Source organism: Urocampus carinirostris, chromosome 12 (genome assembly GCF_059441175.1).
Source record: "Urocampus carinirostris isolate Australia breed hairy pipefish chromosome 12, RoL_Ucar_1.0, whole genome shotgun sequence".
Taxonomy (NCBI): domain Eukaryota; kingdom Metazoa; phylum Chordata; class Actinopteri; order Syngnathiformes; family Syngnathidae; genus Urocampus; species Urocampus carinirostris.
Window position 1 is genome coordinate 9934151 of NC_142360.1, and position 288358 is coordinate 10222508.

Genomic DNA, 288358 nt, shown 5'->3' on the forward strand with positions numbered 1-288358 from the left:
TAGCATGGTATATACAAAACAAAATATCCATGAGGAGGTTGAGGAGTTAATATTGATCTCCAGTGTATGTTTGTATTTTTCAGTGAGTTTAACGATGAATGGACACTATTCCTGATTAGTTTCACATACCTCTTAACCTGTACGGTTTTGCCGTCCAAAGTACGTTTTTTATGTATTTTAAAACGAGTACGACGTTCAAGGAAATCGGTACGGAAAAACGCAAATTTGTCAATGATGGGTACCATCTGGTATACACCGACTATCACGAAAAGGCAAATCAATCAGGTCAAAGGAGTTCGCCGCGGAAGCCTCTATCTCGGTATGTTTTTTTTTCGCCGCAAACGAAGCGAGCGGTTTGATGCTACTGTGCGTATGCCGGCTGGGGATTTCCCTTCATGCATCATTCTTAAAAAATATATATAAATGGTGTACCATTATTTTGTATTTTGCACGGGAAAATACTACAATTTGTACGGGCATGGAGCCGTGGAGGTTGAGAGGTATAGTTTCATGATATTCTCAATGAATTTCCTTAAAAAAATCAACGATATTTCTAAGCCGACCCAAAATTTGAACCCTAACGTGCCTATATACCTTTTGGTCAGTATTGCAAACTCCAATTGTCCTTTCCTCCTACTTGAAGTTTCAAAACAACAACGAGGGGGTCTTGTTTTAGGGCGTTGATGCAAAACAGAGCAGAGGCGCTGGCTTGTTTAACCGTAAAGAGACAACCTGCCGATTCGCAGAAAGCACAAAGAGCGATTCCCTCCGGGCTACACCGCTGCTCATTTCTATACCTTGTGTGTTTTCATAATATTTGTCCTGCTTTGTCTTGTGCAGGTCTGACGAGTTGCGTCCGACCCGCGAACTCAAAGCACTGATTAACTCGACCGATTCAAAGAGCTGAACAAAGTTTGGGATGCGAATTCCCCGCCCCCTTTCACATCTTGCCTTCAACATGGAGGCTTATTCATTATTCACCTGATGTGACAAACAGTGCAAAGCAGCTGTCAGCGCTGCAACAAGGCGCGCACACAAATTATTCATGACGCCTCCAACAGAAAAGAAGCCGGAGCATGAAAATAATAACAAGAGACACGTCCACCGCCATCTCACCATTTAACACGGCTACTTTATACCCTCGGAATGGACGAAGACACTCAAACACTCACAAACGTGTGCACAACGATATTTTTTGTTCAATTTTGTATAAGTGGTGCTTAACAGCATAACTTTATTAGATAGCACGTATGATATTCTTTTTAGATGAAGACAGTGTGTTTAGCCCAAGTAGGTGATCTATTCTATCAATCTATCTACCTTGGTCATATCCCTCAAGAAGGGTGACCGACAGCAAGACTAACACATACAATAACAAAGAAAACAAAATAAAAAGAAAATAAAAAGGGAAAAAGTAGCAAAAAAACACACACAAAAATATTTGTACCATGGCCAACCCAAATGCCCAAACACCCAAACAAGTTAGGCACCTCGGCATCTAAGTGGGTCATGCTTTCGTCCCTCCAGATGAAACGAGACACAAGAAAGCGTCCATGTCACTCGGGTCAGGGTCACACAACACACTCTTATCTTCAACAACAGGGCCCGACAGCTTTCACTGGTTTACCCCTGCCGCGTCATACAGGTGCCCTGCCCATCCCTTGGAACGCGTCCAAAAATCCCACTATCCTTTTACAACACCTCTACGCTCATTCCGATCACCAACAAGGTGTAGGTGATGATTAGGCTATATTTACATACAGTGAATAGTTTGATTGAATTGGACTATTGTTGTTACCTAGGGGTCATAATAGACAATAAATTAAGTTGGAAAACACACATCAAACACATACAAACTAAGGTACCTAAAAGCATTTCAATACTTAATAAAGCAAAATTCCTTTTAAATTATAATGCATTGTATTTATTAGATTGTTCTCTAATTCTGCCATATTTAACATATTGTGTAGAAGTGTGGGGCAATAATTACAACATTTCACTACAAACCCTTTTTATCCTTCAAAAACATGCAATAAGAACCATACACAGGGTAGGATATCGGGATCATACTAATATTTTATTCATGCAGTCCAAATTATTAAAATTGGATGATTTAATATAGTTTTTCACTTCACAACTGTTATTTAAGGTCAACAAAAACATAGTACAGTACCAGAAAACATCCCAAAATTATTCATACGGAAAGAGGGAAATTATAACTTGAGGGGCTATAGTAAATTTATAATCCGAAAGGTGAGAACAACCAGGAAAAGTATGTGTGTGTCTGTTTGTGGAGTCAAACTTTGGAATAATTTACAAGATGAGATCAAACAATGTCCAACTATTCATGTGTTCAAATTTAAATACAAAAAAAATACGAACTACAGGGATGAAAAAATGGGATATGAGTGAGATTGGAAATACTGCATTTAAAACTATGGTTAACTTGTTGTTATTGTTGCTATTATTATATCAGAACTGTTCTCATAAATATTATGTTTATTTTTATGGTTGTTATTATCATTAGTGCTGCAGTGACATTTTGTAACTAGTGGTATTATGACGTTGAGGGATGGGTATTACGAAGATTAATGTATAAAATGTGATGATTGTAATTATAATAATGATTGATATCTGACCTATGTAATAAGTATATTCATGAGGTTTTTTGTATATTAGACACAAGAGGAGAAGAGGATTTGTAAAATGTATTTAATGGGGAAGATAAAGGTGTAGGGAAAATAAGCATCTGCTTCTGACTACCCCTTTTCGAACATGTTATGCAACATTATTTTGTTGTTGACTCATTGTTTTTGTCCTGTTTTTATTTTTATGTCCAAAATAAAGTTTTCATTCATTCATTCCAGTAGATTTAAACCATGTAAACATGCACAGAAATCTAATAAAGGTCTCGGTCTGACAGCAAAAAGGGTTAGTCCTTTCAAATTTTCAATTACTCATGCATACCCTTTCGAATATTCTTTTTACTGTGTGCATTACTACTTAGACGCAGTTTCACTCATCTACTTTACATGAACTTAAACTCTGGGTTAGTTGCTAAAAAGATTAGTCTGTATTACGTCCAGATACTGCCCGACAGACGATCGTTCGTAAGTTGCATTTGTTTGTGAGTTTATATTTTGTATGTCTAAAGTTTATATGTTTAAGGCTTGTATAAGTAACCTGTATTGTTTTTTACGAAAGAAATAAACATTTCATAAAATAATATCCTCTATAAAGATAAATAGAAGGATGTTAAACTAACTTTTGGAAGATGCGCTTCAAAAAGTCCTTCTGTGGTAAAAAGTGGCTGAAAAAAAAAAAGTTCCGACCATTTTCTCAACCGCATCAAGCTTTCTTATTACACTTTCATTTCAAAAGAAATGGCTCACCTGTTCTTTACAATTTACACCAACCATATTAAAGGGAAGCACAAGATATTAAACAGTAAAAATGTCAAAGTTCTTAGCGCACTGGAGATAGTGTAGGTGTAGAATGTGAGGTGCGCTTGAATGATATCAGTAGGTCGACAAATCTCGCGAGAGTTGGTGCGAGAGTGTCGGCGAGCTCGAGAGTTTAGTTTTGGAGAGAGTTCGGTGTATTTACAATAAACAGGTGCTGACGGTTGTCGCTCTCCAAAGAGCCCGTAAGTGTTTCTGAGCATTATTTCATGAACGAGGAGCAATCTATTACCCACACAAACTGACATGCTACATTGGTGGCAGGGGTGGCATTACGAGCAGGTGAAAGAGAGGTGTTTACACACAAACTAGGAAGAGGAAGCGGATTTTTTTCATTTCCGGGTGGATGCTGGGTGACCTTAAACAACGCCACACATCAGTAGCGGCGGAAAGAAGCACTAAAGTAATCTCCTGTACTTGGAAAAAGTTGTACACAATACAAAAGCTAACTTACAGCAATGTCCGTAATTTTACAACATCCCCCCAAAAATGTTTTTATCTAACGTTTTACATAATTCAAATGTTCGTAAGTCAAGTAGCGTCTGTAGTTTATTTCTCTGGGATATTTCCATTTTGTTTTCTAACCCCGTGGCGAAAATACCACAGTTGTATCTATCCATAAATGGTGTAAGTATATGCTTGTGGGAATCAGCAAAAATTGTAAACACACGCACGAGTTCGAGGTGTCCCTGCCCACTGCCCGAAGATATCTGGGATAGGCTCCAGCACCCCGCGACCCTACTGAGGATAAGCGGTGCAGATGATGGATGGATGGATGTAAACACATGCAGAAATGGAAGTCACTCTTGGAGCGAGGAGTACACAACTATGCTACTTCCAGGATTTTGGTGAATGACATGGGTGAAATCATCCTCTATTTAATGTCAAAATTTAAATGGGAAAGTCTAGTTGCGTAACGATGTCGGTCGTGCGAGCCACCCAATCGGAGTTCTCGCAAATCACCTGTGTAAAGGGCGTCCATTGGTTGCTAGGCATGAAAGCAGATTTCCGGGATGGTTCAGAAAAATCAGAATTTAGATCCCAGTCGGACTGTTCCCTGCATGTATACATGTTTTTCCTTCAGAATTTGCATGTCCCATGTTTGTGGGAGTGATTCAAAATCCAAGAGATGCATACACACGCACAAAATTGTCAGGGTCAAAATGAGGCCGTCTTGAAAGCTTTCCATTAGTTGGGTCTTTGGTCCTAAACAGCGTGAGTTTGAAGGGGAGCCGAAGGGGTTCATGTGTGTGTGTGTGTGTTTACCCGCTTCACTTAGCATCACATATCAGCGGACAATTGCACGTGAAACAAACACCATCCCAGATGGTAAACAGCCGAACCAAACGCACCCTTGTGTTGTTCCTTTATCCAAATTGCACATTGAGTAGATGTTTCAGGACATTTTAGTTTCAGGTGTTCGTTTTACATTACATTACTTCATCTTGGGAGATTTTCCAGTGAACCCTGTTTCATATAACCGTGTTTCATAAAATTTGTTCGGGGATTTATCGCTACCTGGGAAAATAGGGTGACATGACTCAGCAGAAATGACATCAAGCTAATCACGTTCATAATATTATAGATTTTTTTTTTGCTTTCTGCAAAGTGTTTAGCTGCAATAGCCATATTTAGTTCAGTCTTATTTTTGTTTTTTTTTGCATAACTTGTCACGACAGGAACAAACAGGGGACCCAAATGCGTAACGTTCACACAACAATCGAGGCGATCTGGGAGAGCGGAGTAAACAGCTATTTGGTGCTCCGTGGGCAGGTAAAACAGGGAGCCCTTGCGGCCGGTGTATTGTTCAGTACAACCAAAACCCAGTGCTACAAAGCACAAGGAAGAATAAAAACTACAGAGACTCAAAATCACTAGAAGGCACCATTTTTCTTCTAAATTTTACTATCCTTCCTCTTAGAGTTTTTGGGGTGCCCATAGCAGCAAGATGGCAGAAAATCATATCAGTTCCTTCTAGGTGAGCCCTGTGTTATGTCAAATGAATACACATTTCTTGACCTATGTGTATTTGAAAACAATGCACATTTATACCATACTTTATATATTTTTGCCCATAAATCAAATGACTGTTTTTTTCTTTCAAGAATGACGTTTATTTTAACACTAGGAATGAAATATTATACAATGTCTCTTTGACAACGTAGGAAGATTTTTTTATTTTTAAAAATTGTCATTGGCTCCATTTGTTTTGAATTCTAAAATGACCAATGGGCCGCCAACCAACCCCGACCGACTTCATTTCCACTTCCCCCGTTTCTCTGAGGGTCGGTGTGTGTTGGTGTGATCAGACAAAGAGTGAACACTACGGGTGACGTTAAAAGGCGCTTAAAAGGGCGACAAAGGTTTTGCAGTCTTCGGGGGAAACATGCACGAGTTGGAGCACGAGTGACAAGCTGGCGTGTTACGGCCTTTTAGCGCCATCGAGTTCTTGCTCAGAGAACGAGCATTGCGTCTTCTCTGGGATGGCGGGGGCTTCAATGCTGTCATAATCACAGACAAAACACTTTTCCCCACTAACTTTGTCAGAATAAGATGATGGTATTGTCAGTTATTGTATAACATGTAGTTGGTTTAATGCAAAGAGCACCATGGTTTCGTGAAACATACGTCAAATTGAATCTCAACAAGGCTGAGGTTCTACATTTTTAAACGTTTCTCTTAAAACACACACACACACACAACTGATTCTTTAGTAAGCGCTGCATAAACCTGAATGAACAATCTTGTTGTGTTAAACAGGGGAAAGCTTTAAAACGTGCAGAGCTCCGGTCCTCGAGGACCAGAGTCTGACACTGTGCCATAAAAACATGGGAAGGGTTGAACTACTTTCTTTTTTTTTCTGTTCATGAAAATGTCAGAGCCTTTTACCATTATTGTTATTGAAAATATCTCTCTTAAATGTATGATACACAGTGAATTGTGTACTGATGCTGTCATCAAACAGCCTGGTCATCCCGAAAGGGGGATTACCTCATGGGCGGTCTCTTCTCGAGGTTTCTTCATTTTCCACATGTTGAGTTTGTTCTTGCCCTCATGTAGGTTTTAGATCAGGGGATGGTGGAATAATAGTCTGTGGTCTGTAATAGTAATAGTCGTCTGTGACTTGACTTTTTGTGATTAAGGGTGTAGCAAATATGGGTGGGAAATAAATTATTTTAATAACCAATTTTTTGACCAATTGAATTTTAGTTTATTCTTTTCAAAACTCATCTGGCCTTTTTGGAGCACCACATGTGTTTTTAGATTATTATGTCAGGAAAACAGATTAAAAAGCTTGTTTAGTTATTATGAAGGGTGGATACACACAATTCTTTTTACTGTTTTGATATATATTCTTAATCAAGACACACACACGCACTCTTGGATTTATGGACTTTTCCTTTACGAATCATTTACTGAAGAAGCTTGAATTGAACCCAAAACAATAATAAACAAAATAAAACAAAACAAAACTTGAAGTTGAGAACTTAAACTGGCACTATTTGCATAGACAACAAACTTGGCTTGGTTATTGCGTTATTGTAATTTGATAGAATTTCCCTTATTACGTCACACCAATACCTAACAACAACGAGATGTTCTGCGAAGTTCTGCGCCGATGAAGATGAAGGCCCAGTCTTTATGTCCTCGGCGTTAGAGCGATGAGGAATCTCGGTAGGCCTGAGAGCCAGTTGGGACGAGGACCACCGTATGCAGAGTGTTGAAGGAGAGGTTGACTGCTGGTGGCTTGAGGCTTCTCTAAGGTTGCTGGCTTTGTCGAACTGGTTTGGCCGCTAGCTTGATCAAGCTTGGCTGCCGACCTGGCAAGGCTCGCCAGCTGCATGTTGAGCTGAGAACTGGCCAGGACAGGCAAAGACCTTGCCCCAGCTTTTTCTCCTGTTAGGACATCCCTCCTGTCTTGTGTGCTGGCCAAAATCCGACTGCCGTTGCGAGGTGGGAAGTGTACCAGCTCTGGGTTCTGGTCTCCTGGGAGGGGCGGACCCCCTGTGGTGGAGTTGTGACGTCAAGCTTTGATCCGCAAATGAAGCCATAACCTGGCCTTCCCAACCCCACATTCCAGCAGTACAAGTCAGATAACATATCTATGTGATTGACTTAAAACACAGTACAGGTATTTATTTCACATGTTTTGACATTGTTTGATATTTTCTGACATTGCAAAACGGAATTCTGACCAAACGTTGAATACTCTACAAGGGTTATACAAATAAACCTGACTTGACTTTAAATCTTTAGTCTTCAGTAAAAAGCAGCTGAAATGGGACAGTGTATGTTATTTGACCTCTAGATGTTGCTGTGTTGTGTAGGGCAGGGGTGTCCAAACCTTTCAGAAGGTGGGCCAATTTGGCAAATTGAAAATGTGTGAGGGCCGACTATTCAGCCTTGCATTCTTTGAACAGTCTTCAATAAATTAACTCACCGTGTAATGTTTGAAGCGCTTGGTGAATAACGTCAAGACCTCGTAGCATTTCCATTTGACTCGCAGGGTCTCATGAAAAAGCAGTGCTGCGCTATTAAAACAGCTTCCAGTTGCTTCACCTTTTCATTGCGTTCGTTTCCAGTTAGCTTTTTGTGGTCAGTGTGTTTGGTCTGGCAGCGTCTCTCGATATTATATTCTTTGAAAACAGCCAGTCTCTCTGGTTGTACATGTACCAGCCCTCGAGGTGAGGCTCATCATATGTAAAATAAATGCAATTTTCTCAACCTACAAGTATTTAAAGAAATGCACATTTATATGATAGCTTATATATTTTTGCTTATCATATAAATTGATATTTATTAATATTTAAGGTTTCTTTTAACCACTGGAAGGCGCTAACTAATACACACTGTCCTTTTAAAGGATTGAAGTATGAGAAAGGATACTTATACCTAAATATTATGATAGTAAATGGTGGTAATTTTTCTGCACTATGCCTAGGGAAAAACTTATGAAAACATCAAAATCAAACTTTAACCTTAGCCTCGATTTCATAGTTCAAGCATCAAATGTGTTTTCAATTTAAAGTTAAAGCTTTCTTTGACCAACTAATATAAACAAAAGACAAATTGCTCCCCCAAATAAACTAAAAAAAAAACAGGAACTCTTCTGAATTTAAAGTGAATAAAATCCGGAAATTAGTATTAATTTCAGGCTAAACCTTTGGACATACCGAAAAAGGCACGTGGTGGCTTTTGTGACATTGCTGATCTTCCCCCACGTGACACTTAAAGCCTGACTTTTGTAACGAAATCTAAGCTAAACAAGACTGTGTCAACAATTAATTTTTTTTGTATTTCTCTGTCTGCAGGGGTTACATCAACTGAACATATTCCATCATTGGCGAAATTGTTTAAGAGCTGACAAGAAATTTTAAAGGCTGTCCGTCATTTTAAAGGGCTTAAAAATCAGACCATAAACCATCGCTGGCCCCGAGGCTGGGAGGTCCCTGGTACGGGCTTCGATTGAGTCATTACTGAGACGTACAACATTGGTACCTGTTGCTTTCCTGCTTGGCGCTCAGCATTAGAGGTTGGAATTGGGAGGTTTGGTCACCTAATGACTCCCAAGGACAGGTTCATGGGTTGGTTGAACTTATCTCCCACTAAAAGGGAGGGAGTTAGGAGGTTGGGAATCCCCTCCTCTGTATCAATCTCCCAGAAAAAGTCAAGATTGCTTGGGAGTGTGTGTTTTTGACTCCAGCCACCTACCACTAGGGGGATATGGCTCCGGTATACAGTAAGATAGAAAAGCCATCCTTAAATAGCGTGGCACTTCAAGGCAGAGACAAAGCAGACTAATGACAGGCGGAACATAAAAAAGAATGATAATAATAAATTAAAAGTCTGCGATATAAAAGCCCGGCCCAAACGTAAAGATTTACATTTTAGGCCCGACCTGATTGGGTTAGGCTCGGGCTTAAGCTCTTACCTTTCCCCTAATTTTAGTATCGTAATTGTAGTTCTAAATTCAGGTTATATGCAAGTACATACGGTAAGTGCACTAATAGGGGGCAATGCCACCAATTGTCACAGGTCCTATTAAGCCTTACTTGAAACTCAAGTCAAAACCTATTAGGTCAAACTTGTTGCATGTAAGTCATGTGGACACACCATCTTTGTGAATGCCTGGGACATGTTACAACAACCGTTGTTTGCATGTAAAATTCGTGTGACTTTCGATTGTTTATAGCCCTGTTCACACACACTAGCGCAAGTGTACACTAGCATGCTCAAATGAATACCTCAAAACGTACGTATGTAAATGAGAAGCGGGGAAACAGCACGATAATGTCGCAGATGAATCTCTCTAAAATATTCACGCGGCTCTTTGGCGGCATGCCCGAAGACGTCGGGAAGCAGTGCAAAAACGACAAAGATTCATCCTCGGCCGCCATGAAATATTGATGGGCAGGCATTCAAGTAAAGTTACTTTTTGTGTTCTGATTTAATGAATGATTTGAGCAGCGGCGGTGGATGTCGTGTGTGCTGAAGCCTGCGCTAATGCCCATCCGGGGGTCTGCTGTGGTTTTGTGTCACACTGCGCCAGGATAACAGCCATGCAACACTAAGCCCAGAGGTCCAAAGAACTAGGGAAGGACTCTAGCTAATCACAGATTTGAATCTTCTACATCCAAAAGGGGGATTTTTAGCAGAAACCAAAGCAGGTACTGGCATTTTTAGAGAAACTGCGATTGAGAAAGTAGTAAAACGGCAGCGGAAAGAAATGGATCGTGGCAGTGCACCGGCTCTCCCATTCTCCCTCTGGCATCCTCTGAAACATTGATGAGCTTAACCGGAATCTGATCCCGCCCTGCAAGGCTTTCATAATCGGCACATGGTGGGAGAGGGAACCCGCCTGGCTTATGAAACTCACCTTCCATGTCTGTAAAATCGCACCAAAAAGCAATGGTGGAAACCTTTTCAAATTTGGCATTGAAAATGACATTGAAAAACAATTAACACAAAATGCTAGACTTACACTTTTCCCTCCACAACCTTTAAGTAGGTATAGCTTGACAGTGACTACAAAGGCAGAGAAATTACGATGTTTACCCAATGACAAGTCCAGAAGAAGATTTAGTTATTGCTATATCCCTAAATGTATATTTCCAATGCTAAATCTAATGCACCCTAGTCATCCTGAAAGGGGGATTACCACTTGTGAGGCCCCTTCTAAAGGTTTCTTATTTTCCTCATGCTGAGGTTTTTGAGTTTTTCCTTGCATGCGTGTTGGTTTAAGATCAGGAGATGGTGTAATTGTAACCTGTGCAGTCCTTTGAGACATTTTGTGCTACACAAATAAAGGCAATTTGACTTGACCTGTCACAAACTGGGAAAAAGTAACAGCAGAGGCCATCGTGATACCGGACCCGTGCCAGGTATCACAATACCTGGTAATGATATATGTGAATACATGTTTTGAGCTCTTGTATTGTAAAGTTTCAGTGGCTAAAATCAAATGCCATTACTGTGCTCTTCCCACACCAAAAGAGATTTAGGGTTGCCATCATTAACAATGCTTTCAAAGGTATATAATATATATATATATATATATATATATATATATATATATAAGTAATAAACAATGACAGGTATCAATATCCTTCACGAGTACCAAAACTTCAGAAAATGGCATAATATCCCCACTATACCAATACCTGACATAATCTTTCAGAATTACTCAAGACAAGTTTATCAGTTCTTTTAATTCTTGGACACCTGCAAAGGAGATTGCATAAGGTGCCAAAGTTGTCCTTCATTTTGACTATTATTCCTCACTTGAGTTTGGTACTCTGACTTATATGCACTGTTTACATCATTGTCGCTCCCACCCAATCATGTTGCTGTTCTTTAATTCCACACCCTTTAGGGGAGATCTGCTTTTTGTAACCTAGGGGATTTACTAAAAGGAAAGGTTTGAGGGAAGGATTTTAGAACAGATTCTGGCATTGTGAGGGGTTTGTTTTTTTACACTCATCTACCCTTCTCCTTGCTAGTTCAAAATACATTGATTTCTTCCATTATTTTGAGGGTCCATAAACTATAAACTTGTGAACTTATTTGGATGTCAAACAGGCATTTAGGTTGATGCGGAACTGTCAAATTTGTTTCTTCATTCCTTGATTATAATTTTTTAACTTAAACTGCAACTGTTTTCATCTCTAGTTTTTCAAAGCCTATTTTATCAGTATATATTTGATGTTTATTACAATTTTTTTGGGATGGGATGGATACCAGATATTGGTATCATAAGCAGCGTTTTTTGTCATGATTACTCATTGCACTCACCTGTGCCTGCTCGTTTGGCGCCAGCTGCTCCTAGTTCCCCGCCCTATTTAAGCTCAGTCCTTTCACTTGCCATCAGCAAACCTCTGTTTTCAAGCATTTTTGACTGACTCCCGTTGGCTCTGTTTTGTCACCCGTTTTCCACTCGTCCGTTCCTGGTTTCCCCGTTTTTCTCCTGCTACGACCCACTTTTTGGACCCAGACCACCTTCTGATCTCCCGTCCTGGCTTACGGACTGTTTTTCCGTATAACTACGCTACGATCCCCCGCTCTGGAAGATTCGGAACACGCGCCGATCCCAGCGAGCACCGGATCGCTGCGCTGCCTTTCATCTATATTTCAATAAACTTGTGAGTAACGTTACGCAGCTGGGTCCTCCTTCTGTTCTGGTCGTGACATTTTTTCCTTAATATGTTTATTGAATATTTCGCTAAACTTTAATACAGCTCTTTTATATAATTTGTTGTACTAAAAATCACTCTTTTTCTGTGTCCAGAATGCTACTTAATTAGCATTCTGGGACTGCACTTTTACTGCGCGTTAGAGCAAAATTGCGTATTTGTCAATTGATACGTTTTCACCGTATTTTATCGTTGGGGCATTTCAAACTGTGTACACTATATAACTGACTGACCAGAACGGAAAACAGGACCCAATTGTGTTACGTTACTCAAAGTTTTATTTAAGAAAAGAGGAAGGGCTGCGCCCACAATCCGACGTCCGCTAGGCGCGGAAAGCAAGTCGCTCTCGTACTCGGATTGTGATCTGAACACGGAAGTGGATCTTCCGTAGCGAGCGATGGCGGTGTCAAGAAAGGAAAAACAGGTCGATGACTGGGACAGGTGAGCTAAAACAGGGTCAGAAACGGCTCGTAAGCCGGAACGGGAGAGCAGACGTGGTCGACATCAAAAACGGGTCGTAACCGGAGACAGACAGGAGCAAAAACAGGACAGGTGGGAGTCAAGGGTCAAAAAAGCCTTGCCTAGTATACACTGAGTTTCGCAGACGGACTGACAACAGGTGACAGTTATGAATGGGTTTAAATAGGGACAGGGAGCCTATCAGAGTCCGAGGCAGTTGGCGCCAAAGGAGCGGGCACAGGTGATTCATATCGGTAGTCATGACAATAACAATTTTGGAGGGAAAAAAAAAAAGATCTTGTCTTGGCTATTTCGTCCCTCATCGTCTCGTGTAGCAAAACGACAACGTCGTTGTATATTACTAATGAAGATGTAGTCTGCAAAATCCTGCTACGTATAATAAGCAACACTAAATCTAATGTAAGTGGGGAAAGAACTAGGAAGGATGCTGTAATAACTGCTTGTGTTGTTTATTTGCTAATTACATTTGTTTACACAAACAACCTTTGTTTTTATTCCCCATAGTCCGTCTTGTTGTAGGTAAATAGGTTCCATGTTGTGTTTGGAAGGTTTATTATTGCTTAACATGGGGAATTGCAATCATGAATAAGGCAAGCAATTGGCTGAAGTCAACATGTATATAACTAGCATTTTGATTTCAAATTGTTTGTCCTTGAAAGGCTTTTATTCAAATCATGTTTTTTTAAAAAAATGCAGTAGTTAAAAAAAGAAACTATCTGGACTAGGCAGGAAGTATCAGGAGACGCGTGTGGCAGGTGAATCGGGAATCGTCGCACTCGAGTGAACACTTAAACGGATAAAGGCAGTTTAGGTGTCAGGGCGGGGGCCAAAGAGAGAAACGGGACTAAAAGCCTGCCATCACTTGCAACAAGACGTCGGCACCCCAAACACGGTGTGTCAGCATCTTTAAACAGTGGCTGACGGAATCGTCTTGACAGCCAGTTCACATGTAACATCTTCGATCGGGCCCCCTCGGGGACACGAGGGGCCTTTTCAGCCTCCGTGAGCCTTCCGCGGTCAAAATGTGGCTCTTTGGTGCCAGGAGTCATACTTTTAGTACGGTCAGATTTTTTTTCTGAAATATGTATCACATCCGCAGGAGATTAAAGACACAGAAGTTACAATCTTGTGAATATAAACCTGGCTTGGAATTTAAGGGACATACGTATATGATATATAATGAGTTTGTATATTTGATCAGAAAATGTACCGGGAAACTTGGGGCAGGTTGAGATGAAACACAGGCAGATTCATGTATCATTAGAAAAAGGTGCACATCAAATAAATTAAAGGGATATTGTGTGTTATTTAGCGCCTCCTCGTGGTTAAAACGTCATCAAAAACAATATTGCCTCGGATAATAAGTTAAAATGCATAAATTGTTATATAAACTTGCATCGTTTAAAAATACTCCTCGGTCAAGAAATATGTACTAAATTTTACATAAATTGAGGCTCAACTACAGGTAGGTGACATGATTGTCCACCATCTTGGTACTCCAAGAATCCAAAAAGCCTGTGAAAGGCTGGGCAAAAAAATTGGAAAAAAATGATGCGGTTTTGTCTTTTTGAGTCTTTGTAGCTTGTTATCCTCATTTTGCTTTGCACAGGGTTTATTTACCCTTTTAATGGCCAAATTGAAGCACTTTCAAAGGCAATTTCCATATTTTTTTCAGTAGCATATGAAAGTAATTTGTGTATTTTGCAGAGCCACAACTATATGCACGGTTTTTATATGTGATTTTTAATTTGGCCAGCGCATTTTTCAATTAATGTGATTTTCACGACCACTGTTGATCTGAAGCTTAAAGGATGGGGATGCACTTTGCACCTAACTTTTGGCGGGTTTACTATTATGTTTGCAATGTAACCACAACATATTTTACTTATATTACGTTTCCGCAGAGTTAATAATAATAATTAATAATAATAATTTCCTTTGTATTGTCATTCTTTGCAACAATGTACACAGAACGAAATGTCGATACATCTGACCCGTTGTAGCGAGTCGATGCAGCCGCAGCCAGAGGGCGCCGCCATTATACCAATTAGGTATGTCTCGGTCGCGAACCAACGACCTCCCAGTCTCAAAGCGGGCACACTACCATCTAGGCTACTGAGCTGGTAATAGCAAATATATTTGTTTTTGAGACAAATCTCTCCCCATACAGTTACATGTAGTTTACATTTTCTGTTGCAGAACGTTATTCTGATGAAAATATACCAGCGATAAATGCTACCTTAATTTTTTTGCATGGCCCATGTCCATAATTGATACGTAATCCTTACACGAATACACATTTCAGGCTGCCCTGTTTAGGTGTCGAACGCCCCTGTCCTCTTGGGTGCAATGCTTCGTAGGACAATGCCGTACTCATGCCAGAAGCCATTACGCACAAGGAAGAAAATGGAATGGCAAAGCGAAGCCACCAGGGTGCAACGTCAGCATCACTTTTGAGCAGACTTGAGAAAAATGGCAACGATTTCCAGCATTTAAGGTGGAGATAAGCACTTCACCCAAAATTCAAGCAGTTTTCATTCCTTGAAAACACAACATTAAAATTCAATAATTTTCAAGGATTTCAAGCACCTGTACAAATCCTGTTAGCAGCACTAATTTTTGGTTGCACCACGCAATACAACTACACCTAGTGGTGTCCCTAATTTTTTAACAGAACTTATTTCACATGTGAATTCTTATGTCAATTACTGGGAGGTGAAATTTTGGCAGTCCTTTTTGGTTTTGAGAGCAAAAATATTGTTGATTTTTGGTGTAAATCCGGTAAAGTTCTGTCTACAAAAAAGTCTAGATTGCAGGGAAAAAAAATCTAATGACGACAGAGGTATTTTCTGTGACCGTGTTTTTTGCACTTGTTTAATACTTAGACTATTGTAACAGTGTCTTCGAACACACTCAATGTTTTACCATTCTTAATAATAAAAAATAATTAGAGTACAGATTTACTATCAGCTGACAAAATTCTGTAAAATTAATAGAAAATGAGTTCTTAAATTAAATGTAATTTAGCAAACTAAGCTATATTAAGCAACTTTGTGCGATCAAACACGTGAAAATACTTTACCTTGTAAATTGTTTTGCCTATTTATACAATCATACTTTCAAAACTATTCTTCTCTTTAAAGTCTTTATTACGTTTATATCCTGGAGTGCTACATCTAATCTTGTTGTAAACAATGTTTGGTTCAAGGATCCCTTAACCGCCTGGCTCGTCAGGGCACAACAGAGGACGCAACTCTAGACAGCTTTGTCAGCTGCTGACGGTTCCTGGCCTGATTTGGCATGTGGCAAATTTGGCACTAGTCTATCTCTTGATGTCGTCGGCCTGATTCTTTTTTGGTCTTCCTCTCCTCCTGCCCCCTTGGACTGTGCCATGGAGAATAATCTTGGCCATTCCTGATGATCTTGAAACGTGACCATACAACTGCAGTATCTGTCTGCGGACAGTTGACAACAGTTCTTCGTAAGGTCCAATGTACCCTCTGATGGTGTTGCACACCATTTCGTTAGTCATATGGGATAAATAGCTGATGTTTAGAAGTTTCCTGTAGCATCACATCTCTATGTCCTGGATTTCCCTTTCCAGCTTTGCTGTGAGCGTCCATGTTGCGCAAGAAGAGAAGAAGATGGAAGTAGCCAGCAAATGCACAAGTCTGATCTTTGATGTTACTGTTAATGTTCTTGTCCCCTCCAGAAGGGTTAATATGTCTGGCAAGTGGGACTGTGGTCTGAGCTATCCTGGCCATGATTTCTGGTTCTGACCTCTCTTCTGATATGACTGCTCCAAGACATTTAAATTTGGTGACAAGTTTAAGCTCTTGGTTGTTGATGGTGGTATTGTGGTGAAACCTTGGGGGTTGTTGGTCATTACTTTTTTAAATTCTGTGCTGATTTCCATTCCATACTCGGCTGATGCTTTGTCCAGGCGATTGAACAGATCTGAGTTCCTCTTATTCTCAATGCTCTCAAAACAATGTTCGCTACGTTGTTTTTAATAACAATTTTAACCCTAATTCTCAACAACACTATTTTTACTGACTTTGTTAGAGCCAACATTTATTTTGATGTAAGAACATAGCGGGATGCATTTGATTTTTAGATAACCTTCGTCTGTCACATTTTCTTGCAGTTTGGGAAACATTCTTTCCTTTCGTAGGCGATGACTTGATACCATGATGAAACAATACAATTTTGGCAGATATTGATTGGCGCCTGTCAAGGATCCCATGGCAGCTAGCTTGTCGCATCAAAGCGAGAGTCTATGTGTATTGATTGCGACAAGATAACAAGACGAGTAGCAGCTGAGATGCGAGATCCACGTCTGAAGGCAGACTGACGCTCCCACCTGGGAGATTTTGCTTAGCCGCGCCGTTTTAAGCCGTGGCAGACATGTTGAGGGAGATTCTCTCGGCCCCTCCCTGCAATTGTTTGCTGCAGGGGCAAAGCTTTTACAAAAAGGGGGCACGGGTCACTCGCATCCCCGGTGAGACCGGCAACTCCATTAGCTCTTGGCCCACTGGGGGGAGTCTCTGCCCAATCCAGCCCCGCCCCCTGAAGAAGATATTGCACTGGCAAAAGACTGATGTCAAATGATCTCCGTTACACTCGGCTGACCATCTTTTTGTCACGCATTGTGACAACAAACAAACAGTGCAGGCGAGCGCACTAAAAGCAAGGGTATGTTGACACATTAGACGCGCAGCAACTCGCCGAGAGATCAACAACTAATTAATTATTTTAATAAAAGCTAAACATTTTTACACATTTATTTACTTTTAGGGCTGCAACTAATGACTATTTAAATAGTCGACTTGTAACAGACAATTGAAACGATTAGTCGAATAATATTTTTAGGCGTCACGGTGGATGGGTGTTAACGTGCAACCCCACGGTGTCCTACGGTTCAATTCAAACTACCATATGAGGGTTTCCAACGGGCCCTCCGGTTTCCTCTCACATTCCAAAAACATGCATGTCAGGTTAATTGGCCAGTCAAATTGGTCCCAGGGTGTGAATGAGCAAGTGAGTTTCAGGGAGTTTGCATGTTCTCCCCGTTCCTGTGTGGGTTTCCACCGGGCACTCCAGTTTCCTCCCGCATTCCAAAAACATGCATGTAACGTTAATTGGCGGTCCAAATTGTCACAATGTGTGATTGAGGAAGTGAGTCGTCTCTGTGTGCCCTGTGACTGCCATGTGCATTTTGTGAAGTACATTCAAGTATGTAACAAAAGAACCTAACCTTTCTCAATAACACTAAATCAAACGGACTTGGGACTGCTTGAACTTAATTTAAAATACGTTTGTCAGGCAGTTTGGCATATTATAGCGAACTATATGCATATAAAATGTACGATGCAAGTTATCATAACCATATCGGAATGAATGTTACTTGAATCTTACCGAGGCGAGTCAGACTCGGTTTCATTTAACTGTACGACAAGCTTTTTTTTTTTTAAACTCAGTGCATCGCCGAGGTACAGCCATGAGACGCATGGTCTGCTTTGGAATATTTGCAAAAACTTGTTTGATTTGCTGTATGCAGGCTAAAATGCTTCCAAACTTCAGACGTTTTGGTACACGTACCTCTGTATGTTATTGCTCGAGACAGAGACACTATTGCGAATGAGAAACTCTTGGCAGAGATTGTAATCGTGTAAGATGTCTCACTACCTTGGCAAAACGTGTCTGGCGACAATAGTTGACAATGGAATCCATTTTTAACTATTTATATTATTGGTTTTTGTTGTCAACTTTGACTAATGTTTGCTGCCCGAATCACCTTTTGGATTAGACCAGGGATGTTCAACTCAGTTTTGATCAGGGGCCAGATCCTGACTTTTGGTTCAAAGGCGGGCCGGATCAGTAAAATAATGTTAACTTGAGATTTTTGCTTTGTTTTTTCTGGTAATATGGTTTATCATTCAGCCTACATTAGCAATCTACCCTACGTATTACAATCACTTATGACAAGGAATCTTTTGTGACACATTTTCACACCTGCCAACTCTACCGCTTTAAGTGTTAGACTACTGCTTTTCACCCCTAAAGATGCCTATCGCTCTTTTAAATTTAAACAACCATAAATAAAGAAAACATTCGGATTGGCGTTTAAGTCTACAAATGCCTTCTTCTGAAGCAAGACTAAGTGTTTTTGCATGAATAAGCCACTCCAACAATTGCATTAAATTTCTGTTTAGGTAAAAGTCTACCACTTTTGGTTTTAAAAAAGCACATAGTTGTGTTTTTTTACTTTTTATTCTGGAGACACATTGACGCATTACACTAGAAAAATAGAGTATGCGATAAAAATCCTCAAATTTTTAATGTCGAAAGGTCAGCATGTAAGCATTTAATCACAAACAATGAAAATATGTTCATGTTTGGCATCAAACAGCTGAGAGACGGGCACTGAAAAAGCTGCGGTCAATCATGGACAATTCATCACACCCACTACACAGCATTATATCCAAACAGAAGAGCAGCTTCAGCGACAGACTGCTGTCACTGTCTTGTACCACGGACAAACTGAAGAGATCTTTTCTTCCTCATGCCATGAGGCTCTTTAACTGCACCCGGCGGAGTAAAGGCCCACATTAAACCACACCCCCTACATTGCATATTACCGCACTTTATTGCAGTGTGTATTTTATGTAGCACTATTTAAATACTCTAAACAACACGCTACAGTGGATATTAGCACGTCACATTGGGTATTTGTGTATTGTATTCCTTTTGCTTTACTATTGTATCGTTCTCAGCGAAGGGATGCTGCTGGAAATGTAAATTTCCCTGCTGGGATGAATAAAGTATCTATCTATCTAGAAAATGTGTTAAGTGGTTTATTTTAACAGTTGAGTGAATTCAGTTTTACAACTGAACCAACTCACTAAATATACAATATGGTTAAAATTGATTTAAAAAAATCTTAACTTTTGATATGAATTACTAAGAGACTCGCTTCTTTTTTTGACATGCTCGGAAAATTATGGCGGGCCAGATTAAATCATCCAACGTTCTGGGTCCATTCCCTGGATTAACATTTTCCAAATATTCCAAATTCTGGGTTCTCGACTGTAAATGTTTGATCAGAAATTTAAAATGTTACGATGACAATTTGGATTATCCAAAATGTTCTTCTATAACACAGGTGTCAAACAGATGGCCCGCGGGCCAGATCAGGCCTGCTAAGGGATTGAATCCGTCCCGCTAAACAACACTCAGAGAAGCAGAAGAGAAAAACAAGCTGTAGGTTGAAATATGTCAACTTGATGTTGCCAAATCCAGGTTCCTCTCAAAAAGACACTGTACTTGTATTTGTTTATTTCTCTCTCTATTTCTCTCTTTTCCACCCCTTTTCTTCCACCCTCTGTCTCTTTCACTATCTGTGTCTCTGTTTTTCTCTTCCTTTTTTGCTCTTCTTCTCTTTCTCTGGGTCCTTTTAACTTCATTTGTGCTAACTTTTTTCCTTTTCTCTCTTTTCTCTTTCTCTCTTCCTACCCTTTGCGCTTTCTTTTCTCTTTTCTCTCCTTCAGTCTTTCTCTTTCTCTTTGGATTTCTTTCTTCCGCTCTCTTTCTTTCCCCTTCTCTCACGACTTCTCTTTTTATCTCTTGTTTCTCACGCTCTCTCCCTCTCTCCTTTTTCCCGCCCTCTCTCCTTTTCCCTCCCTCTTTCTCATATTTCTTTATCTCTCTTTTTCTTTCTACTAATCCGGCCCCCGACAGAATGTTTGTTCTATCGTGTGGCCCCTGAGCTAAAAGGAGTTTGACACCCCTGTTTTTCTTTTTTGAATAAGGAGATTGAACTGCTTTCGATTTTATCTGCTTAATTGATTAAACAACAAAATATCGGCCTTTTTTTGTTACAGGCTCAATTAAAACTTGTTTAAAAGCTACTTCGTGTGCAATAATTGACAAAGTTATAATATTTCACTTGAATACAATTAGACACAAATGAAAGCATTCTTCAATTCAATTTGCAGTCGATAACCTCAAAATTCTGATGAAATGTGATGCAATTCAATATTGATATGATTTAGGAGCGGCTTGAGATTTTGCAGACTCGGCAGAGCTTCGACGAGATTTTTAAGAGCGCGGCAGTGTATCTTAAGCAGAATCCCGGGAGGGAGGCAAAATGTTTTCGTTGCTTTCTTTTAGTCAACTAGCAGGGATGTCTGTGGAGGCCTGCGAGGGAAGTGGACTGGATGAAGCGTTCACTTAAAACCTGCTTCTTGTTAAAAGGTCACCAAGGAAATGTGCTTCCTCAGTCTCCCTTGGCACTCCGATTAAAGCAAACTAAATCTTAAAAATAGGAAGTGCCTCAGAAAGTGTTGGGAGGAAATAGGTGAAAATATTTATTTTGTTTTAAACGAATGCTGAATTTTCCAAAAAGTACAACAGGATTTTGGTCCCGCATTTATTCATCCTTAGTCACCGCCATCAGTAAAGTAATTGAGTCAAGCCAATTAAAAATAAATGAAGATGTGATATCCATGACCCGAGACAGGTCTGTGCTGTCAACATGGTGGCATCAATTAGAGGAATTGGTCATGCATCAAGTATGTAAAAAAAACAACCCCCCCCCAAAAAAAACGGTGTAGAACAGGGGTGTGAAAGTCAAGCAAATGGAAGGGCCGAATAATTAAGCTACAAGCCAAGGGAAATAAATATACATTTCTTGACCTACCCTTAAAAAATGCATATTTATTTGATAGTTTGTGTATCTTCGCTTATTATTCAAATCAATATTGTTTTTAAAAAAAATAATTTTAATATTACAGTGGCTATGGAGCTGCATGCGATTCTTTGGCGCTCCCTAGTGGCTTCCTGACACTTTAAAAAAAGGTTTGACTATGGAAAATTATATGTTTTTTGTAACGCTTTCCAATGAACATAGATACATCCAGGATACAGTATAATAATGCCTTCCTTATAAGGCTTATACATATTTTTTGGCAGCTTGAAACATATTTGTTTTTGTCCGATATGGCTCAACATTTTGGGTTGTAAAACCCTGCACTAGATCATCAGTGTTAGAGGCGAAGTACAAAACGGCATTAGATATAATCTAATTATCACAGTATTTTCATTCACGGTACCAGACACAAATGTTAGACAATGGAGAAAACAGAAAGTCGTCCTGAAAGATATAAATAAACTACAAAAAAAAGGACAAGGTGTATCTGATGAGGAATCGGACTTTGAAGGACATAAAATAAATATGTTGTAATTTTTATGTCGGTATTGCGTTTCATAAATGATTTTGATCGTAGCCCCATATAATCAACAACGTTTGTCACATACAATGCTTAGTTTCAGCTGAAATTATACCGATTTTTTATGAAAGATTTGGGGCGGTGTTATGCATGAGTACTTGTTATAAACATATAAATATGGTATTCAGACACCATCAGTGGCTTGTATTTTATATTTTAGCATAGGTGGGAGAAAAAAAGAATACAAATTTTCTATCATTTAGTAAACTACAATAAAATGAAAGAAGTAACATACAGCTAAAACAAATACAAAGATACCTGGTGTATGATACAACAATGAATCAAGATCATCTCAGAGGCCGAAGAAACCTTCTCAGGTCCCAGTAGTGGCCCGCGGGCCTTAACTTTTATATAGGTGCTGTAGACCTCAAACAGATGACAAAGGCATACATGTATTTGTAAACATACAAACGCATAATAAGGCGAGGACAGAGTGTTCCTGTGTATGCTTGTGTTTAAATTCTTCACCCTGACAGCCCCGTGAAAACAAGACCTCGACAGCTCTTAATTATGAAGGGCAGGCTTTTTCTTTTATTTGCGCCCGTGCGGCTTTTGTGCCGTGCTTTCATCGGCATACAGAGACGTGCGGCAGATGCTTCCCAAATCCCATCGTTCAAACATGCTTCACAGCGGCCCATTCAGGGAAAATCAGGATGACGGTGATTGTTCTACTATTGTTCAAAACACAAACACACCAACACACTATGAAAGGGATGAGCAGAGTCTTAGATTTTTTTTGTGTGTTCTCTGTAATAAACTGGAAGTCATTTTTAATCTCCAACATGAGTCTTTGTACTGCAAGTTCATTGCATTAGGCTGAAATCAATTGCCATTGCTCATGACCATTTCCATTAAGTAAACATGCAGAGGCTATCGAAACACAAATATTCCAGATATATTCAATATATGTAAAGGAATTACCCCACAATTTAACACTATTCTATTATTTTCAGAGAAAAGCAGGCGTCTTAAACTGGAAGCCTCGGGGGAAGACAATTGCAGCCCGTGGGATGATAGTTTGTGGCCCTGGCTTTAATACAAAAGTCTAGAGGTGCTACAGGTAATACACACTGTATTATGTAGTGCCCCCTAGTTGTATAACAAAACAATATTTAAAAAAGACACTATTGGTTAAAAAACCACTATGATATACATCTCATCTCATCTCATTAGCTACACCGCTTATCCTCAGTAGGGTCGCGGGGGTGCTGGAGCCCACCCCAGCAATCATCGGGCAGTGGGCAGGGGACACCCTGAACTGGTTGCCAGCCAATCGCAGGACACACGGGGACAGACAACTCACTCGCTCATTTACACCTAGGGACAATTTGGACCGACCAATTCACCTGAAATGCATGTTTTTGGAATGTGGGAGGAAACCGGAGTCCGCTATACATACATACATATATTTATTATATATCATAGCGCTTTTTTAAAAATATAAGTAGTTCGATAAATTGCATTTATTTTAAATAAAATGAGCCTCAACCTAAAAGGTGAGGACATAATTGTCAGATATCTTGCTGCTACAGGTACCGGAAAACCGAAAACCTCGAGAAAGGCTGGGTAAAAACATTTGAAAACAGTTTGGTGCTTTTTAGCACTCGTTTTCTGTTGAACCACACCAGGGGTCTCCAAGGTACTGCCCGCGGGCACCAGGGTGCCCTCTATGGAGAGCTGAAGTGCTGAGGTTTTTTGTGGTTTACTGAGTCTATTTAGCCATACTTCCAACAATTAATCTGAGAATAACATAGTAATAACATGGTAAGTTGTTATTTTAGAAACACATCAAACTGGGTGCAAATTATGCTAATTAGGAACTAAAAGTAGCCATCGGCTTCAAAAAGGTTGGAGACCCCTGCACTACCCAATAAAACTTCATTCAGTGGTCAAAAAATGCACACTGTCCTTTTCAAGTAAGTGCAGCCAACACAAATAATGGATTTATGGATTACTGTTTTGTTTATTTTTATATTAATCTTTAATACTATTGTTCTTAGAAATTATTTTGTTTTGAAAATTGTATAAAACATACTTAAGAAAAAGGGGGACGTTTTTAACAGAGCTTATCTTTTGGAAAGCCTGATTTGGCTTAACCTCCCTAGCTTGGGCAGTCCCCAAGTAAATTGAGTTTGAGACCCCTGATTAAAAGTAGCGAAACAAACGCTATAATTTCCAATGCATTGAAATAATTTGATGAAACAATCTGACAATAAACGTTTTCCTGTCGAGTCATGTTAATTTGTAGAACCCTTAATCACAAAAAGTCTCAGAGGACTGTGCAAACCACCACTGCACCGTCGCCTGTTCTGAAACCCACATGAGGGCAAGGAAAAATTAAAAAAACCTTAGGGCAGTGTTCATTTTACCTCTGAAAAGTGATGGGTCCTGGGGACTCGCTTGCTCAAAAATCTATGGGTCCCAACAGAGATCTATGGGTCCCCAAAATTTTGTGTTATCGAGGTTGAAATTGTAAATCGGCAACAAATATAATATAAATCCATATATTCATTCGGTTTTAATCATAACAGTTTATTGGTAATACAAATCAGTTATCACTTCAAGATTTTTCAGTTCACAACAATATTTTACATTATACAAAACACAATTGCTGAAATAATTATATCTATATTCTTTTGTTTATTTTCTTTAATCGAATCGTTGGCTTCAACACACTAGTTTTCCTTGCCTCCGCGATCTTCCAAATAATTTATCTGCCGTTTTTTCCTGCCGGAATTATTGCCGTTGTTATCACTTTCTGCATTATGTTTCGTCTTATTACTGACACTGAAGAATTTACCAATTTTGTGTTGATTTTCACCTATTACAAACTGTTTTTTCGGAGGCATTCTCATACCTGTCAACCTCCACGGCTCCATGCCCATAGAAACTCTCATATTTTCCCTTACAAAATACAAAAAATTCTTACACCATATTTTTTTTCAAACGTGTTTATGTAGTTTAACATATTATACTGTACATGTGTTTCCTTAAATCATATATTGTTAATGAACATTTTGTTGTGAGACACTGAGTTGTTCGACATGAATGAGGTTTATTATAAAAAAAGTTCAAAATGAAGTAGCTTGGACGTTCACTGTAAAAGGAAAAAATACATGCAAATATAAAGTAGAATAATACATTTTCCTATTCAAATTATGAATTAATTTTCTGCATTAAATTATTGTTGGTAATATACTGATTAAAGGGATAACCACAAACCTGTCTTTTTTCATTTTCTCCTTTTATACTTGCTTTTTTTCTTAACTTATTTATACAACATCAAAATTCGTGATATAATGCATCAAAGCAAGTGAGCCGTTTGAGAGCCGGCTCTCTTTAATGAGTTGAGCCGAAAAAGCCGGTTCTCTAAAAAGAGACGGACTTCCACCACAACAATGACGTAATAGTTGTTTTCGGAGATCGGCGTGCAGACAAAAACTAGAACCGCGAGACCAAAACAACAATGGCGTATCTGCCTGACGAAAAGTTGAGTGCGGTAAATCTTTGTTAAAAAAAAGTATCGGGTAATAATGACAATTTTGTGTCAAAAAAGTTGCGTCCCGGGGACACACGTTGATTTGACACAATGCGTCCCCAGCAAAAATGATGCGTCTAGGACGCAGGGACGCGGGCAAACGAGAACACTGTTAGGGTGAGGAAAATTAAAAAACCTTGAAATGGGGCCGCAAATGAGGTAATCCCCCTTCTAAATTGACCAGTTCCATCGCATAAGATGAAAATCCGTCCTTCCAAAAACAAAACTTTCCTTATTTCTAAAATATAAATAACCGTAGTCCTTAAATCTTTTTGTATTTGATCTAATCCTGTTATATTTGTGGAATGAGAACAATGTTTTCCAAATGCAAACATGCACAAGACATCTGGCAAAAAAACCCAGTTTTCTTTTCCATCTATTAAGAATTGATTAGTACAGCAAGTGTTAAAATGTATCTGAGGACCCACCAAAGAAGAAGGGAAGGAGGGAAGTGTTGGATTAAATAAGGCATATTTATTGTTCATTTCCTTCAGTGAATTCATAATGCCCCAAAGTTATGACCAAAAATAGTTAGAAAATGAAAGCTTGCATTTTCTCAACGTGCATTCTGGCCTAGATAAATTTCAGTTCTATGCTAGCAAGTCACCCAAAGATTGGGTAAAAAAAAGATAGATAGATGGTTAGATAGTTTATAAATTCCCGTAGGGAAATTCACACTTCCAGCAGTATACTTGTGTTGAAAATAAAACTATAATAAAGTAAAAGCAATATAATACATAAATACCCAATGTAACATGTTGATAGAGTATTTAAATAGTGCTACATAAAATACAAACTGTAATAAAAATAGGGTAATATGCAATGTGGGGGTGTGGTTTAATGTGGGCTTTTACTCCCCCGGGTGGAGTTAAAGAGCCTCAAGGCATGAGGAGTAAATTATCTCCTCAGTCTGTCCGTGGAACAAGACTGTGACAGCAGTCTGTCGCTGAAGCTGCTCTTCCGTTTGGGGATGATGCTGTGTAGTGGATGTGATGAATTGTCAATGATTGACCGCAGCTTTTTCAGTGCCCGTCTCTCAGCTACTGTTGTCAGGCTGTCCAGCTCTGTGCCCACAACAGAGCTCTCTTTTCTCACCATTTTATTAAGACAAGAGGCATCCTTGTTCTTGGCGCTGCCTCGCCAACACGCTGCCGCATAGAAGAGGGCGCTTGCCACAACAGTCTCATAGAACATTTGTAAGAGCTTTTTGTAGATGTTGAAGGACACCAGCCCTCTGAGGAAGTACAGTCGGCTTTGACCTTTCCTGCATAGAGCTTCTGTGTTGGCAGTCCAGTCCAGTTTATTGTCCAGCTGCACACCCAGGTATTTGTAGGTCTGGACAAATTCTACACATTCTCCTTTGATAGTTACAGGAACCAGGTGAGTTCTAGTTCTCCTGAAGTCCACCACTATCTCCCTGGTCTTGGTGGTGTTCAGGTGCAGATGGTTAGCGTCGCTTCATTGGACAAAGTCCTAAATCAATTTCCTGTAGTCCTGCTCCTGCCCACTTCCGATACATCCCACGATAGCAGTGTCATCAGCAAACTTCTGCACGTGGCAGGACTTGAGTTGTACTGAATGTCCGACATATACAGGGTAAATAGGAACGGAGAGGGCACGGTTTCCTGCGGCGATCTTGTGCTGCTGACCACAGTGTCCGATGTACAGCCCCCCTGTTTCACATACTGGGGTCTGCCTGTCAGGTAGTCCGTAATCCATGCTACAAGGTGTGAGCTTACTCCCATCTCTGTCAGTTTGCCACTAAGTAGCAGAGGCTGTATGGTGTTGAAGGCACTGGAGAAGTCCAAAAATGTAATCCTCACAGCACCCTTGCCCTGTACAGGTGAGAGAGGGACCGGTGTAGCATGTAGACTATAGCATCCTCCACCCCCACCTTCACCTGGTAGGCAAATTGCAGAGGGTCGATGGCTTGGTGGACCTGTGGCCTCAGGTGGTGCAGCAGCAACTGTTCCATGGTTTTCATCAAATGTGATGTCAGGGCGAGCGGCCTGAAGTCGTTGAGTTCCTCAGGTCTTGATTTCTTTGGGACTGGGATGATGCAGAATGTTTTCCACAGCTGGGGGACCCTCCCCTGTTCCAGGCTCAGGTTGAAGATGCGCTGTAGAGGGTCTCCCAGCTCCAATGCACAGGCCTTCAGTAGTCGGGGGGATACTTCATCTGGACCAGCTGCCTTGCTGGTTCGCAGCCTCCTCAGCTCTCCACACACCTGGGCTGCAGTTATCTTGAGTGCGGGGATGTCCTCCTCCATGATGGTGTCCAGAAGGGGAGGGTCAGCTGCAGTACTCTGGGGTGAGGACGAGTTGGGTAGGTCAAACCTGTTAAAAAAGTTGTTCAACAGGTTAACCCTCCCCACATCTACGTCCGCGGCCACACCCCGATTGGTGCTGTAGCCGGTGATAGTCTTCATCCCTTCCCACACCTCCTTTATGCTGTTGTTCTGCAGCTTTTTCCCCAACTTCCTAATGTACTCCTCCTTCGCCTCCCGGAGCTGGACTCTGAGCTCCCTCTGTACTTGTTTTAGCTGCTGCTGATCACCATCTTTAAAGGCCCTCTTCTTTTGGTTCAGAAGGCACTTGATGTCGCTCGTCATCCAGGGTTGTTGTTGGCATAGCAGCGTATAGTTCTTACAGGAACAACATTGTCTATACAGAAGTTAATTTAGTCAGTAGTGCAGTTTGCCACCTCCTCAATGTCCCCACTGCTGAACCCTAGCAGGACATCCCAGTCCGTACATCCAAAACAGTCTCTCAGAGCCTGCTCTGTCTCAGTAGACCATTCCCTAAATGAGCGTGTGGTTGTTGGTAGCCTCCTCACTTTTGGTTTGTAATGAAGTTTAATCAGAATTAGGTTGTGGTCTCCTTTCCCGAGGGCAGGCAGTGGTGTAGCACTGTATGCGTCCTTAATGTTTGTATACAGTAGCTCAATAGTCCTATTAACCCTGGTTTTGCAGTCCACATACTGGAAGAAAGAGGGCAGTGTTGTATCTAGAGTCACGTGATTGAAGTCCCCAGAGATTAACATGACGGCCTCGGGGTGCTGTGTTTGTAGTTTGACAACAGTGGAGTTGATGACGTCACAAGCTACTTGCGCATTAGCGCGCGGTGGGATGTAAACGATAACAGCAATGGCAAGTCCAAACTCTCTGGGCAAGTAATAGGGACGCAAACTTACGACCAAAAGTTCGACATCACGGCAGCAGATAGAAATCTTTGTGTTTACTTGCCCGGGGTTACACCACCTCGTGTTCACGTAGATAGCGAGTCCGCCTCCTCTCCGCTTCCCGCAGGCTTTTGTGTCTCAGTCTGCCCCAACAGTGCAGAAACCGGGTAGCTCAACGTTAGCGTCCGGGATGATAAGCGAGAGCCACGTTTCCGTAAAGCAAAGCAAACTGCACTCCCTGTATGCTTTGATGTATTTCACGAGCACAGCCAGTTCGTACTTCCCTCCTTCTTTGGTGCGTCCTCAGATCCATTCTTACAATTGCAAGCATGTTGTGTGCGCGCACGAAGTAAATCCTCTTACGGTACAAAGACAGATAAGAAGTTTACGTCAGGGTTCCTGTCAGACTGAATTGAGGCATTGGGGGATGTTTGTGTCCTACCAGCTGCAGCTGGTTCAGGACAAAGGCATGGTGCTGAAAGGATTTCCTGAGAGGACAGAGGTGACCGAGACGATGAACGAGGAGATGGTGAACGACCTCGTCCGCCGCTGGGTGCGTATGCGACCTCCTCTGAGCAATATATCCTGAGTCTTTGTGGGCACAGCTTAATACTTCAAGGTGGTTCTTTAAAGGTACAAAACTATTCGTTGGTTATTTTGTAGAGAGATACACCAGTGGATCAGCTCACACCAGAGGACCAACAGCACTTCCAGGACTTGGGATGCTGGTGTCTTGCTCAAGGAGACAGTGAGCGCTTACTGGCATTCCTTCGAGATAATAAAAACCAGGTAACCAGCACCAACACTGTGAAAAGTTCGAATATGCAAGGGAAGCTCCACAAAATTTACTTTTGTACTACTACTTTAATAGATTTCTAGAGATCATTGATTTGTTGCGTTGTTTCCAGAGGATGGTGAAGTCAATGGCTTCCGCCCTCTTGGGCCCCCTCATAAAGGAAGCAACGAAGAACGAAAAAACCTTGGAATATATCCAGGCTGCTATCACACACGTGACTACGGTGCGTTACAACGTACAAAAAGCTAGACAAGGATCGTCCTGTTTATTCTCTCATCTAGACCTGCGAGCCAGACCAAGTCCTGGAGAAACTTTTGAACATCATGGGACATGTTGATTCGTATGTAATTTCCAAGACAATGGTGATAGTGGTTCCACATCTTCTGACAGGTAGTATATATTTGATGCACCTCATTGGCGCTCATTGCTGGCACCACAGTGAACTGCCGTGTGATAATACAGGGCTGCTGAGGCTAGAAGAGGATCAAGCATCCGCGCTGGGCACAAGTTTGAGGGTTCTTCACAAGCAGCTGACTCGCCTACCGGTGCCATACACTGAACAGCTTGAAAATGAAGACCAGTTAGGTCTAGGTCGCTGCTGCCACGCCTTGACCTCCTTCACAGAGACCTTCACAAAAAAAGTGGCAAAAAACCAGGATGGAGGAGAACAGGAGATGAAGACAGAGCTGCTCAACTTGTTGGTTTGACATTGGAGCTTTAAGTTTTTTTTAGCTATTCAGTTGATTGTTTTGTTCGGAGGAAATTCAAATGATCCCTGTTTACCTCATGTAGTTGTATGCAAACCCTCAAAGAACCTTTGCTGGAAGCTCTACTGACTCCAGGAGGGACAATTACACCCATGTGGCTCTTTGCATCACACATAATGGTAAGAAACTATGACAGAGGTATAGATATTCTGTTGTTCGATACATGTGCTTTCATCCCGCAGGACACCTTAGCTGCCATCCAAGTGTCCGTAGTAGACCTCTTGTTCTTTAACACAGCCAAGAAAGACATTAGGATGGACAAAGGTCAACTGGCCGAATCCAAAGGCTGCTTGGCGTATCTCGTGTTTGTCACATCACTGCATGCGGAAAATTTTCCCATGGTTTTCAGGTGAGGCTTTGGATCCCCAAATACAGTATTACCCACGTTTAGCTAGTCCCTTCAGTTTCAAAACGTTGCATTTCGCCTCTCGATTGCATATTTCAAGTGGGAGCTCATTTGTCCAAAACGTCCCGCCCTTTAAAGTGAATTTCAAGATTCGGCTTTCGGTTTTAGTTTGCTAAAACCCGAAAAAAGTCTTCATGCAACCGGGTGCCTTGGGTCAGATGACCTAGCAGCTCATTTTGCTTTTATTTTCAGCCCAGAATATATAATTTGGAACAATGCGGAATTCATACATCAACTGCTCAGTAGGTACGCCATCAACTCTGAACAAATTATTCTATATTATTTTGTAGGGCCAAAAATAAGCTACTGTATTTGTCTTTTTTAGCAAAAAAGAGTCTCATGTACTCAAAGGACTGGTAAGTAAAAATATTTCCAATAAGGTATCAATATAGCTTGATAGCTTTAGAAACGTTACGTTTAACCAGGCGCTGTTTGAAAAAAACCTGGAGAGAGTGCCGGACAACAGCTTGCCCACAACGCTACTGGAGGTACAGAGTTTCTACCATGTAAAGCAGGTGACATATCCATTATCAAATTACATTTTCATTATGCCAATATTTTCAAAAGTTTGTTCCCTGGATTATATTCGAAAAATATACCAAAATAGTAACAATTTTAAATGTTGCAGAGTCTATTGCAAGTTCTGACCGACTGTCCTATACAACATCTGGTATGGATCTTTGACATAATGCCAAAATCCCATATCAAAAATGAAATAATGAATTAGTACGGATCTTATCAATATAATTGTGTCTACAGAGAGAAAATGGGCTGAAGATTCTACAGCTGTTCATCAACAAACAAGACATGGAAGCAAAGTATACATTCTTCAGGCAGGTTGTCATAATGTTTTTGAGTAATTTTAGGGATACTATATCCTAGTCTCTTAATGGTAACGCCATCTACTTTTATTAACAACAGATACCTGCTAAATACTAGCAAGCATCCAGGAGTGGAAGGCTACATTGTGAAGAACATCAAAATTCAATTGGAGTTTTCAATGAAGGTGAGATAAAGAACACAACTCATACAAATCCAAAACAACAGCAACAAAATAAATACATGATAACATTATTATCTTTTAGCCAGGCAACTTCACTAAATGGTTCCTGGGGATAGAGTTTGTGTCATTGTTGGGGTTGGTTTTGAGTTTGCCTCAGAGAGCAGAAACAAATGTCCTCCACAACATGGACAAGTAAGTCTAAGAGTTTTGATTAAACTGCACCCAATTACTATTAGGCCAGCTGAGCTATTGCATGGATTTTACTTATAATTTGAAACTTCGGTTATTAAATAAAACCAATTTATCCTCGTGTGTGTCCAATAAGGATCATGGAGACGCTGAACCTCTTGCGCTACCTCCTCATTCGGGACCTTCCGCTGAGGAGAAATGTGGGTCACTGGTACTCCCCTTCCTCACTTGTCTACCCACTTAATAGTGTATGACAATTTATCTGCAGGTGGACGTGTGGGAAAGCGTCATCAGGCTAAAGGACGAGTACACCAAAATGCTACGAGAATGCATCAGGATGTCAAGATCTTACTACAGCAGCGAGCTCAACAATCTGAGAGATGAGCAAAAGCTAAAAGCAAGAGGTAAATGCACGATTAAAGACATTGGAGAATAATTGATCATAATAAAAAAATCAATATTGATCAAGCACTTCAATTTTAAAATCGGCCAACATTTTAAGAATGTGTTTTTGAAATTAGAACTTTAAAAAATTAACACCTCCCAAAAAGTATATATTTTCTATGCTTTACCTAAGTATTGTAAGTATATTATATTGTTTATTTATGAAATACAAATCATTTTGGGGATATGGTAGTGGGTGTTTTTTGTTGAATAAGACAAAAGCTACATTTAAAAAAAAAACTATAATTACTATTCTTTTTTCTTGTATTAGTTAATATATTCCCTCAGCATTGTTTAACTGACTCCCTATTAGTGTGTGAGTATGTGTGTGAATGGGTAAGTGTGAAGCACATTGTAAAGCGCTTAGGGAGGTCTTTATTGGCTTGAAAACGCGCTGTATAAATGCAGACCATTTACCATTTAACTGCATAAGATGTGAACAAATTTATGCTATAAAAAACTATGATGTCAGAATTTCATCAAAACCTTTGTTTTTATGCTTTTATTGCAATATTTGAGATTGGCGGCATATTTATTCTTCCATGTAACGATCTTGTCTTAACATTTGTCAAAAAAAAACGTCAACACAATTGAATTGCTTTTTGTTTCATATTTAGTAAGTAGAATTGTCGATAGACAATAACTAGCTTGCCGTTTATGCCCTCTAGCGGCCAGAATGGCGACAAGCACCAAAACATTCTATCAAAATGAACCAGACAAACATGAGAAGATATCAAAAATGCCACCAGAAGTGCAGCATCAGGTAAAACACAAAGACATTAAGTATTATAAATAATCTAACATTATTTTTATCTAAGGTACTGCAGAGCGCTTTGGTGACCTTGGACCTGATGGAGAGCCTCATCGCTCGCGCAGAGGAGATTGCGGCTGAAAAGAACACTGAACGGCTCAACGCTAATGATTAACTTGTTTAAAGAACACATTTCTCAATCAAGTTTTTTTGCTGAGCTTTTTAGCATTTCCCAAACGGGGCTCTTTTCAATTATGTGAGTTTTGGCCAGAGTCATCCGGTGCTGGATGCGGTCCACTTGAGGTTTGCTCGTGGCCTGATGAAAAACAATAACAAATTTGGTTGGATGCGTTATGGAAGCTGCACCCAGTGGGGCAAACAGGAATAGAAACCAAGGAATAAAAAGAGTGCAAAACTGCCTTGAAAAGCGCAAAAAGTCACTCTAATTGTAACTCATCATTTGCTGATTGCTGGTGAGCTTTGAAGTATTTGAAGGATTTTATTATTTTGTGCAGACATGTAGTGCTATGCTAACTGTTTTTCAATTCAATGCTGTATTGCAAATCAGTAGAATAGTGCCGTTTTAAAGTTGTTTTAGAGGCTTAATCGCTAGAGAGATATTACAGGAACCGAAGGGGAGGGGGGCCCAAGGTCAAGTGAAGAATCCCCGTTCCGGGGAATCTAATGGTGTGGTGTTTCCCGGAACTGCACCCCAGACAGTCAGGTACGCAAGAAAGGGCGTCAACTGAGAACGCGACAGAAGAGAGCCAATAAGCATGTTAAGAAACAGATTGCAGATGTCATGGAAACCATAACATAGGAGTGGGTAGTATTTTTCGCTGTCTTGATTAGAATATTGTATCGATAACTCCTCAGGGATCCTCGGGAAAAAGTGTCTCTCCTTGATGGCCACAGGGAAGCACAGATTGTATTGAGAGGGACCCGAGCCCCTGATACTGTATTAGTTTTTGCTGTTAGGAATAAAATCTTGGGATATTCGGCTGATTGGTTTCCTGGTCTTCTTACTTACAGAACGAGCATGCACAATTGTTTGGAAAGGTGAACCTACGGGTAATATCGTGTTGAATGGTAAATTTATGTTCAATAATTTGGAGTCAGATTATCAATTTGAGTATCATGATATAGACCTTCAACCTAACATATTGTATGTTGAAACTTTAAATTCAGGATACATAAAATCTACGTATGCGTTTCATCTAAATTACATGTCAGCACCGTTAAAAGCGATCCAAACCCCCTAACCTAAGAATTTGTACAGGCTTGACTGGGCGTCAGACAGACAGCTTGTGTGTGTAGTGTAAGGCAAACATCACAATTCGAAACACGAAAAAAAAACATTTTAAGATTGGGATTAAAACCCTAGCGTAGACTTACCTTTGCAATAGTCAGCATTCCTTTGAGAATGTCGCTGTGGTTTCGGACAGGCAAAATGCGAAGATTACTGCTAAAGAATCTACAAAAGAAAAATAATGATGAGATTTTACAATAAAGGTAATCAATTATTTATGTTTGAAGTAACATTATAGAAATAACCACCCGTTATCAAGCAAATTTCAATGATGTATAAATACTAATCTGTTTGCCTGTGTGCATTACTGCACATGAGCAGTTTCCCTCATATAGGATATTTTTATGCTGCAAAGCACTCTGACGTAGATAATTGATACACACAAAACTCCAGCTAACCGGCAAAAAGAGCCTCATGTCTATTGGTTGATTTCCTTGTTTTCAGTTTTATTTTCTGTCACCACTTGTGAGATAGCTACAGTTGTATCCATCCACAGTTAGTGTAAGTGTATACTTCTATAAAGCCAGTTATTACCAGCTCAGTAGCCTAGATGGTAAGGCGCCCGCTTTGAGACTGGGAGGTCGGTGGTTCGCGCCCCGGCCGAGTCATTCCTAAGACTTAAAAAGTGGTCGGCGGCGCCCTCTGTTGGCTGCGGCTGCATCGGCTCGCTACAACGGGTCAGGTGCAATCGACATTTCGTTCTGTGTACATTGTTACACAGAATGACAATACAAGGAAATTATTATTATTATAGCAAAACTTGCAAAAAGACGGGATGCACCAATTCAGCAAGATTTTGGAGCAAAGGCAAACAAGCACAGTACTTGGTTGATTTTGGTGGGTAATATGAAATCATCCATGTCCAAAGCTAAATGTGGAAAAAAAATTACATTTTCTTATTGACACTGCTCGTGCTTGTTTTACTAATGTCCTGTTTTTTGTGCAAAATTTCTTTTTTAATTTCTTTTAATGTGATAAAAAAATTCTATTATGTACGCAAGAAAAAACTAAAGGAAAAAAAATCTGCTACGCATCTGTTAACCCCAGTAAAGAGAGGAAACACTGTACTGCGTAAAAAAGTACTTCACATCTTGTAATTGAAAAGTCAATTTATATAGCAGTTGTACAATTAAAAAGCCCTGCCTTAAAACACAAAACCCAGTTCCAGACAATCTTTTAATTTTTTTTGCCTATTTATCCTGAGTCTTCTCTTCAAAGTCTTTATTACAACCCCGGGCAGAAAGTATGGAATCATTAGTATTGGACAAGTACTCACTCTGACATTTGATTCTGTAGAACAAACTCAGATCACAAACATGAAACATTTGTTAGGTCATTCTAAAGTGAAACATATTGGTGTTCAGGAACATTAAAAGAAATGCAGTCCTGTTCTTTTGTGTTAAGAGTCAACGATGGCTTCCTTTTAGCTTTCCTATATGAAAATCCCATTTCCTTTAGGTGATTTTGCACAGTTCTGTCACATACAGAGACTCCAACCTCCTACCATCCATTTGTGTCCTTGTGCATTTTGGTCCAAAATCTGGTCCAAATCTTCAATAAAGCTGACTGTGAACATCCCACATCTTTGGCAACAATACAAGTAAGTTACCTTCTTCAAGAAGTTTGACGACCGTGTCTTTGGTCTCAAGAGACGTCTCTCTTTTTAGAGCCATGATTCTTGCCAATCCACTTAGTCCAGAAGCCCTCCAAGGTGATAACGGCAGACTTAATCTAAGCCAGGTGCCCAATTAAAAAAAGGAAATTGACTGCGTGTGTCCTTATTTTCTACTCAAAATGCACAAGTAACATTTACAAACCATTGCAATGTTTTTTCTTCATTTCTTTTAGTGTTTCTGAATGCCAATATTTTGCACTTGGGAATGACCTAACGATTGTTTCACGTTTGTGTTCTGAGTTTTTTCTATGGAATAAAATGTCAGAGTGAGGGCTTGCCTAAGACTGGTGATTCCATACTTTTTCTAGGGGTTGTACACGTTTTACACTGGAGTGCCATGTCTAATCTCGTTACATACAACGTTTCACAACGTTGATATAAATAACAACAAAGACAAATCTATTCTTACGTACTTCTGCTGAATACATGAGAGCATATCCAGTTGTTTTTTCCCGTTGAAAGGAGCATACAGCAGCACAAAACTATTGCGGTGGACCTGCACGAACTTTTGGATTTGCTCTATCAGGGCCTTCTCGTCTTGGACATTTTCAGGCTCCACCAGCTTAAATGCGGTACCTACAAATGGGGAATTAATATATTTAATGCAAAAAAAAACATTTGCACTGGATTTGAACGTTTATAACAAGAGAGATGAGACATTGTTCAACCAGAAAGAGGAAAAATGAAGGATCCACACTCCACACTGTCTGATAATCGGATTCTGTGTTGTTGAGCTCGCAGCATTCCAATAGTTTCATGACTCTTGAAAGAAAGCAAAAAATATACGAAGAGAATCATAAAGCTCAGTTTCACATTAAGAAATATAAAAATAACTAAATGGGTAAATTTGAACTAAATGAAGTACAGCTAATTTAAAATGTTACTTTTTGGGCTCTGCCATTGCATTAAACTTTGTTGAGTTGTAAAGATATTTCTGTGGCTGCAATTTAACCCTCGTGGCATGCAGGTACATGGTTTGTACATTTTAATATTTTTTTGTATTTTCAATTAAAGGGAAAAGTAAACACTCGGGAGCACAGATTTCAAGGGCTGTGAAAACATTGTATATATTCAAAACGGCATTGAGCTATGAATAATATGTTATTGCATTTGGGAGCCAACAATATACACAAAACATGCTATGCACATTATTTGGACGTATAGACATCCATTATAATTCATAGTCTTTGATATATAATGAACATGGTGTATTTAAATGCATTTTCCAGGTTTTTGGTATTCATCTTTTCAGTGCCGTGTTTTTTTGGTTTGGTGTGGTTATCCCTTAAACACCAAGGTCGTGGGAGCACAATTTCCTTGGGCAAGTACAGCCTGGTGGCGCCCATCCCTCTCCGGGCCAACAAATGTTTCCACCCGGTCTTCGAACTGCAAAAAAATATGTGTTCACAACACTGCGCCAGCTGATGGCGCTAAAGCTCAAATAGTGGTTTGCAGGCAAAATTGTCAATAAAATTGGAAAGTACAGTATTGGAAAATAAGTCACGACCTAATTTAACGCTCTAACCAGGCCATATCAAATGTTTAACTAGAAATAGTATGTATACTGTATACAGTTGAGTTAGTTTTTTTCTATAGGCACTTTAAGGAGGTGGGGGCAAATGAATGAATGAATGAATGAATGAATGAATGAATGACTTTATGTGTATGGATAGGTCTAATGCCATTGGACATTTGAGTGGTTGGAAGGCAACACTTAATCATAAAAAGCTGAGTTTTTTTTGTTTTGGTTTGAACAAATTTATTGACACTAATAACAGCAAACAAACAATGTGAAGTTTTAACAACCCTTCTCGACAATTTTAACAGCAATCAAGCATATTCACAATTTCGTTATGTAACATCTTTGATAGTGTCAATAGATCCGTCCAGTTTGAACAAATTAATTGACACCAATAACATCAAACAAACAATGTGAGTTTTTTTTTGGGTTTGAACAAATTTATTGACACTAAAAACAGAAAACAATCGTTATCACACTTGAAGCTCACGTCCGAAAAAATAATGTACACTGAAATGAATTGTGTCTCAAGAGAAAACGCATTCCACGAGGTTTAGACACGAAACAAAGGGTTTTCGTCATCTCCGTTAATCGCAGCTAAAACTGCGTTATTTCCGCCATGGCGGCCTTATCGACGTCACAAATTAACGCCAATATAGCTTTGGCTATGGTAAAATACTAGAGATATAATAGTCTTCTGAATAAAGCATACATTTATATTTAGCTTTCGTCGTGTAAAAACAACATTGGTTGAAATAAATTCCTACAGATACCAGAAATTTTAGAAATGTTCATTGTCGGACAAAGTACTTCCTCTCACGGCTTACTTGCAGTGACGTGTTAATGATGATGGTTGTTGTCCACCTCATTTCCCCGTCGTCAGCCATTAAAATTCGATTTATAAAAATAAATGTTATACTTAATTATTAAAAGCTTATTGATGTGGCAGTGTTATCCTGCAGCTGCAGCTAGGTTAGATAATTATCTTACCAGAGGCGTGTTCAGGAGAGTGAGCGATTGCTATCGCTAGCTATCGCTAGCTTCTGAACGGCCAATGATTATTGAGCGCTCGCGTGCCCGAGTAATCACGGGAGAAAGACCGCTTACTTTGATTTCCAACATGGCGTCGACAGTGCAGAAGATGGAGGATCTCACCCTGACGAGTGCTGTTGGCGATGTAATATATCGTCTTACATTGCCTGGTAATGTTTGTGAACAATGCAAGACAGGTATGACCCTTCCACTGCGTTTAGGATAACCTTAACTGTGTCAATATGCGAACTGTCGCTCATATAAGCCAACTCGCTCAAAGCAAGCTGTAGAACGAAATCCATTGTACTGTCGTCGGCCATTTTGGATCAGTAAGGCAATCACAGTGAGCGATTACAAAACGTTCAGCAGTGCGCGGCAAGCGATTAACAAGCGACTACATGTCTGATTACTCCCCTGAACACGCCTCTGACGCTCTTTAGCAACAGACCGCAGGTGTTTTTCGACTTTGGGGGTTTTACTAAAGTAAAAGTGCAGTGAATGTATTAAATAGTGTTTTTAATTCTACTATACAAATTTTGACCACTGTCAAATCACTTCTGCGCGGTGGAGGGTATGTTGTTTTTTCCTGGCTAATTTAGGCTTGTATACTTTTTTAAGAACGGAAATTGACGTTTATTTTGAAATGTTTCTTTAGATGACGTTTAAAAAACTTGCGATTTAAATCAAAATATAAATTCGATTTGAAAACGTTTTCTTTAGCTGTTTAAATTCAAGTCTTTTCCCTTCGAAAATATATTTTTTTTAATGCAAATGTAATAATTTATCTGTTAAAACAACTGCAAGTAGGTTTTGCAATTCGTGGCATTTTCATCTATAGCAGGGGTCGGGAACCTATGGCTCGCGAGCCATATATGGCTCTTTCTATGAGTATCTGTGGCTCAGAGACCAATTTGATTGCATGCAAAATTTCTCCATCTTGTTCAAAACCCGAGTTGTCAATCCTATTCAGGTACACGCAAGGCCAAACCAAAGCTAAACATAAAGGTAACACTTCGCAGTATATATATAGGGCATGTTTTTCACTACAATTTACAGTCAAGGTGTCACACAAAAAAAAGGGAAAAAAAAAAAGTACAAGCATTCCCTCCCATCTCTCGCCAAAGGTAAGCACATAAGGCTCCCTATTCTCAGAATGTTGTGACGTTTTTACAAAATAAATGCTTGCATCTGGTTTTGAAACCAATATGTATGAAAAAAAGGGTCAAAAGAAGTTTAACCGATCTTGAGTAATTGCAAGAAAGAGACAAGTTTAAAGTGGTATGTTTGTTGAATTTGGGACAGGGGCTCTGGCATTATTCTCTTTTCATAATTTTTATCAAATCATCAAAAATAAATGTGCTGAAGACTAAGCTTTTGTCTGGGGCGCCGGTTTAGCAATTTAGTAAATTTGTCTCATAATATCTGGTGTGGCTCTTTCCCAAAATAAAATTAATATTTTTTGCTTTTATGGCTCTTTGAGTCAAAAAGGTTCCCGACCCCTGATCTATAGGAACTCGTTAAACACACTTTGCATGTTTATGCTCTATTTGAGATCTAGAAACGGATTGTCTGGATTCTTTCAAAATACAGTGAATAATTAGTATGCTTAAACTACTTAGTCCAACTTTTATGCATGTCTTTTTCTGCTATCCGGTTTAGAGCTCAACAGTTAGTGCATGCGTTTGACTTTACCAGTTAATCAAGTTTAGCAAATTAGCAATGCTTTATCCAGTGTTCATTTTACCTCTGAAAAGTGATGGGTCCCGGGGACTCGCATGCTCAAAAATCTATGGGTCCTAACAGAGATCTATGGGTCCCCAAAATTTAGTGTTATTGAGGTTGAAATTGTAAATCGGCGACAAATATATAACATAAATCTATATTCATTCCGTTTTAATCATCACAGTTTATTGGTAATACTAATCAGCTATCACTTCAAGATTTTCCAATTCACAACAATATTTTACATTATACAAAATAATATTGCTTAAATAATTATATTAATCTATATTTTCATTCAGTTTTATTAATCACAGTTAATTGGTAATACAAAGCAGTTATCACTTTAGATTTTTCAGTTCATATGTTCTTTGTGGTTTGCTGTCCTGCCACAGTTGTAATGCCTTCTCAAGGTTCAATCCATTATCATCCTCCTCATAGCGTAACCAGGAATAAAATTAAGTCCATTTTGGCAGAAAAGTCCTCTCTTCTTGCTTGGAGTATTCTTTTGTTTATTTTGTTTATTTTCTTTCATTGAATGGTCCGCTTTAACACATGTGTTTTCCTTGCCTCCGCCATCTTCCCAAGAATTTCTCTGCCGTTTTTTCGTGCCGGAATTATTGCCGTTGTTATCACTTTCTGCATTATGTTTCGACTTATTACTGACACTAAAGAAATTACCAATTTTGTGTTGATTTTCACCTAATACAACGACTGCGTCCCATTCTTCTCACTTTCACTCGCTATTTGCCCTAGTCACTCGGTTTTGCTCGTTCATGTGAAAACGGGATGTGTCCCAATACTCTCAAGACCGAGGGAGAAGTGCCCTCAACCCATGACATAACCACTTCAGATCGAGGGAGGTAGGTACCTCACTTGGAGCAAAGTGACTACCCAGAAGGCTTTGCGAATTCTCAATACCAACAAACATGGCTGGAAAAGAACCGCACAAATGTAAGTCGTTTTCCACAACCACGCATGTATTTGCAACGAAATATATTGAGATAGCTTAGTTAGACGTAAATGCAATAGAAAATCGTATTTTCACGTTAAAACATGAACATTGCAAAATCGCTACTTTAAACTGCACCGAGGGAGCCGCAAAAAACTCTTCAAACTCCAAACCGTAGAGTTGGATAACTGCAGATTATCACGGTTCAGCCTATCCCTGTTTTTATCTTAAACGAGTCGTGCTTTTACATCTATATTGTTTAGGTCCTACCTGTCAGACAGGATGCAATGTGTTAACTATGGCAATCTGACCTCTAAACAATCTAATGTCCCTTGTGGTGTTCCTCAAGGCTCTGTACTTGGCCCCCTTCTTTTTAGTATTTATATGATCCCGCTTGGTGACAATATCCGCAAGTATAATATTAGTTTCCATTGCTTTGCAGATGACACTCAACTGTATGTGCCACTGGAAAAAACTGGACATTTAAGTTTTAGAAATCTGGAGGCTTGCCTTACTGAGATTCAAAGATGGATGTCAAATAATTTTTTACGCCTTAACCCAGACAAAACTGAAATGTTGATTATTGGTCCAGCTCACTGTCGTCAGTTGTTTTCAAACACTACCCTGAACCTAGACAAATGTAATATCACCCATAGTGACTTGGTAAAAAATCTAGGTGTTATATTTGATCCTAATCTGTCGTTTCAGTTACACGTGAAAAATATTACTAGAATAGCTTTCTACCACCTCTGTAATATTGCGAAGATTCGTTCGATGCTGTCCCAATCAGATGCAGAGATTTTAATTCATGCGTTTATTACCTCTCGGCTTGATTACTGTAATGTATTGCTTTCTGGTCTCCCGATGTCTAGCATTAAAAGTTTGCAGCTGGTTCAGAATGCGGCAGCTAGACTTTTGACTAAGACCAAAAAGTTTGAGCATATTACTCCTGTATTGGCCATCTTGCACTGGCTCCCAGTCCACTTAAGATGTGACTTTAAGGTTCTCTTATTAACATATAAATGTTTGCATGGGCTTGCACCCTCTTATCCCTCCGATTTGATTTCCCCCTATGTTCCTGCACGGAGTCTGCGCTCGGAAAATGCCGGTCTACTTGTGACTCCGAGAGCCAAGAAGTCTGCGGGCTCGAGAGCGTTCTCCATCCGGGTGTTATGGAACGCCCTGCCTCTGGAGATAAGATCTGCAACCTCAACGGAAGTTTTTAAATCTAGGCTTAAGACACACTTCTATTCCAAAGCGTATGATTGATGCCCACCTCATATTCTGTTTTGTCCTGTCTTTTTCCGACGCCTGCCTGGCTGATACGAAGGAGAAGGATGATTTGGGATGGGTCAGCGGACCGGCGTCTGACCTGCAGCATGTCAACCCCTGCATTTACCAGCTGGCAGAGACGGGAGGCAGCGTCGTGGCCGTCATAGACTTTCTGGACTGGTTTGCAGGCTGGGGGCGTCGTTGATGTCATGCACTTTCCGGACATTTTCAACATCTTACCTTATGTTTACTATTATGTGTACAGTAATGCTAATTGTAATTCACCCTGGTCAATCCTGGAAGGGGGATTACCACATGTGGGGTCCTTTCTCAGGGTTTCTCTTTTCTCCTCACGCTGAGGTTTTTGAGTTTTTCCTTGCCCGCATGCTCGTTTGGGATCGGGTAATTGTGTAATTTTGTAACTGTAATCCTGTGCAGTCCTTTGAGACATTTTTGTGATTAAGGGCTATATAAATAAATTTGACTTGACTTGACATGGCCAGTCGCTAAAGAAGCATAGTCACAATAACGTTGTATGCGCTTGTTTACTGCACACAATTTCGGGTGTCGTGTTTTATTTACAATATGATTCTTTCATGTGAGATCAGAATGCATTGGTTTTCATCATGCATCATGAGTAATGTATCCGAATATCACGTGGAAATACAGATGAAACTAATAACTATCACATAGTCCACTGCCTTTTCTGTAAACAAATATTAAATAAACTAATCACCTTTTCAAAATGTTGTCCAAATGTGGAGACAATTCTAAAGCATATGTGATGCTGGCCAATAGAAGGCTCTTCCAGCCATAAGAATAACATGTCAGGTTTGTGTATCTACTCTCTATCAAATAATTATCCAGAACACATCCTACAATTTCCTGTCTCACATCAACTTGTTCAGCATCCTAATCACAGTTGTTTTTGTACAATACACCAGCATTAAGTAATTCTTGTTTTTTCCACCCAACCTAAAGGCCAATGTAGAACGTCCCGTGAAATAGCTGGCCACCATCACAGCTACCACACCATCCACACCACCAGGCACGTCGTTGGCATCTTCCAATCCGGCGACAAACCCCAAATCACCCAGAAAAAAAAGGAAGCACCATACACTCCTTGACTTTTTGAACGAGGAGTCTGCCAGAGTGAAGATAAGGCACGAGGAAACTGAGGCCAAAACTGAGCGGTTCCTCATACTTTTTGGGAAGCTCGTGGACAAATTTCCAGAACAGTGACATCTCTGCAATGTTTCCCTTTTTTTATAATAGGAAAATATTTTATTTTATTAAGAATTCAATGAAGTTCCAGTTTGTGTTTTCCAGTTTTATGGAAGTATTGGTATATTTTTGTTACATTTTGTGACACATTATTTATTTACTATTATGTATTTCGGCCCAATGTGAGTTTGTTTTTCTGAAAGTAAACTATTGTTTAACCCAGAGGGATTTGTAGTTGTCTTCTGTCCAACAGTCACATAGTTCACACATAGTATCTCACATCATTATGAAATAAACCAACAAGGTGTTACTCAAAATAAAGACGTTTATTGAATAGTAATGCAGAAAAGCACAGGGTGCAAATGTGGGTCTGACTTCCAGAGCCTGAAACATGGCTTTGGGGCAATTTATTCCATATTAACTGTGGACAATTCTGTGTACGGTGGGCCTGGGAACCCTGAAGACCCGTGACACCACACGGTAGGACAGACCGTGGGCCAGCCAGTACACATAGATCAGGACTTCCAGCCATGGTCCTTTTCCCTCTTCAGCAGCTCCTGCAGGGCCCACATGACCTTCTTGCTCAAACTTTAGTCCTGAATGAGTTCTGACTCTACATCAAACCATAAGCACAGGATGGGAACAATCCTGTCCAACCTGTCCATGCTTATGGGATGGCCACTCTGGAACACAAAGTTCAAAGTTTGGAGTGCGGTAAATCTATGTTAAAAAAAAGTAATCGGGTAATAATGACAATTTTGTGTGAAAAATGTTGCGTTCAGGGGACGCACGTTGATATGACACAATGCGTCCCCAGCAAAAATGATGTGTCTAGGACGCAGGTACGCGGGCAAACGAGAACACCGCTATATTTGATACAAAACATAGGTAGTATCATAAGCCATGGGCGTACAGTATCTGACAGAAAATACATAGAGTAATAATCAACACAGCCCAGAAGATCAATGGCTGCTTTCTGCCCAGCCTCGAAGACATTGCCGGCATGCCATACCGCAGCAGAGCCATCAGCATTATAATGCCCTTCTCACCCCAGCCACCACCTTTGACCTGTTGCCCTCTGGTGGGCACTACAGGTCCCTTAAAACAAGGACTAACAGGCTCAGAGACAGTTTCTTTCCTTGGCTGAGGGATGCAACAAAAGGGTTTGAGAGACTTGTCTGAGGAAGGATTTTTTTTCCCGCCATGCGGCCAACCGCTCCCACCTCCCCCCCACGTGCTGCTTTGTCCGACCCAAAGGTAGGCAAGACAGGATTTCACAACAAACCGTTTTGTGCTGGGCAAAATAATATATTGATTAATTCTTCAAATAATTTAATTCAAATGATTCAAATGATTTGATTATCCTAACCGGGTTTATGGATCAATAAGTTATTGCCCTGCGATTGGCTGGCAACCAGTTCAGGGTGTCCCCTGCCCACTGCCCGGAGATGGCTGGGATGGGCTCCAGCCCCCCCGCGACCCTAATGAGGATAAGCGGTACGGCTAATGAGATGAGGAAGTTCATTATTGCTACAGAAGTTCTTTCCCTGTTCCAGTTTTATAGGACTACGAGGGCGTGTCAACAATGTCATAAATATTCTTTCGCTTGATTCCATTTTCCTTGACATGCAAATAAATTTAGTTTGATAGTATCAAACACAAGCATTATTTACTTGTGTGTCTGTACTATTTTTCGTCTGGACCGATCAATTAGTATTCATATAAATGAAATGAAAAATCGATAATTTCAAGCTTGAGTTAAAATACGTCTAGAGTAATGCTTCCTTTATGATACATGCTAGACACAATATGAGGCTATCTCAAATTAATTTGGGTAGGAAACCGTAAAGACCACCTGCTGGCCGAATCGGTAACCATCGAATACAATTCTGGATTAAAGATAATATACATAATTTTTGTTGCAGCTAAATTACATTAAAGTACTGTTATAATGCACTATTCCTTTATTGCACTATTAACCCACACCAGTCTCTAAGCACTACTTTGGACATATTTTTGCCTCTTCATCCAGATTGTCTGAATTTTTTCTTTATATCTTTATGACATCTTTATCTTGTTTACCAGGGAGTGCCTTGTCTAATCTTGTAGCGTACAATGTTTCACAACATTGATAACAAGGACAATTCATTAAGACACATTTTTATTTTGGTACAACACACAATTTAATGCTGTAGTCAACAGTTAATCCTTAAAATAATAGATTACAGAATAAGATGTTCAGAGGAAAATGTGAACCTCTGATGATCAATAATAATTTTTTTGGAGAGAGGGTCCAAGCCATAGACATGAAACAGCTGTTTTCCAATGATAAACCCCCAAAAAAGCAACCTAAACCCAAGGTACATAATGGTTTGGCATGTGAGGCAGGTCAATGGTGCGTTTCCAGTTCCACGATGGTCCACTCTCCTTGTGGTGACGCAGCATCTTCTGGGGAGAAGCTGGTCACTGTGATACTGGTGGACGAATCCTCCATGGGTGAGATGAGCTCCGCCCAGCGCTTGAAGCTCTCCCTCTCTGGAGACAGAAAGGCCCCGATGTCCAGACAGTCACGTGACAAGGACAGGGTCTGCTTGATGAGGTACTGCGCCAGGTTGAGCTCCTCAGGCACCGGGTTGATTACGCCCAGGTTAGATTCCTGGTCCGACAGGAGCTGCCTGAGCAGGCTCCAATCTCGCTCAGCAAACTCGCCGAGTTTGTCCTCACAGTTCACAGATTGGCGCGCAAACGCGTCTGCCGCATCCGCCTCGTATATGGGGGAGAGGGCTTTGTTGGATGGAGTCCGCTCGTGTTTACTGCCACCTAGATCCAATCTGTCACAACCAATGTCGCCTAAAAACAATTGACAATATCGCAAAATGACAAACTGTATCACCGGTCTTGGTTTTTTTTGTACATTCCTAAGAAAAATCACTGCCAGGGTCACATAAAAATAATATAATAATGAATTGTTGCCTTGGGGCAGCGGAAGTCAGGTAGGAAGCAGTAGCTTCAAAGCCGGGCTGTCCAAACCTTTTCCGAAATAAATTAACTAATTGAATAAAAAAACAGCAAACGAGTGAATGACTGAAAGCTTAGCCATGTGCTGCTTCTCATCGTCATTAGCGGATCCGAATTGTCCTGAAAACTTTCAATTTAATAGCATGGTTGTCATGGCTTTCAACTTGTTTCACTCACATAAAATGTGGCTGAATTTTGGACACCCTGTCTTTAAGAGCTGCCATTAAATAAAAACAATCTTCTTTTCCTCTCCACATGCTTAAACAAAGCAAGAAGCCATGCATTTCACACAACTCACATGTGCCACAGAATATCAAAATACTCATTTGCTTGTGTATTCTTTTCAATGACAAACTGTTTTGAGGGAGGTTTGAACATTGAAGGACGACAAAATTAACCAGAAATGTAGGAAAACTGAGCCGTCTCTAGCAAACTACAGCATTCTTTTTCGTCTTTATTGGACAAAAATCAACAGGGATAACTGAATATAAATAATAGTTAACGTAACAAAACGGATGTCAGGGAAAGCAGCAGCATGCAGTGTCAAAAATAATACATAACATAAAAACCAAAACAAAAAAGCAAGAGGTTCAACATTTTTGGTCTGACTTGGTTATCAATTCATCTGCTTTGCAATTTAAAATACAAATTTTTCCCAAATTAAAAAAATATATATGAAAAAAGGTTCTCACGTATAGCATTTTAACAGGGATCAAAGTTAAATTTTGATGTATTTATTCCAAGATTAGCTTCTCTTAAATGCAAATCATCTTGGATCAATTTTTGTTGAATTGTGTAGACCTTTACATTTACAGTACTTATGCCTTGAAGCCTCAATTGATGACCCTTATAACAAAGTTTACAAAGAATTACAGTACGTAGACTCAACTCATGAGTCTTAAAATGCTATTAAAGAAAATGTGTTGTAAGTAATCACACCCAAAATTGAGACCAGCACTTTTGGTGCATGAGATTATTTGAAAGAGAAACATTATACAAAATACAGCAGAGGTCAGGAACCTATGGCCCGTGAGCCAAAAATTGCTCTTTTCATGAGTACAAATGGCTTGGAGAAAATAATCATAAGTATGCAAATTTAATCTTTAGCAATCCAGTTCTGATAGGCCCATAATCGAGTCTACTGTGTTTGTAGCCGACGTGGAGATAATATAGTAGATGGTTTGGTCCAGTAAATAAAGAGCAGACGCCCGCCTAGTTTACAGTCAAGGTGTCACACCAACAGACCCTGTTTTGGAATCCTTTATCTGGGAACTTATTCAACAACTGTTAAGACACTTTATGATTTAAACCCACAGAAGAAAAAGTAAACAACCAAGCACACACTGTGTGAACGGAAATATGCACACAGCGCACTTCTCCCTGACCAGTACCGTCTGCACTGAAGGTAAATACGTCAGTCTCCTCGTTTGCAGTATTTTGTGACATTTTTTACCAACGAACTCTGCTTACATCTTGTTTTGAAAGCATTATTTTTGAGAAAAATCAAGACAAAAATGAGACTTAACTATCTTAAATAATTGCAAAAGGGAGACCAATTTAAATTGGCATCTCTGGCATTATCCTTATTTTATGAATTTGATCAATCATGTCACACAGTGTGATAAATTGCGCCAAAAAATTAGATTTCGTCAAGAGAGCGTGTTTGGCATTTTGCTGAAATTTGTCTGAATACATATGTATGGCTCTATCTCAAAATAAAATAAAATGAAATAATATTATATCATCTATACAGTATATAGCTATTATGGCTCTCTGGGTCAAAAAGGTTCCCGACCCCTGCAATACAGCAATTTTTTCTTTTGCTTTAAAGTTGAATGGCCGCAAAAGGGCAGGCAGTTCTCATGCCAGTTAAAACAAGGCCATGGAAGAATTTTTTTTTCATTTAATTAAGTTACCTTTTAACTCTAATAATGCAATATGCGTTGGTAAAGGATATCACACTACCAACACAGACAGTTTAGCAATTTGACCTTGACGGTTTGCATGTGATGAAACTTTGTTCTGTCGTATTTTGCCTCCAAAATAGCGATACGCTAAAATGCTGCACATTGCAACCATAGAGATGGATATTATATATGTTTGTAATAAATCACAAAAATAAAGTGCCGTTTGAAAAGTGTTTTTTTTAAAGAAAGACCCTAACCCTCAGGGTCTTCATCAGCATCTGACTAAGGATATTGATGTTGCAAATTCAAATGCATCGTGATGAGAGCAGATGTTTGTCATGAGGTGATTTGAATTTGAACTGGAATTTCTTCAGTAATATCCTTTGGTCTACACAAGGGATGGTAAGTGCAAGTAAGGGCCGGAGCAAGGAGTCGGGTGCAGAGAATGGTTTTGGGAGGAGGATCAAGGAAGAGGTCCATAGATCATACGTTACCTGATTGAGAATTATTTGCATGTACGGGAGAGTCCCCCGTCTCATGTGGCTCCTTTAAGTCCAGGTGTAAGTCAACCTTCTTGGTTCCGTTTGTGTGCAGTTGCCGCAGGTTAAGGTGACAAGGTCGTTCCTGGGGCGGGGTTTCACTGGTGTTTTCGACGCTCGACATAAGAATGCCTGTTTCTTGTGCGCGCTTACTCTCAATTTCCAAGACCTTTTCTTGCAATTCCTCGTTTTGCTCTTGACACGCAGCACTTGATGGTCCGCACGTGTTGGGCGAGTGGGATCGGGGTGTGACGGAGTCAGACTCGAAAACATCGCATGGTGTTTCAGCGTCTCCAGGGTCTTGGGGTGTGTGGGTGCCGCCTTCTTCTGAGCCCAACTCCTCGCACTCATCCACAGAGAGCAATATTGATCGGCGAAAATTGGATGCGGACTGGAAGTCCAATTGCTTGTTTTCCTGGTCCGCAGCGTCATCGTCAAATGCCGGGTTGACGATCCCTTCGAACACCGGCGAGGGTTCAGTCAGACACTGCCTAGGGACTACCTCAACTTCGGACTTCTCTTCCTCTGTCTCCTCTTCCTCATCCTCAGAAGTTTGGCTTTGGGGAACGCCAGATTGCATTTCACCAGGCATAAAATGTTCCTCCCTTTGCATCCAAGATTGTGGCCGTCGTCTCACTAGCTCCTCCTCACTGGTAGTATCCACCTCCCGGCCACGCAGCCGCACTTCCACCCTCAGCCCCGCTCCGGTCTCGTACATTTTCAGTTCCTCGGGCGTGCTTGTGTCGCTGCTGCTCCGTCCCAGGAAGTCACTGCATCGCATGGTGCCACATTTGGACACCCCTTGATCATTGTAGCCGTCATCGTCTTGCGAGCCCCCAGCGTCGTAGTCCTCCGACCGAGGTTTAATGTCGTCCGAAGAGGTTGAGTGTGTGCTGCCTGTCTCAGAGGCAGGACTGATTTGCTGCTGCATGCCACTCCAGGAGTCTGCCAAGGAAATACCTGTGCTGCATGGTGTTTTAACTGGAGTACTGGGTGACCGAACCCTCGTGAGGTTTTCAGACTTCTTAACCATTGTGATGGATTGGACTTCTTGCTCCGTCACGCAAGGCCCATCTCTGTTTGTGGACTGCTTCTCTGTCTTCTGAGCCTCAGAAGTATAAGTTGAGACCTGCTGGGGGCTAATGGTTTCTTGGTCTTGGCTTGGAGTCAAGGCTGCTGGCTGATCAGAATAAACTAGCTCTAATGCTTTGTTCTCTTTCTGTTCAATTTTCCGGTCTGATTTTTTACCATTTCCATCAACTCGACGTTCTTTAAGGTTTTTCAGGGTAGCTCCAGGTTTTAGTGATTTTTTTTCAAATTCGGAAGTCGTTTTAAGCTTTGGTGCCAGTTTGTTTGAGGGTGTCTTCGGAGGTGTAGGCACTTTGGTTGTTGTAGAAGGTTTAGCCAAGGCTCCCAGTTGAACCTTTTTGCTAGTTTCCCTATGTGGTTTGGTCAGTGCGGATGATTTTGAGTCATTTAAATCTTTCCTGGGCAAAGTGTGCTTTTTCCCTACACCCCCATTTTTGGTGAGTAAACCTAAAAAAACACAGGAACGGGTTAAAGGGATACTAACATTCAGACGTTTTTAAAAGAGCAGAAGTCTGACCCTGGTTGTCTTGGACTCTTACCTTTGCCGTCTGGTCTTGCTCTTACTGCTTCTCTTACAGGACCTTCTGATCCAACGGGCTTTGCCTTGACACCTTCTTTCACTCTGGACTTGCTAGCAGGACTGCTGATGGACAAAACATTACAACTCCACAATACCTTCTGACAATTAGGCAAACTCACCTGCTGGTCGGCTTTGATGAGTCCGATTTAGTTAGCGACTTTGCCTGAAATTTAGGCTTTGCCCCTAAAACACGGTCATAAGAAAACATGTTGAAGGACAAAAACTTGACAATAGATCAAAAGTTTTGCCATAATTACAATGAAGTACATGCAAGATGTATAGTCAGTAGCCAACCTTTACCTATTTCAAATTTAGAAGCGTATTTGTTGAGGATTTAAAATGTAGATCCGGTGTTTTGTTTAAACCAAATAAGTCAAAGTTTAACCACTTTCCTAGGATTCTGTTCAGCCTTTGAAAGTCCATTTTGTGTGTATCTAGTGCTTAAGTACAGGGGGCTTTGAATAATGCTATCAGGGATGACATAGAGATTAGCAGACATGGGACCAAGTCACACATGTGCAAGTCTCAAGTAAGTCTCAAGTCTTCACCTTCAAGTCCCAAGTAAGTCCCAAGTATTTTTTTCTTGGGCAAGTCAAGTCACAAGTCAAGTCCCGAGTCTTAGATTGCCAAGTCCAAGTCAAGTCACAAGTCATAAAAACAGCGACTCGAGTCGACTCGAGTCCAAGTCACTAAGTCTCAAGTCCCCATGTCTGGAGATTAACTGCCCATTCTAAACCCAAGTGCTCAGTCAACCAACCCCACAACCACATTTGAGTCCCCCCAGTGTAGTAGCAGCTGTGCAAGGCTTACATGTCTGCAATTTTGCAGCTGCTTTCACACTACTGATAGCAGACTGAGTGCTTAGTTTCTCCCTGTCTGCATGTCGTTGTGACATGATTTACTTCTGACCGTCATTTGGCAAAGGTTGGAGACTCAAGTCTGACTTAAATGTACAATATGAGAGGACATGGGTAACTTAAACCTTAGGAACACTTGACATATGTCTTACTGTCAACACAGAAGACAATATAGCAAATAAGCACCTGGAATAAAGGGTGTGCCGTTTCGTTGACTTCCACTACCGCTGCTGCTTTCTGGTGATGCACCGCTTGATCTTGACGAAGTGGCTTGTTGTACAGAGCCCCTTGGAACTTTTGACGTGGAACTAGGAGGGGAGGTCTTCAGTTTGGTCCCAGGGTTGGCCCTCTTCTCAGTCTCATTTGCTCCACGCAAATGAGTTGGACAGGCGACATCGCGCCTGGACCCTGTGGCTCCATTAACAACTGGCGTACTGGTCAACGTCGTCCTGGATTTTGCCGCAGCACTCTGCTCTCCAGGTTTCTTGGTTGTCTTGACTTTAAGGGTCTGTCCATCCCCTGATTTGTAAGTGGTCGTCAGAGCATCAGACTTCATGACCGGAAACAGGCTCTGCGCACTCCAACACTCTTGAACTTAGATGAAAAGCATCTTGGAAGCGCTTTATGCAGCCCAAGACAAACAACAGACCTGTTTAAGGGGAGTCAATGTTAACGATACAGATGCAGGAGAAAAGAAAAATATTTCAAACATTAGCCTAAATGACAATTTTTGTGTCACATTCATGCTAGTAGATGGCTTTTTCATGCATACTTTTTTGTCCGAAGAGACATACTGAAAAAACAAAAAACAAACACGACTTAAGGATTTAGGGCTGATAGTTACTGTTTTTGAGGTGGAAGTTGCATACCACCATGCAATAGAATGCTTAGGTTGTAGTGATAAAGTGGTATGTGGAGTTTCAACAAGGACCAATAATGATCTCTCAAATCTGCCTGATGTGAATGGAAGAGTCTTAACAAGACATCTGCTGCACTTTTCATGGTGATGCACTCAAGCTGGCTTTGCAGTTGGTCTCACGTGACAAACCGCTGCAATCAAAGGGTGAAATTACAGTCCATGGTCTTTAAGTAATACATCATTGTCTGCTTGGCAATACACAAAGACTGACCAGTATGTCAATGTACTCAACGTTAGCATAGGTGCTAATGCAGTACTAGAAATCTTTGAGTATTTTCATATTGTTCATTTTTATTTGTGCTTTAATTCCGCAAAGGGATCATAATTCATCTTTTTATGGACTTCTGAGCTGGCCAAAACAACACTTGTTTTCCTTTCTGCCAGATGACCAAATGTAATAAGAGAACAATGATGTCATGGCAGGGCTACATTCGAGATGGCGTGGAAATTGGAAACTGAGCGCTAAGCCCGCCCCTAAATGTATCAGTCAAGCAGAGAAAAAATGTCTTGTGAGAGTAAATGTATTGGAAATGTAATTATAAAGCAATGGAGAAATAAACAGGTGTGAAGAAAACGAGAAAGCCACAAAATTGTGGGGTAAATACATGTCAGAATTCATACAATTAGAATAGACTAAAATGTGTAGGAAAAATGTTCTGAAACAGAATAAAAACATAAAATAGAACAGTATTTCTCAACCTTTTTTGAGCACACTTTTTCATTAAAAATTTTCAAGGCACATAAAAAAGTTTAAAAATTAATTCACAGCACCATTTTTCCTTCAAAGCTTAGATTATCATGCTAAAATTATTGTGTACCAAGTAGACATGAAATAAATCACAGAAAAAGAAGCTGGTGCAAAACAAACACAGTAGACTATAAATCTGTGCCAAACAAACATTCATACGCACAACACTGAAGAATGAACTCCATTCATCCATACATTATCTGCACCGCTTATCCTCAGTAGGGTCTCGAGGGTGCATTAGCCTATCCCAGCTATCTTCGGGCAGCAGTGGGCAGGCGACACCCTGAACTGGTTGCCAGCCAGTCGCAGGGCACACAGGGACAGACAATTTGCCCGCTCATTCACACCTAGGGACAATTTGGACCGGCCAATTCACCTAACATGCATGTCTTTGGAATATGGGAGGAAACGAGAGTGCCCAGATGAAACACACGCAAGCACAGGGAGATCATGCAAACTCCACACAGGAGGTTCGATCTCATGACCTCAGAACTGTGGCGCACACACGCTAACCACTGCGCTGCCGTGCTGCCCAAGAATAAAGTCATTACAACCAATTTTGTAGCATGAAACAAAATAGGTGGAGCCAGTAAATACCTAGAATGGAACATAAACATTGATGCACACCAGATTGAGAGTCTTCAAGGATGAAATGAAGGAAAATAATTAGTGCGGGGAACACTATGATAAAACCTAAAAAAAATGACAGTGGCTCTCATGAATAAGTATGAAAATTCCTCGGGTCAATAACATGGATGCTCACAAGTTTATTAAGTCACCGCATGTCTCACTCAACTTAACAAAAATGACTGTTATGGGGAAAGTGCATTAAAACAGTGACTGAGGCAGTTAATAATGCACCCATCATTGTGGAGGGTTATCATCCACTGAGAAGTGACTACTTTGCAGGAAGATACAAAAAAAAACAAAAAATGAGGCAGATTTTAAGTCATTAATGAGATGGATAGGCCGGGATAGAAACATAGATGCACAAAACAATGTGGAGCAATCACACTTTACTACTACACTTGAATTAATGAAATAACAAGTACCAGTGAGTTGCTGTCTTCTGGTCCAAAGGATCTGGAGGTAAACAACATGAATATCTTAGTAAAGAAGCTAATTTTAGCTCACACACTCCAATGAGCAAAGGGAAAACAAATGAATCGATGTGCACGCTGCGTTCTTGCACCAGTTATATAAATTCATTAAACGTAAAAAAACGGCTAAAGATGACCACAAGGCTTGTGATATAGTTTGCGTTTTTGCTAACATCCATTATGAATTATTCAGGTGGCTACTTGTGTGTCGCTCTAGCATCCAGAGACTAGCATGTGGATCATGTGCACCATCACGTCTTCCACCACCACCACCACACACACTTCTTATGCAGCAAAAAACACATTATAAATCCAAGTCAGATTATATGACATCATCCATCGTTTAAGATTCTCACCTGCTCCGATTCCTCCTCGAAACCCCCAGAAAATGTGCAGTACAGCAGCGTGGAATGTGTCTGGTGATTGGACCTCCTGGGTAGAAGGAAAAGAAAGGGGGTGTAAGAATGGAAAAATGGTGCTGTACTGTGTCAGCCAATCAGCAGCTGCTTGGAAGGACCTTTCATCGCCATGGCAACACACAACCCCGCCCTCCTCAGACTCGCTCTGTAGCGCGGAAGATGCATCGTCGAGTCCGTGTGTGCTGTATCAGATTAGTTGAGGCCGCCACGGGTTTAATCTGCCAGTGAAGCGTCTACTCACCTCACAAGATTAGCGGCCCATTACCTTTGCCAAGGACGTATTAATTCCATCGATTTGTTTGTTTCTGTAAACCAAAGTTTGTCTACTAATAAATAAGACTAAAAATGTGTAGAAAAATATTCTGAGATAGAACAAATACATCGTAAAGAACAGTATTTCTCAACCTTTTTTCGAGCACACTTTTTCATTAAAAAATCTTAACGCACATCAAAAAGTTTAAAAAATAATTCCGGCACCATTTTTTCTTTAAAGCTGAAATTATCATTTTGCCTAAATTAGTTTTTCATATAAGTATTGAGACTCTTTGTGATTAAGGTTTATACAAGTAAACTTGACTTGACTTAATTTGTGGTCACCATGGCTCATTTGTTGTGTTTATTAAATTTTCTGTAAATTTTTATTTGACCGTATTTCTTACAACACCTGGTATTCAGCCAGCAGAGATGGGAAGCTGTGTCGTTGCTGTCTTGCACTTTCCGGACTAATTTCAACATGTTACCTAGTGTTCTCTTTTATTGACGTTTACTATGTTTGTGTACTGTGACCCAATGCTAAATCTATTCCACCCTGGTCATACTGGAAGGGGGATTACCACTTTACCGCTTTTTTCCTCACACTGAGGTTTTTAGTTTTTCCTTGCCCGCATGTTGGTTTATGATCAGGCGATGGTGTCACTGTAATCCTGTGCAGTCCTTTGAGACATTTTTGTGATTAAGGGCTATTCAAATAAATGTGACTTGACCACCTTTATTATCTGTTTTTCCAAGTTGGAGTATTTATGTCTTTGATTTTGTAAAAATAATAATAATACTACCTAAAATAAGCAAAATGTATTTGCCGGTAGGACTGAAAAATATTTCACAAGCTGGATATATTTCTTTTAATATTTTCCATTTTTGTTTTAGTAAAATAAGATAGTAATAATGATAATCAGCAGAATGAAGTGCAAAATTTTAACTTTATGATTTATTTTTGCAGCACAATCTTAAACGGCTTAATCAATTAAGGTACTGAATATATACCCATGTACTGTTGAGAGAAAAAAATTATGTTTGTAAAAGAGATTCGTAATCTACTGCCACCTACTGTTATGTATGAATGTTAGTATTGGAAAAAGGCAAAGATATGTAACAATGGAACCTTTTTGCAAAAATTAAATTGGACCATGTCTCACAGTGCACTGGTGGGCCCCACCAGTGCACTGTGAGACATGCTGATTAAAAACACTGCAATACCAATTTGCATAAACATAAGAGTAATTTTTAAATTTCAAACCTATTCTAATTGCAGGCTGTTGAGGTAAAGTATGGACTGACCTCAGTGCTCGTCGCACTGAGCTTCTCTTTGATAAGAACAAATTGAATTAAGGTGGTCTTTGATTGAATCATCTTCATATTTCCTTCCTGTGAGGAAAAAGACAAGATAATGAGTTGGGTGGTAATTAGTTAATGTTTTTTAGCTCCATTACATCAAAGCAGGCGGGTTTGTTTCACGATACGAGTTATTTGACTCTCATATAGTCACATAGTATCAGTTTTGATCGCTCAGCACTATACTTTGTCTCAGAGTGTCAGATCACACTACATGTCAATGCAGTAAGCCAACTCGTGGAGTGTCCTTAGTGAGTGCAGCCTGGGGCTACTTCAGGATTTCCCTAGCTGGACGTTGACCCGTGCTTAAGCAAATGCGATCCAAGCAGAGATCAGAAGTTCGTTTCACAGCCTGAAGAGAAAAGCACAGACTCTGTTGGAATATTTGGGAGTCAGCCCTAGTATTGGGTACGGTTTGCGGAAGCTCAGCGGGTGACTGAGCTCTTGCATTTCATGACGTTGGTTTTCGCTTCTTCAAGATTCCATGCATGCAGAATTGTCCTGAAAAGTCAATCAAGCATAAAGTGAGATGCTGATGCCTCTTGAAGGTTTTAGAAAACTCATTGCATGGCATGACTTCGAGGAACACACAAATTACGCTTGCGTCTTTTACGGAATGACAAATTAATTGTTATGGACAAGTTCATATTAATTTACACTTATAAAGGACTATGTTGTGTACTTTACATTTCTTTTTGTATTCAAATCTTTATAATTGGCTTCAGCACCCAGAATAATTACTTACAGTGAAGGAAATAAATATTTGAACACGATGCTATTTTGCTATTTGTCCCACTTAGAAATCATGGAGGGGTCTGAAATTTTCATCGTAGGTGCATGAGATAAACTAAAAAGAAAAATCCAGAAATCACAATGCATTATTTTTTTAACGATTTATTTATGTGATACAGCTGCAAATAGATATTTGAACACCTGTGTATCGTCTAGAATTCTGACCCTGAAAGACCTGTTAGTCCGCCCATTTAAAGTCCACCTGCACCCCATGTATCATCCTGAATCAGATGCACCAGTTTGAGTTCGTAAGCTGCATAAAGACACCTGTCAACACCTTACAATTAGTAAGACTTTGACTTGTAACATGGTGAAGACCAGAGAGCTGTCCAAAGACACCAGAGACAAAATTGTACCCTTCCACAAGTCTGGAAAGGGCTACGGAGCAATTGCCAAGCAGCTTGGTGAAAAAAGGTTCACTGTTGGAGTAATCATTAGAAAATGGAATGAAATGGATAACCGTCAATCTCAATTGGAGCGGAACCTCATGCAAGATATCACCTCCTGGGGTCTCAATGATTCTAAGAAAGGTGAGGAATCAGCCCGGAACTGCACGTCAGGAGTCAGTCAATGACCTGAAAAGAGCTGGGACCACCGTTTCCAAGGTTACTGTAGGCAATACACCAAGAAGTCATGATTTGAAATCATGCATGGCACGAAAGCTTCCCCTGTTAAACCAGCACATGTCAAGGCCTATCCTAATTTTGCATATGTCCATTTGGATTATACAGATGAGTCATAGGAGAAAGTTTTGTGGTCAGATGAGACCAAAATAAAACTTTTGGTCATAATTCCCCTAAGGGTGTTTGGAGGAATAACAATGAAGCTTACAATCCGAAGAACATCATCCCTACTCTGAGGATCTGAGGAATGGTGGTCGTAGCATCATGCTTTTAGGGTGTTTTTTTTTTTGCACATGGGACAAGAGGAGTGCATTTCATTAAAGAGAGGATGACTGGGGCTGTGTATTGTGAAATTATGGGGAACAACCTCCTTCCCTCAGTCAGAGCATTGAAGATGGGTCTTGGCTGGGTCTTCCAACACGACAACGACCCGAAGCACACAGCCAGGAAAACCAAGGAGTGGCTCCGCAAGAAGCATATTAAGGTTCCAGCATGGCCCAGCCATTCTCCAGATTCAGATTCAGATTCAGATTCAGATCTACTTTATTGTCATTCTAGTACACGTGTATACAGAACGAAATGTCGATATATTTCCTCGAATGTACAGATATAAGTAAAAGTTGTATTGTATTATGGCTACGTATAGTATTTTACCATACCATAGTGCCGATAGTGCAAGAGGAGTAGCTAACCAGATGTGCAAAATGGGCATTCAGGTTAACAAGTCAGGTAAACAGTAACCCAGACCTGAACCCAATCGAAAATCTTTGGTGGGAGCTCAAACTCCGCGTTTCTCAGCGACAGCCCAGAAACCTGACTGATCTAAAGAAGATCTGTGTGGAGGAATGGGCCAAGATCCCTCCTGCAGTGTGTGCAAAGCTGTTGAAAGACCACAGGAAACGTTTGACCTCTGTAATAGCAAACAAAGGCTACTGTACCAAATATTAACATTAATTATTTCAGGTGTTCAAATACTTATTTGCAGCTGTTTCACACAAACGGATTGTTAAAAAAAAAATCATGCATTGTGATTTCTGGGTTTTTCTTTTTAGTTTATCTCTCTCACAGTGGACATGCGGCTACAATGAAAATTTGAGATCCCTCCATGATTTCTTAGTGGGAGGAATAGCAAAATAGCAGGGTGTTGAAATACTTATTTTCTTCACTGTATGTTAGCATAGGTAAAGCCAAGATAACATGGACAATGTGTTTGTGTATGTGCTAATATGATTAAGCTCTTAACAAGGCCTAAGTGGATCACGAGAAAAATAAGAAGATACCATTACGACTTCCCTTGATTAGAAAAACATCGTAATCAAAGAAAACAACATGGTGGAAGGTGCATTACAAAAACAACAACAGAAATGAATCCTTTGGGTAAAAGCAGCAACATGTCAAGAATTGAAACACATTACATACTGCATTTCCCTGGAACATGAACTTTAAGGGTTGACATGAATGTGTTATAGATCGGTTTTACATTTTCAAATGATACTCACCTCATTAATAAAAAAAAAAACCCATCATGCAGTATTCCCCTAGATAAGAATATCCTCCAAGACGTTTGTAGCGATACAGTGGAATTGCAACAGACGGGTCAGGTAGTCTCAAATACCGAGAATATTTGATGGAAGCACACTACAATCTGGGGTGAGCACATGCCCATTTCAGGGTCATCTCTAGAGCAACGTGATCCCCGTGGGCACCTCAGCTCTCCTCAGGGGGCACCCTGGTGTTCTGTAAATAGCACACCAGAGGTGGGTCATTGTGAATGTTTAGGAAAATTATTTTAGTGGTTGAACTTGACAGTCTATTTAATCATACTTCCAATAACAACCTGCCAACATGGTAACAACATAGCAATGACATGATGGGTTTTTATTTTAGTAACGCATATCAAGCTGCGTTTGCACAAACTAGTAACAAAAAGTAGCTCTCAGCTTGATAAGGTTTAAGATCTTTGATCGAGAGAAAGGGATTTCTTTTCAGGTGAAAAACTACAACTATCTAGAAAGACTCGTTAGAACCTGTGGCCTTTAATACAAAAAAAAGTGAACAACCCTTGTAAAATGCATGATTTTCTCCCTGGTTACAATTTCAGATACATTTGTTGGAATGTGCCTAAAGTCAATGCAGACTTTATGTAAGAAGTAGTTGCTGGTGACCCTTCAGAACAGAAACAGATGCATTCGCATTATTGGAAAGTAGGTACATTTAAAAGGAACGAGCAATCTCTACACAACATTGTGGAGTGATTACTTGATAAACTTTAGATTACACAATTTATAAGTTCAGTGACATCTGTTGGTGTTGTTTTTCTTGTCATCCTCTATTTTTACCCAGACGCCTATTCCTGGGTTTTGTTTTGAGCAAAATGCTTCTATTTTAAACAGCTTCCATTTTTAGAAAAACCCCACAGGTAGTGACAGGAAATCATTTTATTTATAAAACAAAATTGGTGGCTACGTGAACATCAGAATGTGTGCGGTGGTACAAAGCAGGTGACCCTGCCCCCCCCCCCCAAAAAAAAGAATGTGCCGGAAAGGGTAACAAACAACCTGTGAAATGTGTTTCTGACCTAAGACTGTGATATGTGCTCTGCTTTGTCCTCATTCTGTTGGCTATTAATTACAAAACGGATTGAAATTATTCTCTCCACCGCCCAAGATATGAAACAATTTATTACAACAAAATGTGCATTAAGGTAGAACTTATAAAGTTTTGACCCTGTGTTCTTGGCTGGGTCCATCCTTTAAAATGTGCTTTGAAACTGACCATTGAGTCATCACTCTGTCGCTAGGCAACACCGCCGCCTGTCCGTCAGTTCCTGTGTCCTTTACGGCAATCACTCTCCTTCAGGAAGGTCCACATGAGCGTATTGACGATATCGGGCTGGTCTTGCTGAAGCCAGTGGCTGGCCCCCGAAATGACGTTGAGGCGGAAGTGGTTGCGGATGTGCACCCGGCACGCTTCTGCCATCTCCTGATCCACGAAAGCGTCACGCTCGCCCCACAAAAGAAGCACTGGGGAACGCACCTGGTTGTGGTTCAGTGGCAGAGAGCTGGAATAAAATGAAAGTGTAAGTAGTTTAAAAACACCCGAGAGTGTGAAATGAAAAGGAAAACCCAAGTCAGAGTTGTACTTTTCCCACTCTGTTTGATGCTATAAACAACGTGTGATTGGGGAGCAGATGGTAGGTTCGTTCATGTGTGATGAGTTCATTCATTCAAACATGATGCTCTAAAGACATTTGTGCTCGTTTTTCTCAGCTTTTATTTGCTTAAGTGGTTGTTTGCTTTTTGTCTGATCTTACAGTAGAGGGCGCCACATGAGCACCACAACAATAGGGCTTGCAACGGTGGGGAGTTGGGGGCTTGTCACGGCTGACTTGGGGCGAGAACGAGAGTACATCCTGGACTTGCAGGCTATAAATGTCGGCACACGTGAAAAACTGTCGGCAGCTAATCTCGGGTGATACGTCCACGATGAGAACCCGGAAGTTCTCAGCGTGGCAAATCTGCCCATCACTAACCTATGGTCCTCATTTATCTTCACTTTCCTTTTATCTCATTTATCTTTTTTTAAGTCTTTATTACATGTTTATCCAAGAGTGCCTTGTCAAATATTTTTCTAAAGATTTTCCACAACGTTGCTATCGATGATAATAAGGACAATTCTAATTTTAATCTCTCCTTTTACTCTTTTAAAGTATAAACACAACATTAAGGAGGCTGATTTTCTAATGAAACGTTGCCATGGCAACAGCTGTTAGGAGGTGTTCAAGGTGACACATAAAGACAATGGGCCGTGTCAAAGCATACCGAGCAACATCTGACCCCCTCAAACGAGGATTATCAAAGTATGAAAATCAATTCACACAATGCTTGAGATGTTACCAAAAAATGCAAATCGCTCTACTGAACCAAATTTGCAGCATTCATTGATCCTCCAATTTTAAAACCAAATTGCAGGAGCAGTAATACGATTTAAAACCTACAATTATGGTATGCAATAAATGTTTGTTTTTCATCATATGATTGAATAAAGTGTGTTTTAGGAAATAGAAAAATTTGACCCCCCCTCACCTGAAAACATTCCTGAAGTAGTTGAGCGCGGCTGTCAATGCTCCAGGCTGAGACAGCGCGTACAGGTACGCTTCCAGCTCCTCTGCCGTCAACCACCGTCCTTTGCGAGCCATTCCGGTGCTCCGACTTGTGAACAAGGCCTTGAGAGCCTTGGGAGAAAAAGACGATGTGATACCGAGCAAAGCATTTGGATGGAAAAACAGTTTACAAGCTGGGTCGCTGTCACTTCCTGCTGACCACACAACACTCACTGCATCACTTCCATATGGACGCGTTATATAACCTCACCTTAGTTTCATCAACCGGGAAAAAGAACTTCTACTCATACAACCCTTACATACAATATAAAGATAAAATATCAATTGTCAAGTGTAGTGAGATATATCTAATAATCAAATTCAAGTGTGACATTTCAAACAATTAACAGAATTCCCATAGTCTAATGGGGAATATGGCAAACTTAAGGGACCACTTAACTGTGCAAATGGATTGTTTAAAGGGCATTGCACTGTAAAAGCTTCAAGGAGATAAAAATAATCACAGAGCTTAAGAATTTTCCACAGAAGATTGCCGTTCCTTTTTTTTCACCCTCCATGCTTCTATTTTTAGCCTCCACTCTGATGCGCTCTTGAAATAGCACACAGACGTGGGAAACACGTAGGAACAGACAGTGGGATGCCCTTGAAGAGAGTCAAGGTCTGGGGTGTGTGGAAGGCACCTTGAAGTCGTCGATGGAGAGCATAAGCTCAGGCAGACGAGGCAGCTGAAAGAAGAAGTAGTGGCTGCACTTCAACATCTGGCTGGGGTGACGCAAGGCGTAATCTGAACCACCAGAAGACAAGAAGAAGTCAGAGATGAAGTAAGGGATGGGGATAATGGAAGACAAGACACAAAGGAAGAGGGACGATAAAGGCAAAGAAGCTGTGGAAGAAGAGGGGGAGAGGGAAGTTGAAAAATGAATGGAAGAGGACGATGCAAAAGGAGTTGAGATGGGAAAAGTAATGAACGATGGAATAAAAGCATAAAGGGAAACAGATAAAGGAGAAGAGAATCAGAGAAAAGGAATTTGGCAACGGGAGTGAAAGAAAGCAAGAGCATGGAGAATGAGCAAAAATGGTAAAAGGTCTGCATTTATATAGCACTTTTCAAGTCAATGAAGACCTCCCAAAGCGCTTTACAATGTGCTTCACACTTACCCATTCACACACAAACTCACACACCAATAGTGGCCATGCAGCTATGCAAGGCGCCGACCTGCTTATTGGGGACATAAGGCATTCAGTGTCTTGCCCAAGGACACTTCGACGTATAATACGGAGGAGCCGGGAGTGGGACCTGCGATCTCTTGATCCCAAGATGAGCGCTCTACCTCCTTAGCTAATGCAATGATTGAGAAAAAGACAAGCAAGGGGAAAAGGGAAACCAAGAAAGGGAAGCACAAAGTGACAGGGGAGAGAAATGGGACAGGAAGGGTCAATGGAAAAGCAGATAAATGAAAAAAAGAGGAAGGAAATGAAGGAATTAAGAGGAAAGTGGAGAACAAATATGATGAAAAGAAGGTGGTGAAAAACGAGAATATAAGTGGACAACAGAAGAACTGGAGAAGCATGAAAAAAGTGAAGCAGAAAAAAACACAGAGAAATAAACTGAGGAGGAGGGGGATGAGAAACAAAATGTGGAAAATGATAGAAAAGATGTGAGAGGAGAAAAGGTGAAATTGAACCAATAGGGTAGAAGAGGAGATGAGGTATCAAAACAAATGTGTGATGAGGAGAAAACTAAGTGAAAACAAAGAAAAGATGACCTGGGGATGGCAGCAAATGGATGTGGGCTGGAAAAAAGGAGTACAAGAGAGAAGCATAACAGGCCCGGAGAAGGAAGTGTGCTCGTTAGATTGAGATCACGTTTGTTTTCTTTTTTTTTTATCCTTCCTGTGTTGTGTTAACAGATGGATATTGTGTTAGCAGAAGGCGCTAGTTCAAGCTAATTAACGTCCGTAATTAAAGCAATGGCCTCAAGCTGCAATGTGGCCGGCCTCCTCCTTTACACTTTCACGGCCAGCCTACTTAGAGAATATTGTGGTATAAAGGTAAGATTCGGTATAAAATAAAATCCAGCCCCACCCAAGTCGGCAAGTATTAAGGCCCGTGTAGAGTAGTCAACGTTTGGTCAGAATTCGATTTTGCAATGTCAGAAAACAATTAAACAATGTCAAAACATGTGAAGTAAATACCTGTACTGTGTTTTGAGTCAATCACATAGATGTTATCTGACTGATACTGCTGGAATTTGAGGTTGGAAAGGGTGGGCTATGGCTGCATTTGCGCATCAAGGGTTGGCGGAACAACTCCACCACAGGGGGTCCGCCCCTCCCGGGAGATCGATGATTACACAACACAAGATTGAACACAATAAAAAAAACAGTAGGCAGCAACTGATATAGCAGCGATCCATGATAAATATTGGTGATTTAAAGATAATTGGTTATTTACAGTGCAAATACAGATGACATAATTTGACATATAGGTGCAGTTTAGTTGATTTTAGTATTGTGACAGCGTTGGGGAAGAAGCTGTCTCAGAGTTTATCTGTTTTGGCTATAATGGATCAGCATTGCCTACTAAAGGGTAGCAGTCTTAACAAATGGAAACCGAGTGTTGTCCTTTATGATGCCTTCGGCATTGTTCAGGCATCTGGTATTTTAAATGTCATGTGAGGAAGGCAGTGTGCTGCCAATGATTTTTGTGCAGTATCTAAACGTAAATGTAAATAGTCCGCATTTATATAGAGCTTTTCAAGTCAAAAAAGGCCTCCCAAAGCGCTTTACAATGTGCTTCACACTTTTTTCTTTTATACACTAACTATCTGTCACCCTCTACAGCCTCTTCCCGTCTGCTACTGTGCACTTTGAGTGCCACACTGACACAGCGTAGGTCAGCAGTCTCTCTATGGTGGAGTGGTAAAAGGTCATCAGCAGGCTTGTGCTTGGCTTTTTTTTTTTTTTTAGTACTCTCAGGAAGTGTAGGCGCTGCTGGACCGTCTTGATCAAGGCTGTTGTGTTTGTCGTCCAGGATAAGTCCACAGAGATATGGTCCCCAGGAATTTGAATTTCATTAAAGTAAACCTTTCCCGTGGTTCAAAGTAAAAGTATCTGTCCGAAGTTGCTATGTGTATTGTGGGTAGACGTAAGACATGCGTCTCTTCTTAAAAAGCCCAAGTGAAACCACATCACCGTGTTGAAAGCTCCGTTACTGTGGCCACGCGATGTTGCTATGAAATTACGGCGGTGAATCATTGAAAAAGACAATTGATAAATGTTACTAAATCTTTTACTTCAATCTTATGTGTTCACATTTTTAAGACCTTTGTAAATTGGATTAAAGACATTTTAATGCCATTTAAGGCCTTATTTTTAGAATAACAAACTCAACTTTTAAGACTTTTCAAGGATCCGCGTTGACCCCGTTTTTGCCCCAAGATGTTTTAATGGGATGGATGACACAACGATGGACGGCGTCACGGAAATTTACCTGCGTGGATGGACGGATGAGGACAGTTGAGGACAATGAGCTTGGCCACCATCTCTGGGTAGTTGATGGCAAACAACCACGCAATGGTGCCACCCCAGTCGTGACCTACAAGGAAGCAACGGTTGTACCCTACAACAAAAGACAGACACAAAAAGTCATTTAAAATAATCGTATGTTGTCCTAGTCAAACTTTACTGTCACTTGGACTTTGTAACCATGGCGACCATCGTTTAGTGCATCTGTCACTCAGTTCAAGGCCTCAAAGCGCCATCGTCAAAGCGGTTACCGTGGATACCATCACGGCGAGCTCACCAAGATGCTCCACGATGTCCTTGACGTCGGCGAGCAGCAGGTCCGGTCTATAGCTGTCCACAGTGAGCGGCAGGTCTGAATCTCCATAGCCTCGCATGTCCACCGCCACCACACGAAACTCACTCTTGAACTCGCGCAACTGGTAGCGCCAAGAGAACCTGCGATACAAAAACACACCCAGTAAAAAAAGACCTATATCTTTGTTCCCAAATAGAAATACATTTGCTTTATCGATCACAATTTGGCCAATTTTAGTCTTTCCAAAAATGCAGAAAGTTTGTTAGTAGAATTTGGATTTTGTTTTTACGAAACCATTGATAGTTTTTAGGATCATGCAGATGATATTGGGGGTAGATTTGCCTAGACGCCGTTTTATAAACTAAATAATAAGAAATTTGTTTTGAGCAATTGTAATAAATGTGTTTTAACAAACAGAGAATCGAAGTGAAAAGATTTTAATTGATCAGATTCCTCCAATAATTGACAAGATCCATCCATCCATCCATCCATTGTCTTCCGCTTATCCGGGGTCGGGTCGCAGGGGCAGCATCCTTAAAAGGGAAGCCGAGACATCCCTATCCCAGCCACCTCCTCCAGCTCATCCGACGGGATCCTGAGGCATTCCCAGACCAGCCCAGAGACATAGTCTTTCCAGCGTGTCTTGGGTCGCCCCCGGGGCCCCTGCCCGTGGGACATGGCCTGAGCACCTCCCGAGGGAGGCGTCCAGGAGGCATCCTTATCAGATGCCCAAGCCACCTCAACTGGCTCCTCTCAATGCGAAAGGAGCAGTGGCTCTACACAGAGTCCCTCCCGGATGAGTGAGCTTCTCACCCAATGTTCCCTCTAAGCTGCGCGCGTGCGCAACCGCGCACTGCCCGCATATTCTCAGCGCACAAAAAAATCTATCCGGCGCAATGTTCCCTCTAAGCTGCGTGTGTGCGCAATTGCGCACTGCCCAGAGCTTTTCCGCGCACAAAAAAATCTAGCCAGCTCCCAAAAATCAGAGCTCGAAATGGCTAATTGAGAAGCGAATTAAGTCAAAGTTCAGTGCATGAAGGTAAAAATACACGGGTTCCCCTGACGTTGTGTTCTAAATGCTGTATTTTGAAGTCATGGTCGAAGTCGGACGAAGTTGAGTAAAGTCAGTAGAGTTTTTCGAGAACCGTCTTCTTCGGCTCGGCTCTTCGGGTTGTTTTTGCCTCTTTCATCCCTATATGACCAAATATTATGTAAAATTATGCACAAAATGACTTAAAGGAAGGGGGAAAAGAACAAAAAGAAAAAAATACCAAAATGAAAAAGTAGTGAAAAGCTGAGAAAAAAGATACAAAAGGAAGAGAAAAAAGAAGGAAAAATTTTAGAAGAAAGCCAGAAAAAAAAGAAAAGAAAGAAACAAAGGAAATCAAGTAAATACAGAACAAAAAAAAAGTAACAGCTAGGAAAAATAAACACAATGAGATTTTTTAAAGGAATTAAAATTTTTTTGTGGAAAAAAACAGGGAAAAATAAGGAAAAGTTTGTGTTGCATTCAAATAATTTCCAATTATACCATGTCAATCTTGTTGCCAACATTGTACTTCCACTAAAAAATGTGATTAAATACAGTTGTGTATCGTGCGACCGACTAAATAAGCCCCCCAAAATGTTAGTATTATGCAACAACAGATACCAGGAAAAAAAAGCAATGGAAATCTTGTGAAAGAATTGTTGTAAAAACAATTGACTTTTGTAGGCCGTACATCCTTTGCAATAACAAATTAGTCAATTCATTCAAAAGTGAAACATTTTTTTGCATTGTCGGGAACTCAGCAAAATGTAACGTGATGTCATGTTTTGGACATGTTTGATAATGACTTAGTTGCCACACTTGAGATTGCTGTTGCTCACTGTTATTTCAAGCGTTGCTCACCGACTTTGTGTGAACGCTCAGACCCGTGGAAAATCTTTAAGGGAGAACCCAGACACCCTGCGGAGGAAACTCATTTCAGCCACTTGTATCCGGCATCGTGTTCTTTCGGTCATAACCCACAGTTCATGACCATAGGTGAGGGTAGGAACGTAGATCGAGAGCTTTGCCTTTCGGCTCAGCTCCCTCTTCACCACGACGGACCGGTACAAGGTCAGAATGACGACAGACGCTGCAGCTACCCGTCTGTCGATCTCCCTTTCCATCCTACCCTCTCTCGTGAACAAGACCCCAAGATAATTGGGGCAAGATCTCAACCTCGAACCCGGAGGGAGCATGCCACCCTTTTCCGGCTGAGCACCATGGTCCCGGACTTCGGGGTGCTGATCCTCATCGCCGCTGCCTTCACACTCGGCTGCGAATCGCTACAGTGAGAGCTGAAGATCACGACCTGAGAAAGCCAACAGCACCAGGTAATCTGCAAAAAGCAGTGACGTTATGCTAAGGCCCCCAAACCGGACTCGCTCCCTACCAAGGCTGCGCCTAGAAATTCTGCCCATAAAAGTTATGAACAGAATCGGTGACAAAGGGAAGCCCTGACGGAGTCCAAACCTCACCGGGAACAAATCCGACTTACTGCTGGCAATGCGGACCAGGCTCTGGCACCGGGCATACAGGGTGGAACATTGGTAATTGACTAGATAATTGACTGAATAAACAAATATTAAAAACTTACAGCCCAAGCTGTTTTAGCATCCACATGTTTAAGTATCAGGTAAATAAAGCATTTAATAGGAGCACAACTCACATGAATACATTCTATGTTGGAAGTGTAGCAAAGAGAGATGTACGCTGATACATGCTTTGTGGGAATGTTACAAAATAGCTCCTTTATGGAAAAATGTTGACTGCATTGGAAAATGGTTGAAATAGTCTCTCCCAGAATCACTGGGACTGTGTCTTCTGGGACACAGAAGTGTGGTGCCCTACTTGGACATATATTTTTATGAAAATACTATAGAGTGGACTCATGACATGCGCTGAGACAATTTTGAAGCTCCCGGATAGCCCAGCCATAAATTATTGTAAGAGACTGATGATGGAGGCTACAGCTGGTGAAAAAATGTTGGGGAGATACTTGTTGAGTGTGACTAAAGAGCGATGGGATGACTTTTGTAAATTTCTATCGCAACCAGAATCTGTAACGCCTCCATATTTGTAGTGCATTGCGCCACACTCCTAGTAAAGTATATTGATGGATTTTTATCTTTTGTTGCTGCGCACTTTGACAGTATAATCAGATCATTTCAGTAAAATTTAGGACAAATTACTCAGTTCTTTAAGGTTCCATCTGACGTACCCGCATCCATCGAAGAGCAAAACCAAATAGTCTTGACATGGCTTGCCTATGCACCAGAGAGATGTGAACGCAACCTGACAGTGTCTTTGACCCCAATCCACGAGGGTTTTATATCATATCATAATCCAAGCGATGGCTTGGGGCTCAAAACAACATCTTAAAGGCTTTGGCCAAGTGAACTATTTTGATCACCCAGGGTGATCTGAGAATTTAGTTTAAAAAAAAGAAGAACAATTTAGGGCAGAAGAAATAAAGGTGCGTATTGACCAACCAGAACTCGGGGAAGCCGTGAAGGAAGAGCATGAGTGGCTTGCCACGCTCACCCGCTGCCACGTAGTGAAACCTCAAGCCAGACTCCTGCAAGCAAAAAGACCATAAATGACAAAAATACACACTTGTTGCAATTCAGTAATAACCGGAAAAGCATGCCAGGGTTGTTGCACCCTATTCAAAATGACAGTAAAAATACAATATCATGGTAAAAAAAATGTCACTTCAGATTCCTTTATAGTGGGGTCGGGAACCTATGGCGCACTGGCCATATAAGGCTCTTTTCATGAGTACGTACGGCTCTGAGACAAATTCGATTTAATTAAATTTTCTGCACGAGTTTACAAAATTTAGTGAGCAAAGCCCATTTTAATGCATGCGAAGTCCAACCAACACTGAAGTTTCTGTTGGTCCAGTATCTATAGGGCACATTTTAAACTATAGTTTACGATTAAAGTGTAACATAAAAAAAAAATTGGTCTGAACATCGCAATAAAATCCTTTAAATGGAAGCTTATCAATGAATTTGTGTTCACTGCTGAGACACATTTTGATGAAAATCCACATAATCGGTGCAAGTTCAACCTGCAACATGATTGGGTAGCTACTTTCTGGTTTGACTCATTGCAGTGCGTACACATCACAAACAATACATTTTAACAGATTAGCTTATTTAATCAACCATCATTTGCAAAACTGATCCCAGATAATCTTATCGATTTGAAATGTGTTAAAGGAGCTCCTGGGGTATGAAAAAGTGAGTCGATGCTGTTGAACTGAAGCTTTAATGACATTGGATGCATCTTACATGCAAATTTGGGTGAGTTCCATCCTTTGAAAACTCGATGCGGCCCAACTTCACTCAGACCCTATTTCCTGAGGCCCCCAGGTAAAATGAATTTGAGACCCCTAGTCTGATGTGTTAATGTGAAATCTTAAATTACGTTCACTTTAGTTTTTTAGGCTAAAAGCAAGTGCCTAACTTGGGCATGGATGGAAACTCATCCCCACCATTGGTGAACAATCATTGTTTTTCCCCACCATAATTATGTGATCACTTGGAAAAAAATTTGCTGTGTCCCCACAAATGCCAAAGACAGGAGAGTCGACTCAGAACCGGCAAACAAGACAGGCAGAATCAGAACCGGCAAGACAGGAGAGTCGACTCAGACCCGGCAAACAGGACAGGCAGAATCAGAACCGGCAAAACAGGAGAGTCGAATCAGAACCGGCAAAACAGGACAGGCAGAATCAGAACCGGCAAGACAGGAGAGTCGACTCAGAACCGGTAAACAGGACAGGAGAATCAGGAGAGTCGGAATCAGGACTGGCAGGCAGCGGAGTCGGTCTGGCAGGCAGCGGAGTCGGAGTGGCAGACCGGAGAGTCGAAGTCGGACTGGCAGGCAGCGGAGTCGGAGTCGGAGTGGCAGGCTGCGGAGAGTCGAACAGGCAGGCCGCGGAGAGTCGAACAGGCAGGCCGCGGAGAGTCGAACAGGATGGCCGGAGAGTCGAACAGGCAGGCATGGGAGTCATTGCGCAGTCATAAGGCCGAAGGTGCCTTAGCCAATTTCGCCACGTTGGAAATGACTTGCCGAACTGCACATTCTAAAGGGGAATTGGGCTGCTGGTTCTGGCTTTCATAGTCGTCAGGGGGCAGATGTACGAACGCGGGGTCCATTCTGGTCGGAGGATTCTGTCAAAGGGACCAGAACAGAGCAGGAGACCCCAGAGCGTTCGTTACAAGTCTTTTATTTGGGGAAGCGTACAGGGTTAGCGGGAGACGCGATGACCGTCGAACGTCAGCAGCAACGCCGTGAAGACAACTTCGGAACACGTAGCCAATCGTAGCGTGGGACAGAAGCAGGTCGAGTTTACCGGGACTGGAGAGAAGATCGTAGCGTGGGGCGGAAGCAGGTCGAGTTTACCGGGACTGGAGAGAAGATCGTAGCGTGGGACGGAAGCAGGTCGGATCGTAGGCCGGCAGGCAGAATCAGGTAAACAAGAATGCACAGGTAATCGGGAGAGTCATACGGGGTACAGAAGTAATCCTCCGACGAAGAGGTCTCTGCGTAGCGTGCTTAAAAAGGGAACATAACCCAATCAGGAAGCGCATTCCAGCGCGCCAGATGATTACCCCAGGTGGCTCCACTTGGGTAATCATGACAAAAGCAGGGGTGGAGAACATGTGGCTCTAGAGCCGCATACGGCTCTTGGCCAAAAAGAATGCGTCTCTTTGCCTCATCATATTTTCTATATACTGTGGCTCTTTGCCTTGTTTCATGTTTAGTTTTCTTTTCCTTGAAATCAACACAAGAACAATACTTTTTGTATTGTAAGGAGAGGAGTGTGTTATGGGAAATAATGTTTTTATCTGTGTGTGTCTGTCTGTCATGGCAGGTCAGTGCGTGGTGTGGCTCTTTGACTCTCACAGTTAAAAATTTCGGCTCTTTGTGTCAAACTTGTTCACCACCCCTGGTCTAAAGGATCTAATTTGAACCTTTAACAGTAGTTTCTAAAATTGAGGATTGTTTCACATGCCAAATTGGGTTAATAATTGGCTTCTGGGCTTGACAAAAACAACACCTTTGGGAGTTACAGGTTGCATGTGACACAAAAGATTGACTAAAGCTTTAGGTGTTTCTGTTCTTGAGGGAAGCAATTATATTTCCAACAAGAGATAAGGAACCTGGATTATGATGAAAAAAAATCTAAATTGGAGAAAGGAATCCCTCTTTTTCATTTTTTTTTAATCTGATCCCGAGTACCCAATAAAGTAAACGCATGTTCCAAATGCTGCTATAGTGACGACGACAACAACACTTCTCAGAGTGAAGTTTCCCACACGCATAGATGTGCGCGCCCGCGCCAGACAAAAACAAAACTCGCACGCGCACGGCCTCCTCGATCACGACTCAAGGTGCACTCGTCCGTCCAGCCGCGAGCATTCGCACACATGCTCCCGTAGCTCCCTCACCTTGATCCGCACGTAGCAATGCGTTCCCAAGGACGTGTCGTGCAGACACGCTGGCGGAGTCTCCCGCAACGTCCAGCGAAAGGTGGCTGTCGGCCGCGCGATGGCGCTCCAGCAGAGCCTCAGCAGTGCGGCGGCGCCGCAAAGCGCGCAGAAGGTGCCGATCAGAGACCAGTAGGCGCAAAGTCGGAGGCGCAGTGCCAGGCGGATGAGCAGCGGAGGCGGCAGCGTGCACGGTCGCTGCGGCATATTTGCATGGCGTCGCCAGCCGCGTCTCGAAGGGAGGATGAAGATGGGGAGGAAGGAGAGGAAAAGGAGAGACGAGAGGGAGGATCCTGAATCGCGAGCTGCTCAATGGGACGAAAGAATGGGAGGGAAAAGGGAAAGGGAGGGCGGGAGCGGGTAGTGTTGTTGTTTGCGGCCAATCAAGAGTTAATGTTCCACCAAGCGGCTAGTCTTGTGTTTGGGGCATGTACAGGAGGAACAATGCACGAGGAGCTCTCCTAACACAAACACATAAACTGGTCAAGTACAATTAAAGGGAAATCGTGTTTTGAATGGTAATACCCTATACAACGTTTGTTACTGCACACCCTTTAAGCACGTTAAACATAACCAACAGCACATTCAGCAACAGCTTCCAACAGGCTTCATTATTAGAAACAATAAACAGCTCTCTAGACGCTTTTTGTGAATGGTCAATTTGTATTTTTTTTCGTTGGATTTCCTGTTGTTGACTTTACATTTGTTCAATGTTTTAAAGTTTTTTTTTTCCATTTTAACTTTTGATGATCGATTTGTAAATATTTTGTTTCCATTGCTTTTCAGGGATTCGTTTCATATTTAACTTTTTAAAACAAAACAAATAAAGTAACCTTGTATTTCATAATTTGTTGTTGCAATGAAAAGTCCATCCATCCATTATCTTTCGCTTATCGGAGGTCGGGTCGCGGGGGCAGCAGCCTTAAAAGGGAAGCCCAGACGTCCCTATCCCCAGCCACCTCCTCCAGCTCATCTGACGGGATCCCGAGGCGTTCCCAAGCCAGCCGAGAGACATAGTCTCTCCAGCGTGTCCCGGGTCGCCCTCGGGGCCTCCTGCCGGTGGGACATGCCCGGAACACCTCCCGAGGGAGGCGTCCAGGAGGCATCCTTATCAGATGCCCGAGCCTCCTCAACTGACTCCTCTCAATGCGGAGGAGCAGTGGCTCTACACAGAGTCCCTCCTGGATGACTGAGCTTCTCACCTTATCTCTAAGGGAAAACCCAGACACCCTGTGGAGAAAACTCATTTCGTTCACTTGTATCCGGGATCGTGTTATTTCGGTTATAACCCAAAGTTCATGACCATAGGTGAGGGTAGGAACGAGAGGTTTGCCTTTCGGCTCAGCTCCCTCTTCACCACCGGTACAGGGTCCAGATGACGGCAGACGCTGCACCGACCCGTCTGTCGATCTACCGTTCCATCCTACCCTCACTCGCGAACAAGACCCCAAGATACTTGAACTCCTCCACTTGTGGCAAGATCTCATCCCCAACCCGGAGGGGGCATGCCACCCTTTTTCGACTGAGTACCATGGTCTCGGACTAAGATGTGCTGATCCTCATCCCGGCCGCTTCACACCCAGCTGCGAATCGCCCCAGCGAGAGCTGAAGATCACGGCTTGAGGAAGCTAACAGCACCACGTCATCTGCAAACAAATCTGACTTACTGCCGGCAATCCAGACCAGACTCTGGCACCGGGCATACAGGGACCGCACAGCCCGGATAAGACTGTGCGGTACCCCATACTCCCGAAGCACCCCCCACAGGGCCTCACGAGGAACACGGTCGAATGCCTTCTCCAAGTCCACAAAACACATGTAGACCGGACAGGCAAACTCCCATGCACCCTCAAGGACCCTGCAGTGTGTAGAGCTCGTCCACTGTTCCACAGCCAGGACGAAAACCACACTGTTCCTCCTGAGTACGAGCTTTTTGACCACCTCAGTGACTTCAACCCCAGAGATGTGAGAGTCCAATCCAGAGTCCTCCAACTCTGCTTCCCCAGAGGAAGACGTGTCGGTGGGATTGAGGAGGTCTTCGAAGTATTCCGCCCACCGATTCACAACGTCCCGGGTCGAGGTCAGCAGCGCCCCACCGGCACTATACACAGTGTCGACCCCCCCCCGGTAACCCGCGTCCGGGAGAGGGAAATTGAGGACCAATGTTCTTTCTCATCATAAGGGGTCTTGCAATGAAAAGTCAATATGTTTTATTGACATTTTGTTGCGTCACGCAGGCATTCCAGTTGGTTAATATAAAACGGTTTGAAGTTTAAATTAATTTCAAGTCTACGGGAGAGTAGAAAAAAATGCTATTTAGTAGAACAGATCAAATAATTCATTTTGTGCATTACATTATTAGTAGTTAATATATTGTTCTATTTTTATTCCTCCCTAGTTTTTCAATTCTGTTAACTTTTGTTCTTTATTCCCCCCTTTTATGTTTTATTTTTCCAATTTTTTTATACCTTTATTCCTGATTTATTTTGTTTTCCCTGGCTTTTTTTTACCCGTTTAAATTTAGTTTTCTTCTTTTGATCCCTTTAAATTGTTACTTTTCCGCTTAATCCCCCTTTTTAATTCATTTGGTGCATATAGTCCATAATTGGTACAGACGCGGCTATACTTACGAACGAGATTCCATAGGTTTCGGACGATTGTAAGTTGAATTTGTTCGTAAGTTGCTTCAATGCTTTAATTTGTGTGGAATGTATGTTTAAGGCTTGTATAAGTAACCTGTGTTTTTTTGGTACTAAAAAAATAAACATTTCATAAAATAATACGATCTATAAAAGATAATAAAGTTAAGTGTAACTTCCTTTTGAAAGATGAGCTTCAAGAGGTCCTCTTCAGTGGTAAAAAGTGCCCGAATAAAAACCCGATCCACCACATCAAGCTTTCTTATTCCACTTTTATTTAAAATTAAATGCCTCGCCTCTTCTTTACACTTAACACCAACCATATTGAACGGATCAACGAGATATTAAACAATAAACATGTCAAAGTTCTTAGCACGCTGGAGATAGAATAGACAGTATAGAATGTTTACACACAAACTAAGAAGAAGAAGCTGGATTTCTTCGGGGTGGATGCTGGTTGACTTCTCAGAGCGCCACATGCCGGTAGCGGCAGAAAGAAGCACTACAGTAATGTCCTGTACTCAAAAGGTGCACACAATACAAAATCTAACTTACAGCAATGTCTAGATATTTTTCAACATCTCGAAAAAAATGATGGATCGACCGTTTTTCGTGGATCAAATGTTTGTAAGTACTGGAGCGTCTGTAATAAGTGTATTAAAGCAACAAAGACAAAATGAAGAGCCATTTAGTGAGCTGAGCTGAAAGAGCTGGTTCTCGAAAGTGAGACGTAATTCCAATCACTACAACAAAGTGATGCGTGTCCATTACGCACGGCACACACAGACACATTGCAATGCGACGTGTTTGGGCACATGCGCAATTCTGTAGCAAACTGGACAATGGGGGTGAGTCAGGTCAAGTCACATTTATTTATATAGCCCTTAATCACAAAAATGTCCCAAAGGACTGCACAGGATTACAATTACACGAATACCTGATCTTAAACCAACATGTGGGCAAGGAAAAATTCAAAACCTCAGCGTGAGGAAAAAAGAAACCTTGAAAAGGGGCCTCACAAGTGGTAATCCCCCTTCCAGGATGACCAGGGTGGAAAAGATTTAGCATTGGGTAACAGTACACAAACAATAGTAAACATCAATAAAAGAGAACACTAGGTAACATGTTGAAATTTGTCCGGAAAGTGCATGACAGCAAGGACACCCCCAGCCGGTAAACTAGTCCGGAAAGTTCATGACGGCAATGAAGCAGCTTCCCATCTCTCCCAGCTGGTCAATGCAGGCGTTGCATGCTTCAGGTCAGACGCTGGTCCGCTGACTCATCTCAAACAGTCCTTCTTCCCCGTATAACCACCAGCCATTGAGTCAGATAAAGACAGGACAATACAAAATATGAGGTGGGCATCAATCATTTGCTTTTGAATAGAAGTGTGTCTTGTCAAGTAATTTCAAGTCATTTTTTTGTATAGCCCTTAATCACAAAGAGTCTCAAAGGGCTGCACAGATTATTGCAAACCACCTTAAGTCTTAATTCTAGATTAAAAACTTCCATTGAGGTTGCAGATCTCATCTCCGGAGGCAGAGTATTCCATAGCACCGGGGCCCGGATGGAGAACGCTCTCGAACCTGCAGACTTCTAGGCTCTCGGAGTAACAAGTAGACCGGCATTTCCCGAGCGGAGGCTCCGTGCAGGAACATAGGGGAAATCAAATCAGAGAGATAAGAGGGTGCAAGTCCATGCAAACATTTGTATGTTAATAAGAGAACCTTAAGTGGACTGGGAGCCAGTGCACGTTGGCCAATACAGGAGTAATATGCTCAAACTTTTTGGTCTTAGTCAAGAGTCTCGCTGCCGCATTCTGAACCAGCTGCAAACTTTTGATGCCAGACATCGGGAGACCAGAAAGCAATACATTACAGTAATCAAGCCAAGAAGTAATAAACGCATTAATTAAAACCTCTGAATCTGATTCGGACCAGCATCGAACGAATCTTTGCAATATTATGGAGGTGGTAGAAAGCTATTCTAGTAATATTTTTCACGTGTGACTGAAACGACAGATTAGGATCAAATACAACACCTAGATTTCTGACCGAGTCACTATGGGTGATATTACATTTGTCTTTGAGCACCCCTGGTAATGCACCTGGGGGCTGCCAAATACTATCATTGTAGTTTATCACGCCAGTCAAGCAAATTACGAAATACGCAATTTCTATTGGGGGAAAAAAAAAAGTCATAAAAATGTTGATTGTGACTATTTATGATGCACTAGTGCCATTCGTAGACCCTTTTGGTGGCAGCCAAATATTTTTTGTGAGTGATAATAACATTGTCCAAGAACCACTTTTGGCTTAAAAATGGCATTTTAAAATCTGAAAATTGTCAATATCCATCTGCAATAAGAGTTAAGATTTGGAAGCTGTGACTATGCGAAATGGATGATGTGGAACTTTTTTCTGATTATGTCCATGTTTTAGAACAGTTCCGTTTCAAATAAGAGCAGTGCAATGTGACTAACCAGAATATATCTATATTTTTATTGTTACAAGCCCAAAAAATATTAGTAGGTGTAGTATATTCTCAGAAAACAAACAAGACCCAGAATTCATAACAGGCACATGTTGAAGGCTGTGCAATTGAGAAAATAGTTCATAAATACAGTATAGCAGTGTCTGTTGTCGACTGTACAAACTCAAAGAACTATAGTTTTTTTTAAAAAAAAGGTAGGATTTAGCAGTTCTAACATTGAATTGGATGACCACTGCATGACCAACTGCTTCACACTTTTACTCCGTGATTGCCTAACAACATTGCAGAATTTATTAAAATTTCTAGTTTTGGCTTCACAAACTGCAATTTTGATATCACCCCACAAGTTGTCAATTGACTTGAGATCTGGGAATTGGGCTGGCAAATACATAACATAATTTATAAGACTTGGCTTGTCTACTGGTGTGTTTGGGGTCATTTTCTTATTTAAACTATTGTTATTGCTATTTCAAGGGCATGTCCTCTTTACCATAAGGCAACATAACCTCTTCAAGTGTCTCGACATACACACACTGATCCATGATCCCTGGCATGCCATAAATGGGCCCAACCAGCACCAGAGTAGGAAAAACATGCCCAAACCATGATACTTGCACCACCATGCTTCAGTCTTCAATGTGTACCGAGCTTTGAATTCAGAGTTTAGGGGTCGTCTCACACACACTCTGTGGCACCTGGACCCAAAAAAGACAATATACTTTCATCAGTCCACAAAATGTTCCTTCATTCTTCTTTATGCCAGCTGGTGTCTTCTTTGGCAAATTGTAACCTCTTCTGCATGCTTTTTTTTTTTTTTTTTTTTTAAATAAACAGAGGGACTTAGCAAATTTATTTTCAAGAATACGACGCAATCAAAGCACTGACAGGTAACTGCGGAATGTGTTTGATTCGTCTTAGAGTCAATCATTGGCTGAGCCTTTGCCATTCTGGTTATTCTCTGGTCCATTTTAATAGTTGTCTTCCACGTGTCTCTGGTTTGTCTACACATTTAAGCCTTTGGAGATCATTTTAGCTTCACAGCAAACACGTTTTTGCACCTCTTTATAGGTACTCCCCCCCCAATCAACTTTTTAATCAAAAGAACAGCATCCTCAAATACATGTTCAAACTGTGCAGGCATAATCATCCTTAAATAGGTGTGATTCAAGAGGTGCCTGTTTTTGCTTTTCTTCTCCTCCAAAACTAAAGAACTTTGAGGTTTCCGCACGGCTATCTTTTTAGAATACACTACTTTAAAATATTTGCCAAATCACAAAGCCTTTGGAGCGTGCCTATTATGAATGCTGAGTCTTGTCTGTTTGACCATGTTTGTTGAACCATCCTCAGGCCAAAGGGATTGCTTTGTGAAAATACTTTAATTATTCTAATTAGTAAAAAAAACACAACAAAAAACAAAGCAACTAACAACACAAATAAGAATGTACTAGTTGTAACATTCAAGCTGTAACATACAGATGAGGCAAACGCCTGCATGACTAATAAAGTGCAGTGCATTGAAAAACAAGAGGAGAACACAGTGAATTAGAAAACAATGCCATTAATAGTCCCTGTAAACAAAATTGACAAAAGGGGATTTACATAAAGACGTATAGTTAACCACATCATTTTAATTCTCACCAGAATTTCTTTTTTTCCAACAACAAATTTATCACATTTTTTCAACAGATTTTTAAAGTCTTAACATTGAAACTCAAATGGCACAAAAATACACTTCCATAAATGTGTTTTTAAATATTAACAAAAATACCGAAAAACGTCCAGACATGGAAAGGGAAGCCCAAATACCAAAGGTGTAACAGTGCAGACTTCAGTTGTTTTCAAACGAGTCTCGTTATGCTTTTTAGTCCAGGTTGAGTTCAAAAGTGGTCATAATATCCTGCTGCATTGTCATGTCGATGCATGACATCTACCAAGGAACAAACAGAAATTCTATACTTAGGTTGTGTGTCATTTTATTGTTTATAAGACTTGAGGAGCCAAAATTAATCAGGATAACCAACTCACCGCCTCTCGCCTGCGACGCTCTTGCTCTTTCTTTCTGGCTAGCTCCCTATCTTGACACACGGGAGACTGGACACTTCCAAGGCCTGTCTCAGCAGATGTTCGCTGCTCAGTGCACCCACTGAATTGTGGTGCTGTCTCTGCCAGAAGAATGGAGCTCACCGCAGATGCATGGTGGCTTTAATGCGTTAAATCAACAAACATATAAAAATAGCTCACTGCATCTTATTTACAAGTCCTTCACAAAAACAATTCAATTTTGTGATTAGTTATTTTCTTTAACGTACTGATAATCATAAGGCTTTCATAGATTTTAGATACTCACAAATGGAGCTGTTCAAGCCTTTTATTGTTTTAAATAACGATTATTTTGGCCAAAACAGTAAGGAAAAAACAAAAACACCTATCTCAAATTAGCTTTTTTCATCCGACCAATTAAAAAAACACTTAAAAAAAAAGGAAAAAAAAGTAAACCATCAAATAATTATGTTCAGTTATGCACTCAATACTTGGTCAGAAATACTTTTGCAGGAATGACCGACTCAATGCGGTGTTATATAGGCCCAGGATGCTTCGATAACGGCCTTAAGCTCATCCGCAGTGTTGGGTCTGGTGACCCTCAACTTCCTCTTTACATCATCAACAGATTCTCAATGAGGTTCAGGTCAGGAGAGTTGGAAGGCCAATTGAGCACAGTAACACTGCGGTCAGTAAACGCTTTACTAGTTGTTTTGGAACTGTGAGCAAGCTGCATTGACCCTGCCCATGATAAAACCCTCGGGCAACTGATGTGAAGAAAATATATGGACTGAAAAGAAAGTTAGAGCTGTCGCAAATATTTTTTTCTTTCCATCTCCTTTTGTGACCATCATTGACTGAAATGTCGAGTAAATGTCAACGTGCACACAACGAAGCAGCCAACACCCGTGTTGTGCCTAATCAGTCTCCTCTTCACGTGAACGCAAAATGGAATTTTCCTATGCTTCTCATTACTGCACTTCCGAACGAGTGTCGCGATTGTAGTCTGTATGGTTTTAAGAAATATTGATTGGCGTGATTAAAACAAAAAAAAGTAATCGTCTTTATGATGAGTTTTTTTAAACACACGTCACTAACACTGGAGGCGATCTGATGTAGCTAAACGCTAAAATGTTCACGGCCATATGCGATTTTGGGTTTAGAGCTTAGGGGGTGCTAAGCAACCGGAGTGTCATATCACTCTCCCTTTCCACCGAAAACCACATAGAGACATCTTTTATTCTACCATTTTAATTCAATCATTTAAACAAGTGATAAAATGATTCATTATCGACCTCAGTGTTCTCAATTACAAGCAGTTTTATTACCAAGAAATATTCAGTATCATAGAAATCAGTATCAAATTATATATATATTTTATAAGTAATGGTTTATAGATAATCCATCAAAATGTGATGTGAATGTGGTCAATTGAAGAGAAAATACCTAATCATCAGAATACATTTTAACGCGCTGCTAGGAATCAAATAGACTGAATCATTCAAAGGGCCTGGATTGTTACAAATTTTTGTTCCCCCCTTTTGACTGTCCTATATTAATGAAGAGTTTTAAAAATGCTCTCACGTTTAGAGGGGTTTGGGTTGAATTTGGGGGTGCTTGAACCCCCCAAAAACGGGCTGCTTACGCCAATGTTCACGACCATAACTTGTCGTACACAAGTTGGCTTTTTATAAAGTACTATAATCGGCATGTGCTATTAAAGCCTCATTGTAATGCATGTTTATTGTACGTAGTTGTTCAGAACTGTGGGACCCTGGTTTTATTTGATTTCCTCAGTAACCCACCACACTTATAAGTCATGTGAAAGTGAAAGATTAGTCATGTTGGTCGTGTTAAAATTTTAACTTAATACCCGTAAACGTTTTTATTGTACTGATGTTTTTTTAAAATTTATAACAAATATTCTTTTTGCATTATTAATAGTTTCATATGTCCATTTTTAAGCTTTTATAGGAAATGGATATCTTGTAGGGCAGCACGGCGGCGCAGTGGTTAGCGCGTGTGCGGCACAGTTCTGAGGGGATGAGAATCTCCTGTGGGGAGTTTGCATGTTCTCCCCGTGCTTGCGTGGGTTTCCTCTGGGCACTCCAGTTTCCTCCCAAATTCCAAAATCATGCATGTTCGGTTAATTGGCCGGTCCAAATCGTCCCTAGGTGCAAATGAGCGAACGAATTGTCCGTCTCTGTGTGCCCTGGGTCTGGCTGGCAACCAGTTCAGGATGTCCCCTGCCCACTGCCCGAAGATAGCTGGGATGGGCTCCAGCACCCTCACGACACTACTGAGGACAAGAGGTGCAAATACTGGATGGATATCTGCTCCAAATATGGGTTATCGCCCTCCTCTTAATACAAATAAACTGTATCGGCCCTGAAAAACCCATATCGGTCGATCTTCACTGTGCTCTGTGGCTTTCTTCTACTCCAGACTCAGTCCACTGCTTCCTCAGGTCCCCCAAAGTCTGGAATCAGCCGTTCTCAATCATTTTCCTCAGGATCCGGTCACCACTTCTGGTTGTGCAGCGCTTTATACCACACATTCTTTCTTCCAGCAAACTTCCCACTGAGGGGCATGAGGGTGTCAATGGGGGGCCTTCTGAACAGCAGTCTTACCCATGATTGTGGTTTTGAGTAATGGAGCAGGCTGGGAGTTTTTAACAGCCTCAGGAATCATTTGAAGATGAGTAGAATTAACCCGTTCATTCAGATGATATGGTCAGTAGCTCATTCATAATATGCTAATAGTTTGAGATAGTAATTTTGGGTTTTAATGGGCTGTATGCCAAAATCATTTATATTAAAACAATAAAAGACCTGAAATTTTTCAGTTGGTGTGCAACGAATCTCAAATATATGAAAGTTTCAATTTTATCATTATACAGTGGAAAATAATGTACTTTTTCACTTTTTTTGAGAGGGACCTGCAGGTTTGTAATGCCTGAATAAGATGTATTTTCGGGTACAATTTTTGATATTATACTGCCCTCTCCTGTCAACTTTGCATATGACCATACCAAGAAAACGGGTAAGAGCTATGACATGTCGAACTGTTTGAAGAATCTGGACGGTTTTGGTCTGTTTTGAAGGTAACACTTTGTAGTTTTGTCCCAAAGTGAAAAACATCATTGCAGGTGCAAATAACATGTAGTAATCAAGTTAGAACAAACAGAAATAGGTTTTTTATCGCCTGCATTTTTTGGGTAAGCTGGAAAACAGGTGAGACAATAGCTTGAAGCCTTACCGGGTAACCTTGACAAATTTGATCACAATCTGAAAAACTAAGCGTTTCCAAAAGTGGCCATTTAGAGACTACCAGGTACACCACTAAATATTGTGAAACTGTATTTTACCGTGGCCAATTATTTATACATTTTGATGATTAACTTCTCTTTCCAGAAGTCAATCTAGGCTTATGTATACTTGTGTGTTATAATGAAGCGTAAAAATGAATCACTACTGGCGTTACGCACACTTACTTCAGGGTGTAAATTGAATACATCTTTATATCGAGCTATTCAGAATTTCATTCATAATCAATGTGTTAATCATCCTTTAAATCAGTCACCATTGGCTCAAGTTAAGCCACAGGTGTCAAACAGGCGGCCCGCGGGCCAGATCAGGCTCGCTAAGGGATTTAATCCGGCCCGCGAGACAACACTCAGAGAAGCGCAAGAGAAAAACAAGCTGCCGGTTGAAATGCAGTGGGACTTCGTGGTTCGACGTTTGCGGCTTCAGAGCTTCGCGGTCTGCAATGGTTAAATTTTTCTTTTATTTTTTTATTTTTTGGAAGGGGCGTCGCTACTTTGCAGATTTTCACTTTTTGCGGGAATCCCCCTTGGCAGACGACCCTAGCACGGCGCCCCGTTCTCGTTTTCCGGCGTGCGGTTTCGGTGCGGCTTCCGCTTCACCGCCCCCCCTAACCCCACAGGTCCCCCCAGATACCCCTTTCACCCGCAGCCGCCCGTCCGTCGGAGCCATCGAGGGCCGTGTAGCGCCATGTAGAGCCATCGGCTTGTCGCTGTGTCGTGCGTATCGCCGCCAAAAGTACCCGCGCTGCGGGTTAGGGGCTCGCTCGCGGAAGCGACCGAACGGCACCCGCGGTGTGGCGCAAGTATAAACCCTGAATTTGTCTCCGATCGTCCCGGGCGGACGTAAAATCGCCCAGCTTTACAACTCTTAGCGGTGGATCACTCGGCTCGTGCGTCGAAGAACGCAGCTAGCTGCGAGAACTTATGTGATTTGCAGCTGCGATTGGCTGGCAACCAGGTCAGGGTGTCCCCTACCCACTGCCCGGAGATGGCTGGGATGGGCTCCAGCCCCCCCGCGACCCTAATAAGGATAAGCGGTGCAGATAATGGGATGAGATGAGATTTTTTTTTTTTTTTTTTTTTTTTGAAGGTGCACCACTACTTCGCGGTTTTTCACTTATCGCGGGTGGTTTTGGTCCCCATTAACCGCGATAACAGAGGTCCCACTGTATGTCAACTTGATGTTGCCAAAGCCAGGTGCCTCTCACAAAGACACTGTACTTATTTCTCTCGCTCTCTCTTTTCCACCCCTTTTCTCCCACTCTGTCTCTTTCACTCTGTGCCTCTCTTTTTCTCTTCCTTTGTTGCTCTTTGTCTCTCTGTGTCTTTTAACCTCTTTTGCTCTAACTTCCTTTTTTTCCTTGTCTCTCTTTTCTCTTTCTTCATACCCTCAGCACTTTCTTTTCTCTCCTTCTATCTTTCTATTTCTCTTTGGATTTCTTTCTTCCTCTCTTTCTTTTCCCCCTCTCACGACTTTTTATCTTTTGTTTCTCACGCTCTTTCCCTCTCTTTTTCTTTCTTCGTCCCGCCCTCTCGTCTTTTCCCTCCCTCTTTCTCTCATTTCTTTATCTCTCCTTTTCTTTCTCTTTAATCTACTATTCCAGCCCACGACAGAATGCTTGTTCTATCGTGTGGCCCCCCGAGTTAAAATGAGTTTGACACCCCTGAGTTAAACGGAGGTAAAGGAGGCGTTCTTTTTTTAGGTACACAGGCCCATATAGGCTAATGTGGGCTGTGAACCGTAAAACAAAGCCTACAATTAGCCAAAAAGGATGGCAATCAAAATATCAGAGACAGATCATTTTACGAGTCTGTTCTGCAACCCTGTCCACCTACAAATCCGGACTCAAAACTCATCTCTTCAGACTTGCCTATTCTTGACCATATGCCTAACACACCGCCCCTTTTAACTATAATGTGTTTTATTGGCTATTTATTGATTGTTTTCCTCTTTGTTTATCGTTGTGTCTTACTCATATGTACAGCGACCTTGAGTGTACTGAAAGGCGCTTCGGAATACATTGTATTATTTGTAAATGGGAATTATGGGGCTAAACAGACAGCTAGCAACGAGGATAGTTATCTCAGAGTGTAAGCTTTCCAATGATGTGTGACATGACGTATTTCAAAGACTGGTATCATCGTACAGACAAGTATTTGCTTCTAAATACTACGAAGGCGGAACATTAGGGGTGAATTATAAGAGTGTTTACTACGGGCACAATTTTGCCATAAAAAAGAAAAAAAAAAGGCTACCCTTTTTCTGGAACATCCAACTGCTTTTTCTTCAGCGCTTTCTCACGCTCGTCTTTCTCCATGGCAGCCTTGCGGAACTGCTGGAAGCTCTCTCTGGAGGACTTGATGGTGGGTGCGATTGCGGCAGACTGCCTCGCCAGTCGGGCCCACGAGTCAGCGTTTTTCAGAACTATGTCCTATGATTAAAAAAAAGAATAATAATTAAGTAAAGATTTGACCCAGTTAATGTATGGGGCAGGAATTGTACATTTTTCAGAAGTTTTTCTTCCAGAGTTGATTTGGGAGAATTGGAGGACGATGAAACATCAGCTACCTGACCATTAGGAATTTCTTCATGAAATTTCAAACCTGGAAGAAAACATGGCACGTTTTGGTTTTGTTTATGCAAATTTCGATTAAGTTTTTTTTTTTTTTTTAAATTTCAAAATAGTGAATGGATGCACCCTTGACCAATTTGGGTAATCGTTCACCCCACAGTATCCAGAGTTTAAGCAGGAAGTTATTGTTATTTGTTTTAGTAAGCAATAAAACACATTGAATACCAAGATATAGCTAAGCCAATAATCGCTGGCTGATAAAACTGAGAACCACAAATATGCGTTCTCTGCATTGTCACTTTTGTTACTATGCACTACGATAATTCTGTTTGGTAGGGGCACCATTTCCTGTGGTGTGTCTTGGACAAGTACATGCTGGTGGCACCCATCCTTCTCCAGGCAAACAAATGTTAACACAAGCAAAAATTTTCATATCAATGGTTTAAGGAGTCGCCAGATTTCATGTCAATACCAGCAGGCAGCGGAGTTTTCCTCAGTGGTGACAGGAGGGGGGCCTGAAACAAGAACAATATTAAAAGCATCAGTGGCGATTGCAAAGTGCAAAAATAACAATGTTTTTAATGCATGTAAATGAAGTCTGTTAAAAAAATCCCATTCATTAAAATTCAAATGGAAAATCTGTCAAATTTTGCCTCTCTTTTGAGGGGATCTACTGACAATGAATGAAGCATTTATAGATACCAATTGGAATTAATTTCTAATGAAACACCTCTAAATTCTGAGTCAGTGTTGTGATCCATCTTAATGGGGAAAAAATAAAAAATGTATAGGTGCCATATTTGTTGTCCTTGCTTCGTCATTGACTTTTACCTTAAATCCAGATGTGATCCAGACCAGTATAGCTTCTGGGGGCATCGCGGTGGAAAAGTCTGTCAAATACATGTAAATTAATTTTGTATTTTACTTGGTGCAAAACCCCCTTGTTATCAAGCAAAAAACTAACAAAATGAAACACATTTCAAGGCACTGTAAAATAATGCTAAATGTACCCATTAAATCAAAGGTTTTATTAGTTTAATCCTTAAGTGTATGATTTTGGAACTCAACACTTCGAGAAGCCTGTTAAAATATCTTGATAATCACTACTAGTAACTAAAAACCTGCAAGTGAATGTAGAGGAATGGGCAGGTGCGCACATCACCTGGAAGGGGCGTCTTCATCCTGGCTTTGGGTACCCAATGACTTTTGGTCTTGGTTTGCTTAGGAGTATTAGAAGTGTGTGCATTACCGTGGGTCCGCTTGCTACGAGTAGCCTGCAGCACGACATGCAGGCAGTTGGCCGGTAGGTCAAAGCGTCAATATCCACAGAGAGACGTTTACCTTTATGGTGACATTTTTACATGGGCCTTTCATACTCTTCTGGAGTTTGGTCGCTGTGGAACAAAGGGAGTGCAATTTAGAATGAATACTGGCAAAGGGCTTCAGTTGTTGATATTAGAGGGTAATGTCATTGCAAAATTTTCTGATTTCCTACCATTTAGGCCAGTCTTTAACCAATACGCTTGTGAATATGACCTTTCTGAGATTCAGATTCAGATATACTTTATTGTCATTTTAGTACACGTGTATACAGAACGAAATGTCGATACATCTGACCCGCACAGTTTCCTTGAATGTACAGATATAAATAAAATGTTGTATTGAGTTGGAGTATTGAAGTACTAATAATATACTAAATAATTATGGCTATGTATAGTATTATACAATAGTGCAAAGAGTGCAAGAGTAGCAGCTAACCAGATGTGCAAAATGGCCAGGTAAACAAGTCACTGTACAGTAACAATAAAAAATATCCTTTTTTAAAATATTAACGTTTATTGTTTTTCTAGGAGTGCAACGTATAATCTTGTTGTAAGCAAAATACAATATTTTGTAACCAATGACAATAAAGAATATTCTACATTCCAGGTTAGTTGTTTTAAATACGGTTCGTACAACTTAAAAGTTTAAGACCAAGTCGACAAAAAAAAAAAAAAAAAAACATTGAAAGACACAAAACAAAAACGCAAACATTTCTTGGTGAAAAAACATTTGTCGGACAGCCACTTCTCTTGTCGTGTTGGTCGTCCAGGATAAGTCTGCAAAGATATGGACCCCCAGGAATTTGGATGACTGCACTCGCTACACACATTCTCATTAAAACTGACCTTTTCCCATTGTTCAAATTGAAAGTTTCTGTCCAAAGTTGCCATGTCTATTGTGGGTAGACGTAAGACATGCGACTGCTCTGAAAAGAGCCCAAGTGAAACCACATCACTGTCTTGAAAGCTCCGTTATTGTGGCCACACATGGTGCTACAAGATTACGTTGCTGAATTATTAAAAAAGACCATTGATAAATGATCCTAAATCTTTTGATTTCAAACTAATATAAATCTTATAAGTGTGTTCACATTTTTAACACCTTTGTAAATTGGAATTAAGGCCTTATTTTTAGAATAATGAATTCAATGCCCTTTAAGAATTTAAAGATCCGCGGGAAGACACCCTTTCTCTTTTGTCGTTAATGCTTATAGAAATCACCCACCCTTTAAGGCACAGGTGTCAAACAGGTGGCCCGTGGGACAGCTCAGGCCAGCTAAGGGATTGAATCCGGCCCGCGAGACAACACTCAGAGAAGCACAAGAGAAAAACAAGCTGCAGGTTGAAATAGGTCAACTTGATGTTGCCAAAGCCAGGTGCCTCGAACAAAGACACTGTACTATACAATGTAATTATTTCTTTCTCTCTCTCTCTCTTCCTTTCTTTTCCACCCCTTTTCTCCCACTCTCTGTCTATGTCTGTTTCACTCTCTGTGTCTCTTTTTCTCTTCCTTTGTTGCTCTTTGTCTTTTTCTGTGGCTTTTTAACTTCTTTTGCGCTAACTTCCTTTTTTCCTTTTCTCTTTCTCTCTTCCTACCCTTCGCGCTTTCTTTTCTCTTTTCTCTCCTTCTGTCTTTCTATTTCTCTTTGGATTGCTTTCTTCCTCTCACTTTCTTTTCACCCTCTCTAACGGCTTTTTATCTCTTGTTTCTCACGCTCTCTCCCTCTTTTTCTTTCTTTGTCCCGCCCTCTCTCCTTTTCCCTCCCTCTTTCTCTTATTTCTTCATCTCTTTTTCTTTCTCTTTAATCTACTAGTCCGGCCCCCGCGAAATGTTTGTTCTAACGTGTGGCTCACCGAGTAAAAATGAGTTTGACACCCCTGCTTTAAGGAAAGTAGATACCTGTGGGTCATCAGGGTGACAATAGAAAAAACTCACAACAAGACTTGTGACTGCTATCGGAAGATGGCGAGCTCCCGCTTCTACAGGAGGTGAATGACGAGCTGCTGCTCCCGCTCAGCGTTGATGGACAGATGAGGTCAGACGCAGCTCGGCTCACTGGAAAAGGTGTGTTCGGACCTTGCTCGGTGAACAGGACAAAGAAAAAGTTCCAGTAAGACATAAATCCAAATCTGTGTGATTCTTTTGTTTCATCAAATGTGCACAAATATGAAACAAAATCGCAAAATTCTGCCAAAAATTTTTTGTGATGATGAACATGAATTTACGCAACATTACTCTTGAAAAACGTATCTAAACTTTTTGGCACGTTTTATTTCAACTACTGCTCTGAACAATTAATTAATTGCCAATTAAACCAATTAATCTCAAGTATGTTATAGTTTAATGTGGAAAGATAGGAACTGATCTTACCTTCAGTCTTAATTTTCTTTACATTCAGCTGTTGTTTATCCATGCATCTTTTGGACGCCTTCCACTGGCTAGATTGTGATGCATCCACATGTTTCTCCACGTTCCCTCCATCAGAGTGCGCCTTCTTGCCACACTTCTGCCACCGATAAGCCCCCAGAAACCTCTGCAGGCGTCTCTGGGTTGGAGTATTTAATTTCTCCAAGTTGACCAGCGGCTCCTTGGAAGCTGACCTCTGCAATGAGATGTTGCAAGCCTTCATCATGCTCGCCACCTTGTGTGCAGGCAGAGCATCAAAGTCTAGCTTCAGCTGCTTTCTCTCTTGTTTGGTCAATGGAGACGTCTCGTCTAGGAAAACTGCAGTCCTATTTCCGTAAAGCCACAAAATAAAGAAATGAAAACAAAAAAAACACAAAAAGTGTACACAAAATGCAGACCTCTTAAGTCGTTTCTCCACAGTGCGTTTGTATTTAATAGACTTGTGCTTTAGTCTAGCGATGTCTTTTTCTCTGGTTCGTTTGTCTTCCTTCAACTTGTCCCTTTTCCTGACCTTCATCTGGGGGTCTTGCGTTAGTCTCTTGAGCTGGGCACTCACTGCTTTCAGCTGCATACGCCAAAATGTAGAAAAAGGAGTGACCGTATCAATAAGGGGCATATGTCTTGTTTAATATTTTTTAAGAGGTTGGTGTATAGAAGAACTGTTGAATACAAAACAAGAGGTCATAAAAACAGACCTGTTCCTCCAGGTTGGCCAGTTGCATGGCAACCCTCCTCTGACACTCGCTGTCAGCTGAACTCGAGCTTTCGCTGTCAGAGGAAGAGGAGCTCGAGGAAGGGCTGCTGCTTCCCACACAGTAGAGTTCAGACTCTTTGGGCTGATCGAGAAGACGAGGTTCAACCCCGCAAACTCGAACAGGCTTCTCTATAACCTTAGCATAACGTGCCTCAAAAACCTCCTGTATGAAGAATATATTGAATGGAGACGATACGTTTTTGTGAATCTTCTTACAAAGTATAACAAATACAACTAATGAGATGTTTACTTATTTTATGTTCACTGTGGCTACCAAAATTTTAATCATGCACCACTTAAGGGAGTGTTTTTCAACCTTTTTTGAACCAGGGCACGTTTTTTTTTACATTAGAAAAATTTTGCGGCACACCACTAACCAAAAATGTTATAAAATGACACTGAACAGCATGTTTAATTACAATATAATTTATAATACCCCCAGTTTTCACAGCACAGACACTTGACAACGACATAATATTTGCAAAAAATGATTCATAAATGTTTTATAAAATGTTAAATTTTAAAGTGACATTGGATAATTTCTCACGGCATACTAGTGTGCCGCGGCACAGTGGTTGAAAATCACTGACTTAAGGAACTGCATGCGTGTGATCCCTAGGATTAAACTTGCCTGGACCAAAGAAACAGCTCATGTTAAAAGATCAGAAGACACTTAAAATGCCTTTGATTAACCGTACAAAATAGAGATGATCTTGTGGGATTGTACGCTTTCCTCCTTTCAAATCAGTAGCACATTTTTTATTCATTTCTAAAATAAATAAATAAATAAATAAACAAACCGTCTACCTACCTGCAGCTTCCGTGCCATTTCAACAACCTCATGTGCAGGAGGATTATACTTGTAGCAGTTGGAGAACATCAGCCTGACGTCGGCTGCAAACTCATTGGCGGATGTGTACTCTCGCTGTTCCATCTTTTTCTGAAAAATAGTTTACACAGAAGCCCACTCATTTTTTAATCTTATTTTTTTTTTCTTATCTTAGTTTGAATTGTTGATGAATCCTAAGCAATAGTAACATTTCGGATACCCCTTTTGAAATATCAACAATTCATTGAGTGGAAACTGCAGCATATAGACCTTTTAATTTAATTTTGCTTAGAACCCAAACAAAGCGAGAAGCACTTGTTGAAACCATAATTTGAATCCTGAACTGTGTATTGAAATATAGGCACTTACTTGAAACATATCATTTATGTAAATCAAGTACGATACCCCTTTTTAAAATCCTTAAATGGTTATTAGTTCTCATGTTGTCTTAGAAAATATACAATTTTAAGAGTTGAAATGATTTCTCAAAACTAAATTTAGGAATTGATAAGCAAACACATTATGTAAACTATACACTGTTGATTCCAGACTATGCGAATCATTGCTAAAACCCTAACCCTTGATTCGATCTCACATCTCGACTGTAAATCGTTGCAGTTTAAAACCAAAATTTTTGTTAAAATGTGTTTCGAAGCCAAGTTTGAAACCGTAACATTTGTTTCAAAATTGAACTCTGTTTTGAACCTGACCAAATCTAGATGTGCTTGCTGAACCAGTTTTAAAAAAAAATAAAAAATCAGTATAAAATGTTTTGTTTTTCCAGCTCAAACTAAGCATTGCAAGTGACAAACATAGATGAATATATAATGCCATGATTGATAATTTATTGTCAACTATGAACACAATACCAACATAAAATTCACAATGTATTAATTTTATCCTCTTCAAAGTCAGATTCATCATCAGATGCAACAAAGAGTTGTTTCCCTTGTGCTTTTTTGAATCTCTCAGAACGATATTCCATTTCTTCCATTCTCTAACATTTGTCTCTGGTACCGTGAATAATAAGTGTGACAACGATAAAATCCACTGCGCATTACACACGTAAAAATACAGTACTGCCCGCTCAAACTATACTGATTTTATTTCAAAACGCACCACTTCAAATGCCCTATTCACTCTGGAAAACTATACAATATCCCCCTCAAAACATTTTCTCCTTGGATCTGTACAATTCAGGTAGGTCACCCTTTGTCACTTCAAAACGGTACATTTCTCCTATAGGTGAGAGATTTTCATGCCTGATAGTAGTTTAAAACACAATTTAGAAACATACAGTGCATCCGGAAAGTATTCACAGCGCTTCACTTTTTCCACCTTGTGTTATGTTACAGCCTCATTCCAAATTGTATTAATTTAATCTCTTATCTCAAAATTCTACACAAAATACTCCATTATGACAATGTGAAATTTTTTATTTTTTTACTTTTTTTGAATTTATTAAAAATAGAAAACTAAGAAATCACATTTACATAAGTATTCACAGCCTTTGCCATGAAGCTCAAAATTGAGCTCAGGTGCATCTTTTTCCACTGATCATCCTTGAGATCTTTCTACAGCTTAATTGGAGTCCACCTGCAATAAATTCAGTTGATTGGACATGATTTAGAAAGACACACACCTGTCTATATAAGGTCCCACAGTTGAGTGTGCGTGTCAGAGCACAAACACCAAGCATGAAGTCAAAAGAACTGTCTGTAGACCTGCGAGACAGGATTGTCTTGAGGCACAAATCTGGGGAAGGATACAGAAAAATGTCTGCTGCTTTGAAGGTCCCAATGAACACAGTGGCCTTTGTTATTCGTAAATGGAAGACATTTGGAACCACCAGGACTTTTCCTAGAGCTGGCTGGCCTTGTAAACTGAGCGATCGGGGAAGAAGGGCCTTAGTCAGGGAGGTGACCAAAAACCCGATGGTCACTCTGCCAGAGCTCCAGCGTTCCTCTGTGAAGAGAGGAGAGCATTCCAGAAGGACAACCATCTCTGCAGCAATCCACCAATCAGGCCTGTATGGTAGAGTGGCCAGACGAAAGCCACTCCTTAGTAAAAGGAACATGGATACCCGTCTGGAATTTGCCAAAAAGCACCTGAATGACTCAGACATGAGAAACAAAATTCTCTGGTCTGATGAGCCAAAGATTGAACTCTTTTGTGTGAATGCCAGGCGCCATGTTTGGAGGAAACCAAGCACCGCTCATCACCGGGCCAATACCATCCCTACAGTGAAGCATGGTGGTGGCAGCATCATGCTATGGGGATGTTTTTCAGCAGCAGGAACTGGCAGACTAGTCAGGATAGAAGGAAAAATGAATGCAGCAATATATAGAGATATCCTAGATGAAAACCTGCTCCAGAGCGCTCTTGACCTCAGGCTGGGGCGAAGGTTCATTTTTTCAGCAGGACAACGACCCAAAGCACACAGCCAAGATCTCAAAAGATTGGCTTCAGAACCACTCCGTGAATGTCCTGGAGTGGCCCAGCCAGAGTCCAAACTTGAATCCGATCTAACATCTCTGGAGATATCTGAAAATGGCTGTGCACAAACGTCTCCCATCCAACCTGATTGAGCTTGAGACTTATTGCAAAGAAGAATGGGCAAAACTGCCTAAAGATAGGTGTGCTAAACTTGTGGGATCATATTCAAAAAGACTTGAGGCTGTATTTGCTGCCAAAGGTGGATCAACAAAGTATTAAGCAAAGGCTGTGAATACTTATGTAAATGTGATTTCTTAGTTCTGTTTTTAATAAATTCAAAAAAAGTAAAAGAAAATCTTTTTCACATTGTCATAATGGAGTATTTTGTGTAGAATTTTGAGATAAGAGATTAATACAATTTGGAATGAGGCTGTAACATAAAAAAATGTGGAAAAAGTGAAGCGCTGTGAATACTTTCAAGACCTGAAAGCAGTCTTGAAACCTTTATTCAAAACCCTGACTTGCCTTGATGGTACCAAGATCCATGGGATGCTTGATTATTTCGTTGTAGTCGTGCAGCGCCAGGGCCACGGTGTCCACAGGCGTATAAAATGGCCAGGCGTAGGCGCAGTGCCTCTTTGAGAACATCTCCTTTAAGATGGCATCACAATGTCGCAGATGCTCAGGCAGTTTGGGCCGCGTGTCCAAGTGGGCCAGGTCTTTCTTTGGCTCCTTAATGGGCCGCCCGCTGCCTGTTCTAATAAATGGTAGGCACGATGCCGTAATCTTGCTGATGCTGCTTGTTATTGAAGTGGGGAAGGGTTCAGATTTTCTTTTTATATCTTTTGGGACCTGAATGGATATGAAGATATAACCTAAAATGATCAAAATGGCAATACAGTTAAGTGCATTCTTATCATAATATTTAAGAATTGAGCAGTAGACTGGTATTAATAGTGGAATGCAACAAAAGCCCCCCCCAAAAAGGTTGTATTCATGTGAACCAACACTTACGCTTTCATCCTTTGGAGTTCTCACAGGTGACTCCTGGTGAGGAGCATCTGAAGGGACCACAGTTACAGTCTGCTGAAGTAACAGTTGAGCCATAACTGGCCTAGATTTCATGGGACCTGATGCACGAAGTCAACATTTCTCCATTAACAATTATTACCAACACACACCAAAAGGTACTAAAGACATTTCATGTTTAAAATGTTGAATTATTCTCTACTTTCACATGGGTTTGCAATCTATCACCTGCAATTAGGCAGTGGTTACTGTCGTAAAAAGCCAGAAATCAAGGTGTGATTTTAACACATTAAATCCTTAATCCGGCAGAGATGGGAAGCTGTATCGTTGCTGTTATGGACTATGTTTCAACATTTACCTATTGTTCTCTTTTATTGATGTTCACTATGGTTGAGTAATGTTACCAAATGCAAACTCTTTTCTTCCCTGGTCATCCGGGAAGGGGGATTACCACTTGTGAGACCCTTTCAAGGTTTCTCTTTTCCTCACGCTGAGGTTTTGAGTTTTTCCTTGCCCGCATGATGGCTTAAGATCAGGCGATGATGGAATTGTAATCCTGTGCAAACCTCGACATATCATCCTGCCTAGTAACTAACCATCTTGTTGTATTAATTGGTTTATTTAAGAGTCAAAGTTCAACCCTGCTGTTGACTTAACATCTGTATGAAAAAGGAACAAAATACATTTTAGTTTACATGGAGTACCATTCTTTTCTTTATCTGGTTCTTTTGCAGAAAGTTGCAGCACTTCACATTCTTCTTTGGGAAGTTTAGTAATTTCAAGCAAAAAAAGCTTCTCCAGCGTCTGGGCCATGTAAACAATGTCATCTCCCGGCTGAGGACATGGATAAGAAGTAAATTATTAAGACCACAATTATTACATTCACGTCAGTATTCCAAACACATTTAAAAATAAAAGCTAATCTTCAACACATAAGGGTTCTGCAATATAACTTAATAAACGGAGGGTTCCAGCTTTAGGTATCACTAATTTGTAAACATATATATATACAAACGGTAACATTTTGAACCAGTGACTGTTTTTTTTCCCCCTGCAAGTAGGACTGCACTCTACTAGCAAGATTTTCTCACCTTGTTATACACATAACAGTTAGTAAACATCGTGTTAAAATCCTGTACGCATTCCATTGATTTCCAGTAATACTTATTTTGGAGTCGCTTCTTAATGGTGCCCATGTCCATGGGATTCTTGATAATTGTGTAATAATCCTGCAAATTGAACAGTGAGAGGAGGGAGAGTGAGGGGATGACAGGAGGTTGGTTAAAGTATTTTTCACTTACAGGTAGATGCAGCGCTACGGCATCTACCGGCTGACGGAAGGGCCATGAGAACTGGTGGTGCCACAGAGCTTGGAGCACCACCTTCTCGATGTACTGCAGCTGGTTGGTGGTGCGTCCCGGGCGTTTGGTGTTGTATACTTCGGGCGGAAGCGGGTTTACGCTTGGGTTGGGACGGACCTCCACGCAAGACATGGTGCCACCCAAAGGCCATCAAGGGGAGGGCTCGCACACGCCCTGCTGAGAAGAGGAGCTCAACACCATACCTGAGAAGTGTTTTTTTTTTCTACTCTGAATTAAAACACCTTATATATGATGTGTATACATTTGCCAATGAGAACTGATTGATCTATTCTATTATTTAAAATAGGCATCGGGTTACAAACTTCATTTTTTATTTAAAGATACACCTTGACTCAATAAAAACAAAAAATATGTAGATAACAAAGAACGAATATTGTGATGAATTGCCAAAGGACTGAATCAAACTTGTGGTGTCACTCATTCAGCTTCAACCATTAAAAAGACATTTTTTTTGCATATTGGGACGTTTATTTTACTGACACACCATTAAACCATGTTCCAAAGATATTCAATATTTCACAACAAATAAAGCTCGTTTAATAAAAATGTTTAGAAAATTTTAGGTGAAATGTACTGTTTTTATACATTCCCCTAGCTGCCATCTAGTCTTAAGTATCGTTTTTTGCCGCTTTTCTCAAAATGGTTCATGGATTACATTAACGCGGATTTATTGTGATAGATGAATATTCTTAAACATTCAATAATATATTTGGTTGTTTGTTAATAAGAAAATATACCAAAACCCTTTGTTGTATACCAATCCGTTGACATAGTTTACTTTTGATGTATGCCGTTGAGTGTCTTTGACACCTTGCATGATTTGAAAGATACATTTAAAGGAAAAAAAAGCTTTTAGAGATGCCATTCACATTATTGACCAGTTTAACTAGATCAATTAATAAAACACTTATAATTGCACGTTCACCCCGAAGTGCGCCGTGACGATAGCGGTAGCAACATTAGCACTTTTGCAAAGATTCCAAAACCTTAAGCGAGACTAATAACACGACAAACGCCAAGCTGTAGTCAATTTCGCATCTTTCTTATCGTTAAATACTTTAAATCAAATTAATTTGATATTTTTTTGGGGTGGCTAATTGTCATTGACGCAATGAACTACTCACCCGAAAATGACTAAACGAGATTTGGTGACTAGGGGTTTCGTTGATGTAGCCGTGATGCTGCATTCACGAACTTTGTTTTTGTATTTAATGGACATACACGGGTTAAATTTGGCGAGAGTTAAGCCTACCAAAACCAGTGTTTCTCTCACGCGTAACGGGACTCCATGCTTTCTCCTCTCAGTTGACCGCTAAGCTATGGACAGGTGCCCAAATTATAGCCTGCGGCTTCTCGCCCTACGACTAATTGATTGGTCCACGCGAGCTCCTCTTACGGGAACCGCCAAAAATTGGCATCGCGAACAATGGGGTAAAGTGTTCAAATTGAGCGGTTTTGGTACACTTGTAAAGTAGTTTTCGGGGGAAGATGCTCGCTACGCGTGAAGACACAAAGCGGGATGAATGTCTGACTTCCACGGCGGAACTCCACCAGGGAGCGAGTGGATAGTCTAACCGCCGCTGATCAGACTGAGATGGGGCGTATAGGTCACACCTTACCAGCCTGGGCGGGGCGATGTGTTTACGGTCCTCTCCAAGTGGGAAGAGTCACTACTCTGACACACCCCATGGACAATTAAACTACTTCTTCAAAATCACAAACGATTGCCGTTTATCAAAAAAGAAGGAAAATAATTATAACCATTTTAAAAATGCTGCCCTGGTCATTACAAATTAATGTCATCTAAACCAGTGTTTTTCAACCAGTGTGCCCTGATACTGTGTTGCGTGTGCCACAGGAAATCTTTGCATAGCTGTCAACCTCTGTCATTTGCTCTCTTAAATAATGATTGCAATTTCCCCTATTAAAGGGACAGTGTGTAATGTCTTACGTGTGGATTTATCAAGACATATGATCTATAGATTTTAAGTAAATTGCGTATAGAGACGCTCCCCAACATACGACCATTCAACTTACGTAAAATGGTAGATACAAACATTTTTTGGGGGATGTCGAAATATATCCAGACAATGCTGCAAGTAAGATTTTGTATCATGTGCACCTTTTTCCAAGTACAGGACATATTACTATAGTGCTTTTTTTTCGTTGCTACCGGCGTGTGGTGGCGCTGTGAGAGGTCACCCAGCATCCACCCAAAGAAGAAGTCTGCTTCCTCTTCCTAGTTCGTGTGTAAACATTCTATAATGTATCTCCAGCGTGCTAAGAACCTTGACATTTTTATTGTGTAATATCTCGTGCATCCATTTAATATGGTTGGTGTAAAGTGTAAAGAGGCGAACATTTTCTTTTGAAACGAATGTGGAATAAGAAAGTTTGATGCGGTTGAGAAAATGGTTGGATCGCTTTTTTTTGGCCACTCTCTAACACGGAGGAGGACCTCAGGAAGCTCATCTTCCAAAAGTAAGTTACACTTAACTTTATTTATCTTTTAAAGAGCATATTGTTTTATGAAATGTTTATCTTTTAGTACAAAACAATACAGGTTACTTATAAGTTATACAAGCCTTAAACATACTTATATCATACCTGTCAAACTCTACGGCTCCATGCCCTTACAAACTGTCGTATTTTCCCTTACAGAATACAAAATAATTCTAGACCATATTTTTTTAAACGTGTTTATTCATGTAGTTTAACGTTTTGTATTGTACATGTGTTTCGTGATATCATATATATTGTTAATTATTAATTGTGAGATACTGAGTTGCTCGACATGAATACGATTTATTATAAAAAAAGTCCAAAAATAAGTAGCTTGGACGTTCGCTGTAGAAGGAAAAAATACATGCAAATATAATTAAGTAGAATTTTCTTATTCAAATGATTAATTCATTTTCTGCATTAGATTATTGTTGGTAATATACTGATTAAAGGGGTAACCACAAACCTGTCTTTTTTCATTTATCCTTTTATACTTTTACTTTTTTCTTAACTTCTTTATACAACATATACATTCGTAATATAATGCATCAAAGCAAGTGAGCCGTTTGAGAGCCGGCTCTCTTTAATGAGTTGAGCCGAAAAATCCGGTTCTCTAAAAAGAGACGGACTTCCTATCACTACACAACTCCCACAGAATGATGCATGATGGGAAATCCCCAGGTGGCAGATGCATGCTCACAGTAGCATCAAACTGCTCACTTCGTTTGCAACAAAAAAAAAACACGATACAGAAATAGAGGCTACCGCGGCGAACTCGTTTGACTTGATTGATTTGCTGTTTCGTGATAGTCGGTGTATACCGGATGGTACCCATTATTGACAAATTTGCGTTTTTCCATGCAGATTTTCATGTACGTCGTACACGTCTCGTACAGGTTGACAGGTATGCTAGTGTGCCACAGGAAATCTTTGCATAGCTATACAAACCTTAAACATACTTACATAAACCTTAGACATACAAAATATAGCACTGAAGCAACTTACGAACAATTTCAACTTACAAACGATCGTCCGGATCTTGTCCGTAAGACGGGCAGCGTCTGTACAACCAACTTTCATTCAGTAAAAAAACATTGATTTGAATACTAGGTAAAATTGCCTGAATTATCAAAGCAGTGTTAATTTCTATTCCCCCCAAAATATATAAATAGGTAGATACATTTTCTTTCACATAGTGGAATCCCTACCTTAGGTTGCCGCAATGCTTGTCTGGCAACATTCTGGCACGCTATGCTCTGTGGCACTGTTTTTTATTCGCATTAGACGATAGAGTGTCATCTAGTGGTCAAATAATACACACTGGGGCTTCAATCGACAATAAGCCTTACAAACACAACACCTATTTACTCACAGTAGAACTTACCATGTAGGATTAAAAACAAATATCAATTGTGTAAAAAATATTATATTCACCAATTAAACAACAACAACAATTATTTCAACATCTTTCTTAGTTTTTTCCCCACTTGAAGTAAATTTATTGTTGCTCATTACACACAGCAGAAAATAGATTAGAGAAAAAATAGGCAAGACAATGTTAGTTTAACAAATAACAAGTATTACAAAGGGCAGCACGGCGGCGCCGTGGTTAGCGTGTGTGCAGCACAGTTCTGAGGTCATGAGGTCGAACCTTCCTGTGTGGAGTTTGCATGTTCTACCCGTGCTTGCATGGGTTTCCTCCAAGCACTCTGATTTTCTCCCACATTCCAAAAACATGCATGTCAGGTTGATTGGCCGGTCCAATTTGTCTGTCTCCGTGTGCCCTGCCAGACTGGCTGGCAACCAGTACAGGGTGTCCCCTGCCCATTGCCCGAAGATGGCTGGGATGGGCTCCTGCACCCCCACGACCCTACTGAGGATAAGCGGTGCAGATAATGGATGGATGGAAGTATTAAAAAAGTTTTTTCCCTCATACAAAAACTGTCGTTGGTGTACACAATTTGTTTTGATTAAAAAAAACCCGTCTAAAATAGGGGGAAACATACGTTGACAGGTATGTATTTGCAAAAAAAGTATGCCAACTAACAGTCTAATATTCATCCATATGAGAAAGTGGCAGCACATTACTATTTTTTTTCTTTTTATATATGATTTATCTACTCATGAGGTAGTACAGGGAAATATATTTTGCACCTTATTTTGTCCTGAGTCGTTCTTTAAAATTACAGTGCAAAAATAGTGAGATAAATTAAACAAACCCTGATCAACAGTGACCTCAAACTATTCAAAAACAGATAAATCAACTTTTAATTTAGGCAAGATAATCATTTACTTAAAAAAACAAATAAGATAAAAAGATGGCGCCTCCTTGAAACACAAACAAACTTTGTATCAGCCAACATTTACAAATACAGGATTTAAAGTTGATAAATACTGAATGCATTGGTATAACCTTTTGGGGTACTTTAACAAGTGCAATAAATAAAAATTAGCATAATGATAATTCAATGTAAAATGCATTTAAAGCGCTTTGGGAGGTCTTCATTGACTTGAAAAGCGCTATATAAATGCAGACCATTTACCATTTACCATTTACGAAAAAACAAAGCAGATAAAATATGTTACATTAAACGTTAAACTACTAATGGTTTGTTTTTCTGTGTTTTACCAATTCCAATTTAATCATTAAAACTAATAAGGATAACTTTCATTTCTGATTGAAAATCATCTCAGAATCAAATTCGCTTTCTGAGTTTCTCATGATAAATTGTCTTGTTTTATTATATTTGTCCGCTAGATAGCGCCACAGTAGTTCTGAAGTTTTGACACGTAGCTCTCATGAAATACTCTTTCGGGGGACAATTTAGTCAGCAATGGGTGCCATCATTTTTAAGATAGTCTGTGGTTGTTTTCATCCTAATAAATTATATAATTTGAATCACCCACCAGTGTTTTGAATGTGGCCCGATAAATCAAAAACTAAATACCTTTCCATTTAAAGTGTAAAAAGAGGTAACAAATTAGTTCCATCCATCCATCCATTATGTGCACCGTTTATCCTCAGTAGGGTCGCGGGGGTGGGAGCCCATCTCAGCTATCTTCAGGCAGTGGGCAGGGGACACCCTGTACTGGTTGCCAGCCAGTCGCAGGGCACACAGGGACAGACAACTTACTCGCTCATTTACACCTAGGGAGAATTTGGACATCTTAATTACCCTGACATGGATGTTTATGGAATGTGGGGGGAAACCGGGGTGCCCGGAGGAAACCCACGCTAGCATGGGGCGAACATACAAACTCCACACAGCAAAACTGGTTGCTAGATTTGATCCCATGACCTCAGAACTGTAACCACTCAGCCGGCGTGCAATTAGGTCTAATGTCTCCTTTTTCAAAGTGCACATATTTGTAACGCTATGCAGGCCGGTCAAGAACACCCTTACCTAAAAAAGAAGGAAAGCCTCTAATAGTCGTGTTAATTTATTATAATTTTCTAAACATTCTAATATGTTTTTTGACATAGCCCATTACATTTGAAAACATTGGGATCGGGTGAAAAAAACTTACCTTGGGGCTTTTTGAGTTAAAACAATGAGCTGGGTCTGGGAGTTTCAGGGTTCTGTGCAGTATTTTAGCTATCCTAGGACTGCGCTCTTCTGGACTGAGATTTCAGATGTTGTTCCTGGGATCTGTTGGAGCCGCGCTTCGAGTTTGGGGGTTACTGCCCCGAGTGCACCCAAAACAGTGGGAACCACGCTGGCCTTGACCTTCCATGTCTGTTCCAGCTGCTCTTTCAACCCTTGGTACTTCTCTAGTTTCTCGTGTTCTTTCTTCCTGATGCAGGCACCAACTGGAATCGACACATCTATTATCACAACCCTCTTCTGCTCTTTGTCCATCTCTACTATGTCCAGTTTGTTAGTCAGGAGCTGCTTGTCAGTCTGGAACCTGAAATCCCACAGAATCCTGGCCCTGTTGAACTCAGTGACATTCTTTGGTATGGCTCACTGGGATTTGGGTACTTATATGCAATACTGGTTGCAGATGTTCCTGTATACTATCCCTGCTACTTGGTTGTACCTCTCCATGTACGCTGATCCATTTAGCATATAACACTCTGGGAAGATGTGTTAGACTGTTTCAGGGGTGTTTTGCACAGTCTGCATCTTGGGTCTTGGCTCTTGTGCTCATAGCCTCCTCTGTGCTACTATGATAGGGGCTTCTGTGCCGCCTGCCAGTCCTGCATTTTCCAACGACCGGTAGAATTTATTGATGAAGGCCACATCCTCTTTTTGACGATAGTACAATCTGAGTAGGGGCTGTCTCATTTATCAGCTGGTACAGTGGTTAAGTCTACTTGCTTGCCTGGGGGAGACTGGAGATCAAACATCAGTCAGTAAAAGTTCATAGGATAAACGCCTCATGAAATACCTGCCTACCCGACGTACAAGGGAACACAGTAATGACACCAGCTCACACATCACCCACCAGTGTCAGTTGCTAGGGAACCAGGGCATACTGATGACAAAAGGGCTACTGGAACAAAACACAGGTAAACAAGAACAGAAAATACAGAGTTGTTGGAATCTTACTATTATCACAATCCCCAGAAAGAGGGGCTACATGAAGGGGTTTTGGAACTATTGGATACTATATACAATCAAGACTAACAAAGAAACAACTGCTTGCTCAGTGTTCCGTGATGGAAATTGACCCTCACAACTAAAGGTTAATGAAATTCAACAACAGGAAGGGGATGCCAGTAGGACTGGTTATCAAGGAGATGTTTTCATCATCCCCAGAGATTGGTCACCAACTACCAACAGCCTCAACACAAGAGCCGCTGACCTGAGAATGAAGTTCCCGACCCTACTAGAAACCTGGAGCACCCAACAATTACTGAAACTGAGTATCAAAGTACCTTCAGAAGATCTACTAGTGGCTGTGAATGCTCCTCTGAAGACAATCCCCACAGTAACCAGCATCTGGTAACAACATAATCGTAACATATTAACAAGAGTAATAAGACCTTGTTATTTTAGTAATGTATCTCAAACTAATAGCCTTTTGCGCTAATTAGTAACAAAAAAGTAGCTCTCAGCTTCAAATAGGTTCATGACCGTTGAAATGCAGTGAACTCAAGATAATGACGCCACCCAAAATTTCTGGTGTGGGAATATTTTAGCGTTAGAATGTTAGCATGAGGGCGCTAGTCATGTACATAAGAATCATCGCGCAACAGAAGCCACATGCGGTCACTTAATGAGACTCTTCGACGGGGCTTCCATCCAATAAGTGCGCTGGAGGGAAGCATAGTGAGGTGGTGGCGGGGGTTGTGGGGTCTTTGCGGCTGGGGGGAACGCAGCTGGATCATACATTAGCAGGCGGACCCAAACAAAATGGAGTCAAACACGTCTGTCTTCTGTCAGATGGTCTGGAAAGTATCGTGGTCGCGGCTGTTCGAGGGGTCACAGTGCCTTCTGCCGTCTTTTGTCCGACGCTTATTTTTAGAGAGGCTAATCGTTTTTCTAACACGATTTCATACTCACCAACATTACCGCTTTGAAGACGACTGCTTTTCCCCCCTTAAAAGGATTATATGTTTGAATTCATCGCTTTTTCAAGTTGAAGCAATGAAAAATTTTGACTCACGACTCGTATTTTAAATTACTGTTGCTTTTGTTTTTATGCGGGTGATTGCAATAGATTTCTCTTCTGGTGAAAGATTGCCACTTCAAGTTTTAAACAAGCAAATGTTTTTTGTTTTTCTGTTTTTTAATATTCTGGAAATGGAATGTCATTTTTAATGTCAAATATGATGGCATGTATGCAGTTAGAATATCCTTTATTATGTGTATTCTTTATTATATAAACGTTTAAATAATTACTTTGTTTAGGTACACATTTTAGTCTTATTTTGTGTATTTATGGTTGTTTTGGTACACATTTTAGTCATTTTGGTTATTTTGGGATGCGTATGAACATGTAAAATCCATTATCTGTCACGGCTGCCATGGCGCCAAATTGGCCCCACCCGTGTGGCGCCAGCTGCGGCTCATTAACAGATTGGCTTTCCGTCTTTTTAAGCTCGGTGCGCTCTCTCTTACTTTGTCAGTCCGTCACACACCTCTGCTTCGTAAGACGTGGGTTCTGACTCGGTCCTGTTTTCCTGTTGGATTTTCCTGTCCGGTATTGTTCCCGTTTATTTTTTCCTGTTTTATATCGGTTTCCAGTTTCGTTTCTGTTCATTATTCTCTCCAGTTTTCATTCCCATCTAGTTTGTCCTGTTTATATTCGTTATCCTTTTTTATTATCTATCCTGTCTGTCCCGTCCTGTCCGGTATTGACCCCATCTGTCCGATATCAACTCGGGCACTCGGTATCGATCTCGTCGGCCTCTGGCTTCCTATGGCTGCCTCACGTGCATGATTCCCCATTTCCTGTAAAATAAAAGGCTTGTGTGAAAACGTCATGCGTTTGGGTCCTGATCCTGTTCTGGTTCATGACATTATCATTTTTTCATATGGTAAAATATATATATATATATACCTATATCGCAGGGCACACGGGGACCAGTGTTCCCTCCAAGCAATTGCGCACAGCTCGCACATTCTCCGCGCACAAGAAAATCTAGCCAGCGCACAAAAATGAGGGCTCAAAATTACTAATTAAGAAGCAACTTAAGTCAAAGTTACAGTGCATGAAAGTAAAAATACACCTGACGTTGTATCCTAAATGTGGTATTTTGAAGTCGAGTCGAAGTAGAACGAAGTTGAGTAAGGTTAGTACAGTTTGCGAGAACCGGCTTCTTCGGCTCAGCTCACTAAAAGGAACCGGCTCTTTCGGGTCCTAAACAGCTCTTCAAATTGTTTTTGCCTCTTTAATCCCAACATGACCAAATATTATGCAAAATTATGCACAAAATGACTTAAAAGAAGGGGGGAATAGAACAAAAAAGAAAAAAATACCAAAATGAAAAAGTAGTGAAAAGCTGAGAAAAAGGAAACGAAAGAAAGAGAAAAAAAGAAGGAAACATTTAGGAATAAAGCCAGAAAAAAAGAAAAGAAAGAAATGTAGGAAAAAAGTAAATAGAGAACAAAAGCAAAAAAGTAACAGCTCGGAAAAAATAAACACAATAAGATTTTTTTTTAAAGGAATTTAAAAAAGTTGAAAAAAAACACAGAAAAAAGAAGAAAAAGTTTGTGTTGCATTCAAATAATTTCCAATTATATCAAGTGAATCTTGTTGCCAACATTGTACTTCCACAAAAAATGTGATTAAGTACAGTTCTGAATCTTACAACCGACTAAATAAGCCCCCCAAAATGTTAATATTATGCGACAAAATAGATCAGGAAATAAAAAGAAATGGATATCTTGTGAAAGAATTGTAAGAACAAACGACGTTTGTAGGCCGTGCAACCTTTGCAATAGTACGTCAATTCATTCAAAAGAGAAAAATAATTTTGCATTGCCGGAAACTCAGCAAAATGAAACTTGATGTCAAGTTTTGGACATGTTTGATAATTAATTATCTTGCCACACTTGTGATTATGGTTGCTCACTGTTGTTTCAAGCGTTGCTCAACGACTTTGTGTGAACGCTCAGACCCGTGTAATATTAGAGGGAACATTGACGGGGACAGACAACTCACTCGCTCAGTCACACCTAGGGACAATTTGGACCGGCCAATTCACCTGAAATGCATGTCTTTGGAATGTGGGAGGAAAACGGAGTGCCCGGAGGAAACCCACGCAAGCACGGTGAGAACATACAAACTCCGCATAGTAAGGCCGGTAGCTGGATTTGAACCCACGCAGGAGGTTCCCACGACCTCAGAACTGTGCCGCACACGTGCTAACCATATATAGCTCATCTCATCTCATTAGCTGCACTGCTTATCCTCAGTAGGGTCGCGGGGGTGCTGGAGCCCATCCCAGCAATCATCGGGCAGTGGGCAGGGGACACCCTGAACTGATTGCCAGCCAATCGCAGGGCACACAGGGACAGACAACACGCTCGCTCATTCACACATAGGGACAATTTGGACCGGCCAATCCACCTGAAATGCATGTCTTTGGAATGTGGGAGGAAACTGGAGTGCCCGGAGGAAACGCACGCAAGCACATGAAATACCTAAGAAAAAATAAATAAATAAATATATATATATATATATATATATATATATATATAACAACAACAGTGACCAGATGACAAAGGTGCTGGATCTGAGTCAGATTTGGAGGTTTCCCCTGCTTACTGGTAACCATAAAAAAACGTATTATGTGGAGGAGCAAACCCCTACCCCTAAAAACAGCATGTCAAGGGATCCGTAAACGGTGAACCAAGGTAATAGTGTATCATATTTTGCTGTTATCAATGAAGAATAAAAGCAAAATTGTTTCACTCATCTCATTTTGTATTTGCCTAGGGGCCTTTGAGGGACAAAATTCACCTTGATTATACCCTAAATCAGGCATTTCCAAAGTCCCAGTTACGGCCTGTGATGAAGTTTTTACTGGCCTGTGGCTTGAGTCTTAAAATAATGATATGTGACCCGCCAGTAATGTTGGCCGCAGTATAAAATACATTCGAACAAAAAAAATAAAAAAAATCACCATTTCACCAGATAATTGCAGTAGTCTTTTGGCCACCTTTTCCTTGGCTGTCTGTGAGAAGTTTAGCTCACCCCATTTCGGACTTAGTGACTATAAATTAAAAAAGGAAAGTTGACTCTGCGGGCTACCACTTCCAGAACAATGGAAATTGGAGATTTTTTTTTCCACAGAAATCCGAAACAACCTTGTCCCCCAAATTTGCCAAAAGACTGTGGCTGTTTTCAAACAATATAAAGAGAAACTGCCAGACGAAACACGCTTATTTGAAAAAGCTTGCTGGAAAGGAACGCTCTGAAAAGGTGAAGCAACTGGAAGCTGTTTTAACGGCACAGCAACGCTTTTTCACAAGACCCAGCGTGTCAAATGAAAATGCTACAAAGGCGAGCTATCAGGACGCTGATCGCTAAGCACTGCAAGCTTTCACGGTCGGTGAAGACTGTTTAAAGAAAGCCTGGCTGAATAGTCGCCCCCCAGAAATTTTCAACTAACCAAATCCGGCCCGCTTTCTGAAAAGTTTGAACAACCCTGCTCTAAAACATTTGCGAATGTTGGGAGTTCAGATATCCAAGAAGGGGTAGAAGTGTGGCTGTTTCTGAGACGGAAAGACGAGAGTTTAAGTGGGCCGCGGTTGTCGTGGCAACGGTCTTGAGAGGCTCAGCCATGCCCCTCTTGGGACGAGGGGTGAGGACGAGGTGAGGAGTTGGACATCTTGGATTTTTCAAAAACAAAAAAATTGGAGCCTGATGTTTCTCTTTTGCAGGCACAAAATCGGCATGTGGAAAAACCGTTCTTGTTGTCCTTGACGACGGGAAACCAGTGAGACCGTTTTCTCAAGTTTTGTCGGCCATTGCGCTGCCAGATGTGAGCGAGTGGCGTCCTTGTCGGCGTGATGAGCAAAGCAGAGTTTTCCAGGAGCGTATCTTCGCATAGATAACGTCCAGAACAGACTCGACCGCTTACAAATGTTTATATACGCGTATACGTTTACGACAAGCATCTTGTAAAAACCGCAAAGTTGTTTTTATAATGAAAAGGGGGGACGTGCCTAAAAAAACTTCAGGGTACTTTTCCGGGAAAACGCATAGCAAATCCAATAAAAAGATCAAACATGTTCAAAATATTAAAAGAAAAATGGAGTGCACCTACCGTGCACTTTATCTACAGCATATATTTAGGTAAAAATCATCTCTTGGGTGAGGGTTTCTGAATAGATCTCGAAAATACATTAAAGGACACCACAATTTGGTCCAAAAGACGTCTTAAAGATGTTAAAAGGACAACCTTGGGCCATGTAAATACAAAAACCATTACTTTTTACTAAATGTTGTCAACATTGATGGGTTGAACAAACCTGACCTGATTCTCGATTTATAATTAACTACTAAATCTTGTAGTCTATAATGGATCAGACCAAATTAAGCCCAAATCTAACATCCAAAAGATGTCTAGTACTTAGTGGGGAGTCCCAGCGTTACATTTACAGACTCTGCCCTACACCGGAATAAAAAAAAGGTAGAAGAAAAGAAAGCAAAAAAGGAAAATCGAGAAAAAGAAAAGAAAGAAAGAAAAGGAAATAAAGCTAAAAACGACAAAAACGAAAAAAATATATGCAATTTTATCCATTTTTCTTTTAATTTTACTTTTCATTTTTTCTTGAGTTTTACTTTTTATCATTCATTTTTTCTTTTCTTTCTTATTTTTGTATTTCTCTTTTCAGAAGCAATAAAGTACGGTTTGGCCACTTTGGGTCTCTTTATTTTGTCTTCCGCTGTGCTCGTTTTAAGTGGCATGACAGAATACAGTGACATCTAGTGGGAAAATAATACACACTGTCCCTTTAACTTTCATATTAAGGCAGGGGGCCTCAAATTATCATCTTGGGGGCCACAATTGGCCCAGCAAGTTTAAGACTCCCGTACTTGGATGTACGAGCGCAGGTAGAAGAAAGGAAGAAAGCTGTTTGCGCTTCTCTTTTTAAAGTGATGATGACACAGTCCCTGGAGGGGGTCCTGTGATAAGTAAGGTTCTTTTGATGCTTTTCAAAAGAAAGTTCTCCAATTGTGTGATTATAATCTCACAATAACAATAATTCTTGATAATCGGCAAAATTTAATGCGGACAAACAATGAAATGAATCTTCTATTATGAAACATGACCTATATGCAAATCATCAATCTTTTGATTACATACGAACACTTTGTGTTTCAAACCTTTACTATACAGCTGGAAAGTCTGATCACTTCCTGTGAATGATTGTCAGTCTTTTGAGACGTTGGCAGAGTCACTGGTTGGAAAAAGGTTAGGAGAAATGGTTTTGTGGCAGTGGAGTTCCTCTACAGAGTACTGTAACACGTTATACATAAATCTTTGAGACTCAACTGTCACTCCAATACAGTGCGTTATACTGCTAATTTTTTATCTTTATAATGTAGCATAGCTTTACTCATATATTACTGTTTTTTATTCTGTTTTGTAAGTATGTTGAAGTTTTCTTTAGTTTAAACTTCTATTCTTGCCCTGTGGTTTTGTTTTTGTCTACATAATGTAGAGAGATAGATAGATAGATACTTTATTCATCTCCGTAGGGAAATTCACACTTCCAGTAGTCTACCCCGTTGTTTATTAACAGATTAGCATGATGCCCTAGGGGTGCTTGTAGCGGAGTGGATGACGTCACGCCAGTCCAAAAGTTCGACATCCCTGCGGCAGATGGAAATCTTTTCTTTGTGAAAATCCAGGGATACACCACCTCGTGTTAGCAAGTCCGCCTCCTCTCCGATTCCCCCCGGCTTTCTTGTCTCTGTATAGCGGCGTTGAAGCCGGATAGCTCCGGGTAGCTCCGGATGGCTACACGTTAGCGTCCGGAATGCGAAACGTGAGCCACGTTTCCGCAAAACACAGCAACTGCGCTCCCTGTGCGCTTCGATGTTTTCCACCAGCACTCGATGATCTTATTTGGTCGTGAGTTCGCATTTACCATGATTACGGATGGTACCGAAGACTTATAACGTCGCTAGCCGCTTCGCTAGCTCCGGCTCTTCTTCCACGATAGGCCCCTTCATGTAGCATTAGCAGTAGTTATATACAGTGTTGGGAATAGCACAGTTATAAATAAAGCCGTTTTCGTAACGGCATTATTTAACCAAAAAAGCTGGTTCTCTAAAAAGAGTCAGAATTCCCATCACTACAACGGGCCATACGAGTTAGATTTAATTGATCAAATTCACTTTATATATTTTACTGTTTATTGTTATTTTATTATATTGCTTACTTTTTATTTTTGTTGCTGGTAAGGCGCAATAAATATAATAAGGTTCTATAACACTACCTGTCTGATGTTCTTTATTCAATTGACTAAAATAGTGTTCGGAAAATTTCAAATTCTTCGACATACAACTTATTTTAAAAATAAAGGGAATAGTAACTTTCCCTGGTAACTAGTTACTATTACTATAGAAGCAAGTCAGCTACTAACTCAGTTACTTTTTGGAAGAAGTAGTGAGTAACTAGAACTAGTAACTCTTTTAAAGTAACGTGCCTGACATTGGTTATATATGATATAACAGGTTTTTTTCCTCTTTCTATTGACGTTTTATTGCTTTCACCTCTATTCTTGTCCTGGTGTTTTGTTTTTCTCTCTATAATGTAGCACTACTTGCCGTTCCGTTTGTGTTGATGTCTTCTGCAGCTTCGCTTTCAAGCAACACGCTGTGACTTTGGTGTTTTTTGCGCTGCCATTCCAGTTGAGAAACACTCACCTCTCAGAGGTTCCTCAGGGCAGGTTATAAATCCCACATGTGTTTTTGTGGATGACGAAGCTGCCCGATCAGCTGCTGCCCGCAGGCGACCAATCGGAGAATGTTTTTTTGCTGGAACTGCAAGGCCACATCTGGATGCGTTTAGGAGGAGTGAGCTTGGCCTCTCGTTTTTGGTTTGCTGCACTCGACTGCTGGCGTGGAAAAACATAACCTAATGAAGTCTTGGCCCGCTCCCGTGACTCGTGCTTGCTGCCTGGCTATGTTTTTTTTTTTTAATACGTACTCCTGTGGAAAAGTTAAATGCGAACAGCCAGGCATTTTGTAGGTTTGTTGACACATTTTTTTGCAAACCCTGTGTCATAATTGGAATTTGATTATATAATAGTTCCTTTAAATAACGGTAACTAAGCTACTGGTCACCTGTTCACCAAAACAAACTTAAGTCCAAAAGGAAAAGTGTGATTTTTAAGATGGATTGGCTAAGTAACAAAACCTATATACAAAAAAACATTATTAAACATAAAACTAATCAGTGTATCAATACTGCATCATGAGCGGAACTATAAATATACATTATCAACTCTTTATTGATAAAGTTCCATTTGAGCCAGTAACAAGACATTGAAGTTGTCTTTCTTTTATAAAGTGTATTGATTTCGAATTATTATCCTACACACTACCATTGACCAAGGACGAAATTGGCATGAACCTATTGACTGTCAGTAACGTCTATCGCCGTCTATAGTCACGAATATGGATGTGTTGGGAACACACTCGGAGTAGTGCAGAAGCACAATGCAGAAACAAAGATTAGAAGTATCAACTGTGGTCCTTTATTCGAGAAAAAATAGGCAGTGAGGCAACACATCCAGAATGCCAGAGGCAACAATCACTCCCAAAAGGAGGGCACAATTTGGTTATCCATTAGACCAAAACAGCAAAGGCCATAGTGATCTGGAAGGTCATGCAAGGGTTTGTTATGCTGAAATAACAAAGAACTTGGACGAGAATGATTGGGATATGACGAGAATTACATCAAACTATCACAGAACCAAAGAAAGAACTGTGGCGTGGACATTGTAACCCAGAAGTGAGTAACAAAATAAGGTACAGGCCAGCACGAGTGAGAGAGAGAGAGAGCAAGTGAGTGGGAGAGAGAGAGAAAGAGCGAGCTAGAGAAAGGGGAAGAGAGAGAGACAGGGAGCGAGAGGGAGTGAGATATAAAAAGAGAAATAGAGCAAGAGAGGGAGAGACAGGGAGAGAGTGAGCGAGCGAGTAAGTAAGAGATAGAGAATGAGCGAGGGAGGGAGAGAGAGTGAGAGCGGGCAAGAGAAAGAGAGAAAGAGAGAGAGAGAGGAAAAAAGCAACTGATAGAGAGAGAGAGAGAGAGAGAGAAAATCAAGGGAAAGAGCCAGAAAAAGTGAGAGGGCAAGAGAGAGAGCAAAAGAAAGTGAGAGAACGAGAGAGAGGGAGAGAGCAAGAGAGCGAGACAGAGAGGGAAAGGGAGAGAGAGGTAGAGAGACTGATTAAACAAATACTCTCAAATGTGTCAGCAGGATTCAGGATAAAAAAAAACAAACGAAAAACTCCATCAGCTCCATGCGGTCTCCAGCTTATTAAGAGCTTGGAACAGGCCAAGCTGCGAAGACGTCATTTTAACAGATCAATGTTCTTAAGCATACGTTACCTAATGCCAACCCAACTCCTACCCTCTAAATCTTCATCTTTGCGAATGCCCCACCCTAAAATAACACCAGAGCATACTTTGGCAATCACATCATTTTCGTTTGTTGTACATTTTACTTACTGCATCCAAATTTCCAGTTGCGTTTACCTCTATTTAATTTATTGGATGCATACATTTCATTCACAAATGTCCTCATAGAGTAAATACAAATCCAAAAGTCCTGATTTGTCAATCAGATCTATTGGTTGGGCTAGTGACGTGAAGGTAAGTTCTGGTCTGGTGAGGCACAGCCATATTTGCATATAAACGAACCTATTTCTTATTGATCATTTCATTGACTAAACAAATATGTGTGGGTGCTTAGCGTGCATCCACAGGTCCAGGGTTCAAGTCCAGCTACTGCAACCTCCCGGGTGGAGTTTGCATGTTCTCCGCATGCTTGCGTGGATACCCTTCGCGCACTGCGGTTTCCTCCCATATTCCAAAAAACACGCAGTTCAGGTTAACTGACCGGTTCAAATTGTCCCTAGGGGTGAATGAGCGAGTACGTTGTCTCTGTGTGCCCTGCGACTGGCTGGCAACCAGTTCAGAGTGTCCCCTGCCCACTGCTCAAAGATGGCTGGGAACGGGCTCCACCCTAGTTAGGATAAGCGGTTTAGAAAATGGACAGATGGATGACTGTCCCAATTTATGAACTCTACGTGCTGCTCATTTTGAATCAAAGCGTCAATATACTGTATAGGCAATCTTCCATTATGCAAATAAGTCCATGCAAAGAGAAATAAATACTAGATGGCATGACTTATTTTTAACTTACTAATACTATCAGTAATTCTATTGTTTGAAGCTAAGGTTTGCGCCAAATCAGAATCCTTGGTAATGGTCATGCGATTGTCCTGTGCCATGAGGCGAACAAAGTGAGTGCATCATTCAGCATAGTAATACAGAACGTACAATTTATATGAATAATATCCCTAGTATACTGAGAAAATTCAATCATTTTAAAAATCTATCTATCTATCTATCTATCTATCTATCTATCTATCTATCTATCTATCTATCTATCTATCTAGCTAGCTAGCTAGCTAGCTAGCTAGCTAGCTAGCTAGCTAGCTAACCTCGAGAGGGGTGACTGACAGCAAGACAAACACATGCAAAAACAGAGAAAAGGGAAAAAGTACCAAAAACACACACACAAATCTTTTGGACCATGGCCAGCCCAAACAAGTTAAGCACCTCGACATCCAAGTTGGTCATGCTTTCGTCCTTCCAGAAGAAACAGGACACAAGAAACCTGCCATGTCACTCGGGTCAGGGTGACACAACACACTCTTCTGTTCAACAGCAGGGCCCGACAGCTTTCACTGGTTTACCCCTGCTGCATCATACAAGTGCCCTCCCCATCCCTTAGAACGTGTCCAAACATCCTGCTATCCTTTCATAACACCTCACCGCTCATTCCTATCACCAACAAGAGCTCTACATTCCACTATATTTAGACCTCTTTCCTGCAGTGCACTCATAACACCATCCATCCACATCAACCGCGGCCTTCCTCTTGGTCTCCTTCCATTCACTTCTGCTCTGCAGATCCTTTTCAACATTCGCTCCTGATCCATCCTCTCCATGTGTCCAAACCAACCGAGTACGCTCTTATCCACACGCTTGCTCAGTTCCACTACTACTCCAGTTCTGTCTCTCACAATTTTCATTTCTTAATCTATCCAGTCTTATCACTCAAATCTGCGTTCAGGCTCTAGGTCTGCACCATACAACACAGAAGGCACAATCACACTCTCATACAGTCCCCTCTTAACATCCATAATTATACTCTTGTTGCTCATCACTCTCCTCAGAGCACCCAAAACCTTGCTTCCTTGATTCACTCTGTGCAATACCTCACACTCCATTCCACCAACTGCAGCCACATCACAACCCATTTTTAAAATCACTATCGGAAATCGCAAAGTTAAATGAGAAAAAACTTTTCACACTTAATCAATGTAAGTATTTGATATATTTAAAATTTTATATTTCATGACGAAGGCATTACCTCTTACCCGACAGTACATCACTGGTTTAGGCGTAATTGCTACAAATGAGAGGTAATAATGGCAGAAAATCGTTAACAATATGATCCCTTTTTTCTCTTTCCTCTTTGGATATATAACTACGTCCATGCTGTGCAATATTTGTTTATGCATTTATCAATAAACACACATCATCCCCTATCATTTTGCTGTTTGCAAATTACAATTACACTCTGCGAAGGTTACGTGTCAAACTATGAAATCAGAGACCGATTGAATGGTAATAGTTGGAACCGCAAATCGTAGTGGAATGCTCTTCCCCCTGAGATCCGAATGTTCTTCCCCCTGAGATCCGATCTGCAACCTCAGTGGAAATGTTTAAATCTAAGCTTAAAACTCACTTCTTCTCTATAGCATACGGATAACCTAAACTTCTTATATGTAATAACTTGTGAAGCCCTTTGAGACTATTTGTGATTAAGGGCTATACAAATAAAAATGACTTGGCTTGACTTGACTCTAGAACATTATTAAGGTTCTGACTATGTAAGCTTAAGTGTACAAAAGCTGTTTTTGTGCCCCACCCCTTCTGTCGCGCTTATAATGATTATAATAATAGCAATAATACATTGTATTTCGAAGTGCCTTTCAGGACATCCAAGCTCGCTGTAGATATGAGTAGGACACAACAATAAACGAAGAGGAAAACAAGCAAGTAATAAAAAGCAAATCAAACACATTAGTTAAAAGGGGCAGTGCGTGAGGCATATGGTCAAGAATAGGTAAGTCTGAAGAGGTGAATTCTCCACACATTTCAATCAGATAGATTTGTTTCCGGAGATTTATTTTCAGGCTTGTAACAGTTTCTTACATGAAAATATAGAAATTCCAAAAAGATTCAAATGTTTTATACAATTTTCATCCGGTTACATTGAATAAAGACGTAATAACAAAACAAAAATCAATCCCTCATAAAATGCAACCATCAGAAATTCACAGTACTTTTGACATAGCATCATATAATTCCTCTGGCTAGGTATATTCCAAGATATCATTTTATACACAAATATTTATGTATCTGAACTCCTCTTTATACACGTTTACATACAAAAATTGTTTAAAGAATCGGAAAACATTCGGATAACTGATAACTTTTTTCCTTCCCGAAGCAATAATCTGACCAAACATTTTTGTACAAATAATACCCTGTAACAAATTTGCTACAGACGCTCCCCTACTTACGACCATTCGAGTTACGAAAAACGGTACATACGAAAAACATTTTATGTTAACAAATATGTTGAAAGATTTTCGGACATTGCTGTAAGTTAGATTTTGTATTGTGTGCACCTTTTTCCGAGTACAGGACATTACTGTAGTGCTTCTTTCCGCCGCTACTGGCGTGTGGTGCTGTGAGAGGTTACCCAGCATCCACCCCGAAGGAGAAATCCGGCTTCTACTTCCTAGTTCGTTTGTAAACACGCTGCACTTTGTCTCTAGTGTGCTAAGAATTTTGACATTTCTATTGTTAAATATCTCGTGCATCCATTCAATACAGTTGGTGTAAAGTGTAAAGAAAAGGCGAGCCGTTTCTTTTGAAATGAAAGTGGAATAGGAAAGCTTGATGCGGGTGAGAAAATGGTTGGATCGCTTTTTTTCGGCCAATTTTTACCACGGAGGAGGACCTCTTCCAAAAGTAAGTTAAACTGAAATGTATTTGTATCTTTATCGAGCATATTGTTTTATGAAATGTTTATTTTTTAGTACAAAACTATATAGGTTATGTATACAAACCTTAAACATACAAAATATAGCATTGAAGCAACTTACAGACAAATTCAACTTCTGAATGACCGTCCGAGACCTATCTCGTTCGTAAGTAGGGCAGCGTCTGTAATTCTACTGGTACAAATTAAATGAACCAAACCTTACTTAAAAAAAAACACACGCTTAAAATTGTTACTTTTTGTTACTTATCTTTCGTCTATTTGAGCTTATGGTCGATTAGACAAGGCAACCTCTGGCTGAATTAAGAAGAAAAAGTGGACTGGTGCATTTAGACGATTGTTCAATTTTTTTTTATGCCATTTACAAAAACTCTGTTCACAAAAATGGGATGTAACAGAAGTGAAATGCTACATCGCCAACAGAAGAGTTTCACGCTAAAACAATAAACGACTATTTACAACATTTACACACATTTACAGTACAGAACGTGTTTCATAAACTGCCGTTTTAGTCTTTTCCCCCCAGAACGAGGATTGGAACCACTGTTAAAAAAGTCTAGTTACCTTGGTTTGATTCCGCATTAAGGAAACAGATTGTCTGACAGGCTAGAGCTAATTAAACTAGCAACAATGCTAATAATCTAGGTGAGCTTTAGCAACCATTTTGGCTTTTTTTTAAGAAAGTGCAACAAAGAATAAGAATTTACCACGCCTAGCTGAAGCTGTTTGGTGTGAGCTAACGGGCTAACGTTGCTAATTAGTGAACTATGTGTACGTTTTATGTCATTCTTGGGGGGAAAAACTCCAAACAACATCAGATTATACGATTAAAACAGACAATAAAACGTAGCAAGATTATTTTCGTTTTAAAGCACTGTATCAAAGGCACTTGATTATAATGTAACAAATGAGGAATACAAAAAGGGTATATTCAACTGTTGTTTTCTCATCAGTATGTTTTCACATTTTTCATTCACATTGTTTGGCATATTCAAACATAAATTTACATTCAAAAGCGCTAACTTTCTTTACATACCAGTTAAAAAAAAACATTTTAAGACCAGTAGTGGTTCTTCCTTTCCGATTGCATCCTGCTGTACTGGATCATTTTGCAAGAAACTGGTGGAAATCTTTCCATGCGCGTTAAATGTGGGCTAGCTTTACAAAGGAGCTGCCCTCCTTTTTCTCATGTACTGCGTTCCGATTGGGGAATAATCAATGCAGAAATTTGTAGGGTAGTACAAATCTGTTACTCTATGTAACATACATTTTCAACAAATTTGATGCAGTTGCAAGAGAGAGAAACTCTTATTAGAAGCCTGTATTACAAATTAGCTTCTGCCAAATATCCCATTTGGTGAAATCCTAGATGGGAGATTGTCAAAGTCTGATTGCACCTTGAATTGCTCCACTTCCTGTTAGATTCTATCCTTGGTGTCAAATCCTATTTTAAAAATCATATTTTTGGACATGTAGCATAAACTTGGATAAGGCACTAGCGCCACACTGTTCACCATGGGGTCGGACCTTCCTGGGTTTCGATGCAACTTATCTTTGAGTCTTTTGGGCCCAGGCAGGGGTCGGACCTGGGGTCCTACCTGGCCCGGGTTGAATTCTTTCGGTTACGCCGTGCTGCTAGTTGAGCAGGGCGTACTTTGCGTGCTGCCCATGCTGTGGCCGGCGCTGCTATCCTCTGAGGCAGGCGGAAAATTTGGGACTTCCTTGGTCGTTTCTTCAGTTGCGGCCACCGTAGTCGTCCCGCCTGGAGGATGCAGAGGGAACACAACATTAATGGAAAGTTTTTACTTGTTAAACAAATACTTGAGAAGGTCAAGTGGGTATGGCCTTTGGTTTCAATGTATAAGGGTATTTAATAAATAAATCAATTAATTATGTTTTCTACTTAGCGGGTTTCGACTATTACGGAATCGTTTTGGAACACAACCCCTGCGACAAACGAGGTATTACTGTACCATGACTGTGCTAATTTACTTGAATATTTAGAGCAGGGGTCTCAGACTAATTCACTTTAGGACTGCCAGAGCTAGTTTCTGGGAGAACTTAGGCCAAATCGCGTTTTCCACAAGAAAAGCTCTGAAGAAAACATTCCACTGTTGTTATATAAAGGATACATATATTATATATATTTTATATATATATATATGCCCTGCGATTGGCCTGCAACCAGTACAGGGTGTCCCCTGCCCACTGCCCGATGATTGCTGGGATGGGCTCCAGCACCCCCGCGACCCTACTGAGGATCAGCGGTGAAGCTGATGAGATGAGAGATAAGATATATATATATATATATATATATATATATATATATATATATATATATATATATATATATATATATATATATATATATATATATATATATATATATATATAAGCTAACAAACCGGACAATACTGTTTACAAAAGTAGTTATTTTATTTAGGCATATACTATAACTTTAGTAAAGGCTCGTCTTAGCCTTAGCAGGTTAGCAATCAATTTAGACGCAAGAATAAAATAAACAAACCCTGTCCTAAAAATTAGGCAGATATAAATTCATTCACTACATTACACTTTGATGTAAGCCCACTTTAAAAAAAAAAGTTCTTAAGGGAAACTGTGTAATATTTGACCACTAGATGTCGCTGTATTGTGTGTAATGCAACCTAAAACGAGTGGTACAAAGCACAAGGAAGAGAACAAACAATGGACACTCAGTGACTAAAGCGTATAATTTTTCTTCTCATTTTTTTGTGCGCAAGGTTTTGACTAAGACGCTCCCTAACATACAACCATTCGACTCCGGTAAAATGGTAGATACGAACATTTTTTCCGGGATGTCGAAAAATATCCGGACATTGCTTTAAATTTGATTTTGTATTGTGTACAGGCCATTACTGTATTGCTTCTTTCTGCCACTACTGGCATGTCGTGGTGCTGTGAGAGGTCACCCAGCATCCACCCCGAAGAAGAAATACGGCTTCTACTTCCTAGTTCGTATGTAAACACACTGCACTTTGTCTCTAGTGCGCTAAGAACTTTGACGTTTTTATTGTTCAATATCTCGTGCAGCACGGCGGCGCAGTGGTTAGCGCGTGTGCGGCACAGTTCTAAGATCTTGGGAACCTCCTGTGTGGGTTCAAATCCAGCTACCGGACTTCCTGTGCGGAGTTTGTATGTTCTCCTCGTGCTTGCGTGGGTTTCCTCCGGGCACTCCGGTTTCCTCCCACATTCCAAAGACATGCATTTCAGGTGGATTGGCCGGTCCAAATTGTCCCTAGGTGTGAATGAGCGAGCGAGTTGTCTGTCCCTGTGTGCCCTGCGATTGGCTGGCAACCAGTTCAGGATGTCCCCTGCCCATTGCCCGATGATTGCTGGGATGGGCTCCAGCACCCCCGCGACCCTACTGAGGATAAGCGGTGCAGCTAATGAGATGAGATGAAATCTCGTGCATCCATTCAATATAGTTGAAACGAGTGTGGAATAAGAAAGCTTGATGCGGTTGAGAAAATGGTTGGATAGCTTTTTTCCCGGCCACTTTTAACCACGGAGGAAGAAGTCGCCTAACTCTTGAAGCTCATCTTCAAAAAGTAAGTTAAACTTAACTTTATTCATCTTTATAGAGCATATTATTTTATAAAATGTTTATTTTATGGTACAAAACAATACAGTTTACTTATACAAGCCTTAAACATATTTTTATAAACTTTAAACATACAAAATATAGCACTGATGCAACTTACGAACAAATTCAACTTATGAACGATTATCGTTCGTAAGTAGGGGAGCGTCTGTATTGGAGGTACTTGTAGAGCAAGATGGCGATAAATCATGTCAGTTCTCTCAGGTGAGCCTCATTTTATGTAAAATAAATAGAAAATTAGGAAACATGATCAATTAAGCTTAACAAAAAGTGGCAGGGGATTACATTTGAAAAACTTGTGCCTTGACATTTTTAACGATAACAAGTGTGCCTCAGCTCAAAGTTTGAAAAACTCTAAACTAAAAGTTTTTGTGTACCACAGTTAGAATTAGCAATCAAGGTAGAAAAACTTAATTGTTCCTGTTCCACATTTAAGAAGTGAGCGTTGTCAACAATTCTAATTGCCGCAGTGATCAAAGCGGCGCTGCCACGAGCGGCTGCCTTTTCCAGCAGCTGCCCTATTGTTTTATTGTCTGTGCTCCTATCTTCGGTGTTTTTCTTCCCGTTTTGACAACTACACTATGGATTACTTCTATCCTATGGACATGGGTTTTAACGCACAAGAAATGCGTGTATTCAAGGAATTTCAACTCCTTGCCCTGAAGAATTCTCATGCCGGCGTGATGAAGGGGCCTATCGTGGAGGAAGAGCCGGAGCTAGCGAAGCGGCTAGCGGCGTTATAAGTCTTCGGTACCATCCGTAATCATGGTAAATGCGAACTCACGACCAAATAAGAACATCGAGTGCTGGTGGAAAACATCAAAGCGCACAGGGAGCGCAGTTGCTGTGTTTTGGGGAAACGTGGCTCACGTTTAGCATTCCGGACGCTAACGTGTAGCCACCCGGAGCAATCCGGCTTCAACGCCGCTAAACAGAGACACGAAAGCCGGGGGGAATCGGAGAGGAGGCGGACTTGCTAACATGAGGTGGTGTATCCCTGGATTTTCACAAAAAAAAGATTTCCATCTGCCGCAGGGATGTCGAATTTTTGGACTGGCGTGACGTCATCCACTTCGCTACAAGCACCCCTAGGGCATCATGTTCATCTGTTAATAAACAACGGGGTAGACTGCTGGAAGGTTGAATTTCCCTACGGGGATGAATAAAGTATCTATCTATCTATCTATCTATCTATCTATCTATCTATCTATCTATCTATCTATCTATCTATCTATCTATCTATCTATCTATCTATCTATCTATCTATCTATCTATCTATCTATCTATCTATCTATCTATCTATCTATCTATCTAAAGATTTCAAAGTGTTTTTCCTCAAACAGCGACCGACGTCATGTGTTGCAAGTCAGACGGCTAACATCAAATAGCGCCCATGCTAGGCCGCTAGCAAAGGTGAATGTTTGTGTGACATCACTGAACGTGTTTGGAAAGCAGGCCAGACAAAAAGTGTTAAGAATAAAAAATGGCGTAGAGCAAAGTGTCAAACATTGAGCGTATATTGAAGGCCTTTTATGGTGTCCAGCTGTGATGAGTAAAAAAAACAAAACAAAAAAAAGATGTCTAGCTCACTCGCTCAGTTTTGCTGCTTGAACGTTGAAAAAGCCGGCAGGACATTTTTAGACAAAATCAATATGGCCTTGTAAGGGCCTTCCATGCAGATGCATAAAAATCTTTGTCATCTTTTCAGCACCTGCACCATGTCCATGCTCACTATTATAAATTGCTGTATTTCCTGCACTAGGCGCACATGATTATAAGGCGCAGCCCCTAAAAATAGTCTTTTGTCATATATTTTCCATTCATAAGGCGCTACAGTAGGAACGTATAAAAATATATACTTTATTAACCCCTTAACGTTAACTGTTGAGAAGCAAATACATGTCTCAGACACGTACAGACACGGTGTCTGTACGGTGTCAGCAGTGACTAAAATTCGTCATTCCACATATCATTGGAAAGATGACCATTTAAAAATATACTCAGAAATATCACGATCAGTCTAAAACAAGATACCTGAAAAATGTAAAGCCGGGGTAGCATACCAAATACGTCGTCTTCTAGCCATTACAGCCGATGATAATACGCAACCATGGTCCCCTTACATCCGTGAGTGTAGCGAACCCAACTGCATAAAATATTTACATACTCCAAAACACGCGGTAAAGCCGACAATCTTAAAAACAAATCTGCCAAAAAGCATCTCTGCATTGATAGACGTTGCTTGCTGCTAGCTGTCTGTTTAGCCCATAATTCCCGTTTAGAAATAAACGGACAAAAAAACAACAAAAACCTAACTTGAGATTGTGATATTTTTCGGCCAATCGCAGCCTTTGTTTTATTCTGCTTGAGCCTATACGAGCCTGTAAATGCTAAAAAGGACCCGCCTCCTTTACCTCCAAAAACTTTAGCAATTAGTGACCGATTCAAATCATGATTGACATATATGTTAGGAGATGAAACGGCGGTATAAATATCCCAGCATGCACCCCGCATTTGTTCCGCTACAGGAGGGAATCGAGTCGGCGGCTGTTTGCCATAGTTGCCAGACCTGTTGCGACTCAATATTGATGCATATACAAGGCGCATGGTCAGCTTTTGAAAAATTGAAGGCGTGGAAAATACGTTAATCGTTCCTACCTAGGTGATAGCTTTTATTTTAAAAAAAGGCCCGTTGAGAAGACTGACACAATAATGGTGAAAGAACACAAGACAACAAACTTTTTATAAAACTTAATGTGAATCATGTGGCACGAAAAAGGCAGTGGACAAAAAAAGTAGTTGGATGTGGAGAACCAATCCTGAAATATGTAGAAATAGATGTATAAATGAATAAAAACCTCATACAAGTATTTGCCATAAGAATAAATGAACACATCAATAGAATAACAGGTAAATACAGACGCTCCCCTACTTACGACCATTCGACTTACGAAAATGGTAGATACGAACATTTTTTTCGAGATGTCGAAAAATATCCGGACATTGCTGTAAGTTGGATTTTGTATTGTGTGGACCACAAAGCATCCACCCCGAAGAAGAAATCTGTTTTCTCTTCCTAGTTCGTGTGTAAACATTCTATATTTTATCTCCAGCGTGCTAAGAACTTTGACATTTTTGTTGTTTAATTACTCGTGCGTCCATTCAATATGGTTGGTCTAAAGTGTAGAAAAGAGGCGAGCCGTTTCTTTTGAAATAAAAGTGGAATAAGAATTCTTGATGCGGTTGAGAAAATGGTCGGAATGCTTTTTTTCAGCCACTTTTTATTACGGAGGAGGACGTTGCCTAACTGTTGAAGCTCATCTTACAAAATTAAGTTGAACTTGACTTTATTTATCTTTATAGAGCATACCATTTTCTGAAATTTATATTTTTCAGTTTAAAAAAACATACTTGTATAACCCTTAAACAAACAAAATAAAGCACTGAAGCAACTTAAGAACTAATTCAACTTACGAACGATCGTCCGTAAGTAGAGCAGCGCCTGTAGCTGATTTATTTCTTAGTTCATTTATTTATATAGCATACATTTGTAGGTTTTCATTAACACATTTTTTCTACATATGGCAGGATTAGTCCTCCATAGTTGGCTATAAGGCAAGGCTACAGAATTTACTTAAGGAACGCCATATTTTATTGCATTTTTCCAACTGCACTTTTTCGCAGGGTAGTGGGACAGGACATAAACATTTAAGAGGGGGCACTCGAGGTTTACTCAGACAAGTAGTAGAAAACCACGTGACTCAGGCAAGTAGTGGAGCCGAAGCAAGTTGTTTGCTCGGCAGGAAAACACCATGTGAGCAACCAGAAGCATAAAAGTGCAAGATGGAACTGGACAGAAGTTGTGAGTTAAGGACTAGTAGGGAATTCTATCTTATCGTTTTGTTTTTAGTTAGTATATTTTTAAATGCCCAAAAGCCACAAGTGGTCCACAAATTGAAACAAATAACTAACTAGCCCTTATTGAGTTATTAAAGGGACACTGTGTAATATTTGACAATCAGATATGGCTGTATTGTGTAGTGCATGGGTCTCCAACCTTTTTCAAGCTGAGAGAAACTTTTGATTACTAATTAGGGCACCCATTTTGATATGACCTTCTAAAATAGCGACTTTGCTAGGTGACTTACTCAAAAGCTAAAAAGGTAGCTTGAAAGTTAGCCGGAAAGGTAAACAGGGAAAAAACTAACTTAAAAGTTAGATAGGAAGCTAAAAACTAAGCTAGATAGCTAGCTAGAAAGGAGGCCCAAATTTAGCTTGATAACTAACAAAAAAAAAGATAAAATGTTAGCTAGCTAGCTAGCATGCAAAAAAAAAATGTAAAAAGCTAGCTAGATAGCTTGTTAAAAAGTTAAAAAGGCAGGAATATCACGAACAAGAAAGCTATAAAGGTAGACAGATAGCAAGCTAAAAAGATAAAAAAAAAAACTTTTTCGCATAAAAATTGTGATTTAGTTCTTTGTATTTCCTGTAAAATAAATCAATAAAAAGATGAATAATACATTTCTTTAGTACACGAATAAATTATCATTCTACTCTCTTAATTATTTGCTTAAAAACAATTATCAATACTTGAATACATTGTTTGTCAATGGAGCCCATGAACTGGAATGTATTTATTTGAATTTCTAAAATAACAACTTGTTATTACTATGTTGTAACTATGTTATTACCAGGTTCATTATTAAAATTATGGTTAAATAGACTCAGTTCACCAATGAAAAAAAATAATTTTACTAGAGAATCACAATGACCCAGCACTGGTAAGCTATTTTGAGAACAGGTCTACAGGCACCTCAAACCGCCCTTAGGCACCACATTGGATACCCGTGGTCCAGTGAAACTGAAACCTATGAGTATTTGAAATATGTTATATGATAGTTCATTAATCTTTTCTTATTGTTCAAATCAATATTGTTTTCTTTAAATAAATCAAATTTTGTTTTTACCCCTAGGGGCGCAAAGAAATACACAATGTTTCTTTTAGAATATTTGTTATTTTTTCTGCATCAAAGCCTTAATTTCATAAAAAAAGCGGTGTCAAATGTTGAAAAAAGTATGAAAAAAATAAAATAAAAAATAAAGAACTACAAAATACAATACTAAAATCAGAGGGGCCAGCTTCTTTGTGCATCAAACAAAATTAATATTAGGGAGCGTAACAAATAGCCCACAGCCGTGTCGTGCCTTCATGCTCCTCCCACAACAATCTCTTTCAGTCTTTCTGACTCGATTTTGTTTGACAGGGGGACCACATCTCCTTTTTTTGTGATTTAATACGTTTTATTGCCTTTTTTGCTCATTAAAAACGTGTCCCAAGAATGATAGTGATAGAAGGAAAGGTATAAAATAGTCAAAAATGGGAAGGATAAGAAAAATGAAAAAGGTGTTCGAGTGTCTTCCATCGGAGTGCTGCTTAAAAGAACAGTGAATGGTTTAACCCCTTAACAATCCTGCAAAATTTGCCTAAAATCCCGATCCAAGACGTAGTCAAAGTACATTGAATGCTGTTCTTGAACCATTTGGAGAATACGGACGGTTTTGGCCTCTTTTGAAAGGTAACACACTGAAGTTTTGTCCAAAACTGAAATATTCACTGCAAGTGCTCCTAAAATTGAGTAATCTAAGTAAGAACACAAGGGCTTAATTGACATTGTGAAGACAGTTGAATGTTATAGGGTTAAAATTGTTTTATTTTGATCTTTTTTATTGGCATATTAATCTTTATTATGTATCCATTTAAATCATTTCCGTTGTTTAGTTACACTTTTCATTGATATTTTGGATACACATTTCTCTTGATATGTGGCTATTTTAAATCAGATTTAGGGGGTATGCTATATCTGCGAGTTTATACGGTACATAGTCCATAGAAGGAGTACTGTTCATAAATGTAGTTCCTGGCTATTTAGTTTCTATGTAAGTTTTTTTCTCATGTCATCAACACAGTAATTTGGTTTACCCGAAACCCAATTGAGGACAAGCATGAAAACAGGCGACTTCTCACTTCCTGGTCAAAATTCCCGAAGGAAGAAACTGAAATTGGCAACAAGTGGTTAGATTGTGACTTTTTTTCGGCGAGATCCAAGCGGGAGGAATTTTCCATGCCTCTCAACACTCAAAGGCAGGAAAGACTAGCGGGCCCTCCCGCCAACGTGCTCCGTGATATTGTGCGCCGGAGGATGTTTGCATCGTTCCTCGCATTCCTTGCGCAAGCTCAGCGTTTCATTCTAAGCGCTCACCTGTGTGTGAGTAGATGAACCAAAGTGCTCCGGTCAGCAGAGCGCCAATGGCAAAGGCGGCAAAGGCGATTCCCACCACTGTTGGAGTGTCTAGGAGGTGCGCCGCTGTGTCTGAAAACAAAAAAAACAACATGAGCAACAGATATAAATGTCTTTTTTTTTTTTTTTTCGGGCATTAAAGATCATCTGCGATCCAATTCGAGAAGTTAACTTACTTTTATTAGTGGGACCATTCGGGTTTGATTTTGGTGGTGGATCTGTAAAACAGAATATTTTCAAGAATTTAGGAAATAAACTTAATTGTGAATTTAATTTAAATTGTAGAATTAACTAAAAGTCTAAATCAAAAATACAATACAAATACACTTTCACAACATACAAACAAGTAATCAACATAATTATCAATGTTGAATATTGTCAGGACCAGAACGGAAACAGGACACAATTGAATAACGTTTACCGCAAGTTTTATTGAAAGAAAGAGGAAGGCTGCGCCCACGATCCGGTGTTCGCTGGACGCGGGAAGCAAGTCGCTCTCGCACTCGGATTGTGATACGAACACGGAAGTGGATCTTTCTTAGTGAGCAATGGCGATGTCAGGGACGGAAAAACTGGTCGGTAGCCGGGATTGGGAGAGCAAAGCGTGGTCTGGGTCGGAAACGAGTCGTAAGCAAGGACGGGAGAGTAGACGTAGTCTGGATCAAAAACGGGTCGTAAGCCGGTAGGGAAAGCAGACGTGGTCGGGATCAAAACAGGTCGTAGTTGGAGACAAACGGGAGCAGAAACGGGACAGGCGGGAGTCAAGGTCGAAAAAGGCCTGCCTTGTATAAACAGGTTTGCAGACCCTCAGACAACAGGGGATTGACAGGACTGGGTTCAAGTAGGGACAGGGAGCCAATCAGAGCTCACAGCGGCTGGCGCCAAATTAGCGGGCACAGGTGATTCACATCGGTAATCATGACAAAATAAAAAAAAAAAATAATAATCTAGGGTTGGATAAGTACTAATAGGGTACTGGAAATAAGATTAGACGTGTCCTTTTTTCAAGGTACCATATTAACTATGGAAGAAGAAATTATAGATGACAAGAAATATACTCAATTGCATTGACAAATAAGGAGGTCGAAGATTTTACCTAAATTGAGAGGGAATGCATTTGATGAAATTATTTTGGAATATATATAAACATACTATTGGTCTTTAGTTGAAATTATGCTGGGATTGGTCATAAAAATCCAGCTGAACATTATGTATGTACGTACGTACATACGTACGTATGTATATAATATGTATGTATATAATATGTATGTATGTAATATTTACCTAATATGTCTCAGGCACCAGGAACAGAGACGGGAACTCAATTGCGTTAGTTTCTTAGTTTTATTGAGAAAGGGGACGTAAACTGGCACCCACGATCCAGTGATCGTTGATTGTGGGGAGCAGGTCGCTCGGGACGCGGAGTGGCACTTCTTTGGCGAGCGATAGCAGTGTCCAAGAGAGAAAAGCAGGTCGGGTTGTCGGGGAGCAGGAGCAGAGACGTGATCAAATGGAAACAGGTCGAAGCCGGGAAACGCACGGGAATCAAAAAAACAGGGAAGGTTCGGAAGGCTTGCCTTAGCAGGAGCTGAAGGTTCGCAACATTCGGACGCCGGTAACAGGGAGTCGGGGGTTTTAAAAAGTGGCAAGGAGCCAATCAGCGACCAGGGCGGTTGGCGCCACCGGGGCAGCCGCAGGTGCCCCGAATCAGTAATCATGACAATATGTATGTATGTTTGTATGCGTGTAATATGTATGTACGTATGTTTGTATGTGTGTAATATGTATGTACGTATGTTTGTATGTGTGTAATATGTATGTATGTATGTATGTATGTATATGTGTAATATGTATGTATGTGTGTAATATGTATGTATGTACATAATATGTATGCGTGTAATATGTATGTAATATGTATGTAATATGTACGTAGTATGTAATATGTATAAATATTTTTTTGTAATTTGTATGGATGAATGTTTGTAATATGTATGTAACATGTATGTATGTATGTATGTATGTATGTATGTATGTATGTATGTATGTATGTATGTATGTATGTATGTATGTATGTATGTATGTATGTACATACACACCTCAATTATCTAAAAGTGCTGTACGGACTTTTTTTTACTTTTTCACTTGCTGACACAATCTTCTGGCTTGTGTCATCATTAAAGCCTTTGTAAAGCTCCTTATGTTGCACGTGCATTTCTGTCACACGCTTGAAAAAAACTCTACTTTTCCATGCTTTTGAAGGTTTGGGTTGGCGTTTGGACTGTACTTAATATCAGGCTTTTCTTAGTTTTACCATTTTTCAGCTACACACAAAAAAACTGCGGTGACTAGCATGAAATCACTCTCCATCAAAATGGCCCCATCCCTCTTTTCCTTCCACCTAATGTGTTACGCGGCCCAAACACCTCTGCTAAAAGTAAGATATAAGCAGATAGGCGTGGCAGTAAAGATTATAAGGGCTCTTTGAACTCAGTTGGGCATTGTTAAGACATACTTAATCGAGAACACATTTTACTTTCACCTTTTTAAGGACACCTCAAATGACACACCCCGCCTTTTAACTCTTTTTGAAGAGTAAACATTACAAATTTGGTAATACTAGTATTGACAAACTGAGATTAACAGCATAAGAAAATATAAATAGTATTTTGAAAATGAAAATGATAACAATACATAAAAAACATTTCTCAATTTGCTCAATAGATTTAAAACATATTTAATAATGCAATAAATACATATTCCTAATAATGTTGGCATTAAGACTGGATGAGTATCAAGTGGAGACGATTTTGTAAATAGAGCATAGAAAAACGCAAATAACGTGTTGGTCGACGTGATCTGTTGAGCTAGCATGCAGTGTGCTGATGAAGCGCTTGTTCTCTTTGGAATGCGCTGCCGGGTCTTGAGCAATGAACCTCGCCTGGTCGGCCGCCGGGTCGCCTGGCCTGCATCCAACTTTCTCCGGAGTACAATAGCCTTCATTCTTAGACCTTGTGCTCTTCATTAGACCAGCTAGATGTTAGGTCATTACTGGGGGACGAGCTCGCTTCCATCAACGTCCCCCGCGTTATCTGTACCATGTGAACTTGGAATGCAAGGCTCGCAAATGTGAATGTTCCAGTGTTCGACAGTCAGCTTCGAGATAGGTGCATAAAATTGGTTGTTTTCACTTTATTAGTCTGAAATGGTGGTCTTCCTGTGCTTTTGCGTTAATAAAATAAAACGTTCCTGGAAGGCGATTATTAGTACTCTAATGCGTTATCAATAATAGGTTGTAATTTAAGTGTCGTAACCAAAGGGTGAGTTACTCAGCTACTTATTAAAAGCAGAACATGAATAACAATGTCCCCTGATCGCTATCTGTTCCTTCATTGCTTACGCTAACATACAACCCTCAATCCACCGGTAACGCTAAGAATAGGGTGGGTGTGCTTATATTTCCCTACATACAACTGAATACAGTTACAGTGGTGCCATCCCAAGCACAGAGTATGAGAATGCTCGATTTATCTTCGTGCAGATATTCTCCCTACCGTATGTACTCGCATCTAAGCCAAATTTAAAGCTATTGGGAAAAATACACTTAAATCGGGGGGCGGGGGGGGCAACTTATAAGCACGTCACCACTAGTGATTGTTATGAAGCGCGTGGGAGGGATGGGGAGAGATGGCCATGCCTTATACAGGAACAACCAACCGACTCAATCAACAGGGAACACTGAAGCACAGGATTAACTGTAAAAGTGTGCTGACTTTTGGTGTTTTATTTGTTGAATTATTTTCCCAATACAAAAATGTCTCGGACTGTACTCAAAAATGGAGAGGGATATCTTCAAGTGGTATGAAGCCCAGAGATTAGATGGATATGGAGTGTCTCAGCAAACTCGTTTGCAAACTCTCAAGATTGCACAAGCCAAGAAATATGAAGGGTTTCCTGCTTTTACAGGCTGGTGTGCATGTTTTCTTATGATTATTTTATGTGGCTATTTTAAAGCATTTTAGGGGTTTTGCTTTTATGTGAGTGTATATATATATATATATATATATATATATATATATATATATACAGTAATTTGTAACTAGATAGGTATGTTCAGAGTAATACACGACCTTTTGGTGTCATTAAGAGGGGTAACTAAGTTAATCTTAAATTGAGTAACTAGTAACTGTTACTAATTTTTTCAATCACGCCCAACTCTGAAAATCAATAGGTCTTATTTTGTGTTTAAGAGCTATAAAAATTAACATGACTTTTGTTTTCTAAAAAATGTTAAGATGCCAAAAAAATTAGGCATTCCTTCTTTGCTAATATTATAAGGAAAATCCACATTTAGTACAGTCCTTTATTCAAAAAAAATTCCATAATTAACTCAGTCATGCTCAGTTAGTAAAGCAGATAACAAGACTTGTATACAGTAAGCATTTTAAAGCCTTTTCAGGATTTTGGTATTTTTGCGAGTTCATACGGTAATTTGGAACTAGATAGTTACTATAGGAGAAACGCGCTACTTTTTGGTGTTAATAATATGAGTTACATTATAAATGAAGTAAATCGTAACCGTAACACACCCAACAATGCTCATTACAGACCTGCGTCCCAAATTTTGTCAAACTGTTTGCAGTTGTGAATATCATGATATCCTGGAATTCCATCATGGCTCCTGACTAGTGATTGGAGGCCTATCAGGAAGTGACAGGCAAACCGTAACACAAGATAAAGCCTGTTATAAGGTGAACGTTATTCCAGCTAGCTAGGGAATCAAACTCCAAGGTCAACATTGGCACCGGTTTCTCGAGACGGCACAGATGTCGGAATGCAAAATGACTCCAGGATTTTACACCTGAGAATTTCTAAGTAGAAACTTTCACGGCAATAATTCAAATCATTCACATTCTTCATTCTGTACGCCACAGAACAAATTATGTCAGTTTTGAAAGTCATCCGAATCCAAATTCGTCAGGACATGTTTACGCAATTTTAGAAAAACAGCATTTTTATTCTATTACCACATTTTCTGCAATCATTGATTTTATCATTAGGCCGCATCGCAAGAATATTGTCAGTCATCAAAAATGTGTTCGTGGTACAACCTACTCGCTAAGACCTTACAAAGGGATTCTGAACTGATTAAACAGAAAGGTATTGTGGGAAGTAAGTCAGTCATTCTGAACTGAATGAAGAGAAAGGCCTTGTGGGAAGTAGTTTAGTTGTTCTAAACTGAATGAAGACAAATGCATGGTGGGAAGTAATTTGGTCTTCCTGAAATATCTAAAGAAACACATGACTGCACGTACTGTCACTTTCAATGCTTAGTTCGAGTGAAACCTAATTTAGTACCGATTTTTATTCACTTTCTGTTCTCTAACATACATGGCACTTTGACTATAAGTAGTGTGATAATAAGATGAGACCTAATGCGTTGTTGTGTGTCATATGAATCCTGACCGGTCTAGTGAACTGGATTTGTTGCTCTCCCTGCTGCAATCCGGGTCTGATTCTCGTAGCATCCAGTATTATGCAATTGTGAACCACTATCCATGTCCCTAGCTAGCTGGTGGTTAGAATTTGGTACTATTACCATCACTACCCGGTTTGATCCCTGTTGCCACAATTGCTATGCAATGGTGATCAGCGATTTTATCGACTGAGGAATAATCCCACAAATATTGTAATGCAATTCCACTTTTAACACATAGAAGGTGCATCAGATTATAAATCGCACGTTTAAATTCCTGTCCGATTTAGGGTTTTTGGTTGCACCTTTAAGTACTGAATATCCAGTGCTTTGCAAACTAAAGAAGTGTTAAACCAAATTAAAAGTATGAAAGTAAGAAAAATTCCCCAAGTAGTGTGTGAGTGAGGGTGGGGGCAGAGACCCTATTATGACATCATCACATGTACAACTGCAAAAGTGGACAGCAATAACCTCGGGGGGCCCCCGAGATTATCTCCTGACGGAGTGAGATGAGTGGCTAAATAAGGACTGATCTTCAAGGACTAACGTACATGCTCACACAAACGAGTACACCCAAACACACACAGTGTTGTGAGTTGGAAGAAAGGGGGCGGGGGGTCGACGAGTGAAGCCAAAGCTGCTAAGTGAAAACAACTGGAGCTTAGTGCTCGTATGACTCCTTTTTCCAACTCTACCTCATCGTGAGCAAGCAGACAAAAACTGGGCCTCAACTGCACATTTACACAAACACACAGACGCACACATGCTTGTGTACAAAAAGGCTGATGTAAACAGAGACATAATGACACCTAATGAGGAGCAGATGTAGGGGAGGTGATGTTCACTATTGTGGGTTTTCACTTCTGATACACACTACACACTACACAATGCTTTTCACTCCAACACGCACACATATAAAAAAAAAGAACAGAAATTGCCATGGGGTAACACAAAACTTGAGCAAAATAAGTGACATCAAAAAACAAAAGCAAAGTGATAGCATAGTAAAGTATTACTAGCTAGCTGAAAGTATTTATACATTGCGACCTTAGTGCAATGTATAAATACTTAGTGCATCACGAGTTGAAAAATATTGATTTAATTTTAAAAAAAAACATGCAAGTTGCTTTTGCACCATAAAAGGATGTCTGCCCTGAGCTAAAGCTGCGTGCGCATCAGATGAAGGCATAGGACAAAACACAAAATCCAGAATTTACATCTGTGATTGGCTGGTCATAACGAATCTGAATTTTATAACAAACGCAAATTCAATTTGGACACACGTTAGACGGTGCTAGTTTTTTTCTGTTCCCGTTTTCGTAAATTGTCCCTATGACACCCTTAATACCAGTTCGCTAAATAAAAAAGAAGGAGACATTAACCTCAGAAATGAAGGATTACAGTACTGTAACGTTGCCTGCCCCATTTTTCACAACTTGAGAAGCAAAAAGACAACTCATCGCAAAAAAATAAAAACATTGTTGTAAAGTATCAAGGATTAATAGTCAGAATATATAACAGAACAACAGTTTAAAACTAGATTTGTATAAATCTACCTATAACCTTCATTGCAAGTATTTGACATCGCTGTTTTCCATCTGCCATCAGTATGTACCTGTATTTACTCATCTTCAATCATGCAATGTTTGCGTTGCCTCGTCTGCTACAAGCCACGTGAACTCCTCTTTCCACGATGCTTTTAATGTACGTTTACGTTTTGTAACGTCATTAATTTTGTTAGCTTCTTTTGAATAATTCAACCGGGGCTGAGGTTTTGGCTTGATTCCTAACCACTAATCCATTTTTCTTCTGTTCTCTGTGCGTCTACTTTGGAAAATGATATGCAAATGCACGACCTTATAAAGCTCGGGAGAGTCCGGAAGCAAGAAGTTATTCGATGCAGGCTTCTGATCGGCTGCCGAGTATGCAAATTGCCTAACGAACCGAAATTCCGAAATTTCTGAACCGAACAAAGATTTCGAAATCGGAATCAAGCGAACGTTTGATTTGAAAATAAATCTTTGGGGGTTTTTTTCTTGAAAAAGTTGTCTGCCACCCGGGCGGAGACGTTTTGTAAGTTGTAGGCCCGACGTAAAAGATGCTCGCCCTGTGCGTCTGGGCAGACATTATTTCATACACTGCTGTAAACTATTTGTGGAAAGTAGAAAAGCAAAAAAGTACAATAAATCAAGAAAGCAAATAAGCAGAGCATAAAGAATTGCATGAATAAAATAACGTCAATGTAAAGTAATCAATAACTAGTACTTTTACTTAAAAAAGTACATCTATAAGCCTTAGAGTGACCAAAAAATCCTCAAAGAGGCTTCTGGTAAGCTTTCAAAAGGAAGTTGCATTTGGCAGCTCTCAACATTTTGCACAAGACTAACCTTTTGAAACGATTTTCCCGACTTCCTGCTTTTCCATGAGGAATTAAAAAAAGACCCGCGCAGGAGTTGCAGCACCCCGAGAATACACTGGCACGCACCTGTCATGCGGGGCGGGTGGTCCCCGTCCAGCAGGAATAAAGCTTTGCTAGTCGTCCTGGCGATCATCATCATGTCCATGATGTCCTCCAGGTGAAGGGAGTCACACGGCCTGCTCGCACTTACGCACTAAGCAAACAGGAAAAGTACATAAGAACGGTCACACAACACGACAAACACCACGCACTGTCTGTGTGCCGCATACCGGCGCAAGGTCAGCACGGGTGTCGGTGCAAGGTGCCATCTTGCAGTGCAAGAAGAGCCGTGACACGTTCAAGTGGGAGTTGAAGATGAAACTGAAGCTCTTCTTGTCTTTGCGATCATGTGGACGAAAGCGAAGGGAGCTGTCTGTGGGGCAGACCGTCTCGATGAGGGTGTAAGTCGATTCCACTTTGGGGTTGGCATCGGGCGAAATGAAGCACGACAAGAAATTGAAACTTAAGTCCGCCTCGGGTGATATCGATGTGACCTGAAAATAACGTGATAAGATTATTTTGCTTGTTTTTGATACAGTATTGGACAGTTCACCAAGGACTTTGCATAGGAAGCCAGTTTGTTTTGTTTTTTTTGACTATTATTGTTACCTGTATTTGACTATTATGCACTGTTTACATCATTGTCACTAACGGCCAATAATGTTGCTAGTGTGGGCTTAATGTTTGGTGTCAGGATTGGAAGAGCAAAGGGGAATGAATGTTTGGAAAATGTAACTGTGTTCTTGACTCTAGCAACCTCCCATGAGAGAGAGAGAGAGAGAGAGAGAGAGAGAGAGAGAGAGAGAGAGAGAGAGAGAGAGAGAGAGAGAGAGAGAGAGAGAGAGAGAGAGATTAGGTTCCAATAATAAAAAAATATTTTACCTAAAATACTGCAATTGCAATGCTAACCAAAGATCTGAAAAAAATAGTATCCGGCTGATCATTCCTATTTTCTCAATGGTCAGCAAAGGCCCCAGTAAACTCAGTCCTGTTGGTCGACGCAAAAAAAAAAACAAAACAATGGAAAAAAAAAAAGGGAATTTTTGTGCGAGCGCACCTTGCGCACCGAGGTCAGCTCTCAGCACGGTGCCACTTCTGAGGCCCGAGAAGCTGGCGGCAAACACAGAACTCTTTTGTTGGCTCCTGCTGATAGCGTCATGAATCAACGCTTCAAAGGCCAGTGCGTGCCACCTTCCTTGACCTTTTCCAAGTCAATATTTGCCGGGATATGAGAAGATGAACACATGGGCAGTGGTGGGAAGCAACAAAATACTAATTCTTTTTTTGCTAAACTTATCTCTAATTTTCAACCAGATACCTAACTTACAAGTGAGCTTCAAGGACTCCAAATAGAAATAAGAACCTGACATAGCATGAAAACTTACAGGTATTGGTTTTGTTTTGAGCTTGCAATTGATGACACATTTCTTCATGTATATGAAGAAAAAAGGGGTCTTAAAATAATCATCTTTTTAAATAAAATTTATCCTCATTTCGATCAAGAAATGAGTTATTAGACCTTGATGTAGCATTTTGCATTATTTTCTGTAAAATAAAAATGATACTATTTAAAATAGTATTACAATTATACTGAACTTACTCTAAATGTTTAATCTTACTCAAGAATTATTTGGATATGATTGAAAGATGATTTTGCACTGTTTCGCAGCGGAATTTTGCAACCATTTCAAAGGGGCTTTTTCTTTCTTTAACTGTGCATCTTCACATTATTAACTTGACTCTGTCCGGTATCGATCCCGTCCATCACGTCCTGTCTGATATCTGATTCCCATCCCCAGTGTCCGGTATTGATCCCGTCTATCTCGTCCTGTCTGATATCATGCTACAGTCTCCGGTATCCGGTATCGATTCCGCCTGTCTCATCCTGTCCGATATCTTGCGCCAGTATCCGGTATCGATCCCGTCTGTCTCGTCCTGTCTGATATCTGACTCCAGTCTCCAGTATCCGGTATCGATCCCGTCTGTCTCGTCCTGTCTGATATCTGACTCCAGTCTCCAGTATCGGGTATCAATCCCGTCTGTCTCGTCCTGTCTGATATCTGACTCCAGTTTCCAGTATCTGGTATCGATTTTGTCTGTCCCGTCCTGTCTGGTATAGACCCCGTCCGTCCGGTATCTGCTCGTGTATCTGGTATCGATCCTGTCTGTCCCGTCCTGTCCGGTATCAACCCCGCCTGTCCGGTATCTGCTTGTGTATCTGGTATCGATCTCCTCGACCTCTGGCTTCCTGTTTTTCCATGCCGGACTTCTGTCTTACTTCTTCTGCCCAGCGATCGCTGAACCAATGGCGTTTGTGTTCACGTGCATGACTGCCCCATTTCCGTAAAATAAAGCTTGTGTGAAAACGTTACGCATCTGGGTCCTCCTCCTGTTCTGGCTCTGACATTAGTATTACTTTTTCCAAATTATATTCAGTAAACTAAGAAAAATGATTTAATTAATATCACCTATCTAAAATGTTTTCATATAGTTCACATACATACATATAGTACTGTCTCAGAAAACTTGAATATTGTGATAGTTTCCTTATTTTTGAAATTCTTAATAAAAAACAAAAATGTCATACATTCTGGATTTGTTCCCAATTAACTGAAATGTTAATTTAATTTTTTTTTTTTTCAGGTTGTTGATAATGGCATACATTTAAATATCCTATCTCAAAATAATAGAATACCTAAAAAAGTATGCTAGTAAACTATTGTATTAGTTAGTAATATTAAAATAATGCGGCATTTGCATCCGTCGATCCATTATCTGCACCGCTTATCCTCAATAGGGTCGCGGGGGGTGCTGGAGAGGCGTTTGAATTATTTCAGTTAATTTGTAATGAATTAAGATTGTGACATTTTTAAAGAACTTTATCACGATATTGACATTTTTGGTGACAATACACATTTTATTTAGTCTTCAATTTATTTTTAGAATTACTATTATTAAAATAATCATATGTCATAACAGGATAAATTGTATGCCATTTCAAACAATTTAACTCATTTTGAGTATAATTTAAGAATCCAGTAAAATCCAGAAAATTCATACTCAAGATGAGCAAATATTTCTGCCAATTAAACAAAATTCTCAAAAAGAAGATTGCAGACCTCCACGAAAAGGTTTTGGTCCTGTGAGACAGTGTTGAAGGCTTGGCGGGAAGGCTGGTCGCCGGGCGGTGCGTCATACAGGTCCATACGAAACATCATGTCCACATGCCGAGCCACGCCGATTGCTGGTGACTTTTTGGGCGGTGCTTCTGGGGCTTTCCTGCTTTCCTGTCGGTACGTGCAGTTGAACTGGGAGGTGGAAATAAAGATAAGAAAAAAAATTGATCAGATTGCTGCCAATCCAGCAACGTTCTTGGACACGATGGGAGATTTGCTATGTTTCTGGCTGCACACGGTTGATACATGAGATATTTTCCTTTACAAGACACATTTTGCAAACTGTGCTGCCCCGCCTCGACAACAAGTAGTTGAGAAGGATACAAATATTTAGCGTGGGCAAAATGGAAAGAACTTTGCTGCAAATGGGGTAACTCAAGTCAAGTCAAGTCATATTTATTTACGTAGCCCTTAAAGGTATTCCTCAATGTTTTTTTAATTGGGCACAGAACAAGTATTTACCCACAATTATGCAAATATGCTTTGCCTGGGTACTCGTGATATGTAGTAAAAAGTTGAGCCATCTGTCTTGTTCCCATTAAAGCTGTGATGTCATTGAAGGAACGCAACACTTTCAAAATGGCAAATCCCATTAACGCAAAAATGTGAGGGAGCTACGGAACAATCAGTGATTGCATACCATTCGTTTCTGTTCAGATAAATTGTAACTTTGGTTACCCTGTTGCTCAGGGCTCACTGACAGTTTTGTCAGAGTAGCGTTTTTTGATCTCTAAAAACTCTGTAAGGTAAGTTTACCTGCTGCTGTTACAGCATGCGTTTCCTGTTTACCTTTGCCTCTTTTTAGGTGGGTTTTTTCTTGTCTTTCGCCGCATATGTCGCAGTAGGTATAGTTTTTCCAGCTAGCTCCCTGTTAGCGATGGGGCTGCCTGTTTTGTTTACTCCCGGTTGGCGCTCGTTGGCTGCCCAACGTGTGATGTCTAGCCTGTTGTTAGCGCCAGTTTTGCCATGTTCTTTGCTTTATTCCCAGTCGGATTCGCGTTTGTCGCCGCGTGGCTGCTCACTGCGTGCTTTTTGGTTGGCCAGCCAAGCACTTTTTGGCAAGGGTGCAGCTGCCTTTCGCTGATCGGTCCCGGTTAGGCCTCCGTTGACAGGCTTTTTTTTGCCAGCTAGCCCCTTTTTGGCTGCTCGCCCTTTGTTTTACCATTAGCGCATCCATGTGCAACCCAACGCGATCTCCCAAAAACTACTAAAACTTCGCTTAAAACACTTGTAGCCTCTTCGACTAACTAACACGAAAAATATTTTGACAACTGGCTTGCTTGAGTGCTGGTGTTCCTCTGATGACATCACAGTGCCAGATGACAAAGACTAGACATGCTGTCTTCAAAATGCATTATCTCGGAAAATAATTTGAATACACAGACAAAATATATGTAGAATTGATCCAAAAAACATGTTTAAGATTATGGGATTACCTTTAATCACAAAATGATTTATAACTTAGCAAGCAATTCAAAAATTAAAGAATAAACTTTGATCTTTATAGTTCGGGAGTATGGTACCGTTATTATTGACAGCTGATCTCTGGGTGTCATTCTGTCCAAGTCAGTTGCCTCCCTGGGGAAGAGGACCTCTGTTGATTCCTGGTCCTCGTATTCCAGGGGCCTACCACTCCCATCTTTCAACTCACTGTGACTTATCAGCACCTGACAGAGAGAACAGCACACAGGAAAGTCTCCTTTACACATTTAAGAATAGTTCTATTGTTTATTTAGCCTTCAATCAGTCAAAAAATATAAATCTTATCTGGGGGGGATAGCTCAGTCAAAAATTTAAACACAAATAAACTGATGATAAAGTAGTCATACATGATACACAATGAGGAATCCAACAGTTTCCTGTTTTAATGGAAGGTCATGGGGGATACGCTCAGTGACAATTCATCTCTTTTGGAGCAGAGTTCAGAGTTGATCTCCGCTCTACACAAAAGCAGAGCTTGGACGTTTGCCAGGGTTGTTAAAATTGAAGCGGACGGGCAGACGGACAGAGACACAAGACAACCAGCAGGACGAGCAAACATCCTGAATGCTTTCCACCCTAACGCAGATAACAGAGGTCGACCCAGAAAAGCCCACCAGAGTTCATCACGCATCACAACATGGGGTTCTTGAAAAACATTTAAACCGAAACTATGACTGAATTGTTCTATAGGGAAAAAGAAACATTTTCCAAATACAATTATGACTGGGAATGTTTAAGTGCTGATAAAGGTGGTACTTCAACATGTAAAACTACACCTAAAAAATGGAAAAGGGACATTTTTTTCCTGAAGATCTTCTAAGGTGTCAAACAGCGCTCCATAAGAAAGAAAAATATTTATTCAATACCAGATTTTTTTTTTAACTTTAAGTATCCGATGCTGGTTTTGGCAGCATCCAAAGTTACCTGGAAAAAAGCCGCTAATACAATTCATTTTTAATCATAGCTTTGATAAAAGTTTTCCAGAAAGAAATGTTTTGCTCAAAAACAAGATTATTCTTTAAAAACATTTAAATTCTTGAGAAAAACGTTTGAACAACTAGTTAAGATTCCTGGTAAAATAAAAATCACTTTGTCATAAATGTGGGAATTTATGTCAGAACCTTATCTCGTTTTGTAATAAAAACATCAATTCACTTACAATGAAAATAATGTTATAAGAATTTAAAAAAGTACATTTTGTTTAAATACAATTCAACATTTGCAATATTACAATTCCCCAACATGATTTGACCTCTCCGGACCTTATAAAACGTTACTAAACATTTATTGTTGTTTACTCAAGAAAAGAAAAAAAGGATATTTCTTGGCTAAATTAGAATTGATATTGTTTTGAAATTAAAGAAAAAAACGTTTGCTGGGCAAAAATGACTAGAGCAGTGTTTTTCAACCTTTTTTGAGCCAGGGCATGTTTTTTACATTGGGAAAATTTTGCGGCACAGCACTAACCAAAAATGTTATAAAATGACACTGAACAGTATGTTTAATTACAATATAATTTACAATACCCCAAGTTTTTACAGCACAGACACTTGACCATGACATAAAATTTGCAGAAAAGGATTCATAAATGTTTTATAAAATTTTAGATTTTAAAAAGTGACATTGGGAAATTTCTCACGGCACACCTGACGACCTCTCACGGCACACTAGCGTGTCGCAGCACAGTGGTTGAAAATCACTTATCTGGAGCAGTGGTTCTCAACTGTCTGACTTCAGGACCCACTGTTCCACCCAAATGACAAGGTGCGACCCAAATCATGAAAAACATTTCCACTTCTCTAAATTATTGAGTGAAAGGATTGTGCAGTTTAAAACAAAATATATATATAAACCGATATGAGACCACATCGCATGTAAGCGACTCCAAAAACCTGCTTTAAAATAGCTACATAATGAAAGAAACTAATACTAAAAATATTGATTAAAAGTGTACCTAAACATTGTTAATTCTTAAATTATGTAGATAAAAAAGATTTATATACTGGTAAAAAGCTAAAAATATAACATTTCTAAACTATTTACTTTACCTTCCAGCAGCGCTTCAATAGCAGACAGTTGTACATCAGTTTCGTCGATCACAATCATTTTTTTCTTTGACTCAATCGTCACTGTTTTTCACTTTTCCTTTTCCTTATCACTAAGTGTAAGGAAATACAATGAACAAAATCCAGATAAAGCTATACATCTGGGATGGCGCCAATTGAATGAACAGGAAGAAGAGTTTAAGTCTGGAATTATGACTATCTTAAGGAGTGTAATTGACCGTTTTTTTCTTCTTGGCATTTTTTTGCCGACCCACTGAAAACGGGGTTGCTACACATTTTTAGGTCCTGACCCACCAGTTGAGAAACACTGATCTAGAGAAATAAAAATTTAATTCTCCCCCAAAAGCTCAACATTCTACTTCATCCCAGAACATGGAGAAGGCAGTACTTAATAGATTTGCTGCCAAAATGTCATCACCATGTCGACGTTATACTCATAAGGGGGCAAATAATCCCAGACAAACATTATTGCCAGTTTTCTGACTCACAGTGTTGATGTGGAGTGCGTTAGGTGTTCCCATCAGAGGGTAAACAGTGGTCTGACACCCATTGGGCGGCGTCTCCAGGGTGTAGTGGGTGGCATTAACTGTCGCCTTGCATTGTGGGTCTTGGAGCGTCAAGTTAGCGTTGGCAAAGCCATTGGCCTAATTGCATGACAACAACAATTTTACTTTGGGAAACCAAACCTGATCAAATGGTCAATCGGCGATTCAGATTCACCTCAAGGCTTTCCTTGCTGATGCTGACCACCATCTTGGCCTGGTGGCACTCCACGGTGAGCCCCACGCTAAGGGCAGCCCGGTGCTCCTCGGGTTCCGTCTTCTCCCATGGATGCTCCTCCAGCAGGGAGGGCGGCGGCAGATTGGGCAGGCCTTCCGGTAGTGGGAAGGGCAGACTAGAGCGACGTGGAGAGCCCCAGATGCGGTCACCAGGGGGGGGTCCAAAGTCACGTAGGATAGACAGCTCGGGCGGTAGCATGCTCTCCGGGTGGTCAGGCATGTCTGAAAGACAAGATGAAATTGTTTCAATACTCCATTGAAACATCTTTGACGTTCCCTATGAACAGTGTTAGGAGTAACGCGTTACAAACAAATCCCTTCCTGGAATGCAATTACTTTTCACGGTAACAAGTACTGTAACACGTGATCAATTAAATTTTGTAACTGTCGTTATGACATTGTGTGTTTCTGCACTACCTTTTAAAAGCATATCACGAAATACATTTTTTTCTATTCTTTGACAGTTTGTTCTTTGCTCTTTTGGTACTATTGAACCCTTAATTTGCCAGAAACACAACGCTAAATACAATAAACAAGAAGGGTGAACGTGTTTATGACGACCAACAAAAAGACCTTACTACAGTTACAGTGGCGCTGTCTCAAGAATGAGAACGTATAATTTCTCCCAACTGATGGTCTCCATGCCACATATACTCACATATAAGCCCTATTTACAACAGCAAAATAAAATATTGAAATCGGGGGTAAGTTTATATGCACATATTTGTTTGTGTGTCACCAGGAGCGAATTTTTGCAAAACACCATGCCTGGAGAAAAATGAAAACGTCTTGGACATTACCTTGAAATAGAGAAGGTGTCCTAGCTGGGTTAATTTGCAAACCCTCAAGATTGCACAAGCCAAGAAATAAGAAGGGTTCACCGCTTGAACAGGTTGGTGTACAAGTTTTCTTTTATTTCTTTCGTTATGTGGCTATTCTTAAGCAGTTCTAGGGGTCTGCTCCAATGTGAGTGCATACCATAATTTGTAAAAAGATAGTTACTTTTAGAGTAATGCTCTACTTTTTGGTGTCAGTGATTGTGGGGTAACACTACTTTTTATATTAATTCAATAGTAACTGTAACTAATTATTTGTTTTCAGTAATGCGCCCAACACTGCCTATGCATCATGTTTACATATCACATAAATTGAACCAGATAAAAAAACATTAGTGATATCCCAAGTCCTGTATGTAAACTATCACCTTGCTGTTTGAGCCACACGTTGAAGTGGTTGGCGACTGCCGTGTTGGTGTAGGTGGTGACGGGGCCATACTGGCGTTCCTCGGCCCACTGGATCAGTGCCTGAGGCCCCGAAGGTAAGCGCTGCTTGGGGGTCTTCGACACTTGCATTAGCCTCTCCGTGCCAGAAGTTATGCTGATGCTGTCTGAAGCCTGGATGAAGAAAAAAACAAATGTAACTCTGTTTTTAATGTAACTCATCTAATTTTCGGTGGGTAGTGTTCTTACCACGACAGTAAGCTTGCCCACTACGTTGCGTGACTTGATGACCCAGTTGACCGATTTTGCGCATTTCAGAAGCAGGACCACGTCACGGTGGAGTGGGGCATCATCCTCCTGTGGCCGCAGTTCTACGATCACCTCCACTTGGAATGCACTAAACATTTATATGGAGCTCTATCAAGAACTATACTACCCAAATTTAGTTTTTTCCACTACTTTTCTATGTCTAGACTTCTGCTGCAGAATCTTTCACTTTTGAATTCAGCCCCAATGAACTACATTTTAATTAGCTAAGGTTCCTTGGCTCAAAGCAAGTATTAAGATGACCAAACACCGATACCAAGTAAAAAAAAAAACTGCCATGTAGTAACATAATCAAAGTGAAATGCAAGTGAAATTGAGCATCTTTAAATCCTATTTGCCTGCTGACCTGCTTGAGTTTGGCGCTTGTAGCTCAACAACGTGGACCTCCTGGTCGTGCTGCACCGCGGAAAGGACGCAACCTTTGGAGGCTTGAGGTTCCATGTAACCGCCAAGGTAGTTTAGAGACAAGAACTTGTTGTCAATCTTACACATGTCGGGGAAGAGACGATCTGCAGAAAAAAAAATAAAAAATAGGGGTGACTCTTGCTAACGTTGTGTCTTTTATCAAATGTATGTCATTAAGTGCATCTGTGTGCGTGAAGGTCTCCTTGAGACTTCTTTCAGGTCCAAAGGAGCAAGGTTACATCTGGCCCATATTTAATCCCCTCCCAATTTTTCCTCTAGGTTGTCATATGGGCTGGACAGAACTAGCTCTAGTTTGACCTGAAGCGCAAAAGACAACAAAACTTTGTTGTGCTTTCAGCATCTAAGTGCAGCTGAAGAGAGGGTGAAGTGTTTGACTCCTTCTCGAAGCAGTGAAACGGGTGTTTCCTTATTTGGAGAAATTAACCTTGTGAGTGTAATGGTGCGCCTTATGACCAACATGAGTTTAAGAAGTCCATATCGATGTGAAACACTGAATCTCACCGTAACAATTCAGCCAACGCAAGATAAGTTCCTCTTTCCAAAGAGCCCTGACACAACTAAACATAAATTGTCACATGGAAAACCAGTTTCCTTTTCTGGATTGGAATTTCAGATACATTTTGTTGATTTTCTTAAAATAGATACGTTTTACAAAGTTTTGCTTCAAGGTGATTTAGTAGAAAATGTTTGTATAATACTATTGCTGCATTATAGTAATTGATTGATCGACTGATTTTCAAATACTGGGTTACAATAAAATCAAAGTCAACAAATTTGATAAACAATTGACAAAACATGAAAAAGCCAGGGCTTATCTTGGTCCTCTCCTGATTACTGATGTGAATCACCTGTACCTGCTCATTTGTCGCCAACTGCCGCGGGTTTTGATTGGCTCCCTGTCAGTATTTGAACCCAGTCCTGTCAGTCCCCTGTTTTCAGTCCGTCTGCGAATTTCCGTGTGTACTAGGCAAGCCTTTTTTGATCCTGACTCACGCCTGTCCCGTTTTTTGCTCCTGTTTGTCTCCCGCAACGACTTGTTTTTTATCCCGACCACGTCTGCTCTCCCAACCGACTTACGACCCGTTTTTGATCCTGACCACGTCTGCTCTCCCGTCCCGGCAACCGACCTGTTTTTCCGTCCCTGACAGCGCCATTGCTCGCTACGGAAGATCCACTTCCGCGTTCGGAGCACAATCCAAGTATGAGAGCGACTTACTTCCCAAGGCCAGCGAACACCGGATCGTGGGCGCAGCCCTTCCTCTCTCTTTCAATAAAACTGGTGGTAAACGTCACGCCAGTGGGTTTTGTTTTTGTTCTGGTCCTGACAGGTCCCGCCCCCTTGACAGTCCAAACTCTTCACATTAATTAAATCATGTACAGTAAAATCAAAACAAAATACAAGCTTCGTTATCAAGAAAAAAATAAACATACCTTGTTGATTCTTAGAAAAAATGCTTTAAGAACAATTTTGAAAATGAACTAATAGTTATTTTAAATAAACAAAATATGTCACCCCCCCAAAAATTATTTTTATTTCCGGCATCCTCATAATGGAAACAGGTCCCCAAGTCTTTTTTCCCTCAAGTCTTTAATCATATTTAAGGAACCCTGAATTTTGACCACTACAAATCAAAATTGAACTTTGAGGTCAGGCTTGTTGTTATTTTCCTTTTTTTGGGTCTCATCACAATAGACATTTCAAAAAATTTCATATTGCGACGTGAGCAACATGCAAGCATGCCTTGTCCTTAAAAAAAGAACTTCAAGAACCCTGTAGGCATGTGTCGAGGAATGTCGGGAATTTTACCTTCTCCTACTTTGATGTAGATATCTTGAGTCATCCTGAGCTCGGAGAAGGAGGTGACGGCCCCATACATCTTCTGGGCCCAGCTGAGAAGGTGTTCGTTGCCGTGGGGGAGCAGGAGCTCCTCTTGGACCAGACAGGAAAGCGAGAAGTTTCCCGGCTGGAAGCGAACAGCTGAGCCCTCGGGTACCTGAAGGAGGGAAAACACATTGTGTTAAAGTAAAGACAGGCTAAGCCAGTCAATATGAGCACAGGGGTAACTTTAAAATAAAACTTTCAGGTGCAACGGAAAAAGTGGTTTTGAAAAAATGTAGTGGCATGAAACAACATTTAGTCTGGGGTTTGTTGGACTTGTCCCCAGCTGTGCTTCATTCCAGAGAGATAAACATCGTTCATTTGTTCAAACATCACTCAGCCCGACGAATCTTTCTGATTTTGAGGTTAACGAACGTCAATATTGCGCTTTCATCCGGGTATGTTTCCCCCGATGAAAGATGGTCATTGCTGTTTACAAATGTGTACAAATGTAAAGTACGTGCGTTTCCATTCATTGGTAAAACAGAGTTCAACTTTGGTTCAATCTGTATTTGTCGATATTGTCACGGTTGCAAGGGCGCCCAATTGGCCCCGCTCGTGTGGCACCAGCTGCGGCTCATTGACAAATTGTCTTTCCCTCTATATAAGCTCAGTGCTCTCACTCTTTGTCAGTCCGTCAACGAACCTCTGCCCCGCAAGACGTGGGTTTTGACTCGGTCCTGTTGCCTGTTGGCATTTCCTGCCCGGTATTGTTCCCATTTATTTTTGTTTTGTTTGAACCAAGAAAAACTTGGTATGCTGTAAACAGAATACACAAAATTTTAATAAAAAAATAGGGGTGTGTGTTAAGCACGAATGAAAACAATAAAATATAAAACGTTTTATCAATAAAAATAGTTCAGAATTAACAAATGTACTTTCACAAAACCTTTGTGAAATTTAAAAGTGTTTATCAAAAACTCTTTCTTTGATGTTTGTTGTAACTCAAGAATTTTTAATATGATTATATAGTCTGGTTTTCTTTACAATTACAATATTTCTGATACTGTATTTAATAAATGGCATACAATGAGACTAGCAACATTTTTGAGATGGTCTCTGATATTTAAAAAAATGTTTGTTATTTCCAATTATCATATCATTTGTTTTTCTCTCACGTGGGGTGCATTGTTTGAGGTGTCCATAAAATAGTTGAGAGCTAAATATTTTCCCTATTAAAGAATGCATTAACAATGCCCAACTCAGATCAAAGGGCCCAAATGCTTTTTTTTTCCCCGTGCCTATCTGTTTTCGTCCTACATTTAGTAAAGTTGTTGGGGCGAAACTCATTAGGTAAGCACAATGTAGGGTGAGGGCAGTGCTGGAGAGTGACTTCATGCTCGTCCCTGCTGTTTTTTATGTTTATATTTGTTAGTGTGGCATGGATATGGTGAAAGTAAGAAGAGGCCTTCAAAAACCCAAACCTCAAAAAAGATGGAAAAAGAAGAGTTTATTTGTGTGTGTCTAAGAAATGCACGTATTTGTACACACATCATGAACGACCAAGGCTTAAATGAGGGCAAGAGATGGCGGCTGCGAGTAAAAATTACGCATATTCCATACAACTTCTTTAACATTTCACAACGTTGTTGAAATGTGGCTTCAAATAAGTTTATAGCATTTCAGATTTTTGGGAGAATTTTAAATTTTATTTGATGTTTACAAAATATGTATGTTTAGTAGTTTACATGTGCCGCCTTGTAATGATTAAAAGCACATCGGTTACAATGGAAAATTGTAATGAGTTTGCGATGCCTGCGCTAAGCCTTTCCGAGTTTCTCCATAAATTTGCGGGCAATGAGGCTGTAATCATTTGGAAATAAATTAGGTGTGTGCGCACGATTCTGAAATGGGGTGAACGCCAAATGAGGTGCAGGCTTTCCATCCCCAGGAATTTGATGCAGCGAAGCTAAGGAGGCACTTGAACACATTCCCTCACTCTGGTTCCTGCCAACTACACCCAACCAGTGGGCCAATGGGACCCGAGATGCTGGGAAGCTCGGCGACAGACTTCCAGTTAGTTGCAGTTGAGTAAGATTTATAAATGGCCTATACTGTGCTATGTTTGTACAAGCGATATAAACTACAGCTACAAACAGGCGTACAGACAGTTTCTTTCCCAGGGTCATCACCACCCTAGACAAGCGCACAAGACTGTGAAAAATTATATATTTTGCCTATGTACAGAAAAATGGATATTCATATCTTATTTCTCAATTTATTTTGGAATTATGTTGCCGCAAAATATTATTGTACTACTTTATCATGACACTTCTGTTCTGGTGCACTTTTAACTCAGGCCAGTCTTCAAGCACTACATTGTAAATTATTTTGCCCATTTATCCACACATTCATTCTTTTAATCTTATTTTTCTCTTTTAAAGTCTTAATTGTATGTTTATCTTGGAATAATAAAGTTGTAAACAATGCTCAATTCGTTATTATCAATGATGATAAAGAGAATTCTAAATCTGAAAGAGATCCAACATGTTGAAAAAGTGGAGAACAATTCAGCCTCAAAAGACTGTTAAAGGTTCTGTGTTTGAATTTAAAGTTTCAAATAAATGTCAGGAACAACTTACAATGTATAAATAACCTACACAATACACTGTAGAAACAACGTCTTATTGTCAGGGAACAGAACAAGGACTCGGATCCAATAGCGTCAGTTAAAGGCTTTATTGTGACAAGATTCGGTGGAGCAGGCTTGGGACGTCGAGCCTTGGCAGTGGAAAGCCTCTTGGGACGATATGGCAACTCCGTGGTGAAAACGCGTGGCGAAACGTAGCAGGTAAGTCGGTGGCCGGGGCGGAAGAGTAGATCGTAAACTTTTAACAGACAAGGGTCAGGCAACGAGAATCAGACTTGGAATATACATGGGCTTGTGGTACCTTGAATGTTGGAGGTTCACTCAGGAAATGAGGAAGACACTCGAACGTCCATCTCTGGACGCTGACAGCTTATGTAGTAGACTTCCACCAATCAAGAGATCGCGTTCCAGCACACCAGCTGATTACCTCAGGTGACTCCGGTTAGGTAATCACGACACTTATGTTTATCTCCTGTGTTTTCTAAATTGAAAAGTGGTGTCCACAATTTGAATCTTTGTTACTTTCTGCCTCCATCTCCTGGCTTAAAGTCATGTTCACAGCTCGTTCATCAAGTATGTCCCTTTCTTATACGCATTCAAAGAAACTCTCCTTTTTTCCTCTTTTAGGGGGGTTTATTCATTATACAAATCTCACCCCCAAGGTTTATAAGATAGCTATTTAAATACTGTTTTCTTGTGATTTCTAAATATGTCAATTTAAAATGTATTGTTGCTTTTGTGTTAAAAATAGATCTCCAAAATTGATTATTTGGGGGAATAGTAGTGTTATGTCATCCATCTGGGAAAAAAATGCAGATACTGTCAGAACCCGAACCCGATCATGACAGATACATGTTTTTCACATGACAGCAATGTCGTTTTTTAATAGCCTTTTTTTGCAAATGTACCTTTTTGTAAAACACGGAAGAAACTCAAGTGTTTGATGCACATAAGATATGTGTTACATTGACATTTTTAGAGAACTTAATGAATATGAATATATTTGAATGGTTGATGAATTGTTTAAAAAAGTATTTGAAGCTGAAAAAACAGATAAAAGTCAATAAACAGAATGGCTGGGAACTAAATGTGCAAAAGTGGAACACAATGCAACGCTCGCTAATTGAATCCTACTGCAGACCGAAAACCAAACCATGCGATCAAGCTTTTCCTAATGCTGTCTCCAATAAAAACCCAAACACGTCTGTTTTGCATTGTTTCCATCATTACAGCAACGTCAAACTCAAGAGCTGAACCAAACGAAACTTCTTGGCTGACAAACAATGGGTAGCGAGAGCCAGCAGTGCAAAAAAACGACGAGTTTATTCCATCAAGACTCGTTAAAAAATCTCAACCTTCTCCCGCTTAAATGCAACAAGACTTGACCGCAAAAGTCAACAAGGCCGGCGTGTCCCCGGAGAGAATAAATAGCTGGTCTCGTGTCGGTGCTCGCTGATTGACGGCCAAAGCGGGAGAAGACATGTTTTGCAACAAAAGCCCCACTTTGGCTTGTTTTTCAGGAAGTGAAAAACACGTAAAGAGCCGGCCAACAGAAACACCATTGACCTGTGAAGTGTTTCCAAAGCCGTCCGAGCGAGTGGCCGCCGAACTGAACGTTGACTCTCGGACGTCCAGGAAAAAGAAATCACGGTCCTAAAATGTTTTATTTATTGACCGTGTTGATCGTAGAGCAGCAACATAGAGGAATTGTTGCTGCTGATTGAGTGTGGGAATATGCAATGTCACAAACAAACTGTTCGCATGAAACAGACTGACCACAAATTTCACAATCTGATTCTTTTTCCAAATTTGTTTTCCTGGTACAATTGATCTTGTCAGTCATTCTCAATTTCTAAGATTTAGCAGTACCATTAATTCTCTAAAGATGTTTTTGATGTTGGCTGAAACCTAATGAAAACGGTTCTGTTTTTTTCAATAGCAGATTTTTGTTATTATCAAGTAAAGTTGATGGCGAGAACACAAACAATAAGTAGTAAACTAAATATTGTCTTGGTAAGCTAACTGTCATATTAGAATTTTCCAGATGAAAAAAATCCTATAGGGGCATACGCGTGTCAATACATTTAATAGCGTGCATGCTTAAAGCTGTATAAAGCACAAATGTATAATTAGTGTTTTTCGCATTTCCTCTGCAGACATCATTAAACGGTTTGAATAAAAAAAATAAAGTTCGAGTCGCGCTTGTGTGGGATTCTTTAAGGACGTGTCAAGACCACGAGAAGCCAAGAAGATCATCAAGCATCTGGGATCCCCCCCCCCCCCCCCTTTATTTTTACTGGCAAACATTTTACAATGCGTGAGTCACTATCGTTAGCGATTCATCACAGTTGATTTTTTGAAAAATTGAAAATAGGCCTAAACGATTTATGGTAGCTAGCATAGCAAAGGATGGTGTGTTGCTACGATAGCCGTGGGCTGTGTTTTGTCTGTCGTCACTGCCGATGATGACTGATGCTTGCTGGCTGGCGATTCCCCCCAAAAAACGCACAAATGACTAATGCACTCACACTTTCAACACAAATATCCCAATTTTAAATTGTTTAAAGTTTAAAGTAAATCTAAACCTTTTTTTTAACCAATATTATGTTCTATTTCACTCCACTAGACTAAACAAAGGTTTCTGATTAACACTTTGTGACGCAATTTCCACTGAATATATCCATCTCAGGAATGGATGTTTTGCTACTAGCTTGTAACTGACAAAGACTCCACAGTGGAAAAATGGCTAAAGTCAAAGAAAGAAGCTAAACTCACGTGAAAGATACGCCGGATGCCCGGGGCCAGGCTCTCGGCCTTTACCTTCCACACCAGGACCTCTGGGGAGTTGAGGACCAGGACCAGAGGCTTCTGGTGGCGCAGCAGGGACTGGATGGGTTTGAGGTGCAGCTCCACCTACAAATCATAACACACACACACACACACACACACACACACACACACACACACACACACACACACACACACACACACACACACAGGATCTTCAGTTCACTGATTTTTATGTATTTGTGTTGGTAGAGTTAGATGGATTTTATTTTTCTGGCACTTTTAGTCTTCAGGAAGTTTCCTTCACTGGGGCTTTCATGTTTTATTTTGTTGTTTTATTCTCAAAGGCATTTTTTTAACAGTGCACTCGTGAGATGGGCATCTCAAAGAAAGGTCCATGTGGTGGCCAGGATTTTAGAATTGCCACTACAACATCTTCTACCACTACTACTAATATCACAATAGGAGGAACCTCCGATTATGCAACTACTAATACTACTAGTATTTAATTTTCAACTTTTACTTTTACTACAACACATATGTTGTACACTGTGGGATCAAAATCCTTACCACAAGGTTAACATGCCAGCATTAAACGTAATCTGAGCACTTGTTTCTCATCTATGAACCTCAGCCTTCTTTTTTGTGTTTTATGTTCCCACGCCAATGAAATCAATCCAATTAGGTTGCTTAAATCACTTAAGTCAATCCTGAAGGTTGCACATCAGATTCCTGTGAAACTAAATAAATATCTTGTTTGGATTCCTCAAGAACTGGCCTGAGAAATCCCATTTTGGTGAATCACAGAGAAAAAGCACTTCAACCGCAGAGCCTGCGCAAAAAACCTCAGTTTTGATGTGTTCAAAGACAGTTGAGATTCTTGACGCTACACACATGCAAGGTTTGCATTCATCTTAGCCACACAGACTATTAAATAGTGCAAGCGGTACAACATAATTTCTAGTTATTTTACTTCTGATAAGATTTATTTTTTCTTTTGCATGTATAATATCTGACATTTGTTTTCATTTACATCTCGGACATACCTTAAGCCATGTGACCACAGAAGTCAAAGCAATTGAAGCCTAATTATGAAAACAAAGAGCCCTGCAAAAACCCAGTAAAAGTTTCTCTGAAGGAAAATATATATCATAACTATCTTTAAAACAAACGAAGACACGTTCCAAACAAACAAGATAAGAGACTTAAAGTTGTGTGTGTTTGTGTGTGTGTGTGTGCATACGTTGATCCCTCTCTCCCTACATGTTGCCCACTGCCAACAGTGGAAAACCCCCTTCATTGGTCCTCTGAGAGCACCAACAAAAGCAAACAACAAGCGTCAGATAGCATCGGCCAGCAAGAGAGAGAGAGTAGATGAAAAGTTTTGGAGCCGCAGATAAAAAAAAACCGAGATGTGAATCACCTGAATGAGATCAACATAAAGAACTGAGAGGAGCCATTGTGTGTCGCAAGTGGAGCTACAAATGACTGTAAAGTGAGGGGAGGAGGCCTATTTGATCATGTTAAAAGCAAACGGTAGCTAACCAAATAAAAAAGCACTCTTTTGTTTTGCAAAGGCCGAGCACAAATTTGGTATAGCTAACTACAGTATGTATTTGCTAATAACGGACATTTTTTTACGTAATTAAGATCTCCAAGTTTGGGTACGCATGACCCACGATGTTTTACGGTTCTATATTATTGTATTTTTGCAATGATTTATCAGTCGAAAAATATCCCAGACCATAATCACAAAATGTTGGATGCAACGAGAATCGAGCCAAGATTGCGGCAGAGAGCACCGAATCCTAACCACTAGCCCACCAGTGTTATAGATGACATAGGAAAAGGCATTGTATGATACAACATTTCATTATGACACTATTTTTATTCACGGTACCAAAGACAAACATTAGTGAATGGAAAAAACAGAAGGTCGAACTGAAAGATATTAATAAAAGCACAGTAAGGGAAAAAATATCTCTTCGGGTATATCTGATGATGAATCAGACTTTGAAGGACATTAAATAATTACATTGTAAATTTCCTATTGGTGCTTTGTTCAAAGTTTACATTGTCAAAAAATGATTTTAATTGTGGCCACAGATATCCAACAACATTTTTCACGTTCAATGCTTAGTTTGAGCTGAGAAAAAGTGAAACAAAATGTTATCCTATCCTATCTTTCCATCCATCTATCCATCCACCCATCCATCCATCCATCCATCCAATTATAGTATCCATCCCTCCCTCTCTCCATCAAATTATGCATCCAATAAATCTATCCATCCAATCATCATTTGTCTATATTCCAAAGCCATTTGTCCCTAGTGGTTGGTAGCTAGAATCAAGAACACTCACATGTACCAAACATTAATTCCCCTTCGCTCTTCCCAGCCATTCGTATATATTAAACCAATGGGAATAATAAATACGAATGAATCCCAATAAATAACCAGTTTAGAATTTTTTCTTTCCATGTTTGAACAACAAGCTAAGGGTTGCATACATCATCATTGATAAAAACATAATAAATGTGAAAATTTGAAATATATTAAGATAGCCACCAAACTAGCCCGAGAAGCTAACATACCCTGACAAAAAAGAGTCCTGAAAGGCAATAGCTTAGCATTTGAATGTTTTTTTAATTTGTTCTTTTTAATAATGAGACAAACATTTTGTTACCTAGTTTATGTGGTGCTGTACAAAAAAGCTGCTTCGACTTGCCAATCCTACAAATCGTATAACTTCAAATGCAGCACTCTGACCCACCAATTCAAAATCCTTTGTACACAAAAATTGAAACTTAACATGGTCAACAGCTGGGGAGCATCTGCCATTGCCATTATCATCGCATCCAAGTTCCTGTCGAAAGAGGCTCGAGCCACTTGATTGGTCACATTGGCAAAAAGTGAGTGGGGGACTTTATGGGTGAGACCAGGGTCGCGTCTAGACCTATCGCATAACGCAAATGGAAATTCCTTCTGAGGGAGTGACAGCTGTGAGTTGGATAATCAGCTCACTCCGTGTCCAGCCAGTAGTGCTACCAAACTGTAAACAGAATAAACAACTTTCACACCGAAATCTTGCACGGATGACCAGATAGCTTTAACGGACTCAAAGGTTGTTGTACATTTAAGTTGCGCTACTTCTTGTCAAAGTTAACAAAATTTTCTGCCACTGGCAGTGCACACTTTGCAGGGTGTAAACTACCCCCAGGAAAAGGGATTTTCCTGCTATCAACAATTCGAATTGACTGCCTGTTGATTGAAGGTTTCTGGGGGAATACAAGCATTCTTTAATTAGTCACCAGGGGACAATTTTCAAAGATAAACATAAAGTAAGTTTTTAAAATTGTTGGCTAGAGATCATTTAATTTGTGACCAAAATTCACATTTGCAATACTCACATTGCAGAAGTGACAGTAAAATAATAATTCTGATCAGATCCATCTGTGTCTTGTGGCATTCCTAACACAATTAGTTGCTAGGATTTTATATCCATTGAAACTAGCAAGCAGGTAAGTTGGAGACGTTGCACTATATTTAGTCTTCAACCAAAAAAGACAAACAAAACTGTCCACGGCAGCCGACCGGCATTCTTGTCTGTCTGGATCTTGGTTCTTTCCGGGTGGCTTAGGGTGCAAGAAGGGTGTTATCGTGACACGGCCAACATTCTTGATGCTAACCTGACGCCTGATGCTAATCAGTATGCTCAGCTGCAAATGCAGACAAACAGTGTTGGAGGAATGTGTCAAATTGTGCCTGCTGTCGCCATAAACACTTTTAAATGAGTTTAAATTATGAATGCAGATACAGTCTTGAAAAAAAAGACAGTCACCAAATTGGAAAACAAAAACTCTTTACACCCAACACAAATGCACACACTATCAACTGTTCATAAACATATGCTCGAATGCCAAAGGCCCAAAAAACAGACACTCAAAGCATTTAGACTGAAAAGTATGTGGATACCACAGCATTGTTTCCTGTGGCATATTTTGCCTGAAAAGCCCGAAATTTGAGATGTTTTACAAGCTATTCGTTTTAACTGTAATCGGAGGAAACTGCCAATGTCCGACTTGGCCCCGATGGCGACCGGACGGTGGCTTTAGCGGTCCATCCCAATCTGGCACGCTCTCGTGTCAGACGCAGCCAAAACCAGCTTCTGTTACTTTGGTCACAGACAAATGTGAAAAACACTCGATGGGTAGAGAATAGACCCAGCCAGTCACAGCTGCAGGGTCTATAAAAGGATAGAAAATTGTCGAGAAAAAGTCTGCGAACAAAAAGAGCCTTTAGCGGTAGGGTTGCACAACTGTCTGGTCAACTACCCACTCCTTTGTAAACATGACAAAAACGTAAAAAAGTATTCTCTGTAGTTTCTGGAATGCAACACAATGCTATATTGCTAGTTGTTTTCGAATAGTGCAAATTGTCAGCTAACTTTTTAGCTATAATATGTAATCTGCAAGAAAATTGAAAATTTACCACCAATGAGATGTCATATTGTTTAAGATAAAGCCATGAAATGGTGGTTACTTTATTTGCAAACCCATTTGGCCTTTTAGCAATCAGTCAATAGAGATCAACTAGGCAACTATAATATTGTTACTTTGCTGTTGTCATGTGGCACAAACTTTGTGCAAAGGAGTTTTGAAAATTTAGGCTTTGGACCAGTAAAATAAACCTTGGATTAGCCTGATGGTAGCTAGCTGCTAAGACAAAACAGATACTGATGTAAAACTCATCAACAACAATGCGCTCTTTTGTTTGTGTTATCTTTTCTTTTTCAAATTAAAAAGGACGCACAAACGCTCTGCACACACATCGCGTCAACTGCGTGTGACGCAACTAGTTATATGCGTTTTGCACTTTTTGGACAAAAACGGAACGGCGCCAATGGTGTCAAGTATCTGCAAAGTTTGATAATTGTGGCGCTCAGTTGGCAAATTCATCAAATGTGCATGAAACAGAGGAAAATGGCGAGCCCCTCTTCTCTACAATGCATGTGCTCTAAATACATAACCCCTCGGTGAAGACTAAAAACATTTATGACGCCCTTCAAAAGACATATGAGTCCCTGTTTTTAATATCACTGTTTGTATAATACATAATAGGAGCAAAACGGAAGGTTATGTAGTTAACAAATATTGATATACTGGTAAAAAGCTAAAAACATAACATTTTTAAACCATATATTGTACCTTCCAGCAGCGGTTCAATGGCAGACACTCGTAAACTGTGTTCATATTATTTGTATTGTTTCCTTCTTCAACTCGATCATTGTGGTCATTGTTTTCCAATTTTTCCACCACTTATCATTAACTTTATTGGGACCCATTATTATGGGCAGAAAAAAAGAAATAAAACCAACAAAATAAAAATAAAAAGAGATGTGGTCACTTTCAAACACGCCGATTGACTGAACAAGTAGAAGAGATCGAGCATGGCATTGTCACCTTCTACTGTTAAGTGTAATTATTCTTCGTTTTTTTTCCTTCTTAGCATTATTCCACCGGGGCAAATGCCAGCGAACCACTAAAAACAAGTCTGCGACGCACTTTAAGGTCTCGAGCCACCTATTGAGGAACACTGCTCGATAGAATGGGGTTGTTGTTTCGAAATATAGGGTTCTCATTTTATGCAACGCAGCCCTTTTTTTGCATTTTTTTTCGTCACAGTAGTAAATATATGCTCATGCTGCATTCCAGAAAAGTAAGAAGTCGGATTTCTCCCATGGTACCAGATCCGACCTCATAGCGTTTAAGCGAATGTAAACAGCAAAGATGGCTGATCGCGAAAACTTGTTCTTTATTTTGCTCATTAAAAGACATTTGCACCTCCAGCAAATCTGCATTCTCGCAGGCGCTCAACTTGTGAAGGAAAAATGGCGGCTGAGGTCAATAGCACACACCATAATTGTGTAAATCATATTTTACCATTCACAGTGTGTTTGTCCATGGGCATCGCCATTAAATTGAGTGACTTCATATTTAAGTACTAGATGAAGTTGGGGTACATATTTCCTCTCCGACGTTAAGACTAGGACTTTCTACCTTTTATCATTTTGATGATATTTTCCGGATCGGATGTTGGAGAACTCCCACTTCCCACTTTTCTGGAATGCAGCATCATCCAAGTAATTGCTATCCGACTCACCAGTAGTCGCCATCCTGAATGTTCACATGATCCGAAAACACGTGAAGCAAACAACTTGGAGCAGAGCAGAAAACTGCGCAGCTTAAAAGAGCTTTAGGTATGCGGTGGCACTGCGCTGTTGGCGCACTGCAACCAAAGGCGTTGACTCCAAATTCCCCGCTTCGATGCTACAAGGTGTGCCCCGGTCTTAAAGCAGTTTATGTACAATTATTTTCGTTTTGTTTCAAATGAATACAGGCCTCATTGAAATGCTTTATGTTAGCGGTGAGATCAGGTCAAAAAGAATCCAGCCCGACCTGAACCCAGGGCCACGTGTATTAAAGCATGCTCCCAACCCAAATCCAAACCAATTTTTATATTTTATTTGGAAGGATTTGTATCGACCAGTCGGCAGAGATGGGAAGCTGCGTCGTTGCTGTTATGGACCTTTTGGACTATTTCACAGGCTTGAGGCGTCGTTGCTGTCATGCACTTTTCGGACAAATTTTAACATGTTACCTAGTGTTCTCTTTTATTGATGTTGACTATATTTGTTGTACTGTTACCCAATGCTAAATCTATTCCACCCTGGTCATCCTGGAAGGGGGTTTACCACTTGTGAGGCCAATTCTTAAAGTTTCCTTTTTCCTCACGCTGAGGTTTTGAGTTTTTCCTTGCCCGCATGTTGGTTTAAGATCAGGCGATGGTGTAATTGTAATCCTGTGCAGTCCTTTGAGACATTTTTTGTGATTAAGGGCTATACAAATATATGTGACTTGACTGGACTAGAAGGGGGTAATTGGGACCTCAGCCCCAGCCAAACGCCTCGTTATCTGGCTCTGATGACGCTGGCCGCCACATTTGAGTGCATTCCACTCTGAGAGCCGGCAACGTGGGCTGCGTGAAGGGAAAGCACGAAGGGGCCCGTGTGGACATGCAACACTTAAACCCTGTCTTTTATAACTGTAAAAGACTGTATAGGTATCTACATCTTTTATAATTCTGTGCGTGCAGAGTTACATTAACTGAAAAATTGCCATCATTGACGGATTTGATTAAGAGTTGACAAAATTTTTTTAGCGCCGTCCGTCATTTTGATGGTTTAAATATTGGACCATAAAACCACAGCAGCAGTACGTCCTTAAGAATGTACCGTGTACAGGGTTGGGTAGGGTTACTTTAACTGGATTACTTTCAATTACTTTTGGATTACTCCAATACCAAATATGCTAATAAAAGACAAAAGAAACTAAATATGAATAAAATTACTAAATTTTGTTCAGGCTTGGGAAGTAACGGAATACATGGAACGGCAAAAATTATGTTGGCAAGCTGTTTGGATTTATTTTCATTTTGTTTCTGTCGCATTTGATGTTAGTTTTGCCGGAGATCAAAGGATCAAAGCCAGGAGAGAAAGCTTACCACGTGTTGTGAGTTAGCATTTTATTCATATTTAGAGAGAAGCAGAGAAACAAAGAAGAACAATGGAAAAAAGAGTGAGAAGCCTGGCAACCCGAATGCAATGATTTAAATTTTACGCTCGGGTCGGACTACGGAGTAAGGTACTACCTCTACTTAAGGTAGATAATAATTTTCATTCTTGAGCAGATCATTTCTTTTTCAAGCATATCAAATCCAAAGACTGATGGGATTGGACAAAATGCAAACAGCTGGTAGTGCAATGCCACATTATGTAGTTTGTAGAGGTTGCGAGCAGGTCAGAGCGCAGCAAGCGCAAGTCACCTCACATTGAACGCTGAGCACATTTTCAGCGTGAGGCCGCTGTTGTTCTTGGGCCGTGGGGAGCAGAGCAGTAAATCCAGCAAGTGGGGTGTCGCCTCTCACCTAATGAACAGCGCCTGGCCAGCTGCCAGTCACATGCGTCCCATTTGATTCCAGCTGTGCGATTATTCGGAACGCGAAATCGGCCGACGGTCAACCCGTATTTGCTTGGAGGCCTCACACGTTGCAGCATGCATGTGCGGCGTGTGTTTGCAAATTCCCATCTGCATTGTGTCGCACGCGCTGTGGTTTTATGTGTACTGGGGGCCCGGACGAGGTTTTTTCATTCTCCTAGCGAGCTGGACCTCAGCTGCAGGCACCTCGAGGATACCTTAAAGCTGCCGCCAGACACGGCTTCCTTAGAGCAATACCAACAGTCTAAAGGAGAAAGCCAGCAAGACACTCAATGTCCACTCCCTAAAAATGCTAGGTGGTCACTAAACCTGCTTTACTCATACCATGAAATCAAACATATAAACAGATCAGTTCAGTTTTTACCATCCCTCTTCCACTGTAGGCGTCGGGAACTTTCTTGACTCAAAGAGCCATGAAAGCAAAATATCTTGATTTTTTTGGGAGAGCAAAACCATATTTTTTTAAGACAAAATACAACAAAACCACCAAACCTGCTCTCCAGACAAAAGGTAATTATTTAGCACATTTTGTTCCACTAAATACATTTTGGAATTTGATAAAAAATAGGAAATAATAATCACGCCAGAGCCTGGTTTTAAAAATTTCACAAATTTCTGCAAACTGGAAGGATAAGGATGTATTTAGAGGAGTGCGCTCTGTGAAGTGCGCACATGAAAAACTCACTCGAAAAACTTGGGGCTTCCGATCTTCAGACTCGATTATTGCACAAAACAGTTTGGAAATGGGAGAAGCATTTTCTCTATTGTATTCTCGTATACAGTTCTCCTGAACAGTTCCATCTGCTTTAAAGCTATAAGGCGTGTATGGGTCAGACATTTCAAGGCGATCCAGTCTCGTTTTGCAGAATTGCTTTAAGCTTGCCAAAAGAAATTTTGAGGGGAAGAGACCAATTACTGCTCTTGATTTGGCCCAAACCTGACACCTCTCAAAAACGCCAACAAATAAAGAGGCGCCTTTCAGACTTTGGACATTCCATTACCCTCTCTGTTACCTTTAAAATCTGCTGTCGTAAATCACGTTTTCAAAAAATAATCAGCATCAACGCTTCACGTCATCAATCTAATGGCACACCAGACCGCAAAAGATGGCTGTTTGCATTAAGCACCCCACACAAGCTACTAATTTAACCAACTGTCTGGTTTATATTTTGTTGAAAACAGTGACAATTTAGTGATGACACTAAAAAAGTCGAAGCTAACCACAAAGATAACATTTAACTACTTGGTGACTAACGACCAGCACTGATTAGCTTTGATTACACTTATAGTTGACATAAACAAACTGCTGTTATCTTTTATAGTTAGTTGTAAAATACTTAAAAAAGATTTCAAGCTAGAATGTGCGCATGCTGACTAGCCAAATAGCAACCTAGGTCTTTCTCTGTATGATGTAAAAAACAACATAATAAAAAGAAATTGGATAAAATGCTAACATGCAAACAATGTTCAAACTTGTATAAAAAATAAGCAATGTGGTGTTAGCATGCTAGCAAGCATTGCATGTCCCTGGATATATAGGAATGCAAAACATCCTGAAATATAACTGAAACTTAACTATAATTACAAAAGTCACAGACTTTTCAGATTTTTTTTTATGTGAACACAATTACAAAAAGGTTAAAACATCTCAAACGCTTTAACCATATATATTAGTACAGCATGAACTCATAAATAACATGCATCTTTAATTTTTTTTTAAACAAAAATCAGTATCAAATTTTGTTTTACTTTTCTTGGCTCAAACCAAGCATTGTGAGTTCCAAACGTTCAATACGTGCAGCCATGATTAAACTTATTTATTGAGAACATAAACTATGAGCACAATACCAAAATAAAATGTCCTATTTATTGAATGCCCTTCAAATTCCGATTCAACATCAGATACAGATATGTAGTGCCTTTTTGTTTTTATTTATTTCTTTTAGGACGACTTTCTGTTTTCTCCAATCTCTAACTTTTTTTCGCTGATAGAGTGAATTTTTGGCTACGGTAGCTGCTCGATTTCCATGAACTTCCGCATGATCTGCAAATTTGAGCCTGAAAGAGGTGTCCCATGCAAAACGTTTTCGGTTTGCCATCTAACGGGTACCAATTAAAAAATGTGAAGAGAACTGAATTGAAACTTTATTATCACAATGGATATTGGTAATTGCACAAAACTGAAGGTTTACCTATGTTTCAGAGTGGGTAAGGCAAATCAGTCGCAGCATGACTTTTACAGTGGTACCTCGACTTACGAGTGTCTCTAAATATGAAAGTTATGTGTTAGGAAGTACCTGAATGGGAAAATATTGCCTTTGGGTACAAACGTGTTTCAGGATAGGAAGTCAAGGTACAGTAGAGTACGCGCTTCTATTAAGCCTCTCCCAAACTATCTATCACTTCAAATCTGCCTGGCAACCTAGTGCGCATGAGTGCTCCAAGCATGTCAGCGTTCAGAGACGAGGAGAGGGGATTCCGGCAAGATAACAGGAAGGAGGACGCAGCTAAGTCTCGGAATTTGTGGAAAGGAATCAAGTGTTGACAAGTTGGGCTATCGCTACGTCTGTCTCGCGCATTTCCGACATATTGTCAAAAGCTGGCGTAAGCAGACGTCATTGGATCATTTTTTCAAGAAACGAAAGGCAAAAAGGAAAAGAACTATTTTTACTATTTCTTTTATTCTTTGTTTTCGTCATTATGTGCCTCTCGTTTTAATTTTATCGTGTGGTCATCTAATTTTAATTTAATGTATTAAAATAATATACTGTACTTTTGAGGGGCTTGGAACAAATAAGTGCATTTACGTTCAAAATGCGTCTCTACTTAGGAAGTTTTCAGGTTACGGAGCTACTCCCAGAACCAATTAAATCCGTAAGTAGAGGTACCACTGTACTGTATTTATTATAAAACATCCACGCAAACGATTCATTTTTTGGGGTAAGAAAAAAAGAGGGCCTTCAAGAATTAATAAATTCAGTCTGCCTACCTCTGCAGGGGGACTGCCAGGTCTCTGGGCAGGTGTGGCCCCATGCAGGTTGACCACATGAACTTCCTGTGGGAGGCCGCTTGTTCCCCGGCTGGCGCACCCCGACAGGGCCGTGAAGCTCTTGCTCATGGCCTGGACGGGGTGGCTTGAACCAACTGGCAAAAGCTCGCAGGGGCTACGAAACAACGGACCTGTGAAGGAAGGGAAAACAACTAAATTAAGTCTACAGCAAGCAGTATTGTAAAGGAAGTGCAAATTGCGGTCGTGTAAAATAAATACCTAAGACGTCTTTTTTCCTCAAAACAATCTTGCGTCACATAGGCTTTTTTTACTTGCAATGAACACACACATTACCAATCATGCACTTAGACTACTTTGTTTCTCTATTTGGTCACATTTTCGCTTAAGACCAACGTCACTCTCTCCTCATCATTACACCTTAGTTTTGGGCATCACATGTTACCTTATAAACCTGACAAACACATATGATAGGTCAATGCCATAGGTTTAAAACATTAAAAAATGTGTCAAACTTAATTTCATTATAAAAAAAATTTCTAACTAAGTGTTTGATGAACAATCGTGTAAAAAAAAATAAGATGAATATGTAGCAAGGCCACGTCAACCAATAGCAAAAAGAAAGGATGTAAGAACATTAGAAGGCAAAATGAAAAGAAAAAACTGAAAAAACACAAGGAAAGAAAAAACAAAAGGAAAGGAAGTAAAAAAAATACAAAGTAAAGAAAAAAAAAGAAAAAGATGAAAAACAAAAGCAATATAAGAAAATAAAAGGACACAAAAAATAATGCAATACAGAAAACTGAACAGTAAAAAAGCTAATAGAAATGCTGTAAAAAACGGAGTGAAAAAGATAAAAACAAATTATAACAGAAATATGCAATACAGAGAACTAAACAGTAAAAACACATACAAGCTAAGAGTGTGAATAGAATGAAAACCAGTGATACAACTAAAATGCAATACATAAAACGGAACAGAAAAACAAATCACAGAAAGGCTAAAGGAATACAAAGATAAAAAACAATAATAAAAATAAAACTGAACAGTAAAAAACACAAAAAGACATTGGTATAAAAAATTAAAATGAACAAATAAATGAGGCGAGAAAACAAAATAACAATGCAAAAAATATAGCGTGTTAGTTTGTTGGTTAGTCGGGGTACCATTTCTTGTAGTGTGTAGTACATTTACTCTGTTACATTTACTTGAGTAAGTTCTGGGAAATTTTGTACTTATATTATTTTAAGATTCCTATACTTTAACTTTTACTTGATTAAATTTGTGAAGACAAAAACGGTACTTTCACTCCACTGCATTAGGCAACATTGCAGTCGTTACTTCGTTACTTAATAAATCCTCTCCACGTAAATATGCGTCTTTCTGTCTCCGCTAAGGCGCATATAGTATGACGGAGACCTCCGGCAGGCTCTACCATGTTTAACCAATCAAACGTAGCAGCCTCGTCACCTGACCCAATTCAACTTCAGCAGGGGAAATTTTGTTTACGGATGAAACGGATGGAACATGTCGCTTAGCAATACAGACTATGAAAACACAGAAGAGGAGGAGCACCTCACATCAACAGCATGTTCACCTTTTAAAGGGTACCAAACCCTAGCTACAATATTTGTTCGAGTTCATGGGCTAGCTTGTTGTTTATTAATTTGATTGATACTATTTTTATTTTATTGTTTATTAAAGCACTTAAATTTAGGTTGATTATTTTAATCTACTTTTAAATTAAATGTATTTTTAGTGGATTGGATGGACTTCGATCATTTGATGATATGATTGGTTGTTTTTAAAAAAAATCAATAAATACGAAGTTGCTACCGTTACTCAGTACTTGAGTAATTTTTTTCACCAAGTACTTTTACTCAAGTGAGTATTTCGATTATTACTTTTACTTCTACTTGAATAATATTATTCTGAAGTAACTGTACTTTTACTTGAGTAACATTTTTGGCTACTCTACCCTCCTCTGATCTTGGGCAAGAACAGCACATCTCTCTCCAGGCCAACATATGTTTCCACACGGCCTTGAACTGGGGACCTTTCGCATGCTGAGCAAATGTGCTCACCACTGCACTACAGGAAACATGCTAGTAGTATAACATAAAACTAGTAAAAGTGTTAAAGGAAAATACAAAAACCCCAAAGTTGCTAAAATAACGATGATAAATGAGGACAATTAATGAAAATAAAACAGAAAAAAAACAAAAAAATCTTATCCTTAAAAAAAAGAGAGAAAGAAAATAGGAAAAGTAAAGCTAATCAGGTAGAATCACAACAACATATACTGAAGAACACAAATAATGTTAATACAAGAGACAAAAAAACAGGACACATTCAAAAAAGGAAAAACAGAAGTATGCAAAATAATTACACATACCCACTGCCTCAAACATTCTCCAAATAAGCAACACAATTATTTATGTATTCAGTTTTGTGTGTAAAGCTGGGCTTTAATAAGTCATGTTGACTCTTGCATGAAATGACGCTTCCTCTTGGTGCGCCGCAAAAGGAGCATCTGCGTTTTTACGTGACCCACTTCGACGCACCCAGCATTGAGTAGGACGTCGGGAGGCACGCAAATGCATTGCTGAGGTTTTTGAGGGACGCAACAATCAACCGTTTCCCTTCCAGAAGGTCTGTGGTTGGGTGGGGGACATGGTAGATTTTTTTTTCTTCGGGGGGGCCGTGGTATTTTCTGTTTGAGCCAGCAGCATTGCGCCCACTGAGGCCTTGCTCGCTTTACCAGAAACACGCCGAGGTTACAACATTTGGAAATGATTGGAAGCTTGCGCTAGATTCTAAAGTTTCCCAGCGAGAGCCAGCATATGCTTTTGTCCACTCATCGGCTTATTTTTTAACCCCGTATTGTCCTACGTTTTCGTGAAGCAGACAAAACTATTGTTTTTTTTACCATGGTGTCCACCACACCATCCTGTTACCTGTTAGATGACTCAAATGCTAAGGGAGTACAATTTTTAATTAAAATGGTATGCTAATGCAATTTTTTGATATTTCACACGTTTTGACATTAAAATAGCAACTAATAGCACCTAATTAAGAAGATTAAATCGGATATAACTTTGAATGCCCATAGATCAGTTAGCTGATAATTTGGTCACAAATAAAATGTTGTTATATCTGAAAGCAGAAAAGGAAATCACGTGAAAGCATTGGTCCGCAATCTGTTCCGTACAAACGATCGGTTCATTGCCAAACAATATTCTCGCGGCCCAGGCCCAACAATACCATTAGTAATAATAGTGATAATAATAATAAGGTTAAGGATAACATTAAAAATCAGCTTAAAATTTGGACTCAATTTTGACTCATTGTACCATGTTGTAAAACCTTGTTTTAGATGAACTCTTCCCCATAATTCTCCATTACAACGTTGTACAACGTGGTAGCTGTGTCCTTGCACACAAATCATGAACTAAGGCTGCAATCATGATTTTAAAACATGAGATGGCAGCAGAGATTCAAAAAGCTTATAAGTTATGGATAGCACCATTAGTTGTTAATAAATGTTTTGTGATTTTGTTTTGTTCATCTAGAAATATTTTGGATCAATGATTTGTAAATGGTAAATGGTCTGCATTTATATAGCGCTTTTCAAGTCATTGAAGACCTCCCAAAGTGCTTTACAATGTGCTTCACACTTACCCATTCACACACACACTCACACACTAGGCGACCTGCTTATTGGGGGCAGTAGGGATTCAGTGTCTTGCCTAAGGCACTTCGACATATAACACAGAGGAGCTGGGAATCGAACCTGCGATCTCTTGATCCCAAGACGAGCACTCTACCTCCTGATGTGTATTTGTTAAGTAAAATACGATGAAAAATAATTTATATTTTGGTGATTATCATTATGATCAAATTCTTTTGACAAATATTGTGTTCAAAGAGTTGACGTGACCTGGCTGAGTGTGTTTGGTGCTGCTGGCAGCTGAGGTGACTGTCAATGTTAGCGCTGGGTTAGCAGAGGAGATCTGCAATATGGGTGGTTGCCTGCCTCCCTGTAGCTCCTATCCCATCCCAAAGTTAGTCCAACGACAACAGCGGGTTATAGACTGACTGCGTAAAGCTCCATCGTAATGCTGCACTTTCAAAACCGCGTAAATCTGGATTTTCCGACCGACACATTGCATTTATCGGTCAGAAATCGATAAAGTGGGATAAAATTTGAGATAATTTTATTACACTAAGTTCCATACTTTTGTTAGTTTACATATTGTGACGCTTTTATGAATATCAGAATAAATTTAGAAATACTGATAAGGACGCAATGACGCACTTTCCTGGGATCGTCACTCTGTTTACTTCCCATTATACAAACTCTCAATGTACACATCAGGAACAAGCATCTGCAGATCAAACAAGGAATGTAAATGAAACATTACTTTCCTTACACTTATTACAGTTCCTAGCTCTATCATACAAGGAAAAACTAAGACATTTGAGAGGTCAATTTAAGACTTGTAAACAAAATTCAAGACCTCTTCATGGCTTCAGGTCGCATTCATCAAATTCAAGATTTTTTCAAGATTTTAAGACGCATCGGGAACCCTGTGAGAGAGTTTAGTATTGCGTCATATTTCGTCTGGAATATAAATCCTTTTTTGGTTCTCGAAGAAAGAAAAGATTCTTCGTAAGGGACATTCATCAAGCTTAACGTTATCCAAAGTCGACATCAAGTATTTTAGCTCTCCAAAAGATCACAGACGGAACTAAAGTAGAGCATCGGCGTGGGCAGGGACTTTCTCTTTCTTTGTATGGCCCTTTGACTGTTTATTTGTTTTGTTCTGCCTCAGTGGGAAGTTTTGCAACACACAAACACACACAACAGGCGCACAGGCAGGTTTCAAAAGCAGCTTTATGAGGATTATTATGTCTAGTAAAATATCATATCCTTTTGTTTTTGTGAATTCAGTGCTTAACATTTGTATGGCCTGTTCACAGGAAGTGGCGACTGGAGATTTTAATAAGGGCACATAATGAAAGTCAATTACAGAAAAAAAAAAGAATAAAACAAAACCTAGACTTGTATATATCTTTTAAGGTACCTCATCACTTAATAATTTAAGGAATACTACAAAAAGTAAAGTTTTAGAATCGTGCAAATTCTCTGATAGCAGCCTAGTTTCGGTGTAGTGATTATTTAGGCAAAATAAAATTGTATGAACTAACGAAAATTTCTATAACTACAACAGAAAAAATAGGCAGAGAGACCAGTGCGAGCGATCGGGAGGTTTTCCAAACACTCTGTGGCTTCCTTCAGGGTGGCGCCCGGCCAAATTTTGGAAACAGGAAGTGATGTCAGCTGATGTGTGCCAGTTTGGGACGAGCCAGATATTCCCACAAAGCCATTTCCCAAGATAAACAAACACATGGACGCGCACACGTACACTCACACGTACACTCACACGCATGCACCACAAAGCTCAACTCCCACATACGTTCTGTGCATGCAAAAACTTGCTTTTTACTCAGTGTCCTGATTGTGTTGCTTCAAAATAACAAAGTGTAGCATAGCAAAAGCATTTTGACTCTAAAGAGACTGTAACATATCAATTGCTTTGTTATTTTAAAATGGTTGCGATAGTGAAAGCATCACCATAGCAAGGTGGTAGGATTGTTCCTTCCTTTTAATAGCAACGTAGCATATTAGAAGCGACAATAGAGGCCCTGGAAATCGGAAATTGGGCCTGTTAGCTATGTTGTTATGGTGCCGTTGCTTATTTTTTATTGAATGAAAAGCATCTTTATGTCTCCTAGTAGTGGACGTTAAAGCCCAAAAGCACAGGTAGAAACAGGTAAATCCCAAAAAAGGCCACTTTAATTACATGACTAAAAAATAATATTACAAACATCAATGGAGCTTATCTATTCTTTCCGCCAAGGATTAAAATGATCCCCTGGCCTCCTTTTGTACAAGGTTCCCACGCAAAATGTAACATCTCCGGCCTACTTTCCTGCCACAGGAGGGCCTTACGTTCAAAAAAAAAAAAAAGAGACAGAATTACCAGCAAACCTTGCTAGCCCTTGCCCAATGACCCCTGAAGCCGCTACTGCAGGAAGCCAGCAAAGCCGTTTTGAATGGGGTAAGGAGGCTCATGTCGCCCAGAGGATTTATCTGCTGTATAACAAACTGCAGACATGAAAAACTGAAGCTGGCAGGGCTAGGTGGGCAGGAGTGTACTCTTATTTAGTTGAGGCAACTCGTAAATTCTGCCACCAAAAAGGAAGGTCGATATGAAAAGTGTACTGCGCGGAAAAAAACCCAACAACTGAAAAACGTCCTACAATGTTATTCTAACATATTTTTATGCAATATAGTATTCCGGAGTATAAATCAGTCACCTGTCAGGTTTAACAGTTAAAATACAGTGTAAAAAAATCAATGCCTTAGTAATGCTGTTTGCATCCACCATTTTTTACATAGATTACCTGTTCTTTTTCAGAAAGATTGACATAATTTATGTGTCTATTTTATTATACAAACCAAAGACGTGCATAATGACACATTGAGTCATTGTGCTTCAAAATGAATAATGAATTTTCTTATTGCTTTGGCTTCAGCTAAACTTTATGGAGACGATAATTACATGCATTCACGCTATGCTAATGCTCATGCTAAATAGTTTAAAAAAAATACACAAATTGTGACACTGTTGACGGAGGTTGTCATTTTACTGTATTTTTACCTCATTTCAATATATTTTTCACAAAAAAATATCTGGTGACAAGTCTGTCGATTTTACAATATATATTTTAGTACCACCTTAGACCCCTCTACCTCATGGTTACCTATTATAGCATTGCAGCTACAGCTTGCAACTCCACAGTTACAAAATTGTGCCCGGCTTTCCTCCCCAGGGGCTGATGACATCTAGATTGCTAATAAGCTAACAACAGTTGCTACAAAACAAAGCATGTTGTGTTCATGTTGGGCAACGAGTGCTTTCTTGCCGTCAATCAAAAGTGAGCCCGACCACAACTTTTTGGTGATGCGGCAAGAAATCATTCATCACAGATGGTTAGAGGCGTTTTTGTCTTCTTTGACTTCTTTATTCTTAAGCCACGAACAGAACGGGTGATACACACTACGGGGGAGTACAACTACAGTACTAATGCTATGTTTCCCTTGTCATTTTGACTAAAGTCACAATTAACCAAGCATACAGAATACAAACAAATGTTTGCAGTAGAGGTCCATCTTTGTTAAAAGATAACAACAATTAACTTTAAACGAATATAGAAGGGCTTTTCAAACAAAACAGGCCCATTAACCAGTTCATTGTTTTGTCGATTGATTGATGAAGCATATGAACAAACAATGTTTTATTTTTAACCAGTGCACTTTACTATAAAGCAGAATATTGATTAAAATTCATTTTTTGAGAAACAAATGGATAATTTAGCTATCAGTTTAGCCTTCAATATGTAAAAAAAATTTTATATATATATATATATATATATATATATATATATATATATATATATATATATATATATATATATATATATATATATATATATATATATATATATATATATATATCTCCATCCATCCATCCAATATCTGCACCGCTTATCCTCAGTAGGGTCGCGGGGGTGCTGGAGCCCATCCCAGCTATCTTCGGGCAGTGGGCAGGGGACACCCTGAACTGGTTGCCAGCCAATCGCAGGGCACACAGGGACAGACAATTATATCTTGAATGCTCTGAGGGAAGGCTGTTGTGTCCCAAAATCTCACAATAAATGGCCCCAGTCATCCTCTTTTTAACGAAGTGCACTTGTCCTATCCCATGTGCAGAAAAACACACCCAAAGCATGATGCTACCACCCCCATGCTTCTGAGTAGGGATAGTGTTCTTCGGATTGTACTCTTCATTCTTATTCCTACAAACACACTTAGTGGAATTATGACCAAAAAGTTCTATTTTGGTCTCATCTGACCGCAAAACGTTCTCCCATGACTCCTCTGTATAATCCAAATGGACATATGCAAAATTAAGACGCGCCTTGAGATGTGCTGGTTTAAGCAGGGGAACCTTTCGTGCAACAAATGATTTCAAACCATGATGTCTTAGTGGATTACCTACAGTAACCTTGGAATCGGTGGTCCCATCTCTTTTCAGGTCATTGACCAACTCCTATTGTGTAGTTCCGGGCTGATTCCTTACCTTTCTTAGAATCATTGAGACCCCAGGAGGTGATGTATTTCATGAGGCTCCACTCTGATTGAGATTGACCGTCATGTTTAGCTTCTTCCTTTTTCTAATGATTGCTCCAACAGTGAACCTTTTTACACCAAGCTGCCTTGCAATTGCTCCGTAGCCCTTTCCAGCCTTGTGGAGGTGTACAATTTTGTCTCTAGTGTCTTTGGACAGCTCTTTGGTCTTTGCCATGTTACAAGTTAAAGTCTTACTGATTGTATGGAGTGGACAGGTGTCTTTAAGCAGCTAAGGACCTCAAACAGGTGCATCAGATTCAGGATGATATATAGAGTGCAGGTGGGATTCTAATGGGTGGACTAACAGGTTCAGAATTCTAGATGATACACAGGTGTTCAAATATGTATTTGCAGCTGTATCACACAATTTAATACATACAAAAGCATGCATTGTGATTTCTGGATTTTTCTTTTTAGTTTATCTCTCTCTCAGTGGCCATGCACCTAAGATGAAAATTTCAGACCCCTCCATGTTTTCTGAGTGGGAGAAATAGCATAAAAGCAGGGTGTTCAAATACTTATTTTCTTCACTGTTTATACCATTTTTTCAAATACTGTAAAGCAAATCGCCTTTGTCATGACCCAAAAAAACTGTCTCTCCAATACCTCCAAAATAATAACTTTTGATGAGACTAATTTAGTGTACTGAAATTGATTTTACCCTCTAAAAATTTTTTGACTAAAAACGTTTCGCAAGAAAAGCATTTTTTTAAAGACAAAGGCTACCAAAACTATAAAGAAACACCAAAACAATACCACCATTGTGGTTATATGATCAGTTAACCAAACAACTCAATGATAAAAGGCATCACTGCTTCAAATAGGTGTACAAGTGCATAAAACTACTAAATCTATGCCTCCCTTGCAATAAACTCCCTGGCGGACGCAATGAAATTGTCGAAGCAACGCTTCCCCTCGGTCCAGTGCCACATAAAACTTCTTAAGAGTTGTCCGGAATTGGCGTTGTAAATGAAAGTGTGAAGTCTTAGTAAGGGCTCGGTGTCCGTCTTGAGTAGAGCGCGCCTCTGCGCTAGTAAAGACGTGTGTGGCGTGTTTTGGTTGGCGTGTTTCCAACACGTCGTGCACAGGAGAAAGGAAGAAGGGCGGGACGAAAAACGTTTACTCTTATGTCAACAAAAAGAAAGGCAAGTCCCCAACTTCGGACATTAACTTGATTCAACTTTATATTAATTGAGGTTCTTAAGAAAGTGACGAATTGAAAAAAATATATCATCATCATCTCACTACAGATATCTTTGAAACTGGCCAAATAAAACTCAGCTACGACTTTGAAATCAGCTGCTTATCCATTGTACTTTCTTAAAAGAATGGTTTCAAACTCGTGGCCAGGGGCCATCGCCTCAAGATGATAGATTGAGGCCCCCACCTTAATATGAAAGTTAAATGGACAGTGTATATTATTTGACCACAACATGTCGCCGCATTCTGTCACACAACTGAAAACGAGTGCTAAACAAAATAACAAGAATATAAACTATAGACTCAAAGAGACCATAAACCACAATTTTTTTTACTCATTTTTTGCCCAGAAAGTAAAAAAGTAAATGAAGAATAGTATAAAGCAAGAAAAAAGGAAGAAAGAAAGCAGGAAGAAAATGAAGAAAGAATTAATGATGCTAAGACAGAAAAGTGGGAAAAAAAGAAAAGAAAGAGGAACAAATGAAAAAAAGAGGAAATAAGAAAAGCAAAACAAAAGAAATGAAAGAAAGACCGACAAAAAGACAATGAATAAAAAGACAAAAAGAAAGAAAAAGACAGAAAATAAAGGAAAACAAAAATAAAAGAGAAAGCAAAAAAGAAAAGTACAAGAAAAACAAGACAGATTTTTGTTTTTTAGAGTATCCGTAGCAGCAAGATGGTTAACAGTTTTGCCATCTCCCTCTAGGTTAACCTCATGTCATGTAAAATAATTTGAACATTTGAAAAGCAATGCACATTTATATGATAGTTTGTGTTTTTTTTTTTTTTTTGCTGATTATTTCAATATTCTTGGAATGAATTACATTTTATAGCACTGGGAGGCGCTGAATAAAATAACACCGTCTCTTTAGGTGCAACCCTAGCAGCTTATGGATTAATTAATTACTGCTTGATTTATTTTTATATTTATTCTTAATGTTTTTCATTTTTAATCTTATTTTGTGCAGGGATTTTACAAAATAATATTTGAGAACAGAGGAATGTTTTATCGAAACTTTTTTGTGGAATACCCGATTTGGCCTCACCTTAACCAGACCCTAGTTTCAGAGGCCCCCAAGTAAATTGATTTTGAGACCCCTGCTTTAAACAAAAAAACTATCAGTAATGTCCACCTTTAAAACAAAAAGCCAAAAAAAAACATGGATGGCAGAAAAAGTCAAATTTGATCGGGCCAAAAACCCAATCCGAGTTATGCCTTGGAACTTAGTCTGGTTTCTGATTTTAACAACTTTAATTGTCCGACCGCAAACTCACGAAAGGACGGTGCATATGGAGAAAGTGTGCTGCTTTCTTTTCTTTTTTGGAGGGCAAACAACTTTCTTTCTGTCTGATTTTTTTCTCTTCCCGGTGCCTGCCAAAACCGCGAGCGGTTGCCGAGGCTCATCTGGAGAGAACCGCCGCCAGGCTTAGGATTGTGCAAGGGCTGAAACCGGAGAGTTGCGGCGTGGGCGGGAGAAGAGGAGGAGGCTCGATGGGTCGCCACACTCCAATTGACTACGGCAGCGGGGTTTCTTGCAGCGGAGCGAGCAGATGTTGAGGCATCGTGAGGCCCAAGCCTTTGGGTTGTTTATATAGCCACGGTCACACCGGGCTTTTATCTTGACAGGGAGGCCCTGACATCGGCCCCGTGCTGCCTCGTGTCACATAACACCACTACTCGTCTGTAGATTGTTCCTAGTCATATTCAGTTTATTTATCTTGGGCAAAGTAGCTGTTGTTAAGAGTTGAAATTAAATGAGTTGAGGAGAAACCCCATCAACTGATTATACGTTGTGTTAGCTTGCATATGCTAACCGGAAACCAGTTGTTTTGGTCACTAACAAATAATTTTTCGATCCATAGCAGAGTCTCACCCTGGTTGTCTGTAAAATTCAGCTTTGTAAATCACTTAAAAGACTGATATTTGCCACTAGAAGGCAGCTTTGCATCATATTGGACACTTTTGTTCATGTCTAACTCCGTCTACCCAGGAACTATATAAAAACCAATATGTGCCCGTACTTTGGATTTAAAATTGATGGGCGCCGGCCTTAGTTCTCATTGCTCACTTTCTACCTCAAATAAGGATTTCTGGAAAGGATTAATTTTTACTCAAATAACTACGATTGCCAAAAATATTAAAAAAAAAAAAACATCCCCTGTGCATTATGTGCTACATGTATTGTGATAATATTGGCTTAATTGGCTTGTAAAAGTCTTGTTCCACGGACAGACTGAGGAGATAATTTCTTCTTCATGCCATGATGCTCTTTAACTCCACCCGGGGAAGTAAAAGCCCACATTAAACCCCACTCCTACATTTGCATATTACCCTATTTTCATCACTGTGTGTATTTTCCGTAGCACTATTTAAATACTCTACAGCAAAACGTTATATTGGGCATTTTTGTATTCTATATCTTTATTTTATTATTTCATTTCTAAAAACAAGGATACTGCTGGAAGTGTGAATCTTTATTTGCCAATAAACTATCTATCTATCTATCTAACATTAATATTGAACAAGTTGATCAAGAAGAACAATGTAATGGTCAAGAAATAAAGTCAAGAATTAATCAATAAATCATGATTAACTTTTCAGTAAATTGGTGCACAGTTGAGAAAAAAATACTCTAATTTCAACACACACACACACACACACACACACACACACACACACACACACACACACACACACACACACACACACACACACACACACACACACACACACACACACACACACACACTTAAAGTGAATACAGCCGCATAGCAGATAAATGACTCTCTTTGCTTCTCTTTTAGTTCTGAGATTCAACACATTTGAGTGAATTCAGCTAACAGCAGCAGACACGTCTTTTTTGAAGTTCTCAGGCTTTGTATACAAAAACTAGTAAAAGGAGGTATGTAACTAAGTAAACATAGTTTCTCTGAGAAACTTTACAAACAAAACAAATTGCACAGCATAAGGTCTGTTAACTTGACATCAACTTAAATATCAACTTGTAAACTTAAAATTGTTTTGCCTCGTGGGTCATACAGATGATCAAACTTGTACAGCATGTCTCTGAACGCTGGTTTTTCAACCATATTGAACAGCAGCATTATAGTAGAAATATACCGTGTGATACAATCTGTTTGCGTGTTAATGTGAACGTCATTTCATCGCTATTTCAGTCATGTGTAGTTACAAAAGGGGGTGAAAAAAGGTGGTCATCGCGAATGTGAAAATAATGGTGATTAGACGAATATGTCATATTCGCGACAGCCATATAGCCTTCCCGCATTTTACGTTGGGAAACGATGATTTTAAGCATTGCCAAAAATAAAATCAAGATATATGCGTGAGTCAATTTTTGGTCCCACCCTTAATATCTAGTGTGTCATGGTTATTTCTGTCGTGGGAGGTGGCAAGATGTGTTGAGAATCACGGGACACGTCAACTCGTGAACACCTTTCTTCTGCCTTCTCACCAACTAAACCCTCGCTATCTTGGTTCCAGTTGTCCTCAAATATGGCCGGCTTTTCTCTTAAGAGTTGGCTATCGCAATTCTGCCGACTACCGCCCCCTTTCCTTTCCCACTCACTTGCTCTCTCTCCCGTCCGTGGTTCCAGTAAGCAGGCTCGCAAATAAGTGAAGTCAGAGTCGATAATGGGAGGCAGCTGTCTGAGATTGTGGGCTTTCTATTGTGCTCCTCAAAATCGTAAGGCAGATAAAAAAAACTAATAAAAAAAAAGAGGGAGGGCTCACTAGAATTTTAAAGAGGATAAGATGATGACTTGGTCTTCAGTTCAAAAAGTTATACATTAGACTTGAATTTCCAACTCAATTATTAATTTAACAGACAAAAAAATATATTCTTTATAAAGTGATATAAATCACCACTGAGTGTTATTTTAATATTCAATTAAGAAAACACAAACTTCAAAAGTACATAAAGCATTAACACAACCACTATTATAAAATGTTTACAGCAAATAAGGATACGTTTAACTACAACATTTAAAATGATACCATAATTTGAGGGCTGGCGTGACAAACATTAAGTCACCTCGCCAACAGTGCTAACCAGGCTTGAGTTTTCTACCACTTTTCTATTATTTTATATCCTTAGTGCTCACATGTTTCGCCGGTTAATTCAAGTATCAACCCAAAATCCCCAGAAAGACACACTAATGATGCTTCACCTGTTTTCTGTACTTGACTTTATGCTATGTTAGTTTAACTTCATAAATGAAACATAGACTTAATGGAGCAATGGAGCAAATACGTGTCTCAGACATGTATGGACACGGTGTCTGTATGATGTCACCAATCACTGAACTGCGTCATTCCACATATCATTAGAAATGTTAAACTCTTGGGATTCAAGAAATGCCATCCATTTCTTAATTTCTGTTTTATTTTTCGCTGACTATAGTGTGGACAGCAAAGTAAGAATTTCATTGTGCAGGGAAACGTTCTTTACTGCATATGACAATAAACACTTTGAATTGAATTGAATTTAAAAAAAGATTCATCACAGAAACATCAAGATCAGTCTGAAACAAAATACTAGGAAAATATAAAGCCTGAGTAGCTCACCAAAGTCATCTTGCAGCCATAACGTTCAATAAAAATATGCAACATCTGTGAGCGTAGTAAATCCAACCGTGTAAAATATTAACACTCTAAAACACGCAATAATGCCGACAAATACAAGAAAAAAATGATAGTTGCTTGTTGCTAGCTGTCTGTTTAGCCCTATAATTCCTGTTTACAAATAGATTAGTACAAAAAGGTTTTCTCCATGCCCTAGAGCAGGGGTCGGGAACCTTTTGGACTCAAAGAGCCATAAAAGCAAAAAATATTAATTTTATTTTGGGAAAGAGCCACACCATATATTATGAGACAAATTTACTAAATTGCTAAACCCGCGCCCCAGACAAAAGCTTAGTCTTCAGCACATTTATTTTTGATGATTTGATAAAAAATATGAAAAGAGAATAATGCCAGAGCCCCTGTCCCAAAATCAACAAACATACCACTTTAAACTTGTCTCTTTCTTGCAATTACTCAAGATCGGTTAAACTCCTTTTGACCCTTTTTTTTCATACATATTGGTTTCAAAACCAGATGCAAGCAGTTGTTTTGTAAAAACGTGACAACATTCTGCAAACAGGGAGCCTGATGTGCTTACTTTTGGCGCATACGGAGTGGGGCGAGAGATGGGAGGGAGTGCTTGCACTTTTTGCATAGCTCCACCCATACCTCCCACTCACCCAATCAAATGACTAAGTTCTCTTCCGGTGTTTTGGCGTATTTACAGTTCTGTGGATTCATCATAAGGTATCTGAACACTGAACACAGATTATATAGTGAACTTTTATAGAAAGGATTCTTTAGCGTTGTACAGCCAAAACGAGTTTTTTTCCCCCTTTTTTTGTGTGACACCTTGACTGTAAATTGTAGTGAAAAACGTGCCCTATATATACTGTGAAGTAATGCCCTTTTATTTAATATTGGTTTGGCTTTGCAAGTACCTAAATTGAATAGACTTCTCAAGTTTTGAACAAGATGGAGAATTTTTGCACGCAAATTTGTCTCTGAGCCACAGATACTCATCGAAAGAGCCATATATGGCTCGCGAGCCATAGGTTCCCGACCCCTGCCCTAGAGCAACCTAACGTGTGATTCACATTCATCTTTTTCAGCCAATTGCAGGCTTTGTTTTTCCCCGCTTTAGCCTATGCGATCCTGTAAATTCTAAAAAGGACCCGCCTCCTTCATCACCGAATAACTTTAGCCAATAGTGGACTACTTTGCCCACGGTGTAAAACGTAGTCGGCGGCTGCTTGCCTTAGTTGTGAGACCTTGCGACTCAATATTGATCCATACATAAGGCGCACTGTATTTTAAGGCGTATGGTCAGCTTTTTTTTAAAAAAAAGGCTTTTAGGTGCGCCTTATAGTCGTGAAAATACGATAATATGCATGGATTGTGGAAGGAGAAAAAACATTTAATTGAACAACAATGTGTTTTTTTTTTTGCAAAAAAGGCAATTTGTAAAAAGACCAAAGGTCCTAACTCATTAATTATTCTCTTCAAGTACGTTGTTTTACTGAATGGAAATAGAAATGCCAGCACGGCGGCTTGGTGGTTAGCACACAACCCCACCATTCAGAGGTCCCGGGTTCATTTCCAGCTATCGGGCTCCCCGTGCTTGGTTTGCATGTTCTCCGCGTGCCAGCGTGGGTTTCCTTTGGGCACTCCAGTTTCCTCCCACATTCCAAAGACATGCATGGCAGGTTAATTGGGTCTGTAAATTGTCCCTAGGTGGTGAATGAGTGAGTGAGGTTTCGGTCCCTGTGTGCCCTGCGACTGACGTGCAGGGTGTTCCATGTCCACTGCCTGTAGATGGCTGGGATAGGCTACAGCACCCCACTGACCTTATACAGGATAAGGGGTGCAAAAATGGATGGATTTAAATAGAAATGCACTGGTCAAACCGAGGTTACTGTAAAATAAATGGAATGAGTTAGCAACAAAAATTATTTTTATTGATGGTTTCTTCTTTCTTTTGGTAGGTTTGGTGCTCATATTGCCAAAGAAATCACAATATTGCGTACAACTTGAAAGTGCATCGAGAATATTGGGCCCTTTTCCGATTCATATCCACACCAAGTCACCCCAGCTTGTACATCTGGCAGCTCTCTCGCACAACTTCATTTCCCGCAAAGCTCAGTCTTGCCAAGAGTTTAAAATATATCCATCAGCAAAAGGCCATGCCGTGGCAGAGAGGTGCTCCGCATCGAGAGTTATTGGACAGCGGATTGCGTTCTCCGAAAGAAAAGGCTTCGTTATGTAATATAGCCGGAGGGCAAATGGGAAACGTTTGCGCAGATGTGGCACACAGTCCAGTGGGATGCCAAATTGCTGTGTTGAAAGCAAATGGAACTATGCAATTTAACTTTAATGAATTGAAACTGTTATTTTAGGAATCCAATATTGTACAGTATCTTCACTAAAAATACAAAACAATATCAATATTGTCTTAAATAAAGAAACAAATGTTTGTTATTTTTAAAAGGCTTTTTTTTGCATTGCGAGGATGGGCAGTAGGTATGAAGACATTTTGAATGTATTTTTTTAAAGCTTCCGAATAAGCACATTTTCTTTCCGGGCGGTTGGTGAACCTGGCGTACTTGTTGACGACATGCAACAATGCCAAGCGTGTCCTATGGGAAAACAAATGCATACAAGCCTGTATTGTGTTTTAGATCCTGGCTTTGTGTGTTTATTGTATTCAGCTTCTAGTCGACTTACTACACTTGCCGCACTTCAAACTTCAAGCGAAGCCCCACCAACTTTTAAAAATAATCCCATTCACCGAACCAAGAATTGCAAATCACATTTTAATTTTCCATTGAACTAGGTAACGTACAACACAGGGAATGGGCGCCGAGTTAAAGGACACCACCCCATTTTGCTGCAGTGGTCTGCCCATATTTTGACAAATTTCACGATTTAGTATTATATAAATTTTAGTTCATGAAGCCTGTCAAAAAGCTCAAATGTGGGGTTTCTTCGAAATGGCAGAGTTACTAGTCGATTTCCTTCCACAATACCCTATACTTTTACATTTGTGTAACATCATTAAGTGTTTAGAAGTACTCTGTTGCTTTGCTAGAAATTAAGAGAAAAATAAACAACAGCAAGCTAAAACAGTGATTTAAAGGCTAATGTAACAAGCTGAAATGTGTTTTTCTCATATGAAGCAGGTATTTCAACATTTAATAATGGACTTCAGTGGCAAATTATACAATTCAGTGAAATCCAAGCACTGGATTGATGCCATCATGACAATAAATGTCTTTCCACACATTATTAACAGTTGGCAAACGGGGGATTTCCAAAACAAAAGGGAGCTTCACTTCCTCTGCTGTAGGTTTGGCTAATCAGCACTCCTCGAAGTACCTAAAATCTAAAAGCCCAGCACTGATATTCATCAAACACCACCAATGAGTAAGTGTAACAACTGACATAACTCAACCTTGGCAAAAAACATTTTAATTTAAAAGCCTTCCTGTTGTCCTTGGCACTTTATTAGTTAACTGATTATGATTTCAGTAACAAGTGTGGTCGAATTTAACTCAACCTCAATGACCCCCTCTTTGGTAAACTGTAAAGTACTTCATCCGTTCCGGAGCCATTGAATATCCAAAGACAAAGACGTCTTGTGATTACGTCGAGGCGTGAGGACGCTCCACAAGAAGGTCGAGGTGACGGCAGATGAACAACGCGCAGTACAGATCTTCTCATTCAAGCAGAAAAAAAGCTTCTCTTTGTGCTGCCAAGGTCACGGCGCATACATTCCTCAAAGCCGCTGAGTGCGGTTTGGGCCCAGGCCCCGGCTTACATCATCGTTCCAAGACTTTTATTAATGGCCACTGGAAGTGTACTGTACTGCAATGGACATGGCTTGCATTCATCTTTGTCCACCGATTGACTATCCCTTGTCTTATCAAGAGGTCATAAATCACAGAGTGCCACACCAGCCGCCTCTGACTTAGCTCCTCAAGCCTGCCGTGTCAGCACTTTCTTTAATGTAAATCCCCTTTTCCTCAACTGACAAAATGTGCTATCTACAAAGGCGTGCCGGGAGAAACTGTGGGAAATCCCGGAGATTGATACAGTCATTGCAAAGGTCAAACAAAGACGAACTATGTTGTGTTTAGTTTTTACTTTTTACTTGCGAAAAGAAGGTGTTTCTAATTTACCATATTGCTTCTTCTGAGTCATTTAAAGAACATCTTGTAAGTATTTAATTGCTGTGCACATCAAATCCTCAAATAGTTTGTAGCAACACAATGACTTTCAATATTTAATCCATTGTGGTTGTATATTTTCTTGGCACAATTCACTATTAAAGTAAAATGATAAGCTCTTGAGTAGTGTTTATACCATTAGTGCATTAAATTACTTACCCAAAAATTACAGCTTAATTTAAAGTCATATGAGTCCCCAAATGACTCTTACATTTCAAGAAATTATAGTCAACTTTCTATTGCTATACTATCTAATTTCTAGTTTGTGACTATGAATCGGCTGCAAGACAGCGTCTATCATTGCAAGTATTGGACCAATACAACACAGATACTGATACCCGGGAAAGAGTAGATAATTTTTTTATTGAAGACTAAATACTATTAAAATTAAACATGAACGCCGGGAATAGTGTCCCAACAGCACAACGAAACTAGAGCCGCTGCCGTGTGGTGTAGTGCTGTACTACAAACTGTTGCAAGTTAGCATGGAGGTAATCAATTTATGAGTCATCATTGCTGGTTGTCATCATTAACTTTTTGGATAAGCAACAATCCATACTAAAAATACCTAAATTAAAGGTCTTTGTGAGAGCTTTGTAGATTTGGAACTATGCTCTGAATAGTAATAACCTCAAAAGACGTTTTGGGGTTGAAAATAGGACAATTTTCCATTGCTTAGTAAGCTTGCGAAACTGCACCCAACCACATTGAGTGAAACCACAAATTAAAAGGCATGAGAGGTGTCCTTTTGAGTATTTACTTTCGCAATTTTTTCCTATGTATTGAGGCCACAAGCGAAAAAAAAAATAAACATTTCATTCTGATCCCTCCTGCTCACAAATCTGCACCAAAGCAAAATCCTATTTGTAAGAAACTACCTGAAGTCATACTGCAAGTTAACAGCCTAGATGAGAGTGTTCCTTCCTTTTTCACTCTGTTCTCATACAGTGATGAACCCAAAATATCCAAAACATCAGAACAAGCACATTGACGTACCTGCCGAAGCCATGCCACACGCTGCAAGCAGCAACAAGGCGAGGACGCATCCCCTGGCCATTGTTCCGAGTTGGCAGCCGGCGATATTCGGACAATATTTGGAAGTGGACGGAAAAGCCTCTTTTTCCGTCTTTCCCCTTTCCGAGAGGCCTGCTTACAGGATGTCAGTGCTGCAAACAAAAGAAGAGAAAGTCAAGCAGTGCTAAGAGGCAAAGAGGGAGTGAGTGTTAGGTTTAACGTGGCCCCCCGCAGGATACCGGGGAAGCGCTAGATTGGCGAGGTAAGGATTAATCTGGGGAGGTTAATTGGGGGTCTCGCAAACTTCAAAAGCGGTGGGGGAACATGCCACGGGGTATTAACACACTCTCACTGAGGAGAGGCTTCAAACGCTCACCTCTGTGACAAGTTTAACATGCCGCTGGTGCAACATAAAACACTTGACATTGTGGCAAAGTAGTACTTTTACACAGAAATGTAATTGGACAACAAAATGTGATTTGTATTTTTTTACAATATGCTCATTGGTCGTATTATAGTTCATCAAGAATAAATATTTCAATATATAACATCAGTCATGTGTGCCAGATCTCTGGTGTATCAAATTTTTGTTAGCATCAAGATAAAAACAATTGATTAACAGACACATTAGGAGTGTAACTATGACTTCAAGATCATGATATTGTACAGTGGGACCTCGCTACTTTGCGGTTCCACGTTCGCGGGTTCAGAGCTTCGCGGGTCTAAAAAATAATAATAATAAAATAAAATAATTTAAAAAAAAAATATATATATTTTTTTTAAGCATTTTGAAGGGGCGTCGCTACTTTGCGGTTCCACGTTCGTGGGTTCAGAGCTTCGCGGGTCTAAAAAATAATAATGCTTGTATATATATATATATATATATATATATATATATATATATATATATATATATATATATATATATATATATATATATATATATATGTATATGTATACCACAGCCATATCCCCCTAGTGGGAGGTGGCTAGAGTCATTTCTGACTCTTTTTGGGAGATTGATTCAGAGGAGGGGATTCCCAGCCCCCGCTCAACCCAACTGAGGTGTTGGGAGTCATAAGGTGACCGAACCCCCCAATTCCAACCCCTAATGCTGAACGCCAAGCAGGAAGGCACCGGGTACCAATGTTTAAGTCTTAGGTATGACTCGGCCGAGGCTTGAACCACAACCTCCCAGTCTCGGGGCGGGCGCCATACCCCCAAGGCCACTGAGCTGGTTTTAATAATAATAAATACTAACAAAATTAATAATAATAAAATAAAATAATAAAAGCATTTTTGAAGGGGCGCTACTTCGCGGATTTTCACTTTTCGCAGGTGGTTTTGGTCCTCATTAACCGCGATAACCGAGGGATTACTGTATTACAATGCAGCCGCAACATTGTTGCTATTGTATTTTGTTAACTTAAGCTCCTAATGCCTCACATTTGTTCAAGCATTTCTTAGCCGTTTTGTTTCTCAAAATATGTTTGTGTACAATCTGATGTAAAGTGAATATTTTTTCAACTATACCAAGAAAGATTGATTCGGGCGGCATTAGCTCAGGAGGGAGAGTGCTCGTCTTGGGATCAAGAGATCGCAGGTTCGATTCCCGGCTTTTCCGTGTTACATGTCGAAGTGTCCTTGGGAAAGACACTGAATCCCTAATGCCCCCAATAAGCAGGATAGCGTCTTACATGGCTGCACGGCCGCTATTGGGAAATGTGAAGCACACTGTAAAGCGCTTTGGGAAGTCTTGACTTGAAAAGCGCTATATAAATGCAGATCATTTCATTTCATTTCATTTCCTTAAAGTAATTTCCAACTCACTAGAAAGAAAATGATTGGTTTTCAAGATTTTACTGTGACTAATACATTTTTGCTTGTTTTACAACATAAGAATGTAAATTCTCAAAGAAAGTCATATTTTTTGCATTTTATTAGACAATAAAAGTAGTTATCAATTAGAATTTGATACGCGGCACGGCGGCGCAGTGGTTAGCGTGTGTGCGGCACAGTTCTGAGGTCATGAGATCGAACTTTCCTGTGTGGAGTTTGCATGTTCTCACTGTGCTTGTGTGGGTCTCCTCCCACATTCCAAAAACATGCATGTCAGGTTAATTGGCCGGTCCAAATTGTCCCTAGGTGTGAATGAGCGAGTGAATTGTCTGTCTCTGTGTACCCTGCGACTGGCTGGCAACCAGTTCAGGTTGTCCCCTGCCCACTGCCTGAAGATGGCTGGGATGGGCTCCAGCACCCCCATGACCCTACTGAGGATAAGCGGCAGAGATAATGGATGGATGGATGGATAGAATTTCATACATGAGGTAAAAACAGATATTGGCTACTACCTCTATTTTAAAGATGACATGCATTATATTCATTGTTGCAAATCATGACCAATATTTGAATTAATAAATTACACCATTTAGAGATTAAGGTCTGACCATCTCGAGGCCTTGGTCTAAAGCGACCGAGACCAGGAGGTCGCTGATTCGAGCCTCGACCGGTCATACCTAAGCCAACATTTGTACTAGAGGTAACATTGGGCCTTAAAAATGCTGCCCGACCCAATCTGGCCCGCGGGTATATAAGCCCGAACCCAGTCAACCTGACTGACTAACTTTATTTGAGGGACCTGAAGTACGAAGCTTTTGGGATTACTTTGCGCCGAGTCCCTCAAATCAAGTGAGCACTCCGAAGTGCAGCGTCAAAATGAACGGTTCGGCAAAGTGCAACAAAATGAAACTAAACAAAAAATGTCACTAAAAATAAAATCATATGCTGCCGATTACAAAATGCGCACAGTGAAACATACAGCCAAAAAGCAGAAAGTTTGCAAAGCTTGGAAGCTATCGGCGAGAATCAGAAATGACATCTACTGTGACACCGAGGATGAAACTTTCTTTGGATTCGGTGATTTGAAGTTAAACTAATGGTTTTGCAAGCATTTATTTTGGGATAGAGTTATCTTAATAATACAACTTCGGCGCAAGAGCGCGCATTTTGGCGCCGGAGTGCAGCACCCAAGCGTGTTACTTAAGTAAAAGTACTCTTATTTCAGAAAAATACTATAGTAAAAAGCAGTCATTTCAATAATTGCTTGAATAAAAATAAGTGCATGCTGTGCAGATCCTCCGCGAAGGCAAAAAAAATAATAAAAATAAATAAAGATAAAACGAGGAGAGAGAATCCCGGCCCGGCCCCACTTAATGATTGACATTGACATTGTCGAGTTCGGGCATGGCCCAAGAACTTACCACTAATTGCTACCTATTGCCTCCATGGTTAGCGCTTGGCATTAGGGCATGGAATTAGGGGGGTTCGGTAACCTAATGACTCTCTATGTCTGGTTTACTACATATCAGTGGGATAAAACTATTGTCACATAATTTACCGTGCACAGTCGTATTACTGTGTAAGGGAGCAGACCCCAGGAATAGGGTGAGGGGTAAAAAAGAAGAACACATAATTTCAGCGGTACTCAAAATTTTCTTAACGTTCATTTCTTTTTTTGATATGGCTAGACAGCGCTACAGTGCTGGAAATGTCCTTTCATTCCTAAATTGTGGTTTGAGTGACAGAGATAAGGATTTCATGCTTCACACTGAAATCTCGTATCGTGATATTTAGGTACGGCTATATCCGTATTAGACATAACAGAAAAAAACATCACATATTCACTCTATTTGGTCACTTCTATCTCAAAGCTCAACTTAAGTTCACTCAACAAACATAGAGATGATAGCAGCTGGGGTTGGGTTGCCACTAAGAAAATCAGGGATCTTTATTGTTCACAAGGGATTAATGAATTGTGCAGATAAATAGCAATGAATAACTGTTGCCTTGAACTTGGCAGAAGTATTTATATTTAAAAAAAAAACATATTTCCGTACTGCTAGACTTTGTACATATTTTGCCACCGGTTGAAAAAAAAAAATTGTCAACAAACCCAGGCTGGCAAAATGCGGAGATGCGCCAAAACACGGAGGTGGGTCAAATAGACATTGGACAAAAGAACCTTTCAGCGTGTGCCAGCTGCCTGGCCTGGGAAGTCATTTAAGAAGATCATGACAAATACTACACCTATGGAGCACCTTGGCCGTGATTTATGTTGCCACTTTACCCCAGTGTCCAACAAAGTGGAATTACTGAGGATAACCTCAGAGGGGCAGCAAAATTCCGAGGTAGCAAATAACAACATCAAAAGATAATTGGTGTTTGTTTGTTGGGTGCAGGGTTGGGAAGGGTTACTTTAACTTGATTACTTTCAATTACTTTTGGATTACTCCAATACCAAATATGCTAATAAAAGACAAAAGAAACTCAATATGAATAAAATTATGACTCACAACACGTGGTAAGCTTTCTCTCCTGGCTTTGATCTCTTTGATCTCCGTCAAAACTAACATAAAATGCGACAGAAACAAAATGAAAATAAATCCCAACAGCTTGCCAACATCATTTTTGCCGTTCCATGTATTCCGTTACTCCCCAAGCCTGCACAAAATTTAGTAATTTTATTCATATTTAGTTTCTCTTTTATTAGCATATTTGGTATTGGAGTAATCCAAAAGTAATTGAAAGTAATCCAGTTAAAGTAACCCTACCCAACCCTGGTTGGGTGTTTGTTCAAAATAGACGAAGGCCATCTTCCTACATTTATTCCTAGACCAATGCAATTAAGAGCAACTGTAGTCATCAATATCAAAAAAATAAAGCACCACAATTATATGGAGATAATAGTTGCATAAAAACTTCAAGATGCATCTTATCTATTCAAAGACTAAACAGTGGTCCCTCTTTACGCAAGCACCCCTAAACACGGGAATTTTGATATACAAGTTTTATTTGGCACAAAAACCTTGCTCGTCATACGAAGGAAAATCCAGGTCACGATTAATCCCAGAGGCTACCACTAGAGACCGCTTGTTACCACGCACCACCAGGATCAGTTGGTCGCAGTTTGTGCATGCACACTACTACAATCAAAATAAAATTGCGATGTAATAAGGTTTGGTGTGTACGTTCATTTAAAGTTACGGTAACTTTAATTTCAAGTGCACAGTAAGTGCTTGCTTCTCTAAAGTACTCATGCTCACGATTGTAACTGCTACTAGTAATGGCTGCCTTCTAGTGCCCATTTACTGCAACAATTAGAAACATAATAAAGGAATAGACAAAACTTTTTTTAAATGATTGCATTATCAAAGGGACAGCGTGGATTATTTGACCACTAGATGTTGCTGTATGATGTAGTGTAGTGCAACCAAAAAACGAGTGCTAAAAAGCAAAAGCAAGAATACCAACTATGATGTTTCAAAGTGACCAAAACACTCCATACTACTTCTCATTTTTGACAAGCCTTTCTGGGTACATGTAGAAGCAAGATGGCGGATCATGATGTCAGCTCCCTTTAGGTAAGGCTCATGTGTTGATTTCATCGTTGATTTCTTGGTCTACAGGTATTTTTTACCCTCATGAAGATGAAAGGAGTATCGCTCAATATAGTTAACACAACATCCTAACAAACATTATATACATCCATAACCATAGACAGACGCTCTCCCACTACGACCATTAGACTAACGAAAAACAGTAGACACGAACATTTTTTTCGGGATGTTGAGAAATATCCGAATATTGTTGTAAGTTAGATTTTGTATTGCATGCACCTTCTTCCGAGTACAGGACATTACTGTAGTGCTTCTTTCCGCTGCTACCAGCGTGTGGTGCTGTCATCCAGCATCCGCCCCGACGAAGAAATCTTGCTCTTCCTAGTTCGTGTGTAAACATTCTATACTCTATGTCCAGCGCATTAATAACTTTTACATTTTTATTGGTCAATATCTCGTGCATCCATTCAAAAAGTGTAAAGAAGAGGCGAGCTGTTTCCTTTGAAATTAAAGTGGAATAAGAAAGCTTGATTCGGTTGAGAAAATGGTTGGGTGGCTTTTATTTGGACACTCTCTAACATAGAGCATATAATTTTATGAAATGTTTATTTTTTAATACAAAACAATACAGGTTACTTATACAAGCCTTAAACATACTTATACAAACCTTAGACATACAAAATATAACACTGAAGCACATTACAAGCATATTCAACTTACAAACGATTGTCCAGAATCTCTTTCGTAAGTAAGACAGCGTCTCTATGCCCATCGTTATTTGATTTTATAACCCCTGGCACACTATAGTAATTACATTTACAACCTTGAAACGGGTTACTGGAGACCCTTACAACACATCCATCCATCCATCCATTATCTGCACCGCTTATCCTCAGTAGGGTCGCGGGGGTGCTGGAGCCCATCTCAGCTGTCTTCGGGCAGTGGGCAGGGGACACAATCAACTGGTTGCCAGCCACTCACTCGCTCGCTTATTCACACCTAGGGACAATTTGGACCGGCCAATTAACCTGACATGCATGTTTTTGGAATGTGGGAGGAAACCGGAGTGCCTAGATGAAACCCGCGCAAGCACGGGGAGAACATGCAAACTCCACACATGGGGTTCGATCTCATGACCTCAGAACTGTGCCGCACACGCGCTAACCACTGTGCCGCCTTGCTGCCCCCCTTACAACACATACGGGTTAAAATGCACTTTTATATGATAGTCCATGTGTTTTTACTTTTTATTTAATAATCTTTATTTTCACCACTATGAGCAGTAAATACACATTGTCTGTTTAAGGAAATTATTAAGTAGCAATTTAAAGGTATTTCTCATTTTGTGTTTTTGCAGGGGAAAGAAAATTGTGTGTACTAATTGTATTAATGCGTGTGTGGATTGGGCTGAAAATATGCTGCATCAAATATCTGTAATTAGGAATGCATTTCTTTTGACAGAGATGGATTCTTGTGTTATATTTGGAAGAGAATGAATTGCATCCTGATGTATTTTTGCTCTGCTCTTGGCACCGTAATGTCAACTGATTTGGAATTGACGTTTCAAACTGTACGCATCATAACATCTTGAAGTTTGAAGGATGCAACAGATGTTGGCGAGCGCCAAACTACAAACCCCAGCACCAAGACGTGAAATACGTTTCATAAGCACTTTTTGATGTTGTTTTATGTATCATAATCTTAGAAAAACAACCTATTTAAGCACTTAAAACAAAGTACACAATGGACATTTTGACAGACGGAGCGGAGAGTAGCGTACCTCCAGCCAGAGAAGTAAAACGTCCGGGATAAGTTTTCCGAAACGCGGCCTTAGAGCTTCTTTTTCTTCGGGCCACGACACAGCTGACTTGGCCGAGAACTGAGTTACTAGGGCGGGTAGCGAGTGGGAGAGTTACGCGGAGGAAACCTAGAGCCTCCACCTCCGTTACGGAGTTTGCCACACTTTTCCGCTGACTTTCCGACAGACTCCGATGGGCTCAGTTGAAGGGGGCGCGGTATGGGCGGGGTGAGAGTCGTCCCAAACAAAAAGGGGGGGGGTCCTAGGTGACGTCACACTATGACTCAGGACCGAGTCACTGGTTGAATCAAGACGAGGGATTTATACAGTGACATTTGGGATGGTTTGCAGGCGACTACTGAAAATTGCATACCTGTCAACCTGTACGATTTTGCTGCACAAAGTACGTTTATTATGCATTGTAAGACGTGTACGACGTACGAGAAAATCTGTAAGGAAAAAATTTGTCAATTATGGGTACCATCCGGTATACACCGACTATCACGAAACAGCAAATCAATCAAGTCAAACGAGTTCGCCGCAGAAGCCTCTATCTCGGTATCGTTTTTCTCGTTGCAAACGAAGCGAGCTGTTTGATGTAGTGAAAGGAAGTCCGTCTCTTTTTAGAGAAACGTCTTTTTCGGCTCAACTCATTAAAGAGAGCAGACTCTAAACCGGCTCACTTGCTTTGATGCATTATATCACAAATTATTAATTATTATGTTGTACAAAGAAGAAAAAAGGAAGTATAAGATGAGAAAATTTAAAAAGACAGGTTTGTGGTTATACCTTTAATCAGTACATCACCAAAAATAATTTAATGCAGAAAATGAATTCATAATTTAAATAAGAAAATGTCTTATTCTACTTAATTATATTTGCATGTATTTTTTCCCTTTACAGTGAACGTCCAAGATACTTCATTTTTAAACTTTTTTTTTATAATAAACCTCATTCATGTCGAGCAACTCAGGATCTCACAACAAAATTTTTATTAAAAATATATATGATATAACGAAACACATGTACAATATAACATGTTAAACTTCATAAATAAACATGTTTGAAAATAAAAATATGTTGTAAGATTATTTTCTATTTTGTAAGGGAAAATACGACAGTTTGTAAGGGCATGGAGCCGTGGAGGTTGACAGGTATGAAATTGTAAAATAAACCAGTACACCAGGGGTCTCGAATAGGGGTGGGCGATACGAGGAATGTCAATTCAATCCGAGTTAATACAGTCAAGTATTGATTGATACCGGTCCAATACCAATACTTTTTTTTTCATTGGAAATGACCAAGACCGGCCCAAGCCTTCATGGAGCCCTAGCAAAATTAGATCTGGGGCCCCCTGTCACTTGATCATTTCTACACTAGAACTCATTCCATGTTCTACTCCAGGGGTGGGCAACTATTTGGAGTCAGGATCCGCATGTGACATGTTATATCCATCCATCCATTAATTGCACCGCTTATCCTCAGTAGGGTCACGGGGGTGCCGGAGCCCATCCCAGTTGTCCTCGGGCAGTGGGCAGGGGATACCCTGAACTGGTTGCCAGCCAGTCGCAGGACACACAGAGACAGACCACTCACTCGCACATTCACAGCTAGGGACAATGGATGTTTTTGGAGTGTGGGAGAAACCGGAGTGCTCGCAGGAAACACACTCAAGCACGGGGAGAACATGCAAACTCCACACAGGAGGATTCGATCACAAAACTGTGCGGCGGACGCGCTAACCACACATCCGCCGTGCCGCCTTGACATGTTATACTTCTTTTTAAATAGATTAGTTTCATCAAATTGATTTTGAAATGACCACAATTAGAACTAAAAAGTATATTACGTTCCTGTTTTAAGCTCTTCATTCGTTATTTAGTTTTGGAGTATTACTGCAGGTTTTTTAGTTTTTGCTTTTAGTATTTCCAAAGTCAGATTTCTATTGAAGTTCTGCATTTTTTGTGGTATTATTGTAGTATTTCTGAAGTAATTTTTACATAGTATTTCCATAGCATTTTTTTAGTATATCCGTAGTACTTTTGTTGCATTTCGAAAGTAGATTTTTTGTTGTATATTTGTAGAATGTTTGTAGTATTACAGTAGTTTTATTACTATAGTGTTTTTGCAGTATTACTGCAGTATATTTTTTTTTAATTATTTTTTTCTGTCTCTGTTGTAATTTGTAGTATTTCCATATTAAACCGTTTTTTTATATCTTTAGTGTTTCTGTAGTATCTTTGTAGTACATGTTACTGCAGTTTTATTTTTGTTCTGTAATATTTTTGTAATATTTCCATAGGATAACTTTTGTAGTATCGCTATAGGTGTATTTTGCAGTATTTTTGTTGTAATCCTCTAGTAGAAATATTTTTGTTGTGATATTTCTCTAGTAGTTTTTTTATATTATCGTATTATGTATTGGCATTTTTGGGGTATTTCAATAGAAGTATAATTGATGTGTTTCCAAAGCAGCATTTTTGTAGTATTTTTGTAAAGTTTTTGTTGTATTCCCACAATACAATTTTTGTCATATTTATTTAGTATTTTTGGAATACTAACTTAGTTACCTTTTAGGTAGTATATTTGGAGTAAATAATTCGCGAGTAGCATTTTGTAAAATAGTATTACTGTACTGTAGTAGTATTTTTGTGATAATTCTATACTATTTTTATTTTCAGAATGCAAACAAACTAATATAGGTCCCTGTTTTTAAGCACTATATTTTATATTTAATTTTGTGGTTATTGTGTAGTATTTCGTTGTATTTCTGTAGAATTTTTTTTGAGTGGACACACAAAGTGACGATCGGGACCAAAACGTTAACCTCTCTTGGGTGCCCCCTAGTGGTTGCAGGGCCCTAAGCAGCCGCTTAGCTCGCTTATGCCTTAGGCCGGCTCAGGAAATGACAATCATTAATTGAGCCCTCTTATGTTAGCTTATACTTGTGATAAATACAGCACAAATATTTTAGGCACTAAATGTTTTTTATTAGATGAAAATACGAATACAATTTAAACTTTAGCAGTTTAAAAAAACAGATGTGAATACTTTGATTACAAGTACTTGCTCAATATCGATAATCTATTTGGATAGGTCCACCCACCCTTAGTCTCAAACTCAATTTACCTGGAGGCTGCCATAGGTAGGGTCTGGGTAAGGTTTGGGAAAAAACAAAAAACAAAACATAGAATGGCCTTACAGGAAATTAAAATATTAATATTTTTGTTTAAATAACAAAATTATTAACTTTAAAGAAATTATTTATTGAATAAAGTGTGTTTGTTGAAACCTCAACGTCCTCAATGTAATGCCCGCCATGGAGACCCTTCAGACCACCTGAGTAGCTTGCGGACTGATTCTGAAAATATATCATGGGTTATTGTGCGTTTTTAGGAATTTACCGATAATAAATACAACCTGGTAATAAGATGATGATAATAACATAGTAACACTGTAGTAATAACAAATTATTTCATAAATACATATCAGGTAGCCCTTGTTCTAATTTGTAACAAAAAATAGCTCTTACTTTCAGAAAAGCTTGGTAACCCATGGTCAGGTGGGTATGACTTATGCTTCGGGTGCAAAAGGTTCTGTGTTCACCTCCAGGATGACCCCTTCATCCAGTCAAGCAATTGGTCTTTTAGGGTATCATAGTTGTTTCAATGATAAAAAAATAATTATAAAGTTATTAATTATAAAATAATGTTTCCTTGAATAAAGTGTTTTAGTTCTAAGAACCTGGGGTATGATTCTTGCCGCAGACGCAAGAAATCCTGGGTTCAACTACCTCCATCAAGAGACACCCTACAATAACTAGTAGTAGGGTCCGCCATTTGACAAATGATAGGGGTAAGATCTTGTAATGTGTTGGTCAAGAACAGTGGTCGCCAACATCGTGACCGTGGGCACCAGGGTGCCCCCCAAAGACAGCTGAGATCACCGCAGACCTGTTCTGAAAATAGCTCACAAGTGCTGGCTCATTGTGATTATAAATAACCTGGTAATAACACAGTACCAACCTAAGTAATAACATGATAAGTAGTTATTTCAGAAATGCATGTAAAACTGGGTGCGCTTTGAGCTAATTAGTCACAAAAAGTAGCTCGCAGCTTGAAAAAGTTGGAGACCCTGGGCTAAAAGTGTGATTCTCGCTTCGGGTGCGAGAGCTCCTCGGTCTAAATCCCAGACAAGTCCATTATTATAGTGTTGGACCAGTTCTGTTCACAGGGTCCACTATTCTACAGATAATGGGTGATATTTATTGTGATATGTGCCTTGTTGTTCTAAGTGTATGATTCCCGCTTAAAGTACGAGATGTCCCTGGTTCAACCCCCTGGATGGGCCCTTTATTAACTCATGAGCCCCCACTATTGCCTACTGATTTGGTAACATTATCCAAAATCTTACTGGGGGCAGGGGCTCATTGGTCTAGGGCTATGACTCTTGCATAAGATGTGAGAGGTTCTTGGGTGAAGTCCTGGATGAGCCCTTGTTTTGGTCATGGACCCTCATCAAATGAAAAATGAATTATGCTGTCAGTTTGTAAAAGGATTGTTCAAATATGCTTAACAAACACTTGGGACAGTCAGAATCAGAAAGTAGATTGCAAAATATTCATTTGACTCTTTCATTTTTACGTGTCTCTAAGCCCGTTACTTTTTGTTTTAAGGGAAGTTCTTATTCTGGTCACTCTGTTTGAAAAAAAAAAAAAACTAAAATATATTCTATTACTCTGGCTTAAACTGCACAATCCTTCCGTCAATACATTTTGGAAAATTACTTTTTTAAAATTTGGATTGCAGATTGTAACCAGAGTATGTGGTATAACCACAGCCAAACTTGCCAGACTTAAACCCATCTGGAGGGACAGGAACATAGCAGTTAAATCAAAGATCAGACTGGTTACCACGCTCCTCTACACTTGCCAGACACGGACCCTCACAGCAAAACTGGAAAAGAAAATCCAGGCCTTGGGAATGCAGTGCTACAGGAAACTTTTAGGCATCAGCTACTTAGACTGTGTGACAAATGAAACGGTACGCAACAACTTCAGAGAGCACGTTGTGCCCTATGAAGAGTTATCAACTGTGCACAGACGGAAACTTGCTATGGTCACATCACAAGATCATCAGGACTGACCAACATAATTCTCCAGTGCTCAGTCCAAAGGGGCAGGAGTAGAGGAAGACCGAAAAAGAACTGGGCCAACAACATTAAGGCATGGACTGATGCTAACCTTAGTACGACCCAAAAACAGGCCAGGGACCGTCAACAGCGGAGTAGCCTGTCCAGAGTTGCATCCTCATTGATGCTCCGACAACCCATGCGGTAGAGGGCTCCGTGAACTGTGATGCTGTTGTTACATAACATTATAGAGTACCGACAGTTTATACAACTGCAATGCAAACCTTGCTATATTAAAAGGTTGATTAATCCAGGAAAGCAGGCAAACATGAAATAAACAACCTGTCACTGCAATTATTCTTCTAGGCTTAAAAATGCGTTAGGATGTCAGGAAAATGTCACGTTTCGCGGCAACAAGGAGTTTTTAAACAAAAGATGTGTTTCTCGACAGCGTTTGCCGATCCTCGCAATTTAGGTGGCGGACTTAGAAGCAAAAGAAGAATCTTTGAGACGACGCTGAGACAACAAACGCCTGATCATCAGTCACCCAGCTTTTGGTCATTTCCATATGTACATTTCCGAGCTGTGATGTAAAATTGTCGCCGACGTTTCGCTTTCATTCCAACGATGCTCCGAGTGATACAGTCGTGTGAAACGGCATATTCGCGCTGAAAGGGAACACGGCAAATGTCGCAGAAGATGAGATGTGGCACTAACGAGACAAGAGGGGAGGGAAACTTTTGTTATGGAAAACACACAAACACATTAAAAAAAAAGACAACGACGACGAAACGCTGACGCTGACAAGGAAGCGCTCGAAGGGATCAAATTATCATCCGTCTCATCCATATGCATGTCGGACTTAAAGTGTGTTTATTTACACCGTGTCAGGCTACGAGATGAAAGCGCGTCAACACTTCTTGGCGTTTCATTAAGTGAGGCTTTGAGTCGAGATTCCATCTAGTGGCTGGTGCCGCCTGTCAAAGCCGACGCGACTCTGTCACCAGCGTAGATTATTATTTATCGGAGCCACTTGCTATTATTTTTAGGCCAAATATGTCAGCTCCTTGAAGGTCCTCGAAATCCCGCGTTTTCTCATGGCAACGTTCCCACAACCAATCTTGAAATCTCAGCACCTAAAGCCACTTTTTATTTGCCGTTACGAAGTTAAGCAGGTATGTCGAGCTTGAGGGAAACCACAAATTCTGATGAAAACCTCCGTCTGAAAAGCACAGGAAGTCCGACATATTGGTTTGAATCAGTCATGCTTTCCTGAGTCTTGAATTCATTTTTTTTATTCCAGATTTCACTAGCAAAGTTTGATACATGAATACACCTACAGAATCATGGAAAGAACCTATCCGTCCATCCATTATCTGCACCGCCTATCCTCAGTAAGGTCACGAGCTTGAATCAGGGATCGATACAGGAAATAGAATCAGGATATGGGTAGCCCGGACAAGAGAACAGAGCTTGGGTCGTACATCGATACAGGAAACAGAATCGGGATACAGGTAGCCGGGACAGGAGAACGGAGCTTGGATCGTGGATCAATGCTGGAAACAGAATCAGGAGACTGGTAGCCGGGAAAGGAGAATGGAGCTTGGATTGGGGATCGATACAGAAAATAGGTCAGGATCAAAACAGGAGCCAGAGTCAAAAGTGCTTGCCTTGCATGGGCTGAGGTTCGCAGACAGACTGACCAGGAGTGAACGAGAATGAAAAATTTAAATAGGAGGAGGACTAATTACGAAACGAGTGGCAGCTGGGGCTGAAAAGATCAGCGCAGGTGAGGGCAATTGGCAAATCATGACAGTTTTTCATAATGAAAACATGGACTTAACTTAATCTGTTCCAAACTGCATTGTGCAAGACAGGAAATTATTTTGATAACGAACTAAAATACTATAAAACTATCGTTTTATCTAATATTTCTGATAAAATTGTTTTTAAATTAGTAAAACAGTATAACTGGATTTCTACCTATTGTGCAGTAAAAGAAAAAATAGGATATTTCAAATAAAAAACAAGAAAAACTGTACTTTTGCCTAATGTTTAAAACTCAATACATGAATAGAGTAAAATCATTCAGTTGTTACCTTCTTTTCTTGTAAAATTGAAAAACAATTATATTTAAAATGACTAAAATGATAAAAACAAAATTCGATCGGTTTCAGGCTAAGGCCTAAGATCTTACCTCTATATTAAATCTGTTTTGTTTTTGCAACATGTAAAGAATAGATTATTTTTAAACTATTCCCATTTAGTCAAATAAGACAAACTATATTTTTACCTTGTTTTCTACTTTTTTCAGTGTGTGAAAATAGAAAAATGAAAAAATAATCTATTTTTAAATAAGAAAAATTATGTTTTACTCTAGGTTTTCTAGGACAATAAGACAAATAATACTATCATAAAATTAAATCTCCCATTAAAATAAGATGTTTTTGTTTTTTTTGTGTTGCAAATACAATAATGTTATTTACAAAATGATGAAATGAGAAAAAAAGACTTATTTACCTTGTTTTCTAAAAAATAAATCATATCTATCTATATCTATATATATCTATATAGATATCCATATCCATATAGATATTTATATATATATATATATATATATATATCTATATCTATATAGATATCTATATACATCTATATCGCTATATATCCATCTATCTATCTATTTATCTATCTATCTATATTTCAATATATATATCTATCTATCTATTTATCTCTCTCTCTCTCTCTCCCTCTCTCTAACTCTCACTCTATTATATATATATATATATATATATATATATATATATATATATATATATATATATATATATATATATATATATATATATATATATATATGTATGTATACCAGGAAAACAAGTTATGATAATAAAATGAGAAAAATTAGACTAACTTGACTGAGATGTATTTGGTGACCATTTTCCGGGTTCCATCAAAGCCAATTGAAATATTAAGGTTCAGTCAAAATGCTCACAAATCTGAGCCATATGCAAGACAGATAGACAACATGGATTCTTGAAAGTTGAGTGTGGGCAGGGAATGGCGGCAAAGTTTAACGGCTGACCATAAAATACCCCAAACTCGGAAAAAGTCACTTCCATAAGGTCAGAGCTGGTCTCCAGCGCGCTTTGGACGTGGCCTTATTTGCATTTAAAGGGACTCAGACGGCGTCTCCCTCAGATCTGCTGTCAGTAGCGAGAAAGATGAGCTGACTTTCATTGTTGTAAAAGTCCCCCGTAGGCGTTTCCTGGTTTAAATCAAAAACGGCGTCGAATTCAAAGTCGGATTTCCTTTTTCGAAGTGCTTGAAAACCAAAAGCGCATGCCGACAGAATACCTCAGACAGTTTTGGTAATACTGCGACTCCTTCTTGTCTCCAAACCGCAGTTCAGGCCCATAAACATGCTACAGTCAAAGTCGCAGTGTCTGTTTATAATTCTGCACTGGGTTCTTAATAATATTTTCTTAGATAGTGGACATAAAGATGGCCATTCCTCAGTAAGACACAATAGTAGACGCAGTGTCTGAAACTCATGACAAAAAGTTACCGGACACCAGGGCAGACAACTCTGAAAAATTGCCTGCCCAGCCATAATGTTGCCTGCCCCATTTTTCACAACTTGAAACAAAGTAAGACGACTCATCGCAAAAAAAAAAAAAACATTGTTCCAAAGTATTAGGGATTGATCATCAGAGAATATAACAGAACAACACTTTAAAATGAAGTGTAATATAAATCTACTTACAACATTCATTGCTTGTATATGACATCGCTGTTTTCCATCTGTCATCAGTATGTACCTCTATTTGCTCATCTTCATTCATGCAATGTTTGCGTTGCGTCGTCTGCCACAAGCCATGTGAACTCCTCTTTCCACGATGCTTTTAATGTATGTTTACGTTTTGTAGCATCATACATTTTGTTAGCTTCTTTTGAATTTCTGGGGCTGAGGTTTTGGCTTGATTCCTATCCACTTATCCATTTTTTTCTTTGGTTCTTTGTGCGTCTACTTTGGAAAATGATATGGAAATGCACGACCTTATAACGCTCGGGATAGTCCGGAAGCACAAAGTTATTTGATGCAGGATTCTGATTGGCTGCCGAGTACGCAAATTGCCAAACAAACCGAAATTTCCAAACCGAATGAAGATTTCGAAATCGGAATAAAGCAAATTGATTTTTTTTTTTTATACTTTCTTGAAAAAGTCGTCGGCCACCCGGGCAGACACGTTTTGTAAGTTGTACGCTCCACGTAAAAGATGCACACCCCGGGCGTCCGGGCAGACGTTATTTCAGACACAGGTTGACATACTACTATATATGACCAAACATCAAAGAGCTTAGAATTTTTTAATGCACACACACATATGAGATTTGTTAGCTTATCAATGGTGTTAAAGATGACTGGACTTTAGTAAGGAATATCTATGGCTGTGTTTTAAACATGTAATGAGTGACGGTCATTGTTAGCGGTATATTCTAAAAATAAACATAATCTATAGAATTGGTCATGAAAATAAACTAAAAAGAGCCACTGACATCAGCTGAAAAGAAAGTTCTAAACAAAGCAAACACAAATAAACAAAACACTTGAAAATTGATCATTAAAACAAACGTTTAAAAATTTAATCGGAACAAGAGCTGCCCTGTATCAGGAAGATAACGTATGGTTAATCGCTGATAGGGAAGAAAAGCGACTTATGCTTGAATATGTACTCATCTCTAGCTACACAGCCTTTCATCCATACTCACTATACAGAGCCCTCCCTAACATGCCTAAGTGATAGCATTTGTTGTGTGCTGTCTGCTCAGAACAGAATGAAAAAAGGGTGAAAATAAAGCAAGAATAACACTTAAATATGAAGACTGGAAAACACAGGAAACATAAATCAAAATATTTAAATATCTACAAAGAAAAAGATAAAATACAAAACATATTTTCATACTTAACAAATTTAAAGCCAATAGCGCAGAATCCCTGAAAAACGTAATTTTGACCTATTAAAAGAGAAACATTGCGTTTCGAAGGGAACCGGTTCTCGATTGGCGTGGCGCCAGCTCATAGAGACGTTTCGTTCGCGAACGACGCGAGTTGGGTGCTGTCAAAACTCATCCTTCATTCGCCTTTTCTTTCGGGACCTTAGTAAATACTGTATTCGGAATCTGACGATATCATAGTCGCTATTTTGAATAGTGACCACAATCTAAAAAGGGAGTAGAGTAGAAAACTGCTTTATTTACAGTAACGCATCACTTTTGACCATCATTAACTGATTTGTAACAAGGTAATTAGTTTGATTACTCAGTCACTGAAAAAAAAAGATATGAGCGTTAGTCCCAACCCTGCTTAGCATTGAAGGATCTCACGTTCCAAGACGAGTCGAGATTGACTGCAGGCCTCTCTGGATGAAGTCTTCTTGTTTTCCTGCATGAGTCTGATGGCTTTTGGGGCATCATTAATGGCGTCCCATTGACATTATGCACATTCCCACCCCACTTCGATATCCCCTCATGTATCAAACGGCCTTCGCTTTCCCCAACTGGCTTAAATGAAGTGTGGCATCTTGAAAGCTGAAGGCCTGTCAATCAATTAAGTCGTTAGCTCGAGCCTTGTTTACTGAATGTAGCATAACAAGCCGCGCAGGGAGACAAGTAGGGGGGAGCTCTAGAAGCAGGTTTGGGGGCTCTATATCCCATCGTGATGTGTTATCTGCCATTCTCTTTGGAAGAATCAAACATTCTGAAAACTTCTCTCAGCGCTGAAGGGAACAAACTAATCTTTATTCGTCTTCCCCACAAACTATTGTAAGAAAACGAACCCCCTTTCCCAACAGGCACCCCCCGCTCTTCTATTAGTGCACAGAAAAAGAAAAACTGCCTTGAAAGAGGTCAATTATTTGCTATGTGTGTTTACAGAGCAATCCCCTGAAGTATCATGGCCAATGTCAGAAATAAATCATTTAATAACATTATGGCTTGGAGTTATGCAGCTAACAAGAAAAGCAGAAAAAAGCAAAGGCTCCATGCCCCACCTCAGCAGACAACAATCCTTTCGTGATGCGTTCAAGCACTTGAGAACCTACAATCTGGGTCGACGAGCCCAGTGCTTCCCTGACTTTTTTCAATTTCAAACGACAACAACAACTTGACTCGAGGCTAGTATTTTAGTATACAGTTCGTGTGTTAATGCTTAATCTTGAAGTGGGACTATGTCTGTGCATGCACAATCCGCTCGAATGATTGCATTGGATTTCCGTTTTGGTAAAAGTTTCCGTATTCTGATTTTAAACGAGCACACGCTATTTATTATTTCATCAACCACAGCAAGTTGTCCTGGTCCTGAGGCAGGAAAACGGCCCCAGACCATGACACTGCCACCACCATGCTAACGGTTGGCATCTTTTCTTTTTGTCAAATTATATTCCATTTTTATGCCAGATGTAATGAGCTGCACACCTTGCCCAAAAATTACAATTTTTACTCATCAGTCCACAGAATGTTTCTCCAAAAGTCTTGAGGAGAATCAAGATGCATTTCTGGCAAATGTGATATGACTCCCTGCGTTTTTGCCTGTCCTTTGGGGGCACCCTTGTGACTTTATGTGCAGCAGGTTGGGTCACCCCTGTTTTATTGCTTATGAGTGATGTTGACCTCATTCTCTTGTCTTTTTGTTCTTAATGAAAGACGAACCTGGATGTTGCACGGGGCATTCCTTCTGAGCCATCGTACTGGAACTTGGACTTGATTTAGGCCATTATCTAGAACACCGGTGTCCAAACTACGGCCCGCGGGCCAACTGCAGCCCGCGGGTCGTTTTTTTATTGGCCCGCAGCAAATTCTGAAAATATAGTTGAATATGGCCCGGACATGGCGCTTGAGCTCAACTCTGTTGCACTTCTCAGTTTTAACACTAGATGGAGCCAGTAACAGAAAAGGTGCTTCTGCACCCATGCAATTGGGATCCCCTGAACTGGAAAACATTGGAATTGTGTTTTCTGTGCTAATTTAATGAACCTTTTTGTCATTCATTTGAACTGTCATTGACATTCAAAGTGTATTACTGCATAACTTATTCTGACACAAAATAGATCGATTGTTAATTCTAAAATCAGTGCAGATAAACGTAAATTTTGCTACTAAAAATAGGTTAACAACGAAATTAGAGTAGATGACCGGCTATCAAACTGAAAAATAAATAAAACATCCATCCATTATCTGCACCGCTTATCTTCAGTAAGGTCGCGGGGGTGCTCGAGCCCATCCCAGCAGTGGGCAGGGGACACCCTGAACTGGTTGCCAGCCAGTCGCAGGGCACACAGGGACAGACACTCGCTCATTCACACCTAGGGACAATGTGGACCAGCCAATTGACCTGACATGCATCTTTTTGGAATGTGGGAGGAAGCCGAAGTGCCCGGAGGAAATCCACGCAACCCACGGGGAGAACATGCAAACTCCACACAGGAAGGTTCGATCTCATGACCTCAGAACTGTGCCGCACACACGCTAACCACTGCCCCGCCATGCTGCCCGAAATTAAACATATTTAACAAAATAAATATTACAAGTCCTCAAACCTAGAACAAGTCCAGTAGCTTTTTTCCTCTGTCTAACAGCATAGGAGCTACACTCAGGTATTGCTGAAGTTTGTATTCGAGACTGTATCGCTACATACAAAAAATGTAATCAACATTTTTTTCTCCTCCTGGCCCTTTCAAAAAATGTTTAAGCCAATGCGGCCCGCGACTCAAAAAGTTTACCCACCCCTGATCTGGAACCTGCTGCATCGGTCAAGATATGGCGGCAGGAAAGTATTTAGACCCATATTTTATGTTGTTGAAGTCTGTGTATTGTCTGTTGATGCTCTTGCAACATCAATTGAAGGCTGGTCATCCTGGTGAGAGAAGTACCCCATGTAGAGCCCCCTTCTCAAGCTTTCCTAATTTTACTCATGCTGAGGTTTTTGAGTATTTAATTGCTCTCATGTACAGTAGGTTTCACATAGGGGGATGTTGTAATTCTAATCTGTGCTGGACTTTGAGGCATTTTGTGATTAAGGGCTATACATAGATATGATATTACTGTATTTGTAAAACGGACAGTGCCACACCAGACACAAACCTCACTGCTCACCACTGTACTGTGGTACATGTACCCTCGATCCCATTGACACATACTATTGAACATGAACCACTGATCTTGGAAACATAGGCTTTAGGTTAATGTATTTGACATTTTGCATACATTCCAAAGGCATATCAGATGTTGGCTACAGGATTCAAGACCAAGTCCAACATTTCATCCATCATATCGGACACACAGCAACCCTGATCGCAAGTTGATGCCTCCCGTCGTGAGGAGATGGCGGCATGCACGGTGTCTTCAGACGCTAATGATCTCGAAGCGTCAGCAACTCATCAAAGAAACATATCCCACCGCTCTCCCAGCAGCAGATCTGCTTCGCTGATGAAAAATTACATCCACATCAAAGAGGTACTCTTAAAAGAGCAACTTTAGGAGAATTAATATTTGATCACAGACGTGCACACGCACGCATGCACTCACACTTCTTCACACCCACACTGCTAATCTCTTAAGAATATTAGAAGACTTAATGTGCCATATTTACCCGTATTAAGGACTTTTTTAAATAGCACATCATATGCATTTAAAAAGCGTTTTGCATATCAAAATGCAATTTGTGAGCAGCGATTTCACGGCAGGTCGTTAAAAGAGGCTAAGAACAGGCACCAGCAGCTTTATTCCGCTACCTAGCGGCCATATGCTCTCACTGCAGACAAGCGCGCTTGGCGTTTGACATCGACGGAACAAAATACTGTATCTGAGATAGGGGATTAGTAAAGGGGATTAGTATTTTTGTTTTGTTTTCAAAATGAAACAATTATTGTCTAAAATACAGCAGTAAATAATAGCAGTACCGCATTTAAGGTGGGAAAAACAGACCCTGAAGAGCACGTCTGCATTGGTAAACTCATAATTAGATTGAAAAAAAATCGCATACCAAGAGGTTCACAGTGCAAACATTTTTTAACTCAACTTGGACATTACCTCTGACATTTTAAGAATCGATTTACTCTTAGAGCAATACGTTTAATTATGCATTTTCTTAATCAATAAAGCTGAATAACACTTGTCCTAAATGACCATAAACAGCACATGAACATTTAGAAGATTAGAGATTTAGTACACAATTTGGATACTTTGGGTTCTATTTTTCTTAGAAAAAAATATTTTCCATCTTAGATAATATTTCACATTTGAAGAATTTATGATTATTAAAGCAGATTAGTAATTTGTGTGGGGTTTGTCGTTTGAGGCGTCCTTAAAATGTTGAAAGTAGAATGTTTTTTTTATTAGGTATGTGTTGATGCCAACTGGGTTCAAAGAGCCATTATAATTTTTTTCCCCACCAGGCCTATTTGGTTTTATCTTATGTTTAGCAAAGCTGTTCGGGGCAGAACACATTGGGTATGAGGAGGATGGTGAGCTTGAGAGTAACTTTGTGCTCATCACCATTTTTTTGGGTGTTTTTATTTCTTAGTGTAATATGAAAATGATGAAAGTAAAAAAAGGCCTTTTTTAAAGTAGAGTCCAAACACCAACCGAAACCGCAAAAAGATGAAAAAAGTTTTTTTGAGCGATTCTAAGAAGTTCAGGCACTTGCAACACAAGGGCTGCAATGATGAGACAAGCCAGGAGATGGCGTCAGCGCGTCAAAAAGTTCTAAATTCTATATAAAATAAATTATTTTAGCATAAACATTTCCGCCTCACAGTTCAGAGGTTTAACTCCAGATGGTGACCTCCCTTTGTGGAGTTTGCATGTTTTCCCTGTGAATGAGTGGGTTTTCTCCAGTCACTCTGGTTTACTACCAAGTCAAAAATAAACAAAACAAAACAGCATAACAGGTTGATTGGCAGGTCTGAAAGCTATTAGTGAGAGTGTGAACGGTTGTCTGTCCCCATGTGCCCTGGACTGGCTGGGAACCACTGGTCAAAGACAGTTGCAATGGGCTAAAGCACCCATAAAGATATTCAAAAATAACCAAATTGTTGTGCTATACGCCATATGCTACAATTTGGCTCATTTTAAGAGTAGAGTAGTGACCCATGAAAGCAACAATGGCTATGGCCTCCTTTTCTGGACCCAAGAATTTACGCGGTAGACTAATGATGCTGACGTGGGTGGCAAAAAGTCACAATCTTACCCCTTAATTGTGTTCCATTACACAAAAGAACAATCGCTGTGCAGTTTGGTTTGAATAAAATAAATTTCAGAGGTAGCTCAATTGCCGAGAAGTTTGGCATTTTCTATCAGTTTTCTTAAGTGGGAGTTCTAGAGATCCTGGGATAAGCCATAGATGTGTAAGGTTATGACTCAAACAATTACCCACAAGTCATTATACAGCAAGATCAGTGTAATTCAACTAGTATAATTTCCCTTGACCTACTTTTGAAGACAAGGCCAGCAGACCTTCTTTGTCCTCCAAGAAGTGATTGCCATTCAAAGATCAGCATCAGGTAAATATTCACTACATTCAAATATTTCTCACTTACATAATCTTCCTGATCAAAGCTTGCACACAAAATACATTAGTTTCCCCATGATACAGTTTGGTATTACAGCTGCATGAATAGTCAAGGAACATAATGGCGAGACTTTCTAATCATCCATATTGCAGGCGGTCTTGCCATGAGCAACATGGTTTCAACTAGATCAAAGAAAGAAGTGTATCTGCTTGGTACTTATGTGTCTGAACTAACTGGAAGCAAGCTACCATCAGTTAGCATGGCTCTTGGTTTCTTTCTTTATCAACACTTGGAATTGCACAAGCCCATCAGAGCGTCTTCCGCAGTGACAGTGAAAGAAATATCATCATTTTGGAATAAAGCATGAATTCCAATTAGAGATCCACAAAATTGTCAGACTAAACTTGAAAACCTTTTCAAGCATGGCATTTACTAAAAAAGGACAAAGTACGACAAATAGCAACACAAAAAGCCAAGGAAAGTGCGTGCAAAGAAGAACCTGATGATTTGTTTGACATTGCTCAGGCTAATGCTCTCAACATTATGACAATTCCAGAAGACAAAGAGTTTTTGTTGGCTCAAAGAGCAAAGGGAAGAAAACGGTCAATGACAGGTGATGACAAAAATTAGCAGAGAAAGAAAAGACTTTGAAACGACACCTAGAATCTGAAGCTGTGCAAAGAATTGCGAATGAGTCAGTTCAATTATCATGTAGCAGTTGTAGTTCAGAAGATGATAAACCAGGAACAAGTCATGACAAATCAGGACTTGGTATCTCAAAGAGGAAGAGAGGCATGAAAAATGTTGTTATGTGAAGGCTTGGATCATGGCACCTCTTGCTGCAAGTGCCCCTCTCACTGATTTGCAGCTTTTAAAGTCTTTGGTGGAATATTCAAACATAAGTGCTGCAATATCTAAGGCTGCCCTTCAGAAATTTTCCAATCACCTGTGGTAAGTAACACCAGAAACGGTTACACTCGCTTTGTTTGACAATTAAGTTAGTGCATCAACAAAACAATTCATGGTGGCTGCAATGAAAAATAAGGACAGCATAGATGAAACTGCTGAACAGTATTTTCAAAAGAAGATATCTGTAGATTTAGACACTGTTATGAGCAAATGTCTAGGAGACTTTGTGTCGTCTAGATCTAGCACTTTCTTCAAAATCATGGACCTTCCTGTTGGCTATCTTGAAGTTGGACCACAAGAATGGGAATAGCAGCATGACTTCAAACAAGCTTTGGAAACTGTTCAGGCAATCAATGTGGTCAATGATCTTGCAGAACGAGGTGTGGCGCTGATTCAGGAATACTGTGGTCATATCACAAAAGATGAAACTGATCTGCAGCATCTGGTGCAAATTGCTGAAAATCACAGCAAAACTTTTCCTGACAGACGTAAAGAGACTCTAATAAAGTTTTTCTTATTGCTTGTATTATGTACCTAAGCCATTATTATTTTGTGTGTGTAACCGGCTTAATGGGCTGAAACATCTGCTGTGTAGTTTTTGTTGGAAGTCGAACATTTTTGTGGGGCAAGATAAAAGAATACATGAACAAAATATATAGGCTCCACCCTAATGCACACGGAAAAAGAAACATTTGTACGGCAGATCCGCTTACTATGTTGCACTTCGTCATGACAAAAAACCCCCCCAAAAAACACGAATGACCTAAAAGCTCCGACCAGTAGTGGCTCCCTACCCCGCCGCCTTGATCAGTGCAATACAGTACAAACTTTTGCCACAAACTCTGAAACAAAAGAAAAATCTCAACCTGGTTGAGTTCTTAATCACATTAGTAAATCTATCACAACAAATTCACAAACTATAAACTAACATATAGATGGCGTGGCCTTCAGAATAAGGAGACTAATTGCTAGATCTCTTTTATCTTCTGTCACTCAGAGAAAACTAAAAAAATAACAGATGCGGTTCCATCTCTTCTCGGCTTCGAAAGAAATTAAATGTGATATTTCAGATATTTTTCCTGATCAGACCACATTTTATAATCCCAATTGTGGAATCTTAATTGGGAGCATATATGTATAAGTCATTTAAATCTGGATTTATATTTATAAGCAAACCAATGAGGTGAATAAATATGTTGGTGATGATGGTGAAAACTAAACAAAAATTAAATACAATTACATAGAGATAACTTTTAATAAAAACACAAAACAGACATATCTGCACATTTCTTAGTTAGGGCAGAAAACTGTGAGTTTTGATGCAGGAGGTATCTGGCTCAAGCTCCAGTATCTTGTGTTTTTAATGCAACGATCAGGACACTCAAGAATGGTGGTCCTGCTGCCCGGGGGAGGAGCCCCTAAGGCAACAGGTTCAAAGATACTAATATGACGGAAAACACACACCACATCACAGTCAGTTGTCACCATGGGAATCAATAAGAATTATTGTTAAAATAATGTACTCTTATTATATAGTATGTCGAGAATGGATGGAGACAGTATTGATAATGACGGTGAACGTGGTGATTATGATGATGACAGAGTGACTGTGCATCCACAAAACTTATTTAAATATGTATATTCTTGAGGTATCTGTCATATGTAAATACACAGGATATTTAGCTATAAGGCACACTTATTAAGGAAGTGGGGTAGGATCAAAAAGGATTTGCTTCTTCCTATTCCTTTTCGGACATCTTACGTTCACTTACTCAAGGACATTAACCTACTGGAAGGAGTTCAACGACGGTATACGAAGCGGATACCTGGGATGCACAGCTTGTCATATCCGGAAAGACTACAAAGACTGAACTTGGACTTTTTGGAGCTCCGTAGAATTCGATTTGATTTAGTTTTTGTGTTCAAAGTACTGCATGGAATGATCGATGTGCCTTTTGATCAATTTCTTGAGTTCTGTCGTGTTGATGGTTTACGTGGTCACAGATATAAGTTACGTGTGCCTAGACCTACCAGCAACTTGCATGGAAACTTTATTTCTTTCAGGATACCAAAAATTTGGAATTTTTTGCCTGACCGGGTTATTAGTGCAAATGCGGTGCAAACCTTTAAGCAAAGGTTGGCAGAAACAGATCTGTCAAATTTCCTTAGGGGAGGGGGCGTAAGGTGACCATATTTGGCCATGCTCACTCTCAGCATTAGTTTTTTTTTTTCTTTGTGTCATGTTTTGATTAATGTATCCAACAATACCTTCAATAAACATTTCATTTCAATGTTTTGGTTTTTTTGACTTGTTGTTTTGTTTTATTTTAGTTTTGTTATGTCCAAAATAAAGTTTCATTCATTCATTTATTCATTCATACTTACGGCACCACCCCCAGCAATGCTCTGAGGACTTATTCATGAACCCAGAGGTGCCCCCAGAAAAACAAATTTAACTCTGTAAAACGGACCAATGAGGCATCCAATAGTGCGGCCATTAACTTTAAGTTGCGCGTGAACATACACCTAGTGGAAAACTCCGCAAATTTGTGAAAAGACAACAAGAAACAATAGCGGTCGTGCCGAGTCAGCGCACAAAGAAAAAACACAAGAGTCGTCGATGCGCTGGCGGATAAATATTTATGCGCAAATATTTATGTCTTACAGTTTCTCAATATATCACTATTAATCATTAAGTATCCGCATTCCGCCCGCTTAATTATTCAACGCGTATAAATAAGTCATATTTGCCCAGTCCGCGCATGAATATTCAAAGCGTTTGGAGAAGATTTGGCTTCACTTCTGGCTGATAATTGAAGTGGTGTACAGTCAAAGACGTGTTAGCGCTTTGCTTAGCGCCATCAATATTTCATTTCTTTATGAATATGCCAATTAGCCACCAATTAACTGGTACACACAAACACGCATCTGTGTTTTTCTTGCTTTCTTTTATATGGCTCATTCCAATGCTCAGGTAGTGTCTGAAAAAGTGCAGATTGGCAAAGAAGGTAAATAAAATTGATTCGATGCTAACACAACGTTCAGCAAAGTTTCGCAAAACAAACCCCCCAAAAAACAAGATGTCTGTAATGAATAATGCATTGTGCGTTGTACAATTTAAATGAGGGTCAAAGCCGCTTGCTTTAGCAGCACAGCAGCGACTCCCCGCATTAAAAATAGATGAGCGGCACATTTTCAACACTTTCATTAAAACCAATTTCACATTTCTCGCAGCGTGATGGACACGCTTAACTCTTTCTCTTCCGATAAGACACAAAAACACGCACACTCACATTATGCTTGGATACAAAAGGTAGTTTAAGGCCCCGTGTGTAATATTTTAACACCAGATGGCAGTGTATTGTCTATTGCAAACAAAAACCAGTGCAAAAATGGCAGGGACTTCTAAGTAGGGATTCCACTATGTAAAAGAATACATATTTCTCCACCTTTGATTTTTTAAATAAAAATTAACAATGGCATGATAACCCCTAGCCTACTATTCAAATCAATGGTTTTTTTTTTTACTGAATGAAAGCTTTTTGTACCACTACGAAGCACTACATATTGCACACTGTGCCGTTATAGAAGTTATTTCCCAAAATTCTTGTATATGATTTTTTTTTTTTTTTTGGAGGAAGGAATCAAGTCAGTTAGCTGGAGACGATCGGGAAGCCAGGGGCAGACGAGTACGATACAGATAGGACGGGACAGATGGGAGCCAGAGTCAAAAATTGCTTGCCTTGCATGTGCGGAGTTTCGCAGATGGACTGACCAGGAATGAATGAGAGTACTGAGTTTGAATAGGAGGGAAACCAATCAGGAAACGAGCAGCAGCTGGAGCCAAACGAGCGGGCACAGGTGAGAGCAATGGGCAAATCATGACATAAACAAAATGGCTGAATTATAGTTTAAATTTTGGGACAAAGAATTCATGGAAACAGTTTGCTACATAGTTATGTAATTGAACACAGAATATCAAGACACCACTTTTTTAAGACAACTCTCACATAACAAACCTGTCTGACGCATAACACCCAACGCCAGCTATTGGCTGCCCATATAAACCAATCATGGCTACAAGATGTCAAACTTGGACACATATATTCTGCACAAAACATATTTTGCCCTTATCTGACAGGTCAGAGAAATAAAGCACAACTCTCAGACAAATAATTTCTGAATAGCTTAATGTTAGCGGCACAGCCCCTATCATGGCCACGTGAATTTGGACAGACTTTGGTACTAATCGTAATAGGCAGTCATACAACACCTGCTTTTGGACATGTTTTGGCCACATATCATTGCCCCTGTGCATATTTTGGTCACAAAACTAAATAAATTACAATTTAAATTCTAAATCTTGGACACTCCTTGGCCATATAACCCTTATTATAGCCACATAGCTATGAGCTTGAGCATAACTTGGGTATTTTGGACATCTCCTGGCCTCAAAGCATTGACCTCAGACCCAGATTAGACACATACCTCAGCCATACAACGTCTTATTTCAAGAGCAACCTAGCTACATGGACTCTACCATTGCCACCTCAACTTTAACATTGGACACAAATTGGGCACATAGTTTACTTAATAAAGAGCTACACAACACCTGCTTACAGACATTAGCCACATAGCATTGCCCAAACATGAATATTTTGTTTGTTTGTTTGTTTGTACATGATTCAATTGTTTGTTTGTTTGTACATGATTCGAATTGAATCTTTTCTTCCGGCGCCGTCACGAATGGCAGCCACTCCAGCAGCTCCCGTGTTATTTTCGATTGTTCTCGATTGTTCTCAGCTCAGGGATGCTGCTGGAAATGTGAGTTTCCCTTCGGGGATGAACAAAGTATCTATCTATCTATCTATCTATCTATCTATCTATCTATCTATCTATCTATCTATCTATCTATCTATCTATCTATCTATCTATCTATCTATCTATCTATCTATCTATCTATCTATCTATCTATCTATCTATCTATCTATCTATCTATCTATCTATCTATCTATCTATCTATCTATCTATCTATCTATCTATCTATCTATCTATCTATCTATCTATCTATCTATCTATCTATCTATCTATCTATCTATGCACACCTTGAGTTCATAACTAAATAAATTACATAGGAACACCCAATATCAGACAAGTCTTGGCCATAGAAACCCTGAATATGGCCACAAAGCTTTGACCTTGGACACATCTTTGTCACGGAATGGAAGGGAATGACAAGGTGGGATTCTTCGATCCGTTGGTTGGCGGATTGACGGAATTTGACAGGCGGGTGAAGGCTTGGCGGGAATGGTCGCGGACAGGCGTAATCGTAGTGTTCGGAAAATAGTTCAGGAGTCAGACGGGCAGGGCAGATTTACAGAAACAGGTTGGCAACGGAGATCAATCAGAAGAGAACAGGGAGCAGGCAAAGAGTCAGAGGTACGGGCTTACTGAGCTGAAGGCAACAGGTAGCGTGAGTACAATCCAACTTTAAATAGCAGACCAGCAATCAGCTGATCTGCTTCAGCTTGAGTTCGGGGGCGCGGCAGACTGGTAGCCATGGCGACCGTGACAGATCTGTCACGAGGCGTGGTGGGGTCGAAGGAGTGATCGGACCAGAACGGAGGCAGGAGGCAGGAAGGGAGAACTCAATTGCGTGACGATCCATAAGTTTTATTTAACAAAATAAAAGTTGTCCAAAAGTCAGGGACAAGACAAACAAAAACATTCTCACAATCAGAACAGAACGGTACAGAGTTCCTCCGGCACGAACTCAACAGGACAGGGCTTAACAGACGGAAAATGTTTAAACCTAAAACAGGACAAGACATAACAGACCTGGGATTGTGTAATGAGCCAGCGCCCGCCAAACCCACAATCCAGCCTTAAATAGCAGACCAGCAATCAGCAGATCTGCTTCAGCTTGAGTTCGGGGGCGCGGCAGACTGGTAGCCATGGCGACCGTGACAATCTTGGGCATTTCAGATGTTTCCTGGCTTCCTAGCATTGGTTTTGGTTCCATGTTGGGCATATACCTCAACAAAGAACCATTCAGCAACTTATTTGATACACATTCTAGCCACACAGCCTTTGCCATTGCCGCCTTAACTTCAACATTATTATTATCATTAGGGTCATCGAGTTGGCGGCCGTTTGTGTGTTGCACCTTCCTCACGACTACTAGATAAATTAGATTCGGGGAAAAAAAAGGAGAAACTGAGGGAAGTATTTGTGTTTCTGGATCTGCGGTCCATCACCAACGATCTCAGGCCCATCTCGATCTTTGGCCCAGTCTCGTGAGTTGTTTGCTAGCTTGTAGGCTTGCCGAAATAACACAAGCATGCATGCATGTATGCCACCAAAGAGAGGGTCTACACCGGTGGAGGTCGGGAACATAAAGCCGCACTAGACCCGTTGTGTGGGGTTGTGGCGGCAGTAAGAGCGCAACAGGAGTTACTTCTTGGACTTTCTGAGGAGGTAAAACTTCTGGGCTTCCAGAACACCGAGAAAGATAGGAGGAACGGGAAGCTAGAGAGGGGGGTCGACGAGCTAGAACAATATACTCGGGTGAACAATGTGATCATCACTGGTATAAAAATCAAGTCACGATGGTACTGGCACATGGTGGCTGCGAGCTTCACAAAGAAGAAACCCACTTGGTGAAGCAGCAGGTCGAGCCCTTCCTTTCCAGTAAGGGCATTGAAATGGACCTGGAGAACATCGAGGCTTGTCACCGGTTACCCAGGAGGAACAAAAGACCACAAGCAATTATCTTTAGATTTACCATTGGAAAGAACAAAGTTTCACTATTAAAACAAGGACGTCAACTGAATGGCATGGACATTTTCATCGATGAGCGTCTCAAGAGGAAAATCTCAGACATCGCGAGAAAAGCAAGAAAACTCTAAACGGACCGTACAATTCAACATACTTGGTCACTGACCGTAAAACTTTCATCAAACTGAATAGGACACCAGAGGAAGAGAAAACATTATTGGTGAATCTGAACAAATTCAACTAACAGCAATGTATCAAGTAGACAGTAATTTTATTGAGAACTTAATGACAAAAAACAAGGCAGTGAGGATAAACTCATTTAATGACATTAAACCAAAATTGATTTATGAAAGTTCATGAAATAAGACTCCATTAAAATATATCAGACCAAGAGCTACCGGAACTGAGATGAATTGAGCACACTGACTGCATCTTTGCTACCCACTCCCCGCATTCTTTTGTTACCTTACTTTATGGGGTTTTTACCTTTATTTTGGTCTACTTTATGCATAGAGTGGGAAATACATTTATTACTATTGTTTAATATTATAATTATTTCCCTAGTGTCTTTTAATATGAACCTATATAAATATGTATATTCGGGAGGGGTTTGTATACGTAAACACACAGAAGAGCTAGCTGTGAAAAACATATATTAAGGAAGTCAAAGGGGTAGAATGAAATGAGCATATGCTTCTTCCTACTCCTTTTCGGACATGTTATGTTAACATTGTTTTTGTTTTTCGTTTTTGTTATGTTTGAATAATTCATTATTTCATTCAACGTTGTACACATTTTTGGAACATAGCTTAATAAAGAACCACACAAGACCTGTGCTGTGCCCCGATTCCGCCCAGAGAGAAGCGAACGTAAACAAAGCGAATGTATCGAGAAAAACAATAAAAAGAGTTCAAACTAATGCACACCGGACTTCACTATTATCCCCTGTAGTTTAAAACATAAACATGCTTATAGATAAAATTGTAATCCTGTTAAATAATCCTTATTTTAACCAAATGTACCCGTAATTTGATGACCTATTTTTATGTAACTGTCACAGAATTATATTTTTTGGTACCATGATTACGTAACGCCGTTATATGTATTCCGTTACCCCCCAAGCTGAATCAGATGATACGGTTATCAGCTGCTGTTGTCAGGACCAGAACGGAGACAGGACCCACTCGCGTTGCGGGAAGCAGGTCGCTCTGATACTCGGATTGTGCTCCAAACGCGGAAGTGGGTCTTCCGTGGCAAGTGATGGCGATGTTGGGGACGGAATAATGGGTCAGTAGCCGGGCCAAGAGAGCAAAAACGAGGTTAGGGTCAGAAGCAAGTCGTAAGCCAAAATAGGAGAGAAGACGTGGTCGGGGACAGAAAGAGGACGAAAGTCGGGACGGGAGAGTAGACGTGTTCAGGATCAAAACGGGTCGAAGCCGGGGAACAGACGGGAGCAAAAAAAAGGTGTAAGTCAGGGTCGAAAAGTAGCCAACTGTTTCGTTCCTGGCAAACCTTTCCTTATGCGTTCCTCAAACAATTATCTGCACCGATAACATTTTAACAAAGTTATTATTAGAATGAAAATCCAATAATTGCGCGGCGCGTCAGGAGCAACGGTTTCATTTTAGCACGCAGAGTTCTAAGCGGCGCCAACGTGGCGCCAACGTGGCGCCAACGTGGCAGCTGCCCAAAACGTGTTAGCGTCCCATTTACTTCTTCCGCCTAGCACCTGAAGTTGCGAAAACGGCAAACAGCGGCGGCAAACTGCGTCGGCAAAATGCGTCGGCGTGCGACTGCCAGCCAAATTAAACCTGCGATGTAACGTGGCAAAGCAACACTCGGCGGGTTGCGGCCGCGCCGTAGCGAACAATCAACAGTCGCGTGCTAGCTCGGGAGCGCTTCCAAGCTAACATGCGGTGTCTTGTTAGCAACATATGTGATAATATGATGATCCTATTTTGCTTGTAGCAAGACCTTAATTGTATGAAATTGATTTATTTGTCAATGTTGTTGCACCTTTAGTTGCCGCCCAACAAAAATACAGTAAGTCACAACTTCTGCTGAAAATTCATCATTAACACTGAACAATGAAGAAACATTGCTTCGACAGTTTTAAAGGTAGGGTGTGTATAGCTTATATAGGAGTGTACATTTCTTTTTCCCCTCAAAAAATTCAAAATATAGTCATTACTAGCTAGACCCCTGCCAACAAACACCTTAAAGTGAAAGTTCCTGAAGTTCAATATTTTATGTGGCCAATACCTGAAACGATGCACCCCATTTGTTAAGTTACGCTGAATATTTAATAAGAAGCTAGTGTAAAATACACTTTTTCTTCAATGTTAATGTAAAAGTTTGCAGGAAGCATTTTATATACAACAAAGACAAGTTAAAATCTTTCATAAAATTGATAAACTTTTTAAGCAACAAAGTTCTTCTTTAAATAATTTAACATCAAACGTGTGTACTTTAAATGTTATTTCTTTAATTAATGGAGGGAGGCTGTTTTTCTAATTGTTTTTGATAATTCTTGATTTTTCAATAAACAAAACCAAATAAAACGAATAATTAAACAAGCGTAAGACTTGATTCAAGGTGAAATAACAACGAAGAACTTAAATCAATTCAGTATTTCGTGTCCTGTGGGGTTGTGGTGATGTGTATTTCCTCCACTAAGGGGCACAATGTGACCACTGATGCTACATGGTTAAATCGCATTACTGACGCTGGCATGGACCGCACATCACCTGAATAATTGATGTGCACGCGCGCGCACACATTCTCATTAATCAATGTCGTCATGGCAGCCATCCTGCAGGCGTGTCGCCATCCAAACGTATCACAAACATATTGACGCCTCCGATTAATATTCACACACATCTATAAAGTGCGATGAATTACTCCTTTTGACACTTTGCCTTCATTATTTCACGTTGAGTCAATCTATTGTGTCTATTTCTGTGGCAGACGTTCTGTCAGGGTGGCGAAAGTCTGAAGGCTACACTCGCTAGACGCTTTATAGGTACACTTTCTGAATGTAAAGAATTGACTATGGTCTTAATTTGTACGTTTTTGTCCGTCTGTCCGTCTCTCTCTATCTCTTTCTCTCTTGATCTATCTATCTATATATCTATGTCATATTGTCAGATATAACGAAATTGTGAATATGCTCGGTTTTTTTTCAAACTAAATTGTGAATGTGCTTGATTGGTGTTGAGATTGTCGAGGGGGGTTCTATCTATCTATCTATCTATCTATCTATCTATCTATCTATCTATCTATCTATCTATCTATCTATCTATCTATCTATCTATCTATCTATCTATCTATCTATCTATCTATCTATCTATCTATCTATCTATCTATCTATCTATCTATCTATCTATCTATCTATCTATCTATCTATCTATCTATCTATCTATCTATCTATCTATCTATCTATCTATCTATCTATCTATCTATCTATCACCATCTTTCTCTCTATTTCTCTCTATTTCTCTCTCTCTCTTTATCTATCTATCTCATATGAAACAAAGACGTTCTTGCCCATGCTCAAATATGTCAAGCAGGCTAACGAGCCTCTTAGCTGCGTGTCAAACTGCTAACTATGCTAATGGCGCTAATGGATGAAAATGCTAATGGTGAAATGTTAATTGCAACGAAATGTATTCTCCTTCACACTTATTGTTCCTTAAAACAATAATTATTCATGCGACCCGAATGTATCCGGGATGCCTTTCGCTCCAGGGGCTTCAACAATCGCCTCCCCCCCTTCACCACCCCCTGTCCCTGCCTCCAAAGCAGCCCCTTTGATTGTGCTGTGATTTGTTTTGATGTGTCAAGTGAGCGCTTTTTAAAACCTCCTTAACTCCGCAGGCCCGGGCTGGTTTCGGCCTTGCTGCCCTCCCCAGGGGCCAATGAACGCCGCCGGGCCCCCTTTGCAGAATAATACCAGCCTCGCCCCTTATTCCAGTAGCCCCTCAATTGATAAGCTGCTATTAATTGGCCTGAATAGCGAGGCTGTGCGCCCTTCCCTTTGTATACATTTAGCATTACACTCATTAGCTTCCTGCCGCCTCCCGGCTACTTCCTGCTCCTCTGGTGTGCGCGCCTCTCCTGGGAGGCAATTTGCATCCCACTATGGCGTCTCTCCGGGCTTGTTGAGGAAATATTAGCTCCTTTTCTTGTGCGTCCGACCCTTTGATTTATTTGGGCTCTGGCGCTGATTGAGCGGCGCTCTCTTTCTCTTTGGCGCTAACGAGAGGCTCTGATGCCCGGGAACGGGCGCATTGATCCGGGGTTGAAAGGGTGACGAGCGCGAAGGGATAATCATGTTGCCGCGGAACTTCAGTAACGCCACCGGGGAATCTAGCCGCCGTCATGACTCGCAAGGGACAGTGTTAAATAAATAGACCCTTGCGTTTCTGCGTGACTTTTTGACAGCTTGCTGAGCTCCGATTGTTGTGGCAAATATGCCGTGTGGTCCTTGGAAGGAAGAGGAAACAGCCATAGTCACACTTAGGCCATCATCTCAAATGTACGCGAATCTCTTAACCGCTTAGGTTATTGGGGCACCACATCCAGAGGTGTGTCTTGGGCCTGGTGGTGCCCATCCCGCTACAGACCGATTTTGAAAGCAGGGGTATGCTCCCCTATATGATAGAGATTAGTACAGCTTTCCATGGTAACCATGGAGAAATATCCTGATCGGACTCAGCTGCAGCTTATGCATCATTTGGTCACTGTTTTTGTCCCCCAGCTCTTTAGAGATACGTTGTGATACTCATTCCAGTAAACCAATGGGGATAAACTCTTTCAATCTACAATTTTGAGTACAATGGTTTTATTCACACTTACATCACTATATGAGACCACAAAACCAGTAACATTAATTATTGTTATGACCCCGGATTATAGTAACAGCTGACGTCTGCAATCTGATTGGGCATTAAAAAAAAATCACAAATAGGCAATACGAAACAAAAGAGGACAAACTCTCCCATAAAATTACACTTAAGACATTTTATGGAGAGAAAATACTGGACTTTACGTTGTAACTGCAGGTTAGTTCTTGGGCGATAGAAGAGTCACTTTGTTGAACAAATATGCAATTTTTAAAAAAAATATGTGTCAAACTCATGTCTGAATGAGGCGTTAAAATGTCTGTGTCTAAAAATAAATGGTTTGAAAGAGTGCTTTGATAAAAAACTACATTTCCCACAATGACTGTTAGTCATCATCACACGACAGTGTTCCCATATCTATGCCAATAATTTCAATGGATAAATACATATCCTAGAAGACTTTGTTATACAGACGCTCCCCTACTTTCGACTTATGTAAAACAGTAGATACCAAAATAAAATTCGGGATGTCAAAAAATATCCGGACATTGCTATAATTTAGATTTTGTATTGTGTGCACCCTTTTTTGAGTAAAGGACAGTACTGCAGTGTTTTTTTCCGCCGCTACCAGCATGTGGCGCAGTGAGAGCTCACCCAGCATCCACCCCGAAGAATAAATCCGGCTTCCTCTTCCTAGTTCGTCTGTAAACATACTGTAATGTATCTCCAGCGCGCTAAGAACTTAGAAATTTCTATTGTTTAACATCACGTGCATCCATTCAATATGGTTGGTTTAAAGTGTAAAGAAGAGGCGAGCCGTTTCTTTTGTAATGAAAGTGGAATAAGAAAACTTGATGCGGTTGAGAAAATGGTCGGAATGCTTTTTTTCAGCCACTTTTTAGCATTGAGGACCACTTGAAGCATATTTTCCAAAAGTAAGTTAAACTCAACTTTATTTATCTTTATAGAGCATACCATTTTATTAAATGTTTATTTTTTTTAGTACACAACAATACAGATTACAAGCCGTAAACATACTTATACAAACCTCAAAGTATAGCACTGAAGCAACTCACAAATTCAACTTCTGAATGATCGTCCGGGACCTCTCATTCGTAAGTACAGCAGCATCTGTTTATGACATATTTTATATTTGTAGAAACTTTTTTTTTCAATACAACTGTAATTATTTGACCTAATGTTTAATACATGGAGGAGTAGCTACATTTTTTTAACCTACCATTTAATTACATGTATTTACATTTTGATGTGCTATCAAGCCAGTTTAGGACAGCTATTACACTCATGTGCGGTCCCTTCTCAACGTTTCTTCGTTTTCCTCATGTTGAGGTTTGAGTTTTTCCTTGCCCTCATGTAGATTTTAGATTAGGGGATGGCGTAATGATAATCTGTGGTTTGCAATAATCTGTGGTCTGTGCAGCCCTTTAAGACTCTTTGTGATTAATGGCTATACAAACAAACATGACTTGACTTAAATGAAATATGAGGGGTTCATAACGGTTGTCTAGTATGTGTCATCACAAATATAGAATAGTGTTGCAATTAACATAACATACAGCTGATCTTGGAAGCCGACACTTAACATCGTGATTACACAGATACAAACGTTTACAAAAGGAACAGAACATAGAAAAATAAATCCATCAATTTAGATACATCAAGACAATTGTTAACTGTTGAAACAGCATGTATGATAATCACTTTTCTTGTCTAATTACCTTCCTGCTTCTTGACGGATAACATACAATTGTTTCGAGATAGAACACAGTTGGGCAATAGTCACAAATTCAAATGTATACAGATGGAACAGAGAGTGCAAAAACAGATTATTGATAAACAAAGAGTCCTTAACACACAATTGTTCGTAAACAAATCACATACCTGTACAAAACAACCTGTTAGCTCAAACTCCGCATTTCTCAGTGACGGCCCAGAAACTTGACTGATCTAGAGAAGATATGCGTGGGGGAGTGAGCCAAGATCCCTCTTGCATTGTGTATAACCCTGGTGAAAGACTACGGGAAAGGTTTGACCTCTGTAATAGCAAACAAAGGCTACTGTACCAAATATTAACATTCATTATCTAAGGTGTTCAAATACTTATTTGCAGCTATATCACACACATAAATCATTTAAAAAAATTCAACCATTGTGATTTCTGCATTTTTCTTTTTAGTTTATCCCTAACACAGTGGAAATACACCTTCGATGAAAATTTCAGACGCCTCCATGATTTTGAAGTTAGAGAAATAGCAAAAAAGCAGGGTGTTCAAATACTTACTTTCTTCCCTGAAATATGTATATCAACTAAAGTAAAAAACTTGCACATCATTTTGCCAGCTTTCAATATTTTCTTATTTTACAAAAATACAACTGAAGATAAGTTAGAACATAAGTTAGAACAGTGGACAGTGTGTATTATTTAGCGCCTCCAAATGGTAAAAAAACAGCCTAATTTGTTAACAAAAGTAGGAACAAACCATTTAAAATAAGAATTAACATGAACTATTGTACCAAAGTGCTTTTTTCGCATTTATTTTACATAACATTAGCCTCATGTCGAGGGAACTGACATTATTGTCCGCCATCTTGCCGCTGCGGGTAGAAAAAAAAAAAACGAAAACCCTGCAAAAGGCTGGGCAAAAAAATGAGAATAAAAATGGTGCAGTATGGTCACTTTGCGTCTCCGTAGTTTGTATACTTACCTGTTTTTGTTATCACTTGCACAATACAGTGACATCTAGCTGTCAAATACTACATACTCTCTTTAAATTTCTAATTGACTTGAATCCAGATTTACACATAAACCCCTATTATTTGGATGATTATTATCACTATTATAACAATTGATTTATATTAAAGATGAGGTGTTTCGTTTGTGGCGTCCTGAAAAGGTTTATAGTAAAATATTTCCTCTGCCCAATTGAGTTCAAAGAGCGCTTATGCTTTATTTTCCACGGCACCTATCTTCTTTTATCTTACTTTTGGCAGAGCTGTACAGGGCAGAACACATTAAGTTCCAGGAATGGGAGATGGGGAAAGTGCCGATAAGTGATGTCATGCTCTACTCGAGAGGTTTTTATTTTGTTTGTATTTGTTAGTGTAGCATGAAAATAGCAAAAATGAAAAAAGACCAGCTTGAAAGATTCCAAGCGCCAACCCAAACCCCAAGAAAGATGTAAAAAGAAGAGTTTATTCGAGTGCATCTACAAAATACACCTGGACGCGCATTATGAACGAGTGGACTAAGGTTGCTATCATGACTTTAAGCCAGTAGATGGCAGCAGAAAGTAGCAGCGTTCCAAATTCTGTAAAGCTCTTGACAATATAAAACTTTATTTTTTACTTTTGACTGTTATTGTCACTCTTGTTAATGAATGATTTACATGAAAATAGCTGTAGAGGTGGTAGGTGGTAGGTGCAGTAGAAAAAAGGATCTCGTCCAGCAAAAATTTTTTTCAAAAGAGACAATAAAAGGTTAGGTGAGAAAAGTGTGAACGTTTGGGTATGTGTCAAGGAGCGAAAAAGCTGTGAAGTGGTCTCGCTGATGAAAAAAGTGAAGAGGGAACACGGGCGACGGGCGGGCGAGTGACAGTCGGGTTAAGACGGCAGGCATGTTCAATCGCAGGTGGAAACATCAAACACTTCAATCTGCGATTCTCAGATGAAATGTGCTGACACGGCCTCGTTTGCGCCGCAGCGGATTAGCGCACATCAGCGCTAAAGCTCCAAACAATACCGTTCCAAATTAAAAAGATCAAAGTGACTACGTTTGACAGATGATTTCTCTTACTGTTAGATTCACCATTCTTTAGGTACGAGTGGGCGATACTGGGAATGTTAGTTTCTAACCAAACGGCGTTAATACATGGTAGCATCGATCAATACCGATCCGATAGCCATACTATTTGGTTGGAAATATCATGAGTTAATTAATTCAATCCTACCCCTTTTTATTACCAATAAACAGCAGAAATATTTTAGGTACTAAAAATAATTCATTTTCTATCAAAAACTACAATTCAAACACTATAACTAAAATACCGTATTTTCCGCACTATAAGGCGCACCTAAAAGTCTTGTTTTTTTTCAAAAGCTGACCATGCGCCTTATAACACAGTGCGCCTTATATATGGCTCAATATTAAATTCGCAAGGTCTCGCAACTACGAGAAACAGCCGCCGACTCCATTTTTCGCGCTGTGCATACTGGGAAATATTAAACGATTGTTAGTTGCCGGGGCTCGTGTTGTATTTGTTTACTAAGTGGCAAAATGGCTACCCCATTAAACTGCTTAATTCATATTCAACAAATACAGTATTTGTCTGAATCCAGGGTTATGACTGGTGAAGATGTAAAGCACAATTTACCTTAAACAAACGCAGAATTATTCAGAATGTCACATTTGAGAGAGAGAGAGAGCGAGAGAGAGAGAGAGCGAGATTCTCTTTCATACGTGCATTTGTATAAGAAAATGGCTCCTGTTAAGAGACACGCGTACAACGCCGAGTTTAAACTCAAAGCGATCAGTCACGCAGCACAACACGGCAATAGAGCGGAAGCGAGAGAGTTAAACTTAAATGAATCGATGGTACGGAAGTGGAGAAAGGATGAAGATAAGCTCCGCCAAGTAAGGAAAACTCAACAAAGTTTCCGTGGCAATAAAGCAAGATGGCCAGAGTTAGAGGAGACACTTGAACAGTGGGTTGTTCAACAAAGAGCGGCAAGCAGAAGTGTCAGTACGATAACTATACGTATGAAGGCAACAGCGCTGGCACAAAAACACCGGACGTGTTGGATGGCCCATTCACTGAGATATGGTCAATTCGAACACAGCAGAAGAAGAATTCGAGGGATTCGTCGATGAGGAGCTTATAGAGTGATCTTTGTTTTTCTTTTGTGTGTTTACGTTTTACATTTTACAGTTATTATGTTATTGCTTTGCACTCGTTGTTTTTGCACATTACGAGTGTCACTTTATTGCGATTGCACTAACGTTTCATTTAAAATAACAGTATCAGACGTTTTTTTCTTTGCGTGTTGACTAAATGGACAAAAAATAAAATGATATGTCGATGTTGTTCAAAGATGTCAAAGATGTGTCACGAAAATGCTTTACCTCAGAGAAAATAATAAAACGGCTGTTTATTTATTTTGGGAGTGAATGGAGTTGTGGAAAGCTTGTTTGTTAATAAAGTTTGACCTTTTTGAATATTTTGTTGACATTCCCTTGAGCGTGGCAACATCTAGAGGTTGCATAAAGTAACTATATTCTCTACTGTAGTCAAGTCGTCACATTTATTTACCGTAAATAGCCCTTAATCCCAAAAATGTCTCGAAGGACTGCACAGGATTACAATTACAAAATTGCACAATTACCTGATCTTAAACCAGCATGCACTTATAGCGCCTTATAATGGGGTGCGTCTTATGTATGGCATACGTTTTAAAATATATCATTCATTGAAGGTGCGCCTTATAACATGGTGCGCCATATAGTGCGGAAAATACGGTATACATATTTTCATTACAACTGTCTCAGAACAAAAGCCAAACCATATAACAAAAATACCACAATATCTACATGTCATCTATACCCTCCATTGCACAATATTTAGAAAGTTAAGCCAGAAAGCACAAAAAGTGTCAATAATAAAATCTAAGAACTTTCAACAGGATGAAGAATAAAACTCCAAGAACTGTTAAATAGCAAAAGTCAAGCGAGTCAAACCCCCCCCAAAACCCAGCGATGTAACAAACAAGCCCTTTTGGCTCTGTTGCTACTGTGTCAAAGGATTTACAGATTTCTCTTCAGGAATATGTTTACATTGTGGTTGCAGCTTATTGCTCTCTGTAGGGTGTACCTTGCTCATGGGTTCATGTAAATTTGCCACAGCATTGTCCCTATCTGTTGTTGTAGTAATAGTCCACACCGTGCAGTGCTTTCCTTTGCTTCAGTCATATTTAGCTTCAGAAAAGGGTGTGCACGAAGATTTGCATACTTTGGTTCAGTCCGCCCACATGTGAAATAAAAAGACAGAAGTCTGAGTTCAGATCGAAGTGACACTCCATTTTACTTCTTGCAAGAAGGACACCGGCCTAATGTGTGCTAGTCACCCTTTGTTCCACCTTTTTATGCGGTTCCAGTCTTGAAGTGCGAAGCAGGATATGACTAGAATATCAATCATTGAAGACAGCTGGATCATGAGTTTTAACACTGAACAATGGTGACCTTTACACAGTGTACATGGACAGGATATATCTGTTTGAGAACGACCCATCTCATTTAAACTCAAGCAGAGAAGACCAGATGCAGTTTTGCTATCTAGGGGAAACTAACTCTAAAGTCAAACACTGGAGTCAGCTGGATCATGGATTTAAACACTGAACAACAGTGACTTTCACACAGCATGTAGAACAGGATGTATTTGGGGCCTTGGGTTTTATCAGCAGGTCAGGGAGACCATACCTTGCACTCATGGGTTGAATATAAGGTCACATCACCCTCAGCGAATCTGAATAGATATCAAAAAAAGACACACTTTTACAGTATAATTTACCCTACACAGGAAAGATACAGCAGCAGGCCTGGTAGGGAGAGTTGCTAAGTGTGCCTGTCAGTGATATAACAGGCATACATTTAGAGTGGTAGATGGTGCTAAGTGAGAGAGAAGGGTTGCAGGCGATTTGAGTAAAATGATGGAGGGGTGAAGTATCGTTACCAAGACAATACCTTTGATCCAAGTACTTGTTCAGTATCAATAATATCAATATTTGTTTGGCTCGCTTACCGGTATTTTTTGGCAGCCTTTTTAAGACAAGAGAAAATGAACAAGAATAAGAAATGTTCGCGACAAGCTCTGTGACTGCTTCGGCCATGCTGCTCCCACGGAGGGCGGAGCCTGGCAGATGGCGACCGCTCGGCTACGGAAAACAAACACGGACGATTCCAAATGGCACATTTCCATTTCTCACTGTGTGCGCCACCTCTTTAATAAACACGCACCCACCCACGTGTTTAATATTACTAAATGTTATTATTAGCATAGTCACCAAAAGGATACGTGGCCTACTTTTTGGGGTCACAGGAAATGTGATATCGCAGCACTAGAAAATGGAAGCAATGACATTTAAATGTACACTGAAAAAAGCCCCATTGGGGATCATTCAGCTCATATTAGTGTATTCAAAAGGACATAGTATATTCTTTTAGAATATCCTAGTGGTAAAAACATCATTCATTAAACCTTAACAAGCCTGTGAAATGCAACTAAAATCGGAATCCAAGACCTAACCAAAGTAAATTGAATGCTGTTGCTGAACCGTATGGAGAATCCAGACGGTTTTGGTCTCTTTTGAAAGGTAAAACTTTGAAGTTTTATCCACAACTGAAATAATCACTGCAAGTGATAATAACATTATGAAATGTTAGTTCAAAAATACAGAAGGTTTTTATTCTCACCTAATTTTATTTTTTGCAATCACATGCCTGCGGATGAGTATAGCATGAGCATCTGGAAAACAGCTAAATCCTTACCTGGTCCCAAGTCGAAGTTGAGCACAATCTGATTTTACACATTTTTCTAAGCGCATGTCTGGGCATTTCCAAAAGTGGCCATTTGGAAACATTCCAATGACCCGTTAAGGGGTTAAACAATATTGATCAGAATATTAAGCGCAAATACTTGATCCATCATACAAACGCACAATTTAAAATACTAGGTCAAGAAATTTGTATTAATTTTTCAAAAAATCAGTCTCACTGCTGACACAATTGTCAGCCATCTTGCTTTACAGGTACCCACAATACCAAAAATGTGTGAAATGCTGGGCAAAAAAAAAAAGGGAAAAATGTGTGGTCTGTTCAGTTTTAGTCCCTTTAGTTTGTATTCTTCCTTGTGCTGTGCAGCACTCATTTTTGGTTGTTCTTAAAACATACCTAGTGGTCAAACAATTCAGTGTCCCTTTAAGTGCATTATTTTAATTTCTTTTTAATAGATTTTTAACCTAGTTTGTAAATAATTGACCTTATTTTGGAAGGTAAAAAAATCTAAATAAATCAATATAACGTTCTACTAATAATAGCAATATGATTTACAACACAAAATTACATGTTTGTCAACATTTTCTGATAAAAAAAGTTTTTCTGAAATATTTGTACGAAAACAAACAACAAAATCCGACAAAAATGCAGTTTTTTAATTTTGGTGAAGAAAAAGTATAGAATTTAGTACAGATAAAAAACTTATAGACAGAATGATTATTTTTCTGAAATGCAAATATTATTACCATCCATCCATCCATCCATCCATCCATCCATCCATCCATCCATCCATCCATCCATCCATCCATCCATCCATCCATCCATCCATCCATCCATCCATCCATCGTCTTCCGCTTATCCAGGGTCGGTTCGTGGGGGCAGCAACTTAAAAGGGAACCCCAGATGTCCCTATCCCCAGCCACCTACCCCAGCTCATCCGACGGGATCCCGAGGCGCTCCCAGGCCAGCCTAGAGACATAATCTTTCGAGCGTGTCCTAGGTTGTCCCCGGGGCCTCCTGCCGGTGGGACATGCCCGGAACACCTCCCGAGGGAAGCGTCCATGAGGCATCCTTATCAGATGCCCGAGCCACCTCAACTGGCTCCTCTCAATGAGGAGGAGCAGTGGCTCTACACAGAGTCGCCCCCGGATAACTGAGCTCCTCACCTTATCTCTAATTGAGTCCACTTGTATCCGGGATCGTGTTCTTTCATTCATAACCCACAGTTCATGACCATAGGTGTGGGTAGGAACGTAGATCGACCGGTAGATCGAGAGCTTTGCCTTCCGGCTCAGCTCCCTCTTCACCACGATGGACCGGTACATGGTCAGAATGACGGCAGAAGCTTCACCGACCCGCCTGTCGATCTCCCGTTTAATAAACGACAGGTCTAAACTAGAACAACAATTAATCTGGTTCCAAAAGTTCCAAGAGAAAGATGCTTTATGCCAATGGTTAGTACCCTTTCAGTATCAGTAGTTTGTATTTTTCCCTGTCCTTTTTAATACAGGTTTTCAGTTGGACTACAAAATACAGCGACATCTAGTGGTCAAATGTTACAGAGTCGTGCTCTAAGTGCATTAATATTCTGATGTTAATATACTTTTAACCAAATTTGCAAATAGTATTTTTTTGCCGGGGTAATTTTTTTCATCTATATATGCAGAATTATGTGATATGATACATTACATTTTAGATTTGGTCATTTTTAGAATGATTGAAAAATACATACTACAAATTATATTTGTAATAATAATTTATAATACAAGAATACTTGTTAAAATGATCAGATGGAAGGAGACTTGAGGAAATGTTTGTACTAAAACAAACATATTTCAAACTATTATTCAAAGTGAGGAAAATTACTTTCCAATTGAAATATAAAAATAAATTGTCGAGTGTTTTAGTTTGGCATTTTGTAAATAATTCAGTAAAAAATCTTCAAATGAACAGAATTAGCTGTCATGTATTTTGTCCAAACTATTTTAACAAGCATTGTAAGGTGAAATTTAAAAAAGGAATTAAGTTAGAATCCCACCCAAAAAAGTTATATGCTGCCCGTTTTATAAATTGTGAAATGTTTTCAATAAACATGATTGGGAAAGCAAATCAGAATATTCTCATTCTAGAAAAAAATTGGCATATTCTACAACTTCCCAAAGCTGTCAGAGTTGGTGGACGGGGATGTGATCTTTCTGACATTCGCGTCACGTTTCTGTTAAAGTTTGAGTATCCGCCATGTCTTGCATGACCTTGCCCTAATGAGAGTTAGTTGAATCCCAATGTGCGTTTGGACCTGGACGCCGCCAAACGAAAGAGGATCAATAAACTTGTCCGAATGAGATGCAAAGAAACAAAACCGTGCAGCAGACGAGCAAGGAAAGGTCTGATCTTTTTCTTCTTCTACTCGGTTGATTCCGTCGATGGCGTTGGCATTCGTGTTCAATTTGTGGCATCTGCTCACCGGCAAGCGAAGTGACACGCGCTGCCGGGCCGAGTAATGCGAGTGTGTACTCGCAGTCAAGCAGTAAATTACATTGTTTAGCTATCAAAGGCCCGCTGTAATTACATCTGCGCGACGGGCGAAGACGGGCCGCATCGCCAAGACGCCGGCATACATAATCACAGGCGGAATCCCATTAGGGACGAGAGAGAGCATTATTATGGAAATGACCTTTGGGCGACGGGATTTCAACGGGATAAAAGAGAACATCATCCAGGCGGGGGGAAGGCGCGCTGTCTCTTTATTTTCCACCGCGCAGATTTAAGAGGCTTTCTGGCTTCCTTTTTATGAATCTCGTCGCAGGAGGAGGACGGATTTAAGAGTGTGATGCATTGCTAATCTGATGCTTGAACGCCAGCCAAACACGGAATGTTCTCACCTTGACGTGAAGGAGGAGTGTCAAACAAATGCGCTTGCGTCAAATTAGCTGCCGGCGTATGGAAGGTGGCGGTCGTGGTGGGGGAAGTGTTAGGGGAACTGGGTTGAGGTGGTGGGGGTCGTGATCCTAAAACCTCCTGCCTCGGAAGAAGAAGCCCGGATTTTGATACTGCCCAACAGCTGGAACAGCTTCGGCTCAGCTTACTCGTCGTTTCCGCCGGACAGCAAACTGGACCTCACGCAAGAAATTCATGCAGCTGTTTGTTGTTTGGGTAAAACTGGATTTGAATTGGTGTACAGGTGGTAAAAATATATAAAGTGTGGACTCTACATACAAGATTAATCTGTCTTTGGGCCGACCTCTATACGTACTTTTTGTATCTTGAACCAATTTTCCTAACAAGAAATAACTGAAAAATAATCCGTTTCCAGCCTCCCAAAATCCTCTAAGTCTAAGATAGCTATAGCTTCCCAATCAGTAAAATACATTCAAATAAGAGTTGGACATTAGTCAAGTCAAGTCAAGTCATTTTTATTTGTATAGCCCTAAATCACGAAGAGTCTCAAAGGGCTTCACAGATTGTTACACTATATTACACAAACTATTTTCAACCGACAAGAGGAGTAGGTTATTCGTATGCAATGGAGTAGAAGTGAGTTTTAAGTTTAGATTTAAACATTTCCACTGAGGTTGCAGATCGAATCTCAGGGGGAAGAGCATTCCACAGCACCGGTGCCCGGATGGAGAACGCTCTCGAACCAGCAGAAGACTTCTTTGCTCTCGGGATCATCAGAAGACCAGCACTCTCAGATCGTAGGCTTCGGACCGGGACATAGTGGCAGATCAGATCTGAAAGATAAGAGGGAGCAAGTCCATGTATGATTTTGTACAATACTAAGAGAACTTTGAAGTCACATCTTTGGCTAACTGGGAGCCAATGCAGGTTAGCCATAATCGGTGTTATGTGATCGTACTTTTTTGTCCTAGTTAAAAGCCTCGCTGCGGCATTTTGTACTAGCTGAAGAGACTTGATTCTGGACTTCGGGAGACCGGAGAGTAGTGCATTGCAGTAATCGAGACGGGAGGTAACAAATGCATGAATTATTGTTTCCGCATCAGACTGAGACAGTATTGAACGGATTTTAGCAATGTTGCGAAGATGGAAGAAGGCAGTTCTAGTAATTTGCTTTACATGCATCTCAAAGGATAGATCAGGGTCAAATATGACACCTAAATTTTTAACTGAGTCACTCTGTGTGATGTGACATTTGTCAATGTTCACAGCAGTTTTTGCGAATAAGTCCCGGCATTTAGAAGGACCAATGACTAACATTTCGGTCTTTTCAGAGTTAAGACGCAAGAAATTGAGTGACATCCACTCTTTTATCTCAGTGAGACAGGCCTCCAAATTTCCACAGTTTAGTGTGGAAGATTCCTCCAACGGAAGATATAGTTGAGTGTCGTCTGCGTAGCAGTGGAAGCTGATATTGTACTTGCGAATAATATCACCTAATGGAAGCATGTAAATGTTGAAAAGTAGGGGGCCGAGCACTAAACCCTGCGGAACACCGCAGGTAACATTAAAGGGCTCAGATGTCGTTTCACCATATTTAACACAGTGCGTCCTATCTGAGAGGTAAGATTTGAACCACGAGAGGACGGCTCCTGAGAGACCAATCCATTCATCCAACCGTTCTAGTAGGATATTGTGGCGCACTGTGTCAAAAGCAGCACTAAGATCCAGTAGTAGCAAAAGTGATGAAGCGCCAGAATCCATTGACATTAGGAGATCATTTGTTACCTTGATCAGAGCTGTCTCAGTAGAGTGGTTAGCCCTGAATCCAGATTGCATGGATTCAAAAAGGTTATTCTCCGATATGAAAGCATTCAGCTGCTGTGCCACTACTCTTTCGAGTACTTTAGAGAGGAAAGGTAGGTTTGACACAGGTCTGTAATTACTTAATATTTCTGGATCAAGGTTGGGTCGTTTCAGTGTGGGTTTAATAACGGCGGACTTAAAAGCTGCTGGAACTACACCTGAGGAGAGTGATGTATTTATAATATTTAGAACTGAAGGCCCAAGGACGCTAAAAAGACTTTTAATAAGTGAACCTGGGAGAGGGTCGAACTGGCAAGTTGTCGGTTTGGCCGCATTCACCACTTGTTTGAGCTCATCAAGTGACAGTTCACTAAAACCGGCCATTTTCCCAGGGCAGCCACCCTGTCGTGCATCTGTAAATTTCAGTCCTTTAATACGTGTGGTACTAACAATATCTTTTGCAATTTCTTCCTGTATGCATTGAATCTTCTTAGTGAAGAAGACCATTAAGTCCTGAGCAGAGTGTGTCGAACTGTCTGCGATAGCCTGTTGCCTTGTAAGCGATGCTACAGTGTCAAAAAGGGCTTTGGGGTTGTTCTTTTGAGACGCAATCACCTTCGAAAGGTAGGCCGATTTTGCAGAGGCAAGGGCCGCTTTATACTTTAACAAGCTGTCACACCAGGTTTGATGGAAAACCTCAAGCTTGGTAGCGCGCCATTTTCTCTCCCATTTCCTGCATTCTTTTTTAAGGGCTCTAGTTTCATCAGTAAACCAAGGTGTGCGTCTTTTAGGACGTGATTTTAGTTTTATGGGCGCTATTGAATCCAGCACACTAGTCAGGGTGGTATTGAACTCATTCATGAGTGAGTCAATCGAGCCATTGTATTTAGGAAAGGACGCAACTGCTCCAGGAAGGAGTTCAAAGAGCTCAGAAACTGTGCCAGTGCTTATATTGCGTCCGCTAAATCCCTCAGCTTTATTAAGTCTACATTTAGTTAGCACCTCAAATGTCACTAAATAATGATCAGAGATAACAGTAGTACACGGTAGAACCATAATGTTTGAGGTTAAAACTCCTCGAGTCAGAATCAAGTCTAGCGTGTTCCCATTTTTATGGGTTGGCAAGTCAACCAGTTGAGTAAAACCAAATGCATCAATTAGAGAACTAAACGCAATAGTAAGTGAACTGTGTGGGGAGTTCATATGAATGTTAAAGTCTCCCATAATTATAATTTTGTCTGCATAGGTTACTAGTTCAGACAAAAGTTCAGCAAATTCGTCTAAGAAAGTTGTGTATGGCCCAGGTGCACGATAGATAGTTATTACATCAATTGACAATTGAGGGGACCGCATCACAAGAGCCTCAAACGTTTTGTAATTATTAGAGGTACGTGTATTAAATTTGAGCGATTTTTCAGAGATTAGCGCAACACCACCACCTCTTTTCAGCGTGCGTGCTATATGACTACTCTCGTAGTCTGGGGGAGAGGCATAATTTAGCGCTAAGTGCTCATCCGGGCGTAACCACGTTTCACAAAGACCCATACAGTTAAGTTTATAATCACGAATAATGTTATCAACAAGTAAAGCTTTTGGAGCAAGCGATCTAATATTTAACAGACCAAATTTCAGCTTTGCTGAATCATTTGACTTAGCTGAACTCTTTGTAGTCTTTGTCGAGATCTTCAAAAGCTCCCGGCGTTGTGGCCGCTCGTGAGCGCTGAGTTTAAAGCGTCGGTTGTCCGGCGAGGAATGGATGGTGGAATTAGTAACATCCTCGCGTCCATCTTGCTGCTTGGACTTCACACGCTTCACACATCTACCTGCACGGCAACCACGCTTCTGTGTCCTTTCTTTACGGCGCCGTCGGCGACGTTTATTAAGAGGAATAGCTGTCCACAAGGATGCCGGGTCTCTTTGAAGTTCGCTCGGTATATCATGGGCGGTATAAAAAGTGCCCGAAAAATCGAAATTTAGACGCCCACCCAACCGAATAAGTTCGTCCCTACTGTAAGTGTTTTTGGCCACACATGTGTCCAAAAGTGAAAGCAAAAAAGACAAGAGAACGGCAATAAATAGAAGATTAGCTGGAGAGCTAGCCGCAAGCATGTATCCATGCGCAGCCGCCATCTATAACACAATGAAACGATAAAATATGATGATAATAAAACCCAGCGTTCAAGGAGCTCAGGTGTGTCGCGTTCTGTCGAAGCGCAGCAACTCCCGGGCCTTGTCCACCTGCCCTGTCTCTCTGCTGCACGTCCTATGGACAGTGGCGGCTTGCGAGTCGCCTCAACTTGGGTCGGCCTGTCTCTTAAGCCACCCCAAACCATCAGTCCCACTTTAGTTAAGGCCAAAAGATGCATTGCAATAAAAAATTACAACACAACAGCGCAAGATCAGGTCTTCGTGGCGGGAAACACGTGCACATTGGAAACAACTGATGCCAACAGTAGGCTGTCTTGAGTGGTCCCCAGTGGTTGTGTCTGGATATCTCTGTAACTTGGATTTTCTCTGGTGAGTCAGGCAAGATTAAGCCATCTTGTATCTCAAATTTCTTGTATCTTGAGTAACTCGAATGTAGACAGTTATTGTTATATTGTATCCATAATGAATACAAGGGTAAGAGACACAATCAACAAGCCCATGAACTGACAAAAACATATGTTGGTAATACATTTGACAGTCCAGCAATTGTTACGTTTTGAAAGTAAAAAAACTGCAACAACAAAAAGTCTTTTGTATGATACATCCCAACTGTACCAGAAACCAATACCTTTACTATGACTGGAATATGTGTATGCTTGTGTGGTCCCAATCTTTCCAACTGTATCAAACATACTGTTTGAAATAATTTTGTCAGTACCCAAAAAAAATTGGGATTGTATCAAGAATATTCAAATTTGATGGTGTAAATCAAGATCAGTAGGTGCCTAAACATTAATATCCATCCACCCATCCATCCATCCTCCACAAGTTCGGTCGTGGAGGGAGCAGTTTTACTAGAGTAATGCAGACCTAATAAACCCCAAGCAACCTTGTCCAACGATAGGATCCAGTGCCTTTCATGGCCAGCCGAGCAATCTGGTCTCTGAAGAAAAACCCCAGTTGTCCCTGGGGCCTCCTGGCAATAAGATATTCCCTGTAATACCCCTCTTGGGAGGTAACCAGGAGATATCTGTAAGCCCAAACCAACTCAGCTGTCTGCTTTAAACCCAGAGTCCCTTGTGGACGACCAAGCTTCTATACTCTCTAAGGGAAAAGCAGGACAACCAGCGAAGGAAGGTTACTTTAATCACTTGTATCAACAATCTTGGTCTTTACATCATTACCCACTGCTCGTCACTATGAATGAAGGTAGGACCATGGACTAAACTGAGGGCTTTCCCTTTAGGCCCATAACCTTTGTAATGTGCCTGAACCTGAGTTTTTAGATTAGGAAAAAACTGAACTTTGATTTTACTGGTTTGGTGGTTCCAAGAATCAATCCTTTTTCGAATACACTTTAGGTGTAGGGCTGAATTTAAATTTGGTTTACATTTTTATCTATTAGCGTTTCTTACGAAACATAATCTATATATATTTTTGAATGTGGTGTTAATGTTTCAGTCCATGTTCCACCAGTTCACGATAGGCAAGGTTTTACCAAGCTCAATGTCTATGTTCAGAAACTAAAACAAGAAATGAGACTTATATAAAATGTTGACCATGGACACTGTATCTATATTCTAAATAAGCTTAGAGTGATCATACTCCTGAATTACGGGAGGTGCTGTTGTGGCGCAAAAACCGAGCATCCGAGAAACCCAAATCCTAGTGCCCAATGGGGTGACATCCTGTATAATATATACACTCAAATGAAAATATTCAGAATATTCAGGATTTTAGCGGATTTTTGTTGTTGCGGGTTGTTAATGTTCCACTCCATGCTCCACAAGTTCACCAGAGGCAAGGTTTCACCAAGTTCAATGTCTATCTTCAGAAAAGTAAAAGAAAAATGAGACTTATAGAGAGTGTTTACCATGGACACCGTATCTATGTTCTAAAATAGTTTGGGGCGATCAGACTGCTGTATAATGGGAGGTGCAAGAACCGAGCATGCAAAAAACCCATATAAAAAGGTTGTTGGGCCCGATGGGGCGACATACCCTTATACTATATACACCCAAAGGAAAACATCCATCCATCCATCCTTTATCTGCACCGCTTATCCTCAGAAGGGTCGCGGGGGGTGCTGGAGCCCATCCCAGCCATCTCCGGGCAGTGGGCAGGGGACACCCTGAACTGGTTGCCAGCCAGTCGCAGGGCACACAGGGACAGACAATTCGCTCGCTCATTCACACCTGGGGACAATTTGGACCGGCCAAGTAACCCGACATGCATGTTTTTGGAATGTGGGAGGAAACCGGAGTGCCCGGAGGAAACCCATGCAAGCACGGGGAGAACATGCAAACTCCGCACAGGAAGGTTGGTAGCTGGATTTGAACCCATTACCTCAGAACTGTGCCGCACACACGCTAACCACCGCGCCGACATTGAGAAACAATTTAGATTTTAGCGGAATTCCAAGTTCCTTGGATCACTCTGTCTGTTCAGGTCAGATGGAATTTTGGGGAACACTATCCAACAACACTCCTAGTTGTTTTCTACAACTTCACCTGAATTCACCTGAATGAAGACCAAAATAAGAAGCATGAGTTTAAGGTGGCTTGTTGAGGCCCACACAGGCTTTCATGACATCAGCATGTCAGATTTTGTTTCTAATTGTACAAATTGACCTCATCAGCCAGCCGCATTCACTGAAACCCGCTTTACTTTGCTGTTTTTCATCTCCACATCACAGACCGGAGAACAGAGAAAGTTGTATAAATAATACAAGCAAAAATAGAGTCTTTAGGACGTAAGTACGGTTTGTTGTGTAGCCTGTCAAGTGTGCGCCGTGATGCCGTAATCAAAGCGGGTAAGTAAAAGCTGCTAGCAGATTGATCTGTGCATACAGCTTAAGTGTATTAGAGCTGCTAATCCCTGTAAATATCTGCAGGCAAGGCAAAGGCAGCCTTTTAACATCCACTAAGTCAAGTAAATAGCAGCAAATAGATAAATAATAAAAAAATAAATAAAAATCAGCTGGGTATAAATAGACGTGTGCTGCTAATGAGGCCCACGCCCGGATTTTTTTGATGCGTTTGCCACCCCGTCGTTCAGGGAGAGCGCTGGCGACGTTTTTGCTGCAAATGGGGAGCGTCTGTTCCCGGCTAACACCGCGACAGATGGGAGAAGAGGAGGAGGAAGAGCAGAGCGTGAGAGCTTTTTACCTCGGAGGAGGTGGCAACAGTGAAGCCACTCATTAACACCGAATTTACCACTTCGTTAGCGAAGCAGCTTCCCGAGGCGTTGGGGGCGTTCGCTCATTGGTTTTGTCGCTCGGACCATTTATAAGGTACGTCGATGATCTGACTTCTGTCCAATAAGATCACCGATTAGTTGCATGGGATCACAAAACTTTGATAACATGAGTAACTTCCCCTACTTGGAGTAACGATGTGTTTGTTATTGCTCCCAGTTGAAGTTTTAATTTCAGACAAATTACTTTAGCGAAAACAAAGTTAAATACCAATAACAAAAGGTGTAGCTATGGTCTTGGCATTGTAGGGGACCGAAAAGTAATATTTTTCTCCGGGCATGGTTTATTGCAAAACACATCCCTGTTAACCTCAACCGATTGTGATTCCCATTATCAAGAGATAATACATCTCACAGACACAAAGTGACACCTATTTAGTCACAGCAAGGCAGCCTATTTAGAATACCGCAACAATATTAGCAATTTCCAGTGAGGTTGCCGTCTGGTCACAGTGACCAAGATGATCCAGTTTAGATCGATCTAAAAAAAAAACAAAAACAACGAGTTTCCTCAAAAAGACATTTACCCATACAAAAATGTTTGTACAGCGTACACGTTTTGAAATGACACAAAAACATATGAGCTGCGCTGCAAGCTGAATGAGACAGTGATCGATTGTTCAGCGTTCATTTCACCTCTGAAAAGTGATGGGTCCCGGGGACTCGCATGCTCAAAAATCTATGAGTCCCAACAGAGATCTATTGGTCCCCAAAATTTAGTGTTATCAAGATTGAAATTGTAAATCGGTGACAAATATATAATAAAAATCTATATATTCATTCAGTTTTAATCATCACAGTTAATTGGTAATACAAAGCAGTTATCACTTCAGATCTTTCAGTTCATATATTCTTCGTGGTTTGCTGTTCCGCCACAGTTGTAATGCCTTCTCAAGGTCCAATCCATTATCATTCTCTTCATAGCGTAACCAGGAATATAATTAAGTCCATTTTAGCAGAAAAGTCCTTTTCTTGCTAGGAACATTCTTTTGTTTATTTTCTTTCATCGAATCGTTCGCTTGAACACACGTGTCAAAGAATTTCCATACCTGTCAACCTCCACGGCTCCATGCCCTTACACAATGTTGTATTTTCCCTTACAAAATAATCTTACACCATATTTTTTTCAAACGTGTTTATTTATGTAGTTTAATATGTCATATTGTACATGTGTTTCGTTATATCATAAATATTGTTAATTAACATTTTGTTGTGAGATACTGAGTTGCTCGACATGAATGAGGTTTATTATAAAAAAGGTTCAAAAATGAAGTATCTTGGACGTTCACTGTAAAAGGAAAAAATACATGCAAATATAATTGAGTAGGATAATACATTTTCTTATTCAAAATATTAATTTATTTTCTGCATCAAATTATTGTTGGTAATATACCGATTAAAGGGATAACCACAAATCTGTCTTTTTTTTCAATTTCTACTTGTATACTTCCTTTTTTTTCTAAACTTCTTTATACAACATAATTCGTAATATCAATCATCAAAGCAAGTGAGCCGTTTGAGAGCCGGCTCTCTTTAATGAGTTGAGCCAAAAAAGCAGATTCTCTAAAAAAAAGACGGACTTCCTTTCACTACACAACTCAAGCTTGACTTGATTGATTTGCCGTTTCGTGATCGTCGGTGTATACCGGATGGTACCCATAATTGACAAATTTGCGTGTTTCCGTACAGATTTTCTTGTACGTCGTACACGTCTTAAAATGCATAATAAACGTACTTTGTACGGCAAAAACGTACAGGTTGACAGGTATGAATTTGTCTGCCGTTTTTTTCGTGCCGGAATTATTGCCGTTGTTATCACTTTCTGCATTATCTTTCGACTTATTACTGACACTGAAGAAATTACCAATTTTGTGTTGATTTTCACCTTCCCTCGACGACAACCACCACAACAATGACGTGATCTCGAAGCGCCAAGATCGGCGTGCAGACGAAAACTCGAACTGCAAGACCAAAACCACAGTGGCGGATCTGCCTGACAAAAAGTTTGGAGTGCGGTAAATCTTTGTAAAAAAAAGTAATTGGTAATAATGACAATTTTGTGTCAAAAAGTTTGCCTCCCGGAGACGCACGTTGATTTGAGACTATGCGTCCCCAGGAAAAATGAATGCGTCTAGGACGCAGGGACGCGGGCAAACGCGAACACTAATTGTTATTATGTTCTTAGGAGATCACATACTACTGGTGGGAAACAAAACAATGATTGCGCGATATCGGTGGGGACGCGCCCCCTACGTCCATGCCAAAACTACGCCCTTGCCAAGGAGCAAGAGTAATACGGTTACTCGGCTTCCTGGAATCAATAAGTACATGTGGTGTGACCAGATGTCAATGTCTAAAGAAATCACAAAATAATCACAAAAATGAAGTAGACCGGACAGAATTGATAAGTAGTGTTGTTTATGTAACATTACACAAAGAGGACCACAACATTGTAGAATGCCTGTTAGTCGGAGTTTTCTGCAACTATTTTGGAGAAATGAATGCCCATACAATGGCAAAACTGTGGAACAAACACAGATGCTACCCTACATACGGGCGATCGTTCGTGAGTTGAATTTGTTTGCAAGTTGCTTCAGTGCTATATTTTTTTAATGTTTGTATAATTATGTTTAAGGCTTGTATAACTAACCCGTAATGTTTTGTACTAATAATTAAACATATCATAACATAATATGCTCTAAAAAGATAAATCAAGTTTTGTTTAACTTTCTTTTGGAAGATGCACTTCAAGAGTTCCTCCTCCGTGGTAAAAAGTGCCCGAAAAAAGTGTTCCGACCATTTTCTCAACCGCATCAAGCTTTCTTATTCCACTTTCGTTTCAAAAGACAGTAGTGGCGAAAAGAAGCACTACAGTAATGTCCTGTACTGTACTCTGAAAAATATGCACACAATACAAGACCTCAATTAAAACATGTCTGGATATTTTTCGACATCCCGAAAAATTTCTTCGTACCTACCGTTTTACTTAAGTCGAATGGTCGTGAGTAGGGGAGCGTCTGTACATACCAAAACTGCTTTGGAACCAAACAACATTGTGCGGTGGCCATATCTAAAATGGAAAGAAGACATAAAAAGGGTTTGATAGATGTTTACAGATAATTTCAGTTGCATTCTCTATTAAAATAATGAAAGCACACAAAATTGTGGAGTGACCCTGTGTCAGTGACTATTCGCAAAAGATAAAAGAAACAAGGTAGGTTAGACTAGATTGTCATCAAAACAAACAGCTACACTTTAAGAACACCAAGGGGTAACCTTATGACAGACTCTAGAAAGAAAAAGCCAAATTTTGGGCAAAACATCTTAAACAAGGCAACTTTCCAATCGAACCGAAACATGGACGCTTTCAAGGTTGTGGAACGACCCCCCGAATGCCGCATAAAACCACAAACCGTTCATTTCTGTGGTTGTCAAATTCAGTGAATATCTTTTCAATTATTTACCTAATGAAGTTTCCCAGCTTGACTGGTGTTATTTCACGCAAGAGGAAGTGAAACGTTTGTGTGTTGGAATGTGCTATCACACTATATGCTCACGTGAACTTGTGTTTGAGTATGTGTGCGATTCCGTCGGTGCCAATTTACAAAGCTAGGGAAAGTAGTCACATGATTTGAAATAAAGACAGAAATAAAGAAGTACATTTTGGCTAATTTGAAAATCAATTTTCGTGACAGATTTTTTTCGTCTTATTTTGTAGGGATTGTTGTGATATTAGATGGTGTAAGTGCCCATATATAGTCATAATTGTTTTCATTTATTTAGCGGTAATCATGTTTTATTTCATTATATCACCTTAATTCTTTGAGTAGAATTCCTAATGAAACATTATTTTTAGTTGATGAGATGTTGATATAAAACAAAATCCTGAGAATATTACTAGGTTTTGTCTGTTTGATTTCCTCATTAAAGGTTGAGTGGCTTAAGAAATAAAATAATAATAAAATAATAATAAAATGATAATACAATTCTGTAACCCTACTACCGTTAATACTTGGTGTGTTACCAGGTGACTCCTTTACTTTTAAATGCAGATACTTATTTATAGACCCCTCCTGTTGTTAAGTACTTATGTTATTTACATTGTCAAAAACATCCCTTGATCCAGTGGAAGTAAATCCTGAGGAGTGTTTATATTCACCTACAAAATACAACTGAAAAGTTATGGCGGGCCGTTTCAAGCACAGAGTACAAAGATGCTGAATTTCTCCTAATTGAGATATTCTCCCTATCGTTTATACTAGCAATCCAAGTCAAGTTTACAACTATAGAATAAAATACAGAAATCAGGGAGGCGGCACAGTGGTTAGCGCGTGTGCGGCACGGTTCTAAGGTCTTGGAAACCTCCTGTGTGGGTTCAAATCCAGCTACCGGACTTCCTGTGCGGAGTTTGTATGCTCTCCCCGTGCTTGCGTGGGTTTCCTCCGGGCACTCTGGTTTCCTCCCACATTCCAAGGACATGCATTTCAGGTGGATTGGCCGGTCCAAATTGTCCCTAGGTGTGAATGAGCGAACGAGTTGTCTGTCCCTGTGTGCCCTGCGATTGGCTGGCAACCAGTTCAGGGTGTCCCCTGCCCACTGCCCGATGATTGCTGGGATGGGCCATTTCTTTTATTATGTGGTTATTTTAAAGCAGTTTAGAGAGGTCGGCTTCTATGCGAGTATATACAGTCATTTGAAACTAGATAGCTACTTTCGGAGTAACGTTGTGTCAGTAATCTGAGGGATAAGTAAATTACTTTTTAAATGAAGTAACTAGTAACTGCAACTTTTTTTCCGTAACATGCAACACTGCTTGTGAGTCGTCCCGAGAGCTTGTGCACAAAAATGGCCATCAACAAGCGAAAATGCTAGCTCGCTAACAAACTCGATTGTTTTCTATTTCCCGCTGCCACCAATTTGTCACCTTGCGGGCAACATGCAGTGCTTTTCCTACGTCGTCTCCATTGCTGAGGAAATTTGCTCCGTTTTGGCGGCGCCTCGAAGAATTCGTAGCACGGGCGAGGCCGAGTCCCGGAGGAGGGCCGACGAATGAAGCGTTGTCGCTCGCGGGGCTAACGGCGAGGTTTGTTGTGAACACAGGTGGTGAGAGAAAAGAGGCGCTTGGTAAATCACAATTCGCCAGCCCGGTAATCTCCTGACCCTTTTCCCGTAGCAGCAGGATACGGGGGAGAGTGTGAATAAACACGTGGGCTGCTCACCAGTTACCATGACCATAAATGACATCGACCCACTGACAAGACTTTTTGTGTGCGATGATTCCGTCTTGTTGGATAGAAATATATTTTCACGTTGGAGAATTCAACCTTTTATTTGATAACTAATGTATTTAAAGCCAAGTGTATTGACATTGTATAATTTGAAGCTTTTTGTGTGACATGTATCTTTTCATTGGTCATGGATAGATAACAAAAACACATGATAGAAGTGACCTCGATAGGTTGGAACTAGCTTAAACTATATGAAATAGATCAAATTACTTTTTCTCATTTGCACCTTTATATATAGAAAGATTGTATTTCTTATCATAGCCTGTACAAAAGCTTTTCTGACCTTTTACCAAACCTTTGTGACCACGAAAGTGTTTAAATTGTAACATATTAAGATAAAATCCAGGTCAGATCAAAGAAAATAAAAAAATATATATCTATTTTATGTATTTATCCTTTTATTACATTTATTTCTGATTACTTTTACTGATTTGCTAAATTGAGCTTTATTATGAATCAAATTGGATTAAAATAAAATAATTTTTACAACAACATTTTGGTTGAAGAATAGGATCAAATATACTTAAATAAGAAAAAAGTACATATAATTGACAAAATTATCCAATAGAGCTCATGAGATATTGTGATATCCAATTGTAATTAAATTCAACTGAGTTTATATTAGATTTGTTATACAAAGTAAATAATTCTTAAAATGATCATGGATTCAAAACATATCGAACGTGTATAATTATCTGCAAATAGGATACATTTTGTTTTCTAAATCTGAAATCTGATTATTTCTGAACATTGTTCTAACAGGACTATTTGCAGCAATCCAAAAAACAACCTGTGCGGCTCAATTTTGTCACAATCACCCCGATCGGGAACACCTGTGTTCAGGATTTGGCGCCAACAGCCAGGACAGCTGATTGGCGTACACTGTACATTTAAATTCCCAGCTTCCGGTGACACTTTATCCGATTGTACTATGCGATCTGTTGCCATCTGCTCAGAAAGCCCGTACCTCCGACTCTTTGCCTGCCTCCTGTTTTTCTACCTGATCTCCGTTGCCGACCCGTTTCCGAATTTGCCTACGACCTGCCCTGCCCGCCTGACTCCTGATCTCTCTTCCGAACACAACGACGCCCTTCTTCTCCAGCCCCAACCAACAACACGACGACTACGCCTGTCCGCGACCATTCCCGCCAAGCCTTCACCCGCCTGTCAAGTCTCGACAATCCGTCAAACAACGGATCGAAGATTCACGTCTTGTCATTCTTTCCTTCCAATAAAAACCAAGAAACGAGTGCAAGTGATCTCAGTTTTCCTTCCGTCCTGCCTGACAAATTTTTGTTGCCTCTGTCTTTTTTTTATGCAAATTATGTCATTTTACTGTACATGACTATAGCGTTGCCACTCGTAAGTGACGTGCAGCTGGGAGAGGCATGGAAAAATTAAAACAATGTATACGTTAAATGCTTAAACTTATTCAGTTGTAAAGTTCTTTTATCATTTAAATTTCACAACTTTTGGACTTTATTTTTCAAAAGAATGTTTACATTATATTATGAATATTTTGATACAAATAGTATTATTTAATTATTGTGGGGCACACAATTATCTTGCCTCATGGCAGAGGGCGATAGTGAGTCAAGAATTCTGCAGTGGGGGACACCTTAGCCCCAAACAAAAGATTTTGTGATAATATAAGCAAGCTTACAGCAAGTCAAGCTATCTAGTAATTTTTGTTCTTGTGTAGGGCCTTATTTCAAACAAAGAATTCAACACTTTGTCGTCAAATACTACATAAATGAAGCAAAGATTGTTGTAAGACAAGACTCTAAAATTGTCAAAACGGGAGTGTTTTTGTCTGTTTTTAGCCCCAAACAAGCAGGTGTCAAGAACCGCCGGGTGCAGTGTTGGAGACAAAGGCGCCCGGCAGGTCACAATCATAGAGGCACGGCCACATGACAACAACACCACAAGTCTTTTGAAGAGAGCCTGGTCCTCTCCGTATATTCACCCCGCCGGGCCCGGAGAACTTGTTAATGGACCTGCTTCACACCTCTGCTCAGAGGTGCGTCGCGTCCGAACAAAGACGGCCTGTCGTGTCCCGTTTGGGAAAGCCTGGGGGCCAAGACACGCCTCGCAGCCCCACATGTGGTACACGCCTGGCAAGGCTCAATCTGAAGCCTGCAAAAAGCTGGCGGGTCTGCAACGAGTCCGAACGGGTCCAGTGTTAGATCGCTTTGAGGACACAAATTAGATCTTGATGGGGAGCTGCCGGCGCAACCACAGTAAAAAACAATCAGAATCTTGTTGCATACTGCAGTGGTTCTTTAAGGGGATGGTGTATTATTTAGGGCCCCCTAAGGGTAAAATAACTTTATTCATTGACTCATTCAATGCCAGATGTTTCCCTCAAACCGGATGTGTCGGTTCCAGACAATTTTTCCATTTTGAATGTCTACAGAAAATTTAGTTCTGCCGCTCTATAGGCAAAGGCCGTATTAAAAGAAAGCTTGGACCCTCAACTTTCATAAGAAAAAAGTATGTTTCTAGCGTTTACCATTGTTTAGTGAACAACAGTTGAACAGTTCTAAGTTTTTTGAAAATAATGAGATCCCTCAATTTTTGTGGTTAATTGGGACCAGAACCATGAAGTAACGTCGCACCTTCATCAAAGCCCCCAAGAGGTTAAACTTACCTTAATATTACGTCATTGCCTGTAACAAAAATCAAATCAATTATAGTTTTACAAATATAATAGCAGTTTAATTAATTAGTTGTGATTGCTTCAGCAAGGCACAACTACATTGCCAAGTGCTGTAAGCACAGGGCAATGTAGTTGTGCCTTGCTGAAGCAATCACAACTATTATAATCCCCCGAGATATTATTATTATTATTATTATTATTATCTCTATCTTCTTCCGCCGAAATTTAACGGGGATCTCCTGCCAGAGCTTTTGGAGTAACCCAACGATTCATGTACCAAAAATTCCGGCCCGACTGGGACTCTTGTGGGTTGTTTTTTAAAAGCGATACGAGTCATTGGGGCCCCGCAAGGGGCCCAGGAGACGAAAAAAAGTCCCCATCCGCTCTAATGTATTTTGAAAGTCTCCCATCCGGAATACATGGGCGCATTCAATATAATGGGGAGCCATGGTAAACAAGGCTTTTCCCAAGGGTAGTCATAGGAACCAGGGACTGTCCAGGGTGGCTTGAGGGGGCCCAACCCCACATTACTTTTAAAATGGGTAAATGGTGAATTCCAAAGAGTGGATGCTAGCGATAGGATGATAACAGCTATGTGCGCCAATATCAAAGTGTTGGGCTGGCATAGCCAGCCCAAGTATTAGCGCAAGCTAGCTGTAAACACTGTCAGCAATGCTAACTTCTTCGTGGTAAAAATTTTTGGTAATGGCTATATTTTAACGACTTCATATTTACATAGTATGCTAATGGTTTCATGTTAATGGGTTATGCTAACAGTTGCATGCTAAAAAGTGATGCTAAGGGCTAAATGCTAACGTTTTCATGCTAAAATTTTTTGTTAATGGCTATATTTTGACGAGTTCATATTTTACAATTTATGCTAATGGCTTCATGTTGATGAGTTATGCTAATGGGGTCCCCCCCACAGAACCATATAAAAAAATGACAGAAACATCTCTCTGGGTTAAAAAATTTATGCTAACTCATAATGCTAACAACCGGGGTTATATATACATGACGGGATCATCTTCCAGATCAATCACAACTCTTACAATTGCCGCGGGAATTGTCTAGTGGTTCTATTGTCATTTGATTGCAAAACATTGGTTTATTGCAAGAACACTAAACTTAAGCATGAACAATGCATTACCTTGCAAGGAGAATGTATTTGTTCATGAGTTTATAGTTTAATAGACAGAAGATAAAACATCAATGGATTTTGAAAACTTGCAAGAACAGGAGAGGACTCAAAACTCAGATGATAAAGTCCTACCTGTTCTAAAATCAGTGTCCTGAACCCATTCTTTTTTATTTAATCTCCTAGATTACCGAAACAGATCTGCCCTAAAGGGTATGGGAAATCAAAGAACAGCAACATGTTTGAGTAAGAGTGACAATGATGTAAACAGTGCATAATAATCAAAGCAACAGACTGGCATCCTATGCAATCTCCTTTGCAGCTCTACAATATGTGGCATGCAGGTACATATTTTTTGAATTTTCATGGTGTTTTCATCTTCAATCAAAGAGAGCATTGAAAGTAAACTCATCGGAACTCAAACTTTCCACAGGTTGTGATAACATGGAGATATTCAAAACGGCATTACGTGGTTATTTTATCTTAATGCCTTTGGAAACCAACCACATACTATACACAAAGCGCAATATCTATATCATGTGGCTCTATGGACATCTAATATAACTCATAATTTTTTACTTTTGATTTTTCTCCCTAATGTCGTGGAGTGATTGTATGCAAAGTAAACATTTTTGGGTCGTCCAATGTTTGGTGCAACGATGTCTATCTTCAAGTTTAGGGGGTAGATGCATATTTGCATGGTTACAAGTAAAATGTTTATGTATAAAAATTGTACACTGTACATTTTATGTGGATTTTAGGTATACTGCTATTGTCAAAACAATTGGCATGTATTGAAAAAAAATGTCACCACTTTTTGACCACAGACGCTCCCCAAGTTACGTAAAAAGGTAAATATGAACATATTTTTCAAGATGTCAAAAAATATCCGCACATGGCTGTAAGTTAGATTTTGTATTGTGTGCACCTTTTTCCGAGTACAGGACATTACTGTAGTGCTTTTTCCGCTACTACCGGGGTGTGGCGCTGTGAGAGCTCACCGATCATCCACCCGTCAGTAAAAGAATCCGCTTTCTCTTCCTAGTTCGTGTGTAAACATTCTATACTATCCATGTCTATACTATCTCTAGAGCGCTAAGAACTTTGACATTTTTATTGTTTAGTATCTCGTGCATCCATTCAATATTGTTGGTGTAAAGTGTAAAGAAGAGGCGAGCCGTTTCTTTTGAAATGAAAGCTGAATAAGAAAGCTTGATGTGGTTAAAAAAATGGTCGTAATGCTTTTTTTCAGCTTCTTTTTACAACGCAGGAGGATATCTTGAGGCGCATCTTCCAAAAGTAAGTTAAAGTCAACTTTATCTGTATAGAACACATTATTTTATGAAACATTTATTTATTAGTACAAAACAATAGACATTACTTATACAAGCCTTAAACATACTTATATAAACCTTAAACATAGAAAATATATCACTGAAGCAACTTGAGAACTGATTCAACTTACGAACGATCGTCTGAAACCCATCTCGTTCGTAAGTAGGGTAGCGTCTGTAATTTGAAGCTCTAATTAGGAGATATGAAATATTCACACAGATATTTTATATATGTAATTAAGAAACAACCTATACAAAATTCAATAATTCTAAAAAAATGCCATCTTCACTGCTCAACAGGAGGACATTTTGTTGTGTCTATAATATGCTAATACAGCATGTTTTCACAAAATGCACAAGGTATTTCAACAAAAAAACGCACTGATCAAAATACACTTTCATGTGTCTCCCACTTAATGGTGGTAATCTAGCACATGGTGTTAATGTCCCTTATTATCTGTCAACCCCCATTGAATTAACATCGTAACTGCCAATTTCACTGACTTTGCAAGATGGTGGGCTACAGGCTGTCAAGATGAAAATCAAAAGGATGACTATTAGAATATTGTATCTTTACAAAAGCACAAACTCATTTAAGTCGCTCACGAAGGCTGGTCGTTTACGGAAGCCAAATGTAATGGATAACCATTGCCACACTGCAGCTGGAATTGCCACTTCAGTGCTGAGCATGGCAAGGATGTTTCTTACTGTTTAAGCGCATTTGGACTGAAGGCCAACGTTGCAGTGACCAAACTTTTCATTTGCAAAAAAAATAAAAAACTTTATATACAACTATATGCATATGGATAGGTCCCAAGCCACTGAACATGTTGAGTGGTTAAAAATATATCATGTACACTGACATGCATTGTAAAAAAGTTTGAGAAACTGCTATTGTCCAAAAAATAGCATGTATTGAAATATAAGTGTCACCACTTTTTGACTACCGGTAATTCAATGCTCTTATTAGGTCATATGAAATATTCACCTAGACATTTTATGTATATTCATATATACAGTTCAGTTACTTCTTAGTCACTTTTAGGATGTGTACTGTCCTAACAGGCAGGGGAGGAATAAATAAATGAAAAAACTAAATGCTTATGGATCGGTTCAATGCCACTGAACTAGTTAACTATATAACAAAACACTAAGTCAAACTTCTAATCAGGCCATATGAAATATTCACAAGGAAAATCTATGTATAAATATATATCGGGACAGTTGGGTTAGTTTTCTTCAAAATTACTTGTATTAGATGACCTGTCCAAAGGGGTGGGGGAGGGGTGAATAAATAAAAAACTATGCGTATAAAGTCTCAAGACACTGAATATTTCGAAGGGGTTGGAAGTCAAAAGTATTCATAAATGCCCGGGTTATCACACATTAAGTTCACAGCCAAATAACGTACACTGACATTTATCGTTCGAGGTTTTTGGGGGAACTGCTGTTCAAAAAATTGTAATGTAATGTACACCGACACGCATTCTTTAAATGAATGAATGAAAACCTTATTTCAAACATTATAAAATAAAAACAGGACAAAAACAATGACTTAACAACAAAAATAATGTTAACATAACATGTTCGAAAAGGGGTAGTAAGAAGCAGCTCCTCTTGTGTCTAATATAACAAAGTCAGATATCAATAATTATAATAATAATAGTCAAATATTTTATACACTAATCATTGTAGTACCCATCTAATAACGTTATAATGCTATTAGTCATTATATATCATTGTGACACCAATGATAATTATAACAATAGCAATAATGACAGTTATAATACAATAATAGTAACAACAAGGTTAACTATAGTTGTAAACGCAGGATTTCCAATCTCTAGTATCACTCATACGCCATTTTCTTCATCTCTGTATTTTGCCCGTAATGGTTTTTTTTAATTCATATTTGAACACGTGAATAGTTGGACATTGTTTGATCTCGTCTTGTAAATTGTTTGAGTCCACACACAGACAAATACATACTTTTCCTGGTGGTTCTAACCTTTGGGATTTTGAATTTACTACAGCCCCTTGAGTTATAACTTCCCTCTTTCCGAGTGAATAATTTGTGGATGCTTTCTGGTACTGTGTTTTTGTTGGCCTTAAAAGCAGCTGTGAAGAGAAAAACATTACCAAATCATCCAATTTTAATAATTTGGACTGCAGGAATAAAATTTTAGTATGATCCCGATATCCTACCCTGTGTATGCTTCTTTCAACAAAGAATATGCATGCCGCGAGGATTAATAACAATCAACTCAGTATTATAAAATGATGTGAAAAAGAAGCACATGCTTGACCATCTATAACACGCACAGCTCGCCAAGCACATCGATGGGAGATCTGAAAAAGTCTGAACGGGTTTTTAAGATGAACCCCCCGACCCTGAAGAGCAACGCGCAAGGTTCACCTCCAGACATTTCCATACACATGTGATGTATGATTGAAAGCAGCATAATGCCTCGCTTTTTAGATTCCTGCAGTGTGGGCGGCGTACCTTTGATGGTGCAGTCCTCTTGCCGCCGCCATCAATATTCTGTGCCACAGGACTGAGGAAAAAAAAAAACATTAAATTATCCACGGCGTTATAACTGTAGTTGTGGCAGATAAAGCAGAAATATAAGAAGCACTTTTAGCGTGTATGCCGGCACAGAATCAGACATGAAAGATGTTCGATAACACTGATAACAATCCTCCAAAACCAATCCTATCTTACAATTGCGACGAATATTCTCCTTAAGATTGACTTAATGACTGATTATTTTGATTCGCGCAAAAGTCAATAGGTCTTATCTTAAAAGACAATAAAACAAATCTCCAAATATTTCCCGAGAAGTAGCAATTATGAGGATTTGGAAAAAACATAATCCAATAGCTTATGCCTGGCGCACAACTGTGTGAGCAACTTGGCTTTGTTTTCTAGTGCACCTTGTTCAGCTCTGCTCCAAGTTGTTTACGTCACGTTTTTTAGGATCATGTGACTATTCTAGATGGCAATTACAGAGACTACAACATATTAACTACTGCACTAAAAAAATATGTGAATAAGACCTGCACCTGGTGAGAGCGCTATATTTCTAAACCACAGTGTCAAGGCAATCATACCGGAAAGAATAGTGCCTGATTACAACACTGACATGCAAAGTTGTCTTTCTGTCTTGGTGTCTTTAGCGGTTGCCACTGTAATAAACTAGGATTTATTTGCTTGATCTTTGAGGAGTAAAGAAACTTCAGCGAACTGACATTGATGCTGATGATATGAAAAGAGAAGTTTAATTTTATTTATTGATAACTTACTATTCCATCTATCCATCTAACTTGGTCATATCCCTCAAGAGGAGTGACCGATGGCAAGAATATCACAAACACAAAAACAAAAAAAAAAAGGAAAAAGGAAAAAGTAGCAAAAAACACAAAAAGGTTGACCATGGCCAACCCAAATGTCCAAGCACCTGAACAAGTTAAGCACCACGGCACCAAAGTCATGCTTTCGTTCCTCCAGATGAAACGGGACACAAGAAAGCGGCCAAGTCACTCGGATCAGGGTTACACAACACACTCTTCTGTTCAACAGCAGGGCCCGACAACTTTCCTGATTGACCCCTGCCGCATCATACAGGTGGCCCTGCCCATTCCTTGGAACGCGTTCAAACATCCCACTCTCCTTTCACAACACCTCTCCACTCATTCCTATCACCAACAAGAGCTCTAACTTCCACCTCTTTCCCTGCAGTGCACTCATAACATTCAATCGCGGCCTTCCTCTTTGTCTCCTTTCATTTACTAATGATGTATTGTAAAAATTAAACAATTTTGCCCAAGCATTTAAAACAATTGATTTAAAAGAGAAAGACCTTTAACACTAATTGATTAACCATATATTTTCAGTCAGGGGTAGCACGGCAGCGCAGGGGTTAGAGCGTGTGGGCCACAGTTCTGAGGTCATGGTATCAAACCTTCCTGTGTGGAGATTGCATGTTCTACCCGTGCTTGTGTGGGTTTCCTCCAGGAGCTCCGGTTTCCTCCCACATTCCAAAAACATGCATGTCAGTTTAAATGGCCGGTCCAAGTTGTCCCTAGGTTAGAATGAGCGAGTGAGTTATCTGTCTCTGTCTACCCTGCGACTGGTTGGAAACCAATTCAGGGTGTCCCCTGTCCACTGCCCGAAGATAGCTGGGATGGGCTCCTGCACCCCCGCGACCCTACTGAGGATAGGCGGTGCAGATAATGGATGGATGAATATTTTCAGTCTTATATACCCATAATGACAGGTTAGGCACAGCCTCCCCTGACTGCATGTCATTAGTTAGTTAACTCCTGCTTACTATTCTTACATAGTTTATTTGGTTACAGGGCCAGATTTTTTGTCATCATTGTGAGTGCAAGATGCAGAAGTTTGAGCTGCGATGACGGTCCATGGCAAACACAAAGCGCAAACACGTCTTTAAACTTCAAACTTCCGACGAACGACACGACTAAAACCGACTCGTTAGCATTGATCTCAGCTCATTCTTCCCACAAAGCCGCCTTGTACTCACAGGCACTATTGTCTGAGGAACGTGGCGCTTGGTAATTATATTATGAAGCACAACTGTGACTCCCAGAGTGCCTTGAACGCCGCCTCGTCGATGCTCCCCGGGCTGCTCCACATTGAACGGCGGAAATTGAACGCAAGCCGCCGTCTTCGGGGGGCATTATTTTTCGCAAGCGCACACACATTTGCACGTCGACGAGGACAATCGCAGGAAAGAGAGTGGCTGTTAATAGGTCTTTCCATTTCCGCAGGTTGCCCTCGCACACATTCATGTACCCATGAATCGTCAAGGTGTAGTCGAAAATACATAAATAGATTCCATCTATGATGTGCAGTAAATACACTGCACACCAACTAGATTTTAAAAATTGGGCACAATTCTCTTTTAAATATGAAAATCTTCTCCAAAATAACATACAGTACATTACTGAAACCCTGACAACAGATTTTTTCCCTTCTGGTACAAAAAAATGATAATGTCCTGGTTCTCCATACCAGTTACCCGTATCAAACTATGCACTTAAGGGCGCTCAAGAAATATTTAACCACTTCATTTTGCTGTATAGTATAGTGCAACTGAAAACGAGTGCTACAAATAAAAGGGAAGATACAAACTACAGAGAATCAAAGTGACCATTTTTTCTGCTCGTTTTTTCTTTTGACTAGCCTTTCACATGGATTTTGTTTTTGGGGGGTATGTGTAGCAGCAAGACGGTGGACAATCATGTCGTCTCCCACAAGGGGAGCCTCATGTTATCTAAAATTAATACATTTCAAATTTAATTTTTCGGGGGTTTCCCGTTGCAGCAGAATGGCACACAATGATGTCAGCTCCCTCTAGGTGAGGCTCATATTTTGTGATATAAAAGCAAATTACTTGATCTGAGACTATTTTAAAGAAGGCACGTTTATTTTATAGTTATTGTAATTTTGCTTATCATTAAAATCAGTATTGCTGTTTTAAACACCAAGAAGCGCTTAATACACATTTTGCTTATCTTGTTATTGTTTTGACTTGATTTTATAATAACTTGAAGAAAGTTATATCAAAAATACCAAAAATTGTTGTCCGATATGACAGATGGTAGAATTTTTCTACACATTTGAGGAAGTATTTTTTATTTATATATTAAAATAAAAAAATATTTAGAAAAAAGTTGTCAAAATTATCCACCACCTTGAGACATTTTACCTTGAGTATTATCTTTTGATATGCATTTTAGATTTTTTTTTTAAACCTTTATTTTGATCGGTAAATTATTTATTATTCTATTTGAAATGTTATTCTAATAACATAAAAGTAATGCTTATGAGGTACACTTTTTTTGCAGTGCACTGAAAACAATGCATACATAACACACATATATATATATAAAACAATAAAAATTGTATTGTCAGCTTGGAATATTACAATGCAGTTTGCAGTTTTGGGAACCTGACTTTAAAAAAGTAATTACTTATAATTACTTAGTACTTCTTCCAAAAAGTAACCAAGTTAGTAAATGAATTATTCTTTTGTAAAAGTAATTATTGGGAAAATAGCTATTTCTGTTACTTCAAAAAGAGGTTGTTGTATGTTTAATAGTATGACATTTTCTGAGTAGTATTTGAGTACGCTGAATAAAGAAGAACAGACAGGTAGTTGTGTTATAGAATCTTGGAATATTTATTGCACATCGCCTGAAACAGATTCATCCTACATTTGAAGTGCAACAAAAATATAACAATAAGAAGTAAACAATATGAATTGTGTTTAATAAATTAAATCTAACTCTCACAACCTGGTCAAGTAGACATAGTCACTGTACTTCAAGTAATTTGTTCACGACAAAAGTCATATGTAAAAAAATACGAATAGAGTTTTACAATCTATAGTCAGACAACTGCTCAAGTAGACATATGCTTCTGTATTTCAAGTATTTTCACACCCGAAAAAAACAACAACTATATAAAGTGCTTTTAACACTGCAGTGAAATAAATGAATCAAACTCCCACAACCTGAGACAACTGGTCATGTATAAAATAGGCACAACAAAAAGTCAACAGGGAAAAAAATAGACAGTAAAGTGACTATCCAATCCCTCTCTCTAACTCTATCACAACCTAATTTTAAGTGGCTTGTTAGAGGTCAAATTGTCTGACTGTCAAAAAAAAAAAATGTTAGTCATAGTTATTTGACCAAAGACTGAATTTCCCATCCATGCCAATGGGTGGAATGGAAAAAGATCATCCCCAAAAATGTTTGCTATTTTGATATATTTAGATTATAATATTTGGTCCTGTGGTGGTGTTAGAATTTTACCACCGCGGTCCGCTGCGTGTCGTAATAGGCAGCTAAAGTGGAGGGAGCGAGGGTACTGGGTATCCTCTCACTATCTCTACTCCCTAAGAGACAGCAAGGCAAAGAAAGGGGTGCGGGAGACCGGAAGGTCTCGCAAACCCTAGTTATAGGGTCACTAAACGTGAGAGGATGTGGAAGTAAAGCAAATGAGTGGAAGAAAGAGGAGATGAGAAGTATGAAAACTAAAAGGTGAGTAATAAGAGTATACGTATGGATGTCAAGAGAGGACTTTACGAGAGTGTGATTGTGCCGACTGTGTTGTATGGTCCAGAGAGCCTGAACGCAGTTTTAAGAAGGAACGTACATTTTTTTTAGATGAAGTATTTGATGAGTATGTTAGGAGTGACAAGATTGGATACATTGAGAATTGAAATTGTGAGAGACAGAACTGGAGTAGTAGTGGAACTGAAAAAAGCGTGTGGATATGAGAGTACTCGGTTGGTTTGGACACATGAAAAGGATGGATGACGAGCAAATGTTGAGGAGGATCTACATAGATAGATAGATAGATAGATAGATAGATAGATAGATAGATAGATAGATAGATAGATAGATAGATAGATAGATAGATAGATAGATAGATACTTTATTCATCCCCGAAGGGAAATTCACACATAGCAGAAGTAAACAAAAGGAAACTAAGAGGACGGCCGCAATTGGTGTGGATGGATGATGTTATGAATGCACTGGAGGAAAAAGGTCTAAATGTAGTGGAAGCTAGAGCCCTTGTGGGTGATAGGGATGAGTAGAAAAGTGTTGTGAAAGGATAGCGGGATGTTTAGATGCGTTCTAAGGGATGGGCAGGGTGCCTGTATGATGAGGCAGGAGTAAACCAGTGAAAAATGTCGGGCCCTGCTCTTGAACAGAAGAGTGTGTTGTGTCACCCTGTCCCGTTTCATCTGGAGGGACTAAAGCATGACCAACTCTGGTGCCGAGGTGCTTAACTTGTTTTGGTGTTTGGGCATTTGGTTTCGCCATGGTCAAATCTTTTGTGTTTTTTGGTACTTTTTCCCTTTTTTCTTTGTTTTTGTGTAGTGTTTGTCTTGCTGTCGGTCACCCCTCTCGAGGGATATGACCAGGGTAGATAGATAGATAGATAGATATGATAGATATGTTATAATATATTACATACGTGTAACAATTATTTTTTAATGTGTGTAATGAGTTATTTTACATTAAACAGTCATAACATTTATCTTACATGTTATTCAGTTGTGGTTATTTTAATGATTTACATCAGGCTCTTTGAAGGACAGCAACTACGCTGATGAGGCCCTCAGTAAAATTAGTTTTACACACACCCTGCATTAGAGGATGAATTTTTTTTTTTTTTTTGTTGTCCAAATTTTTAACTTTATCAAAATAATAAACAGATTAATAATCCCTACTGCCACCTATTTTTAGTAACTGTACTCCAAATATTTCAATTATGTGTCGGAATGCCACAAGGAGAAAATGGAATACTAAACACACACTCTCTGTACTGGACATGGTTCGTTTGCGTACCTAATCAAGTGGCACATTTTTTCTGCAATTAAAATCCAATTTGTTGCCAAGCTGGCAGGTACCACTGACTCATTTATTCCCAGTGTGTGCGCTTGAGCGCTGGTCACACATCCCATTGGCTCAAGAGAGTTTTTTGTTGTAGGGGGACGGGCGGGGGAAGCTCACCCCGCAGTTGATCCCGGCCAGTATTTAAAGCAGCGATCAAAGGCGTACAAAGCAATTGTCATCACGCGTCCTTTCCCGGGGGAATTGTCGAGTACATTAACGCTGCGTCTTTGGGAAATAATTGTGCCACTCTGTGACTTCATTATGCTCTCCAAAGATCTCCTCTCTGGAGGTTGAAAGGCACATCGCTGGCAGACAGCCTCCCAGGGGGCCCAATGAATAAAATAAAGGGGAGATTATAATGAGATTGAGTTAGCCGTGACCATGCTCGGGCTTTTCATTATTATTCCGCTGGCTGGAGAGAGAGTGAGGAGGGTGGGGAGGGGGGTCCATATACTGCTGATGGTGAGGACGAGATGAAAAAATAAAATGCTGTTGCCAGAGCCTTGCTCGCCATCTGCTGCGGGGGTCCGGGTACCCCTGGAGTGGGGGCTCTAATAAAAGTGCAAACTAATAGACATCAAGTACGGGCAATGCCGAGATTAATTCACTTCGCTTCCTGTTGTTGTTCCTGTTGTTGTTGTTGGCGTCCACCGCGGTGACGCCAGAAGCCTTAACATCAAGCTAACGGCGGGCTAGTGAGGCCTTCTTACAACATCGGTTCAGTGAAATCATTTTCAAAGGGGTACCCTTAACTTTTTTTTGTTTAACCTCCAGGGCTGAATATTTTGTGCTATCCATCCATGATCCGTGCCGCTTATCCCCAGTAAGGTCGCAGGGGTGCTGGAGCCCATCCCAGCTATCTTCGGGCAGTGGGCAGGGGACACCCTGAACTGGTTGCCATCCAGTTGCAGGGCACACAGAGACAGACAATTCACTCGCTCACTCACACCTAGGGACAATTTGGACCGGCCAATTAACATGACATGCATGTTTTTGGAATGTGGGGGGAAACCGAAGTTCCTGGAATAAACCCACGCAGGCACTGGGAGAACATGCAAACTCCACACGGGGAGGCTATTATTTTATTTTATTATTATTAACAACAGCTCGGTGGCCTTGGGGGTAGGGCGCCAGCCCCGAGACTGGGAGGTTGTGGTTCAAGCCTCGGCCGAGTCATACCTTCGACTTAAACATTGGTACCTGTTGCCTTCCTGCTTGGGGTACACTATTTTTATCTTTTAGGTACCCACTTTATTAATTACTAATTTCCTCTCCGCATCTGGTGCACCCCCTTGACCACAGTGTCCCCTGTCACACAACCCTGGTGGGGGAAGCCTGGATTAGGAGGGAGAAGTTTAGCTGGGGACCAAGAGAAGACGGGCAGTGACTAGCCATCACTGCTGTCCCGCCAACTTAAGGGCGTTGTGGTTCAGGGTCGAAACGCCCCATGACAGTTGGACACCACCTGATGACATCTTCTGGTTGGTTGAAAGCTACAGTCACTTTTTGAGTGACTGGGAAAGGGAGCACTAATTTGTGTATGTTATGGACAATTCACAACCAGTTCAGGTTGTCCCCTGCCCACTACCTGAAGACAGCTGGGATGGGCTCTAGCACGCCCACGACACTACTGATGATAAGTCGATGGTTGAACGCCGACCTGGAACATATTATGCTTGATTGAGGTACTACTGTATTGATATATACATAGGGAGAGAGAGAAAAGAGAGAGTCAAGTCAAGTCAGGTCATTTTTATTTGTATAGCCCTAAATTACGAAGAGTCTCAAAGGGCTTCACAGATTATTACACTATATTACACAGACTATTTTTCAGCCGACGAGAAGAGTAGGTTATTCATGTGCTATGGAGTAGAAGTGAGTTTTAAGCTTAGATTCAAACATTTCCACTGAGGTTGCAGATCGGATCTCAGGGGGAAGAGTATTCCACAGCACCGGTGCCCGGATGGAGAACGCTCTCGAACCAGCAGAACACTTCTTTGCTCTTGGGATCACCAGAAGACCGGCACTCTCGGATCGTAGGCTTCGGACCGGGACATAGGGGGAAATCAGATCTGAAAGATAAGAGGGAGCAAGTCCATGTATGATTTTGTATAATACTAAGAGAACCTTGAAATCACATCTAAGGCTAACTGGGAGCCGATGCAGGTTAGCCAAAATCGGTGTTTTGTGATCGTACTTTTTTGTCCTAGTTAAAAGCCTCGATGCGGCATTTTGTACCAGACTTGAGAGAGAGAGAGAGAAAGAGAGAGAGAGAGAGAGAGAGAGAGAGAAAAAGAGAGAGATATACCCTGGATAACATATATATTGTTTTGAGGGAAAGGACCTATAAACATAGAAAAACATTTTGTTTTGGTAAACATGTTTATATGTGCTGTAAGGAGAAACAGACACACAGTGAGAGAGACAGAGAAAGAGAGAGAGAGAGACAGAGAGAGAGTGAGAGTGAGAGAGAGAGAGAGAGAGAGAGAGAGAGAGAGAGCTCAAAGGTGATAGAAATAAAGAGAGAGAGAGAGACAGAGTGAGAGTGAGAGTGAGCGTGAGCGTGAAAGAGAGAGAGAGAGAGAGAGAGAGAGAGAGAGAGAGAGAGAGAGAGAGAGAGAGAGAGAGAGAGAGAGGGACTATGTTATATATTGGCTGTTGTTTAAAATTGTTTATGGGAAAGGAGATATCTTTTAAAATAAAAAGCAACGTTTTGCAGTAAAAATAATCATACAGTGAACGTGATTTGTTACCGGGGGCACAATACAGGCCAGAAAAACAAAAATAAAAATCTGCTTTTTAAAAGGGGATTTTTATGTGGACAAAAATAACATTCACAAAAAGAGAGACTTATTTACCCAAGAAAACAAAATAAATGAACAACTTACAACTGATAAGCCTCCTGATCTGACTAAGATACAACACATTGATCACCTGGACCCTGTTGTTTTATGTGTATAGCATCCTCCCACTCTTCAGACATTGGCCGGATCTGGCAGCACACTTTGCCCCCAAATCCTTCTGCCAGGCATATGAGGATACTGATAGATATCCTAAATCACTGGGGAAAACTCTTTCTTTGTCAATTACGAAGGAAAAAAGAGCTTGATTTTGTTTTAAAAATATTGAGTTGCCTCCTTTTATATTCACATCATACACTGCATTGCATTTGTCATGATTACTGATTTGAAACACCTGTGCCCGCTCATTTGGCGCCAGCCGCTGCGGGCTATCTGATTGGCACCCTGTCTTTTTTGGTTGACAGTCTGTCTGTGAACCTCTGTTGATACAAGGCAAGCATTTTTGACCCTGACTCCCGCCTGTCCCGTTGTTGCTCCCGTTTTTCCACCTGTCCGTTCCTGATCTCCCTGTCTGTCTCCGACAACGACCCGTTTTTGATCCCGACCTCATCTGTTCTCCCATCCCAGCTTACGACCCGTTTCTTACCCTGAACGTTTTTGCACTCCTGTCCCGGCTATCGACCTGTTTTTCCCTTCCTGATACCGCCATTGCCCGCTACGGAAGATCACTTCCGTATTTGGATCACAATCCGATTGCGAGAGCAACTTGCTTCCCGTGTCCAGTGAGCACCGGATCGTGGGTGCAGCCCTTCCTCTTTCATTCATTAAAACTTGTGGTTAACATTACTCAATTGGGTCATGATTCCGTTCTGGTCGGGACAGCATTACAGTAGGGATGTTAATTTTTTTTTTTTTTAAATTACAGTACTTTTATTTGTTAAACAAATTCTTGAGCCTGTACATTGGGTTTGTTTTTTGGCTTTAATGTACAGTAGTGTATTTAAAACATAAATAAAGGTTTCTACTTTTCAGGACCTTTTTGCAACATAACGCCGAGGAAAATAAGGGGTTTACTGTACTTAAGTAGGTTCAGTACTTGTATGTTTCACTGATTTGGTGCACCACGGAAGCTCGGATGATGATTATTGATCAGTGGCCGTCCGCTCACATGCCGTGACACTGGTTTGTGTGTCAAATGTGTGTCGCATGACTATTTCTAAGACTGTTTGAGGGTATAACACGACTCTGTGTGTATGGCAACCGTGGGTGTGTGTGTTCGAGTGCAGATCAATAGGTTTCCATTATGCTGTTGGCCGGTGTTAGCGGCCTGTCGATGGTGGCTTTACACGGGTGACGCGGGGGCCATGACACGGGGGGGACACGGTGACAGGCGGCAAGGACATGACGCGACACGCCTTTGCACTTCCAGGAGGTGCCATGTGACCCACAAGGGGGAACCTGGATAGAGTTCAGGAAAAGGGGTTGGGGGCGCTCCCTCGCCACCAGCAACGCTTTCATCCACACATCAATTATTCAACTTGGCGGTGATTGTGGACAGAAAACAACCTCGACGGGCAAAACCCTAAAATAAACACACAGCTAAGGTAAGGAACAACAACAGAGAGAAGGTTTTAGTCACAAGTACAGGTTTAGTCCTGATATAAAATCCAATTCCTGGGACCACATTTGAGCCACAAAAATCCAGATTTGGTTCTGGGAAAAATCTTTTTTCCCAGAAGGCAATATTTTGTCCCGTGTCCAAGGTTCTAATCACAAAAGAGGTTGTAGTCCGAAAATAAAGTTTAAGTGCCAATGGTTTCAGTTAGGAGAACCTAAGAACCAGGAGAATTCTAGAAGGTAAGTATCTGAAGAAAATGACGTGAGTGTGAGAGAGCAATTTTCTTCCCATAAAAAGAAACATTAAGATAATTTTTTTGACCTATGATTGTTGTGAACCGGAACAAGATCAGGACCCAAACGCGTGACGTTCTCACACATGCCTTTTATTCTACGGGAAATGGGGAGTCATGCACGTTAGGCAGCAGTCTGGCGTGGCAGGACAGTTAGATCGATTCCAATTGCCCGAGTTGATATCGGACAGGACAGGACAGGACAGGATAGATAATAAATCTGGATATCGAAAATAAACAGGAGAAAATAGACGGAAACAAAACTGGAGACCGAAATTAAACAGGACAAAATAAACTGGTAACAATACCGGACAAGAAATACCAACAGGAACAGGAACGAGACGAAACCCACGTCTTGCAGGGCAGAAGTTTGTTGACAGGCTGACAAAGGAAGCGTGACAGCGCTGAGTTTAAAATAGACAGAAAGCCAATCTGCTAACGAGCCGCAGCTGGCGCCACTCGGGCGGGGCCAATTGGGTGCCATGGCAACCGTGACAATGATACGATTTTAGTTAGTCCAGTGAGAAGTCATATGATCAGTAAAATAAGGAGCCAATGATCTCAACCAATAAAAAAATACACATCACATAAAGTTCCCTAGGAAAGAAAATACTGTTGTCCTCAGAGTGAGTCCTGGAATTTAGCTCCTGTTTTAGTCCCAAGAATTTTTTGGGGTTTTCGACCTATAATACATTTTAATCATGGGAGAAGTTTCTGGTCCAGTGAGGAGGCTCCAGTCTTAACAAAAATTTACGTTTCCTGTCACTTAAGAAGGTTATTGTCCCAAGACAAAAAGTCCTTCAGAAAAATGAGGGTTTTAGTAACAGGGGAACTTCGTGGTCGAGTGAGCAAATTCCAGAAATATGAGCAAGAAATTATCCCAACAATTGGTTTTTAATTTGATAGGTTCTCTTTGCAGAGAGAATGATCTTGATAGAAGATTCTTGTCCTGAGAGAAACTTCAAATAATTAAATAAAAGTGAGAACATTGTTGATCAGAGAGCAGATTCTAGTTACGAAAATATTAAAGTTATTACTTCCCTGTGTATAGTTATGTTTAGTCGAATTGAGCTTTGTTTTGTAGCCAGATGTGTCTTTGAGCGTTACTACATCTGTGCCAGTATATAACTGCAATTTATTGTGCAATGGAATGGTTTTGGTTTGGTTTCAGGTTTCTTTCTGTCAAGATTACCGATGTGATTCACCTGTGCCTGCTCCTTTGGCGCCAACGGCCTCAGACTGATTGGCTCCATGGCCCTATTTTAACCCACTCCCATCTGTCCCCGTTTGCCAGTCCGTCTGCAAACCTCAGTTGACACTAGGCAAGCCTTTTTCGACCCTGACTCCCACCTGTTCTTTGCTCCCGTCAGTCCCCCGGCTTCGACCCATTTTTGATCCTGACCACGCCTACTCCCTGTCCCGGCTTTCGACCTCTTTTTGTCCCCGACCACATCTACTCTTCTTTCCCTGCTTACGACTCGCTTACGACCCCGACCACGTTTTTGCTCTCCTGTCCCGTTTACTGACCCGTTTTTCCGTTCCCGACAGATCCACTTCTGCGTTCAGAGCGACCTGCTTCCTGCGTCCAGCAATCACCGGATGGTGGGACCAACCCTTTCTCTTTCTTCTGATAAAACTTGTGAGAAACGCAACGCAAGTGGGTCCTGTCTTGTTCTGGTCTTGACAATTTCAGCATTTGTTTCAGCTTTTAGACTCCCCTTTGAGTATAAAAATGATTGTGTGCTCTTTGCATCTTCTCACTTGGGACTGATTTATGCCCAGAGTATTCAGTAAATAAAACCTTCGGAGGAAATTTTGACTTCCAGAAGATTTTTGGACAGCCAGCATTCTCATTATCTAAAATCAGTAGGAAACAAGGGGAAAACAAAGAATCCTCTAATGTTAACAATGAAGTTTCTAATATTGAGAGCTTGTTCGGGTACCTAAAAACTGCTACGATGGTGAAAACTGTTTTCTACTTTGACGAAATTTCAGTACATCTTCGTTTCACTGGCAGATTTAACTCATTGGAGTGACAAAATGTTGACATGCCGACCCAGTCATTGTTAATTTCCCTATAGAGATGTCATGCATTGTCCAAGAGGGGTGACAAGGGTCTTCCTAGTCCAACCGCAACCCTGCAACTTCTTTTGACCTCTCAAAACGAGCGTTCTGGGATTGAACGCTGAGCTATGAAGCCGTCAAGGAATCGATACATTTTGACAGCGAGGAGGAACATGCAACCTTTTGGCCTCTCTTCAAAAACTGTTGTTCCCGTCCTGTCACCACCATTCTTTTTTTCCCTTTCTCTCATTGATGTGAGCGTGTGTGTTTGTTTAACGATCCCCTGTCTCGTCACTCACGCACTGATGTCATCTTTTATGTTCTTATTAGACAGCAGGGAAGCACATTTGTTTTAATATGTGTGCTTTGTCACAGACTTGTTATTTCTATTTTGACCCCCAAAGCCTTGGGGATCGTCTCAGGAACATGACAATATGTATAAAATATATCCTGTGTATCTCACTATTTCTTTTACATAAACCACAAGGTGCACTGCAAATAATGGATGTTTAAAATGCATACTATCATAAATATTTGGGAAAGTAGTTTCAAACAGTGGAATTTAATGAGAAATAAATCTGATATTTGTAAAAAAAAAATGAAATTAATAGAATGTGACTGTCACGTCCAGTACAAAGAGTAGACCCAATTGCGTAACGTTTCTCACAAGTTTATTGAGATAAAGAGAGGAATGGCAGCGCCCGCGATCCGGTGCTCGCTAGACGCGGGAAGCAAGTCGCTCTCGCAATCGGATCGTGATCCGAATACGGAAGTGGATCTTCCGTAGCGGGAGATGGTGGTGTCAGGGACGGTGAAACAGGTCGATAGCTGGGACAAGAGAGCAAAAACGTGGTCGGGATCAAAAACGGGTCGTAAGCCGGGACGGAAGGGCAGACGTGGTCGGGATCAAAAACGCGTCGTAGCCGGAGACAAACGGTGAGATCAGGAACGGACAGGTAGAAAAACAGGAGTAAAAACGGGACAGGCGTGAGTCAGGGTCAAAAAGGCTGGTCTTGTATCAACAGAGGTTTGCAGACTGACTGATACAAGGAGAGTGACAGGGCCAGGCTTAAAAAAGGGACAGGGAGCCAATCAGAGGGGGCACAGGTGATATTAATGAGTAATCATGACAGCGACACATTTCTGGGGGGGTTTTGAAAGTGCAGTATGTAGCATTCGAACCTGCAAAACCTGTAAAAACACAAAACTATTTGTTTAAATAAAATGTCCACGTTTCATGGGTCATCTGGCCTCCATGAGGATGCAACTCTGGACAGCCTTCTGCACTGTTTTTGGGTCGTGGCAAAGTTGGCACCGGTCCATTCATTAATGTTGTGGGCCCAGTTCTTTTTCAGTCTTCCTCTCCTCCTGACCCTTTGGACCGTGCCCTGGACAATTATCCTGGTCCTGATGATCTTGTGACGTAACCATACAACTGAAGTTTCTCTCAGCGCGCACTTGAAATGTACTGTTTCTAAATCACTTCTAAGGCCTGCCTTGGCTACCTGGGAAGCATAATACAGACAACAAAAAACTCACCATATGGAGATCCAGGGTTCAACTCTAGCAACTGGCCTCCATGGGTAGAGTTTGCATGTTCTCCATGTGCCTGCGTGGGTTTCCTTCGTGCACCCCCCACATTACATAAGCCTGCGTGACAGGTTGATTGGCAGGTCCAAATTGCCCCTAGTTTTTAATGACCATGTGCCTAAGAGTGGCTAGGAGAGGCCTTTGGGACCCTAGCGAGGATAAGCAGTGCAGAAAACGGATGGATGGAAAATTCCCCTAAAATATTTTTAAAACTGAGACTTTGCAGTCCTCGTGCATCGGTTAAAAAATATTCTGCAATCCACTATCCCTGAACATATTTTTCTGTTAATGAGCAATGGCAGAGTTCACACTCATCTGGCCTGGTGACTCTGTTTTTGTTTTTAATATATTTTCGCCTAAAATAAACTGCAATTGTCTGGCCTCGATCTATTATCCACAATCCATTATTGCTGGATACAGGGACCGGCGAAAGTGTGCCTCTCTAACCTGCCTAAAATGAACTGCAATGTTCTGGCCATGATCTAATATCCCTGGTCAACTATTGCTGTGAGCAGCAGCCTGCAGAGCACACTTTTGTCTGGCCGGGCGGTTAGTTTTTTTGTTGCTGTTGCTGTATTTCCACCTAAAATAAACTGCACTTAATTGGCTGCAATACGTAATCCCCAACCCCATATTACTGTTAGCAGGGACCGGAAGATATTACTTTTGTCGGCTGCTCACCTAAAATGAAATGTCTGGCTGTGGCCATGATCCATTGTCCCTGTCAAGTATTGCTGAGAGCAGGGGCAGGCACAAAGCGCATTTTTTCTTCTCGGTTCGGTCCTCTAAAGCGTACCATTTTTGCCCGCCCAAAATAAACTGTGCTGTTTTGGCTGCGATCCATTACCCCCGGTCAAAAATTGCTGTGAGCAGGAGCCGTCAGAGCACATTTTTCTTTTTGGTTCAGACTGTTGAAGCCTGTTGTTGTTGTTTACCTAAAAAGAACTACGTGTTCCGGCCATTATCTATTATCCACAGTGGACTATTGGTGAGAGTGGGGACAGACAAGCAAATTTATGTCATGTGTGGTGACCTTTGTTTTCTTTCTTTGCCCCATGAGATGAACAGTACAGTGCATCCATGATCTCTTATACTTGTCACGGACCAGGAATGGAGACGGGACCAAATTGCATTTGTTTTACTCAGCTTTATTTAGAAGGAGGACAGGGCTTGCACCCACGATCCAGCGATCGCATCAGTAATCATGACAATCCTGGATTGGCTATCACTGCAGGTTGGGCTGGCAGGTGCATGTTAAAAATGGGGAAGGGGGGCTATTTAGGGGATTTTTTTCATGGGGGGTTCTGGTTCCCAATAACTGCGATAAACTAGGAATTACAGTAATACTTTTTTCACAGATTTTCCATTTTGATTTAGCATCGAGCTAACAGGCTCAAAGGGACGCCATTTTTTGAGACACTATTATTCTCATTGTTTAATGTTTAATTGCTCAGTTGGGAGTAGAATTCGGCCACTTTTTTCCTTAAGTCTCTTTGTTGAGGTCACTCGAGGCACCGCAAAGTGTAGATTCTTTTGTTTTCCAGCTAATGAGATGATAAAACCAACATCTGATTTCTATATTTTTCTTCCCTTCGTCCCTTGGGCAGTGTCGTCGGCTTCCGTAACGACTTGAGGGAATTCAGGTTAATTCGTTGACAAGGTTTGAGCACAGCGGGTCATGTTGCGCGACACGCATGGTCGCTCGCGTTCACCTGAGCAGCTGACAGCTTCTAATCACAATCTGACGGCCTGCAGGCGCCCACACAGCTTTCTTTTCTTTTTTTAAATCATCATCAGCCTCAAATGACAACACCATGATGACACTCAATGTCACTCTAATTGTTTAGGCTAATTGGGATGACACAGCTCGCTTACATGAGCTGCTGACATATACACAATAAACTCAAACTCACACAAATACGCACAATGGCCCTATTGAGACACTTCATTGGGTACACGTCTCCTGACAATAACACAGTTGTGCTTGTTTTGACCAAGCGTGTCGGAGTAAAAGTGGATATTGACAGAACAATATGTTTCACATTTTACTTGTAAGCTTGTGAAGCATTGGTGATGGTCAGTTAGGTGTAATTATTGCCAATAAAACACATTGGCGACAACTAATTATTTTTTTTTTAAAATAGTTAAAACAATACAAATCTACGAAATACGAATTGAAATTTTTTATTAAAAAATATAAACCATATTTTTAGATAAAACAACAATGTTGTACAATAAATCAATACAAAATATGTGAATGCTCTGCATAATTCTTTTTTCAGACTGAAAGAATGAGATCAAAAATCATTAGCAGTCTTTGATAACTAGCAGATCATGCTGTTAATATCCAAAGTAAATACATTAATAAATATAATATATATATATATATATATATATATATATATATATATATATATATACTGTATATGTACATACCAAAATAGCCTTTTCTCCTGAAAATACAAGTAATTAATTAAAATTTAAACTGTCCCATTTTCTTCTCTGTGATTTAAACCCACATATGGACATCATATAAATATATATATATATATTAACAGGACCGATTGCGTGACGTTTACCACAAGTTTTATTGAAAAAAAGATCCAGTGTTCGCTGGATGCGGGAAGCAAGTTGCTCTCAGATTTGGACTGGGACCGAACACGGAAGTGGATCTTCCGTAGCGAGCGATGGCGGTGTCAGGGACGGAAAAACTGGTCGGTAGCCCGGAATGGGAGAGCAAGGCGTGGTCAGAAACGAGTCGTAGGCCAGAACGGGAAACTAAACGTAGTCGGGGACAAAAGAGATCGTAAGCTGGGACGGCAGAACAGACGTGGTCAGGAGCAAAACAGGTCGTAGCTGGAGACAGACTCGAGCAAAAACGGGACAGGTGGGAGTCAGGGTCGAAAAAGACTTGCCTAGTATACACTGAGGTTCGCAGACGGACTGACAAAAGGGGACAGACAGGACTGGGTTCAAAATCAGACATGTATAAATGTATATACATATATATATATATATATATATATATATATATATATATATATATATATATATATATATATATATATATATATATATATATATATATAGAGCCACCACACATGTGACATATGTGGGTGTATATTTTACTGACAATCTGCAATCCATGCAACAATTACTCTTTAAATAACTCTTGCAAACGACCTTGTAAACCATTGAGGGACAATTTAGTAAATGAATGAACAAAAACGAATTTTGGATACATTTTTCTTGTGTATTATCTGCATTACCTCTTCATCAATCAAAATATTGCTCAATATTTACGTAATACAATATTACATTCATTTCTAGTTGTATTATACATTCTTTTGCATTTATCTGCAGAAAAAAATGAAATTATGTTCATTGTTTGAGCCAATTAGATTAAGGGGATATAAAAAAGGGGGGCTGGAGTAAGGGGGTGTTGTCGGGGGAAGACCAAAAGGATGTCCCTTCTCTTCAAGCTAATGCACGATTTGCTTGTTTGGCCATTATAAGATACAGTAGTTGTAGGAGGAGGGTTGGGGGTAGGAAAGGAGAGGATCCGCCGGTCCGGTGGTCAGGTGGTCAGGAAGCAGCTGGCCTGCATCCCGCGGGCGTGAGCTGGCCTCCTTTTTTCTGCCAACATCCTCAGAGTGGGGCACAATAGGCAGCCATTACAAATAAAATGCCCGCCTTTTGAAGCGTTATATAAAGTAGTTACTTGCAAGTGGTTTGCCGTTGTGTTCCTTCCATTAGTGCATGTTACTCCTCTCACTGTGACGTGAGTTTGTAATGTCCTTGTCGGGGCAGAGAGGGATGATGTTTCGTGCACGTCCGCAGGTACGTGATCGCCATGGTGACCGAAATCTTGTGATCGTCTCACCGAGAGGTAAAAATAATTTTTGGAAAGTTCAGTGTTCTTGCAATACCATATTATTTTGAAACAAGGTGCCCTCGAGTTTATGGAAAGAATTCGTTGAACATTGGAGGTATCACAAATGCAAAAAAAAAAAAAATCAGTTTTTTTTAGAAACTAATATTTTCAAGAAATTTAGCAAAGTTCAAGTGTTGTTTCACAAACATTGGTAAAAGCTAAAAATATACTTTTTTTTCGAAATGAAATATGAGAGTTAAGGTGGTCTTTTGATATGGCCTAATCCTATATAGCCACAGAACCAAATTTTCTGTTGGTCTTCAAGAATGAGTACGAATGGCAAAAATTGGCTAGCACCGTCTTGGGAGAAATGTCTGCCATTGAAAGAATTTATCTCAATGATACCAACCTACTAAACATTGTTTACAGAGAGATTATACATGACACAACATGATAAACATGTGATAGCAGACTTAAAACAGAAAAAGAAGATAAAAAGAATGTTAGGCTAAATGGGCAAATATTTGCAAGGTCATGCTTGTACACTGGCATAAGGTTAAAGGGCATCAGAACAATAGCCCAATTAAAAATATCATTTAGCAGCAATACAATTCCAAATAACTCGACACAAAAGAGGCAAGATATAGCATACTTCCAAAATAAGAATACAGAAATAAAATATGAAAAAAAATTGTCTAGAGAGGAAAAAATATATATTTGTATTCAAAGTCTTGCATGCTTGTGTTGAATGAGGAAGCAACCAAGGAATAAACAAGAAACTAGAAACAGAATAAAAGAATGGCAGAAAACAATGGCATGGCAGTTGAATGAAAATTATGTTCAAAATGTCCTTATAAGGGTTCAGAATATTTAGGCATATGTGTGTGATGATTTGACACACCTATGCTCAGTTCAAACCCCAAGTGGGGCCCCCTGGTGGTAGGACGCGTACCAGACCCTAACACGTTCTCTTAACGATTCAACTGGATTCAATTTTGAACATCAACATTCTAATAACATGATCTGAGTTGAACATTTACAGAATTAAGATTATAAGAACATAATTGTACATCATGAGATCGGCGTTTTAAAGTATACAAATACAATTTATAAAAGAAAATACATGCTTGCAAGAATCAAATCAGCATACAACAAAATCAATAATCTAGAATAAAAATAAGGTGTCACGGTTGCCATGACGCCCAATTGGCCCCACCCGTGTGGCGCCAGCTGCGGCTCATCAACAGATTGGCTTTCCGTCTTTTAAAGCTCAGTGCGCTCTCCCTTAGTTGGTCAGTCCATCAACGAACTTCTGCCCTGCAAGACGTGGGTTTTGACTCAGTCATGTTCCTGTTGGTATTTCCTGCCCGGTATTGTTCCAGTTTATTTTGTCCTGTTTAATTTTGGTTTCCAGTTTTGTTTCCGTCTAGTTTTGTCCTGTTTATTATTTTCTCCAGTTTTCGTTCCCGTCTAGTTTCTCCTGTTTATTTTTGATATCCTGATTCATTATCTGTCCTGTCTGTCCTGTCCGGTATCGACCCCATCTGTCCGATATCCACTCGGGCAATTGGAATCGATCTCGTCAGCAGGGTTGGGTAGGGTTACTTTAACTTGATTACTTTCAATTACTTTTGGATTACTCCAATACCAAATATGCTAATAAAAGACAAAAGAAACTAAATATGAATAGAATTACTAAATTTTGTGCAGGCTTGGGGAGTAACGGAACACATGGAACGGCAAAAAGGATGTTGGCAAGCTGTTTGGATTTATTTTCATTTTGTTTCTGTCGCATTTTATGTTAGTTTTGCCGGAGATCAAAGAGATCAAAGCCAGGAGAGAAAGCTTACCACGTGTTGTGAGTCATGATTTTATTCATATTTAGTTTCTTTTGTATTTAATTAGCATAATTGGTACAAGAGTAATCCAAAGGTTATTGAAAGTAATCACGTTAAAGTAACCCTACCCAACCATGCTCGTCTGTCTCTTGTTTCTTGTCTCTCCACGCCAGACCGCTGCCTAACGTGCATGACTCCCCGTTTCCCGTAAAATAAAAGGCTTGTGTGAGGAAGTCACGCGTTTAGGTCCTGATCCTGTTCTGGTTCATGACATAAGGTGGTACTTTATGTTCACAATGCAGAAAAAAACAACAGCAAAAAAATGGATGTGACCAATGAATCGGTTGCTGATTATAATGTTATAATAACATTTTCGAAATGAGCCAAAAATATACGTTCTAATTGACTACCTGCTTTTCCCTAATTTCACGATGTTAAAAATATACCCTGAATGCACCACTCAAGCCAGTAAGGCAAACCGAAAAACACAAAAAGCATACAAATATGTTTCGCATTACTTTTATTTCTTTTAGAATAAACAACAGATTAAAATATGTGTTTTAGCAAAAAATCTTAATCAGCATCAACTTGAAAAACATCATATCCTAGCGAGGCCTAAAACTAAATCGCCACCTACAGGAGCACACAAAAATCTCTTTGATTTCCGGCAACCCCCGACAGGCATCTGTTCTTTTTTGTTTGCAAAGAATAAAAAAGCAAAAGGATGACGGCCCCGTCGAAAAGCGAGCAGACGTGACGGCGGCATGACACGCCGACTTCGCGTTTACCCGATAAATGCAAATGACGACGAGGAGACAAGAGGCCCGCGGGTGCGGTGTCGCCGCCCGCCGCCACTGCCGCCCGCACGCATTTCTTTATTTAGACGCCAAAAGCCTGAAATGTGTCTTAATGCGATAAACGTCAACGTGACGCATTTGGAGCACGAATCAAATGTTTGCTGTTTTCCCTGAAAACAGCAAAACGAAAACACATGCTGCGAGCGCAAACACTTTGGTTTTGTTGTCGTGCTAACCGAGGAGTGTCGAGACCGCGCGTCCCTCAAAACAAATACGCGGAAGAAAATTGCGGATAGAGAGTGAGAGATGGTTGGATTGAAAAAGAAAAGGAGAAAAAGCAGGGAATGAGAGCGAAAGAAAGTTATAGAGACGGGGAGGGCTTGAGAGGGATTGAGAACAGAAGTTGACGCATTACCATTACCCTCGGAATTTTTGGAATCGAAACCTGGTCATGGAAAACAAAAATCTCACTCTCAAATACCACGGGCAAAGCGTTTGTAAGACTTGCCCCCTTTGAAGGAATGTTGTCAAACAGGCGGCCCGAGGGCCGGATCAGGCCCACTAAGGGATTCAATCCGGTCCGCGGTACATCTTCTCACTGTGGTTGGATGTTTTTGGTTAACAAAACAAAATATAATAAAACAAACTGACATTCATCAATCAAGACCTGACCGAATACTTCATTTACAGAGGAATTAGAGAGAGAGAGACATAGATTAACCTAATAAATATACTGTATAGAAACAGATGTGGCATAAACATAAAAAAGAAAAGAAAAGTATTAAATGAGATATATAGGCTTAGATTCCACTGACCACATCATTGATGACGGTTGACCAGGACCCTCAGTGGCCTAAAAACATTTACCTTTTATTTTCTAACCAAAAGGTAGTATTAATATAAAAATAACCTGTAATATAAAATAAATAAAAATAAAACAAATAAGTAGTAATATAAAAATAAATGCAGGAGGGTGCATTTGTCAAGTCAGGTCAAGTCAAGTCAATACAAGTCATGTTTTTTTGTATAGCCCTTAATCACAAGGACTCTCAAAGGGCTGCACAGACCACAGGTTATTGCAAACTACAGACTATTATTACAACATCCGAGGATATAAAACCTATATGGGGGCACGGTAAAACTCAAAAACTGTGACATGCGGAAATTGATATTTTCTATATTAAGGCTTTAGAGAGACAGAAGACAGAGGACTGATATGGAGAATGCATGATAGATAGATAGATAGATAGATAGATAGATAGATAGATAGATAGATAGATAGATAGATAGATAGATAGATAGATAGATAGATAGATAGATAGATAGATAGATAGATAGATAGATGGATAGATGGATAGATCTGTCTTTTCAGACAAAGAATTTTAGGAAGAAAGATCATGACGAAGAGAGAAAGACAACCAGACACAAACTGAAAAAATACATTTTAAAGTCAAAGAGCAGGAGCGGTAGAGTTTTAATCTCTGCTTGAAGTTCGAATGGTTTGATCAGCATTTGCTTGGTCGCGCCTGAAACGTAGGCACTGAGCATTGACAGCCTGCCGGGGCGCGAACAGAACAAAGCTGTGATTAGCATGATTAGCGTGGCGGTAGAAAAAGGTGTCTCACTTAGCATTTAGATTAGCGTCTGCACCTTCAAAGTTCAACTCACTTTTCCGTCAGGGTGGGGAGTGATGCGGGCCCGCGGGGGGATTAATCCAGCGTCCCCGGCACGCTTGATTGAATCTCTCATTAGCGAACTTTGTATGTCGGATGGGATTGATTGAAGCTTAGCATGTTTAGCAAATGTTGCTTCAGCGGCGCTTCCCAGTAGCAACCCCCACCATCAGGCCGCTTTCTTTGACTTGCCACTTCGCTTCATTTAAACCTCATCAAGTCGGTCAGCGGACCGGAACAGGCCACCACTGCCACCGGAACAATAACAAAAGCGTTGGCATAAACCCCCCAGCTGGGTGGCGCCAAAGATTACATTACAGCCCAATGAAGCTAATTTGATCAATATGAAAACAATCGTTGCTTTGCATGAAAAAAAAATATTACCCCACACCATGATGTTTAAATATTGGCCCTCTGTCCAAAAGGTTCAGAAATGCAGTTTTTTATGTTTTGCAGAGTTAACAATAACAATATTTTTTCTATAAAGGTTAAACTATAACAATAAAAAATGTAAACGACCATTTTGGGAATATTTGTTATTTTTCCAAGAAAAATCTCATTTTTTTCAACAAAAGACAGAATTTTCACAATTTATAATTCCAGATAGAATTGCAGGAGTATTGAATTGACACAGGGCAGCACGGTGGGGCAGTGGTTAGCACGTGTGCACAATTCTAAGCCTTCACGTGTGCACAATTCTAAGGTCATGAGATCGAACCTCCTGTGTGGAGTTTGCATGTTTTTCCTGTGCTTGCGGGTCCAAAATCATGCATGTTAGGTTAATTAGCCGGTCCAAATTGAGCGAGCTAATTGTCTGTACCTGTGTGCCCTGTGACTGGCCGGCAACCGGTTCAGGGTGTCACCTGCCCGCTGCCCGAAGTTAGCTCGGATGGGCTCCAGCACCTCTGCGACCCTACTAAGGATAAGCAGTGCAGATAATGGATGGATGGATGAATTTACACCGAACAAAAAATATCCACTTTTAAGTTACAGTATAACAGAAGTTTCAGATATTATGGTGATTGATTGATTGATTATTGCTCCAGCGAAGGTCGGGGGGTCCCGTCCCTGTGCGTTGAGCCGACCAGATGAACCAGGTTTTTCCAATGCTGGCGGTCTTGTGCCAGCTGTTCTGCATCCTCTACAGCAACTCCGTGTTGTTGGAGGTCGCCCGCAACGACGTCGAGCCATCGAGTGCGGGGTTTCCCTCGTGGTCGTCTCCAGCCTGCTGCCTTTGGGTCAAACTGGAGAATGGCTCGTGCCGGATGGTCTGGTGGTAGACGAAGGACATGGCCAAACCAGCGGGTGCGGCGTTGTGCGACCAAGGAAGATGCTCGGGGCTGGCACGTGCGGGCTCTAAGCTCTTTATTGGAGACTCGTTGGGGCCACCTGATGTTCTCGATGGTTCTGAGAGCCCTGCTATCAAAACCGTCGATTCTTGTGGCCAGGGTGTCGTTCAGGGGCCATGTTTCTGAGCCATAAAGCAGGATAGAGAGTACGGCGAGGTTGTAAATGCGGAGCTTCGTCTTGCGTGCGATGGTCTGGTGCCGCCAGAGTGGTTTCCAGAGAGACTGCAGAGCAGATGCTGCCAGGGCTCTTCTGCGGAGAATCTCTGGTTTTAGGTCCCCATTGTGTGTCACCATGGACCCCAGATACACAAAGCTCTTGACAGGCTCTACGACGTCGCTACCAATTTGGATGGGAGGTGGATCTGGTCCATCACAAACATACATGAACTTGGTTTTCGTCCAACTCACTTGGAGGCCAAGCCGGGCTGCCTCTTCGCTGTAAATGCCCAGAGCGTCTTTCAGCTGGCTGTAGGAAGTGCTTAGCATGATGGTGTCGTCAGCATACTCCAGGTCAGTCAGGTGGTAGTTGCCGAAAGACACTCCGGGGATGCGCTCACTAACCCTGAACATCAGATGGTGGATGATGCAATTAAAAAGGTCGGGAGCAGCCACGCAGCCTTGACGAACGCCGCTGGAGATAGTAAACCAGTTGGAATCAATGCCGTTGATACGGACACAGCTCTCTGCGTTGCTGTAGAGTAGCTTGAACAGGGCTATGATGGGTGGTGCTCCGAGAGCTTGGAGGATGTTCCACAGTGAAGAGTGGCAGACGGTGTCAAAGGCGGCCTTCAGATCAATGAATCCGATATATACATGGCGATCTTTACGGAATTCACGGGTCTTCTCTATCAGCAAACGGACGGCAGAGATGTGGTCCGTTGTGGAGCGGTTGGGCATAAAGCCAGCCTGCTGGGGACGGCGGCAGCTTCTGATTGCTGGAAGGGCACGGCTGAGCAAGATCCTGGTAAAGACCTTGCCCGGGATGGAGAGTAAGGTTATACCTCTGTGATTTCCACAGACAAGCCTGTCACCCTTGCATTTCCAGAAGGGCATAATGACTCCTCTGGTCCAGTCGGTGGGCAGCTGCTCCGATTCCCACACCTGGTTGAATAGGCAGGTTAGCCACTCCACCATGCCATCACCGCCGGCCTTGAGCATCTCGCCGGTAATGGCACAGATGCCGGGGGCTTTCTTTGTGTTCAGCTTCTTCAGAGCAGCTCTCACTTCCTCGGGTGTTACAGGGTCTGTGCAGCAGGCGTCGCTAGGAGGTGCTGTGTTTGCAGCCACTAGGGGGGTGGGATCAGCCGGGATGGTGCTGTGCTGCAAGAGGAGGCTAAAGTGCTCCTTTCGGCGCGCGAGACAGTTGGCTTCTGTCATGATGAGGTTGCCGTCTGAGTCTTTTACCAGGGCTGTCTTTATGTGTGGGCCGCTACGGGCTTGGCGTAGTAGACTGAATAGGCGGCTCATGTTGTTGTTGTTGGCCGCGGACTCAAGCTGTTGGGCTTCTGCCTGCCAAAACCTCTCCCTATCTTCAGCAATGGCCACATTGCGTAGGCGGTTCAGTCTCCGATACTCCGTGAGGTCGCCTCGGAGCCGGGCCTCACGCCGCTGGTCTATGATGTTTAGTGTCCTCTCTGATATCCAGGGCTTTCTCGGGGAGGATCGCGGGCGTCCGAGGACATTGTGAGCAGACTGGAGGACAATTTCCTTGAAGGCCGCCCAGTCTGTCAGCTTGTCAGGAGCCCGGGCATCGAGAGTGCGGCGGATGGAGCAACTGAAGTCTCTGGTGATGTTGGGGTCGCTGAGTCGGGAGGAGTCGGGGCGAGGCAGAGTCTTGTGCTGGTTGGCTCGGAGCTTTAGCTTGAGCTGGGCCACCAGCAGACGATGGTCTGTGTTGCCAAGCTGTGCTCCTCTGAACACCCGGCAGTTGGTTACAAACGACTTCCAGCGTCGTGATATCAGGATGTGGTCCAATGCCTTCCTGGTTCTGCCATCTGGGCTGTACCACGTCCAGTGATGGATGCATTTCCGGGGAAACCAGGTGTCAGCAACACAAAGGTTGTTTTGGTGGCAGAGGAGGAGGAGGCGGTTGCCATTGTCGTTTGTTGTGCTGTCAACGAAGGTGGTGCCGACAGGTGAGCCGGGGGGCCGATCATTGCTGGATAGAGTGGCGTTGGCATCAGTGAGGATGATGGTGACGTCGTGTGGTGGGGCTTGGTCGACAGCCTGGTGGAGTTGGTCAAAGAATGCGTCCTTCGCATCCTCATCAGCGACATCAGTGGGGGCGTAGGCGACGATCACTGTCATCTTGCCGTGATGGTGGAGGAAGCGAGCAGACAGTAGTCTGTCGCTTATTGGTGTCCAGCTGATGAGGGACCTCCGGAGGGCTTTTGGAATGGCGAGAGCCACACCGTAAAGGCCGGTCCGACTCTCGGGGCCACTCCAGATGTAGCAATGGTTGCCAGCTGTTGTTTCACCATTGCCTTGCCATCATACTTCACAGAGCCCTGCCAGGGTGATGTTATAGCGACAGAGCTCTCGGGACAGCAGGGTGGCAGCTCCGGGGCGAAGGAGTGTCTGGACATTCCAGGTGGCGACACGGGTCTTACGACGAAGGTCGATCCGTACTCGTTGGTCGGGGGCAGGCTGGGGTCCGTTACCGTGTTGGTCAGTCCGGCTTCTTTCTCTGGTCAGTTTCGTAACAAAGGGGGTTTTCTCCTGGGTGAGTTGTTAGCCCTCCGCAGGATAGTCGGTTGGTGGGGCTGCCACCTCACAGCGTACTGACACGCTGGGGTCTTTGTTTGTCTGGAACCTACCCCGGAGACCGGCCCGCCATGGGTGACCCTACCAGGAGCAAGCTCCCGACGGTATCGCTCTCCAGGGTCACTGGAACACGCAAGCCCCCTCGCCGCATCAAGGCCAGACCCATCCGAGGGGGGATATTATGGTGAGATAAACTAATTTCTTTTTTTTTTGCCTACAAACAATTCCAACTAAATATATTTTTTTTTAATTCTGAGAATTTTACTAAGGAAATTAAACAACTCGTATATTTTTAATTATTCTCGCTCTAAATGTGAATTTTCCAAATAAATTTAAGAATTAGCATTTTTTTTTAAGCACGTCAAAGTTATGATGATTCGACTGTGTTTTCATTGAATGACTAGAGTAGCAATTTAATTCTGTGGAATATGTTAGAATGACAGTTTGTAAAGAAAGAAAAAAAATCAAGCAATTAAAATGGAAAACTCAAAACTTTACAACATAAAAATAAGCACTATAAAACAAAAAGGCGCAATTTACAGTTTTTTTGTCATTCATTCAAAAGATTAAAAAAAAGAAAAATATTTAAAAGTTAAAGGGACACTGTGTAATAGGTGACAAATATATATCGCTGTAATATGTAGTGAAACAAAAAACTAGTGCTAAAGAGCGCGAGAAATAATACGAAAACTCGAGGCAACCAAACCACAAGAGACTGCTCGACACAGATCACAGCTCCCCGCCATTGGTCATAACTGGATTCCTTTTTTCCAACTGGGAAGTTGAGAACGGATGAATTCATTTTAAATAATTTCATATCTGGAAAATTTACTCATTACACAAACAATTCGCATTACAAGCACAATCCTGGAATGGCTTAAGCTTGCATGAAGAAGTACCTATCCATCCATCCATCCATTATCTGCACGCTTATCCTCAGTAGGGCCGCGGGGGTGCTGGAGCCCATCCCAGCTCTCTTCGGGCAGTGGGCAGGCGACACCCTGAACTGGTTGCCAGCCAGTCGCAGGGCACACAGAGACAGACACCTAAGGACAATTTGGACTGGCCAATTAACCTAACATGCATGTTTTTGGAATATGGGAGGAAACCAGAGTTCCCGTAGGAAAGCCACACAAGCACGGGGAGAACATGCAAACTCCACACAGGAGGTTCGATCTCATGACCTCAGAACTGTGCCGCACATGCGCTAACCTCTGCACTGCCGTGCTGCCAGGAAGTACCCCTGTATTTGTGTATTTCCTTTTCTTTATGGCAAGCCAACAAATTTCTTTATGTAAATGAAGTACATCGGAAATCCCGACAGCGACGTTGTCCCGCCCCTTTATTGTCCTGTCCCCTCTCCGACACGAAGTGCAGCATATTGCAGAGCGGCTGCCTGGGTAATGGCCGCCATCGTCGGGGGAGCGCTCCAGCCGCGACGAAATGCTCACGCGTCTTGTTTGCTCTCGCCTCGTCGTTTCCCAGTGCTGCTGCGTGCATCAATCTTGGGAGGCTCGTTTGGACGTTTTCCGCGCTAGCTCGGCGTCCCGAGGCCCGTTACGGCGCCCGCTTCATCATCTTTATACGGCCGCCAAAAGGCCCATTCCGGCGGGAAGCGAGGCGCACTCACCATCTGTTGCTAGCTCGTAAATATGTCCGCCTTGCGCAAGCCTTCGCCGGCCTTGCCGATGAATGAGTGCCGGCAGAAATGACTTACCATAAAGATGCCCCCTTGAAAAGTTTCCCCGCAGACAATCATTGTCACGTTTATTTCGGTGCCAACCGTGCGGGATTTACGACATGCGCAACATCGTTAGCATTCACTATGATAACTGCTGACGGGTTTCCCGACGGAGACACTCTGCATGCAAACACAGACAACAAAAGGTGCACTGAGAGTTGCCTTTTGAGATAAAACAGAAACAATAGATCAAGATTAAGTGTTCATTTGAACACAGACTTTAAATTGTGAAGAATCAATCGTTATCATGAGAAAAAAGCAAAGCAATTACGAAGTAAGCAAAATCCTTCATGAGAAAATTAAACCTTTAGGGGAAAAAACAATTTGATAATATATTTTACTCACGATTTAGCTCTACTTTACAAATACTGTATTCCGAAAAGTCTGACAAAATGCATACCTGTCGCCTTTTTTGTCACGGTTGCCATGGCGCCCAATTGGCCCCACCCGTGTGGCGCCAGCTGCGGCTCATTGACTGATTAGCTTCCCTTCTATTTAAGCTCAGTGCTCTCACTCACCCTTTTGTCTGTCAACGAGTATCTGCCCCCCAAGACGTGGGTTTTGTCTCTGTCCGGTTTCCTGCCTGTGTTTCCTGTCCGGTATCGTTCCGGTCTAATTTGTCCTGTTTAATTTCGATATCCTGTTTTGATATCAATCCTGTCTGTCCCGTCCTGTCCGGTATCGACCCCATCTGTCCGATATCTGCTCGGGCAATTGGTATCGATCTCGTCTGCCTCCGGCTTCCTGTCATTCCACATCAGACTGCTACCTAACGTGCATATCCCGTAAAATAAAAGGCTTTTCTGAGAAACATCATGAATTTCGGTTCTCCCCCTGTTCCGGTTTATGACATTTATTATTGATTGCAATTCCCTTTATTAAGTGATCCTAAACCTTACACTGACAACACACAACCTATTTACTCACAACAAGATTATGTAGAATAAAACCAAAGAGAATTTGGAGGGGTCTGAAATTTTCATCATAGGTGCATGTCCACTCTGCAAGAGATAAAGTAAAATGAAAAATCCAGAAATCAAAATGCATAATTATTTTAACAATTTATTTGTGTGATGCAGCTGCCAATAAGTATTTGAACAGAAAATGAATATTAATATTTGTTACAGTAGCCTTTGTTTGCCATTACAGAGGTCAAATGGTTCTTCTACTTATTTTCTTCACTGTATTTTCATTTTCTTTGATTGCAATTTATTTTTTATACTTCATACACAATTTGAAATGATCAAAAATGTATAATACACAGGCAAAATGTATTACTTGACAGGTATAAAAACTTACAAAAATTTCAACAATATTTGAATTGTTTGATAAGATAGGTATTATATTACGGAACAAAAAAAGGTTTCAATTTTTGTGTCATTGAATTTAGGTATTTTTTTCTTTTTTATATTTGGGTTTGGGTCATTGTTCAGCACATCATAGACAAGCATACAAGTGTGCATATTTAAAAATACATCGGTTTGGTTGTGGTTTATTTAAGCATTGCTTACAAAGTAAAACACACGGATAATGATTTAATCCATGAACACTTCCGCTAACAATGTATTGCGTGTGACGTCAAGCATCTTCTTCCGCACAAGCAGGCTATGATGGCAGTCAAACAGGAGGTGCTTAATAGCCACAGGAGACACATAGAAGTCAAATTTAGTTGGAAATGTGAATGATCCCACAACATGGGATTTCACCCAAAAAGGTCTTAAGGCATGCCTTGCCCAAGGCTCGTGACCTCCCATTCTCGGGAGTGGGCGCCCAACCCTAGGGCAACTGAACTGGTCTCCATTTGCCGCTCTGCATAAAAGACACTACAATTTTAAGACAAAAAGACTTATATGCGCCTTATGGATGTGAAAACACTGTATTTTTTTATTGGCGGATTTGGAGAACGATTACTTTTTTTAAAATCATTTTATAAACTATCAATGGACAATTTATATAATGCACAAACCTGAAGGATTTGATAGCGTCATTTTATCATTTTTCAAGGTACTTCTGTGATAACTTAAATTGTTCCAGTACATTCTGGTCGGCACTCCTGTGTCATAGTTATTTGTTGTCAATGAATTCATAGCAAAGTTTATTCTTCCTCGCATCATTTGATTTTCCATATTTAACTTTGTTTTGCCACTAAAAATGTCATGGTTGGCATCGCAGAAGAAAACAAAGCAAATGATAACTAAAGAGAATTTATGCATCAAAATGAAAAATGCTGCTGCTGATTGCTTCAAGTGTTCCCCTGCCAGCATATAGGAAGTGCGGGGGCCGCTTTGTTGGGGGCCTGGATATCAGATGTGCGTCCAGTGTATCTTTTCACATTGGTGGCGAGTAATGACCTGAGGGGCCACTTTGTGACAACCGGGGTCCAATATCGCCTGCAACCGCGGACAAAGAACACCCGGGGGGTCCATTTTAGAACACTTTCATGTTTTTCACCGCGGCCGGCACGTCATTTGTTTGTATTGTGGCCAAAACGCTCACCTATTCACAGCGGTTGAGTGCGGGGACCGCACAACATGTCAGAAAGTTCACTGGCGTCGACACAAAGGGTTTTTCATAGGGATAGTGTACAATTGCAGAAGTGTGCACACCCCTTTGTAACAGTACTGCAGGTGTCAGTAGAATGTATTTATCAAATGCCACTCAAAGTTTACTGTGTGTGTGTTTGTGTGAGTGTGTTGCTGAGCGCGTGCTGGCGTGTGTAAAGACGAGGCCATGAAAGATGCCTCCTAATAGGTTAATTGGTGTTATTGGCCTGTTGGAGCAGAGGAGGATTGTGGGAAGTAATGTCAAGCAAGGCCCTCTTTCTTTCCCCGCAGGAGTCAAACGCTCACTGCTTGCTTGCTTCCCCCTCCTCGATTCCCCAACAATCAATTTCCCTCCTCAGGGTCCATGAAGGCAAAAAATTGACCTCACAATCTTTAAACCCCGCCCCCCCGCCTCGACCCCCCAACACATCAACATCCTTCACATCTAAAAGAAACACACTTATTACGACACAGGGCATCAATACTGCCGATGATGATTTGCGTCGTCATAGTAACTGACCCAGTTAAGAGATTTTGAGAGCATGAGAATCTGAATGTTGCTGATGTAAGCATGTCTTCCCAGGTTGTCGATGCTGAAATAATTCAATCACATATGATGGTCAATGCACATAAATTCATTCAAAACAAACTATTTGACCTCTTTATCAATCAATAGCAGTAAAAGAGTTGACAAAATACCAAGTAAAAAAGTCAAGTCAAGTCAAGTCATTTTTATTTGTATAGCCCTTAATCATAAATAGTCTCAAAGGGCTTCACAGGTTATTACACGGACTATTTTTTCAGACTATTATTACACCATTCCCTGATCTGGCACTAACATGAGGGAAAGGAAAACTCAAAAACCTCAACATGAGGAAAATGAAGAAACCTTGAGAAGGGACCGCACATGTGGCATCCCCCTTTCAGGATGACCAGACAGTGAAGGATGTTGCAATCACAAATAATACAGAGATATTGTCCACGAAAAGTATAGGTTATTCATATGCTATAGAGTAGAAGTGTGTTTTAAGCTTAGATTTAAACATTTCCACTGAGGATGCAGATCGGATCTCGGGGGGGAAGAGCATTCCACAGCACCGGTGCCCGATGGAGAACGCTCTCATACCAGCGCAACACTTCTTGGCTCTTGGGATCACCAGAAGACCGGCACTCTCAGAACGAAGGCTTCGGACCAGAAAATAGGGGGAAATCAGATCTGAAAGATATGAGGGAGCAAGTCCATGTATGATTTTGTATAATACTAAGAGAACCTTGAAATCACATCTTAGGCTAACAGGGAGCCAATGCGGGTTAGCCAAAATCGGAGTGATGTGATCAGACTTTTTTGTCCTAGTTGAAAGCCTCGCTGCAGCATTTTGTACCAGCTGAAGACTCTTGATTCTGGACTTCGGGAGACCGGAGAGTAGTCCATTACAGTAATCGAGACGGGAGGTAACAAACGCGTGAATTATAATCTCCGCATCTGACTGAGACAGTATAGGACGGATTTTAGCAATGTTGCGAAGATGGAAGAAAGCGGTTCTAGTGATTTTCTTCACATGTGTTTGAAAGGGCAGATCGGGGTCAAATATGACACCTACATTTTTAACTGAGTCACTCTGTGTGATGTGACATTTGTCAATGTTCACAGCAGTTTTTGAGAATAAGCCACGGCATTTAGATGGACAAATAACTGACATTTCGGTCTTTTCAGAGTTAAGACGCAAGAAATTGAGTGACATCCACTCTTTTATCTCAGTGAGGCAGGCCTCCAACGGAAGATATAGTTGAGTGTCATCTGCGTAACAGTGGAAACTGATATTATACTTGCGATTAATATCACCTAATGGAAGCATGTAAATGCTGGAAGGAAGGGGGCCAAGATGTCATTTCGCCATATTTAACACAGTGTGTCCTATCTGAGAGGTAGGATCTGAACCATGAGAGGACGGTTCCTGAGAGACCAATCCATTTTTCCAACTGTTCTAGTAAGATATTATGGTCCACTGTGTCAGAAGCAGCACTAAGGTCCAGCAGCAGCAAAAGTGATGAAGCGCCAGAGTCCATTGCCAGTAGGAGATCATTGGTTACCTTAATCAGAGCTGTCTCAGTAGAGTGGTTAGCCCTGAATCCTGACTGCATTGATTCAAAAAGATTGTTCTCGGATATGAAATCATTCAGCTGCTGTGCCACTACTTTTTCAAGTACTTTAGAAAGAAACGGTAGGTTTGACACAGGTCTATAGTTACATAAACTTTCTGGATCAAGGTTGGGTCGTTTCAGTGTAGGTTTAAAAGCTGCTGGAACTACACCTGAGGAGAGTGCTATGTTTATAATATTTAGAACTGAAGGTCCAAGGACCCCAAAAAGACCTTTAATAAGCGAACCTGGAAGCGGGTCGAACAGGCAAGTCGTCGGTTTGGCCGTAGTCACCACCTGTTTATAAAGAAAAGTTGGAAACTATTTCTTTGTAACAAAAGCTAAAAGCTGAACAGTAAACACAAACCCTGGAACTGAAATTAATTTTTTGGGGAATGTGGGATGAAACGAAAATGCACGGAGGTAACCCACGCGGACACAGAGAGAACATGCAAAATCTGCAAAGGCCGCCCCAGTGGTTGGATTTGAACCATGGACCTCTGCACTGTTGGGCTGCCATACTTCCGTAAATCAAAAAACAAGAAAAAAACAAAAACATATACAACAAATGGTAAATGGTCTGCATTTTATATAGCGCTTCTCAAGTAAATGAAGACCTCCCAAAGTGCTTTACACTTACCCATTCACACACACCAATAGGGAGTCAGCCATGCAAGGCGCCTACCTGCTTATTGGGGACATTAGAGATTCAGTGTCTTGCCGAAGGACACTTCAACATATAACACGAAGGAGCCAGGAATCGAACCTGCGACCTCTTGATCATAAGACGAGCACTCTACCTCCTGAGCTAATGCAGCCCTATAACAACAATAGAACAAAAATAAAAAAATAAACAGAATAAAAAACTAAAAATGTAACTAAAAAAAAAATAATCTAATTATACGTAAATAAATAAATAAATAAACATACATACATGCATACACACACACACACACACACACACACACATAAATACATATATATATATATATATATATATATATATATATATATATAGGGCAGCACGGCGGCGCAGTGGTTAGCGCTTGTGCGGCACAGTTCATGTCATGGGAACCTGTCGTGGGTTCAAATCCAGCTCCAGACATCCTGTGCGGAGTTTGTATGTTCTCCCCGTGCTTGCGTGGGTTTCCTCCGGGCACTCCGGTTTCCTCCCACGTTCCAAAAACATGCATTTCAGGTAAAATTGGCCGGTCCAAATTGTCCCTAGGTGTGAATGAGCGAATGAGTTGTCTGTCCCTGTGTGCCCTGCGATTGGCTGGCAACCAGTTCAGGGTGTCCCCTGCCCACTGCCCGGAGATGGCTGGGATGGGCGACCCCCGCGACCCTAATAAGGATAAGCGGTACGGCTGATGAGATGAGATTATATATATATATATATATATATATATATATATATATATATATATATATATATATAGAGGGCAGCACGGCGGAGCAGTGGTTAGCGCTTGTGCGGCACAGTTCATGTCATGGGAACCTGTCGTGGGTTCAAATCCAGCTCCAGACTTCCTGTGTGGAGTTTGTATGTTCTCCCCGTGCTTGCGTGGGTTTCCTCCGGGCACTCTGGTTCCCTCCCGCATTCCAAAGACATGCATTTCAGGTCGGTCCAAATTGCCCCTAGGTGTGAATGAGCAAGCGAGTTGTCTGTCCCTGTGTGCTCTGCGATTGGCTGGCAACCAGTTCAGGGTGTCCCCTACCCACTGCCCGATGATTGCCGGGATGGGCTCCAGCACCCCTGCGACCCTACTGAGGATAAGCGGTGCAGCTAATGAGATGAGATATATATATATGTATATATATAATTATATATATATATATATATACATATACATAGAATATATTCCGGGCTGTTTTAAGAAAGCATGTCTACTCAAAAAGCATTAGGAAACTCACTGCCCAGTATTTATTAGACACGATATAAGATGGTTTTGAAAGATAAGCCTCTGTGCATAGTGGGACTTTACAATGTGACCTTAGATTCAACAGTGGGTAGATGAGATGACTCATCTGGAACTTGAGAGTGTTTTGGCAAGGGTGCAGACACAAACTTACACGCTTAAAATACACGCTTCCCTTAAAATACATAGATAATCATGTGTCAAGTGTCAATACTCTAGCATCAGCAAAAAAAATCGGTGCACAATGTCAAAATAGATTGGTGTGGAAAAGAAATCTTCAAATACTAAAACTATGTTTCGCTATAACACGTTTTTGGATGTATTTCATCAAGTCCTTATTTAACGGTTGAGTTTTTTATTTTTGTTTTTGCTCTTGTTAGCAGCTAGAGTTTGGCCTTGCTGAGGGCGAGGCAACATACACGGGTGTTGGGTGGCAAGTGGGGGTGACTGCATTAAAGCAACTCGTCTGGAGCGTTCTACCTAGAGGGTAGTGAGAAATGGGTGGAGGGGTTGAAGTGGTGGGTTCGGGTAGGGGGTGCGCTTGAAGAACGGGAAGGAAGCCAAGAGAGCGAGCAGAGATGGTTGCCTCGATTGATTTAGTCCACAGCCTCAAATGACAGCATTCGAGGCCAAGGGCTTCTCCCTCTTATGTATGGTCAACGGGAAAAAGCAGAAACGTGTTATAGAGTGGGTGCGCTAACTGTCAGTTTCCTAGTTCAAACTGAAAAAAGTTGTTCAAGACTAAGCCTGGTATGCATATGGTGTGTTTGGAAGTCAAACAAGAGTGCAGTCGAAATGTTTTTCCAACACCCTTAGTATAAAAAGATCTTCCGAGTCGGATATTGGATCTGAAATTCCGGGAGTAAAAGGGCTACGCAGTTGGCAATCATTTGCGGGGTGCATTTAAACATTTGTAAGACCATGCAACCTGAACATTCAGGAATTCAAAATGTATAGCTATTGATGTACACAAGCACTACACTTGTGGGTTCAAAGGGGCACTAAGCCTTATATTTCTGTCCGTGCACTATTACAAAAGGGTGTGACGATTAGACCTGACTTCAGGGGACTCAATTGGTCCAAACCTTTCTTTGAAAGTACTGTAATTTTTACATCAGGGATCAAACTCAGTTTGTCTCTCAGGCCGGGGATCTAGCCTTTCTGTTTCCAGGCGGGCTGGTTCAGTAAAATGACTTCAATTAATAATATAAAATGTTTTTTCCAGTAGTATGCCTTATCATTTAGCCTACCCTATGTATTATAATCACGGATGCCGAAAGATCTTTTCCGAGCATAACAAAAGTATTCACAAACAACAAGTAAAAAGATGTTCACGTTTGGCAAATAAATACCTGAACTGGTTTATTTTAACAGTTGAGTGAATGCAGTTTTAAACCTGAACCAACTCACCACGCTATACAAACTCAGGATATTTTACACATTTGCTGCCCTTTAGCGACCGGGGAGAGCATCTGGTTTGCATTTATTTACAAAAAAAAAATCATGAATTTGCTAGAAATGACCTAGTGACTCGCTTCTTTCTTAGACGTACTCTGAAATGTATTGCATGCCGGATTGAATCATCTAACGGGGTTTGAAGGATCTGATTTACATGAAGAAATTTGCCAGTGTAAATAAATATGTATGAAAAAATACAAGCTGTATTAATGGAAATTATAACCTTTGACTTTCTTTGAAGGGATATTGAGGTAAAAAAAAAGTCATTAAAAAAATATTGATAAGAAAAATCGGCTGCACAGCTGCTGGGTAGTTAGCAAGCAGAACCACAGTGCGTAGGTCCAGGGTTCCAGTCCAGCTACTATTGCTTCCCCGTGTGGAGTTTGTATGTTCTCCCTATCCCTGGGTGGATTTCCTTCGAGCACTCTGGTTTCCTCCCACATTCTAAAAACATGCATGTCAGGGTTAATTGGCAGGTTCAAATTGTCCCTATGTGTGAATGAGTGAGTCGTTTGTCCCTCTGTGCCCTGCGACTGGCTGGCAACCAGTTCAGGGTGTCCCCCCCACTGCCTGAAAATAGCTGGTATGTGACCCTAGTAGGGATAAGTCGCCCAGAAAATGGATGGATGGATGGATGGAATAAGCAAAAATATATGAACTATCATATATGTGAATTCTTTCTTCTGTTTTTTAGCATTCATTTCTGGTTGCACTCCACAATACAGCAACATTTAGTGGTCAAATATTATACTGTGTCCCTTTAAGATTTTATAAAAATATGTCATAGGTGCTTTGGGGGTGAAAGGTTTGTTTACTGCACTGTGAGCCTTCAGTACAACTGCTCTTAAATGGTGAGACACTGTATAGAGAGACAGATCCTTACCATGTTCAGTACTGAATTTTGGAAATGATTACCCATTGCAGTGACCAGTCCTCTCTTGCATTCTTCTGTGGACGATTAGCCTTATTGGGTGACTTGAAAGAGTTTATAGTTTTGTAAAGATTCTATATTATTGAAATCACAGATTTTGAATGATCAACTTGTCTTGCTATGGCTCACAGGGTCATCCCTTTCATTTTAATTTGGACAACTTGCTGCCGGAGGCTTTCAGTCCCTTTAGAAAGGCGCACTATACTGCAAAGTCAATGAAACTGGCAGTTAGAATGCCAGTTAAATAGGGGTTGATAAGTAATCAAGGAAATTAACCCAGTGTGCTAAATTAGCACTATTAAGTGGGAGGCACCTGAAAGTGATCTCTAATTTTGATCAGTCCATTTTTTACAAAATAATTTTTTCTTTTTCTATTTTGTGAAAAAGTGTTTTAGTAGTATGGTAAAGACACAACAAAATTGTCCTTACACTTTTAAGCAGTGAAGATGTTTTTTTTCAATAATTATTCAATTGTGTGTAAATTGTCCTGTAATTTTGTACATATCACACTACACATAATTGTGCTGGTTTGGATTTGTTTTTTTCTTTTATATAGCGTTCATTATTATTTATCTTGTGTGATGATGAGATTTGATTTATGTTACCCAAAATGCTTTGGTATATGTCTGATTACATTACATGATTAACATTAATAAAGATATAAGCTTTGGCTTTTTCCTGTCAAACCTTTTTTTCCATCTGTTTCATCAAAAAAAATAAAAATAAGCACATGTTGTTGTTTTTTTTATTCATATTCTGGATACTGATTGTGTTTCATACATAAAAATAGGGTCTGCAATAACATATACCGCTTTTTAATGTTGACATGTGGGAATGTAAAAAAATAGTGCTATACAAGAAATTAGGCCAAATAGAAGATCAAAGACAATTGTTGGTAAATAATAAGAAGTCAGGAACTCATTAAATACAGTGATATTAAATTCATAACCCGATTGACAAGTGTCAGTAACTTTATGATGCCCTCAGGAGTCACTGTTGGCGGGCCGCTCTTTGCGTTTTTCCGAGTGGGCGAAGGTCAGGACCAAGCAGCGAGCCTCAGCTGGCAACCGCCCCCTTCACTCGCCCTCTTATTAGCAAACCAAAGACGCCGGCAGGAAGAAGGCGTTCGCTCACCTGATTTTCTGGCTGGCCGCTAATCACACCAGGACCGCCTGGCCATGACTGACACTTTTCTTTTATAATTGGCCCTATCATCTGGCAGCCGTCTAATAACCGCAAAATCCCCTCAGAGGGTACGCCGTGCCGCACCGGGCCGGGGGTGACCTGGCTGACTGATCCGCCGCCATCTGCAAGGGTCCACGCTAATCTCAGTGTGGATATAAAGCCACGGCGGCCCAGGCTAATTACTGTTCATTTGCCAGAGAATCAAAGCCTCGTTACTGTTACTGAAGGTCCAGAGGGGGGCGCATCCCCTCTCGCTCCGAACACCCCTTTCCACATACACTTTGTGTGTTTGCCAATGATGAACGCACGTATGACCCAAATGGACATGTTTATTCATGCGGGGAATCTTGTCTATCTCGCAACAGAGTAGAAAAAAGGAAAACTAATACAAAACTAACATTTAGAACTCTGACTCATTCAGTTGCTTGCCATTTTCTATAAATCCTCCTCTCTTCTACATACCAAATACCTGCTAACTTCACCTAATGGCTCTCATTTCTAATGATTGCAATTCTCCTTATTGGAGGAGCTGTACAGAACTTGGAACTATGACTCAGAGCCGCTACCCTCTGGCTTGCGTCATCATTGCAGCCTGGGTCAGCTCAGCCATGATACATGTGCAAGTACATGCATTTACTAGACGGGCTGGGATAAACTCGTCTTTTCATTTTTTTTTTAGAGCTTGTAATGTACTTGTATCCTCTTACTTTTACCCTTTTCATGCACACAAACAAATAAAGACAAATAAACCTGCGGGAACAAGCATAATATCACTCTCAACAACTCCCCAAAATCCCCTATTCTTCATACCTAATGTGTTCTGCTCCGAACAGCTTTGCTAATAGTAGATAAAAGCAGATACATGCAGTGGAAAATAAAACATAAAAGCTCTCTGAAATCAGTTGGGCATTGATAAGACATGCTCAACAGGCAACATATTTAACTTTTAACCTTTTAAGGAAACACCAAACAATGCACCTTTGGGCGACAATATACCTTTAAACGCAAAGCGGAACTTATTTACTTACAGCAAGACAGACTTTGCAGAAAAATACAACAATACTTCCAATTTAACATAACTTTGTTGTCTGCTACCAGTGACCAGGGTTGGGTACTTTAACTTGATTACTTACAATTACTTTTGGATTACTCCAATACCAAATATGCTAATAAAAGACAAAAGAAACTAAATATGAATACAATTATGACTCACAACACGTGGTAAGCTTTCTCTCCTGACTTTGATCTCTTTGATCTCCGGCAAAACTAACATAAAATGCGTCAGAAACAAAATTAAAACAAATCCAAACAGCTTGCCAACATAATTTTTGCCGTTCCATGTATTCCGTTACTCCCCAAGCCTGCACAAAATGTATTAATTTTATTCATATTTAATTTCTTTTGTCTTGTATTAGCATATTTGGTATTGGAGTAATCCAAAAGCAGTTGCAAGTAATCGAGTTAAAGTAACCCTACCCAACCCTGCCAGTGACATAATTTCAGATTAGAGCCTAAATGGGCAAAACAAATTCAGGCTAACACCGTTATTATTTTTAGTTTAAAAAAAAAAAAAAGCATAAATATTAGTTAGTGCTTGAAAACAGAAAACTTACATTATTTTGCTTTTTAATTCTGCGTGTGAAATGAAATGAATACAACAAGTTAATATCTTTATGTGTCACGGTTGCCCATTGCCCTCAATTGGCCCCGCCCGTTTGGCACCAGCTGCGGCTCATTGATTGATTGGCTTCCCTCCTTTTTAAGCACAGTGCTCTCACCTACCCTTTGTCAGTCCGTCAATGAACCTCTGCAAGACGTGTGTTTTGACTCTGTCCGGTATCCTGCTTGTGTATCCTGTCCGGTATCAACCAAGTCTATCTCGCCCTGTTTGATATCTGACTCCAGACTCCAGTGTTTGGTATCGATCTCGTCTGTCACGTGCTGTCTGATACCTTGATACAATCTCCAGTATCAGGTCCATCTCGTCCTGTTTAATATCGGTCTCCAGTGTCTGGTATCGTTCCCGTCAATCTCGTCCTGTTTGATATCGGACTCCAGTCTCCAGTGTCTGGTATCGATCCCGTCTGTCCCGCCCTGTCTGATACCTTGCTACAAACTCCAGTATTGGGTATCGTCCCCGTCTATCTCGTCCTGTTTCATATCGAACTCCAGTCTCCAGTGTCTGGTATGGATCCTGTTCGTCTCGTCCTGCCCGGTATCGGCCCCATCTGTCCGGTATCTGCTCGTGTAACAGGTATCGATCTCGTCAGCCTCTGGCTTCCTGTTGTTCCACGCCAGAATTTTGCCTTACTTCTTCCACCCAGTGATCGCCGAATTACTGGCGTTTGTGTTAACGTAAAATAAAGCTTGTGTGAGAAACGTTCCGCATCTGGGTCCTCCTCCTGTTCTGATTCTGACAGCATGTATAGGTATTCATAAATGCAAGTTAGAAAAATAAGTCTTTCGGCACAGCCTGGCCATTTTTTTTAACCCGACAAGGCCCAACTCCAAAAAGTGTGTCTACCTCTCCCTACCACTCACGTGTTCCCTACACACACACACAAGTTAAAAAAAACAATCCTGAATTGGGATACTTTTAAGTCCAACACTAGCTTTTTATTCAACCCATCAGCTTTACCACAATCTCCTGCCTGAAAAAAAGAAAGAAATCCACGAAGAGATTTGCTCATTTATCAGTAAATCAAAGCTTTGTTACTGTGATCCCCACCCCTTATACCCCGTGTGTGTGTTGGCAAACACAAGAATCAATGACATAAATGGAGACAAAGGGCCCGTAATCCGCGATTACTGTTTCACTCCTTTTTTGTATTTCATGTCTTGACCCAAAAAGTGGACCCTGTGATCGTTTTTAAATACCCTTCTAATCTCACGCAACCCCAGAGAACACACACACACACACTCACAGTTTGGTGGTCTCTGGTCTAAGCTATTTGTGCTTGAACTGCTACAATATCCAGCCTTCACATACTTTTTGGATT

At 40.4% G+C, this 288358-nt stretch overlaps 6 protein-coding genes and 1 long non-coding RNA gene across 14 annotated transcripts; 2 read left to right on the forward strand and 5 right to left on the reverse strand.

Annotated features, from left to right (window-relative positions):
- Positions 1-29017: 29017 nt before the first annotated feature.
- LOC148354911 (glomulin-like) lies at positions 29018-34000 on the forward strand. The gene is made up of 18 exons (XM_088350130.1): positions 29018-29192; positions 29303-29428; positions 29548-29658; positions 29717-29825; positions 29898-30132; positions 30228-30321; positions 30385-30551; positions 30801-30854; positions 30934-30964; positions 31034-31123; positions 31237-31278; positions 31368-31441; positions 31530-31614; positions 31694-31803; positions 31937-32000; positions 32069-32204; positions 32913-33007; positions 33063-34000. The coding sequence occupies exons 1-18, from the start codon at positions 29067-29069 to the stop codon at positions 33168-33170; spliced, it is 1857 nt and encodes a 618-aa protein (XP_088206256.1). The 5' UTR covers positions 29018-29066; the 3' UTR covers positions 33171-34000.
- c12h1orf146 (chromosome 12 C1orf146 homolog) lies at positions 32732-39001 on the reverse strand. Its single transcript, XM_088350129.1, has 6 exons — positions 38959-39001; positions 38326-38490; positions 36648-36741; positions 36393-36555; positions 34391-34469; positions 32732-33311 (listed from the first exon to the last, which is right to left on the reverse strand). The coding sequence occupies exons 2-6, from the start codon at positions 38383-38385 to the stop codon at positions 33192-33194; spliced, it is 516 nt and encodes a 171-aa protein (XP_088206255.1). The 5' UTR covers positions 38386-38490; positions 38959-39001; the 3' UTR covers positions 32732-33191.
- A 6844-nt stretch (positions 39002-45845) lies between these two features.
- Positions 45846-54929, reverse strand: btbd8 (BTB domain containing 8). 3 transcript variants are annotated; one of them, XM_088350101.1, is made up of 7 exons: positions 54811-54893; positions 54407-54437; positions 51874-52336; positions 50950-51013; positions 50790-50893; positions 49117-50697; positions 45846-46547 (listed from the first exon to the last, which is right to left on the reverse strand). In XM_088350101.1, the coding sequence occupies exons 3-7, from the start codon at positions 52241-52243 to the stop codon at positions 46087-46089; spliced, it is 2580 nt and encodes an 859-aa protein (XP_088206227.1). In that variant the 5' UTR covers positions 52244-52336; positions 54407-54437; positions 54811-54893; the 3' UTR covers positions 45846-46086. The 3 variants fall into 3 exon arrangements, with proteins under 3 accessions (XP_088206227.1, XP_088206228.1, XP_088206226.1); XM_088350102.1 differs by lacking the exon at positions 54407-54437 and having other exon boundaries at positions 50790-50890; positions 54811-54929; XM_088350100.1 differs by lacking the exon at positions 54407-54437 and having other exon boundaries at positions 54811-54929.
- Positions 54930-59584: 4655 nt separating this feature from the next.
- Positions 59585-72709, reverse strand: ephx4 (epoxide hydrolase 4). Its single transcript, XM_088349419.1, has 7 exons — positions 72337-72709; positions 69364-69449; positions 65827-65984; positions 65515-65643; positions 62703-62806; positions 61985-62133; positions 59585-60960 (listed from the first exon to the last, which is right to left on the reverse strand). Exons 1-7 carry the CDS (start codon positions 72580-72582, stop codon positions 60720-60722), a joined length of 1113 nt encoding a protein of 370 aa, XP_088205545.1. The 5' UTR covers positions 72583-72709; the 3' UTR covers positions 59585-60719.
- A 6406-nt stretch (positions 72710-79115) lies between these two features.
- Positions 79116-97168, reverse strand: LOC148354915 (bromodomain testis-specific protein-like). 6 transcript variants are annotated; one of them, XM_088349418.1, is made up of 19 exons: positions 96857-97168; positions 95524-95757; positions 95314-95451; positions 94927-95056; positions 94208-94323; positions 93719-94045; positions 90740-90868; positions 89870-90091; positions 89573-89739; positions 89139-89500; positions 88704-88844; positions 86787-86839; positions 86608-86719; positions 86277-86335; positions 85918-85960; positions 85376-85476; positions 85129-85304; positions 79533-79707; positions 79116-79434 (listed from the first exon to the last, which is right to left on the reverse strand). In XM_088349418.1, the coding sequence occupies exons 2-19, from the start codon at positions 95713-95715 to the stop codon at positions 79369-79371; spliced, it is 2709 nt and encodes a 902-aa protein (XP_088205544.1). In that variant the 5' UTR covers positions 95716-95757; positions 96857-97168; the 3' UTR covers positions 79116-79368. The 6 variants fall into 6 exon arrangements, with proteins under 6 accessions (XP_088205544.1, XP_088205540.1, XP_088205543.1 ...); XM_088349414.1 differs by having other exon boundaries at positions 95524-95760; XM_088349417.1 differs by having other exon boundaries at positions 95524-95786.
- Positions 97169-114982: 17814 nt separating this feature from the next.
- On the reverse strand, positions 114983-188206 carry tgfbr3 (transforming growth factor, beta receptor III). Its single transcript, XM_088350055.1, has 17 exons — positions 188013-188206; positions 180819-180988; positions 161537-161727; positions 150480-150617; positions 145043-145229; positions 143156-143318; positions 142732-142879; positions 142467-142656; positions 141204-141484; positions 140972-141127; positions 138459-138602; positions 136879-137067; positions 133990-134253; positions 133787-133913; positions 126005-126046; positions 125790-125900; positions 114983-117648 (listed from the first exon to the last, which is right to left on the reverse strand). The coding sequence occupies exons 2-17, from the start codon at positions 180877-180879 to the stop codon at positions 117509-117511; spliced, it is 2532 nt and encodes an 843-aa protein (XP_088206181.1). The 5' UTR covers positions 180880-180988; positions 188013-188206; the 3' UTR covers positions 114983-117508.
- A 45400-nt stretch (positions 188207-233606) lies between these two features.
- On the forward strand, positions 233607-240472 carry LOC148354917 (uncharacterized). Its single transcript, XR_015852281.1, has 3 exons — positions 233607-233966; positions 235859-235964; positions 239980-240472. It is a non-coding gene; the product is annotated as an uncharacterized LOC148354917 (long non-coding RNA).
- The last annotated feature ends 47886 nt before the right edge of the window (positions 240473-288358 follow it).

What these genes read in the sequence shown, in the direction of transcription:
- LOC148354911 (XM_088350130.1), top strand. Translation starts at nt 29,067, where the DNA reads ATGTTTGTGTCCTACCAGCTGCAGCTGGTTCAGGACAAAGGCATGGTG. An exon ending in TCTTTGCATCACACATAATG is followed by an intron (nt 30,322 to 30,384) that starts GTAAGAAACTAT and finishes TTCATCCCGCAG; the next exon opens with GACACCTTAGCTGCCATCCA. An exon ending in GTTTCTACCATGTAAAGCAG is followed by an intron (nt 31,124 to 31,236) that starts GTGACATATCCA and finishes TAAATGTTGCAG; the next exon opens with AGTCTATTGCAAGTTCTGAC.
- c12h1orf146 (XM_088350129.1), bottom strand. Translation starts at nt 38,385, where the DNA reads ATGGCTGACGACGGGGAAATGAGGTGGACAACAACCATCATCATTAAC. An exon ending in TCATTAACACGTCACTGCAA is followed by an intron (nt 36,742 to 38,325) that starts GTAAGCCGTGAG and finishes CTTTCTTTCAAG; the next exon opens with AGTCATGAAACTATTGGAAT. An exon ending in GAATGCTGACTATTGCAAAG is followed by an intron (nt 33,312 to 34,390) that starts GTAAGTCTACGC and finishes GTTTTTCATCAG; the next exon opens with GCCACGAGCAAACCTCAAGT.
- btbd8 (XM_088350100.1), bottom strand. Translation starts at nt 52,243, where the DNA reads ATGAAGTCTGATGCTCTGACGACCACTTACAAATCAGGGGATGGACAG. An exon ending in AGCAAGACCAGACGGCAAAG is followed by an intron (nt 50,698 to 50,789) that starts GTAAGAGTCCAA and finishes GTGTTTTTTTAG; the next exon opens with GTTTACTCACCAAAAATGGG. An exon ending in TGCAAATAATTCTCAATCAG is followed by an intron (nt 46,548 to 49,116) that starts GTAACGTATGAT and finishes AATTGTTTTTAG; the next exon opens with GCGACATTGGTTGTGACAGA.
- ephx4 (XM_088349419.1), bottom strand. Translation starts at nt 72,582, where the DNA reads ATGCCGCAGCGACCGTGCACGCTGCCGCCTCCGCTGCTCATCCGCCTG. An exon ending in ATTGCTACGTGCGGATCAAG is followed by an intron (nt 69,450 to 72,336) that starts GTGAGGGAGCTA and finishes TTTTGCTTGCAG; the next exon opens with GAGTCTGGCTTGAGGTTTCA. An exon ending in TCATCCGTCCATCCACGCAG is followed by an intron (nt 62,807 to 65,514) that starts GTAAATTTCCGT and finishes CTGGTGGTTCAG; the next exon opens with ATTACGCCTTGCGTCACCCC.
- LOC148354915 (XM_088349418.1), bottom strand. Translation starts at nt 95,715, where the DNA reads ATGTCTTGCGTGGAGGTCCGTCCCAACCCAAGCGTAAACCCGCTTCCG. An exon ending in ACTGTTATGTGTATAACAAG is followed by an intron (nt 95,057 to 95,313) that starts GTGAGAAAATCT and finishes CCATGTCCTCAG; the next exon opens with CCGGGAGATGACATTGTTTA. An exon ending in ACCAGATAAAGAAAAGAATG is followed by an intron (nt 94,324 to 94,926) that starts GTACTCCATGTA and finishes TTCGTGCATCAG; the next exon opens with GTCCCATGAAATCTAGGCCA.
- tgfbr3 (XM_088350055.1), bottom strand. Translation starts at nt 180,879, where the DNA reads ATGGCCAGGGGATGCGTCCTCGCCTTGTTGCTGCTTGCAGCGTGTGGC. An exon ending in ACGCACTCCACATCAACACT is followed by an intron (nt 138,603 to 140,971) that starts GTGAGTCAGAAA and finishes TCTCTCTGTCAG; the next exon opens with GTGCTGATAAGTCACAGTGA. An exon ending in ATCAGCTGTCAATAATAACG is followed by an intron (nt 137,068 to 138,458) that starts GTACCATACTCC and finishes TCCACCTCCCAG; the next exon opens with TTCAACTGCACGTACCGACA.